The sequence below is a fragment of the Lagenorhynchus albirostris genome, chromosome 15, assembly GCF_949774975.1.
Source record: "Lagenorhynchus albirostris chromosome 15, mLagAlb1.1, whole genome shotgun sequence".
Lineage (NCBI taxonomy): Eukaryota > Metazoa > Chordata > Mammalia > Artiodactyla > Delphinidae > Lagenorhynchus > Lagenorhynchus albirostris.
In genome coordinates, this window is record NC_083109.1 from 13,379,216 (window position 1) to 13,667,573 (window position 288,358).

Genomic DNA, 288,358 nt, shown 5'->3' on the forward strand with positions numbered 1-288,358 from the left:
TAAAACCCAGGAGGAGCCCTCTTATCCAGAACAACTAGGACCATTAGAGGGTCCATTAGTACAACTAAATTGACTAAACTGCGGAATTTTTTAGAAAGGTACAGTCACATCCTTACACAGGTTAACAGAAAACACATACCTGTGCATTAATTAGTGAAGATTTTCATAACAGAGACAATGAGTTTTTTTTAATGTAAGTCTGCTGTTGGATTCTCCCATTGTCTCCTTTCCTTTATATAATCATACAGTGTTCAGTTTTAGTTTCTTGATAGCGGGATCACGACTTAAAGATGCTTGCAAAGCAGTCTGAGTGCAAAATCTTCTAGACCAGAAGAAGGTGAACCACATATGTAATTTTTAAATTTCTAGTAGCCACATTTGAAAAAAAAACTTTTAAAAAGCAGATGACATTAATTTTAATGATATATTTTATTTAACCAAACATATCTGAAACATCAGTTCAACATATCATAAATATAAAATTCAAGATACTTGACATGTTTTTCATATAAATCTTCCAAATCTGGTGTGTATTTTACACTCAGTGCCTCTCTATGTTTATCAGAGACAGTTGATCTGCATTTAGATTTCAGAAAATTTAAAGTTGAAAAAGTAGATTCATATAAAGAACTTGTCCCAAATACATTGAAAAGTTTTTCAATAACTGAGTCACGTATCTGTCTTTAATCATGTGAATCGATTATAATGAAACAAAATCAAAGCCTCAGGTTTTCAGCCACGCCAGCCACATGGCAAGTGCTGCATTGCCACGTGTGGCAAGTGACTATTGTATCAGACAGTGCACCGCTAGTGGTATTATATCTCATCTATTTTTCCAATCTCTACTTAAGCTTTTTTCCCTTATCAAATCTTTCTCAACAATTCAACTTGGTTTGCATAGAAGCAGCTTCTCCCTCTCCTTCTGTACTCCTAGTTATCCATTTGCTATATTTATTTAAGCTATGTAATTACAATCTCAGGTGCATCTGGACTAAACAGGTTTGGGAACAAAAGCAATGACTTTCAGTAAACAGGCAACTCAGTGTGCATTTCAGACAGGAGCCGATGGCCCCGAGCTGTAGGCTTATCCATATACATGTTTACAGAGGAATGGCGAGCTTCAGATAAACAGGTGAGTCAGGTAAGAGAGGTTGGATAAGAGAGGTCCTGCTCTGCATTTAAAGCCCTACATGCCATGAATGGATTGCAAAAAGTGCTCAAAACTACTGTTTATTATTATTATTATTGAATTATGATTGTTGTTACCTCTGCTAGTATAAAAGCCCACCAATCCACCAGTGCCCTGCTCAGATGACTGCCTAACCAACATCCTTTCCCTCATTCCTCTTTTCAAACACAAGCCCAACTTTGCCTTGTTTTTTGTTTGGGTTTTTTTTTTTTTAACGGCAGTTTTATTGAGACGTAATCCACACACCAAACAACTCACCTATTTAAATCGAGACGTGCTGACGGTGGCCCAACTTTGCCTTGGTGGCCACCTGCGCCCGTGCAGCCCCTCGGCTCAGGGGATGCTGACCGGGTCCTCTGCTCCAGGGTCACCCCTATTAGTCAACGGTAATTAGTCCACAGCCATCCCCTAGAGATTGTTAGTGGTCCAAGGTGGGCACATGGCCCAACATGGCCAGTTGTATCAGAGAGGAGTGTATATCTCACACTCCAACGAGAGCTTGCTCTCTCAAGGCCAGTAAACCTGGACAAGGAGACACGTGGTCCCAGTTGCCAATGGCGGTTATCTCGTGACCAAGAGGGGAACTGACTTAAGTATGAAACCAGAGCAGCGGCTGGCAGAGCAGAGAGGCTAGTGGTGGTGTGTAGCCGCCGAATCCCTGGATTCAGCTCCTGGACCCACCCTGAAGTCCTCCTGGCTGGTAGCCTCCATTACAGGAGAGAAATTCCTTTGCGGTGTAAATCAGACTCATTACGGACTTCAGTTACATGCTGGCAAATGCAAGTAAATGGACACACCATCCCTTCCAAAAAGCCTACCCTGACCCCCCAGCACCCAGCAATCCCTCCCCCTTCGGAACCTCAGGACCTTTCTCACTGAACTAACCCACTCCACCCTGTGTGCTATTTATGTCCCCCACCAGGCATGAACCTGCTGAGAAAAAGGTCTGATTCATCTCTCTCCCCTCCTTAGCCCAGGGCTCTGCACTTAGTAGGTGCTTTGTAAATGTTATTGCACAAATAACTGTATATTTGTATTGCAGTTGCTTTAGAAAGCCAGATAGAAGGGTGAAAGCACTGCTTTGTTTTTTGTTTTTAAGAAACTCATCACTGAGATGTAAACTGTTCCGTTAGACAACACTGCAGTACTTTGATGCCAGTAAAGACAGGGTTTAAGATGTTTTATTTTATTGGGACAAACTGCACGTCCATAAAAGCTTCATCCGTCTTTTTCTCAGTTGATGGCATTTGAAGACTCAGTAATTTCCTTCCTACAACTGATATCCCTCTTTAACATTCAAACTCCCTTTAACAGATGTAGCACTTTGCAACCAACCCATCTGGACAGGTGGCAGGCACGCTAAATCTCCTCTGTGGGCCTGGGGCATTCTGGGCACTAATGGAATGTTCATCCACTTATTCTTTAACTGCGGGGGCTGCCCCTCCTTAGGGGGAATGAACACCAGCCATTAGATTAAAATGCAGGCTGAGTCTTTAAAAGAGAAAGTCAAAAGTGCCGTGGAAACTTTAGAGATGGTGTTTCAGAAGGGCAATGTTAGTTCCAGTTTAAATCCAAGGTTACCGTCCCAGGGCCCTCCTGCAGATGGGCAGAGGCCGCAGGGACCAAGGGCGAGGACACCCTCAGCATTTCCAATGCCCCCATTTCCACCCGAGCTGGTCATTCCCATAGTAAAAGGCAACTCCATCCTTCCAGGCGATCAGGTCAAATCTTGAGGTTGGTCTTCATGCTTCTCTTCCTCTTGTTCCCCCACATCCAATCTATCAACCAATCCTTTTGGCTTTGCCTTTAAACTATGGCTGGAATTTGATCACCTCCCACCTCCACCACGAATGGTCCAAGCAGTCATCATCTCTCACTGGACTGTTGCAGTTGCCTCCCCACTGGTCTCCCTGCATTGACTCTCGCCCCTCTCCCCTCCACAGTTCACCCTCCACAGGTAGTCAGAGGAATCCTTTCAAATAACATGTCAAAACCTACAAAGTCTTCTGCACAAAATTCTCAAATCACATTCCATGACTCTTAAAATGTGACACAAATTTCTTTGCCATGGTCTAGAAAGCCATATCTAATCTCAGCTGTGGCTCCTCTCCCCCTTGCTCCCTCATGCCAGGCACACTCCCACCACAGGGCCTTTGCACATGTTGTTCCCTCTGTCTGTAACATTCTTCCTCCAGATATGCACATGGAAGACACTCTTCATCCCTCAGGCCTCTGCCCAAATGGCACACCTCAGAGGGGACTTCCAGGACCTCCAGTCTAAAGTAGCCCCCCAAGACCTCTCTATCCCAATACCTTGTCTGATTTTTATAGCATCTATTACTACCTAGAATAACACACAGTTAAATATGTATATGTGATGTGTATAAGTGTGTGTGCATGTATGTGTGCACACACATATATGTCTATAAGACTGTACTTGTGGGGAGGAGACCTTCAAGATGGTGGAGGAGTAAGACACGGAGATCACCTTCCTCCCCACAAATACATCAGAAATACATCTACACGTGGAACAACTCCTACAGAACACCTACTGAATGCCGGCAGAAGACCTCAGACTTCCCAAAAGGCAAGAAACTGCCCACGTACCTGGGTAGGGCAAAAGAAAAAAGAAAAAACAGAGACAAAAGAATAGGGACGGGACCTGCACTCTGGGAGGGAGCTGTGAAGGAGGAAAGGTTTCCAGACACTTGGAAGGCCCTTCACTGGCGGAGACGGGGGTGATGGAGGGGGAAGCTTCGGAGCCACAGAGGAGAGCACAGCAACAGGGGTGCGGAGGGCAAAGCGGAGAGATTCCCGCACAGAGGATCGGTGCCGACCGGCACTCACCAGCCCGAGAGGCTTGTCTGCTCGCCCGCCGGGGCGGGCGGGGGCTGGGAGCTGAGGCTCGGGCTTCAGAGGTCGGATCGCAGGGAGAGGATTGGGGTTGGCTGTGTGAACACAGTCTGAAGGGGGCTAGTGCGCCACAGCTAGCCGGGAGGGAGTCCAAGAAAAAGTCTGGAGCTGCAGAAGAGGCAAGAGACCATTGTTTCCGGGTGCGCGAGGAGAGGGGATACAGAGCACCACCTAAACGAGTTCCAGAGATGGGTGCGAGCCACGGCTATCAGCGTGGACACCGGAGATGGGCATGAAATGCTAAGGCTCCTGCTGCAGCCGCCAAGAAGCCTGTGCAGCCTATCCACACCTCCCCTCCCGGGAGCCTGTGCAGCCCACCACTGCCAGCGTCCCGTGATCCAGGGACAACTTCCCCAGGGGAACACACAGCGTGCCTCAGGCTATTACAACATCACGCCGGCCTCTGCCACTGCAGGCTCGCCCCGCCTTGCAATTATAACTACTGTACCCCTCCCTCCCCCGGTCTGAGTGAGCCAGAGCCCCGTCATCAGCCACTGCTTTAACCACCTCCTGTCTGGGCAGGGAACAGATGCCTGAGGGCAGCCTACGTGCAGAGGCAGGGCCAAAACCAAAGCTGCACCCGGGGAGCTGTGCGAACAAAGAAGAGAAAGGGAAATTTCTCCCAGCAGCCTCAGAAGCAGTGGATTAAATTCCCACAATCAACTTGATGTAGCCTGCATCTGTGGAATACCTGAATAGACAACGAATCATCCCAAAATTGAGGCGGTGAATTTTGGAGTAACTGTAAACTTGGGGTTTGCTGTCTGCCACTGATTTCTTTCTGATATTTATGTTTATCTTAGTTTAGTTTTTAGTACTTCTTATCATTGGTGGATTTCTTTATTGGTTTGGTTGCGCTCATTTTTTTTTAATTATTTTTTTTATGTTAATAATTTCTTAAATTTTTTAAATTTTATTTATTTTTCTTTTTTTCTCCCTTTTCTTCCGAGCCATGTGTATGACAGGGTCTTGGTGCCCTGGCCTGGTGTCAGGCCTGAGCCTCTGAGGTGGGAGAGCCGAGTTCAGGACATTGGACCACCAGAGACTTCCCAGCCCCACATAATATCAATCGGTGAGAGCTCTCCCAGAGAGCTCTGTCTCAACGCTAAGACCCAGCTCCACCCAACGGCCAGCAAGCTCCAGTGCTGGATGCCCCAGGCCAACAACTAGCAAGACAGGAACACAACCCCACCCATTAGCAGAGAGGCTGCCTAAAAGCATACTAAGTTCACAGACACCCCAAAACACACTACCGGACACAGCCCTGCCCACCACAGACAAGATCCAGCCCCACCCACCAGAACACAGGCATCAGTCCCTTCTACCAGGAAGCCTACACAAGCCACTGAACCAACCTCACCCACTGGGGGCAGACACCAAAAACAACGGGAACTGTAAACCTGCAGCCTATGTAAAGGAGACCAAAAACACAGTAAGTTAAACAAAATGAGAAGACAGAGAAATATGCAGCAGATGAAGGAGCAAGGTAAAAACCCACCAGACCAAACAAATGAAGAGGAAATAGGCAGTCTACCTGAAAAAGAATTCAGAGTAATGATAGTAGAGATGATCAAAAATCTTGGAAATAGAATGGAGAAAATACAAGAAACGTTTAACAAGGACCTAGAAGAAGTGAAGAGCAAACAAACAATGATGAACAACACAATAAATGATATTAAAAATTCTCTAGAAGGAATCAATAGCAGAATAACTGAGACAGAAGAATGGATAAGTGACCTGGAAGATAAAATAGTGGAAATAACTACTGCAGAGCAGAATAAAAAAGAACGAAAAGAATTGAGGACAGTCTCAGAAACCACTGGGACAACATTAAATGCACCAACATTTGAATTACAAGGGTCCCAGAAGAAGAAGAGAAAAAGAAAGGGTCTGAGAAAATATTTGAAGAGATTATAGTTGAAAACTTCCCTAACATGGGAAAGGAAATAAGCAATCAATTCCAGGAAGCACAGAGAGTCCCATACAGGATAAACCCAAGGAGAAACACACCAAGACACATATTAATCAAACTAACAAAAATTAAGTACAAAGAAAACATATTAAAAGCAGCAAGGGAAAAACAACAAATAACATGCAAGGGAATCCCCATAAGGTTAACAGCTGATCTTTCAGCAGAAACTCTGCAAGCCAGAAGGGAGTGGCAGGACATATTTAAAGTGATGAAAGAGAAAAACCTACAACCAAGATTACTCTACCCGGCAAGGATCTCATTCAGATTCAGTGGAGAAATTAAAACCTTTACAGACAAGCGAAAGTTCAGAGAATTCAGCACCAGCAAACCAGCTTTCCAACAAATGCTAAAGGAACTTCTCTAGGCAGGAAACACAAGAGAAGGAAAAGACCTACAAAAACAAACCCAAGGGCTTCCCTGGTGGTGCAGTGGTTAAGGATCTGCCTGCCAATGCAGGGGACAAAGGTTCAAGCCCTAGTCCAGGAAGATCCCACATGCCGTGGAGCAACTAGGCCGGTGTACCACAAATACTGAAGCCTGCGCGCCTAGAGCCCATGCTCTGCAATGAGAGAAGCTGCCACTATGAGAAGCCCACGCACCACAACGAAGAGTAACCCCCGCTTGACGCAACTAAAGAAAGCCCGTGAGCAGCAACGAAGACCCAACGCAGCCAAAAATAAATAAATAAATTTTTTTTTTTAAAAAAACCAACACAACTAAGAAAATGGTAATAGGAACATACATATTGATAATTACCTTAAATATAAATGGATTAAATGCTCCAACCAAAAGACACAGACTGGCTGAATGCATACAAAAACAAGACCCATATATATGCTGTCTACAAGAGACCCACTTCAGACCTAGAGACACTTACAGACTGAAAGTGAGGGGATGGAAAAAGATATTCCATGCAATGGAAATCGAAAGAAAGCTGGAGTAGCAATTCTCATATTAGACAAAATTGTCTTTAAATAAAGACTATTACAAGAGACAAAAGAGGATGCTACGTAATGATCAAGGGATCAATCCAAGAAGAAGATATAACAATTGTAAATACTTATGCACCCAACATAGGAGCACCTCAATACATAAGGCAAATGCTAACAGTTATAAAAGGCGAAATTGACAGTAACACAATAATAGTAGGGGACTTTTAACACCTCACTTTCACCAATGGACAGATCATCCAAAATGAAAATAAATAAACACAAGCTTTAAATGACACATTAGGCAAGATGGACTTAATTGATATTTATAGGACATTCCATCAAAACCAACAGATTACATTTTCTTCTCAACTGCTCATGGAACATTCTCCAGGATAAATCATATCTTGGATCACAAATCAAGCCTTGGTAAATTTAAGAAAATTGAAATCATTTCAAGTATCTTTTCCAACCACAACACTGTGAGACTAGATATCAATTACAGGAAAACAACTGTAAAAAATGGAGGCTAAACAATACACTACTAAATAAAATGGAGGCTAAACAATACACTACTAAATAACCAAGAGATCACTGAAGAAACCAAAGAGGAAAACAAAAAATATCTAGAAACAAATGACAATGAAAACGTGATGGCCCAAAAACCTATGGGATGCAGCAAAAGCACTTCTAAGAGGAAAATTTATAGCAATACAATCCTACCTCAAGAAACAAGAAAAATCTCAAATAAACAACCTAACCTTACACCTAAAGCAATTAGAGAAAGAAGAACAAAAAAAACTCAAATTTAGCAGAAGGAAAGCAATCATAAAGATCAGATCAGAAATAAATGAAAAAGAAATGAAGGAAACGATAGCAAAGATCAATAAAACTAAAAGCTGGTTCTTGGAGAAGATAAACAAAATTGATAAACCATTAGCCAGACTCATCAAGAAAAAAACGGAGAAGACTCAAATCAATAGAATTAGAAATGAAAAAGGAGAAGTAACAACTGACACTGCAGAAATACAAAGGAACCTGAGAGATTACTACAAGCAACTGCATGCCAATAAAATGGACAACCTGGAAGAAATGGACAAATTCTTAGAAAAGCACAACCTTCCGAGACTGAACCAGGAAGAAGCACAAACAGACCAATTGCAAGCACTGAAATTGAAACTGTGATTAAAAATCTTCCAACAGGGCTTCCCTGGTGGCGCAGTGGTTGAGAGTCCGCCTGCCGATGCAGGGGACACGGGTTTGTGCCCCAGTCCGGGAAGATCCCACAAGCCGTGGAGCGGCTGGGCCCATGAGCCATGGCAGCTGAGCCTGTGCGTCCAGAGCCTGTGCTCTGCAACGGGAGAGGCCACAACAGTGAGAGGCCTGTGTACCGCACAAAAAAAAAAAAAAAAAAAAAGAAGGTCAATCACCAGGAACTTGCAGTGGATTAGGCTGGGGGGAGGAGGTTGAGGAAGAGGGTGACTTCTGACTTATAATGAATGGAATTGTCAGTCATCCCAGAGACAAGCATGGCAGGAGGAACTGGTTCAGGGAGGGAGGTCATGAGTTCAGAGTCAGACATGTTAAACTTGAGCTGCCGTCCAAAGATCCAGGTGAAGATGTCAAGAAGTCTGTTGGATATATGGTATCAGAACCCAGAGAAGAGTCAAGAACAACAGGGACCACCTGCCAGCAGATGTGAGGGAGAGGGTGGATTTTAAGAGGTGTGTGTGTGGGGGTGTTATTTTCTTCTTAATTGTGGTAAAATACAACATAAAACTTACCATCTGAACTGTCCATCAATAGACACTTGGCTTGCTTTCACCTTTTGGCTATTGTGAATAATGCTGCTATAAATATGGGTGTACCAACACCACCTTGAGACCCTGTTTTCAGTTCTTCGGGGCATATACCCAGAAGTAGAGTTGCTGGATCATGTGAATTCTATTTTTAATTTTTTGAGGAAGCCCCATACTGTTTTCTGTGGTGGCTGCACCATTTTACATCCCTACCAACAGGGCACAGAGGTTCCAATTTCTCCACATCTTTACCAGCACGTTATTTTCTGGGTTCTTTGATACTAGCTGTCCTAATGGGTATGAGGTGGTTAAGAGCTCTTAAGTTACAGACGTGGAAAAGGCACAGAGGAAGAAAGGGACTTGAGCAACGTTATGAGGCAGGATACCTTCATGTCAGTACTTAGATTCTCATCAGCCTTGCGAAACTGGATCTGTTGGGGATGCTCTTGGCTACAAGCTGCAATGCCGTGAGGGCATCCCTGTCCCCTTCTTCATACAAGGCCCCAAGTAGTTGGACAGTTCAGGCTCTTTTCTGCTCTGCCATCCTGAGCCGATCGATGACATCGCCTCCTCCTGGCCATGTGATGTCTCTCTCTCTCTCTCACCAGGCATATGTACAGACACCACCACCTCCAGAGCAAAGGAATGGGGCATGAGGCAGGAGCTCCACCTTCTAAGACTCTGACCTTTTGAACAGAAAGAAAACTACTTCCCCAAAGTCCCCAGCAGATACCTCCTTACATCTCATGGGCAAGAACTGGCCATGTGCCACGAGTAAGACCGATGGGGGAGTGTAAAACAAAGATTGCTGGCTCCACCCCCGGAGCTTCTGATTCAGTAGGTCTAGGGCGGAGCCGAAGAATTTGCATGTCTAACGAGTTTCCTGATGATGCCATGCTGCTAGTCCAGGGACCACACTTTGAGAACACCCCTTCTGTTGGCAAGGGAAAAGAAGAAGCAGAAGAGGGTAAGAACCAAGATGTTCTGCCACAAGCGCTCTGTCAAACTTGCATCTTTTTCACCTACTAGGCTCTAAGCCCCTGGGAGCTGGAGTCATGAAAATCATCTTTTGGGTCCTGGGGTCTGAGACTTAGTTACTGAGCCTTAGTAGCAACTTTAAACAGATTTGTTAAATGAATGAATAAAGGAGCATCTCACCAAAGCCGTGCAAGGCAGCCCTGTGCTCTGATAACCCCGATCAAAGCACCTTCCTCAGCAGCTCCAAGGCACCGGGCCAGCCCCTCGCACACCAGGCTCAGCCATATGGCTCCGCCCAAAGCAGCTCACATGGCTTCCCGCTCAATATCCAGGCTGAGTCAGACAGCCTATGGCCTTCAGTCCCAAATAGAGCCTGTTAATGGCTCACAGGGCTATGGTCCCTGTTCGAGGCAAAGAACAAAGCCCTCAACCCACTTACGGTCTTTTTTTTTTTTTCATTCTTCTTAAAAGATATAATTATTACACATGTATAGGTATCAAACTTCTGAAATGTTAAATACATTGTTATTGAAAAGAGCAGACATTTCACTTACATAGAGGCTTTTATTTTGGTATGTTTTGCTTGTAAACTGAAGGACATAAAATTTTAAATGCTAGGGAATACATTTTAGTCCATTTCAAATATTAGAACAAGTATGTGAATGCTTTAGAAAAGTGCTCTCTATTTTGACAGATAAACGATAACTTACACAAAGTACTGAAAATGAAAGCAAAAATCCCTTTTAAAGAAGCAAATTCTTTTTAACATCCTTATTGGAGTATAATTGCTTTACAATGGTGTGTTAGTTTCTGCTTTATAACAAAGTGAATCAGCTATACATATACATATATCCCCATATCTCCTCCCTCTTGTGTCTCCCTCCCACCCTCCCTATCCCACCCCTCTAGGTGGTCACAAAGCACCGAGCTGATCTCCCTGTGCTATGTGGCTGCTTCTCACTAGCTATCTATTTTACATTTGGTAGTGTATATATGTCCATGCCACTCTCTCACTTCGTCCCAGCTTACCCTTCCCCTCCCCGTGTCCTCAAGTCCATTCTCTACGTCAGCATCTTTATTCCTGTCCTGCCCCTAAGTTCTTCAAAACCTTTTTCTTTTTTCTTAGATTCCATATATATGTGTTAGCATACGGTATTTGTCTTTCTCTTTCTGACTTACTTCACTCTGTATGACAGACTCTAGGTCTATCCACCTACCACTACAAATAACTCAATTTCGTTTCTTTTTATGGCTGAGTAACATTCCATTGTATATATGTGCCACATCTTCTTTATCCATTCATCTGTCAATGGACACTTAGGTTGATTCCACGTCCTGGCTATTGTAAATAGAGCTGCAATGAACATTGTGGTACATGACTCTTTTTGAATTATGGTTTTCTCAGCGTATATGCCCAGTAGTGGGATTGCTGAGTCATATGGTAGTTTTATTTTTAGTTTTTTAAGGAACCTCTATACTGTTCTCCATAGTGGCTGTATCAATGTACATTCCCACAAACAGCATTTATTGTTTCTAGATTTTTTGATGATGGCCATTCTGACTGGTGTGAGATGATATCTCATTGTAGTTTTGATTTGCATTTCTCTAATGATTAATGATGTTGAGCATCATTTCATGTGTCTGTTGGCAATCTGTACATCTTCTTTGGAGGAATGTCTATTTAGGTCTTCTGCCCATTTTTGGATTGTGTTGTTTGTTTTTTTGTTATTGATCTGCATGAGCTGCTTGTAAATTTTGGAGATTAATCCTTTGTCAGTTGCTTCATTTGCAAATAATTTCTCCCATTCTGAGGGTTGTCTTTTCATCTTGCTTATGTTTTCTTTTTCTGTGCAAAAGCTTTTAAGTTTCATTAGGTCTCATTTGTTTATTTTTGTTTTTATTTCCATTTCTCTAAGAGGTGGGTCAAAAAGGATCTTGCTGTGATTTATGTCATGGAGTGCTCTGCCTGTGTTTTCCTCTAAGAATTTTATAGTGTCTGGCCTTACATTTAGATCTTTAATCCATTTTGAGTTTATTTTTGTGTATGGTGTTAGGAAGTGTTCTAATTTCATTCTTTTACATGTAGCTGTCCAGTTTTGCCAGCACCACTTCTTGAAGAGGCTGTCTTTTCTCCATTGTATATTCTTGCCTCCTTTATCAAAAATAAGGTGACCATATGTGCATGGGTTTATCTCTGGGCTTTCTATCCTGATCTATTGATCTATAATTCTGTTTTTGTGCCAGTACCATACTGTCTTGATTACTGTAGCTTTGTAGCATAGTCTGAAGTCAGGGAGTCTGATTCCTCCAGCTCCATTTTTCTTTCTCAAGTTTGCTTTGGCTCTTCGGGGTCTTTTGTGTTTCCATACAAATTGTGAAATTTTTTGTTCTAGTTCTGTGAAAAATGCCAGTGGTAGTTTGTTAGGGATTGCACTGAATCTGTAGATTGCTTTGGGTAGTAGAGTCATTTTCACAATGTTGATTCTTCCAATCCAAGAACATGGCATATTTCTTCATCTGTTTGTATCATCTTTAATTTCTTTTATCAGTGTCTTATAGTTTCCTGCATACAGGTCTTCACTTACTGTCTAAACAGAAAACACCTATTGCCCAGCTTATGATTCCTTATGAGCCCCAGTGAATGCAGCTATACTCAGACCATACAGATTCCTTATCCACAGTTTGCTGATGTGTAACAAGATCAAGGAAGAAGAGAACTGTCCTGCATAGAGTTTATCCCTTTATTCCAGCTCACATTCACATTTTAACATTTGAATGATAATCATGGAGGGAGTGAAGTGGGGCGAGATTTTGGTGCCCATTTAACAGATGAGCAAATAGAGACTCAAGGCCACGCAACAGGAAGTCAGAATCAGAGTCCAAGTCTTCTGACCTTGGGTACCCAGATGAATTTTACATGATCTGGCTGTTCACAAATGGACGAAATGTAAGTAGTTTCCTGCTTCAATCAGGACTTAGTGAGCAAAGTTGCAGAGCCTGTCCTGTGACTGCACTGGCCACATGAAATTGGTTAATTTGTGGCTGAGGCCCCCGGCCAGCATTAGGGCATCCAGATGGCTGGGGTCTGGAGAACTCTGTGTCATTTTCCATCTAATCCTGCCTTTGGAAGTTTGGTAAAGGTTCTGGAGTATGAGCTCCCTAAGACCTTGGACAAGTCACTTCCCCTCTCTGATCCTTGGTTCCCTAACTATAAGGAGGAGGATTAAATGAGAGGCATTGAGTGCTCAGCCCACCTGCTGGCATGCTATGGGTGGAGCAGGTGTTTGTCTTTTTTGGCCATCCAATTCCCTCTCTCCATTTTGCTAACATCCCACAAATGAGTCCTGCCTTCCCAAGCCAACTGCAGAAACCAATTCCTGCACCTCTTTGTGGCTTGGATACGGTCACACATTGTGGCCCACACTCTACCAATCAGACACACCCGTGGGAGACAAAAATTCAGAATGGAGCTTTGTGGGGTGGCCGCTGTGCCCAAGGGATCTGAGCTTCTAGAAAATACCGTGGCAAGGCTATCAGTCTTTCTCGGGCCTCAGCAGTGGCTGGGACTTCCATGTCTGGGCCCAATTTCATCAGGACAGACACGGCAGCCTTGGTGTGTTACCAAAGCAGCTCCCATGGTGTGGTTGAAGTCTCTTCCTGCTGCCTAGCTTGCAGACTGCATTCTGACACTCCCCTCAACCTACACGAGGATTTGGGAACACTTAATATCTTTCAACAAATCCCTCTCTTGCTTTAACTGGCCAAAGTGGGTCTATTGTTTGCAGCTGAGCCCAGACAGTGTTCTCTAAGTGGCAGGTGTTATACTCCGAAGTCCTCCCTCCAAGGTGAAGAAGACGGAGGATAAACCAGCTCTTTGCAGAGGCCTCTGCTTGCAGTCTTGGTCGGCAGCCCAGCCCTGGTGGGCGCTAGCGCTTGCCAGAGCCTCAGACGACTGGATATCAGCACAAACAGATGAGTCACCAGCAGCAAGCACAGGGTGTCAATAAACTTGAGCGCCAAGAGGCAGAGATTCTGCCTGGCCGGGGCAGGGGACAGCGCTGTGACTAGAGAGAGGCACCCCTCGGGGCAGAGCGGCGGGCAAGGTCCTGATGGAACGAAGGTAAGGGGACACTTTGGGGGTCCCGGACACTGAGCAGGATGGAGCTGGTCCAGCTGCTCTGCAGAGTCCTCCCAGGCCCAGGGAGCTGCACCAAGATGGAAAGAGCAGGACCCCTGGGTCCTTTCCTCTCCTCTGTTTTTGCCCCCTGTGTGTCCCCGGGGATGGTGCTCCACCCCCACCCCCACCCCTGCAACAGTGACCCCGGTGGGCCTGGCTCTGGGCCAAGCAGGGGGTCCTGCAGGCTCCTCCACACCCACCCCCATTCCCAGCCACCATTCCCCCCTCCTGACTTCCAGGGGAGGTACGATGTGTGGACTGGGGAGTGGGCACAGGCCTCTCCTTCCAGGTGGAAATGTGGAGGAGCCCCCACTCCACTCCCCACTGCCAGTGCTACCTGCAGCCCAGATGGACCTTTCTAGACCAAGGTCTGGGCTTCCACCAAACCGTCTCAGCGGCCCAGCCTCCATCCCTCTCCCCATACACCCCAGCCTCCCCACAACCAAAACTGCTCCTGTGGGTGTTCATTTACATTCATTTTTTAAATTTTTATTTTATATTGGAGTCTCGTTGAGTTACAATGTTGTGTTAGTTTTAGGTGTACAGCAAAGTGATTCTGTTATACGTATACCTATTCATTTACGTTCTTTTAAATTAAGTACATTCATTATTTCAGTGTCAACCAGGTGCCCAGCACTCTCTGGGCCACCTTATGCCACCCTCCTCTGGTTCCCAAGACCCCACCCCTGAGCAGGGCTCTCAGCCTGGCTGCAGGTTAGAATCACCTGGAGGGCTTTAAAATGACCCATGCCCATAAGGGATCTTATTATGAGAGGCGATGAGAAAATTCTAGAACTGGATTATGGTGATGGTTGCACAACTCTGGAGATTTAAAAACCATTTAGTGGTACACTCAAAATGGATGCATTTTATGGTATGTGAATTATACCTCTGTAAAGTTTGTTTTTTTAAAAAAAATACCCATGTCTTTTCCTGATTTCCTAACTCATTTGTTATTGCAACTTTAGCTGAAAAACATGTATTTACCTATGTTCCCCTGCATATTCGACAGCCAGCACTGAATATCCTTTTTTCAAAATGTACAGGCCAGCGATAAGGTAAAATTCATGACAGAGTCTACCTACCCTGGGGGAGCTGGTGGGGGACCCACTGAGTCAGAGCCTAGGCCACTGGGTTCACTCTCCTCCAGCAGGGAGATGGGTCTCCTTTTGTCCCCTCCTCCCCAGGTTCCCATGCCCGCATCCTGTGTGAGCCTCCGAGGGCTGGTCTCAGGGGTGAGAGTCAAAATATTTAACCACGGGCCGGGACCATCAGCCCAGATGCCCACTGTAAACAAGCAGGGCCTTTTTTTCAGGCCAAGTGTTGACCTGGCTGGTCTCTCACAGGGCAGCATGTGGCCCATGGTGCATCGGACCTCCCAGGAAGTTTTCCCCAGGGCTTTCTGTTTGGAGACCGGTTCTATGTGAGCCTGTGAGTGGCCAATGGAGCTTAAAATTATGGGCCTCTTATAAGTGCACAAGGAAGGTTGGCTGTTACGTGCTGGGCACTGTTCTAAGCACTTTGTAGATAAACTCATTAATAACTCACAACAACCCTGGGAAGCAGAGATGATCGTCATCATCCCCATGTGGCAGAGGAGTTTAAAAAGGGACAGAGGGCTTCCCTGGTGGCGCGGTGGTTGAGGGTCCGCCTGCCGATGCAGGGGACGCGGGTTCGTGTCCTGGTCTGGGAAGATCCCACATGCCGCGGAGCGGCTGGGCCCGTGAGCCATGGCCGCTGAGCCTGCGCATCCGGAGCCTGTGCTCCGCAACGGGAGAGGCCACAACAGTGAGAGGCCCGCGTACCGCAAAAAAAAAAAAAAAAAGGGACAGAGGCCCAGAGTAACACAGAGCTGGTGAGTGGGGGCACTGTGATTGAACCCCTACGGATTTGTCTCTAGACACTGGTATCCCAATGCTTCCATTTACGACTTCTGTTTGAAAACATCACACACAGGGATATTCACTCCTTCACTTAACAAATATCTACTGAATAGCGACTGTGCGCTAGACGCTGTTCTAGGCACTGGAGCTACGACAGTGAGCAAACCAGACACAGCTCCTGCTCTCCCGCAGCTAGTGTAGGGTGGATGTGGGGAGCAGGAAATAGACCATGGTCACAGACATAAAATAAATACAGAATTTCAGACAGTGGCATGCTACAGGAAGACAATAAAATGGGGAGGGAAGATGGAGAGTGAGGGAGATCAGGGAACACCTTTAGGTGAAACAGGAGACAACTCTCAGGGAGGTGACATTTAAGCTGAGATCTGAATGATGACAAGGAGATGATAGAGAAAAATCTGGGGAAAGAGTATTCCAGGCAGAGGGCACAGCAAGTGCAAAGGCCCTGAGGTAGGCAAAGGTTTAAGGAACAAAGAGAAAGAAACCCTTGGGGCTCCATTAATGTGAGCAAGCCGGGGAGTGATTATGGAATTACTGTCCATTTCCTTAGGTGTGATAGTGATGGGGAGGTCATCTGAAAGAACAGTTTATTCTTAGGAGATGCCCACTCGAGTCCTGAGCGGTGATTTGCCACGATGTCCTCAACTTCCTTTCAAATCATTCAGCAACATATCAGGGCACATGGCAAACTATTAACACCTGTTGATTCCAGGTGGCGGGTATAGCATATCCACTGTACTATTCTTTCAATTTCTCATTTGAAATTTTCATAATAAAGAGAGAAGTAAGTGAGCAGAGAAAGATGGTGGTAGGTGGCCAGAGTTGGGACCATGTAGATCTTGTGGTCCTGCTCAGGAATTTGGATTTTCATCTAAGCAGAAGGGATTTTAAGCCTGGGAGTGGCATGAGCTGGTTTGCTTTGGCATCACAGCAGCTGTCTTGGATTTGCAGACGATGGAGGAGTCTCTCTAGAGGCCCATGGTAGCACATTTCTGATTTTTTTTTTAATAAGTTTATTTATTGACTTTTGTCTACGTTGGGTCTTTGTTGCTGCACGTGGGCTTTCTCTAGTTGTGGTGAGTGGGGGCTACTCTTCATTGCGGTGCACGGGCTTCTCATTGCGGTGGCTTCTCTTGCTGCAGAGCATGGACTCTAGGTGCACGGGCTTCAGTAGTTGTGGCACGCGGGCTCAGTAGCTGTGGCACACGGGCTTAGTTGCTCTGCAGCATGTGGGATCTTCCCGGGCCAGGGCTTGAACCCATGTCCCACATTTCCGATTCCGATTCAACGAACACTCCCAGCCAGGCATCGTGCGCACATTTACCTTCATTAATCTCACTTAGACCACATGAAAACCTGCAATGTCCTCAATATTATTCTCATTCTTAAAATGAGGAAACTGAGCCCCGAGGTGATCAGCTAAGGAGTCACCAGCCAGTGGGGGCAGAGACCAGGTTAGTAAGAACTTCAGCCCTGGGGCAGGGCTAAGTCATTATTTCACTTTTCCTAAATCAGCCACCAGCATTAATTATAATTGATAAATTGACTAATTACAACCAAAGTTCAAAAGTGATTTTTCTAGAAAGCAATTGTAAAAAGGAGGGGTGCTGTCACAGAGAGAGACTAAATTGAATTGCACTTATGGTCAAATGGACCCAGCTTTTCCCCTTTAGAAAACCATGGTCCACCAGAGAGGCACAAGCTCTGCCTTGTCCACGGAGATCTGCAGCTGTGCTGCCTGGGGCTGCAGTACTCATTTTAATACACAATTACAGGAGGACTAACAGCTGTTTGTGTGTCTGTTTCATCCCATCACAAATTACATGAAATTCACCTATTTAATCTTTCTTGATCATTTATCCAAAAGAGAACTATTGGTATATTGTTAACCAACCAGACAAATCATCACTGTTACCTGTGTTCTTAACTGGAGGCAGCCTGTCTTTCATTAGCAAGAATTCAGAATAAACATCATTGCTCTTTGAGATCACTCATAAGCAGCCCCCCTCCCCGAGACTGCAATTATACCGGTTTATAATTCTCCTACCTCCCAATCTAACCCTTGATTCATGAATGTGCACTTTTAGGCGTCGGGCGTTAGAATAAATTAGACTATACAATTACGTGTAATTAAGGAGGGAAATGGGTACCTCATTGCAAAGATGAGCCCTGTTTTGCTGAAGTAAAGCACGTCTGTGTGAGCTGCCAGCCCAACATGAAATATACAATTAATGTTCTTTTGACTTAATGGGGGTTGATGGTGCTGTTTTTCATTATCACAATATCTCAAGAAATGTAAACAGTGTTTCTCTAACGCAATTGCAGTTCTACAGACAAGACAGCTTGGGTCTAAGTGAAAACTCAGCAGAATTAACCGCAAATTCTCCATGTTATGGATAATGCTGGGATTTGTATTTGAAAACCCATGCAAAACTGTCCCCACTGAGGAGCTGAGAAGTTGGATCCCAACCCCCCGGGGGGTGACTGCCGCCTCTTTGGGTTTGTAGAAGCAAGTTACAGCCAAACTCGTGTGGATTATTGAAGCCACCTGTGCCCCACTTCGGAGGCTCACTTGCGTTCCCAAGCCTCCCCTCTGCGGTCCTGTTTCTACTCTCAGCGTTTCTCCTTGACACGCAAATTTGTTCGAGATAGTTAAAAGCTCGATTTTTACAGTCTCATAAAATCCCATCTACTCCAACCCAAATGCAGCCAGAAGCACTTGGACAATCAGATTGAGTTTCAGCCTCTTGATGGAGATAAACACACGCAGGATGATTTTTTTTTTTTTAATTGTTGCATAGGAGTCCCTGAAATAGAAGAACATTCTGGCTCAGGCAGGTCAATAGAACCAGACGGGGGTTCTGCACAAAGGGAACACACGGGAGGAGGAAAGGGGACTTGTGGGTGTCAAGGGAAAGGTCCCCTGAGGTTAAACCAACAAGGAGGTGGGGAGTGGCGTGAGAAGCCTGAAAAGCCCGATTACCCAACCAGGACCAGGGTCATCACAGCGAGAGGTGCCACCACAGTGAGGAGGGACACGGAGCTGAGACAGGCCGTCCCCGACGGTGTGGGTGGAGACCGGCAGGGGCTGCAGAATCAGGAGGTGGAAGGGCCTGAGACTTATACTGAGGCCGCACCCAGGACCCCACCCAGTCGTGGCTGAGTGACTTCCCAGGCTGGGGGGCATCTGAGCCCCTGAGGCCCCTTGTGTCTCCCAGGCAGACCCTGAGCTCCCAAATGGGGCCAGGAGTCCCCACCTGCCTGGAGGGAACCTGGAAAACTTAGGCCGAGGCCTCGGACCGAAAGGACCATGGGTTTGCTGAGAATTATAGGACAACGTGGCCAGAGGGCACTTTGCAGACCTCTGGGCGTCTGAGCTGGCGAGTTAAGTCCTGACCTGAAGCCGGATCTAGAGCAGCTGCCTACAATGGACACACGTACGTGGTTGCACACGTACACGGGCACGTGTACACACACACGAAGAGGCACTCACACAACAAGACCCATCTCCTTCCTAATAAAGGACAAGGGGCAAGTCACAGACATCACAACATTTGGTCTATGAACAGCAACAGCGGAAAGAATAAATATCCAAAACAGATAATCAAATGACACTATCTCAGCCCCACCTATAGCCCCACAAAGGTGAGCTGCCCCTCCGCTACTGGGGTTCCCTGATGAGGAGACAGGATGGAGAAGAAAACTGCAGGCGCAGCCCATTTAGGGAAGGGAGAGCCATTCATCAAGATGTGAGGCTTTACCTCTTCACCATCACCAACAAAAAGTGGTGGGACCCCCCCACCCTTTTGGCCTCATCTTTGCAGAAGGGACACATTTGCTGCAGAGCCTCTATTACCGTGCTATCCGGGAGAAGTATAAAGCTGGCTATGTATGTAACTTGTTTTCTTTTTCTTTCTTTTTTTTTTTGTTTTGGCCGCATCCTGCAGCATGTGGGATCTTAGTTCCCCAACCAGGGATCCTGGACCAGGCCTCATGAATGTGAGGCCTGAAGGAAGGCAGTGTGTTTCTGAACTTGTTTGTAGTGGAATTCCCCTCTACCTCTGCAATATTCTCCAGAACCCAACATAACAAGTAGGCAAAAGGCAGATCTCACCTCCTTCCTCCACCCCAGGGCGCTGAGACACCCCCATGGGGCTCTGAGGTCCCAGTTAGAAAACTGTTGCCCCAGGGAAAACATGTCCCAAAGCCAGGCAGAGCCTCAAGTGGGTCAAAATCCCGTTTGTCAACTTTGTGACCGTGATTAATACCCTTTTACCTTTCTGAGCATCAGTTTTCTTGCAAGATGAAGAGGATTACAGGAGGTAACCTGGTAAAAACACTCAGCCGTGGACCATAGAACCTACTAGAGCTGCACTGTCCAATATGGGGTCCCCTAGCCCCATGTGGTTGGTCTGAATTGAGAGCTGCTGTAAGCGTAAAATCCATACTGGATTCCAAAGACTTAGTAAGAAAAAAGAATGTCAGATATCTCATTAATAATGTGTACACTGATTATATGTTGAAGTGATAATATTTGGGATATACTAGGTTAAATAAACTGTTATTAAAGTTAATTTCACCTGTTTCTTTTTTTTTTTCCCAAGGCAGCTACCAGAAAATGTTAAATTACATACATAGCTAGGACATCCCCGGTGGTCCAGTGGTTAAGACTCTGCCTTCCAATGCAGGAGGCGTGGGTTCCATCCCTGGTTGGGGAACTAAGATCCCACATGCCGCAGGGTGCGACCAAAACAAAAAAAAAAACGGAAAAAAATTACATACTTGGCCAGCTTTATACTTCTCCCGGATAGCACGGTAATAGAGGCTCTGCAGCAAATGTGTCCCTTCCGCAAAGATGAGGCCAAAAGGGTAGGGGTCCCCACTATTTTTCATTGCTGATGGTGAAGAGGTAAGCCTCACATTTTGATTCAAGGCAAAAAGAGGGCAGAGGAACAGCAACCTCAGTGGTCCCAAAAGGTGGCCACCAGAATCTGATTTGGAAAAGCAAGTTCCAGGTTCTTCTGATTTACTTAGACTGTAAATTGATCTGGGGTAGCTAAGGGAGATTATGGCGGGGAGAGCCTAGAGCCCCCGCCATAAAGGAGTCAGGACACTCAATTTGAATTTCTGATAAACAATGAAGAATTTTTTAGTATAAGTATATCCTCATGGACCTTCTGTATTTTTATTTACTAAATATGACAACCCCAGCTAGCATGAAAGAAGACTGCGGCAGAGAAAAGAGACGCTGTGTTGGAAAGTAACAATGGCCTGGGATTTTAAAAAAACAACTCTGAAGCCAAATGTGTTGGGTTCAAATTCTGGGTCCACTACTTACAGTTGTGTAATATTGGTATAATAATACCTCGTAAGAGTGTTACCAGGTTTACCTCAGTTGCTACTGCCTGCAAGTATACCTATCTACAGGTGAGTCTTTTTTCCCTTAGCAGCTCAGCTGTGCTTTCTGCAGCTACTAGTTGGTTCTCTGCCGGCTCATTGCCCATCCCTATCAGCCAGGTCCCCCTCCGGCCTCTTCTGCGACGCTGGGGACAGTGGAAAGCGCGGTAGACAGCACCACCTTGAGTCGAATTCCTCCCCTTTCGGAGGAAGCCACTTTCTCCTCCTTTCTTTCCTATTCCCGAACCATTTCTGGGCAACGGCAGCTATTTTCACGTGAGCTCAAGTTAATGTCTCAGGGAGATTCCTGGGCGCGTGGGCAGTTCACCCTTCGATCCAGCCGCGGGCCACGGCTCGAGCCGGCGTCTCCAAAAGCTAACGTGTGTGGTTAGAGGCGAGCGCCGGGCTTTCAGCGAAGGCGGTCGGGTGTTTGAAGGCCGGAGCGAGCCCTTGTGAAAGCAGATAAAAGAAAACATTTATTAACGTGTCATTACGAGGAGAGCGCCCGGCCGGGACCGTCGTACGTCCCGAGGAACACTTGGCTCCTTCCAGCTCAGAGGGAGGAGAAAAAGAAAGCGGAAAAGAGGCAAGGATTCTTTCTCTTCGCTTCCAGCCAAGTGGACCTGATCGATGGCCCTCCTGACTTTATTGAAATATTTGAGTTATTAGAGATGCCCCCCTCGTGTGTGTGTGTGTCAACACACACACACCCTCACACGCACGGCTCCGGCCCGCGTCCCTCCCTCATTTCCAGCTCCTGGGCGAATCCCACAGCTGTTTCAACTCTCCGCCGAGGGCGAGCTGGAGCGAGTGTGTGTCGGGTGAGTGTGCGTCTGTGGCCCGGCGAGGGTGCGCGCTCGGCGCCGGGAGCGCGGCCAGCGGGGTCCCGAGGCATCAGGAGGCAGAGGGCTGTCCAGAGCCCCGCTCTCCGCCGTTGCGCCGTCCGGGGCCAGACTTCGGGGCCGGGGCCGGACGCCGGGGACAGCAGGGCCGGGCCGGCCGGGCCGCCCGTCCTTCCAGCCAGAGGTAAAGAGCTCGCGCGCGCTGGGGCACCGGGAGGGCGCCGCGGCGGGGTCCCCCGCGGCTGCCGGCCCGCCGCTCCCCTCCGCGGCGCGCGCTCGCCTCCCCCGCGCGGAGCTGGGCGGCAGGCAGGCAGTCGGGGGGCCGGGCCGCACGGTGCCAAGGGGCAGGCTCGGGCGGCGCGGCGGCCAGGCTGCGGCGATGCGAGAGCCGCCCGGGCAAGGCGCGGACCCGGACTTTGGCGAGGGCGGCGCGCCGGGGCGGGGGCCGGGGGGCGGCGGCGGCGGAGCCAGAGGGCGGAGAGGCGGGAGGAGGCGGAGGGAGGGGAGGAGGAGCGGCAGCAGCACTCGCTGGGGATGCAGCAGCGGCGGCGGCGGCGGCGGCGGCAGCAACAGCAGCAGCAGCGGCGCGGACTCCCTGCGCCCCGCGGCCCGGCCGGGCTGCGATAGAGGCGGCGTCGCCCAGCGCCCGCTGAGGCCGCCGGGGCCGTGCGCGCTGGTGAGTGGGGCGCGGGGGCCAGGTGGGCGGGGCGGGGGCTCCCCGCGGCCGGAGTCGGCCCCAGGGCGCGCGCGGCCGCGGCTGCTTCCCAGGTGAGCTTGGGGCCAGTCCCCACCGCTAGGCTCCGGCCCCAGCGCAGAGCGCGGGCTGCAGGGTGGCTCCGGCGCCGGCGGGCCGCGGGAGGATGACCCGTTTGACCCCTCTGGCGGGTTGGGCGAGCGGGCGAGGACTTTCCACCGCGCCCCTGACCCGCTGACGCGCCTCGCGGAGCCTTGGAGACCTTGGAGGCAGCGCTCCTGGGCTCGCCGGCCGCAGGGGGCTGGCCTCTTTGACCCCTTTGAGTTTAGACCCAACGGACCGGCTAGAAGCCAGACCACGTGGGGCTTGTCCGGGCAGGACACGGGAAAGCAGTGGACCGGATCTTCAGAGTGATAGGGAGCTCGCACATACTGAAAGCAAATGGGATTATAAAGACAAATCTCCTCCTAGGCTGGGTCAGAACCAGTTCTCATCTCCTTGTAGAGAGATGCTCCCGTCCAGCCGCCCGAGGATTTCGGAAGTGTGACAGTGGAGCCGCAGCGATTTCTAGGACTGTACTTTTTCTTTTCTTTTAATATTCTTTATAGTAGTTCATTCATTCGTTCTGCAAGCCTTTATGGAACACCTCCTGGTGCCCGGCACCGCGTTATGATCCAGAGAAAAGCGATGAACAGACTCGAGTTCCTGAGCACCACAAGCTTTCAGTTCACTTTGAGGGCAGCTAGGGAAAGAGATGCGGTCTGAGGGTGGGAAACAGTAAGGTGACACCCGCAAATCCTAGTTTTGCCCAGTGACCTCTGTCCGCAACCCCCCGTGTAGAGACTGAAGACCATGGCCCCTGCACACAGTAGGACAAGCCCAGACATTCATTTTGACAGTCCCCTTTTTCCTTCTTCTCTTCGCCCTTCCTGAAAGTTTTGAATCAATTCCCTGCCCCCTCTCCTCTCTGGACAGCCTTTCCTGCAGCTTGTTTTAATCACTTTTTGTGTTAAAAGTCAATATTTAATTAACCAAGTCATTACGTTTAGCTTATATTTGAATCTGGGTATTTGCACATCTGTGCATGTCGGGACACCCTCCCGCGTGCCCCTCCATCTGTCCCCTGCCTCTTTCCCACAGCGCCGCTCTCCCTTCCTTTGGGGCAGAGAAGGGAGGCTCTCTGGGGGCCAGAGAAGCAGGGAGGATGGGCTTTCCCTGGAGGACACCCAGTGTCTCTCCCCGGAGCAGGAACAGTTACTCTCATCTTGTAGTTAATAGTGAAGGAGATTTGCTATTGCTGCATCTCCACTACCCATTGCGGAGCCACTGGAGGGTTTTAATTAAATTAAAGGCATTCATTCCATGTAGAAAGGGGGTGGGGAGGACAGACTGAAGACCACTCACCTGGTGAGAGAGGTTCTCCCAGCTGTGCTTGTCCCACGTGTGGAGGAGAGAACTCATCACAACAGCCTGTCCGGGTGTGTAACTTAGTGTCCTCATAAGCAGCTCGAGGGGAGATGGTGGCAGGCTTTGCTGATGGCAGTTGGACGTTTGCTCACGAAGGATCTTCCTTGGGCCAAGTTTATGCACATAAATGCATGATGTCGGCATGGCTGCCACGGCTGAGAGTCAGTGTGGGTTTGGGCTTTGGGCTTTGTGTATATTTTTCGGTTTTTTTATTTGAATTTATGGCTTTGTCTGAAACCTTAATAGCATGTTAAGTTTTCAAACTTGAGGGTTGAGTGATGAGTTAATTGTAAAACGCCTCCGCCTGGAGGAGGACCAGGCGGCTGTGTGTGAGACTGTGTGTGGTGTATGTACATGTGTGTGTCCCCTGCCCAACAACTCCCTTTAGCCGCCATCCCTAGGACCTAGCTGGTGTGCGGTCGCACACCCTCACACTTGCAGATCCTTTAGATTTGGGAATAATATTTCCCTCTTCCTTTCCCTGGATATGTTCGCTTTATCTGTTTGGACCTGCCTCAAGGGGGCAGCTTCTGGTCTCCTGAGTTAGCCAGCCAGGGAATCTGGCCCAACTCCATCCAATCTGTTTTTAGACTTCCTTCCCTCAGAAAGAGACTGAAAGCCTTGTCCTGCAGAAGAATATCATCATTTCTGACCATTTTGTATTTAAAAGAAAGGGTTTAGTCTAGACTTGATATGATAGTTAACACTTATGTAGTGTTTCATGGGCCAAGCACTGTTCTAAATCCTTAGGCATAATAACTCATTTCATTCACTCAAAACACCTGGGAGGTAGGTCCTGTGATTGTCATCGTGTTAAAGAGGAGGAAACTAAGGCACTGAGAGGATCGTGACTTTCCAACAGCTGGTCAGTGGTACAGCTGGGATTGGCGAGACCCTGGGCCTCCGGGGTCCACTCTGACCCACTGTACTCTCTTCCCTCCTTGGCCTTTATTCCAAGTGTAGAAGAAACAGATATGCAGTGGGGAAAAAAAAAGAAACACAATTAGACGATCAAACTTTGAAAGGCAGAAGCCCCTCAGTAGTCCCACTTCTCTCCAAAAATCTCCAGTGTTTGGGGGAGGCTGGGGTTTGTATTTTGGTTTTGGGGGTGAGGGATGCCTTGAGGAAAATATGTGATTGCCTGGCCATGTTCCCTTCTCCCTGCAAGTACGCACACACTCTCCCTGAGTCAGGATGCAAAGGGATGTATCACGCGGACTGACAGCCAAAAGCCATGAGATCTGAGGGGAGGGTTCATGCCCACTGAAGGCACAATGGCAAGAGGGTGAAAATTCTCCAAGAGGTGTGGCCCTCTTGTGGTTGCTGATGGAGTCGCATCGGCCTGTCCCTGGAGGGGTGGGGGAGGGGGAGGGGGGTCCAGGGCCCTTTGTTTCAGGCCTGGGCCCTGTGTGACCAGTGGATGTGGAAGGTAGGGCCTCCTCTCAGTGCTGACCTCCAGGTGAGGGAGGCCTCACCCTGGCCTACCTTCCACGCACTTCCTTGTGATGGGCCCTGGCGGGGAATCTGCAGTGACCCTGATCCAGATGCAAGGCGCTGCCTAATTGGAAGATCATTAAGATCATTATAATTAATTGGCATCCTGATAAATGGCGTGTTTGCCTAACTGGGGTGGTTGCTAGGGAACCAGGCCTCACTCGGAGAGGAGAGGGGAAGTGGCGTTAGGCTGGCTGCAGGTGGGTGTCAGGGTTACAGACCCAGCGGGTTAACGGGTGGGAAGCGAGAGCCGTCCTCACCCGCATCTGCTGGTGTTTACTGGGCAGCAGCTGTGTGCAAGTCGCAAGTGGATTATCAGTTAGGGGTACTTTCCTAGAAGGACTGGGAAGTAACCGGGACCTTTTCTCTTGTAAGCAACAGAAAGTAGGGGGGAAAATCACAAATCAATTTAAGAAGAGAAAGGGACTTACTGGCTTTCATGACCAAAAAATGCTAAGGTAACAGCTTCAGGCGCAGCTGAGTCAGGGCTCAGATTTTGGCCTGAAAATCTGTTCCTCTCCGTCTCTGCTCTTTCTTCCACGGGGCTGGTTTCTCTCTCCAGCTCTGAGAGGCGGGCAGCCTCTAGCATCGTGGTCAGGAGAGCAAGGCTGCGTGGCTACCTGCCCAGTTATGTGATCCACGGCACGTTACTTAACCTTTCTATTGCCTCAGTGTTCTCAACCAGCAAATGTCGATGATCAAAGCACCTCTCTCCTGGCTGGTAGGAAAGGCTAAAATGAGATCATCAGTGTCAAGGGCTTTAACATGGTGTCTGACACAGGCAAGCCCTGGGGAAACATTGGCTGTTCTCATGATTAAGGAGTTGAGCTCAAGAGCTGTCCTCTCATTCTCTCTGGTTTGAGCCCACCAGGAAAGAACAAGCCTCTTTTCTGGTAATGCCCACCCAAGCCCCAACCGTCCCTCTGATTAGACTGTTTTATGTCACGTGCTCACTCCAGGTCAGCCACTGGCCATGGAAATGAGTCAATGACCATGGGCTTAGGCCAGGCTCCCAGGGCCCGCCCTGGAGCTGGGGGCAAACCAACTAAGACCCCAAGGCCCCAGAGGACACCAGGGAAAGGGAGCCTGGCTGCTGGGGAGGCAGACTGCCAGTGCCTATGATGAGGGGGGACATGAATGTGACACACGATGGCCAGATGGACCTGCTTCCAGTTTGGTCGAGGGGGTACCGCAGAAACAGCTGCTTAGTGGACAGCCTCCCTTGCCCCTCCACTGAGGTTAACAAGTGCTGGAGGCTGGACTTTTCTGCCTTAGTGTCTGACAGGTGCTACCTGGCCTGAATTCTGTGATTTTTTTTTTTCAGGTAAGGCTTTATTGGGGCCCCTGCTGCTGCAGGGGGTGGGGGGGGTAAGAACAAGTACAGGTTCCCTTGCTGGCTCGCTCCCTCCCTCAGGGTGTGTGAGCTGATTCCTTATATGGGGTGATGGTAGGGGTATGTCCAGGGGTTGGACTGGAGCGGTGGCTTAGGTGGGCTGCCCCCCCTTAGGTGGTGTTGTGTGCAGGGGGCATGCGCAGTGCCCTGTTTTTGCTCTGGGCTCTTTAAAAGTGGCAGTTGAGCTTTTTGGTCTCTTTGTATCTTGTTGTCCAGAATTTGCCCCAATTGTGCATGCGCGCAGTTATTTTTAATCCCTTATAGTTTCTTTGTATTTTGTTGCTCGAGGAGACGTTTGAGCAGGTGCAAGAACTGCGGCACTGCAGCAAAGGGTCCCAGGTCCCAGCCTGTCTCATTTCCCGCGAGAGACTCTACACCTTTATTCTTAAGGGGTAAGGGGCTGAAGGTCTCTTCTTCTGAAACTCTTCCTCCTGGATGGGCTACAGACCCTAGTGTCTTCTAGGCTCCAACAGTTTGAAGTAAGGCTCATGACGGCTCAAGGCATTTAGCCCATTCCAGCAGAGAGTGGCCCGGGTCCCTACAGGTCCTTGAGACAGTCAGCGAGGGACTTCTACGATTCTGTGACTTCTGGTGGGGCAGTGTTTGCCCAACCTTCCACCATGAGAGTCGTCTGGAGGTATTTGTTAAAAAGCTCAAATTCCAGACCCTGCTGAATCAAACTCCCAGGGAGGGCCCTGGCTGCTGGAAGGGAACCAGAGTGCCCTGTGTGTGTGTGCGTGTGTGTGTGTGTTCCGCATCAGCAAAGAGGTGGAAAGAGGGCCCATCGAGTGTGCATATCTTGTACTCCTGTCTGATGCAGGGGCAGCCAGAAGGCAGAGGAAATGCTCTAAATGAGATCAGGCATATAAAGGTGTTCTGGAAACTGCAGTACAGATTAAGAGGTCATTCCTCTTATTTGTCAGTGCACACGTGTTTATTGAGCAGCTATTGTGTGACAGGCACTGTGTTAGGTGTTAGGATGAACAAGAGAGAACCCTACTCTCATGGAATTACATTCCAGAGGATGAGAAAGCAGATAATACACAAGCAAACGAGTCCGAGGCTCTTTCAGAAAGTGCCAGGCTGTACGGTGGAAACAAGATAGTGACATGATGGGAAATTATGGGGAGTGGGGGAGGGCAACTTTTGGCAGGTGGTCAAGGGAGGCCCCTCTGAGGATGTGACTTTTGACCTAAATTTTGAGATGAGCGAACCTGGGGAAAATGTAGAGGAAGAGCATTCCAGGTAGAAGGAACAGCCAGTGCAAAGGCCTGGAGGTGGAGAGGAGTGGCCTGTTCAAGACACCTGTTTAAAACACAAATAGGAGTCCAGTGGGGTGAAGGGTAGTGAGTAAGCGGCGGGGTGGGGTGGGGGTGGGGGTTGAGGTCAGTGGTGAGAAATGGGGGCCAAGGTGAGAAATTTAGATTTTATTTCAAATGAAATGGAAAACCACTGGAGAGTTTTAAGTCAGGGAATGACAGGATTGGTGTTTTAAAAAGATGTCAGTGGCTACCATGAGAGGGATGCTTTGCAGGTGGAAGCAGAGACATGAGGATGGTGAGCTGATATGGGCCAGGATTTTGGTGGTAGTAATGGAGATGGAGTGAAATGGGTGGATTGGAGATATATTTGGGGGGCAAAGCCAGTGGAACTTTCTGGTGGATTGGATACTCAAAGTGAGGGAAGAGCTGTAGTTTTCAACCAAGGACAACTTTGCCCCCCAGGAGACATTTAGCAATGTCTGGAGGTGTTTTTGGTTGTCACAACTAGGGAGGAGATGCTACTGGTATCTAGTGGGTGGAGGCCAGGGATGCTGTTAAACACCCTACAATGTGCAGGACAGACCCCACAACAGAGACTGACTCAGCCCCATATATCTCTAAGGCCGAGGAGTCAAAGATGACTGGGCAGCTTGGAGTATGGTGATTCCTAAGTAGAGAAGACGAGGAGAGAAAGTTTGGAGGAGCGAGGATGATCCAGAGTGTAGTTGTGGAAATGTTGGGTTTGAGATGACACTCGACCTGGGTGGCGGAAGGCTCACTGGGTGCTGGATACACAAGTCTGGAGCTGGTTGGTACTGGCAAGTGAAATTTGAGAGTCATCGGTACATCCATGTTATTTTAAGCCCTGGGACTGGACACAATCATCTAGGGAGAATGTATTTTGTTCCCTGGTGGGCTTTCCTCCCTCGTCCCCCGCTCCAGTGCCTGTCATGCATCAATTGGATGAATATTTTTAGCACATCCCACACGCTCACCTCTTTATGATCCTCCTGAGAAATTGCCAAAGGCTCAGGCTGAGCCCCTTCACCCCACCTTGTCCATCTACTCATTGCTCAGTAATTAGCAGACAGAGCTAAATAGTCATCACTCTGCAACAGATGCCCTCGGGAAACTGCTGAAGTTCATATGGGATCCTGGGCCTTACAGGCAGCACAGTGCCTCCTTGGTAGAACAGCTGGTCACATGGTCTTCAGAGCTTCTCCTCCAGCCCAGACCTCGTGGAATTCTCTCTAACCAGTATCTGCCACTGTTTTGAATTTTCCACGGTCTCTTAATATGATTCCAAAACACATGCTGCCCGGTGGCCCTGGCCTCTGACGTGTAGCTTCGTCTTACGAAAGGCCTGTATCCATTGCTTTATACACCTGGGCCTTGATTGAAACTTGGATAAGTTCTATCCCAAACTCAGAGTCGTTATGAGCAGGGCTTGTGTGTGTGAGTTGATGGATAGGGCTGTCCCCGGGGACCATGAACAGTACCCGAGATGTGTTTGGCCAGGTGGAAGCCAGATGTGTTAGGAGAAGAATGCTGCCAACAGCCTTTCTTATTGGCTGGAGACCAGGGTCCCAGCGGGTGACTTGACCCACCTCAGCAGCCAGAAAAGGGGAGTGTTTTTAGCCACAAAAGTCTAGGAGATGTTCATGCTCTGGTGAAAATCACATCATCCAAAAGCAGCATTTCTGGCCTGTTCTAGAGACGGGCACTGTCCACAGACTTCTGACTGCAGGCCACTTACCTTGATATTTCAGAGAGGAGGAAAGCCTACTAGAGTCTTAGTGGTTTGGAGTCCTAATCACTTGAGTGTGAATCAAGATGTGTTCACTGCAAGTAATAGAATTCCTGGCTGAGAGTGGCTTGTGCAGTAGCAACACTTAATTCTCACATAATGAGAATCCAACGCGGGGGAGCCCAAGGGCCAATTTGTTGCTAAAAAATAATGTCCTCAAGGACCCAGGATGTTCCTAGCCTGTTCCTCTGTCCTCAGCTTCATGGTCTTTGTGGCTTCATGATCTCAAGATGGCTGCCACAGCTCCAGACATCACATCCCCCTACAAAATGGGAATAAAGAGCAGAATTCCTTGCGATCTCTCTTTTAATTAGAGAGCAAAATCCTTCCAAGAACACCCCCACCCCAGCAGACTTAGGTTTAGCTTCATTGCCCTGGGGTTGGGTTTTGTACTAGCCTCTAAGCCAAACACTGACAAAGGGAAATAGGGTTTTTATGTTCGGTTTAGCTTAGTTGTTCCCCAAATTATCAGGTCAAACACCTTCTTCTTATAACAAACATATTTTGCCAAGTTTAGCTGAAGTAAATTCATAGATAATATAACCTGTCTACAGATATATTTTAATCAATAAAGTACTCTCACTGTAATTTAAAGCTAAAAAGGAAAGTGATTTATAATTAAGCATATGTATTGCAGCCTATGAACACTTAGACACAACTACATTAGAAGGTGTAATGAAGCAGTCAGATGCTCACACTAGAATCACATAAATCTGACAGCTACAAATGCAGTGGGATACAGATGTTTGCGTTTGGCAACTTGAAGACCACAAGTGCTATGGCCATAAGTAATATGATTTTCCAAAACAGAACAATTTACCAAATTTTCCAAATGAAACAAACTACGGTCTTCCCTCAGTTTACTTAGTGGTTGCATTCCTGGAAAATTCAGCATAGGGTAGAACCCCACAAATACATCTTTGGCGTTTATGTGTGAAGCGGAGTTCATGTGTAAGGTCAGGCAATGTAAAAGCTTTTTCACCTACATGAATGTCTGGTGGGATGTCCAAAAGTCATGCTGGAAATGGGGCGATTCTTCACTGCGTGGAGCATTGCATTATCCACCATCCCTGCAACCCCACTAGACACCACAAGCATCCCCCAGTCATGTGACAACCAAAACTTCACAAATTCCAGAGAAACGCCTCTTTGGGGAATGATTTCACCCCCTTGAGAGCCACTGGCTTAGACTAATGCTGGTTTGTTGCCAGGGTGGGGGAAGATCCACCCCCTGAAAAAACTGGGGTCCTGTAGACCAGGGAATGACCGGAAGGGGAGGCACCCACAGTTTCTGCCTCAGATTTGTCCCCAAGCCCCTCTTTCTGCCCCTCACCCTTCCTGTTGACATGTTCCTAAAATGTCCCAGTCCAGCCAGTGAAATAAACGCATGTGGTTGGCGTGGACCAGGCTCTCCAGTGAATGGGGTGATGAGTTCTCGGGTTAATCTGGGTATCAGTGGTTTCCACCTGGACAGGAGATGAAGATGGTACAGATGATTGAACATAACGCCCTGAGAATCCATGTGTCATAATGGTTAAGGGCGTAGACTCCAGAACCAGACTTCCTGGTTCAGATCCCAGCTTGGCCATTCAGAAGCTGGGTGGAGCTGGGCAAGTCACTTGACCTCTCTGAGCCTGAGAGCCCTCTTCTGTAAGATGGGGGCAATCCCAGTAGACTCCTCCTAGAGTTACTGTGGAACACTAGAACAGTGTGTGGGTACATGGAAATTGCCTCAAAACGTAGATGTTATTGCCGTCATAGTTATTATTGCTTATATTTGTAGATACTTTTTAGCTTTTTTTAAATTGAGATATAATTGACATGTAACATTGTATACGTTTTAGATATACAACATAATGATTACAATGTAATGATTTGATACATGTACACATTGCAGAATGGTTACCCAGTAAGTGTAGTTAAACATCCATTACCACGCATAGGTGCAGTTTTTCCTTGTGATGAGAACTTTTAAGATCTATTCTCTTAGCAGCTTTCAAATATGTAGTACAGTATTGTTAATATACAGTATTATATTAACAGTATTATACAGTATTACACTGTATATGTACTGTAATATTATAATTAATTATACTGTATAATTATACTGTATGTGTACTGTAATATACAGTATTACAGTACAGTATTGTACTGTATAGTACAGTATAGTACAATATAGTACAGTATTGTTAACTGTAGTCACCATGCTGTACATTATATCCCCAAGACTTATTTATATTATATCTGGAAGTTTATATCTTTGACCACCTTCACCCATTTCGCTCATCCCCCACCCCCCACCTTTGGCAACCACCAATGTGTTTTCTGTAGCTATGAGTTCAATTATGGGTTTGTTTTTTTTTTTAGATTTAGATCATGCAGTATTAGTCTTTCTCTGATTTATTTCACTTAGCATAATGCCCTTAATGTCCATCCATGTTGTCGCAAATGGAAAGAGTTCCTCCTTTTATATGGCTGAATAATCCATTATAGACATATACCACATTATCTTTACCCATTCATCCATCAGTGGACACTTAGATTGTTTCAATATTTTGGCTACTGTAAGTAATGCTTCAGTGAACATGGCAGGGGGGTCAGTGCAGATAGCTTTTCGAGTGATTTGATTTCCTTGGGATAAGTACCCAGAAGTGGAATTGCTGGATCATGTGGTAGTTTTTTGGTTTTTTTGTTTTGTTTTTTTTGGCTGCGTTGGGTCTTCATTGCTGCACCAGCTTTCTCTAGTTGAGGCGAGCAGGGGCTACTCTTTGTTGCGGTGCGCGGGCTTCTCATTGCGGTGGCTTCTCTTGTTGCGGAGCACGGGTTCTAGGCGCGTGGGCTTCAGTAGCTACAGCGCATGGGCTCAGTAGTTGCGGCTAGCGGGCTCTAGAGTGCAGGCTCAGTATGTGTGGCATATGGGCTTAGTTGCTCCGCGGCACGTGGGATCTTCCCAGACCAGGGCTCAAACCCGTGTCCCCTGCATTGGCAGGCAGAATCTTAACCACTGCGCCACCAGGGAAGTCCCTCATGTGGTAGTTCTATTTTTAATTTTTTGAGGAACCTCCACACTGTTTTCTATAGTGGCTGCGTCAGTTCTTTTTAACTTTTGAAGTGCTTTTACGCCTAGCATCCTGTATGGTCTTTTCAGCCACTCCGTTCATAAGAAAAGCCGTTGGTTTCCTTCCTGCTGATGAGGAACGTCCAGCTCAGAGAGACAGGAGCAGGCTGAAGGCATAACTGGGCTTAGAGATTGATTCTGTGGCTTCCTGAGCTGATGAGCTACGTCATGTCCACCCCTAACCCTCCCCCGCCCACCTCCTCTTTTAGGCCTCAGTGAGTCCATCTCAGGAAAGGAGGTGACCTGTAGGGGAAGGACCTATAGGACAGGGCCCTGAGTGTGTCCTAGGAACCCAGGATGGGGCTCCTCACCGTGTGCACAGGGAGATGCTTGTGAGTGGAGCCGGGGTTCCCAACAGAATCTCCAGGGGACCTCTTAAGTTCCAGTGCCCAGGCCATACCCAGACCAATTAAATCAGCACCCGTGGGTGGGGGGGAGGGGCAGACATCAGGCTGTTTTACAGCTAGCTCCCAGATGATTCCAATGTACAACTGAGGCTGAGGGCTGCTGAAGCAGGAGAGTAAGTGCTAGAAAGGGTGCATTTCTGCAAAATCCCAAAAGGGCTTGTAGGAGCTAGCAGCTCCTGGAATAAAACCCTCCCTCCAGGGGCCCGCTACACCCATAATAAAGTCTACCTTGCCCTGCACCGCCTGGCCTCCACTTCCGTCTCACTCCACTCAGCATGCTACACCCAGTCACACTGGCCTCCTCTCTGTTCCTTGGCTGCATCAGTGCTTGTTCCAACCTCAGGGCCTTTGCTCTTGCTGTTCCCACTGCCTGGACCGCTCTTCCTCCAGAGCATCACAGGTCGGGCCCCTCTGGATGCTTCAGGTCTCAGCTCAAATGTCACCTCCTCAGTATGTCAAGAACGCCTCCTCGGTTTATGTTTATAGCGCTTTTCACTCTCTGGAATTACCTGGATTTACTTACTTGCTTCTTTGTCCTCTTGCTAAAAAGTACACCCCATGGTTGTGGGGACCTTGTTTGTATCCCGGCACCTAGAACAAGGCCTGGCACTCTGAGTGCTCAGGAAATATTTTGGGGAAGAAAGAATCAAGGCAGGAGGCTTCGAGATGTGCTGGTGGATCTGAATCTAGTGTTTGGGGATCCTTGCTCAAGGCAAGGGAGTCGAAACCTGTTTGTCATCTGCCAAAAGCACAGGTGAGAGTGGAGGGGGCTGCTCTCACCTAGTCACCAGTCCCTGTCCCCTCCCGGTACCCAGCCCAGTGGAGGAGCCAGGCTTTGTGCTAACATCCTTTTCACAGCGGCAGATACCTCCCTCATACCACAGCAGGGACATCAGGCCCTGCAGAAGGGCTGGTGGAATGTTCTGCTTCTGACCAGTCTCAGACCACCTGAGATATATAAGTTAATCCGTGAGATCAGTGGCATGACATTCTAATGAGGGATCTGTGACATGACCTTGTAATGAGGGCTCTTAGATCGAAGATTTCTGCCCTGGGAATGACAACTACCCCCCCCCTTTCCCCAAGTTGTCCCCTCCTGGAGGAAGCTATCACCGTGCAGGAGACCTACCTCTCTCACCTCCTTTCCGGGACCCACACACAACTGAGAAAGTTCTGCATGCCAGGTGGTGGTCTAAGTGCTTGCTCAGGGTGTCTTAGTCCATTCTGGCTGCTGTACTAGAAAACCAGAGACTGGGTGGCTTATGAACAACAAAAATTTATTTCTCACAGTTCTGGAGGCTGTGAAGTCCAAGGTCAAGGTGCCAACAGTTTCAGTGTCTGGTGAGGGCCTGCTTCCTGGTTCATAGACGGCACCATCTTCTCTCTGTGTCCTCACATGGCAGAAGGGGCAAGGGAACTCTCTGGGGTCTTTTATTAGGGTACTAATCCCATTCCTGAGGGCTCCACCCTCGTGATCTAATCACCTTCCAAAGGTTACAACTTCAGATACCATGATATTGAGGATTAGGTTTCAACATAGGGATTTGGGGAGGATGCAAACATTCAGTCTATAGCACAGGGATATTCTAATCCCCGTTTTACAGATGAACAAAGTGAGAGGTCTCCTTGCTCTGCCATCCTTTAGGAATAGGACATCACAGGCTGCTGACCAGTGCCCATATTCCGCTCACAGAAATATTTTGTTTGACTTACACACTATTTTTTTTTTTCGATACGCGGGCCTCTCACTGTTGTGGCCTCTCCCATTGCAGACCACAGGCTCCAGACATGCAAGCTCAGTGGCCATGGCTCACGGGCCCAGCCGCTCTGCGGCATGTGGGATCTTCCCGGACCAGGGCACGAACCCACGTCCCCTGCATCGGCAGGCAGACTCTCAACCACTGCGCCACCAGGGAAGCCCCTGACTTACACACCATTTTTAACATTTTTTGAAGTTGGCAGATTTTTAACAACTGTGAGACTTCACATTTTTAAAATGAGAGTTTCCAGCTTCTGAAAAATAGACGTGGGCTATATGTGGCGGCACTGGGCTCCTGTCCCCACTGATGGTATATTTTCCACTTTGCCACAGTCCTCCTCACCCCCATTCCCTATTGTCTGAGGGCACAACCAAGTTCATTTGCCATTTATCATTGCACTTGCCCTGCTGCTCCTCTCTCATGGATCAGTATTTCTGTGTTCGAATGCCTCTATCAAAAGTGGTAAAGTGAGGGCTTCCCTGGTGGCGCAGTGGTTGAGAGTCTGCCTGCCGATGCAGGGGACATGGGTTCGTGCCCCGGTTAGGGAGGATCCCACATGCCGCGGAGCGGGCTCGCTGAGCCCATGCTCTGCAATGGGAGAGGCCACAACAGTGAGAGGCCCACGTACTGCAAAAAAAAAAAAAAAGTGGTAAAGTGAGAGATGGAAAGAAGGAGACATGTGGGTTTCAAGTTTTTCTTATACTTGGTTACGTTACCTGCCTGGCCCACGTGGGCATTTGAGTTTTTCCTTTGCTGTAACACTTTGTTCATACCAGATGGCCACCCTTCTAGGAACAATGCGTTGGAACTTCAATTTATATAATAATAACAAAATCTAGTATCTAATGGGTACTTGTTGCCAAGCATTTAATCCTCATGACAGTCCTCTTAATCAGGACCTGTTATCGTCTCCATTTCGTACCTGAGGAAACTGAGGCAGTGTGTGATCCCTCCACCAGAACAGGAGCTCCTTAAGCTTGTTCATCTTTGTGTCAGCTTACTGCTGTTCGAAACAGTGATTGAATGAATGAATGAATGATGTTCTCCTCTAAGTGTTCATCTGCTTGGCCCCAGGAAACCAAAAATGTTGACTCATCATAGGTCATCTGAGACCTTCCCGTTGGAGGAACAGGCCCTAATCAGTGTCATTGCAGATTCTTTAGCTGTGTGTCCCCAGCTCAGTGGCTGAAAGCAATGATTATTTACTTCTGATGAGTTTGTGAGTTGCCAGGTGGTTCTCCTGCTTCAAATGATGTCAGCTGGAAGGTCCAAAATGGCTCCACCCAAACGGCTGGCAGCTAGTGTTGATCAAGAGGTGGGAGCTCCTTTGGGGCCATCAGCTGAATGGCTGCATCCTCCTCCACGTGGCCTCTTCCCGTGGCTGCTTGTACTTCCTCACAGTATGGCGGTCTCAGGGTAGCCTGACTTCTAAGAGCGCACATGTAAAAGCTGCCAGGCCTTCTTAAGGCTTTAGCTTCAGAAGTTCTAGGGGCCTAGGAGCAGGAGTGACTGGCAGCCTCCTGAAGGAGGGGTTCCAATGAGATAAATGCACCCCTGCTTTTTTTTTTCCTGCTCTTGACATTCTATTTGAATGTCAGGGGCCCAGTGAGAGAGTCTGATTGGCCAGCTTTGGCATAGGATCACCCTTTGGTCACATGGCAGGAGAGGGTGGGGCATCTTGGCAGGGGAGAGAGAATCCTCAAGAGGAAATTGGGGTACTGTTGTCAAGAGAAGGGGACCAGATGCTGGACAGACAAAAATAGTTAGAAAACCTCTGTACAGCCCCTGAGTAAGTGGCTCTGCCCCAGGACGAGCAGTTAACATTTTTGAATGAATGAATGGAGGATGGATGGATGGATAGATGAATTTTTTTTAAGTCTGGTATAAGTAGAATGCCCAATCTGTGTGGCAGCTCTTCCCGGGCAGGGGCCCCGTAGTTCAGGCACTGCTGAGGGTTTGGGAGCCCCCCCTCATTTTATGGGCCAAAGCCAGCTCCCAGAATCCTGGCTACACTCAGCATCCGCACCCCGAAGATGGGGCTGATTGGAGCTGGCCCCGGAAGGGAGAGCGTGCACAGTAATAAGGGACCGGCCTGCGCAGTGGGTGGGCTCCTGCCACCCCCAGGCCCCGCCCCACCAGGAACACGGGCAGCCCGGCCCTCACTCCCTTTCTTCCAGCCACTGGGCACCTGGACACACAGTAACACCTGGTGACACCCAGTGAGTCCCCCAGAGAAACTGATCCCAGCTCAGAGAACACCTGTGACCCAGGCTGTCCTCCCACGTGACAGTCTATTTCCAGCTGCTAATTAGACAGCCCAGCAGTCCAGGGTTGGAAACAGACCTGTCATTCGAGATTCTCTCTGACTCCCGTCTCTAAATTTAGTGGGTTATTTGGTAAAAATTGCTTCAGACTCCCTCCCCTGCCTGTGAGTACAGTCTTATCAAATAATTGCCAAGCGTCAGGCCATTTCCAAGGTGAGCTAATGAGACGCGCATCTCCTAATAGCAGGGGCCTGATGGGTGAGCACGGTGCCCATGGCTGCAGATTGGGTGAAAGGGAAGAAATAATTGGATTATTAATACCGAGCAGCTAAAATAGCCTTTCATCCATTTTATGTTCTTCTCGAAGGAGACTACAGTCTCTGGAAACCTAAGTGTGGGTTCTGTGGGGGTAAACAGTGCTGAGGACGTGCGGGGTTAACAGGTGGGAGGGGCAGTGACCGGCATCGCCAGCCCTGGCCGGGCCGCTGAAGCCGAGAACCAGCCCGCAATTAGGCGTGAATAATGACTCTGTCACGGTCCGACTTTATTGCCTTTGGCCAAAAGCCCTTTGCAGAAATAACTTCGTAGCTTGCTGCCAGGGAAGCTTTTGTCTGCGGCCAAGACAAAACAACAAAGAACAGAGGTGGGAAGAACTGTATCTGATTCCTGTTTCCCCTAAGCACCCGGGAAGGGCAGCAGGTGTGGCCTACCCGGAAGGCCTGGGCAGGGGGCAAGTGACGTCCAACCTCAGGTAGGCCAGGCTGCCACAGCTGCTCCCTGCTGCTGCCATTCTGGTCTTTATTACGGTCTTCAAACCGACCCAGCTCATTCCCACCACAGGGCCTTTGCACTTGCTTTTTCCCTTGCTTAGAAAGCATTGCGCCCACAACTGGCTTCTCACCCACCTTCTGGTGTCGGCGCAGACATCACCTCCTAGAGGTCTCCCCTGATTTACTCTATCCTGTCATCCTGACAACTCCCTTCAAAGCACTTAAGATCATCTGAAATTCATCTTCATTTGTTAAATGTGTGTCTCCCCCACCAGAATCTCAGCTCCTTCAGGACAGAGGCCTGGCCTGCCTGGTGATCACAGCTGTTTCCCAGCATTCCACACAGCACCTAGCACAGAGTAGGTGCTCAGGAAAGATCAGGTACCTTCGAAGGGCTGCAAATGGGCCCCCAGCCAAGCTCCAGAGGAGCTTTGCTTGGCCCGCTCAGTGTTTAAAATGTATTGACTGTTTTTACTCTGAAAATGGCATCCCCACGGGTGTGGTCTGGTCCCCACCCCTCCCTGGGACCCTAAATCCAGGCCATGTCACTCACTTCTCTTGCCTGGGCCCTGCAGGCATTTGAGTTTGTGTCCCCACTTTAGACAAAGGCCACTGCACACAGGTGTCTCTCCACAGGTGACCAAACAGCATCTAGAATTCCTGTGAGCCCAGGCGGTGGGCCAGTCCACTGGCCTCCGGCCCAGCCAGTCCCACTGACTGGATTGAGGCATGGTTCCCAGTGGGCAGGACCCAGTGGTCCTCATCTTAGGAGTCCGTGCCCAGACCATTAATGACATTGAACTTCATCGTGCTCTCTTTTGAGCCTTCTGAGTCATCAAGGAGGGAATTCCATTAACCCCTCTGTTGTGGTCTTCAAAGAGGCCTGCTCCCCTTGCAAGAAAATGTTCAGTGCCCTTGGCAAGCAGGAATTTAACCGTAATGTCACTACATTTGTTTCTTTGTGCTGCTATCCATTTATGGCAGGGGTTCTCACCTGGGGGCAATTTTGTACCCCCCTCCCCAGGGGACATTAGGCAATATTTGGAGACTTCGGATTTTTTTGGCTGCGTCAGGCCTTAGTTGCGGCATGCAGGATCTTCATTGTGGCATGTGGGATCTTTCGTTGTAGCACACAGGCTCTTCCTTGTGGCACACACGCTTCTCTCTAGTTGTGGTGTGTGGGCTCTGTAGTTTGCGGCACGTGCGCTTCTCTCTACTTGAGGCGCGAGGGCTCAGTAGTTGTGACGCGCAGGCTTAGTTGTCCCGCAGCATGTGGGATCTTAGTTCCCCGACCAGGGTTGGACCCGTGTCCCCTGAATTGGAAGGTGGATTCTTTACCATTGGACCATCAGGGAAGTCCCTGGAGACATTTTTATTGTCATCGTTGTGGGTGGTTGCTACCTGCATCTAACGGGTAGAGGCCAAGGGTGCTGCTAAACACCGTACAGTGCACACAACTGCAGAGAATGACGCAGCCCCACATGTCCGCAGTGCCCAAGTTGAAAGACCCTGGTTTAGGGCAAGTGGTGCTTATTCCCCATGGAGGGAGAAAACTGCCTTTGTAATTAAATTTACTGAAATAAGAAAGGGAGCGGACAGAGAGCTGGATCTGGTACAAACAAGAGTGCGGGTGACAAGCAGAATTTCCGAGACCCTGACATGTGGGATGCTGGGGTCAAGGTCAGTCATGCCGCCCTTTTGGGGAGCAGGGCAGACTGTTGGCTTCACACCGGAAGCCCCGACCCTGGAAGCTGCCCATCTCGCCGGAAAATTCCTGGGAGCTGCCTGTCAAACTGCAGCGGTTGCTTCTGGGAGAAGCTTCGTGTCTCAGGCTGAGTTCTAGAAGGTTGGAGCTGTTTGCAGCTCTGCTGCCCAGCCAGGCTATGTTAACGTTCCTCCCAAACCCAGCCCGGCACCCCCCAGTCGAAGTCTCCCCCCAGGACAAGCCAGCGGCCACCCAACGAGACCGGGGACGGCAGCCTCCTGGACCGGGCAGCTTCCCGGTAGACGGTGGCCCTGAGCTCCTGGGGCCAAAGGGCCAACCCTGAGGAGGGTCATTGCTCACGTCAGCAGGAGGAAAGGTCTGGGGGAAGTGAGGGCCAGTTCCCCAAAATCAGGTCACCCAGTTCTGTTTGGGTTTCTGCATTTATGAGGTGGCTTCCTTTCTGCTTAAAAAGACAGGACTTTTTAAAAAGTGAAAATAAATCAATGTTTTCAATGCCGATGTAACTGGGGCACCTCCATTCTTTGCAGCGAGGAGGAGAGGGTGTCCCTGTGCTTTCACATCCAGGGCAAGCTTGCTTTCTGCCTCCTCTGCCTCTTCTGCTCCCTTCAGAACCGCCTCAGCACGGGCCCCATTGATTTAACCCCTTTGGGTCATTCGAGAAAGAGAAGTGGGCATGGGGGAGGCTTCTGGTCACCCCAGGGCTTCCTGAGGCTCAGGGATCTTTGAAATGGGCCTGGGCACAAACTCCAAAGCTTGGCAGTTACAGACACGCAGAATCTGACTCAGATCAAGTTTCACTTCCTAGAAGGGGTGACGTGTGCAGGGGAGAGGCTCTCACCCACGGCCGAGCCCAGGCCTCCGTGACCTGGCAGGGCCCCCTGTGTTTTCCAGGGACCACAAGATAACACCCCGCATGCTCATCTCCAGTGCGATCTTCTCACCCCTCCGTCTGGAGGTGGGGCATCCCTGGTGTCCCGTCCATGAATCTGGCCAGGCACGTGTATCACTGGTAACCGATAGAATGGCGGGATTGATGCTGGGGACAGCAGAAAAGATGAGATTCCGTCAGAAAAGATGAAGTGGCTCCCCTTGACTGCTGGGATGCTCAGTTTTGGACCCCTAAGCCGCTGCGTAAGAAATCAGCCGCCAGCCTGAGGCCTCCATGCTGTGAGGAAGCCCAGGCCGCATGGCAAGGGCCCCCTGAGTCCCCAGCTGACTGCCAGCAGCCGCCACCAGACCGGGGATTCAAGTCCCCAGCTCTTGCGTCTCTTCAGCTGTGGCCTCAGACGTGATAAAGCAGAGACCAGCCATTCCTGTTGTGTCCCGTCGGAATTCCTGAACCCAAGTCCCTGAGCATAAAAAAAATATATATATATATATATATATATATATATTTCCGCTGCTAAGTTTGGGGGTAAATTGTTACAGAGAAGTAGTCATTGGAACACTTGGCGTGTGCCTGTCTTCCCTCTGTTCAATAAGTTATTCACTTATTCTACAATATCCGGAATCTCCCTTCTCACCCCTTCACTGCCCCCACCCTGGTCCAGGCACTGTCTATGGCAGTCATCTCACTGGCCTCCGTGTGTCCACCTCACTGCCTATAGTCTGTTCTCCACACACAGCCAGACGGATCCTGTTAAAATCTACAACCAATCACGGCACTCCTGGGCTAGAACATTCCAGGTCCCACTCCCACTCAACTCCACTCCGGCCACACTTGCCCACTTTATGTCCCTCAAACACCCCAGCCACATTCCTACCTCAGGACATTTGCACTGGTCCCTCTGCCCGGAATAGTGTTCCCCTGAATATCCACAAGGCACATTGCTTCACCTCCCTGAGGGCTCTGCCCAAGTGTCGTCTCTCAGAGAGGCCTTGGCCACCCTCCTATTTAAAGATGCGAACTCCCCCCACCAGCACTTCCAGCCTCCCGCTCGTCACCTTAGGACTCATCACCTCATGCGCCCGTCATTTATTTTGGTGTCTGATCCAGGACAGAGTATTGGTTTCTGAATCTGCAGCACGTAGAATAGGGCCTGGTGCATAGTAACTGCTCAGTAAATATTTGCTGACTGACTCAAAGAATTAGCACCCAGGCTCTGCCAGGGACTGGGGCTATGGAGTGAGGAAGAGACAGCTCCTACCTGTGCAGAGCTTCCAGCAGGGAAAATGACCCCCTACAAGATACAAACTCGAACAGAAGAGTACATCAAGGAATCAGAAGTTGTGATGAGTGCTCTGAAGAGAACAAACCTTGGATGAGGCCAGGAATAACAGGGAGGCCTGCCGCAGTGAGGGAGGTGAGGGAAGGCTCCCTCCCCACCTGTCAGACTCCACCCATCCCAGGGTTCCAGGCCGTGCCCAGGGAGCAGCCTGTTTTTCTTGGCAGGTGAGGAAACTGAGGCCGAATCAGGACAGAAGTCAGGACTCCCACGCCCACATTTCTTCCCCCTTTCTGCACCGCCTTTCTCTTATCAGCTGGCAAATAAGGATGAGGAAGGTTTGCCTGTGATAAGGCAGAGTTGGGCCCAGGCCAAGGGTTAGCAGCCCTGTCATCAGATCTCTCTATAGACGGAGGCAGATGGTGTCTGGGAAGCCACCTGGGTCAACACTTTGCCCCCAGCTTGCTCTGCCAGTTGGGCTCATTCGGTCGCAAGTGACAGAGAAAGCAACTCCGAGTGACCTAAGAGAAAAAGAATTTGATTCGTATCCTTAAAGAGTCAAAGTATGAGAAAGGGACCTGAAAGAAAATATCTCAAAGCAGTTGAAGGAAGGGCTTCCCTGGTGGCGCAGTGGTTGAGAGTCCGCCTGCCGATGCAGGGGACACGGGTTCGTGCCCCGGTCCAGGAAGATCCCACATGCCACGGAGCGGCTGGGCCCGTGAGCCATGGCCGCTGAGCCTGCGCGTCCGGAGCCTGTGCTCCGCAACGGGAGAGGCCACAACAGTGAGAGGCCCACGTACCGCAAAAAAAAAAAAAAAAAAAAAAGCAGTTGAAGGACATGGAAGAATTTACAGGGGCCTGAAACAAAGAACCCAGAAGTAAATCTTCCTCCTTCAGGCTTAGCTGGATACAGGTCTCGGATGTTGGCAAAACCCAAGTTTGTTCCGTCTCGAAGCTCTGTTCCCTTCTGTGTGTTGGCTTCATTCCAACTCCGTATGAGGCAAAATGACGTCAATCTTCCCTCATCCTCATGGTGGACTGACATGGACCGAGTTAGCCAGCTGGAAAGAGGAGGCGCCTCTTTCTAGTTGGATCCAAGTGCCTGGATTACTCTGATTGGCCAGTCACTGAGGCAGGGGGATTGGAAGGCTCTGATTGGCTTAGGTCTGCATGCCGTGGCCCAGTCTTGGAGCTCTGAAGCCAGGGCCTAATTTGAACTTTATAGACCAATAACTGGGAGAAGAGGATCCCTAAAGGAAAACTGAGTGCTGTTACAGAAAGGAGGGTGGCCCAAACTCAACAAATAACACTAACCAACATTTATCAGGCACTTACTGTATACAGCTCTGTTCTAAGGACTTCACAGACATTAAGCCACTTCATCCTCGCAACTCTGTAAGTGCTATTATTGGCCCCACTTTGCAGATAAAGACACTGAGGTCAAAAGAGGTTACATTACTTGCCCACAAGCTAGTAAGTGGTGGAGCCGAGACTCGAACCCAGGCATTCTGTTTCTAGTTCCCATCTCCACCCCTCTTCCAGCCTGTTCCCTGCTGCGTTTCCCCCCAGCACTTAGCAGTCTGTGTGCCTTTCTCCACTCTGTCAGCTCTGTGAGAACAGGGATTTGTCTGCTTTTGTTTTCCCCCACTGATCATGATACGGTACCTGGTACACAGCATCTGCTCATATATTTGAGTGTGTGAATTATATGGTCGTGCACTTGACATGCAAAGCATTGTGGTACTCAGCTTCCCAAGACTTCAAATGTATCGTTTCTAAACTTTCTTTGAGCTCTAACTATAATCCATGACCCCATTCTAAGAGTTCACTCGTGGTTTACTATTACTTCCAATCCTGTTTTCTGACCCTTCTCACCTTTAGCAGGAGTCTTTCAACTCCAGCTTCTTATATGTTGACTCTTTAGAATGTCAGCTCCGTGAGGGCAGGTACTTTTTTTTTTCACTGTTTTATCTACAGTGCCAAGAACTATGCCTGGCACATAGCAAGCCTTCAAGAATTTCTTGTCACGTGAATAGGCAGGCAGGTAGCTAGATTCTTAGGTTCTTCTCTTTATGCCCTAGTTTCCTTTCCAGATCCTGAGCCCTTGTCTTGAAACCTGACCTCTCTCTCCAACCTCTAAGGACCCCTCTCTTGTCCCCTGTCCTGCTGGCTTGGTCCTCTGCCTCCAGCTGAAATTCCAAGAACAGGCACAGAGGGCCACCTGATGCCCTTGGACTTAGGTAACGGAGACAGGGAGAGTCTGTGGACTGTAGGTTCCGGGAGCTCCTGTCCTTTCTTTGACAGCCCTGGAGAGGAGGAGAGAGGCTGGCAAAACCTGTTGGCCAGGAAGAAGAGGAGATACCAGGGGAGTATAAGTTTTAACAGATGTGCATGTGTCATCCTCTGTCTAGACAGCTTCTAGGCTTGTGAGGTTGGGGACCACACATTTCCACTCCTCCATTCTGCTTGCTACTTGCTAAAGCTATTTCCCCTGCCTGAGGCACTCTGTCCTCCACGCCTTCTTTGGAGCCCACCCAAATCCTGTGGATTTTTCAGAATTTTGTTCCTCTTAGGCTTCTCAAACTTTTCTCTGTAAGGACTCCTCCACGCAGCCCTCCCTGAATGCCCGCAGGCCAGCAGTTCCCCCCTTTTGCTTCCTGTTCGTACCACACACTTAACCTCAGCCTCTTGTATCATTTCTCGGTTTCCAAGTAGGCATGGGAGTCAGGAGAGGACTCGTGGGATCAGAATATCTGGGTGCAAATCTCTGGGTGCTATCCGCTTGCTTTATCAGTATAGATGCCTGCAGGAAACAGATGACGCCTCCAACAAAGGTATGAGCAGAGTGTAAGAAAATGAATAGTACGGATCTCTCGGGCTGGGAACAGTGGGGAGCATTTGCTGGAACCTGGCAAGGGCCGCCCACAGGAGCTGTGGCCTTCAGTAGAGCAATAAAGGGATATGGTCGGTTCCTAGCAACTGGGCAGAGAAGGCCCCTGGAAAGTACCCAGGCCTCTCTGTCTTCCCATACTGCCTTCCCTGGGCAGCGTCTCCCTGAGCCACATCCAGCCAGGAGCCAGAGAGCACAGAGCCCATTGATGTGGTCCATCCAAGCGACGATATTCAGCACCCAAGCAGCGCAGCCTTGGGGAAATTCTCGAGCCTCCCCATGCCTCAGCTTCCTCGCCCGCAAATGGAGACTCCTAACTCATAATGTTGTTGTAGGGTGACCTGAGCTGACACAGGAAAAGTGCTTAGAATTTAGAAAAGTGCCCAGGGTCCGTGATAAGCACATGATACAAATTTTAGTTATTTCTTCATTATTCTTGTAGGGTATTAACTGTTGGTCTGGGCATTTCCTGTTGCAAATGACAAGCCCAATTCAGATTAGCTTCAGCAACAAAGGGCACTTGTTTGAGCCTGTAACTGGCTACAAGGTGGAACTTGCTTCAGTCCAGCGTCAGGAGCATCCTCTCTCGGGGGCCAGTTGGTAGCTGGGCTGGGCTTACCCCTTCCCAGTACCCACCCAACTGTTTCTTACTTCTCTCTCATTGGCCAGGCTTGGGTCACATGTCTGTCTCTGGGCCAATCACTGGAGCTAGAGAGATGAGGTGTGCTGATTGGCTACACTTGGGTCACATGTTCTGTCCTGCACTCACACTACAGGTAAGCCAGAAGAAAAGGAGTTGTCAGTGCCCCCAAGCAGGGCTGGAGTACGGGTACTGTTACCAGGAGGGAGAAAATCCTTTGCCAAGTCAGTAGTATTGTCAATGTCTGCTATGTCCGAAGCACTGTTTTAGGTGTTGGGATACAGATGTGAACGAAGCTGACAAAAATCCGTACCCTCAGATTATGAACTGACTTTCTAGTGGGGGAGACCGACAAAGAAACAAGTAAAATAACTCGCTGTCAGAGGTGGCAGGTGCTACTGGGGAGGAAAGAGATTTCCGTTTTTACGTGCAAAGGCGAAATTTGAGCAAAGACCTGAAGGAGGTGACGAAAGGGCCGTGAAGAGATCTGGATGAAGGCTCCAGGCAGAGGGAACAGCACGTGCGAAGGCCCTGGGGTGGGGACATGGCCTGGCATGTGCAAGGAACAGCACAGACACCGTGTGGCCAGAGCCAGGTGGGCAAGGGGGAAAGTGGAAGGCGATGAGGTCAGGAAGGGATGGGCAGACTGCGTAGGGTCTTGTAGGTCCTTTGGAGGGTTTGGAGGTTTTTATTTGGCATTAGATGGGAGCCCTTCAGGACTTTTCAGTAGAGGAAGACAGACTCTTGCTTTTGTTTTAACAGGATCCTTCTGCCTGCTTGATAGAAGGAGGTGAAGGTAGAAGCAGGGAAATCAATTAGGAGGCTGTTATAATCCAGGCAGGATTATCCTATAACCTAACCCTATGACACAGTAGGCCCTAAATACATATTTGTAAAGTAAATGAAGGAAGACATAAGTGGTCTGGCTCTCTAGACCACCTAGAAAGGTCCACAGGTCTGGTGCAGGGGCTCCGGCCCCAGCACAGGGCATCTTCACACCCCACAATTTCCTTTCTTCTCACCTCCCAGGGAACTTCTCCCGTCTGATCAATGCCTTGTTCTGACCACTTCTCCCTCTCCCTGGGCTGCCTGATCGCTCCCAAACTCCTCTCAGCTACTCTTGTTGGATTTGGGGCTCCTCAGAGGAAAACAGCCATCGGGATCTCTCTGGACAGGCCTGGGTGAGGTCCCAGGCGTTTCCCCAAAGCTGTGATGCACAGTCAGCCTGAGACCCACTCCTCCCTGCAGGTCAGATAAATCCAGAAGCAGGAGCGATGCTTCTGAACGCTCAGGATACTAGGCGTTTCCAGTGATGTCTTCCTGGGCTGGGAGGGCTTTGCCAAGGTCCGTGAGAAAGACACAGGACGAAGAGAGGAGCGGGATGGACCTTTCCTCAAGCTGGTGGGAATAAGTGGTGGTGTCCGCGGGATGGACAGAGCATCGCTCAGCTAGCGCCGCACAGATTCACCAGATACTCTCTCGGTTCAGCCACCTTGAATCTTTACTAAGAAGGAGGAGAATGGAGGCAGAATCCCTTGTGTCATTTTTAATTGATTTCTCCAGCATACAGAGAGGGGCTGGCACAAGGCCAGGGAAAGTGGGAGCTGGAGGAATTCATCAAAAATCGACCTACTGATGACTCGAGCTGATGAAATAATTAGCTCCTATTATCCTCCAGTCTCTGGTCATGGAGATTTGACTTCCATCCAGAGGAGCAGCATCCTGGCTGAAGGGTTACAGCTGCCTGGGAATGGAGGGGAGCATTGCTAAGAAGACCAACATGGGTGCCAGGAAGAGTCCAGTCGACCATATCCCCCAGCTCCACCCACCATCTGGCCCGGCCCCCCGTACCTCCGCATCACAGGCCAGAGCCAAAAAGGCCCTCCAAGGGCACCTGGCCTCCTACTGTTTCAGAGCCAAATGAGGAAACTGAGGTTGGGAGACTCTTAGGAACTTACCTGGAGATCTGCTTCCAGGAGGTTCTGGTTGAGCCGCTGACTCAAGCCAGAGTGGGTTTGAACCCAGTCTCTGCCCCTTGTTTGCCCATGTGATCATGGGAAAGTGCTTTTAATTCTCTGTGGCTCAGCTTCCTCATCCATAAAATGGGTATAATATCGATGGGTGGATATGCGGATTAGACAAGTTGATATAGCAATACATAAAATGCTTAGAGCAGGGACTGGAGCGTTGCAGGCCCTCAATAAGCATTTGCTGTTACGATTCCTGGTATAAGAGCGTTGCTGTTTGTAGGGCATCCGTCAGAAATTCGCTGTTTTATCACTCGATGTCTGTCTGAAGGAACACGAATGCGTATTTTTTTTTATTTAACTATAGCTGGTTTACAATATTGTGTTAGTTTCAGGTGTACAGCTTCGGATTCTTTTCCATTATAGGTTATTACAAGATACTGAATATAGTTCCTTGTACTATACAGTAAATCCTGGTTGTTTATCTACTTTATATACAGTGATGTGTATCTGTTAATTCTATACTCCTAATTTATCCCTCGCCCCTCCCCTTTTCCCTTGGGTAACCGTAAGTTTTCTGTCTGTGAGTCTATTTCTGTTTTGTGAATGAGTTCATTTGTATCAGTTTTTTAGGTTCCACATGTGCTATCGTATGATATTTGCCTTTCTCTTTCTGACTTATTTCACTTAGTATGATAATCTCTAGGTTCATCCATGTTGCTGCAAATGGCAATGTTTCATTCCTTTTTATAGCTGAGTAGTACTCCATTGTATTTATATCCCACATCTTCTTTATCCGTTCACCTGTGATGGACATTTAGGTTGTTTCCATGGCTTGGCTATTGTAAACAGTGCTGCAGTGAACACTGGGGTGCATGTATCTTTTTGAATTAGAGTTTTCATCTTTTCCAGATATATGCCCAGGAGTGGGATTGCTGGGTCATATGGTAGCTCTGTTTTTGGTTTTTTAAGGAAACTCCATACTGTTCACCAATTTACATTCCCACCAACAGTGTAGGAGGATTCTGTTTTCTCCACACCCTCTCCAGCATTTATTATTTGTTGAATTTTGATGATGGCCGTTCTGACCAGTGTGAGGTGATACCTTGTTGTAGTTTTGGTTTGCGTTTCTCTAATAATCAGCGACGTGGAGCAGCTTTTCATGTGCTTCTTGGCCATCTGTATGTCTTCTTTAGAGAAATGTCTATTTAGGTCTTCTGCCTCTTTTTCGACTGGGAAGTTTGTTTTATGAATGGCTGGCTGGAGTGTCAGTCAAGCTCACGGTTTCAGTTGCAAAGCACAAAGCATCCCAGTGTGTTTCCCGAGGTAGGGAGACGTGGACTGATAAACAACGTGATTCAAGGATCCCCCCCACCCATGATTTGGGATAATTCAGGGACCCATTAGAGTCTAGGGCGTGTCTCCTTTTCAACCCTCTCAAGCCTCCCATTACCTCCAGCAGGAAGTCTCTGGATGGTGCTAATGTGCCTCGTTGCCTTTCAACACCTGCTAATTTCCCTTAAACAGAGACAGTACAAGTATGAGAGCTGCCAGCCCAGAGCTCAGCTTAGAGCCTTAAATGTGAACTAGAAGCTGTTAGACGGACGGAGTAACACAGTTTCTGCTCTGTTTGACTTTATTTGTGTGATTAGTTCTACAGGAAAGGGACGCTGCTTTTCCATTTATTCTTGGATAGAAAGTCGCCTTTTTCAAAACCATGCGTTTCGTCTTTTTCAAACCATGTGTTTCGCCTTTTTCAGAACTATGTGTTTATGTCTTTATTTTTAAATGAGGCTATTTAAAGGAGCATGTGAACCAAATGATAGCGGAAGGGTTGTGCAGGGCCGGCAGAAATTGGGGCTATGGCCCCTGAATGTGAGAAGCTGGGAAACGAGTTCAGTGGTGAGAGGCCCTCACCAAGCTGTCAGGGAGAACAGAGGTCAAACACTGTCCCTGCTGTTTTCTCTCCAGGTGACCTTAGGACAGTGATTAGGCCTCAGTTCTCAGTTTTGTTTTGTTTTTTAATTAATTTCTTTGTTTGCTTTTATTTTTGGCTGCGTTGGGTCTTTGTTGCTGCACCTGGGCTTTCTCTAGTTGCGGTGAGCGGGGACTACTCTTCATTGCTGTGCGAGGGCTTCTCGTGGTGGTGGCTTCTCTCGTTGTGGAGCACGGGCTCTAGGCGTGCGGGCTCAGTAGTTGTGGCTCGCGGGCTCTAGAGCGCAGGCTCAGTAGTTGTGGCGCACGGGCTTAGTTGCTCCGTGGCATGTGGGATCTTCCCAGGCCAGGGCTCGAACCCATGTCCCCTGCATTGGCAGGCAGATTCTTAACCACTGCGCCACCAGGGAAGCCCTGTTCTCAGTTTTTAAATGGGGATAATAGTAGTACCTTTGTGAGAGGGTTATTGGGGAGATTGAGGGAGATGCTGCGGAGTGCCTGACACGGGACCCAGCTGCAGTGGAGCTGATAATAATCTAATAATGGTTTTCACTGTGAATGATGTGTTCCAGTCAGTATACACCATGTGCCAGGCTCTGGACTCAGCATTCTGCCTTAACTCATTTAATCCTTCATGTCCATTTTATAGATGGGGAAACCGAGGCATAGAAGGGTTGAGTTACTTGCCTAGGGACACCCAGCAAGTAACTTTAAAGTCCATGAATTAAGTATCATATAACATGGGCACAAAGCAGCCACCCAGCGCATGTCACTGCAGCCACCCTTCCTATTGCAAGATGTGGGCTCTAGCAGATAAAGAGATGGGGGTGGAAGTCGATGCCTGTCCGCCGGTCCCGTGAAACTCGCGGTTCCCAGGTCAGCTTCCCGATAATGTGGGCTTCATCTCATCTGTCTGCACAGATGTCCTTTCAGAGGCCCCTGGGGTGGGAAGCCCTGTGTGGAGCTTGCTCTGTGTTCTCAGCCTTCTCTCACTCTGTAGCACACAGAGAACCTCACCAAAATCTCCATTCCTTTATTTATCTGAATATTTATTTGGCACTGTTCTGTGCCAGGCATGGTCCTAGGTGCTGGGGACAGAGCTGTGAGCAACACAAAGCCAGCCTCTGCCCTCGTGGAGCTGACCCTCCCCAGGGGGGGACTGGGCAATAAATAAGGTAATTGCAGGTGTAGTAGGGACTGTGAGGAAATAAAGCAGGTTATAAAACACAGAGAGTGCCTGGGGCGGGGGCAGCACCTCAGATAGGACAGTCAGGGCAGACCTCTCCAAGGAGGCGACATTTGTGCCAAGACCTGGCAGAGGAGAAGGAGCCCATCAAACAGAATCTGGGGAAACATTCTTTCAGGTTTAAGGAAGAGGAAGTGCAAAGGCCCTGGGGCAGGAACAAGCTTGACTTGTCTAAGTGACAGAAAGAAGCCAGGGCCTGAGAGCAATTGAGGGCACCGGGGAGAGGTAGACAGGGGTCGGATCACACCCGCCCTGTGTGGGCTTGGTGGGGAGTCTGCATTTTGGACCCCAAGCCATGAGAAGCCAGGGGAGGGTCTGAGCAGGTGAATGACAGGACTGGGACTAAGGTGAGCTGGGTGCCTTGCACCCGTCCACCTGGAGTGGGTGCCCCTTCAAACCTGTGCACTGAGCACCTCCCTGGTCTCACCTAGTCCAGACCCTGTGAGTCGTATGTTTGGATTTGAATTTTAGAAAGATCCTGCTGGCTTCCCCTGGGGGGGCATGGAGGGTGGGGGCAGGGGAGGAAGTGGGAGACCCCTTAGAAGGCTGGTGCTCTCCCTGGGAGAGATGATACAGGCATCACATCCCCCTGTGCGGAACCTGGGGTCCGTGATGAGTCCGCTGAGCTGTGGCTTGGGGTGGGGTGGGGTTCCCCATGACAGCAGGGGCAAATGGAGTCGTTCAAGGTCACGGGAACGGTGACTCAGCCCGACTCCAGCGACCTTGGTTTCCTCCCAACACGTCTGCTTGCTTGCTTTTTCTTTCCTTTTAGACAAATGAGACCAAAAGTCTATATCTGGACAGGACTTGAAGGCTTATTTCCTCAGGAAGTAGAAAAATGACTGCAGAGAGCAAAGAGCAGAGTGAGATCTGAGACCCGCCTGAACCAAGATTAGCTGGCCCACCTTCCCCTCCCCTACCTTTGCTTGTGACCCCATCTGACCCCCGGGGTCAAGGGGGTCAAGGTTGCAGTGGAATGTGACAGTTCTTCTCCCTCGGCTTTTTAGCTCTCAGTTTTCTCTGTTGTCATTTTGTTTATTTTGCCACGTAAAACCAATACGAATAACTTGCCCAGTTACGGGGTCTGTTGATGGGGGGACCTTTGCGAGCATCCCCGTTGGGTTGAGTTCTTATACAGTCATGTATCCCCATTTTATTCGTGGGGATACTGAGGTTCCTTGCTGGCTTATCGATGGGGAGACCCAGCTGGTGACAGAGCCAGGCCTGAAACACAGAGTTGTCCAGCCCAAAGCATCAGCCTGGCTCGTCCAGACCCCTCCCCAAATCGCACGCTACCTGAGAGCTGGGGCTCCGTCCACTCACCTCTGCATGCTCCGTGGTGCTGGCAGAGAACAGATGACCAGAAATGTCTGCTCCTCCAGACTGGGCTCTTTCCTTTCCTTTCACTGGGGGGCGATTTGTCTTGCATTGGTTGGACGGTTCAGAGACAGGCTGACTACCTGACTCGGGACTTGGGCTGCCACCAACACATCCAGAGGATCGCTGGGTCCAAGAGAGGAATTCTGTCTGCAGAAGTAGTCTCCGAAGGCTTTCCTGCCAGTCTATTCTCTGAGCCAGTTGCAGATACTTTCCTTGTAACTTTAGCCGAGTTGGGTTTTTGTTCTGCTGTAGCTGTCCCTGATCAAAGAAACTCTCACTGTCACTGCCAGAAGGCATCGTAGAAATCATTATGCAAGTCTGAGCAGTTGGGCAGCCTTTACAGAAAGATTGACCTGAATCTTTTCCTCTTACTTTAGATCCGTGAGTAGAGAGGGAGGAGAGAAAAGAAACAAATCCACAAAACACAGCTCCAGACTCCTGCATCCTGCCAGAAACAAGGGATCAGCGGGAACGTAAAATGGCGCCCCCCAGTGTCCTGCTTTGCTTGCTCTCTGCAACTGTCTTCTCTCTCCTGGATGGAAGTGTGGCGTTCCTGTCCCACCACCGCCTGAAAGGCAGGTTTCAGAGGGACCGCAGAAACATCCGTCCCAACATCATCCTCGTGCTGACGGACGACCAGGATGTGGAGCTCGGTAAGACCCTGGCCGCTGGCAGGCGGTATCGACCAAGCTCACCGTGCTGGGTCTCAGGATCCTGATGCAGGATGCTCGGGTAGACCCTGCAGGGTTCACGTCCAGTCGATTGAACCAAGTCCTGGGGTGGTCCCACACGCGTGAATGCACAGCTGGGTCCTCGAGGTTAGGGGTCTCCAACCTTTTTCTAATGCGGGACCATTCCTAGCTTCCTCCAAAGTCTTAAGGAGAAGAGATGTTAAGACCAATTCATTATTTCTGTCCAATTTCTATTGAGAACCTACTACATTCCAGGCAATATTCTAGGGCCTGGAACTTCAGTAGTGAGTCAGGCAGGCACAGTCTCTACTCTCTTGGAATGAGGGAGACAGATAATCAGAATCATTGCTAGTTCACATGGAAGATAATTTCAAGAAGGGAGAAATGCTCTGGGGTAACTGAAGAGGGTGCTGGATGCGGGGGAGGGATGGTCAGAGCTATTTTGGATTAGTTATCAGGGAGGGCCCCTCAGAGGAGGTGATATTTGAGCTGACGCTGAACAGAAAGAAGAAACCAGCCTGGGGCATGTGTGTGCGTTTTATGTGTGTGCGTCTGTGTGTGTGTGTGTGTGTGTGTGCACCCCTGCTCCACCAATCTTAACAGGTTTGGGTGGGCTCAGCCTTCCTTGATGGCATCTAGGGGAAGGGAAGGTGGGCCCTATCGCCGGTGACCCGACTCAATTCACAGGTTTGGTGCTTCAGGAGGGTGAGGGCAGCCGCCTCTCGTCCTGAGCTGCTTCCCCTCTTGGTGCTGTGGGCTCCAGGGAGAGCGGGTGAGGACAGGGGCCCTTGCCAAGATGTAGTTCATTTACACCGATGGCAAGCAGGAAAAGGGCACCCTCCCTTTATCGCCCACGCAGCGTCCTCCCTGAGCCGTATCCTCGCTTCACTGTGTAAACCATCCTGGACTTCCTGTCCCTGCCAAGCAAGGCCCTGGGCTCCTCCACCCAGCTGGGCGTCTTCATTTACATGAGGCGTTTCTCACCACATTTTCATTCGCCTGAGAAGAAGTCCCCATAAATGAGGCCTCCAGGAAGGAGGCCCCCAGAGTCAACCTCAGCTGGACCTTCTGTTCCCCAGGGTCAAACTCCACCTACATTTCCAGCTTACCTTTGGGGGTCTCTCTCAATGTCAGTCTTCTTTCTCCTTTTCTTGTGTCTTCTCCCCCTTCGAATTCACTGATTTTACTGGTTCCATTTCTCCACATTAAACCCTACACAGCGCTGCCCTAGAGGTGCATCTAGGGAGGCGAGCCACAAATGCAAATCACATAAGTAATTCTAAACCTTCTATACTTTTTTAAAAATTAAGAAGAAACGGGGGAAATTAATTTTAAAGACATATTTTGCTGAACCCAATATATCCAAATTATTGTCATCTTAACATATAATCAATATAAAAAATCATTAATGAGATAGTTTACATTTTTTATATTGCTTTTAAAATCTGGCGTGTACTTTACACTTAGAGAACGTCTCAGGACCACCTACCTTTCAAGTGCTCAGGAACCATTTATAGCTACCGTACTGGACAGCATACAAGCCCCTCTGCATTTTCCTTATCCTATAAGTTAGATTTCCCTTCTCATCATCAGTGATGATGATAGACATACTACTGGGTATTGTGAAGATCTGGGGAAAAGCCTTCCAAGCAGAGGGAACAGCGTGTGCAAAGGCCCTGAGGCAGGACCAAGGAGACAGATGTGGCCGGAGCCTGAGGAAGGGTCATAGCATGACCCTGGAGAGCAGGAAGGGAGCCAGATCTTGGAGGTTCTCCTGGGTTGTGGTAAAGAGTGCCAGTAGTGGACCAGGTGAGTGGTGGGCCTTTAGCCTCTGTCCACTATCGAAGGGCAACTGACTGTTGTTGGTCGCAACAAATTTAAAGGTTTACTGGAAAAGCCTTTGCAGCCAAACATAAGATTGCGGTGAAGATCCAACTGCAAGTCTGCGCCCTTTTTGGATCCATTATTAAAAATACGAATCAGTCTTTTAAGCACCAAGTAAAGGTGATTTCTATACCTCCGAGCCAGTCCTTATCATGATTTGTATTAATGAACACAAGTATAGATGTTTCTCAGGGAATTTATCTGTGCAAAAAGAATTTGCAGCCAGGAAGCAGTCAAAGCCCAGGGCTTTTATTGACAGTTTGACACACATGATACCTATCTCACAGGCAGCATTTAGAATGAGCCACATTCGATAGCCATGGGGAGCCTACAGAAAGTGTCCATAGGACTGTGAGTATTGTTTCTGGCAGAATTTTGCAAAGAGTGCTCACAGGCAGCACCTGACTTCAGGGCACCTTGGTCTTGCCTCATGGGGCCCCTCAAGCTGTTTCCATCGTAGTTCTGCCTGGGGACCCCCCCGGACGTTTATTCATGCATTCAACAGATATTGATTAAGCATCTACTCTGTGCGGCGCACTGTGCCGGGAGCGGGAGATCTGGGGAAGGATCCCTCCAGCTGGAGAGAACAGGAAAGGCAAAGACAGTTAGAAATGAGCTTGGTGGGTTGGGACAGAAAGAATGCCTGTGAGCCAGGTGGAGGGACCCCGGGTATAAGTGGAGAGAGATGAGGCCAGGTGTGCGGGACCTTGCAGCCATGGTGAGGGTTTTGAGTTTTATTCTTAGTGAAACAGACATGAGTGAAAATGGGCCTTGAGCAAAGGAGGGGCTGTGACCTGACTTAGGTTCCAGTAGGATCCCTCTGGCTGTTACGTTGAAATAAATGACATTAGGAGGACAGGACCATAACGGGGCAGGCGAGGATGGAAGCCTGGACCAGGGCAGGAACAGTGGAACCCGGAAGACATGCGTGAACGGGTTGGACGGGGGCTGTGGGTGGTGAGGAAAGGAGGAGCATTAGTGGCGACTCCTAGATCTTTGGCTGGAACCAGGTGAATGATTGAACATGCACTCTTAGGAGCGCCGCATTTTTGCTGCAGCTGCGTGATCTAACTAAGCCTCGTGTCAGAATCTGATTGTAAGTTTGCACCTGTGACTCTCAAATAAAGCCAGCAGCATATGCAAATATAAGGAAAGGGCCTCCAGGTGTGATGAGGACGTGGGAGAGAGGAAAGCAGAGAAAACCAGGGCTAGCTTACAACACCCAGATCCATCCTCTTCACTTTAGATGGAGAGACTGAGGCCCAGAGAAATGAAGTCACTCGTCCAAGGTCACACAGCTAGAACGTGGCTAAATGAGATTTGAACCCAGAGCCTGTGGTCTTAACCACTCCTCTACTTAACCAGTCTCCTGGGATGGCTATTCACTTCTTTCCAGATTGGGAGTGTGTTTGTTAGTAGTTTCCACTATTACCAATACTGTTGCTGAGAATGTCTTTATACGTGCATCTTTGCATAGGTGAGCGAGGATTTCTGAAAGATAAATTCTGGGAAGTGGACGCAGTAGGTTTGGATCCCTCGTGTTCGGTGGTATCTGTCACTTTCCCCCCACAGCACTCGCACAGATCGGTACCTACAAGGCTTCCCTTCTGCGAAGGAGCCACAGCCCCTCCAACAGCATCTGGAGGAGGCTGTGCTTCTTTTAGGAGGTGAGGGTTGATGGCAAGGTGGTAGGGGGGGAGGGGGGATTTTTATAAACCACCAGACAGACCCAGATCAATAATGCATGTTCCCCCAAAAGGCCAGCACATTGCCTCACAGTCAGCAACAACTGGTACACAGGGTAGTCCTAAAAAATTTATCATCTGCTATTTTCTGCTCATCCAGGCGGCAGTTCTGACGGTTCTTGGGGCTGGAGACTTCGCAACTAAGATGATTCCAGGCCTTTCTTCCAGTCCCGGGGCGGAGAACAGCCATCCATCCTAATTAGGGTCTGGATGAGAGAGCTGGTATGGGACACAGCACAGAAGAGGGGCTCTTTCTGTTTCCTAATTGTGAGGGGGGTGCATTTAACATGCCTCCCTGAGTTGTCATTTGAAAGTGTCCAGTGCCCAGGGGAACAGGTTCTAGGGCGTATTGGTCAGTAAGTGGCCTCCATTATCAACGTATTTTTCAGAGCGATTGGGAAAATCCCTGTGTTTGGATGACCCTTGGAGACCAGCAGGGTCTTGGCCACCCTCTTTACCGGGAGGGTAGAAGAGGGAGAAGAATACAGAAGCCAAGGTCTCGTTTGCATGTGTCCTTCAAATAGGCCTTGAAACCGGTGGACTCTGCCGGGTTTACTAGTTTAATTCAATCCAGGCAAACCCTTGGTGAGCCTCCAGGCCTGGAACAGGCTCTGAGACACCAAGATGAGTTGGACATGGTCCTTGCCTGGAGCAAGAGAGTATTTGCGACATCCCAGGACCGTCTGTTCTATGACTTGAACTGGACTTACCTTTTGAAGCTTAAGTATTATTTTAACAGGAAGCTTTAATTATGACTGTATTTGAAACACTGGTATCCACTGGTTTTTCACTAGTGGATACTAGTGAAGGTCACTGCAAGACCAAGTCTAATGAGAACAGCAGTGTTTTCACCTTTCAGCAAGATGTTGCCTCCCCTGAGGCCGAGGCCTGGATGGCTTTGTTATAAAAGGCGATGTTTTCCTTTGCCGTGCAAAAGCTTTTAAGTTTCATTAGGTCCCATTTGTTTATTTTTGGTTTTATTTCCATTTCTCTAGGAGGTGGGTCAAAAAGGATCTTGCTGTGATTTATGTCATGGAGTGTTCTGCCTATGTTTTCCTCTAAGAGTTTGATAGTGTCTGGCCTTACATTTAGGTCTTTAATCCATTTTGAGTTTATTTTTGTGTATGGTGTTAGGGAGTGTTCTAATTTCATTCTTTTACATGTAGCTGTCCAGTTTTCCCAGCACCACTTATTGAAGAGGCTGTCTTTTCTCCACTGTATATTCTTGCCTCCTTTATCGAAGATCAGGTGACCATATATACAATGGAATATTACTCAGCCATAAAAAGAAACAAAATTGAGATATTTGTAGTGAGGTGGATGGACCTAGAGTCTGTCATACAGAGTGAAGTAAGTCAGAAAGAGAAAAATACCGTATGCTAACACATATATATGGAATCTAAGAAAGAAAAAAAAAAGGTCATGAAGAACCTAGGGGTAAGACGGGAATAAGGACACAGACCTACTAGAGAATGAACTTGAGGACCGGGGAGGGGGAAGGGTAAGCTAGGAGGAAGTGAGAGAGTGGCATGGACATATGTACACTACCAAACGTAAAATAGATAGCTAGTGGGAAGCAGCCACATAGCACAGGGAGATCAGTTCGGTGCTTTGTGACCACCTAGATGGGTGGGTTAGGGAGGGTGGGAGGGAGAGGCAAGAGGGAGGAGATATGGGGATATGTGTATATGTATAGCTGATTCACTTTGTTATACAGCAGAAACTATACTGGAGCTCCAATTATTTATTGGAGCAATTATACTCCAATAAAGGTGTTAAAAAAAAAAAAAGGTGATGGGCAGTTTTGAGAGAGGCGTTTAAAGGTGAAGCAGCCCCTCCCTGAGACTCTCTCCTTGACATAATCAACAGGATGGAGACTAGAAAAGGAAAGGACTTTCTCGAGTGTGAGTCACGGGCTTTGAACGTTGGGGCCACGCTTATGTAACTGCCACCTGGCAGTAACTCTTGTGTCTGAGGGTTAAGGAGACCCTGTTGGTCTCCAAGGGTCATCCAAACACAGAGATTTTCCCAATCGCTCTGAAAAATATCTTAAAAAGAAAGGAAGGGAAGTCAGCAAGGAGGGGAGGGGAAAGGGAGGGTTGTGATTTTATGTAGGGCAGCCTCACTGAGAAAGGGAAATTTAGGCAAAGAAGGTAAGGGAAAGAGTCAAGGAACCTCCCCCAGGAAGAGCATTCCAGGCAGAGGGAACAGTGAATGCAAAGGCCCTGAAGCAGAAGCAGTCCCAGCAGGCTCCCAGAGCAGCAGATGGCCCACAATCGCAGAGCAGCATGAGCAAAAGAGACGGGAAGAGATGAGGTCTGAGAGGCAATGGCGGGGGGCGGGGGGATCATGCAGGACCTTTGAACCGGAGGGAGGACTGTGGCTTTCTAAATGAGATGGACACGAGCAAGGACATTGACATCACCTGACTTACGTGTTAATAAGACTCCTTTGACTATTTTATGGAGAATAGATTGAAGAGATATAATAGGAGAAGTGAGGGGTCTACTGCAACAGTCCAAGCACAAGGTGATGGTGGTTCAGACCAGAGTGGAAAAAGTAGTCAGACGCTGCCCAGAGTTAGAGGGTGGAGCTGATAAGATGTGCTCATGGATCTGTTGTGGAGTGGGAGAGAAGAGTCCAGAATAACTCCAAGGTTTTGGTCTGAACAACTGCAAGGAGGGATTTTCTGTTTACAGAGATGGGGAAAAGCTTTGGTCTGGAGCTCAGTTCTGGACCTGGTAAGTTGCAGATGCCCATGAAAAGCCGAGAGGAGCTGTCCAAGGCAGCCAGCCTTCAGAGACAGAAGCTCAGGGGGGAGGCCCAGGCCTGGATGGGCCTGGAGTGGGGGAGGGTGGGAATTATATGCAGATCGTGGGCCTGTTTGTGCTTTCCTGGGTCGGAGACCCTCCCTGGATTCTCAGAGGGGCCTGTGATCCTGAAAACGGCAGGCCTTCAGCCTGGAGGGCTGTCTTGTAGGAGAGGCTGGCTCTTGCGAGAGAGGCTCAGGGGGGCTTCTGGCCAGGCATTTGTTTGCCTCTTTCCATCTGTGAACACAAGGAAACCACACCCTGTGCTGCAGCCTGATATCCAGAAATCAATTCTAAATTGCAGGCTTGGGTGCTCTGCAGGGGCCAAATGGCTGGAAGCCCAGGATAGTGTGCCCAGATTCCGGACGCCAGATCGGTGGTAACTTCCAGCGTAGCCTCTCTGAGATACCAAGTCCTGACATTCCTGCCGCTGCTCACTGGAGTTAGAAAAACATGTAGATGCAGGTTATCTCAGGAAGAAGAGAGGCTCATGTGGACCCACCCCGGTGTTCAACTTGCCAAGCACATTCCTGCAACGTTTTTTCTTTTTAATTCAGCAACACTTAGGAGATCACTTAAGTTCTGGAAGCTAAGTGTGTCAGCATTAGGGTTGGCTGCATGTAAAAGAAATTATAACAGTGGCTTAAACAAGACAGAGTTTTGCTTCTTACATAAAAACGTCTGGAAGTTGGCAGTTCAGGGCCAGCCTGGTGGCTTCAAGGTTATGAGGGACCCAAGCTCCTTCTCTACTTTTGTATTCTACTATGCTTACTGTGTGGCTTCCATCTTTAAGGTCACCTTCATCATTCAGAATAGCTGCTGGAGCTCCAGCTATCACAGCCACATTCCAGGCAGCAAGGAGGAGGAGGAAGCAGAAGGGCAAAAAGGATAGACCTTCAAATTAAGTCAGCTCCCTTTAAGAACCGCATCCCAAACATCACCTACAACACGGACAGAACTTATTTAATTAGCCACACAATCTCAGCAGGAAATACAAGACACATTCAAACTTGAGTTATTCAAGGAGGGTTTAACTTTTTTGCTAAGGTATGAGCAAGTGTGGGGAAATCACTGGTGATAGTGCAGCACTCAAGGCTAGTTAGTAACAGTGGGCTCATCCCCACTCCAAGACCAAGAGGGTGAGGGCAGCAAAGGATTACTGGAAACTCATGACACAGGGCCATTCAGTAGGAGCTGTCACCCTCTGTTGACACCACAGGGAGCAAGATGGAGGAATCCATACCCGAACCTCAGTTCTTCCTTTTGCTGATCTCCTGCCAGGACCCCCCATTAGCCAAACCTAGTCCAAAGCCAGAGTATAAAGCCACTTGTGGATACAGCCCATCCAGGTCAGCTCCCTGGGCTGGAGAACGAGGCAGACAGTGGATCTGGAAGGTTAAAGGAAGGACCACTCCCACATGTAGCTGCAAGAGAGTCTGGGAAATGCGGTTTCCTAGCTGGGTGTGTTGAAGATTAAAATCAGGGCGTGTTAATAAGGAAGAAGGGGAAACAGTTATTGGTGGGCAACCTGGGGTCTCAGCCACACCAGCGATCAGGAGCAAGGGTACCCCGAAGGGGCAGCGCCCCCAGCAGGGGGTGTGTGGTTAAATGATGGGCACCATGAGGTGGTATAGGACACACGTGCTTCCCCACCGAGCTCACGGCCCCCACCCCCGGCCTGTCCTGGTCAAGGCTCTGTACCAGCCTTTACCCAAACCCACACTCCCTCTTCGCTCCCTTAAAGCCTGGGCTCTGTGGGTCTCCAGGCCACAGTATTACTTTGCGAGTTTACTTAGCTGATCAGTTCAGCTGGAGTAGAATCAGCTACCGGTTGCAAACCCAGTGCCTGCAGGGCCAGGCTGGTACCACAGATGAGGGAAGTGGCCCTGATGGGGCCCATGCAGAACCGGAGGGGAGCCCTTCTGAAGCCAGCCTTTGCTACTCAGATCCACCCACCTGTGGGCCCATCAAGCCCAGATCTGTGTATTTTCATGCAAAGCCTGAAATCAGGATTGATGTGAAATCTCCCAAATAAAAGTTAGCAATTAATTCAGATTTTTAAACACTTCTGAGCAGACCTAAATCCAACACACGCAGACCAGAGTCTGTCCAAAGGCGCTTGACTTGTGAGCCCTGTTTTACACCATATATAGTTGGGAGCTACTGTAATTTAAATTTTTTAAAGCTAACATGTTTTGAGTCCTTTCTGTATGCCAAGCATTGAACTAAAGGCTTTGCATATATTTTTCTCAGTTAAAATTCTGCAATAGTCTAGGTAAGAAAAAGCCATGGTTAAACATAGATTTAAGTCAAGACCCTGGGTTTGCTAACCGTGTCTCATCTCCCACTACTTCCCAAGGAGGGTCCGACATCACAGACTCTAATTATTTACCTATAATTTTAAGAAAACAAACATCAGAAAACATCATCTCTTTAGTTATCCATCAAAACCAATGCCTCCTATGTAATGCCACCCAAGTTGGGGGCCGCAGGACTTTGTCTTGGGGCGGGGGTGGCACGTAGGGTGCATCTTCTCCTAGTTGACACAGAGCTCTAGGACAGAAAGTAGATGTGAGCCACCCAAGTCCCAGGAATGGCCAAAATTGGGTCATATTTTGAATCTTGAGAGCCCCCAGCACCTGCTAAGTCCCCAGAGACAGCAGTTGCCCTGACCCAAACCTTTAGAAGAGCACATTAAATCAGCATCTCCCAAAATGCCTTTTTAGGACACAGGCCGTGCACGAAATCATCTTGTGTGACAGGTCGGCAAACATTGATTTTACTACTTACAAACTTCTTTCGATATGCACCCAAAAAAAAATCTAAGTAGCACATCAAATCCAGAATTTCACATAGTTACCTGGGTGGAGATGAAAGTTTATTTTTTTAAAGTCACATTAGAGAAAAATATCCAATCAAATAAATAGTAGCCCAGGTGGTACACTGAGAGCCCCCCGCAAAAGCAATCAGAAAGGGGACGGGCGGATGAGTACGTGGAGGAAGCACCGTGTTTCTGGCAGGTGAGTGGTTTGGGCACCAGAATTTAAGTCGCCATCATAGGGGGGCGGTGAGGCCTCCGCAGTCTATTAGAGTCACCGAGGAAGGTGTCAGGGTGACCTCACCCTGGCCCAGCGAGGGCGGAAGGTTTGATCACGGAAAGAAGCCAGGTCTGTTTTTGTCTGCATGTCCCCAGGCTTGTGTTGGACGACAGAAGTTTTGGTTGGCTGGCCTTTTTATTTCTGTGTGGCCTGGTCTTCCGGGCCCTTCCCTCCCCTCAGAGCTGTCCATCTGCATTAGGTCTGTGCTGGGCAAGGAGATTAGATCATATGTTTTCCTGTTCCAGATGTGGATTTATCGAGCCTCGTCAACGTGGCAGCTTTAATAAAACAGGTTACGGTCCCCAAGGGGAGGCTTAACATGTCGTGCTGCTTACGCACAGGTGCGGCTGTCATTTCAGGGCACCGTTAAATTGTGCTTCAATAGTGGATTGACACAGCTCCCCTTCAGCCGGCTTATTTGGGCCGGGGTGAGTGCCCCGAGCAGACAGGTGCGGGGAACTGCTGGAAAGAGTGGACCATCATTCATTTGCCTTGCAATAAGGAGGATGGCGGTGCAAGGGCTTTGAGACCCTGGTTTGGAGCCCATTAAAAGAAAGACACGGTTCCTCCGGCAGTTTGCCTTTGGCCAACGCAGCATTCGAGGCTGCTGACTGCAGGTGAATTATTCACCAGGTGGCGGCCCCCTTGCCTTCCAGAAGGGTCGGACAGGTCGGGTGGATGGCCAGCTTTGTCCTTTCTGCAGTCTCTGGAGCCTGCGCTGGGCCAAGTCCTCACTACCAGCTGCTTCCTTCTTTCTCTTCAGTCTGTGAACAGCAGTCAAAGGCTTGATTCTGCCTGGAGCGCCCTAGATTCATGCTTTCGAGCAATATTTGTTGAACACCTACTATGTGCCGGGCACTGTTCTAGGCTTCAGGGCTGTGAGGTGTGGTCAGTGGCCCTAGCTCTCATGGCTGTGACATCTAGGGCTGCAGGGGGGTGACCAGCAAGATAAATATGTAAATGTGCCAAAGTGTATAACGTGTTAGAGCAACACGTGCAGAGTTGAAAATGTAAAACAAGGAAGAGAATGTGAAATATCGGGCAGGGGAATAAAATTGTGGATGTGGTGGGCGGGGCAGGCCTCACTAAGAAGAGAACTTTTATTCTTCTAATTGAAGTATAGTTGCTGTACCGTAGTAAGTTACAGGCATAGTAGGTAGTGATTTGCAGTTTTTAGAGGTTATACTCCATCTACAGTCATTGTGAAACGTGAGCTGTATTTCCCCGCGTTGTACAATATATCCTTGTAGTTTATTTTATACCTAATAGTTTGTACCTCTCAATCCCCTACGCGTATGTCCCCCCTCCCCCCAAGAAGAGACCTTTTGAGTAGAGACAAGAAGGGGGTGAGGGCACGGACCCTGGAGGTGCTGGGGAAAGGCGTTCCCAGCGGGAGGAACAGCACGGGCAAAGGCTCTGAGGCGGGAGCGAGGCTGCCGTGGCTGTGGAGACGGGGTGCGGAAGGCGGCCCGGAGCCCGCAGGGCCTGCGGACAACCGCGGGGACTCTGCTCTCCGAGCGGGTGGGAGCCACGGAGACTGCCGAGGAGAGGAGGCTTTCTGGCTACTCCTCGGGGAATAAACGGCCGGAGTCCAGGCAGGAAGCAGCTGACCTAATTCAGAGGAAAGAGGATGACGGCTGCCCGGCGAGGAGGCGACAGGACTCTGAGTCTCGCTGTTCTTTGAAGAACACCCCACCGAGCTCACGGCCCCCACCCCCGGCCTGTCCTGGTCAAGGCTCTGTACCAGCCTTTACCCAAACCCACACCCCCTCTTCGCTCCCTTAAAGCCTGGGCTCTGTGGGTCAATCCACCAGGCTTTGCTGATGGATTGGATGTGGGAACAAACAGCTGGGACCAAGGAGTAGCCAAGATCGTCACCTGTGTCACTGGAGGAGAGGGGAGGGGCTCAGGGTACACCCGAGGTGTCTCTTAGCCAGTAACGTCACCGGGTAGACAGTTGCAGGTTGTGCCAAACGCCAGCCATCCCCTCACCTTGCCACCTCGCCACCTGTACTACTGTTTACTTTTTTTAAACAGACGTGATTGTTTTTTAAGAACAGGATTCCACTGCCCTAAATGAGAGAAGCTAGCATCGCTTGCCCTAAGTCAAAGGAAATTGAATCGGGCAATCCAGTATAAGCTAACACAGCTGCCCGCCCAGAGCTCCAGCCGGGTGGCCGGGGCTCTTCCTGTTGAAATAGGAGGCGTGAGGGTGTTAAGGACGTGACCACGTGACCGCAGCCACCCGAGACTTTCTCCTGGAGTTGATCAGAGAGAGTGAACGGGAATCACTTTCCCACCGCTGGGGTCCCTGGCATTTGGCGATGTGACCCTGTGCCAATCTCACTGGTGTGCTAGCTAAAGTCCCCTCTGGGATGATGAGGGGACCTGATAGTCCAGGGGACGATTCTGAGCCTCATGGGAGCCGAGAGTTGACCAAGTGTGTGGGGACCTCTGTGCCCTTCCTGGGTTCATTATCACCACCTCCTGCGTGCTATAAACTGGACGTTTCCTGAACGTGACACCCAGCGTCCACCTCTGCTGTCAGACAAGCTTGGGTTGGCGTCCTCACATCCCACTTCCCCAGCTCTGTGGCTGTGACCAGTCATTTAACTCCTGTGCTCAGTTCCCTCTTCTGTTAAATGGTTTGTTGGGAGGATTAAGTAACACGATGCACATTGTGTGCCCAGCACAGTGCATACGGCAAACATTCAGCCAGTGACAGTCACCACATTAATGGTAATGATTGTTATTGACGTGGAACACTGCCCTCTACCCCAGGGACAAGTCGGAGCTGTCTCAACAGCTAAGTTATATTAAGAGTGGCCAAACCAGGGCGTTCAGGGACCAGGCAGGTAATGTGAATGGGCAAAGTTGGTGTAAGACTATAGGGAGGGCTGGGGAGTGTGGCACAGTAGAGTGTGCACATCATCTGGTGCTTTTTAAAGTCAAATTTTTTAAATCCACTGCACACGACACAGACACACACACACGCGCGTGCATATCATGGACACAAACCAGCGTGGGCTCCTGAATTATATGGAAACACAAAGAGTGAGATAATTTTTTTTGTTAATTTAGCAGATATTTGCTGAGCAGTCACCATGTACCGGGCACTGTTCTGGGCTTGGGAGGACAACAGTGAACAAAGTAAGCCTAGATCTCTGCCCCCGTGGAGCTGTCCGGTGGGATCAGTGGGCAACATGCAAATAAGAGAACTGTCCGAGGGCAGTAAGTGCTGGGGAGCAAGTGAAGCAGGGAGGGGGTGTAGGGGTGCTGGAAGGAGGGGCGGCAGGTTCAGTGTGAGGCCAGGGAAGACCTCTCAGATATGTGACCTTTTTTTTTTTATTGGAGTATAATTGCTTTACAATGTTGTGTTAGTTTCTGCTGTACAACAAAGGGAATCAGCTCTAGTATTCGTATATCCCCTCCCTCTTGGACCTCCCTCCCACCCCACCCCCATCCCACCCATCTACGTCATCACAGAGCCGAGCTGAGCTCCCTGGGCTAGGCAGCAGGTTCCCGCTAGCTATCTATTTTACACCTGGTAGCATATATATGTAAACCCTAACCTCGCAATACGTCCACCCTCCCCTTCCCCCTCTGTGTCCACCCGTCCATTCTCTACATCTGCGTGTCTATTTCTGCCCTGCAAATAGGTTCATCTGTACCATTTTTCTAGATTCCACATATAAATGGAATCAGACATGTGACATTTGATGCATAACCTGAAGGAGGCTGGAAGGATGCACCCCAGCGCCAGTGGGGCCCGGGGCTCTGCTGGACCCTGAGGCCGTGGCCCGCTCCCTCTGCAGGTTCTGATGAGTTCGCACCAGCTGGTGGAGGGCGGCGTTGGAAAGCTCACCTCCTCCATCCCCTCCAGAGGGAGACTTCACACCTGGTAGAAACCCTCTAATTGCCACCAGTTACAGGTGGGACCCTTGGGGACTTCTCAGGAGGGCATGTGACCTTGACAACAGATGTTCATGTAGTTCCAGGCCTGACGATTCCTGTTGAGACAAAAAGCCGGTTCTTTCCTCTATCCACTGGGCTGACCTCGGCCAAGAGCCTCAGGGAACACAGCTGGCTCCCGGTGGGCGTCCCTTATAAAACTGCCTCAGCACTGGGCTCGAAAGGGCAGGCTTCGCTCTGTTTCCTTCGGTCGTTCAGTGAGATGTTACAGAGCATCATCTGTTTATTCCTGGGGGTAGGGTGGACAGTGCCCTGGATCACCCAGAACTCTCAGTGCAGAAGCAAAGGCAGGTCATAAACAAGTGAACTTGTAAAGGAGACTGTTTCAGAAGGACAGAACAAACAGACATTGGTATGATAGCAAGTAAACAGGGGGCTCCTTCTGATGGGGAGGTCGGCCAGGCCTTGTTGAGGAGGTGACCTCTACGTTGAGATCTGAATAATGGGACAAGCCAGCAAAGTGAAGTGTCGGAGAGGGAGTCCCAGGCAGAGGCAAGAGCAAGTGCAAAGATCCTGGGGCAGGGATGAGCTTGGAGCCCTTGAGAAACAAAGAAGAAGCCAGTGTAGCCAGGGGAGCAAGGGAGAGGGAAGAGATGAGGTCAAAGAAACACGGGAGGTAGGTTGGCAGGGAGGGCCGGTCTGGAAGGGTCTTAGGCCACAGTAAGGAATTGGGGTTTTCTTCTGAGTGTGATGGGAAGCTGCCAGGTGGTTTGAAACAGTGAAGAAATATGATCTATGTTTGCCTCAGGGAAGCTCTAGCTGTTTCCTTCCCTGTTTGGTGGAAAGATGGGATAAAAGAATCATGTAAATCTACATTTCACTCTTAGCCTTTAGGGACAGGGTGCCAAGGGGGGTCTGATTTGTTGTTTTCAGGTCACTAGGGGGTGAGCTAGTTGGTGAATTGGGATCAGCAGCTCTCTGGCAAGAACTTCAAATGCCTGGTAGACCCTGGATTGGTTTCCTACTGCTGTCCTAACAGATTGCCGTCAACCAGGTGGCTTAAAACAACAGAAATTTGCTCCCTCACGATTGTGGAGACGGAAGTGTGAAATTAAGGCGTTAGCAGGGCTCTGATTCCTGCAAAGGCGCAGGCGTGAATCCTTCTCAGTTCACCCAGCTCCTGGAGGCCCAAGGAGCTCCTTGGCTTGTGGCAGCATCCCTCCAGTCTCTGCCTCCATCTTCACATGGCCTTCCCCTCCGTGTCTGTGTGTCTTCTTCCTTCTGTCTCTTGGAAGGACACTTGTCCTTGGATTTAGGGCCCACCCAGGTAATCCACAACGATGTCACCTCAGGATCCTTTAGTACCTCTGCGAAGACCCTTGGCCAAATTAGGTCCTATTCACAGGTGCCAGGACTTGGGACAGGGTCTTATCTTTGGAGGGTGGACCATCATTCAACCCACTATAGACCCTAAGAACTGCAAGGAAAAGAAAAAAACAGAGGATGGCCTTAGAAGGAGAAGAAAAAGGATTTCCATTGAATATTTCTGTTCAACCTACTAAGTATCTGGGTACCAGCCATGGTATACGATTTCACATCCATTCTTCACACATTTATTGAGTACCTACTGTGTGTCACACACTGTAGGGGCATTGGGGATTTGGCCCTGAGCAAGGCATGCAGTCTTTGAGCTCCTGGAGCCCTCAGTGGAGCAGGCAGTGTGCAGGTACCGGCACACAGTAGGGTTTCTACACAAATTCCTTTCCTTCCTATACCTTGCTCTGCTCACAGCTTCATTGAAAAACAAGAATAGGCATGAGTGAAATCACCATACCTAGTGGTTTATCATTAAGTCCTAATAATACATGCGTGATAAGAGTTCAAGGGAATCAGAAGCCAAAAAAAAAAAAAAAAAAAGGGCTTCCCTGGTGGCGCAGTGGTTGAGAATCCATCTGCCAGCGCAGGGGACACGGGTTTCAGCCCTGGTCCGGGAAGATCCCACATGCCACGGAGCAACTAAGACCGTGCACCACAACTACTGAGCCTGCGCCCTAGAGCCCGTGAACCACAACTACTGAAGTCCACGCACCTAGACCCCGTGCTTAGCAACAAAGACAAGAGACCACAATGAGAAGCCTGCACACTGCAACGAAGAGTAGCCCCCGCTCGCCACAGCTAGAGAAAGCCCTCGCTCAGCAACGAAGAGCCTACGCAGCCAAAACTAAATACATAAATAAATCTATTTTTAAAAAAAAGAGCAATGAAAAGAGGTGCGACTGTACTGATGGGTCAGATTTCGGGGGGCGGGGAGATGGGAAGTGGGTTCCAAGCTGGAAGGACCATGTGGACAAAGGCGACGACAGTGGGTTATGACATGCAGAGCATGTCAGCTGAGAAGTATTCAGAGAGAAGGTGGAGGGGGGAGGGGTTGCTAGGTTGACGTGATCGGATTTCATTAAGACGGAACAATTCTTGGGGAAGTTCCAGATGAAACAAAGTATAATCTTCTCTCTGTTGACATAGTGGTTGCTTTCCAAAAAAAAGTCAGCATATATTAATACCCTGCAAAAAAAAGATGTTCTGTTTATGCAAGACAAGAGTTCTTCACTACGCTCAGATAACTTATAAGCAGGTTTTTACCTACCCGCCCCCATGAATGTCTAGTGGAACTGGGGACCCAGGGTACTTCCTCATTGCACAGGACCATCCCATTGTGCATTGCTGGCCGCTGCCCAGAAATGCCAGGGGTGCCCCCCAATCTGTCCCTGGAGATTTCCAAAATACACTCCCCTCCCCCGGGATGGGGGTGCTGCCCTGTTGAGGACCACTCAGAACCCATCTCTAATTGTTTGGTGCCTGACTGGGACGCACTCGTTGGAAAACTGGCCCACATGTCACTTCCGCTCTGGTTGCAGGTTCCATGCAGGTGATGAACAAGACACGGCGCATCATGGAGCAGGGCGGGGCGCACTTTATCAACGCCTTCGTGACCACGCCCATGTGCTGCCCCTCACGCTCCTCCATCCTCACCGGGAAGTACGTCCACAACCACAACACCTACACCAACAATGAGAACTGCTCCTCGCCCTCCTGGCAGTCGCAGCACGAGAGCCGCACCTTTGCTGTGTACCTCAACAGCACGGGCTACCGGACAGGTGAGGGAGCCAGGCTGCCACGGGCGGGCACACGAGTGGGCTGGGAACCTCCGACGTGGTACCCGCTGTCCTGCCTCGGACCACTGTCTTTCCCACTGTGGTCCCTGTACTGCGAGGGGTCCCTGTAGTGCGTGAACAGCTTTCTTTTAATTTAAAAGTTGTGCATTGACTTCTAGATGTGTTCGAAAAATACAGATTTATTCGCCTACAGGAGTGATAGAAAGTGACCTTTCCAAAGGAATTTGAGTTAAAAAAAAAAGTGAGTCTATTTAAAATATGAAATATACTACAGAGAGGCCTTGAAGTACTCGGGCAGGAGTATGAGTTCTCTGTGAATTGTGCTGTTTAAGTCGTTGGGGGACTACTTCGTTAATTTGAGGCCATCAGCATGGAACAAGCTTCCAGAAGAACATTGGGGCGGGGGATGGAGAGGAGTGTATGTGGGGCCTGTGGCCACTCTACAGACGGCAAGGGACTGTTCGTCTACACTTGATCGTCTACACCGCCCAAGGTGCTCCATCCCTCCTGCAGTTGGTGCCCGCAGTGTTGGTTGGGTGTAGAGCGAGCAAGGTGTCCTGTCTCTTTATCCTGCAGGAGGTACTTTCGTGCGTTCTGAAGAGTCACCTGCCAGGCTGGTTGCCTGAGGCCGAGGCACAATTACAGTCACTTATCTGCAGCACCGCTGCAGAATCCTCCAAACTCAATGAAACTTGCTCTAATTTAGAAAAATAAACGCTCCTCACCTTGGGTAAGGAGCCAAGGCAGTTGTGAAATCAGATACTGTGGCTTGAACGTTGTAACCCTGGGAAGTCGTGTTCAAGTGACAAGGGGCTTGTTTGGGTAGGAGTGACATGAGAGAAGGACAGATACCTCCCTGAGCTGGGTTCAGGGCACTGAAGCCGTCCTGGAAGCTGGGCAGCTGCCCCTCACATACACGGTGTGGCTGGCGTGGGCACATCGGGGTGAGGAGCACGCTGGTGAGGTGTGTCATCTTGCAGACTGTTTCCACTGCCAGAATCACCCAGAGGGCGGGCCCCGCTGAGAGAACTAGGAAGGCCTCAGTCCTAGACACATGACCCTGTTGGTTCTGGGATCTCTGCAGAAAGCCACATGGCTCAGAGTTTACCCCAGGCCACCACCCATCTGGTTGCAGAGACCGGGATATAGATGGAGGAAGCAGGACAGACCAGGGCACCTACTGAAAAGGGGCATCTGCCACTCAGGTCCAGGTAATTATAGCCATTCGTGCTCAGGGTTGCCAACCTTCAAATATTTCTAATCTGAATTCTTGGCCAAAATCTGATTTTAAAGCATGTTGGCAAAACTCAGTTTGGTTTGTTTTGTTTTGTTTTTTTAATACACAGTGTGGACCCACAGAGAAAACATGTCTGAGGGCTGTGAGACCCACTTTTAGAACCTCTAGCTGAAAGGTCTGTGTAGAAACCTTTAGCTTTGGATGCCAAAGGAACAGTAAGGACCCTAAAAGTGTACTCATCCACCCCCCACATTTGACAGCTAGGGCAGCTGCGGCCCAGAAAAGAGACTTGCTCATAGTCGTAAAAGCAGGCGCTTGTGGCATCATCAAAATGGAAACCAAGACCGTAGGACTTCAAAGGGAGTATGGATGTTGTTACATCCATCAAATTGAAAGGAAACCTATATCCTGCGATATCTTAGGGGCTCATGATAGGGGCCAAAGCCTGGTGTTTCAGAATCATGTAGCTGGCACTAGGGAAGGAGCCATCTCTCAGGATTTAACATTTCTTCAAAATTGATTTCCGCAAACTTTGTCCTTGAATTTAAACAAATCACCAAAAAGCGCTTTCCCCAAAGAATTGCTTGCATCCAACTATGCTTAACTGTTACACCCTCAGTGAAGACTGGGAGTGTAATGCCGAGTATAAATTGCCATATATAGGACATTTATGTTTTTTGTAAAACTGTCCCTGAGAGTTTTATCTGTTATGTTTAGAATGGCCCTCTCTGCAGGGAACTCTGTTCCAACCTGACATTGAGAACTCAGGACCCTGAAAATGTCTGTTTACTGTGATGAACTTACGTGCTCTTGTCATTAAAGAACAAGAGCTGTGTACCCTGTATACTTTCCCTTTTGCCCTGGTAGTTAGGAAGCTCAGATTTGAGTTTTATTTCATTCTCTTTTATGGCTGAGTAACATTCCATTGTGTGTGTGTGTGTGTGTATATATATATATATACACATCTTCTTTATCCGTTCATCTGTCAATGGAAATTTGAGTTTTATATTAAGCCACTGCTTAAAGTGAAAACATGACCAGTTATGCTGGTCATTGTAGGTTGATTGAGAAAAATAACAGAAAACTAGAATGAATTCAAAATCCCTTTTAGATTAACTTGATTTGTATGACTCACATTAGAATAATTAGACTCATATTAGAATAATAACTTTTTAGCTTCCCAGGGAACAATGGTCAACTGTTCTTACCAGGTCTTTGGACACATTCAACCCTGCATTCTCATGAGTGTCTAGGGCAACTGATTGAATTAGATTTAAGTTTTTTGGCTGTGTGTGAGAGACCCAAGACAGAAGTCATTTATTACTCTCTCAACTAAAAGTCTGTGCTGCTTTGATGGACCTGCCCATGAATCGATCAGAGACTCAACCATTTCCTTTTCTTTTTTTTTTTACCTGAGGCATAATTGGCATATAACGTTATAGTAGTTTCAGATGTACGACATGATGAATCAATATTTGTATATATTGCAAAAGGATAGCCACAATAAGTCTAGTTAACATCTGTCATCATACATAGTTACAAAGGTCTGTGTGTGTGTGATGAGAATTTTTAAGATCTACTCTCTCAGCAACTTTCAAATATACAGCATAATATTATTAACTGTAGTCACTATGCTGTACATTATAGCCCCATGACTTATTTATTTCATAACTGGAAGTTTGTACCTTTTGACCCTCTTCACTCATTTCACCCACCCGCTACCTCCCACCTCTGGCAACCACCAATCTGTTCTGTGTATCTATGAACTCGGCTTTGTTTTAGATTCCATATGTAAGTGATATCATATGGTAATTGTCTTTCTCTGTCTGACTTATTTCACTTAGCCTGATACCGTCAAGGTCCATCCATGTTGTTGCACATGGCAAGATTTCCTTCTTTTTCATGGCTGAATAGTATTCCAGTGTGTGTATACCACATTTTCTTTATTCTTGCATCCACTGAGGACACTTAGGTTGTTTCTATATCTTGGCTATTGTAAATAATGCTGCAGTTAACATGGGGGTGCTGATATCTTTTCAAGTTAGTGTTTTCATTTTCTTCAGATAGATACTCAGAGGTGGAATTGTGGGATCATACGGTAGTTTTATTTTTAATCTTTGAGGAACCTCCGTACTGTTTTCCATAATGGCTATACCAATTTACATTCCCACCAACAGTGAACAAGGGTTTCCTTTTCTCTAAGTCTTTGCCAACATTGTTATTCTTTGCCTTTTTGGTAATAGGCATTCTAACAGGTGTGAGGTGGTATCTCATTGTGGTTTTGTTTTTTTGGTTTTTTTGCGGTACGCGGGCCTCTCACCATTGTGGCCTCTCCTGTTGCGGAGCACGGGCTCTGGACGCGCAGGCTCAGCAGCCATGGCTCACGGGCCCAGCCACTCTGTGGCATGTGGGATCTTCCCGGACCGGGGCATGAACCCGTGTCCCCTGCATCGGCAGGCGGACTCTCAACCACTGCACCACCAGGGAAGCCCTCATTGTGGTTTTGATTTGCATCTCCCTGATGATTAATGATGTGAAGCATCTTTTGATGTACCTGTTGACCATCTGTATATCTTCTTTGGAAAAATGCCTATGTAGATCTGTTGCCCATTTTTTAAATTGGATTGTTTGGTTTTTTTCTATTGAGTTGCATCAGTTTTTTGTATATTTTGGAAATTAATTCCTTATCAGATGTATGAGCTGCAAATATTTTCTCTCATTCGGTAGGTTTTCTTTTCAATTTTTTGTGCACAGTGTTCCTTTACTGTGCAGAAGCTTTTTAGTCATTCCATTTATTTCCTTTTGCTTTTATTGCCTTTGTTTTTGGTGTCAAATCCAAAAAAAAAATCATTGCCAAGATCCATGTCAAATGATGATTTCAGGTCTTATGTTCAAGTCTTTAATCTGTTTTGAGTTAATCTTTGTCTGTGGTGTAAGATAGTGGTTCACTTTAATTCTTTGACATGTGGCTGTCCAGTTTTCCCAGTTCCATTTATTAAAGAGACTGTCCTTTCCCCATCATACATTCTTAGCTCCTGTGTCATAAATTAATTGACCATATATGTGTGGGTTTATTTCTGGGCTCTCGATTCTGTTTCATTGATCTATGTCTGGTTTTATGCCAACACCATACTGTTTTGATTACTACTGCTTTGTAATACAGTTTGAAATCAGGGAACATGATGCCTCCAGCTTTGTTCTTCTTTCTCAAGATTGCTTTGGCTCTCTGAGGTCTTTTGTGGTTCCATACAAACTTTAGGATTGTTTTTTCTGTTTCTGTGAAAAATGCCCTTGGAAATTTAATAGGGATTGCACTGAATCTGTAGATTGTTTTGGATAGTACGGACATTTTAACAGTATTAATTCTTCCAGTCCATGAGCATGGAATACCTTTCCATTTATTTGTGTCTTCTTCTATTTCTTTCATTAGTTAATGTCTTATAGTTTTCAGTGTACAAGTCTTTCACTACCTTGGTTAGGTTTATTCCAGATATTTTATTCTTTTTGATGCAGTTGTACGTGGGACTGTTTTCTTAATTTATCTTCTTGATAGTTTGTTTTTAGTGTATAAAAACACAACAGATTTTTGTGTATTGATTTTATATCCTGGAGCTTTACTGAATTAATTTATTAGTTCTAACAGTTTTTTGGTGGAGTCTTTAGGTTTTTTATGTATAATGTCATGTCACCTGCAAATAGTTACAGTTTTACTTCTTCCTTTACGATTTGGATGCTTTTTCTTTCTTTTTCTTGCCTAATTGCTCTGGCTAGGACTTCCAATACTAGGTCAAATAAAAGTGTTGAGAGTGGGCATCCTTGTCTTGTTCCTGATTTTAGAGGAAAAATTTTCAGCTTATCACTTGAATATGATGCTAGCTATGGGCTTGTCATGTATGGCGTTTATTATGTTGAGGTATGTTCCCTCTACAGTCACTTTTTTGAGAGTTTTCCTCATAAATGGATGTTGAATTTTGTCAAATGCTTTTTCTGCATCTGTTGAGATGATTTTTATCTTTCATTTTTTTTAATGTGCTGTATACATTGATTGATTGGGGGATGGTGAACCATCCTTGCATTCCTAGAATAAATCCCATCTGAACATGGTATATGATCCTTTTACTGTATTGTTGAATTCAGTTTGCCAATATTTTATTGAAGATTTTTGCATTCTGTGTTCATCAGAGATATTGGCCTATAATTTTCTTTACTTGTGGTGTCCTTGGCTGGTTTTGGTATCAGGGTAATGCTAACCTCATAAGATGAGTATGGAGGTATTCCCTCCTGTTCTATTTTTTGGAAGAGTTTGGGAAGGATTGATATTAATTCTTCTTTGAATTTTTGGTAGAATTCACCTGTAAAGCTGTCTAGTACTGGACATTTATATTTGGGGAAGTTTTTGATTATTGATTCAGTCTTCTTTCTAGTAATTGGTCTGTTCATATTTTCTCTTTCTTCATCAGTCAGTGTTGGTAGGTTGTATGTTTTTAGGAATTTATCCATTTCTCTAGCTTGTCAAATTTATTGGCATATAATTGTTTGTAGTAGTCGCTTATGATCCTTTGTATTTCTGTGGTATGAGTTGTAATGTCTCCCTTTTTATTTCTGATTTTATTTATTTGAGTCCTCTCCCTTTTTTTCCTGGTTGAGTCTAGCTAAAGGTTTATCAATTTTGTTTATCTTTTCAAAGAACCAGTTTGTAGTTTCATTGATCTTTTCCATTGTCTTTTTAGTCTCTGTATTTCATTTATTTCTGCTCTGATCTCTATTATTTTTTTCCTTCTACTAACTTTGGGCTTTGTTCTTTTTCTGGTTCCTTGAAGTGTAATATTAGGTTATTTATTTGAGATTTTTCTTATTTCTTGATGTAGGCATTTGTCACAAGGAACTTCCCTCTTAGAACTTCTTTTGCTGCATCCCATATGTTTTGGTGTGTTGTATTTCCGTTTTCATTTGCCTCGAGGTTTTTTTTTTCTCTTTTGATTTCTTTGACCAGTTGGTTGTCCAGTAGCATGTCATTAATCTCCACGTATTTGTGAATTTTCCAGTTTTCTTCTTGTAATTGATTTCTAGTTTCATACCATTGTAGTTGGAAAAGATGCTTGATATGATTTCAGTTTTCTTAAATTTATTAAGACTTGTTTTGTGGCCTAACATATGATCTCTCCTGGAGAATATTTCATGTGCACTTGTAAAGAATGTATATTGTGTTGCTTTTGGATGGAATGTTCTGTACATGTGTGCTAAGTCTATCTGATCAACGTATAGTTTAAGACCTATGTTTCCTTATTGATTTTCTGTCTGGATGATCTATCCATTGGTGAAAGTGGGGTAATAAAGTCCCCTACTATTATTCTATTGCTGTCTATTTCTCCCTTTGGGTCTATTAGTATTTGCTTTATATGTTTAGGTGCTCTTAAATTGGTTAGAGACTCAACTGCTTTCTGTTTCTCCTTATTTCCCACTGATGAGAAACAAGTCACATGAGCACACATGATTGCAGAGGAAACTAGGGAATGTAGTCTTTATTCTGGGTGACCATTTGCCCAGCTCAAAATTCTATTACTATGGGAGAAGACGACATGGATACTGAGGGAAGATTAAAGTCACAACCTCAATAATGGTTCTTAGTTCCTTTGTGTATGTGATACCCTTTTGAAGACAGGAGGTTAGCTGGAACTGTGGAAGACTGGAACCAGAAAACTGTTCCTTAAGTGGACCAGCAGTTCATGTAAATAGTGCTTTTAATGTATTTAATTAGGTATTTTATCTTGAAAAAGTGAAACTACACAGTTTTAAAAATAACTTTATTCTGTGTTATATTCTAATAGTATTTAACAACGATTAGGTTATAATTGTGTCGAATGGGACTTCCCTGGTGGCGCAGTGGTTGAGAGTCTGCCTAACGATGCAGGGTGCCCCGGTCCGGGAAAATCCCACATGCCGCGGAGCGGCTGGGCCCGTGAGCCATGGCCACTGGGCCTGTGCGTCCGGAGCCTGTGCTCCGCAACGGGAGAGGCCACAGCAGTGAGAGGCCTGCGTACCGCCAAAAAAAAAAAAAAAATTATGCCGAATGGATTGATTCTTTAATCAAATGAATTGATGAAGTGTCAGTTAAAGGCAGTGGAGGGGATAACTTGTTCAACAAATTTAAATGATAGCACAATATGATATCCTTTACTTCACCTTCAGTTTTCACAGCAAAATCGTAAAGGGTCATTTTTGCAAACGTATTTGAGGATTCGATCAGTTTTCCCAAGGGCCTCTCTTAATCCTTTGACATCTGAATCTTCCCTGTGAAGTGCTGATTCCCTCATCATCATTTTCAGTGGTCTCTTCTTCAGTTATCTCATAGACCAGATGATTGTTTGTCAGTGGATTTGCACATGCTTTAAGCTGTCCTCCCGCATCACTTTAATTAATTTCACAAAACCTTGCATCTTTCATAAGATTTGCCATTTCATTTTGCCGTCATCTTGCTCTGTGCTTCCCCGTGTTTGCAGTAGAGATTGACAAAGGATGAAGTGAGAGGTGCTAAGTTTAAGCAGGATAAATATCAATTTGTTCATGGGTATTTCTGTGTGTTGGCTTCCTCTCACTTCAGGGACTCAGATCTCAAATATAAATACCCTTGAAAGTATAAATTGTATCCTACATTTTTACAAAATGTGCTTAGTGATCTTTCAGCACACTTCAGCTGCCCTGACTGTGCTCCCTTATATACCCACGAGTTAAAGTTATATCATCCGTGGAATGAGATGCTTCCAGGTTTTTGCAAAGCAGTTAAGAGCAAGGACTCTGACTGGGTTCAAATCTGGGCTCCGCCACTTACTAGCTGAGTGAATTTGAACAAGTTATTTAACTTCCATGCCTTGGTTACTTCACCTAGGAATAATAATGTTACTTCGCTCGTAGGGTTTTCTGAAGATTAAATATGTTAGAACAGTGATACTTAGTAAGCACTTAAGAAACATTAACAATGATAGACACAGCACTGCACAACCTACCCCAGACCAGCATTCAGATGAATGTCACAACATGTAGCATCACGTGATGAAAATAAGTTTATACCCACGGATCAAAAGGTAGCAGCATGTGTCAGCCTCTCTGGTAATTAGTGAAATGCAGATTCAGCCAACAGTGCACTATCACCTCTCGCCCATCGCCACAGCAAATATTCGGAGGTCCTGTCACACCAAATGATGGTGAGGATGTGAGGAAACAGGAAGACCAGCAGTGGGAATGCGCATTAGCACCTCTGCTTTGAAGAGCAATTTGGAAGTTTCTGGCAGAGCTGAAAACATTCATCTCTTTCCATTCAGCGATTCTCTGGCTCTGCACCCCTCAGTTCTGAGGAGGTGATATGTAGTCCTGCTTAAGCAAGGAGAGGGTATTTCTTGGTGATGCTCGTGGCTGGTAAATAACCTTCAGATCCAATTGACAGAAACCCCAGTTCCCAAGTGGTTTTGACAAGAGATTGAACTCTTTGCTTCCTAAACCAAAAAGATACAGGCGAGCTTTATACAGAGACACATTCTGTGGTTTGACAGTGTCACGATTTTATCATAAGGCCTGAGGTCTCTAGAGGATGACCGGCACTGGGACGGGCCCCACGCCTCTTCCTTTGTATGGTACCTTAGCATTCAGCAGGGTTTTTTCCCAGAATGCCCAAGTGGTGAGAGTCTTTCTGACTGGACCAGCTTGAGTCACGTGCCAACCCCTGAACCAATCACCACGGAGAGCAGACGGTATGTGCCAATTAGCTTAGCCCACGTCACCTGTTCCTGGAGCAGCTGGGGGAGTCATTTTCCCCCAGCACCTGGGTTCCCAAATAGAAATCAGGAGCTGTTGGAAAGGATAAAGGAGAAACACATACTACAGTGACGTTCGCAAATTTCCACTACCTTGCCGTGGGCAAAACCACCACCAAAGGGGGAAAGAAAATACACCTCTTCCGGCCCTTCCTGATGAATTGGACGGGAGTACCCATTTTCTTCTCGTTAGGATACTGCTTTCTCGTTCCACGTTGCTGTCAGAGTCTGGCAGTTCAGAAGCTGTTTCCCCACCTAGCTCCTGCCATCTGGTGCAGACTTTTGTAAAGATGTGAGCACTGGGCGTGAGCCTCCTGCCTTTCCCTCATCGTGTTCTAGCATGCAGCATGGGAGGAGGGGAGGGAGCCCCTCATTACAGGCCCCAGGTGTGCCAAGGCTCCCAGTCACAGCTGTTTTGAAACCAGGCCCTGAGCACCCCAATTATTTTCACTCTTCTCCTCATACAAAGCTGGGGAGGGGAGGTCAGCTGAGGACCTAGACTACCTGGCTGTCAACGTTGGGCAGCCACCCTTACTTGGAGGGGGGACCTCTGTGCCATGACACCTCCTGTGGCAGGATGCCTGGGGCGTTGGTGGAGGCTGGGGCATCCCCCTGATGTAGGAGGATGGAAAGGAATCTGCTTGGCATTTGGGCATCCCTGACAAAGATTTGCTGCTGGCGTGTAAAGGGGTGCGCGTGTGTGTGTGTGTGTTTGCGCGCGTGTGTGTGATTTATTTTTTCCCCAAAGCGGTTTTAAGACCACAAAGACGTTAGAGCTGGTGTTCTTCTATGAAGTAATCCTCACCCCTCCCTCTTTCCACCACTCGGTTTTGATCTGCTTTTAGCCTCTTGCCCTGAAACCCACACACCAGCCTCCAGCTGCCTCAACATCTGCCTTTGGATGTCTCCCTGGCATTTCGAACCTGGCATGTCCAAACTGACTTCCTGACCCTGTCCCTCCCCCTCCCAGGCACCTCTCACAGTCTTCCCCTCGGCAGTTCCAGTGTCCCAGCTGCTCAGACCGAAACCTTAGTGTTATTCTTGTGTTTTTTCTCCCTTTCACACTCTACATTCAATCCATCAGCAAACCCCATCAACTCTCCCTTCAGAATACACCAGAACCCTCTCTGGTGCCACCATGCTTATCTAAACCTCCATCATCTCTCGCCTGGGCTGTCCCAGCTTTCTCGTCTCGGGCCTCCCTACCTCCGCCCTCACCCCGCTAGGGTCTGTTCTCACCACAGCAGCCAGAAGGATGCTGTCAACCTACGTCAGATCCCGTTTCTCCTCTGCCCACAGCCCTCCTAAGACTCCCCCCTCACTCAGGGTAGAGGCTCCCACAGTCACCTCAGGGTCCTAATGATCTGCCCCCCTGTCCCTCCCCTCTTGACCACCTCACCTCTTGTCCTCCACCTTAGTCACTCCCCTCCTTCCTGTTCCTCAGACCATCCATTCCTCAGACCTTTGTTCAAATACCACCTCCTCAGGGAAGCCCTCCTTGACTATCCATCCGAAGGAGGCTTCCCTTCCCCCTTTTTCCCCTCACCCTGCTTTTTTAAGTCAGAGCCCTTGTTGCCACATAACATATATTTGAATGTTGTCTGTCCAACTTCCCGTGTTAAGTTACATCTCCTGCCCCCTCTGGTTCTCCCTGCCCTGGTTCCTGCTTTATCCGCCTCCCTGGCCCTTTCACCGCTGATGATACACTTTGCCACGTATCTTGTTGGTTGTCTCCCTTCTAAAATGTCAGCTCCATGGAAGCAGAGATATGTGGTCTGTCCTCTCCAGTATCCCTGTGCTGGAAGGGGGCCTGCCCCGTAGTAGCTGCTCATTGAATGGTTGCAGGATGAGCGGATGTATCTGTATTCTGTCCAGAACTGGCAGCGCCCCCGACCCTCCCCCATCTCGTCTGTGCTCCTTTCTCCTCTCCCGTTTCTCTCCTCCCCGCCCCCAGTCCCGCCGCCTCAGCCTCTCCTCCTCTTTCTCCTTGGCCCTTCTGCCTGCACAGAGGAGAAAGGACTTAGACTCTTCCTGGGACGATGCCTCCGGGCCCCCGTGCAGCTGTGCCGCGTGTACAATGGCAGCCTTCTCTCTGCTTGGCCTTTCTCCTGTTTTTGCTCCCCACCCTCTTCCTCTCCCCTGAGTGTACACACAGCTCCCTTCTTCCCTCCGTCCAGCTGCCCCCCTCCACCGCCCTGCCCACCCCCTCTCCAGCCTGTGGTGGGACACTAGAGCATCTGCATTTGCCCCAGGAAGTAGGGGGCTTTTCCTCTCCTGACACCACGACCCCGCCTTCCCCACCATGAAAGTCAGGCTTGGTGGTGGTGTAGCAGCCCCTTCCAGGGCCCAGGGCATCCTTAGGGGGTACACATTTGTCCCTTCCACATACACATTCAAGCTACATTTCTTTAAACTCCAGTGTAATAGTCACTCCCTTCCTCCAAGACCTTCAAGCTTCAAAACAAGTAAAACATTGGTGCAGGAGCCCAGAGAATTAGGCTCTGCGTCTAACTTCTCTGTTATCTTGAGCAGAGACCTGCCCCCTCTGGGCCTCAGTTTCCCCATCAGTGCAGTGGAGTCGCACCGTCTGTGTGTAAATTGCCCGATGCCTCTTTGCTATGATTTTATCCTCAGGGTCATGGGACCAGTGCCCACAATCTTGGGAGGAGAGCCTCCCGGGGGCCACAAGAGGAAAGAGGAAACAGGTGGTCATGCTTCTCCTCGACTTTTCAAAAACTGGGTGTGAGGCTAATGGGACAAGATTTATACACTTTCGAGCACCCTCTGTCCCAGCTCATTAGCTGGTATATTCCTTTCCTATGGCTGCTGTAACAAAAGTGCCACAAACTGGGTGGCTTAAAATAAGAGAAATGTATCCTCTCAGTTCTGAAGGGCAGGAGCCCAAGAGCAAGTGTCAGGAGGGCCGTGCCCTTTCCCAAGGCTCCCTGGGAGAATCCTTCCTTGCCTCTCCCAGCTTCCAGTGGGCACCCGCAAGCTCCGGCGTTCCTTGGCCTGTAACTGCATCACTCCCATCTCTGCCACCGTGTTCACACGGCCACCTCCCTGTGTGTCCTCTCTTCACATGGCCTTCTCCTCTCTGCGTGTCTGCCTCCAAATTTCCCTCTTCTCTAAGGACACCAGTCACCAGATGAGAGCCCACCCTAATCCAGTATGACCTCATCTTAACTTGATTACATCTACAAAGACCCTATTTCCAAATAAAGTCACCTTCACAAGTACTCGGGGTTAGAACTCGAACATATATTTTGGGGGCCACGATCCAACCCACACCAGCTGGGTTCTTTCCCACACACCACTTTATTTAATCCTCAGTGGTGCGTTAACCTCCATTTAGGCTGCAGGGGTGCTCAGAAACCAGGTGTCTCCCCGTCGCCACCGGGGCTGTGGGCCTAAGTGCGGGGCAGTGTGGCCGCCCAGCCGGTCAGCTCCATGCTTTGCTTTTGCTCACGGAGGTCATTCAAATGACCTTAGAAGTCGCATAGCACAGGGAGATCAGCTCGGTGCTTTGTGACCGCCTGGAGGGGTGGGATAGGGAGGGTGGGAGGGAGGGAGACGCAAGAGGGAAGAGATAGGGGAACATATGTATATGTATAACTGATTCACTTTGTTATAAAGCAGAAACTAGCACACCATTGTAAAGCAATTGTACTCCAATAAAGATGTTAAAAAAAAAAAAAGAAGTCAAAATAGAAGTGAGAGGAAGGACGGCTCTGGTGGGTGAATACATAACCCTGTCCACCTAGAGCCTCAAGAGGCTATGAGGGAGTTTTCAGGGTAAGTGTGACCTTTTGCAGGCCCTTCCCCAGCGCAAACTGCGATTCCCCTGAACATCCTAGAAGGGTTTAGACTAGAGCCCAATATGGTAGCCACTAGCCACCGGGAGCTACTTAACTTTCAATTAATTAAAAATAAATCAGACTTTAAATTCCATTCCTCAGTCGCACTAGCCACGTTTCAAGTGCCCCCGTAGGCACACGTAGGTGCCAGGTGGGATGGTGCAGATATATAGAGTGTTTCCATCACTGCAAAGTGTTCTATTTATTTGGACGGCCTTGGAATAGTGTAATTCAAGCAAAATCTTTTTGGAAAGGGGCACAAACCTTTGGGAATATGATCATTGCAACAACAATACTAAAAAACAAAAAAAAGCGCTGGTTGTTATTATGCAGCGTTTCCCATGCCCAGCCCTTGTGGCAGGTGCTTTACATAATTCATTCTACTGAATCCTCGCACAAGCCTTTGAAGTAGCCGTGCCCCCTCCTATTCCCATAGTGCCCCCTCGGGTCCCGAGCCCGGGGATCCAGTTCCTGTACCTGCCTCTCTAAGCCTTCCCAGGCCATCCTATGGCTGTGTCATGGGTCAGGATCAGGATCAGGACCAGGGGCAGCCACAAAGGAGCCCTCCATCCTGGGGCCTATGGGCCCCACCTGTCCGTAGACAGGTTCTTGTTCTCTGAGCACCCGGCAAATCCCATGCTTTGGGCAGCAGGTCGCTTCCAGCACACAGGTCCAGCCCTTTCACAATGCATCTGTGGTTTTGTGGCAGGGGTCAGAGTAGAAGGAGAGAGGGCTTTCAGCAGAGGAGGGGAGCTGGGCACCGCAGGCGTCAGCCCTCCCAGCACCAAGGAGAGGTCTGCTCGCTGCCGTGTTTGCGTGAACCCTTTCTACCCGGGAAAGACAAACTCTAGGGCATCAGGGGGCTGGGGCGGGGAAGGGGGCAGCATTGTACAGCCCACCAGGTGTGCCCATTAGACGACGAACGGGCCCAAAGTTCCCAGATCTTCTGATTTTGTCGGAAGTGTGATACCCAGATTTTGATTGAAATTGCCCAGATTTTTAATGCGGATTATTTGCTCTACTTTCTAAAAAAAATCAATAAAAGCACCAGGCAGGTCCAAAGCAAACATAATTGTGGGATGGATTTGGCCCACAGGCCACCATGTTTGCAAACTCCTTTCTAACCTGTTAAGAGAGCACACCTCCCCCTAAGGCTTAACATCTATGAAGGCATTTCCGGTGGTTATAAAAGTTGAGGGGTGCTACTGGGGGCAGGGACCGGGGACCTTTGTGCCCTGCTCTGCACAGGAAAGCCCCACACAGCCCCCAAATTGTCTTGCATTCCACATGGCTTCTGAGTCTTCTACCAGATCGTTATATGAGTGGATTATTTGATGTTTATTGTTATCTGAGCCTTGACCATAAGTCCATTTTATATATAAAAACTGAAGGGGTTTTTGCACTCTTTTAATACACTCTGAATTTTCCAGGAACATAAGGATAAGTAGATGGAGGGTCTGTTATACTTGAATGCAGAACTTTTCCCAGAGTTATTCCCTGTTGCTGACAATCTCCTCACTGATGGCAGGGCCACCTGAAGCATCCGACATACAGCCACGCCCACTCTGTGTTTGTTCGACATACAGCCTCGCCCACCCTGTGTTTGTAGCTGTCACACTCCCCGTGAATCTAAGCGCACGCATCCGACTGCTCCATCCTGTCTCCTTGATGGGTGTGTTTGAAAGTTCACGCTGAAATTTTTCGTTATTATAAATTGCCGTCCTTTTTTTTTCTTGTAGATTGCAGTTAGAGCATTATATTGATTTTTTGGAAATGATGTGCATACGTAGCTTTCGTTATCTATAAGTTTCCCTGCAGGAAAATAAAGGAGCATTACAAAATATTTGTCACAGAAATGGGGCATCAGTTTAACGGCGATGAGAACAGCTCTTTGAAGGATCAGCTTAGTGTCACATTCCTCCGAGGTAATAATTAAATATCCGTTGATTGATGGTCTTCCCGGGCCTTGTTCTAAGGGTCTCTTGTGGATTTTCTCCCCTTCCTTTGTCCCATCCTTCAGGACAAAACCTTACCTTCTTTTTTTTTTTTTTAATTGAAGTATAGCTGATTAACAATGTTGTGTTAATTTCTTCTGTACAGTAAAGTGACTCAGTTATACATATATATTTTTCACATTATTTTCCGTTATGGTTTTTTTTGTGAATTTTATTTTTTTATACAATAGGTTCTTATTAGTTATCCATTTTATACATATTAGTGTATACATGTCAATCCCAATCTCCCAATTCATCCCGCCACCACCACCACCCCCTGCACCACTTTCCCCCCTTGGTGTCCATACGCTTCTTCTCTACATCTGTGTCTCAATTTCTGCCCTGCAAACCGGTTCATCTGTACCATGTTTATAGGCTCCACATATATACGGTAATATATATTTGTTTTCCTCTTTCTGACTTACTTCACTCTGTATGACAGTCTCTAGATCCATCCACATCTCTACAAATGACCCAATTTGGTTCCTTTTTATGGCTGAGTAATATTCCATTGTATATATGTACCACATCTTTATCCATTCATCTGTCGATGGGCATTTAGGTTGCTTCCATGTCCTGGCTATTGTAAATAGAGCTGAAGTGAACATTTTGGTACATGACTCTTTTTGAATTATAGTTTTCTCAGGGTATATACCCAGTACATTTTGGTACATGACTCTTTTTGAATTATAGTTTTCTCAGGGTATATACCCAGTAGTGGGATTGCTGGGTCATATGGTAGTTCTGTTTTTAGTTTTTTAAGGAACCTCCATACTGTTCTCCATAGTGGCTATATCAATTTATATTCCCACCAACAGTGCAGAAGGTTCCCTTTTCTCCACACCCTCTCCAGCATTTATTGTTTCTAGATTTTTTGATGATGGCCATTTTGACCGGTGTGAGATGATATCTCATTGTAGTTTTGATTTGCATTTCTCTAATGATTAATGATGTTGAGCATTCTTTCATGTGTTTGTAGGCAGTCTGTATATCTTCTTTGCAGAAATGTCTATTTAGGTCTTCTGCCCATTTTTGGATTGGGTTGTTTGTTTTTTTGTTATTGAGCTGCATGAGCTGCTTGTAAATTTTGGAGATTAATCGTTTGTCAGTTGCTTCATTTGCAAATACTTTCTCCCATTCTGTGGGTTGTCTTTTGGTCTTGTTTATGTTTCCTTTGCTGTGCAAAAGCTTTGAAGTTTCATTAGGTCCCATTTGTTTATTTTTGTTTTTATTTCCATTTCTCTAGGAGGTGGGTCAGAAAGGATCTTGCTGTGATTTATGTCATAGAGTGTCCTGCCTATGTTTTCCTCTAAGAGTTTGATAGTTTCTGGCCTTACATTTAGGTCTTTAATCCATTTTAAGCTTATTTTTGTGTATGGTGTTAGGGAGTGATCTAATCTCATACTTTTATATGTAGCTGTCCAGTTTTCCCAGCACCACTTATTGAAGAGGCTGTCTTTTTTCCACTGTATACTCTTGCCTCCTTTATCAAAGATAAGGTGAACATATGTGTGTGGGTTTATCTCTGGGCTTTCTATCCTGTTCCATTGATCTATCTTTCTGTTTTTGTGCCAGTACCATACTGTCTTGATTACTGTAGCTTTGTAGTATAGTCTGAAGTCAGGGAGCCTGATTCCTCCAGCTCCGTTTTTCATTCTCAAGATTGCTTTGGCTATTCGGCGTCTTTTGTGTTTCCATACAAATTGTGAAATTTTTTGTTCTAGTTCTATGAAAAATGCCAGTGGTAGTTTGATAGGGATTGCATTGAACCTGTAGATTGCTTTGGGTAGTAGAGTCATTTTCACAATGTTGATTCTTCCAATCCAAGAACATGGTATAACTCTCCATCTATTTGTATCATCTTTTAATTTCTTTCATCAGTGTCTTATAATTTTCTGCATACAGGTCTTTTGTCTCCTTAGATAGGTTTATTCCTAGATATTTTACTCTTTTTGTTGCCATGGTAAATGGGGGTGTTTTCTTAATTTCACTTTCAGGTTTTTCATCATTAGTGTATATGAATGCAAGAGATTTCTGTGCATTAATTTTGTATCCTGCTACTTTACCAAATTCATTGATTAGCTCTAGTAGTTTTCTGGTAGCATCTTTAGGATTCTCTATGTATAGTATCATGTCATCTGCAAACAGTGACAGCTTTACTTCTTCTTTTCCAATTTGGATTCCTTTTATTTCTTTTTCTTCTCTGATTGCTGTGGCTAAAACTTCCAAAACTATGTTGAATAATAGTGGTGAAAGTGGGCAACCTTGTCTTCTTCCTGATCTTAGTGGAAATGCTTTCAGTTTTTCACCATTGAGGACAATGTTGGCTGTGGGTTTGTCATATATGGCCTTTATTATGTTAAGGAAAGTTCCCTCTATGCATACTTTCTGGGGGGTTTTTATCATAAATGGGTGTTGAGTTTTGTCAAAAGCTTTCTCTGCATCTACTGAGATGATCATATGGTTTTTCACCTTCAATTTGTTAATATGGTTTATCACATTGATAGATTTGCATATATTGAAGAATCCTTGCATTCCTGGGATAAACCCCACTTGATCATGGTGTATGATCCTTTTAATGTGCTGTTGGATTCTGTTTGCTACTATTTTGTTGAGGATTTTTGCATCTATGTTCCTCAGTGATATTGGCCTGTAGTTTTCTTTCTTTGTGACATCTTTGTCTGGTTTTGGTATCAGAGTGATGGTGGCCTTGTAGAATGAGTTTGGGAGTGTTCCTCCCTCTGCTGTATTTTGGAAGAGTTTGAGAAGGATAGGTGTTAGCTCTTCTCTAAATGTTTGATAGATTTCGCCTGTGAAGCCATCTGTTCCTGGGCTTTTGTTTGTTGGAAGATTTTTTTTTAACATCTTTATTGGGGTATAATTGCTTTGCAATGGTGTGTTAGTTTCTGCTTTATAACAAAATGAATCAGTTATACATATGTCCCCATATCTCTTCCCTCTTGCGTCTCCCTCCCTCCCACCCTCCCTATCCCACCCCTCCAGGTGGTCACAAAGCACCGAGCCGATATCCCTGTGCCATGCGGCTGCTTCCCACTAGCTATCTACCTTACGTTTGTTAGTGTATATATGTCCATGCCTCTCTCTCGCCCTGTCACAGCTCACCCTTCCCCCTCCCCATATTCTCAAGTCCATTCTCCAGTAGGTCTGTGTCTTTATTCCTGTCTTACCCCTAGGTTCTTCATGACATTTTTTTTTCTTAAATTCCATATATATGTGTTAGCATACGGTATTTGTCTTTCTCTTTCTGACTTACTTCACTCTGTATGACAGACTCTAGGTCTACCCACCTCATTACAAATAGCTCAATTTCGTTTCTTTTTATAGCTGAGTAATATTCCATTGTATATACGTGCCACACCATCTTTATTCATTCATCTGATGATGGACACTTAGGTTGTTTCCATCTCCGGGCTATTGTAAATAGAGCTGCAATGAACATTTTGGTACATGACTCTTTGAATTTTGGTTTTCTCAGGGTATATGCCCAGTAGTGGGATTGCTGGGTCATATGGTACTTCTATTTGTAGTTGCTTAAGGAACCTCCATACTGTTCTCCATAGTGGCTGAACCAATTCACATTCCCACCAGCAGTGCAAGAGTGTTCCCTTTTCTCCACACCCTCTCCAGCATTTATTGTTTCTAGATTTTTTGATGATGGCCATTCTGACTGTTGTGAGATGATATCTCATTGTAGTTTTGATTTGCATTTCTCTAATGATTAATGATGTTGAGCATTCTTTCATGTGTTTGTAGGCAGTCTGTATATCTTCTTTGGAGAAATGTCTATTTAGGTCTTCTGCCCATTTTTGGATTGGGTTGTTTGTTTTTTTGTTATTGAGCTGCATGAGCTGCTTGTAAATTTTGGAGATTAATCGTTTGTCAGTTGCTTCATTTGCAAATACTTTCTCCCATTCTGTGGGTTGTCTTTTGGTCTTGTTTATGTTTCCTTTGCTGTGCAAAAGCTTTGAAGTTTCATTAGGTCCCATTTGTTTATTTTTGTTTTTATTTCCATTTCTCTAGGAGGTGGGTCAGAAAGGATCTTGCTGTGATTTATGTCATAGAGTGTCCTGCCTATGTTTTCCTCTAAGAGTTTGATAGTTTCTGGCCTTACATTTAGGTCTTTAATCCATTTTAAGCTTATTTTTGTGTATGGTGTTAGGGAGTGATCTAATCTCATACTTTTATATGTAGCTGTCCTGTTTTCCCAGCACCACTTATTGAAGAGGCTGTCCTTTCTCCACTGTACATTCCTGCCACGTTTATCAAAGATAAGGTGTCCATATGTGCGTGGGTTTATCTCTGGGCTTTCTATCCTGTTCCATTGATCTATCTTTCTGTTTTTGTGCCAGTACCATACTGTCTTGATTACTGTAGCTTTGTAGTATAGTCTGAAGTCAGGGAGCCTGATTCCTCCAGCTCCGTTTTTCGTTCTCAAGATTGCTTTGGCTATTCGGGGTCTTTTGTGTTTCCATACAAATTGTGAAATTTTTTGTTCTAGTTCTATGAAAAATGCCAGTGGTAGTTTGATAGGGATTGCATTGAATCTATAGATTGCTTTGGGTAGTAGAGTCATTTTCACAATGTTGATTCTTCCAATCCATGAACATGGTATATCTCTCCATCCATTTGTATCATCTTTAATTTCTTTCATCAGTGTCTTATAATTTTCTGCATACAGGTCTTTTGTCTCCTTAGGTAGGTTTATTCCTAGTTATTTTATTCTTTTTGTTGCAATGGTAAATGGGAGTGTTTTCTTGATTTCACTTTCAGATTTTTCATCATTAGTATATAGGAATGCCAGAGATTTCTGTGCATTAATTTTGTATCCTGCTACTTTACCAAATTCATTGATTAGCTCTAGTAGTTTTCTGGTAGCATCTTTAGGATTCTCTATGTATAGTATCATGTCATCTGCAAACAGTGACAGCTTTACTTCTTTTCCAATTTGGATTCCTTTTATTTCCTTTTCTTCTCTGATTGCTGTGGCTAAAACTTCCAAAACTAGGTGGAATAAGAGTGGTGAGAGTGGGCACCCTTGTCTTTTCCTGATCTTAGTGGAAATGCTTTCAGTTTTTCACCATTGAGGACAATGTTGGCTGTGGGCTTGTCATATATGGCCTTTATTATGTTGAGGAAAGTTCCCTCTGTGCCTACTTTCTGCAGGGTTTTTATCATAAATGGGTGTTGAGTTTTGTCAAAAGCTTTCTCTGCATCTATTGAGATGATCATATGGTTTTTCTCCTTCAATTTGTTAATATGGTTTATCACATTGATAGATTTGCATATATTGAAGAATCCTTGCATTCCTGGGATAAACGCCACTTGATCATTGTGTATGATCCTTTTAATGTGCTGTTGGATTCTGTTTGCTACTATTTTGTTGAGGATTTTTGCATCTGTGTTCCTCAGTGATATTGGCCTGTAGTTTTCTTTCTTTGTGACATCTTTGTCTGGTTTTGGTATCGGAGTGATGGTGGCCTTGTAGAATGAGTTTGGGAGTGTTCCTCCTTCTGCTATATTTTGGAAGAGTTTGAGAAGGATAGGTGTTAGCTCTTCTCTAAATGTTTGATAGATTTCGCCTGTGAAGCCATCTGTTCCTGGACTTTTGTTTGTTGGAAGATTTTTAATCACAGTTTCAATTTCAGTGCTTGTGATTGGTCTGTTCATATTTTCTGTTTCTTCCTGGTTCAGTCTCGGAAGGTTGTGCATTTCCAAGAATTTGTCCATTTCTTCCAGGTTGTCCATTTTATTGACATATAGTTGCTAGTAGTAATCTCTCATGATCCTTTGTATTTCTGCAGTGTCAGTTATTACTTCTCCTTTTTCATTTCTAATTCTATTGATTTGAGTCTTCTCCCTTTTTTTCTTGGAAAGTCTGGCTAATGGTGTATCAATTTTGTTTATCTTCTCCAAGAACCAGCTTTTAGTTTTATTGATCTTTGCTATCGTTTCCTTCATTTCTTTTTCATTTATTTCTGATCTGATATTTATGATTTCTTTCCTTCTGCTAACTTTGGGAGTTTTTTGTTTTTCTTTCTCTAATTGCTTTAGGTGTAAGGTTAGGTTGTTTATTTGAGATGTTTCTTGTTTCTTAAGGGAGGATTGTATTGCTATTAACTTCCCTCTTAGAACTGCTTTTGCTGCATCCCGTAGGTTTTGGGTCGTCGTGTTTTCATTGTCATTTGTTTCTAGGTATTTTTTGATTTCCTCTTTGATTTCTTCAGTGATTTCTTGGTTATTAAGTAGTGTGTTGTTTAGCCTCCATGTGTTTGTATTTTTTACAGATTTTTTCCTGTAATTGATATCTAGTCTCATAGCATTGTGGTCAGAAAAGATACTTGATACGATTTCAATTTTTTTAAATTTACCAAGGCTTGATTTGTGACCCAAGATATGATCTATCCTGGAGAATGTTCCATGAGCGCTTGAGACGGATGTGTATGCTGTTGTTTTTGGATGGAATGTCCTATAAATATCACTCAAGTCCATCTTGTTTAATGTATCACTTAAAGCTTGTGTTTCCTTATTTATTTTCATTTTGGATGATCTGTCCATTGGTGAAAGTGGGGTGTTAAAGTTCCCTACTATGATTGTGTTACTGTCGATTTCCCCTTTTATGGCTGTTAGTATTTGCCTTATGTACTGAGGTGCTCCTATGTTGGGTGCATAAATATTTACAATTGTTATATCTTCTTCTTGGATTGATCCCTTGATCATTATGTAGTGTCCTTCTCTGTCTCTTGTAATAGCCTTTGTTTTAAAGTCTATTTTGTCTGATATGAGAATTGCTACTCTAGCTTTCTTTTGAGTTCCATTTGCATGGAATATCTTTTTCCATCCCCTCACTTTCAGTCTGTATGTGTCTCTAGGTCTGAAGTGGGTCTCTTGTAGACAGCATATATACGGGTCTTGTTTTTGTATCCATTCAGCCAATCTGTATATTTTGGTTGGAGCATTTAATCCATTTACATTTAAGGTAATTATCGATGTGTATGTTCCTATTACCATTTTCTTAATTGTTTTGGGTTTGTTATTGTAGGTCTTTTCCTTCTCTTGTGTTTCCTGCCTAGAGAAGTTCCTTTAGCATTTGTTGTAAAGCTGGTTTGGTGGTGCTGAATTCTCTTAGCTTTTGCTTGTCTGTAAAGGTTTTAATTTCTCCGTCAAATCTGAATGAGATCCTTGCTGGGTAGAGTAATCTTAGTTGTAGGTTTTTCTCCTTCATCACTTTAAATATGTCTTGCCACTCCCTTCTGGCTTGCAGAGTTTCTGCTGAAAGATCAGCTGTTAACCTTATGGGGATTCCCTTGCATGTTATTTGTTGTTTTTCCCTTGCTGCTTTTAATATGTTTTCTTTGTATTTAATTTTTGTTAGTTTGATTAATATGTGTCTTGGCATGTTTCTCCTTGGATTTATCCTGTATGGGACTCTCTGTGCTTCCTGGACTTGTGTGGCTATTTCCTTTCCCATGTTAGGGAAGTTTTCGACTATAATCTCTTCAAATATTTTCTTGCGTCCTTTCTCCCTCTCTTCTCCTTCTGGGACCCCTATAATGCGAATGTTGTTACATTTAATGTTGTCCCAGAGGTCTCTTAGGCTGTCTTCATTTCTTTTCCTTCTTTTTTCTTTATTCTGTTCCACAGCAGTGAATTCCACCATTCTGTCTTCTGGGTCACTTATCTGTTCTTCTGCCTCAGTTATTCTGCTATTGATTCCTTCTAGTGTATTTTTCATTTCAGTTATTGTATTGTTCAACTCTGTTTGTTTGTTTTTTAATTCTTCTGGGTCTTTGTTAAACATTTCTTGCATCTTCTTGATCTTTGCCTCCATTCTTTTTCTGAGGTCCTGGATCATTTTCACTGTCATTATTCTGAATTCTTTTTCTGGAACGTTTCCTATCTCCACTTCATTTAGTTGCTTTTCTGGGGTTTTATCTTGTTCCTTCATCTGGTACATAGCCCTCTGCCTTTTCATCTTGTCTGTCTTTCTGTGAATGTGGTTTTTGTTCCACAGGCTGCAGGATTGTAGTTCTTGCTTCTTCTGTCTGCCCTCTGGTGGATGAGGCTATCTAAGAGGCTTGTGCAAGTTTCCTGATGGGAGGGACTTGTGGTGGGTAGAGCTGGCTGTTGCTCTGGTGGGCAGAGTTCAGTAAAACTTTAATCCACTTGTCTGCTGATGGGTGGGGCTGGGTCCCCTCCCTGTTGGTTGTTTGGCCTGAGGCGACCCAACACTGGAGCCTACCCGGGCTCTTCGGTGGGGCTAATGGCGGACTCTGGGAGGGCTCATGCCCTCCCAGATCTTCTGCTGCCAGTGTCCTTGTCCTCACGGTGAGACACAGCCACCCCCTGCCTCTGCAGGAGACCCTCCAACACTAGCAGGTAGGTCTGGTTCAGTCTCCCATGGGGTCACTGCTCCTTCCCCTGGGTCCTGACGCGCACACTACTTTGTGTGTGCCCTCCAAGAGTGGAGTCTCTGTTTCCCCCAGTCCTGTTGAAGTCCTGCAATCAAATCCCACTAGCCTTCAAAGTCTGATTCTCTAGGAATTCCTCCTCCCGTTGCCAGACCCCCAGGTTGGGAAGCCTGACGTGGGGCTCAGAACCTTCACTCCAGTGGGTGGACTTATGTGATGTGTTCTCCAGTTTGTGAGTCAGCAGTTATGGGATTTGATTTTATTGTGATTGCGCCCCTCCTACCATCTCACTGTGGCTTCTCCTTTGTCTTTGGATGTGGGGTATCTTTTTTGGTGAGTTCCAGTGTCTTCCTGTCGATGATTGTTCAGCAGTTAGTTGTGATTCCAGTTCTCTCACAAGAGGGAGTAAGAGCACGTCCTTCTACTCCGCCATCTTCTCCTTATCTCCATTATGGTTTATCACAAGATACTGAATATAGTTCCCTGTGCTCTACAGCGGGACCTTATTGTGTATCCATCCTATGTATAATAGTTTGCCTCTGCTAATCCCAAACTCCCACTCCTTCCCTCCCCTACCCTCCAACCCTTGGCAACCACAAGTCTGTTCTCTATATCTGTGAGTCTGTTTTTGTTTCATAGATATGTTGATTTGTATCATATTTTAGATTCCACCTATAAGTGATATCACATGGTATTTGTCTTTCTCTTTCTGACTGACCGCTTAGTATGATAATCTCTAGGTCCATCCATGTTGCTGCAAATGGCATTATTTCATTCTTTTTGATGGCTGAGTAATATTCCATTGTATATACGTACCACCTCTTCTTTATCCATTCATCTGTCAATGGACATTTAGGTTGTTTCCATGTTTTGGCTATTGTAAATAGTGCTGCTATGAACATAGGGGTGCATGTATCTTCTCGAATTATAGTTTTGTCTGCGTATATGCCCAGGAGTGAGATTGCTGGATCATATGGCAACTCTATTTTTAGTTTTTTGAGGAACCTCCATACTATTTTCCATAGCGGTTGCACCAGTTTACATTCCCACCAACAGTGTAACAGGGTTCCCTTTTCTCCACACCTCCAGCATTTGTCAGTTGTAGACTTGTTAATGATAGCCATTCTGACTGGTGTGAGGTGATACCTCATTGCAGTTTTGATTTTCACTTCTCTAATAATTAGCGATGTTGAGCAGCTTTTCGTGTGCCTCTTGGCCATATCTGTATGTCTTCTTTGGAGGAATGTCTGTTTAGGTCTTCTGCCCATTTTTGTTTGGGTTGTTTGGTTTTATTTGTTGAGTTATATGAGCTGTTTGTATATTTTGGAAATTAAGCCCTTGTCCGTCACATCATTTGCAAACATTTTCTCCCATTCCATAGGTTGTCTTTTCATTTTGTTTATGGTTTCCTTTGCTGTGCAAAAGCTTATAAGTTTGATTAGGTCCCATTTGTTTATTTTTGTTTTTATATCTATTGCTTGGGAGACTGACCTAAGAAAACATTGGTATGATTTACGTCAGAGAATGTGGACAAAATCATACTGTGAAAGGACCAAAAAGGGACTTCCCTGGCGGTCCAGTGGTTAAGACTCCATGCTTCCACTGCAGGGGGCATGGGTTTGATCCCTGGTCAGGGAACTAAGATTCTGAATGCTGTGCGGCGCGGCCAAAATAAAGAAAGAAAAGGATCAAAAAGATTTTCAGATACAGCTCATCCCAAGGAGGGCAGGTGTGGGGGAGGGGTCCACTCCCCTAATCGAGTTTCCAGGGAACGGATGGGCCCCGGTGCTCATTTACTGAAACTGCATGACCCTCCCAGGGAGTGGGTGGCTGAGGCCAGCACTTAATTAGAGGCCCAGGCAGCCCACCCTCGATGCCGCCAACACGGCAGCTCGGCCAGGGCCTCAGTGTCATCTACAGCCCAGCCTTACTCGATAACAACGACCTCCCCCAAAGCAGCAGGGAGAACACAGGGGCTGGCGAAGGGGCACGCAAGCGGCAGCCCCACCCTTCCCTCTGGGTATTTGCTTGTCCTGCGTCTCCCCAGTGGTTAGCCATTCCTCCTCCCTACTTAGCAGCAAAATGGACATATAATCATGTCACTCCCTGCTTCCAGCCCTCTACTGGCTGCCCACTACTTTAAGAATAAACTCGCAGGGCTTCCCTGGTGGTGCAGTGGTTGAGAGTCCGCCTGCCGATGCAGGGGACACGGGTTCGTGCCCAGGTCCGGGAAGATCCCACATGCCGCGGAGCGGCTGGGCCCGTGAGCCATGACCGCTGAGCCTGCGCGTCCGGAGCCTGTGCTCCGCAACGGGAGAGGCCACGGCAGTGAGAGGCCCGCGTACCGCAAAAAAAAAAAAAAAAAAGAATAAACTCATAGCTCCTTGCATGGCCTCGGCCTCCTCACTTGTCTGTCCACATCTCCTACCCCTCTTTCTTCTTTCTGACAACATTCAGACCACCTGGCCTCTTTGCTGTTCCTCAAACATGCCCAGGTCAGACCTTCACCAGGGCCTTTGCACTTTCGGTTGCCGCTGCCTAGAGCACAGCTCACGCAGCTTGTTCCTTGTCAGCCCTCAACTTCCGTCTTAGCGTCCCTGCTGCTTCCCTCTGTCACTGAGTCCTCCCCACCCCCACCACTCTCTACCATGATACCCTGCTTATGTTCTTGTAGGACTTATCACTCAACTTGAAATCATCTCAGGTGTTCTTTTGTTGTTGTTACTGTTGTTTTCTCATGGGAAAATAGAAATATTCATTTTCCTGATACGTAGTTGTGTTTTGAACGATAATACAAAATGCGAATTATATACCACTTGTGACATGTTTTTCAAGAATAATTTACATGCTCAAATGTGCTTTAAGAGTCCTTGCTAAACATCCCTCAACACCGTGCCGATTTCAGTGAAGCGTTTCTCAGGCTTTCATGGAGATCTGAGTAAAATGGAAAATCAAATAACCCCCTAGAGACTCGCCGTCAGATGGCTCTATCTTGCTGCAAGAAGCGCTATGAAAATGTGTGTAATGCCTTTGTGTGAAGCTGTGGTGTAACTCTCTGGTGCTTTACACAACAATATAGGTATAAGAAATTTTATATTTGCTTAAGGGAGGGAAAAAATTACTCTTTTCTTCTTTCTCAGATTGGGGTAGGATTTTGGCTGGCTTTGTTGGTGGTGTTTTATAAAGCAGAATAAATCTTTATCACCCGAGTCTTGAAAACTAGATCAACATAAAAAGGTGCTTCTGTGAGTGCATTCATGGTGAAAGAAGTGAAGTAAAATAAAACGATGTTGTCCTCAAACTGACAATTGTTTGTGACCTATATCTCAGGTGTTTTGAACTTATTTCTCACCTGTTATGTTCATTACGTACATCCCCAGATCCAAGAACAGTTCCTGGCAGGTGTTAGGTACCCAATAAAAATGTGAATGAATGGATGACTCTTCGGCGTTAGGCTTGAAGTTAGCAGAAAATGAAAGCAAAATGGAATTGGGGTTGCTCTCTGACTTTCTCTGCCGTAAGAAATATAATTGAAATTAGTTCAGGCAAATTTGGCTGAGTCCCAGGGCTCAAATATTGTCATCAGAACCCAGTCTTTCTGCTTCTTGGATTTTCTTTCATTTGGGTTGGCTTTATTCTTAGGAAAGTTCACCTTTGTGATGTCAACATGGCCCCACACGTCCCATCTTACCAGGGTAGTGACCCTGCCTGAAAGAGAGAGCTTCTTTCTGATGCTCCAGCAAAAGTCTCAGGGGAGGCTTTCATTGGCTCAGCTAGAGTCATATGTCCCTCCCTCACCCAATCACAGAGGCCAAGGGACGTGGGGTACCCTGATTGGCCAGGCCCAGATCATGTGCCTAGCCCAGGAGCTGGGAGCTAGATGCAGCCTCGCCTGAACAGGTAACACTGAGAGAGGGGAAATGTTGGTTCCTTCAGAAGCACAGTTACCAAAAGACAGGAGAATTGATGCTGGGCAGATAAATAAAACAGATGTCTACTACAGAAACCCAAATCCAGCTTCCACCCCAAGAGGCAAGTGGAAAGAAGGCTTTTCCCCAGCCCCCAGCTCTCTCTGCTTCCAGCCCAAGATGCCTCCTTCATGCATAATCATGCCCCGCCTTCCTCATTCGTTTTCCCACAGTTCTCAGTTCGGCACAATCCCATCTCTGGCACCCAGAACTTTTACAGCATTGATTTATCACTTCATGCAGCAATCTGCGTTTGGTGTCTTTTCAAAAGCAGAAGAAAGAGATTCATGTTACCTTGTAAGCAGCCCAAAGTTGAAAGGATCCAGTTACAGAAGATCAGAAATGCTCCAGTCCTAAGAGCTTTGGGGCTCTGGGTTTATTTAATGTATTTCTTCCCAGCCCTGCTTCCTCAGCCAATTTGTCTGCCACAAAAACAAAAGACTTCAGCCCTGTGGCATTTTGCATCTAATATCTGTAGCGTTCTGGAGTTTGCAAAAGCACTTCCTTCTCATTTATCACTTGTTCCTCAGGAGACCCCAGCTTTACCCCCAGAAAGTTAGTGGGGTTGTTATATTCTTCTCCGACCAGGAGCTCTGAAAGACAAATGACAAATGGCTATGGTCTCACAGCTCAGGGCCCTCCTACCGGCAGCAGGGGTGGTGGGATGGGAATGTGGCCTGGGCCAGCTCAGTTTCAATTCTGCACCCTTAGGACCAAATTTGGGTCTTGCAAAGTGGCAGCCACACTTCAAGGCTAAATATATTCTGTTTGAGTTACAAGGTGTTTTTTAAAACCTAGAAATTTCACTCAAAAATTCAGATTCCAAGCTCTTTAAAAAAAAAAAAAATGATGATCTTGCCAATATTGGCAACATTCCTGAATGGTAGGGGTCAGCAGACTACAGCTCACAGGGATCTGTCAGCTGTTTTTATAAATAAAGTTTTATTGAAACACAGCCATGCCCATCCATTTATGTATTGTCTGTGGCTGCTTTTGCTCTACAGTGGTAGAGTTGATTTTGTAACAGGGACCATATGGCCACAAAGCTGAAAATATTTTCAGTTTGACCCTTTGCAGAAAAGGTTTGCTGACTCCCTGGATGGCAGTAGCCAGCTGTGTCTGTATGGCAGCTACCCCCAGTATTTTTAGAATATAGGTACAGCTGAGGGCACATCAGTCCCCAACTAACAGTGGTTTAGGGATGATAGATGCTTATTTCTCTCTCTCTCATTTGACAGTTTGGGCATCACAGCCCAGGTGTGATACGACACACACAGGATTGGTACCCAGGCTCCTGTCACATTGCTCCACCCTCCTGGGGGACTGCCCTTGTCCAAAATGGCTGACCACGTCCACATCCAGCCAGCACGAAGTAGAAGCAACAGAGGAGGCACACCCACTTCCAGTAGGGCCATTATTAGAATTCACATACCACAGCTATCCACATCTCTACCGAGAGTTGGTCATGGCCACCTCCAGCTGCAAGCGAGGCTGAGTCTGTAAGCTCCGTTCCGGCAGCCTTGTGCCCAGCTGGTAGTTCTCATTCTGTGGAGAAGGAACACATAGACCCTGGGTGACACAGCAGCTTCTGTGGTACTTCATCGGCAGGGCCCAGATCTCCATTCACAGCACACCTCTCCTTCTCTTATTCTTGGTCCATTTCATTCATTCATGGGAGCACCTGAATCCTGTTTACATTTGCCCTGTTGTAAATTATATACGTTCTCTCCCAGGGGAGAGGAAGAAAGGGAACCAGTGAACTCCAAGGGCAGAGGAAAGGTTGCAGGCGTGGAATCATGCACAGTGTGTCCCCTTGTTATCTAAACTAGTGACTGGGAAATGGTTGAGCTGAATACACTCTCAGATCTAACGCGCAAAGCTATGGGGCTGGGCGGAGGAAGAGATGCATTCTGGGAGCTGTGATACATGGTGGGGATTGTGGTCAGTATGTCACTCATCCTGGGGAAGGGACGGCCATCATCCTGCGCAGCAGGGAGCGGAGCTGATAGCTTCCTACATCTGGCTTCTCACCTGGTTCTCCTCCTGTGCCACCCGCAGCTCCAACCAAGCCTCCTAGGGCTGGTGTCTCATCACCCTGACCCCTGACTCCAGAGCCCAGGACCTGGGCCCTCTTCTAGCTACCCTCATTCCCTAACCGGGGATTTTACCCCTTTTAGTGCCATGGGACCCCCTTGGGGTCTGCTGAAGGCTGTGGATCCTTTTCAGAATAATATTTTCAAATTAAATGCATAGAAGAAAATACACAGAATTACGAAGGAAGCCAGTTACGTCAAAATACATTCACCAAAATACTTTTTAAGCTGTGATAGGTATTCTTTTTTACACACTGAATAGCACGACGGAATAGTTATTTAGCTGATAACTGATAAGTGTGATAACTGTGTGATTTGGAAGTAGTGCTGGTTTAAATGAGATTTCAAGATGTCTGCATTAACTGTCCTGGGATATGAAAATATCTGTCTTGTGTGGGTAACAAAGGCACAGGGCCTACTGTTACTATGACTTGTTGCTTTCATTCATAATTGAAGGCAATGCCAGTTAGAGGACCAGGAAAATAAAGAAAGATGTGGTTTTCCCATCCAAGTTCACAGACCTCCGATTAAGAACCCCTTCCTTAGGTGATCTCACTCTCATTAGTCCTGTGGCATTAACTGTCATCTAAATGCTGACAACTCCCAAATTTCTACCCCAGCCCAGACCTTTCCCCTCAACCTGGACTCAGATCTCCAGTTGCCGTCTGTCGGGCACCTCGAGGTTAACGGGTCTGACCTTGAGCTCTTTATCACCCCCCGCTGTGGAACCTGCCCCTCCCATGGCAGCCCCTTCCTAGATGATGACATCTGTCCTTGAGGCTCCGGCCGAAAACCTTGAAATATCCTTGACTGCTCACTTCTTTCCTACACCAACCACATCTAATCCATCTGCAAATCCTGTTTGTTCTGCCTTCAGAAATAGCCTGAAACCAACCAACCCCTCTGAGCCCACCTGGTTAGAACCATCCCAGTCTCTCTCCTGCATTACTAGGACAGCCTCCTAGAATCACAGTTCCCCACTTTGGACTGTTCCCAACTGTAGAATGTTAAGTTCCATGAGGGCACGATTTGGGGTTGTTTGTTTCTTAATTTCTTCTGTTTTGTTCAATAGTATCCTTAGTTCCTAGAACCATGCCTGGTACATAAGAGTGCTCTTCTAATATTTATTGACTGACTCACTGAATGAATATGTAACATCTTGATAAATCATAGTTTTATAATAAAAAACAGTAATCAGGGACTTCCCTGGTGGCGCAGTGGCTAAGAATCCGCCTGCCAATGCAGGGGACACGGGTTCGAGCCCTCGTCTGGGAAGATCCCACATGCCGCGGAGCAACTAAGCCCATGTGCCACAACTACTGAAGCACCCGGCACCTAGAGCCCGTGCTCCGCAGCAAAAGAAGCCACCGCAATAAGAAGCCTGTGCACTGCAATGAAGAGTAGCCCCCGCTCGCCACAACTAGAGAAAGCCTAGTTGCAGCAATGTGTGCAGCAATGAAGACCCAACGCAGCCAAAAAAACAAAAAACAGTAATCATCATTTGGGAGCAGTTTCCCTGCATTTTCTCACTAAATCCTTCCCAGCAACTTAGGTAGGCATATCATTATCTCCATTTTACAGATGGGAACACTGAGGCTGGCAGGTGAAACTAGCTGGATTTAAACCCAGAATGTCCGTTCCAGAGCTCACGCTCAGCCTTCATGCCTGACTGCCTCCCAGGATAAAAATTCTCCCTCCAACCCCATACGTCTGGAAACACTGATCTTGATGATGTCTGTGGTTGCCTCCTGGATTCCCAAGCCTGTGCTTCAAGAAAGGCAAAGAGCTCAGGCTCTGGGAATGGCCGTCCCTCCAGCCCACGGCCGGATGAATCCTGGAAGGGTGGAGCGACCTCAGTGTGGACTCTCTCTTCTGTCTGCGCTTCTGGCAGCAAGCACTTTGGAGGGTAGTCTGAGCCCATCAAGGAGCAGGATCTCTCGGATAACGAGGTCCGTTTATCCTTCCTGCCTCTGGCCGTCGAGCTGTCCACTGGCTGTTTCCTGTTTCCCTGCCTCTCCCTACTCCATCGGATGGGAAATGCTCCAATCTGCAGGGACTGGGTGGCTGCCCTGCCAAGATGCAGGATGAGGTATAGTAGCCAAAAGTCAGGTTGGAGACGGACCACCTGGGTTCGAGTCTCAGCTCTGCCACCCGCCAGCCGGAGGATGTTGGGCCGAAGGGGACTTCACCTCTCTGTTCCTCCGTTTCTCCAACTGTAAAATGGGGACAGAAATAGTATCTGCCTCACTGGGTTGTTGTGGTATGTCATCACCTTCTAACCCAGCGGTTCTCAAAGTGTGCCCCAGGAACCCTGGACCCCAGACCATTTGCACGATAATACCAAGACATCATTTGCCTTTTAACTCTCATTTTCTTCCTGGTGTTTCTGATGGGTACAGAGCATACCCACAACCATCTAAAAAGGGTATGAAGAGACTCCCCCACTTTCTGTGTGCATTGCTACGTGAGGTTGGATTTTTCACAAAACACAACCTGAACAACAAATCACGACAGATCGAATTCAGGAGTAGATATTGAGAATCCAGCTCTCTCCTGTCAAACCAGATACTTAAAGATATTTGCTAAACTATAAAACAGTCCAGCTCTTCTCACTAATGTTATTTTGTTGGGGGAAAATATATTTATTTATCCTTTTGAAATACATATATTAATACCAACAAGTAGGTTTATTATTACTATTTTTAAATGAACTCATATGTTTTAAATTTCTGTGTTTATTTCTAATATGGTAACTATCGCTAGACATAATCAGCTCCTTCACATCCTCAGTAACAGTTAAGAGTCTGAAGGGACCCTGATACTGAAATACTTGAGAGTGATTGCTGTTGGCGAACACTGGCCTGGGGCCCTTCTTCAGCTGTGCAGGAACCCCCTCCACCCCCAGGGAAGCCCTGCCCCATGTGGATGGAAGAGATGCCGATTCAGCCCACCAGACGCCACAAAATCAAATAGAAAGACGACAATTTAACAATTCCACCTGCTCTTCTGCTCTAGGACAGTGCACCCTGGGTGCTGGGCGACAGGAATCTGCGAGTCCCTCAGTTGGACAGGATTCCCACAGGCCTCCCATCACCTGGGCATTCGTTGGTTCCATCATTTCATCGTTTATCCCACAGATACCTATTGAGGTCTTCGTGCTTGCTGGGCTCTGTCCTAGATGTAGAGATACAGTGGGAACAAGGCAGGCAGAAACCCCTGCCCTCATGGAGCAGGTGTTTCAATTGGGCAGGCAGGGGGGAAAAGCCACAAGACAAATTTGTCAGGTGGTGCTAAATATTGTGGAGAAACAAAGTCAGGAGAAGAGGGAGAGCCAGGGGCGGGGAGAGGCCATTTTCATAGGATGCTTAGGGATGTAACCCAATAAAGTAACATTTGAGCAAATACCTGGGAAAGGTGAGGAAGTGGTCCATGCAGGTGTCTGAGGAAGATGCTTCCTTCAGCGGGAACAGCAGGGGCAAAGGCCCTGAGGCAGAAATGAGCCTCAAGGGCTGGGAGGACAGAAGGAGGCCAGTGTGGCGGGAACAGCATGGGCTAAAGGCAAAGCGGGCAGACGAGGTCCAGGACGGAGCAGGAGACAGATCACGTGGGATCTCGTGGGACACAACAAGGACTCTGGATCTCAGTTCAAGTGTGACGCGTAGCCGTTGAAGGGTTTGAATTCGGGCTCGATCTGTGACTTAACAGGATCCTTCTGGTGACTATGGAGGCTGGATGGGAGGCTGGAGCTTAGAGGTTGGGGCAGGGAAGCATCAGGACCAGGGAGGAGGCCCCAGCAAGGTCCAGGCGAGAGAAGGTGGGGGCTTGGACCACGCTGGTCCCAATGAGATGTAGGAGGTGCTCAGTCCTGAGTCTGTTCTGAACATGGAACTACTGTGATGTATCGTCAATATATATATCAGTGAGGGGGAGAGGGCAACTGAAGACCGCTTTGGGGTGTGTGGCCTGAGCAGCTGGCTTTTACCAGAATGTGGGGAGAGAAGCAACTTTAGGGGAACCAATCAAAAGTCCAGTTTGAAATGCCTGTTTGGCATCAAATGAATTGACCTGAAGGAAAAGATTAAGTTTTGTTAACCAGCCAAACGATACGTAAAAATGGCCAGATATTATCATCTCACTGGGAGAGGGATAAACACAGGAAATAATCTGGAACTGGGAAGTTTGTCTGTCTTGTTCACCACTTCACCCCTAAGACATAGAACAGTACCTGGTATGTGGTAGATGTTCAATAAGTATTTAATTAAACAATGGCAAAACGTGTGAAAGAGGCACGGGCCAACTGGAATTTGGAAGAGGTCATGGAGGGTGAAGACCCCTTTGTGTTTTCCCAAACTCCTTGCCTGTGAAACGGGGTGGTTTATCCTGGGAAAGATGGATTTTTCCAGCGTTCTACTTCATTTTTCACTGACCTTTCCGAATCGCTTTGGCAAACATTGTTTATTGTCATTGGCTCGGCTCCGCGTTCTGGCCCATCTCCTCTAATAGATGTGTGTCATGCTCAGCCGGTGTCTTCGTGCAGTGTAAACATCCTTCCCTGAGCTCATTACTGGAGTCTCCAAGGGGCCTTGTCATTTTCCAAGATGCCGTCGAATCTGCTTTCTAACAACCATTTTCATTTCTCCAGAGACCTGAGTTCTCATCACACACACACACCCACCCGCCCCCGTAAAGGCTATATTTTGGGAACTCACAGTTCCTTTTTTTGGAGTTCTTACTCTTTGACAGACATGATCTCATTTGCTGTGGCCCCCATTTTACAGATGAAGTCACTGAGGCTCAGAGAGGAACACTCGTCTGCCCAAGGAGGCAGGGCTCAAACCCTGGCCCTCCAGTTTCTGGAACCCAAGTTCCTCAAAGCCACACCGCACCCCTGTCCCCATCACCAGAGACCCACGTAACTTTTGAAACTGTACACCCAGCACAGAGTTTCTTGACCTCGCGCCACTGATGCTTTGAAGTCAGATCATTCTTTGCTGTGGGGCCGTCCTGTGCACTGGAGGACGTTTAACAGCATCCCTGGCCTCCACCCACTAGATGCCAGTAGCACCCCCCTCCCCTAGTTGTGACAAACAGAAAAGACTCCAGACATCGCCGGTGTCCGCTGGGGGGTGCAGATCGCCCCAGTTGGTCTGATACGTGTTCCCTGTGCTTTGCACACGGACAGGCTTCGGACTGACATCTCCACCACCTCCACGTAGCCTTTTTCCAACGTGTAGCATTCCCTCCTGCAGATGTGGTGATAGAAATCCCTTCTAGTAAAACATTTGGCTGCCACTTCTCCAACCCTCCTGCCCTCCCAGGGAGGGTGTGAGGCTTAAGACACTGGACAGGGGCAGTCTTGACTGCCCTACCTGTGTGCCTCCCCGAAGTCCATCGACCCAGGCACCCTGTCAGCAGCTGTCACTGTGTGCCCACTCTTAGCCAGGTACTGGGCTAGGGCTACAGCACCCAGAAAAGGCCTCTGCCTTGTGGACCCAATATCCTTGGGGAAATGATGATAAACAAGAAAACAAACACACCTACAGGATAATTTCAGAGAGCACTGAGTGCTACGGAGAAGATAAATAGCCTGGTGAGAGGGCTGGGTGGCCTTAGGCAAGGTGATCAGAGACACCTTCTCAGAAGAGGTGACGTCTAATCTGAGACGTCACAGTGAGAAGGAGCCAGTCCATGTGAGAAGGGAGAAGGCAAGTGTCCGAGGCCAAGGGAAGAGCAGGTGCAAATGCCCTGAGGTGGCAGTGAGTTTGGAACATTTTAAGGAACAAGAGACTGGGAGTGGCCAGAACAGTGAGCAGAGGGGTGAGTGACGGCAGATGTGGGCGGAGGTAGCAGGACAGGCGGGGGAGTCACTGAAGGGGAATGACAAGAAGGGTGTTGGGTTCAGAAGGGTCCTTCTGGCCATTTGGGGGCGGGGTCTGGGTTATAGGGACAAAAGGGGCGGCACCAAGTCCAGGTGGAGGCCATTTCCTCTGTACGCAAAGACATGAGGATGGAGGAGCAAAAGACACATTTCTCTTTGGGGACTACATCCTCCTGATGGCCTTGCCTCTTTCATTTGGATTCCCAATCATTGGATCTGAGGATTCCAATTGCAGCTTTTGAGCAACTGTCTCATGGGCGGTGTTACAGAAATCCAACCCTTTCTTCCACTTTTGAGTCTCCTAGCTCAATATTCAAAGTCCCAGGGCAGAGTCTGATTGGCCAAGTTCAGACATATACCTGCCCCTTGGGTGGGGAAGGACACCTTGATGGACACTTGGGACCTTTGTATTTAAGAGGAACCAGGGGTGTAGTGGCCATGGCTTTTCAGGGGTCACCTGAAAGAGAGAGAGAGGGAGTGTGTGTCTGTGCGTGCACGCACACATGTGTATTCATGCATGTGTGTATATATTGGTATATTGGCTCCAAATTATGGGGGAAACTACCAATCAAAATGAATAAATATTTAATGAAATGTTTATATTTGGATATAAATAGTGAAATGTAGCATGATCAACCAGTCCATTCCAGAATTTTTTTTTTTTTTTTTGCGGTACACGGGCCTCTCCCGTTGCGGAGCACAGGCTCTGGATGCGCAGGCTCAGCGGCCATGGCTCACGGGCCCAGCCGCTCTGCGGCATGTGGGATCTTCCCGGACCAGGGCACGAACCCGTGTCCCCTGCATCGGCAGGCGGACTCTCAACCACTGCGCCACCAGGGAAGCCCCCAGAATATTTTGACTCAGTTATTTATCGATTCTCTCTAATGTAGGACGTGGGCGAAGATGGTGTGGGATGAATGTGGGCGAAGATGGTGTGGGATGAATGTGTGCTCAGAGACGCCAGTGTCCTTGAAACAGCCCTGTTGACAGTTCCATCCAGATGTCCCACAATGGGGGAGGGGAGGGTCCCAAAGGTGGAGGTGCTGTCGGTCCCGCTCACCACCACTTGCTAGGTACTTGGCATGTGCCAGGTACAATTTTCTGTTCCGTACACATGTTGGGTCTTCCGCTCCCCGTGACAGCAGGCAGTGGTGTACTATCATCCTTGTCCAGTGAGGCACAGGGGTGAAGTCACTGGCCTGGGGTGAGTGTTAGGAGGTAGCAGACGGTTTGGCACGCCTGGCTGCTCTCCTGTACCCCCTCCCATGTGATACAGTCACCACCCAGACTAAGGGGAATCACTGCCTGGAGGTGCCAAACAATAGTGCCCCCAGCCCTGGCCCGATCTGACCCGCTCTGAGAATGACCCGGCATGCCTGCTTTACTCCAGCTGCCGAAACCCTCCGTCTCCCCCGTATGCAAAGTGATGCCCCCATCTGCCCTCCTGTGCCAGGTTTACCACCAGCTAGTATCAGTCTTTGGTCGCCGCAAGACACAGTTTTTACAGACCACAAATGCAATCATTACGAGGCAATTTCAGTTAGAATCAGGGCTAGGAGAGATAACAGAAGGGCCTGGTTCTCCCATCAGCCTCTGAATGGTTCCCCAGCAGCACTTAAACTCAGACACACGAAGAAAGCAGCAGTCAGGAGGGGAAGCAGGCGCTCAGCTTTCCGACAAGAGCTGCCTGCCCGGGCCTGCAGGACCAGGAGAGAGCGATAGGGCGGGACCTGGGGGATGAGAATCCCCTCTGTGTGGGGAGGGGGAGAGGCTGGGTTCTGACATCTGTCTCTGCAGGGCTTCCATTAGACATGGTATTAACGGAGGAAGAAGTTGGCCAAAAAGGGGGATGCATTGGTGCTAATGAAACTGTAACACTTAGTGGGCACTTGTCATGTGCCATTTCTAAGCAATGTGCATATATTAATTCTCACGACCACCCCAGGAGGTAGATACTGTTGTTATCCCCATTTTATAAATGGAGAAACTGAGGCATGGAGAGATTAAACAACTTACTCAAGGTCACACAGCTTTCAGTGTTGTGAAATATCTCCAAGAATCCCTTTAACATCCCTTCCCCTGGGATATCTTCCTCCTTGTCATCACAACCACTTTTCCTCACTTACATCGATGATTAAGTTCACCTTTGGCTAAGTTCGTTCAGCCACTTGTCTAGAGTTTCCCCAACAGTGAGTGTCAACATTCCCACGGTCAGCTCCACCTCCTCTATGACTCCATTGACATTCAACTCAGGTTTCAATTTCAGCGTTCAAACTTTTCATTTCTTTGCTGCACTTTCGCCTCTGGTGGCCAGCTGTCTCCTTTTGAGAATTCACTTTTGTAAAATGTCTTGTAGGTGTATCCCTGGGAGACAGGGAGGCAACACAACTACTTGCGTTGCTGTCTGCACGTGAACTGAGTAACAGGTGGACGGTAACCAGTCACTGATGGACCTCGCAAGAGGAGATGTGGCTGATCATATGGGCATCTGTTATTGACACAGTGATGTGTGGACAGAGGAGCTAGTAGTGAAATTTGTACTCCATGCAATTACAGTTAGTATGCTGCCGTAGCTAAATTTGAACCATGCTGTGGGAGACTGGTATCATTTAACCAAAGTGTGGAAACTGACATTTGTGCATATCAGGACCGTGCAAGGGCGAGGACAGCCCGTAACTGGCGGCTCCTGTTCTGTTGTCGTGGCCATCCCCCTTGTGTCACTCCTTTGCACTCTGGAGCCCACAGCACCCTGGCCCAGTTCCGAGTCTACTTCTGCTGCACTGGCATCACCACTCCAGGTCACCACAGCCGTGTTTCAGATCCCAGAGGGACCCTTCACCCCATGCAGGGAATTTTGCTCTGCACCCAGGGTGAGAAAACTTTTCCTGCAAAGGGCCAGATTGTAAATATTTGGGACTTGCAGCCACATGGTCTCTGTTGCAGCTACCCAGCTCTGCCATTGCAGTGTGCAAGCAGGCATGAAGGCGCGTAAACAGGTGGGTGTGGCTGTGTTCCAGTGAAACTGTTTAAAAAAAACAGGTGGCGGGCCACATCTGGTTTGCCAAAACCCTGCTCTACACTGAGCACCTCACTGTCTTCTCCTTGGGTCTTTTAATTGCAGGTGAAAGACCTCAACCCAAAGTGAATTAAGCAAACAAAACAACAACATAAGTGGAGTGGTGGGATTTATTGGTTTACCTAACTCAGGGTTTTTCACCCTTGGCACTGCTGACACCTTGGACCAGATAATTCTTTTTCCTGGGGAGCCATCCTGTGCATTATAGGATGCTTACCAGCATCCCTTGCTTCCACCCACTTGATGCTGGTTGTGACAGCTAAAAATGTCCCCATTGTCCAGTGTCCCCTAAAATTGGGAAACACTGTAACTGAAAATGCTAGCATTAAAGGTGGCTTCAGGTAAGAGTGGACACAGGAACTCACACCAGCATATTTCTCTCTCTTTCCACCTCTCTCTCTCTCTCCATGTCTCCATCACTCACCTCTGCTGCTTTCTTCCATGTTGCTTCACCTTCAAACAGACTCTCCCCTTCTTGGTGGCAAGATGGCTGCCAGCAGTTTCAAGCTTATATCCCACCAGCTTCAAGCCCCATGAAAGAAAAACTTCTTCCCAGTAGCTCCCTAAAATCCCAGGGCTGACTCTCATTGGCCCAGCTTGGGTCACATGCCTATCCCTGAACCAATGGCAGGAGCCAGAGGAATGTAGAGCTCTGATTCGTCAGGCTGAGATTATGCATGCAGCCCTGGAGTCAGGAGTTAAGAGCAGCCATGCATACTTACAGGAGGAAGCAGTGGTACCCAAAGAATCGTAGTCAGGACGAGGCAGGCAAAACAAAAGTCTCTGTTGCCAGGTGTAAATTTCTACCCAGTGCCTGGTACACAGGACCCAGTAAGTGCTCTGTCCCTTCCGTTGATGCCAGCCCTGCGTCCTAGGGGCAGCCATCAGCCAGCACATTGTCAGTGGTGTTTCCTGGCCTGGCACTTAATTCCTCTTAATCTGCCTGCCAAGTTGTTACACCGCCGCAGCAGCCTGAGCAGTTTGCTCTTCCTTTATACCATCCCAGCAGCGAAGGCTCAGCGACTCCAGTCTCCAACCATGACATGGGCTGTATTTTTAATCTTGATTTTAATTCCAGCTCATTCTCCTGCCTGTATCTCCCAGTCCCAGTGCCCCAGGGGCCCATGCTAATTTGCTTCTCACACCTCAACTGGTACCGGAGTAACCATTTTAAAAACTGCCTTGGTGAAATCTAATCAAGTGAGAGCAAAATCTAATTTGGCCCTGAAAGCCTTTGACTGAAGCCCTGTTTTCTAGGGCCTTGTGGAGGCTGAATAATAAACTCTGGAGTTTTGAAGGATTGGGGGTTAGAAAGAGGAGGGAGATGTGAAAGAGAAGATTCTAACAGAGGAAGCAGCTCCGGATGTGTTGACACCCATGGCATTGGAAAATAATAGGCAGGGGTGGGCTTCCAAAAAGTCACCCCACCTCCCACCCCCAAGAAATATCTATCCCACCAGCAGGGCCAAGAATTTAGGCCTTTAGCATTTCAAGTTGCACATTCATCAGAAAGACCTTAGCCTATATCTTCAGGAACAAACCAGTAGGGTCATGAGCTGGGGACTGGAGAGACCTGGGAGGGAACCTTGTTCCCCCAGTGGGGGATTCAGTGAGCCTCCTTCTCTGGGCTTTCGTTCACTCTTCTGCAAACCAAGAGAGTGCAAGTTCCGTGCTTCTGAAATGACTTGTGGTCCTGTCTTCCCTTCAAACCGTGTCAGAAGCTGTGTTTCCAGGAAAATGCACACGAAATGAAAAATCTGGCATGTAATATTTCAGGGGATGTGTGCCCCAAGCTTGTTCCTGCCTCAGGACCTTTGCACTTGCTGTTCTTTCGGCCTGGAGAAGTTTTCCTTATATTCCCATATTCCCTCTGACTCATTCTCATCATTCCTCAACCCTGACTACCCAGCCCAGTGGTACCTCCCGTGGTCCATCTCTGGCCACTTTGTTGCATCATCATCCTTTATTTTCTTCGTCACTGTTGTCACGATCACCACCATCTTTATTTGTCACAGTCCTCCTCCCTAGAATGTGAGTCCCATGAAGTCAGGGATCCTGACGGTCTTCTTTACTGCTGTGTTTCCAGTGACTAGAACAGCTCCTGGCATACCTTAGGTGTTTAATAAATAGTTGTTAAATGGATATATTGATCTTTACATGCCTGGGACACTGATTCTATTATTTACTTAATATTTTTCTCTCGATTGTTTTACTCTTTTTACTTCAGTTGTTTGAAAAGAAAACGTTTACACCACCACCAATATTATTTATCATGAGAAAGTGTTGGAGAGCTTTGAGGGGATGCTTATTAAGATCACCTTCTTCCTTGTTGAAGTTTTGAACCAAATGAGAAATAAAATTAAGGAGTCAGCAGATGGAAGCCAAAATAGTACTTTGAGGAATCTGATGAAGTCCAAGTTGGAGGATCTGGCTTCCTTCTGAGGGCATTTGGGCTTCCTGATGCTAAACTCCAGAGTCGGACAGACTTCTCACTGAGCCAAGCCCCCTTGAACTAGCAGTGCCTGGGGGTAGATCACTCCCCACAGGAAGGCAACGGAAGGATTGGGTTACGTGTGTCCAATTTGTCCCACCAAACTCACCAGACACATATGCTAAGGGTCAGCAAACTGCAGCCCACAAGCCAGATCCGGCCCTCCATCTGCCTTTATAAATAAAGTTTTATTGAAACACAGCCACACCCATTTGTCTGTGACTGTTTCCCACAACAGCAGAGTTGAATAGTTGCGATAGAGGCTGTCTGGCCTTTGAAGCCTAAAATATTTACTCTCTGGGCGTTTACAGGAAAGGTTTGCTGGCCCTGCTGTGTCAGTCTTCCCCAAGGCAGAATAGGAGAGAAAGGAAGAGGCTAGGCGTGTTATCAGAGTAGAGCTCCCTACCTATGGAAAGAAGCGTCGGGAGTGGGGAGTAAGGTTATTGAGCTTTGGTAGATCTTGTTTCCTGGACTGTGCTTGGTCTCCAGGGGCCCTCTCAGCTCTCACAGTGTGGTTCTTTTACTGATGGGAAGGAGGTGCTGAGGGCCAGGTGGAGTTACTTAAATCAGGGTTTTTCTCAACTCCAGGGTATTGACATTTTGTGCCGGATGATTCTCTGTAATGGAGGCTGTCCTGAGCTCTGTCGAATGCTTAGCATTCTCCCGGGCCTCTGCCCGCTAGATGCATCCTCTTCCCCAAGTTGTGACAAACCTGAAATGTCTGCAGACACTGCCAAGTGTCTAAGGGGCAAAACTGCCCCTGGCTGAGAGCCACTGCTTTCCGGGGGCGGACGGAGCAAGTGTCTGCCACGTTCTAGAGAAGCAGGCTCAAGCCTTGAGCTTACCTGATGCTTTTATGCTGCCTCTTACCTCCAGCCGGCATCGCCATCCTTGATGCCCCAGCACCCAGCCGGGACATGCAGGTGCTGTTGAACTGGGCACCCATCACCTGGTTACGTTTCACTCTGTGCATATTGGATGTTACCCAGGACTCAGCCAGGGCAGCCGGTTTCCCAGCTCCCCTGCTGCCCAGGGCTCCTTTCCGTTTATTTTTGCACTGTCCTACCACGTGAAGGGAGGCTGCACCCTGGGCCTTCCCCCGAGGCTGCTGGGGGTCTTCCCTTCCTATTTTCGCCTCCTCCTCGTGCCCACATCCTTCTAGGAAGCAGTTCATCAGCTCCTCCGTCATGAGCACTCACTTCCTGGTCCTTTGTGCCAGGGGAGGATTTCATGGAAACGCTTGCCTTTGCCTAGAGCCTGGGGGATTCTGGAATCCGGCTGCCTGGGGGCTGAGGGGTCTTCCTACCCCTGGGCAGTGCCGGCCATCTGCCAGGTGTCCAGGAAAACCCCATAGAGGGCTCCGGCTCCATGGCAGCCTCTCCTGGCCCAAGCCTCTCTTCTCTGGACCAACAGGTCTCAAGCAGCCCTTCATGCTTTCTAGAAGGTTCTAAGTGGACGGGCCCATCTCACCTCTGCTGGCATCATAGCAACCCTGGCCCACTCGTCCTTCCTCTATGCATGTTCGCCTCCCCGTCTGTCTCTTCTCATCTTGGGCTCTGAATTGGCACCTACTAGACCCTCGCTTGTTGCCAGGAGTGGTGCTGAGCCCTCTGCTTGCAGCATCTCTTCCAATCCCTTCCATAGCGCCGCTCTCTCGGCAGTGGTTCTCTGAGAGTCTCGGAGCCCCAGTGCCCTCATCTGGAAGAGAGGGCTGGCCTAGCGCCTCTGTCTCTAGAAAAACTCTCACAGATTTTTCCATTGCTAAAAAACGGCTTTATAGGTTATAATTATTAAAAACCACACTTGCTCACTGAGGAGAAAAAAAAAGAACAAAAAAGTATCGCAAAGATCTGTGTTACCTCACCACCCACAGAAAGTTCGGGGGTGTATCCCCGTCCCGATGAATTAGGGTGATTCTTTTTTTAAGTAAGCTTTGCTGGTGGTGTGAAGCACGCCTGCAGAGACGTGCACTTTAGCTGCTCTAAATGCCCAGCTCCATGGAGTTTCACCAACTGAACCACCCGTGTTCCAGCAAGAAACAGAACAAAACCATCATCACCCGAGAAGTCCCGCGCCCCCTCCATCCCCCTCACCGCACGTCCAGCAATAGCCACGGCTTTTCTTCTCAAAACCATAGATTCCTTTTGCCTGTCTTTGAACTTCATGTAAATGGGATCATACTTTTATATCTGCTTTATTTCTCTTGACGCTGTTTGGTTGTTGTGATGTGTTCGTGTTAGTGAACGTGGCACTAGTCCTTCTTATTTCTATGTCATGTTCGGATATACAAACATGCGGTGTATTTCTCCATTCTTGTGTGGATGGACATCTGTTTTGTTTCTAGTTATTTGCTATTGTCAGTAGTGCCGCTATGAGCCTGTCCTGCCTGTGACTTTTGGCGAACCTAGGAATGCATTTCTTCTGAGTAAATACCCAGGATGCAAATCGCTGGGTCAGAAGGTGTGACTATGGTCAAGTTTAGCAGACGCTGCTGAGCAGTTTTCCACCGCACCTGGATCGGTCTGCACGTCCACCGGCAGCGTGTGAGACCTCCAGATGCCCCATGCCCCCACCTACAATCGGTCTCGGTCCATTTTTTTAAACATTAGCCCTTCTAGACGCCATGTAGTAGATAGAATCCAAGGGGGTCCCTAAACTTGAGTGGGAAAAAATGATGCTCTGGTTTTCACTGACCTACGACTGACACTTGACATTGCTTCAGTCCTGAATGTAAGCCCCTAACCACGGTGCATCGGCAGAATCTATACCGTTGTCATCGTAGAAATCGCTGGTGTTTCAGTATTCCGTTGCAGTTGCTGTAGGTGTCGCGAAATCAAATATTCTCACTCATCACTACTTTGAAATGATCATTCCTTGCAAGGTCTTGCGTTTAATCTTCATTTTTTTTAAGGACACGTTACTATATGGCAAATTCTCCTAATATTTTGATAACTGTATTTCAAAATAATTGATTTTCTCTGTAATCTTCTATATTTTATTTTCTGCGCGTGAGAACATTTGAGAAGGGGGTCATAGGCTGCACTTGCCTGCCAAAGGGCTCCGTGGCTCAGAGGGCAGTGCTGTCGCCAGGCTCTGGGCCTGCCATGGTTTAGAAATGGCTGTCGGCTGACGGACAGAGATGGCTTTTGCTCTCTGTGTGCTCACGTGGCCTCCTGGTCCTTCTCCCCTCCAGCTTTCTTTGGGAAGTACCTTAATGAATACAACGGCTCCTACGTACCGCCTGGCTGGAAGGAGTGGGTCGGCCTCCTTAAAAACTCCCGCTTTTATAACTACACACTGTGTCGGAACGGAGTGAAGGAGAAGCACGGCTTTGACTACTCCAAGGTGAGTCCCCCTTCCTGGCTGGGAGAGGCGGTGGGGCTCGGCCCTGGCGATCACGACACGGGAGCCCGACTACCTGGGCTCAGACGGCGACACTTATTACATGTGTGACCTTGAGCAGCTTACTTACATCCTCTGCTTCAGTTTTCTCATTTCTCAAATGATAGTCTCTGTTTCTAGGAGTATTGTTTTATTTTTCATTTTTTGAAATTGAAGTAAAGTTGACTTACAATATTGTGTTAGTTTCAGGGGTACAGCAGAGTGATTCAGTTATATTTTTCCAGATTACTTTCCATTGTAGGTTATTTCAAGATATTGAATATCATTCCCTGTGCTATGCAGTAAATCCTTGTTGCTTATTTGTTTCATGTGTAGTGTTGGTTAATCCCATGCTCCTCATTTATCTCTCCCCCCATCCCCCCATCCCTTTCCCCTTGGGTAAACATAAGTTTGTTTTTCTGTGTCTGTGAGTCTGTTTCTGTTTTGTATTAGATTCATTTGTTTTATTTTTAGATTCCACATATAAGTGATATCACATATCTGTCTCTCTCTGACTTACTTCGCTAGGTGTAATGCTAGGTTTATCTCTGTTGCTGCAAATGGCAATGTAAGAGTGTTGGGTTTTTTCAATTGATATATATTTGACATACAACATTGTGTAAGTTTAACACGTACAACGTGCTTATTCGATACATGTGTATAGCGCAGTGTGATTGCCATTGTCATGTTAGCTAAACCTTTATCACGTTGCATAATCTTTTCCTTTCTGTGGTGAGAATAATTGAGACCTAGTCTCTCTTAGCAAGTCTGATGTCTATAATACAGTACTGTTGCCTAGAATCACTGTGCTGTGCATTAGATCTCCAGGAGTCACTTATTTACTAGTTGTAAGTTTGTCCCTTTAAACAACATCTCCCCACTTCTCCCACCCCCCGCCCCTGGTAACACCCATTCTACTTTCTGTTTTTATGAGTGCAGCTCTTTTGAATTCCATATACAAGTGATATCACACAGTATTTGTCTTTCTCCGACTTACGTCACTTAGCATAATGTCCTCAAAGTATGTCCATGTTGATGCAAATGGCAAGATTTCCTTCTTTCTTGGGACGGAATAATGTTCCATTGTGTGTGTGTGTGTGGTGTGTGTGTGTGTGTGTGTGTGTGGTGTGTGTGTGTGTGGTGTGTGTGTGTGTGTGTGGTGTGTGTGTGTGGTGTGTGTGTGTGGGTGTGTGTGTGTGTGGTGTGTGTGTGTGTGTGGTGTGTGTGGTGTGTGTGTGTGGGGGGGTGTGTGTGTGGTGTGTGTGTGTGTGTGTGGGGTGTGTGTGTGGTGTGTGTGTGTGGTGTGTGTGTGTGTGTGGTGTGTGTGTGTGTGTGTGTGGTGTGTGTGTGTGTGTGTGGTGTGTGTGTGTGTGTGTGGTGTGTGTGTGGGTGTGTGTGTGGGGGGTGTGTGTGTGTGTGTGGTGTGTGTGTGTGTGGTGTGTGTGTGTGTGGTGTGTGTGTGTGTGTGTGTGGTGTGTGTGTGGTGTGTGTGTGTGTGTGTGTGGTGTGTGTGTGTGTGGTGTGTGTGTGTGTGTGTGTGTGGTGTGTGTGTGTGTGGTGTGTGTGTGGGTGTGTGTGTGTGTGGTGTGTGTGTGTGGGTGTGTGTGTGTGGTGTGTGTGGTGTGTGTGTGTGGTGTGTGTGTGTGTGGTGTGTGTGTGTGTGTGGTGTGTGTGTGTGGTGTGTGTGTGTGTGGTGTGTGGGTGGTGTGTGGGTGTGTGTGTGGTGTGTGTGTGTGTGTGTGTGTGGTGTGTGTGTGTGGTGTGTGTGTGTGTGGTGTGTGTGTGTGTGTGTGTGGTGTGTGTGTGTGTGGTGTGTGTGTGGTGTGTGTGTGTGTGGTGTGTGTGTGTGTGTGTGTGTGGTGTGTGTGTGTGTGTGTGGTGTGTGTGTGTGTGTGGTGTGTGTGTGTGTGGTGTGTGTGTGGGGGTGTGTGTGTGTGTGGTGTGTGTGTGTGTGTGTGGTGTGTGTGTGGTGTGTGTGTGGTGTGTGTGTGTGTGTGTGTGTGGTGTGTGTGTGTGTGGTGTGTGTGTGTGTGGTGTGTGTGTGTGTGTGTGTGTGTGTGGTGTGTGTGTGTGTGTGTGTGTGTGGTGTGTGCCAGGTGATATGAGGGTACTATTTTATAACATTTTGCCAAAGCAGAACTTTCTTACAGAAAGTGTGCATATAGAGTGTACAGTTCAATGAATTTTCAAAAACTGAGCAGACACATGTAACCAGCGCTCACGTAGGTCATGAAGTTCCCCTCATGTAACTCCCAGCAACCACCGCTCCCAAAAGGACACCCATTACTCAGACTTCCAGCATTGTAGACTAATTCTGTATCCAGCTTTTGTTGCTTAACACTCTTGAAATTCCCATGTTGTTACGTGTGAGTGTAGGTCCTTCATTCTTGTTGTATAGCCTTCCATTGTGTGATTATACCTTAATCTCTTTGTTCCCTAGGACATACTTTTTCTAGTTCTGATTTGTTGAACTGAGATAAGGTAAGGAGCATAGATCCTAAGTGAATTTTCAGGGAATTTTCACACGTCTGTGCATCTGTGTAAGTGCCGCCCAGGTCAAGCTGTAGAGCATTTCCAACCCCCAGCAGGTTCCCTCATACGCCTTTCCAGCCAAAACCGCCACCACCTCTATTTTGACTTTTATCACCGTGGATTGGTTTTGCCTGTTCAAGAACTTCACATAAATGGAATCATATCATATGTGCTCTCTATATCTGGCTTTTTTCACTCAACATCACGTCTGTGAGATTCATCCACATGGTTGTATCTATCAGCCACGTGTCCTTTTCATTGCTATGTAGTATTCTGTCGTATAAATAGATGACAGATATTCATCTATTCAATGACCGATGGATATTTTGGTTGTCTCTGGTTGGGTCTGTTATGAACTAAGCTGCCGTGAGCATCCTTACACGTGGCTTTTGCTAGACATATGAACCCATTTCTTTGGCTTAATAACCACCTGGGAGTAGAATTGCTGGGATATAGGATATGTGGCATGGTTGAACCAGTTTACACTTCCCAGCCAGAAATGTTTAGGCGTTCCAGTTGCTTCACATTCCTGAACACAGGTATGGTCTTTTTTATTATAGCCATTTGGCTGGGGGCATAGTGGTATTTCATTGTGGTTTTTCCACAGATGTTTTTGAGGATCACATAAGTTAACACATGTAGAGCATGAGAGGAGACCATTGCATATATAGTAAATATTCAGAACATATTAGTCCAGGTCAGGACACCAAACTTGCTCTTAAAGGGCCAAATACTAAATATTTTAGACTTCACAAGCCATAGTCTCTATTGCAACTGCTCGGGTCTTGCCTTGCGGTGCAAAAACAGCCATAGATGATATGTAAACCGATGAGCATGGCTGTGTTTCAGTAAAACTTTATTTACAAAAACAGGCAGGGGGCCTGACCTGGCCAGTGGGTGGTAGTCTCCTGACCCCCGGCTTAGATGATGATGATGATGATGATGGTGGTAAGGAGGGAGAGGCTAACACTGACGGTTCATCCAAACTTACCATTAAAAAAAATATATCTGGAGACTCACAAATATTCCTGCCCCAACTGAATCTTCAGAATCAGCTCCGGCATCCCACCACAGCAGATACATTATTTCTCCGGTCTGTCAAATCCACCTCTTTCTCTTCCCCATTCCCACTGCCACTAGCCCTGGGCCTGACTTACTGTCGTGACCAGGGTTCTCTGAGGACGATTCCTTGGGGTCTCCCTCTCGTCGTCTCTAAAAAGCCACACGAGGCTCCTAGGCAGAAGTCACCAGGGGACAGGCCGTCACGCGAACAGGAGAGCAGGCTGGGAGCAGGTGAGACAGCGTGGAGCGGGGGGGCCTGTGGAGGACTCAGCTGTCTAAGACGGTGCAGCAAACTCTCGGATCAGGACTGTCTGTCCCACGTAGCACTGTGGGCCCGAGACGGCCAGGTTTTCTGATTTTTCAACAGAAGCCACAAATTTGTATATTTTTTTCCTGTGAAGTCTGATTTTTAAGGATTGGCAGCTAATTCAGACATTTCTAAAATACTGCATGAATCAAGGTCACCTGAGGCCCAGACCTGACCCATGGATTTGCAGCCCATTGTATTGTTCTGCTGCCCGTTGCCCTCCAGGGGCTGTGCAGTGGACTGGGGGTTCAAAGCCCGACTCTGAACATATTGTGTGCTGTTGGATATGTTACCCATTCCTAAGAGCCTCAATTCCCAAATCTGGAAAATGGGCACATCCTAGCATCTTAATAATGCGCGTTCCTATTTACTGAGCACCTACTATGGTCCAGGCACTATGCTGGGTGTTTTATATACAATATATCTAATCTTCACAACAACCATATCAAGTGAGTGCACTAGTGGGAGTTGATTACATTAGTCATTTATTCCCTCAACAAGTATTTATTAAGAGCCTACTATGTGCCAGGTGCTGAGTATCCAAGGGTGAACAAAAACAGACCCAGGTACCGTCCTCATGGAGTTTGTGGTCTAGAGGTGGAGGTGTGTTATGAACTGTGAAGTGATGGCACCTGTATTAGAGTCAGAACACCACACATACTGTAGAAGCACACACGCACACGCACGCACACAAGCACATCAGCCCAATCTCCTATTTTGTCATCCCCAGTATGAGCCATTTCAACCAGACCAGCCTTGTCAGTTGTTACAACCATCTCAAAACCTTCACTAGTGCTTCCCTGTCCTGAGTTTATCCAAGTTTTGTCTGTCTTCTCTTCCATGAAGCGTTTCTGGATTACTCTAAACTATAGGAGTTATCCTTTTTTTTTTTTTTTTTTTTTTTTTGGTATGCGGGCCTCTCACTGTTGCGGCCTCTCCCGTTGCGGAGCACAGGCTCCGGACGCGCAGGCTCAGCGGCCATGGCTCACGGGCCCAGCTGTTCCGCGGCATGTGGGATCTTCCCGGACCGGGGCACGAACCCGTGTCCCCTGCATTGGCAGGCGGACTCTCAACCACTGCGCCACCAGGGAAGCCCGAGTTACCCTTTTTTTGAATCAGACTGGCCTCTTTCAGTTGTTTGTGAGCAGAAATGAACAAAAACTCAAATCAAAATGGCTTAATTGAAGAGGAAACATATTAGCCTTTTTAATAACTGATCCAGCAGTAATGGCATCACACATGGCTGGATTAGGCAGTGGTTTCTCACTCCTTTATATTCTGTTTTCTTCTCTTCGACCTCATCCACAGACTGTATGTCTGTCTCTCTTCTCCTGGTACCAATATGGCCATCCTTGCATCCTCTCAGCTTCCTGCCCAGCTGCAAGCATGGATGTCTCCTTCCCAGGATTCCTAGCTAGTTTCATGGGCTCTGGATCAGTCACATGTCTGTCCCTGAACCAACCAGTGTGGCCAGGGGAACGCAGTGTTCTGATGGGCTGTAAATCACACGCTGCACTCCTGACCCAGAGGAGGGTGTAGCGGGAGCCCTACCACTGAGCTCAACCCTGGAACATGAGCTGAGAATAGAGCCCCAGATAAAAATGGAGAGTTTCCACTGGAAGGAGGCTGACTACATGCTCAACAGCCAAAACACACCCAATCCCACTCCCCTTCTGGGAACACCAGCACATCTGGGGAGCCCTCCCACCTTTGACAGGTAATCACCGCCCACGTGTCCCCTTCCTGAGTGTAAGTCTGATCAGTCCAGGCCCCAGGTGGCAGGCACCACACGTGACATCACCTGGGCAGTGCCCTCTCCCTGACCCTCTGTCTCCCTCTGCACATAGTAGGCCTGCCTTCAGGAACTCCCGAATGAATTGATTCCAGAGTCCTGGTTGGGGGGGATTTAGCAACTCTGCTGGACTCCTTGGCAGTACAAAGCACAGTCTCTCAGTGCAGAACACACCTTTTCTCTCCTCCCAGCCTCAGTGCAGGCAGATTCTCCAAATACCCAGAAAACTCCACTCCCTCCTTTTTAAAATTCCTCACCATGTCCACGCCTGGCCTCAGCACAGCCCAATAATGAAGTCATCCAGGGATACTCCATCCCCTTGGCGCTGAGGGTGGGACATGCAGTGGCCGCTTTGTCACCCCATTTCCTACCATCCATACATCTCGGCCTGTGAATGAGAGGAGCCCCTGTGCCAAAGGTGGGAGAATTCCTGGAGCCCCAGTTACCAGAGGCCTGGAAACGGAGGGAGGGGAGGCCCTGTGGGGTCAGAGCTGGCTCAGGTCCAGAGTTCAACTCCCAAGGGTAGCGGTGGGCAGCGGAAGCCAGAGCACCGGGAGGGAACAGGAGTGAGCTTGGAGTTTCCAGCTGAGGCAGAGCTGCGGGGCGGGAGCCCCACGCTCTGGGAGGCCCAGTGCCTCCGTCAGGTCAGAGCATCATGCTGACACTGACCTGGGGGGCCTCGGCGGGAAGCCCAAGTAGGGAGGAAGTGGCAGCCCTTCCCAAGAGCCCCTCAAAAGGCCCTCTGAGGACTCTGTCCCACATCGCTAATCCCAAAGGTGGGCAGATGCCACCAAAGGGGTCCTCGTGGCAGAGTGGAAAGAGAGGCAGTGATGGTGAGAAAAGAATGATGTAGAGCCAGCACTAATGGTCGAAGAGGGCTGGAGAAGGCAGCGGAAGGGAGATAGGCGTGACCAGGTCGGGAGATGGAGGAGGGTCCAGGTGAGTCGGCCGGGGGAGGGGGGGGCGCTCTGCAGAAACGGCGGTCCCCAGGGACCTGAGTGCACCCCCCCCCCCAGCCCAGCATGTGCACTTCTCTCTCTGTCTGTTCTGGAGAAGCCTTCCTTGTGTGCAGAGCGGGTATAGCCAAGCTGTGGGCTGCCACTTTGTCATGGACAGAAATCAACCAGGAAAGCCCAGTAATGCGGGAAGCGACCGAATGACCGTGGAGAAGTCTAGAAAAAGACAAGGGGGATCTGCGCCTAAAGCCATCAGGAAAGCTTAGGACATAAGGCTGAGTGGGAAAAGCAAGTTTCAGGACTCCTTCAGGTCCCTGGTCAGATGTTACCCTCCTAGACCACCCTGTATTCAGGGTAACCCCCCCTCGACCCCCCCATCACCACTGATGCGCCAGACCTATATATATATCATGGATTCATGCGTTCATCGTGCTCTCATTCGAATACAAGGCTCATGAAGACGGGAATGTGCGTTAATCTCGTTCACTGCTGTGTGTTGGATGAATGAATGAATGTACACGGTGTGATAGGATTAATGTAAAAAGATGCATAAAGCGATATACTCTAGCATATGTAATAACACATCTGGAGAGACACTTCTTTCTCAGTAGAGGACAAAAGAGGCCAAGATTGGGAGTGGGGATGAGAGGAAATCAAAGGGAACTTCAGCTTCGTTTGTACTGTTTTAATTTTCACAAGGAAAATGCAGGCGTTGTGATTCCTGAGGACTGATGGCTAACACTCTTTTAGAGGGTATCACGCACCAGATACCGCTGGAATCGTTGTACACGAATTAACCCATGCATTTCTCACCAGAGCCTATGAGGTGTCTGCTGTTACTATTTCCAATCACCAGAGGAGGAAACTGAGGCCCAGAGAGGCTAAGTAACCAGGCCACACAGCTAGTAAGGGGTTCGTTCAGGATTCGAACCCAGGCCATCTGGCTTCAAAATCCATTCTCTAAACTACAGCCCATGGGCCAGCCTGCCAACTGTTTTGCTACAACTCTTGAGCTTAGAATGGTTTTTACATTTCTACGCAGCTGAAAAAAATCAAAAGAACAGCGATTTTCATGACATGTGCAAATTACATGAAATTCAAATCTTAGTGTGCGTGGATAAAGTTTTACTGCAGCCAGACGCGCCCATTCATTTATGCAGTTGCTGCTTTTGAGCTTTAATGGCAGTAATGAGTGATTGTAACTAAGACTTCTGGCCTGCAAAGCCTCAAATATTTATCATCTGGCCTTTTACAGAAAAGGTTTGTTGAGACCTGCTGTAAACCACCATCTAAGCCTCCCATTAATCTTTTTGTTTGTGGGGGAAAAAAAGAGAGAAACCAGAGAAGAAACACAAAGGCCTGAGCTCTAGCTCTGAATAAATTGCTTATTAGTTTTGTGGCCTCAGTCTCCCTATCTGTAAAATGGGCATGGTGTCCACTTCGCAATGTTGCTATGAAGGTCAGTCGAGCAAATACCTGATAACAGTAAGAGCCAGTGTCCATCGTGGGTTCCCTCAGTACCAGCCTCCATGTTAAGTGCTTTATTCACTTAGCAAGTCCATGTCAAGTGCTCTTGTCGCCATCTGAACAAGGGACTGTTATTGGGCCCATTTTCGAGATGCAGAAACTGAGGTGCAGAAAGGCATTGTTTGCTCACAGCTAGCAGGTGATAAAGCTGGAACTTGAACCCAGTGTTTCTGACTCCAGAGCCCTCACCCTTTGTAAAATGATTGCTCCTTAGAGACGTGAATCTCTTTTAAACACAAACTGCTGTGGAAGCTTCCGAAGGTGAGGGATCAGCATCATGATTGGGAATGAAAGTTGGACAAACCTGCTGCCCAGGGAAGCCAAGGGCTCAGGAAAGGAGACCCTCTGTCACGCAAGGTTGACTTGCCAAGTGAAGAAAATACGAAGAGGTGGGCTTGGGAGCTGCCACCTGAGGCCGAGACAACCTCCCCTCCTTGCTCCCCCCCACCCCCACCCAGCCTTCCACCAGCTGTCTGAGAATAAAACCACAAGTTTCCCGGCACAGCCCTAAAGCCACCCAGTGGCGCTCGGGTGGGGCTTCCCAAGCAGAAAATTTAGTCCTGGGAGCCAGGGGACTCTGATCTGGGGAGATGCCCTGTGACATATGGGGTGAACTGGCTTATCTCACCCAAGGTCAAACAAGAGGCAGAAACTCGGGCTTCCACGGGGCAAAGTGTGAGCAACTCCCACCAGCACCTACGGAAGACACGTTTCTCCCCACACCCGGACCCAAACAGAAAGAGGGGCTTCCTGTCAGCCACGCCCCCCTCTTGTCCTTACAGTCTCTGCCCCCCCCCCCGTCTCCACCCCTCCCCAACCCCCCTGCTTCCTTCTCCCCTCTCTTAACAGCACAGCTTTTCCGCGCCCTGCACGGGACTGTACCCTGGGGACAGGGACCTGCGGCCACACACCCACCCTTAACAGGGAGCCCAGCACCCCGGGAATAGGCACCCAACATCTAAGTGAGCTCAGAAATCATAGCTTCCGCAACAGAAACAGTGGCAAAGGCCAAGCCTGGGAAAGAGGCAGGGAGACTCGCAAGCCCCCCTGTCACTGGGGTCCCCAGTCCCCAGCAGCGCCCCCCTCTTCCTTCCCGAGAAATCCTACTGGTAAATGACTGCCTGAGGAGGACAGCCCAGAGCCACAGGCTAGCAGTCTCCTCGGGTGCACTGCGGTTCCTCTTGGCTAACTGAGCAAATTGTCGAAGGAGGTCGGGATGGTGGGGGAGGTGGGGATACGCCCTCCTGGGTGTCCGGCAGGCTGTCCTTGTCCCTGGCTGCCAGCTGTGGTTGCGAAACTCTGAGCAGAAGCAAAGTCCCCGGGACCCTGGCATCACCGCCGCCCTGCACAGGTGTGGCCAGGAGTACGGAGGTGGGGAGGGGAGATCTAGCTCCCGAATACCCAGGTGTGCCCGCCTCACCTGGGAGGTGGAGTGCGCCTGGCCCAGAGCCAAAGGGAGGCAGGGGGTGACTTCCTCATGGTCTATCGGCCAGTCTCCAGCTTCTAGAAAGTTCACCTTTTGACCTTCATCATCCTCCCACCTGTCTCCCCCTTTCTGTGAATAACTCTGAATTTCTGACTGATCCCAGGCACCCCAGACTCAACCTGTTCAAGGCTGAACTCTGCATTTCCACCCTCGCCCCAACATTCTCCTGGACCCCCGTCTCTGCACCCTTCACCTAAACCAGAAAGCAGGGACGGGGGTGGGGCCTGACTGCCCCCTTCCATGCACCCCACACATCCAGTCAGTGGACATGACCTACCTGGGGGGGTCCGCTCCCAGCCGTCACTGGACAGTGCCACCACCGCCCTGGCCCAGGCCCCGGCCCCCTCGGCCCTCCCTCTGAGCCAGGACTCAGCTCACGTACTGGGACCAAGGGCTGCTTCTCACTGGCCCAACCCAGGCTCATGCCCACCCCCAGAGTCAGGATGGTGTGGTCCCCTCCAGTCCACGTGGGTGGATGGGGCTGCAGGCACCAGTGTCAGATGTCATTGTAGATGCCCTAATGCAGACAGAGGGGACCAGCAAAGGCTTAGCGTAGGAGTGGCTCTGAGGAGGACCAGGAAAGATAGGAGACTCATGGACGTGCAGAAAATCTGCCCCGCCCCCGAGACGGTGTAATGTTCACTGACTCCTGCCGAGAGCTGGCTGCGTGCAGGGCACCATGTCACGAGCTTTAATCTCTCGGCACTTGAAGCCCTCTCACACCATCCTTGAGGGGCAGACACAGTAATCACCCCACACGCTTCCTAATGTACAATGTCACAGAGACTGTTGGAGCCCCTCCATCACCCTTCCAGCTCTATTCCTGTCCCGCTACCCCCTCCCAGGGAGGTCCTGTGGTGGCCGCTTATTCCCACACATGCATTTAATTCTTTTATTCCATATGCAGACATCTCAAACAATATAAAATATTGTTTTGTGTTTTTAGACTTTATATCAAGAGTATCATATCGTACATAGCCCTCTACATATCAGGTCTGTGAGATAGATCCATGCTGATGCGTGTAGCTCTAGTTTATTCTTTTTCACTGCTCCATCATTGCATTGTCCTGGTGACGGATAGTATTGGTGGCTTTAAAAAAAAACATGTTTAATCACAGCCAGTCAAGCACATATATGGTTCTAAAAGCGAATAGTGAAAATGGGTTTATTATGAAGAACAGCAGCTCTCTTCCCGCCCCTCCCCACCCAGGGTCCCAACCCCTCCTTTTCACCTAAGAGAGTTTTGCTCCATTTTTAGATCCACTACTAGTTACAGGATATTTCTAACACCTTTAGATCATGTTCCACAGCTATAGCAGCAGCTCTTTGATTTATGTCACATAGAATATTATTTTTAGGTAATAGGTTCTACAGGACCCCCTTATAAAGCCTTTTTTTTACTCCCCAAAATTATTCATAAAAAGTATTCAAGGAAAAGTATATAAAGTAGCAAGTGACTTTCTCCCCTCTCTCCCCTTATCCTGGTCCCCAGTTAGCACTTTGGTATCTGTCCTGGATTTTCCCTTGGTGCTCAAAAGCATATGAAGGTAGGGGTTTGGTTTCTCCTCTCTACCCTGCCTCCTACTCTCTCCCACAAAAAAAAAAAAGTAGAATCTTCCAGAGTTTGACTCTGTAGCTTGCTCTTTCCCTTAACAGTGTATCTTGGACAACTTTCTACCTCAGTAACTACAGACCTACTGCCTTTTTAATGTCTGCACAGCGCTGCACAGTATGAAAGCAGTGCAAGTTCATTAATCATCTTCCCATTACTGGTCACTGTGATGCAGTGACTGTCCTTGTGCACACAGGCATGGAGCACAGATGTCCCTGGAGGCATGTACCTCTAGAGGCACAGGTACACCTGGAGTATGTATGTATTTGGTACAGTTCACTTCAGGGTGGAAGCTGTAGCCACTTCTTCACCTTTCTCTTTTCTCTAAAATAATATCTCTTTTTGAAAGTTATCATTTTGGACAGAGCTGCTTCTGGAGAAGCAGAAGGTAAATTTTTAAGAACTCATTACCTTCAAAAGAAATCAGCAGCTAAAGATTTACCAAATTCAGGAAGAGTTTAGGCAAATCTCAGCTTCTTAGCTGAGCTTTTAAAGCCCTTGTTTCCTGTCCATCACTTTTCCTCCCACTCTTCTCTCCTCCTGCCCAGTATCTAAGTGGGTCTCACTTTTCTGGAGACACTACTGCATGCCCGTGTTTGTGCTGCTCCTTTGATTGTCCCGGCATTGTACCTGATGATTGTTCACCCTCTTTCTATTCCTCAAACACAAGGCAAGTTCATTCCTGCCTCAGAGGCCTTGCATTTTCTGTTCCCTCTGCCTGGAACACTTCCTCTAGATCAGTGATTCTCACTCCTGGCTGCACAGTGGAATTCCTGGTGAGCTTTTAAAAAGTCCAGTACCCAGACTGAACCACAGACCAATTAAACCAGAATCTCTGGAAGAGAGCCCAGCTATCAGTAAAGCTCCCCTGAGGATTCCAGCAAGCAGCTGAAAGTGAACTCCAATGATATAACAATAGATCTTCCCATGCCCAGCTCCTCATCACTCAGGTCTCAGCGCAAATGTCACCTCCTCAGAGAGGCCCTCCCTGATTGCCCCAGCTAAAGTATTCCTCCCACTCCAGCTCCCAGTTACTCTTTGTCACATTTTGTCTAACTTCCTTCTTCTGTCACATGTCGTCACTATCTTGGCTCTTCGTTTATACGTTTGTCTGCTCCTGCCCCCAGTACAGACCCTCCAGGACTGCAGGGATGTATCCACCCTGCATGATGGTATCCCTGGAGCCTTGAAAAGACGTCAGGCTTAGGGACCAGCACTCAGGAGGCCTGGCTGCAACATTTATCAGCTGTGTGACATTAGGCAATTCACTTAACTTCTCCGGGTCTTCATTTCCTGTTCTGGAAAACAGGGTTTATCATCACACCTACATTCTAGGGCTATATAAGAATTAAACATGCTAATACATGTAAACACAGAACAATTCCTGGAGCGCCATAAGAACTCAATAGTGTTAGCTATTATTATTTTAAGATCTATCACGAATGAATGACTAATTGTAATTCCTCTCCCGTCCTTCCTAACCCCTTCTCTGCTTTTTTTTCTGTTGTGCATAACATCATTTGACATTCCCTGTTTTACTTGCTTATTTATTGTCTGTCTGCCCCTAGACCGTCGGCTCTGCGAGGGATTGTCTATTTTGGTCACTGCTGTGTCCCCAATGCCCGGCACGGCACCTGGCACATGGCAGGCACTCAGCACGGATGCCCAGCTCCTCACACCTTCTCCTGTCTCTCCCCACCCCCCAGGACTACCTGACAGACCTGATCACCAACGACAGCGTGAGCTTCTTCCGTACATCCAAGAAGATGTACCCGCACAGGCCCGTTCTCATGGTCATCAGCCACGCAGCCCCTCACGGCCCCGAGGACTCGGCCCCCCAGTACTCAAGCCTCTTCCCCAACGCGTCTCAGCACATGTAAGCTTCGGGGCGCTGCCTCCAGAGCTGCTGGGTGGCACGAAGGTGGGAGGGTCCGGCTCGGTCACAGTGATGTAATGACAGAGACGAGGCTGCCTCTTGTCTTTAATCCTCCCGGTTTAAAGAAGCCAGGGACACACAGCTGATCTCTGAGGAAACTGGGATACAGATCCAGTAATAACAACGCAAAGCAGGCAACAAGAGTTTTTAACTTGGGACCCACATCCTCCCACCGAGAGGTCTGTGGGTAGAACAGCATTTCAGGTGTATACCCGTATAATAGTTTTCCTTTGCAATCTGTGTATTTTATTTTGCACATTTTAAAACACTTTTGAGAAAGGGTCCATAGCTTCATCAGACTACTAATATATTCACAGCCTTTATAAGCTGTTGACTCCATGGCAGGCTCTGTGCTAAGCCCTGTACGTTGCAGTGAATTCCTGAATATTCCCAGTGACCCTTGGTATATCAGTTATCTATTGCTGCATAACAGGTTACCCCGAAATTGAGCAACTTAAAACACCAACGCGTATCACCGCGCAGTGTCTGTGAGTCAGGAATCTGGGAGTGGCCTATAGGGAAGGTTCTAGCTCAGGGTCTCCCGAGGTTGTGAAAAAGGTGTCAGCTGGGGCTGCCGCCATCTGAGGCTTGCCTGGGGCTCACTCACACGGCCGCCCCTCAACCAGCAGATCTCACCATCGGGCTGATGCAGTCTTTTATAACCTAATCTCAAAGTGACACACCATCTCTCCCACATTCTATTGGTTGCCCAGACCAGTGCTCCTACAGTATGGGAGGGGGCACAAGTGTGTGATTACCAGGAAGTGGGGGCTATTGAGGGCTCTCTTGGAGGCTGCTTGTCACACTTGGTATTCCCATTTTACCAACGGGAAAACCGAGGCACAGAGAGGTGAGGTAACTCCCCTAAGGTCACCCAGCTGGTAAATGGCAGAGCTCAAATTCAAATCCGGTGCCCATTCCTGCCTCCCATCTCTCTGCCCACCCCTCCAGTCCTCCTCCCTCCAGCTGGCTAGTAAATCCTTCTGGAAAGTTCTTCTGCTTTTCTCTGCCTCAGACCACCTCCTGCTTAGCAGCAGTACTCAGCAGCCCTTGCTGTGACATTGGGGCGACAAGGACTGGGTGATTTGGAGTCCGCCTGAATATTCCGGGTGTTTAATTTTCATTGCCATCAGAATGCACTGCCCTCCTCAACCCCCTTGCCGTGATTACTTTCTGACAGAGCCCAGAGTGGCTCCGAGAGGATGAGGCAGTGTGTTAACCTGCTGATCCCCTGGTCTTTGGGGAGCAGGATTTGACAGATGGTGGAGAACTGCATTCCAGGGACTGCAGCACCCCTCTCCGCAGACGGCAGCACTGCCTCTCTGCACATCTGCCGTGGCTGCCCCCACCCCAGCCCTCTCCTCCTGCCTGAGATGCCAGCCTCCCACCCTCACCCACAGCCCACCTTTGAGGGAGGGGGCGTGTGGCCAACTCAGTCCCCCTAAGGGAGGAGCCGCGGAGTGGGGGAAGGTACACTTTGCTTCTTCAGTGTCTCCTCTAAAAGGGGTGCCGGCACCCTGCCCCCCAGCAGCCCTGGAGTTTCATGATGAGATGAGATGAGATGCCTGCTCATTTATTTTCCCTTTGAAATGAAAATTATAGAAATTGAACATGAGCAACGCCTGCTGCCATTACTTACCCAGAGCACCCCCTGTGCCTTATTAGGGCTATGTGTGAAAGGCTCTCTTATCTCTGGGGTATAATCATTTTCAAAACAAAACCCAAAACCAGAAAGTTCTGCAGCTGGGATGTTTAATTATGACAGTCAGGAGAGCTGAGGAGGGGACAGAGTTCCAGATCTTTCTATCACGAGACTCCTGTCAGAGACTCTAACCCCATCAAGCCTTGTGCCATGTTCTCGGGCTGGGCTTGTGAGTTCTGAAAAATGCTGCTCGTTGCGATGTGGTCCCACTGCACCAGCCCAGGGCCCCATCCACCCCCCAGCCAGCTCCGTACACGCACAGAGATGCAAACAGATGCACGCAGACACACACAAACACATACACACACAGATACAGACACAAATACGCAAAGATACAAATAGATACATACAGATATATACACAGATACACAAATGCACACAGACACACAGAACTCAGACACAAACACACACAAAGATACAAATAAATACACAGACATATATAGACACAAATGCACATACAAACACAGGCATATACATACAAGCACATATATGGACACACAGATACACATACACACAGATATGCAGACATACACAGAAACACACGCAGATACAAAGATACAAGCACATATACACACACACAAACGCACATAAAGATAAACACAGATGCAAACACAGATACACACAAACATGAAGATACACAAGCATACAGACACGCACACACAGAAACAGACACAGACACACAAACATAAACAGAGACACACACAGACAAAAGACACATAGGCACACGCACCCACAGCCCCCAGAGCTTCCTCTGACGCGTGGCATCTGAACGGGTTCACGGACGCTCCGTTTATCACGCCTGGGAGCCAGGCCCGAGCTCACATCCTCGGGGTGGGGCTGGGAGCCAGGGCTCCGGCCCCTCGGCCTCCAGACACACGGTGGGAGGGGCCGGAAGGGCCCCCAGCCCAAGAGGGGATGTTATGCTTCAGGCCGGTTGTGAACGAGCAGACATTCCTCGGATTCTTGTGGAGGTGAGGGTTTCCACTCTGTTCAACAGGCATCTGGGTTCATGTGAAAATGTGACACCATCCCGGGGTAGCAGGGGGAGCCTGGCCTCAAGCAGGGGACCAGAAAGCCGGCCTCGGCCCCAAGCGGGACCCCAGGCTCCGCAGCCTGCTGGCCTCCAGATCCTGCTCGAAAGACGTCTCCAGAGAAAGGGCCTCCGAAATCAGACTCTTGACAGACTCACCCCTCACTGTTCTCAAGGGCAGACACCAGCCCGAGAGAATCTAAGAGATTCAGGGATGATTGCTCAAAATTACATCCTGAATTGGGCCCCTGGGGCCACGGGAACAATTTTCCCAAAACCCCCAACAGCCCCGAGGGCATCTCTTTGTGCAGCCCCTGGCCCAACAGCACCCCTCCAGCTCCTCGGTGGGGGAGGGCGGCGAGGGGGGTGGCCGTGCTCCTGGGATGTTCTACAGGAGGGTCAGGCCCTAAGCGGGCCCACAGGAGAGAGCGGCATTTCTCATAATCAAAGGAGGCCAGCCGGCGGCAGGAGACCAGCCAGAAACTCAAGCGAGGTCCAGGAGGAATCTTATGACTCACCCCCGCTCTACATAGCAACAGTCTCCACAACTATCAGGCTGTACCACAAGCCGCAGTGTCCTTCCTTCTACCCCGGGGAGGGAGGGGCTGAGGTCCTGACGAAGGAAGGGAGTCTGGGGCCCTCCTACCCTCCCCCACGCCCCGCAGCCCTTGCCCGCTGAAGCGCCATCTCGAAAAGCTTTTTGTCTTCAAGCAGTGGAAACTTCCTCTCTTTGCAGCTTTGCCTGGGGAGGGGGTGGGTAAGACCTGAGGGGAACCTGACCCTCAAGGATCACCAGACCCAGTGCGAGGGACACCCAGCCTTGTGGGGTTTCCCACTCCTGGAGCTCAAACCCCAGCTCTGCCTTTGGCAAGTCTGTCCCCTCACTGAGCCTCCGTGTCCGCATGTCTCACACAAGGAGAAGGAAAGCACCAGCTCCTAGGACTGTTCTGAGTATTAAATGAGATGATGTAGGCAAACCCTTCCGGGTGTGGCCAGCGCGTGGTCAGTGCCCATTCGGGGCTGGTCAAAGATTCCCATGTATTTGTTCGTTTATCATTAGGCATCACAGCTGACCCCACAGCACAAGTCACAGAGGCCAGTGGCTCCACCGTCCACTCAGTGAGACCATGGGCAGGTCTCGGAACTCCTCTGACCCCGTTTCCTCTTTTGTAAATGGGAAATTAAACCACGCGGGAAGAATAGCTGTGACAGCTAAGGCAGAGAACGTGGCGTGTCCCAAATGGACACATTCAGGCACCATCCTCACAGTTTTGCCTTTATGAACCTAATTTTTAACCAGTTTCCTCTTTTTTAACCAAAATCTATTGCAAAAGGAAATTCGGTAGTCACGCCTTAATTAACCACGATAACTGTCATTTGCCATCTACCCAAGGTAACTGAAGAGTAAGTGCAGTGCTAGTAAATTAGAGTTGGGTGCTGTGCCCACAGGAGGCCCTCTCCTTTCAAAAGGGAGGCGAGCAGATTCTAGAGAGGTGCTGAGGAGAGCCCAGCACAGACTGAGACTTTAGCCTTCACGTGATGGGCGTGCTGACCGGGCTTAAGTGGGAGCGACGTTCTCCCTTTGGGGCCCCAGTCTTCCCACGTGCACGCCCCGCATGTGGAGAGATGCTGACCTAACGTGGGGCAGAGCCCCCAACGCTCTGGCGTCCAGATGGGGGCGGCTTCACCCTGAGCTGCAGCCCCAGCGCGGGGAGGCTGCTCCCCTGAGGCGTGGGGGGACCTGGGGGAGGGGCCCAGGCACTCCCGACCCCCGGCCTGACCTGACCTCTGTGCCTGTCTGCCCGCCAGCACCCCGAGTTACAACTATGCACCCAACCCTGACAAGCACTGGATCATGCGCTACACGGGGCCCATGAAGCCCATCCACATGCAGTTCACCAACATGCTGCAGCGGAAGCGCCTGCAGACCCTCCTGTCTGTGGATGACTCCATGGAGACGGTAGGCCACCCTCCCCCCGAGCATCCCGGCCACGCCAGGCCGGCAGCCTCCCTGCCCCTCCCCCCACACCCCTCCGAGCATCATCATCTGGAGAGGAATGGAAACAGGCAGAAGGAAAAGGCACCCTTCCAGGCCAGGGAAACAGCTCTGAGCAATCCAGACGAACCCCCTGCCCTCGGGGAGCTTGTATTCCAGCTCTGCTCTGTTCACTGTAGGAGCCGCCTGCAGCTGCGGACGATTTTTTTAGCAACTTTATGGGGCTATGATCCACAGACCCCTTAGCTCACCCAATTCAAGTGTACGTTTCAGTGGTTTTCACATGTCTGCAGGGTTGTACGATCACGGTCGATTTTAGAAGTTCCATCACCCCAGACAGAAACCCCGCAGCCCTTAGCCATTACCCAAAACTCCCCTCACCTCACCCCTCCGCCTTAGCCACCTGCTCGTCTACTTTGTGTCTCTGTGGATCCTGGACATTTCATGTAAGACGAGTCCTACAACATGTGGTCACTCAGTGTGATGATTTCAAGGTTCATCCAGGTGGGAGCGTGTTCAGCGCTTCATTTTTTATTACTATTATTGCTAAATAATACTCCATTGCATGGATATATTTCTTAGATTTTATCCATGACTATTTAAATTCAGTAAAATACAATGAAATTTCAAATTTAATCTCTCAGGTGCACTGGCCGCGTTTGAAGTGCTGAATAACCAAGTGTGGCTGGTGCCGTAGGTGTCAACACTGCCAGCGTTGCAGAAAGTTCTGTTGCACAGCACTGTGGTAGATCACAGACTCCTGCCCCAGGCCATTCATTCATTCACTCATTCACTCATTCACCCAACAGCATTTGTCGAATGCCAGCACACATGGGACCCAGCAGGGAATAAAATGACAGAAGTCCCTGCCCTGATGGGGCGCACATTCTGATGCAGGGACACAGTCTACGAATAAGTAGAAGAGAGGGAGGTGAGAAGTGCTGGGAAGACAAGTAAAGGGGGACAGGAGGTGGGGAGGCTACAGTGATGCATGGGTCAGCCCCAGGGGCCCCGCCGAGAGGTGACAGTTGAGCGAAGACCCGAAGCCGGAGGGACAGGGGCCTGAGCCCCCAGCACAGCATCGTGTTTTGGGACAGTGGGCCGGGCGCACTGCCCGCCTTCCCTCCGCGTGTCCTCACCACCCCGCCTGCGTTTCAGATTTACAACATGCTGGTGGAGACAGGTGAGCTGGACAACACGTATGTCGTGTACACCGCTGACCACGGCTACCACATCGGCCAGTTCGGCCTGGTGAAAGGGAAGTCCATGCCCTACGAGTTCGACATCAGGGTCCCGTTCTATGTTAGGGGCCCCAACGTGGAGGCCGGCTCGCTGTAAGTGCATCACCCACCCCTCCCCAGCACCCCAAAGTCCCAGGGAGGCCTCCAGGCTCCACTGGCACCCGGATGGGCAGGCAGCTCAGCAGGCAGCCCTGTGCCACTCCCCGGGGCGGCACGCGATTCAGGCAGGTGGACCTCGGTGCCGAGCGAAACGGTGGTGATGCCACCCGGGGAGGCTTGCACACCCCTCTACTGGGGAAGGAGAGGCCAGGAGCTGTTAGCACCTGTGAAAACAGACCATCCGTGGTGGGCACTGTGCCGGGGAATCGGGTACCTGGACTGTGTATGTGTCACCACCAATGCATGGGCTTGCCACCTCGACTTCCGTCTGGCCTGAGCGGTCTTTGGGTCTGGAGGCTGTCAGGGAGGAGCCCAGCCATCTCGGCCCGGGCGGCGTCATCCACTGAGATCAGCTGGGCCAGCTTGGCCACAGCGCTAAGGGAAGCAGCCTCCCCCATCCTTCCTCGAGGGCCACGTGGGCCCTTGGCCAGCATTGCCCTTGGGTTAACCTTTGAAATGATATGTTCTGGCAGCAAAAGTGCCGTGTCTGGGGCAGTGAGAGGTAGAGAGGCCAGGAATCACAGCAGCAGCGTCCTCGGGTGAGCCCAGACATTATGGAGACCAACTCGGACGTGTTTTGAAATGCAGATAAGTCACCGCTCAGGTGCGCATCAGGTCTGACTTCCCTCTGAGCCGAGACCACACACGGGCACGGACTCGGCTTTGTTCAGAATTCCTCCCGAAAGGGCGTTGGCGGCGCCGTCTTAGGACCAAGATGTTCCCACCGCCTGGGATGTTTGGTGGAAATTCCAGAAAGCAGACGGTGTGAGCTCTAGCCCAGCCTCATCACTGTTCCTCTGCCAACCTCATCAAATCCCTGCCTGTCTGGATTTCAGGGCCCCGCCTATAATAATAGCTATTATAGCGATAGCTGTGCTGATCCAGTGCTGATTCTTCAGGCTTTGGTCTAAGCCCTTATATCCAGGTAATCCACTTACGCGTGACAGCAACCCTGTAAGGTGGATGCTAGGATTGTCCCTGTTTTAAACGCAAGGAAACAGAGGCACAGGTTAAGTTGCCTGAGGTTACATGGCACAGGGGGGAAGGAGCTGGAATTCGTCTCAAAACTGGGACTTTGATATTTGTAAATGTTTTTCCTTTTTAGGTAAGAATATATAGGACCATTAAAGTCACTGGGATTATTTGCTTTCGAAAAACGAAGGTGGACAGAACTATAATCCAGCATCTCTTATTGTATTGGTCAGCCTCAGAGTCTGTGATCTGGTTCTTAGGACCCAAAACCACAGAGAAAGAGAGTGCTAATGTCAGACTTGGGGCTGACAGCCAGGACTCCTTGAGTTGTGAACGGAAATGACTCTCAAACTGAACAAGGCAAATAAAATAGGATATGAGGAATGCAGTCACTAAAGTAACTGGAAAGTCCAAGGTTAGTGCTGGCTTCAGGTATGGTGGGATCCAGCAGTCACACAATGACAACAGGAAGCTCTCATTTTCCATCTCTCAGTCCTGCATCCTCTGAATTGGCTTCATTCTCAGGCCAGCTTTTTTCTCATGGTGGCAGGGTCACCACAGCCCCAGACTTTTAGGCCATTCCGCTTGGGAAATGGCCTAAAAGTGGTTTGAACGGAAGCCCTGAGGCTGACTCTCACTGCCCTGACTGGTCACGTGTCCATCCCTGAGCCACTCACTGTAGCCAGGGTGATAGAAAACCTGTGTGACCAGGCTGAGTACATCAGGCGGTGGAATCTGAATGGGGCCAGGTAGTGCCTCCAGAAGTGGAAACTCTTCCCACCAAGCAAGGTGTGGGTGCTGGGTGGGAAAAGCAGTCCTGTCCGTCCCACCCAGCCTGGGGGCAGCAGGACCCGTGGACGACCTCAGGTCAATCCAGCTGCTAGTTGCCAACATTCACCCTGGCGCCCCCTCACCCAACGGACTTTTCCAGCTCCCTCCTCCTGCCTGATTAAGTGGTCTGGTCACGCCTCTTGCTAGCTTCAATCCCCTCCACCAGGCAGCTTCACCCACCTTCCCCAGCCTCACCCCCATGACCACCCCAGTGTCGCAGGAATGGAGACCCCTTCCAGAACCCAAGAGTGGGCTCTTGTCTAACACTCAGAAAGGAATTGTCCGAGGAGACACAGGTGCTGACAAAGCAAGAGAATTTATTGGGAAGGGGGCGCCCAGGGGGAGAGCAGGAGGGTCAGGGACCCCAGGAGAACTGCTCTGCCACGTGGCTCACAGTCTGGGGTTTTACGGTAATGGGGTTAGTTTCCGGGTTGTCTCTGGCCAGTCATTCTGACTCAGGGTCCTTCCTGGTAGCCCGCACATCGCTCAACCAAGATAGATTCTAGCGAGAAGGGTTCTGGGAGGTTGGTAGGACATATGGACTGGCGTCTCCTCTCTCCTTTTGAACTTTCCTGAATTCTTCTGATTGGTGGTAGCGTGTCAGTTCCACGTTCCTTACCAGGACCTCCTGCTGTAAGATAACTCATGCAAATGGTTACTACCTGCCTGGTCAGGACGGGCGGTTTCAGTCAGTGGTTCCCCTGAAACCAGCACACCTGACTACCTGTCCAGTGTTCACAAGGTGCTGGGCTAGGGAGAGAGAGGAAGTGAAAGACATCCGAGACCCTCGGACCCAGGCCCTGCCCCCCAACCCCAGGGAACCAGACAGGGGCAGGGAGGGCACTGTGCCACCTTGATGGAGAATGTGTCCATGCGGCCATGATCCATCCAACCGGTGCAGGCCCTGTGCCGGGCACAGCCTGAAAGTCACTTAACCACCATGTCGGGAACACCCCATGTAGAAGCAGGACACGGGAGAAGTGACAGACGCATGGCAGCGGTAAATAACAAAACTCACTTAACTAACACTTACTGAGCACCTACTGTGTTCTCTAAGTGTAAAAGTACTACAGATAGAGAAGTGAACAAGACAGACAGAAACGTCTGCCTTCCCATTAGATTCTAATTGGGCAATAGACAACCAACCAGATAAATGAGTAAAATACATAGTAAAACGCGAGGGTGACAAGGCTTCAGGAGCAAGACAGAGCAAAGAAGGGGCCGAGCACGGGGAGGGGTGCAGTTCTAAATGAGGTCCTCAGGAAGGGCCTTGTGTCAGTAATCTGTGCTGTGTAACAAATCACTAGAAACTTAGCAACTGAAAGCAACACACATACTTTATCTCAGAGTTTCTGTGGGTCAGAAGTCTAGGCGTAGCTTAGGTCGGTCCTCTGCTTAGGCTGAAATCAAGGCATCAGCCAGGGCTGCTGTCTCATCTGGAGGCTCAACTGGGGAAGGACCTGTTTCCCCACTCCGGGGGCTGTTTAAGTGCAAACAGAGGACTTGAACTCACACAGCCTGCCTCTCAGAGTACTCAGCAGGCGTCCTTGCTAGGGGCGATCTTATGGCAGCTTTCTTCTTCAAAGCCCGCCAGGGGAGACAAAGAAATGAGGGAGGGACAGCTAACAAGACAGAGTCGTGTGTCTCGTGACATCACCTTGGTCTGACATCCCCATCACCTTTGCCATGTTCCAGCGGTTCGGCCCACCTTCAAGGGGAGGGGATCACAGTGGGGTGTGAACCCCAGAGCATGGGGATCTTGGTGCCACTTGGTAATCGTTGAGGGAAGAACTAAAGGTGGTGAGTGAGAGTGCTCACTGGAGTCTGGAAGAAGAACATTCTGGGCAGAGGGGACACAAGGACAAAGGCCCTGAGGCCAGACTGTTCTTGGCCTTCTAGGAAAAGCAAGGGGGCCAGTGTTTGCCTCAGAGGTTCAGAGAAGGGTCCGAGGGAAGATCCAGGATTTGGGGTGTGTCTTAAAGGAAGGTGTCCTTTGCTCAGAGAGTGGGGGCAGGGAGGGCATTCCTGGCAGAAGAAACAGACAAGCAGAAGCCAGCTGGGGCCTGTGAAGTGCAGCCCCTGTGGTGGTGTGGCGGGTACAGGTTAGGGGTGGGGTTTAGCTGAATTGGGGCACAGAGGGGAGCTTTGACGGCTGAGGTGCAGGAGAGTGACACGATCAGTGGCAGCTTTCCCACCTTCAGGGCGTCAGCCCCTGGCGGTCTCCATCCCTCCGGCGGCCCCTCTCCCGAGGGAGGCTGGGTCATCACTGCCCAGGTGACTGAGTCCTGTTCTCCATGCCTCCCTCAGGAATCCCCACATTGTCCTCAACATTGACCTGGCCCCCACCATCCTGGACATCGCAGGACTGGACATCCCCTCGGATATGGACGGGAAATCCATCCTCAAGCTGCTGGACACAGAGCGGCCAGCAAATCGGTGAGGGGCCGGGGTGGGTGCTGGGGTACCGGGCATCCCGAACTGTACAAACTCGTGGCCGAGCCGTGTGGGTCTGAGAGGGGGTATTTCCAAGGTCAGGAGCTGGGGCTCTAGGGCCCCCCATCCTGACCACTTAACCTGCCGTGGGAGAGAAGGAAGCCCCCTCTCTAAGAGTCCACCTTCCCAGCTGGAATATGGCCACGGTGACCAGTCGAGGACCCTCCAGCACTAAAATTGTATAAAACTTGAAAAAATATCCACACTAATTAAGCACGTACTATATGCCAGGCCTTTGCTATGCTTTGTAGGGGATTTTATCATTTTGATCCTCACGGTAACGCAGTGAGATAGGCATTATTATGATCCCATCTTAGCAATTTGGAAATTGAATCCAGAGAAGTCAAGTGACTTGTCAGAGGTCTCTTAGCAGGTCTGGACCCAACTCCGGGCATTCAGCCTCTAGGCTACAGCTAGAGTCTCTTAATCGTCATGCTCTAAGGCCGGATGGTATGATGGGAACATATTCCTAGGTGTGCTGGAGGCAGAAAAAAGAACAGTGATGGTGAGCAAAAACTAGGTGGGAAGGTGAGTTGAGTCTGGCGGGGACAGGAAAGGAGAAGGACACTTTCACTGCTGCGGCAGCAGCGACATCTAGTGGCCACCAGTGCTACTGCCCACTGAGTTAGCCTCACAGCACTGATGCAGCCTCCAGCTTGTATCTCCTGCAGCTCAGCGGGTCCAGCCCTGATGGGCACTGTCTGTCCACATCCGATTGTCCTGTAGGAGGAACCACCTCTGTTGAGCCTCCTCCCTCTGACTAGAAGGTGTTATGAGCTTTAAGAGTACAAAATGGGCATGTTTTGGGGGGCGGGGGCACTGGGTTGGGAGCCAGGACACCCGGGAGTCAGGTGCAGGATGGAAGCTTCCTCTCTCAGCCTGAGGCCCCATCTGGGAGATGGAAATGATAGAGTGAAACGACATGAAATGCACACTTAAATTACACAAATCCAACTGCAGAGGATCAAAGAGAAAAAAATCCTGCCAAAACACAATGTAATTAACCTGAAGTCAGGACAACACAATGTAATTAACCTGAAGTCAGGACATCTGGTGCTGAACTAAAGAGGAAGCGTTCTCTTCTGACACTGGGGAACTGTTGGACTTCCTGGGAGGCACGGAGACACACACACACACGACTATGTGTGACTTAGAGCAACTTTGACCTGGGTCATTTCTGCCCCATGTACCTTCAGACCCAAGTCTCTGGGGAAATACAGCTCTGCCCTGGGGGGTGTGAGCATCCTCCGCTCGCCCCAACTGGCCCCCGGGTCTGTGCTGATTGTGAACCAAGGCTGGCTCTGAGCACCATCCCTGCCTCTGGGAGGACAGAGGGACACATGAGCCCCACACATTGATGAGAAGATGGAAGTGTGCTTTTTTTCCCCCAGGTTTCACTTGAAAAAGAAGATGAGGGTCTGGCGGGACTCCTTCCTGGTGGAGAGAGGGTGAGTGCCAGGGCCTGGAGGAGCTGCCCCAGGACATTTGAGCTGAGCAGCACCTGGGTAACCCCCTTCTGCCCTGTCCCAGGAAGCACCTGGCAGCCCCACCTGCACCCATGATATTAAAGATCTCACTGTCGAGGGCAGGAGGGATCCCATTGCTATTATGACACCTTCCACCAGGGGCTGGGAATTTGTGTCCACAGCCTCCTGTATACAAGGAAGCCCGTTCGCTTTTCCTATGGTTGACATAGAATTTGCATCTGGAGGCCACCTGTATCCTTCAGACACGTTTTGTCCTGTCTGTATAATGTCTCACATGCTTTTTAACTTACTGCCAACTCATGTAATTTGGGAGAATTTTTATTAAATCCCCATTTCCTTTTATTTCTTTTTTTGAATTTTTGAATTTTATTTTATTTATTTTTTTATACAGCAGGTTCTTATTAGTCATCCATTTTATACACATCAGTGTATACATGTCAATCCCAATCTCCCAATTCATCACACCACCACCACCACCCCCTGCCGCTTTCCCCCCTTGGTGTCCATACGTTTGTTCTCTGCATCTGTGTCTCAATTTCTGCCCTGCAAACCGGTTCATCTGTACCATTTTTCTAGGTTCCACATATATGTGTTAATATACGACATCTGTTTTTCTCTTTCTGACTTACTTCGCTCTGTATGACAGTCTCTAGATCCATCCACGTCTCTACAAATGACCCAATTTCGTTCCTTTTTATGGCTAATATTCCATTTATATATGTACCACATCTTCTTTATCCATTCGTCTGTCGATGGGCATTTAGGTTGCTTCCATGACCTGGCTATTGTAAATAGTGCTGCAGTGAACGTTGGGGTGCACGTGTCTTTTTGAATTATGGTTTTCTCTGGGTATATGCCCAGTAGTGGGATTGCTGGGTCATATGGTAATTGTTTTTAGTTTTTTAAGGACCCTCCATACTGTTCTCCATAGTGGCTGTATCAATTTACATTCCCACCAACAGTGCAAGAGGGTTCCCTTTTCTCCACACGCTCTCCAGCATTTGTTGTTTGTAGAAAATCCCCATTTCTTAAGTCTGTTGACAATCAGAAGATGTGGCCTGGCTGGACCTGCATCCTCCATGGTGACCCTATACCAGGGCTGAGCGGGGCCGTGCACTCCTCCAGGGCTGGGCGGCCAGCCCCACTTCCGCTCTCTGCCCCACAGCAAACTGCTCCACAAGAGGGACAGTGACAAGGTGGATGCCCCGGAGGAGAACTTCCTGCCCAAGTACCAGCGTGTGAAAGACCTGTGTCAGCGGGCCGAGTACCAGACCGCATGCGAGCAGCTGGGGCAGGTGAGGATGCTCGGCTGGTGCCCTGGGGCTGGGGATGGTACCCCTGCCCTCCCTTCTTCCCTCCCAGTGGCCACCCCGGCTAACCACGACTCAGGCCTGCTCCTCAGCCTTCAGACCAGCGGAGCCAGTGGGGCCAGCGCCCCTGCTGATGTGTGAGACGCAGGGTGATGCCAGGTGGTACAGGCGACACTCAGAAAGTTCTTCCAATCCTGCTCACATTAGAGGCAAAGTCTCCTGGGGGTGCACGTGTGTCTTTAGCTGCTGTGACTCATGCCCAATCCCTCTTTAACAAAGACATAGCCAATCTCTGCACAGTATTTACAAAGTTAAATAACCATTTACATTGTATTCACTCTCCCAGAGCATCATTGTGGCTGGTTTTCCACTTATATAGGAATAATAGGAAATTACCTTTTTAAGTAAATAAGTTTTAAAAATGTGAATTGATTTCAAGAGAAATATTAAGGAAATTATAATCCAAGTAGTATTTAGAGGTAGCAGAAACTGTGACTGATGTTTCGGAGAGTCTGAACTTTCTGAGGAGGCCGAGGTGGGCGCTGGGGAGGAGAGGGGAGGGGTGGGGGCAGAACCTTGTAAAGAGGGACCCAAGCAGGAGGCGCGGTTCGGAGGTTGCGGGGAGGGGAGGGCTGACGAGCAAGCAGGGCAGACAGGAGGTGCTTCCCTGCCTCGGTCTGTGAGCTGGGACTTTGAGCTCGTCCACAGCGGCTCAGGCCTGAAGATGCATGCCTGTTTCACCAGTAAGAATAAGTAAAGCCAGGGCCTCTCCATTCCATTTCTCGTTAATAGACCAAGGCTGCCAAGGCCAGGGCATGAGCTGGGTGGGTCTCACAGGCTGCCTCCAGGCAGCTCTGTCTTATCACTAGACTCAGAATTAGCAGCCACCTGTCCTCGTGGCTGTGCCCCCGGCCGCCCAGCGTTTGTTCACAACCCCCGACCCCTCCCCATGCTCTGGAGGGCATCTTGTCTGGGAAGTACCTGTCTGTGCCGCTGAGCGAGAGCTTTGGTTTACACTGGAGCGGCATTCAGTGCTGCCTCTGTAGCCGGGCACGGTTCCAGGCACTGGGGCAGCAACAGCCTCAGACGCCCTGGACAGAAAGCCCTGCCCTCCTGGAGCTGATGATCTGGGCAGATCCCAGAAGCGGTTCCGATTTCAGTTCTGAGCTACAAGAAATGAGCCGATGAGACCAAGGGGCCCTTTGTCCCCCTGGGATTGTTGTCGAATCCCCCTGCTGGTCCCTCCCCCCTCTCTCCCTGCAGATTGAGGGTCTGGTAGTCCCAGGAAGGGGAGAGGGCAAGTATCGGCATCTTCAGAACAGATTATCTGAGCGCACTGCTTAACCCAAAGGAAAGGAGTGCCGGGGGTGGGTTGGGGGCCTAGACTGGCAGCGGAGGCATCGAGCCATGGCCCCCAGACTTACAGCTCTAGGTCCTCCAGGACCCCAGCCCAGCCCAGACATTCCCCTGCCGGCAGATGCAGTCACGGCCCTGCTTAACTGCCCTCCCTCCCCCATCCCCCCAGCCCCAGTGCCACTGCCCGTCTCATGCTGCACCTTCCAGGAAGGCCCTTCCCTGCACACGAGCCGTGCCCTGCGGCCCCGGAGCTTCGCTTAGAGGGGCCTCCCTGTGACAGGGCTCACCCTCGGCCACAGCGCATCACCCTGGGTACCATTTCTGTGCTCCTCCCACGGTGGACAGGTGTCCATCCATGAAGGAGCAGCTCGTTCCAATCACAGAGCCCGTTTGAGCCCGTGTCCAGCTAAGGCCGCTAGAGGGAAGTCTCCGGGGTGGACGGGAACGGTGGGGCAGCCGCCAGTCAGGAGAAGCGGCCGAGCAGGTTGGCCCAGGCCCGGAGGGCTGAGGACCCGGTGTGTCTTGCAGAAGTGGCAGTGCGTGGAGGACGCCGCGGGGAAGCTGAAACTGCACAAGTGCAAGGGCCCCGCACGGCCCGGGGGCAGGGCCGTCTCCAACCTGGTGCCCAAGTACTACGCACAGGGCGGCGAGGCCTGCGTCTGCGACAGCGGGGATGAGCAGCTCAGCCTGTCCGGACGCCGGAAGAAGCTCTTCAAGAAGAGTACGCAGGACGGGAGGGGAGGGGATCGGAGGGGAGGGACCGCACCTGGGCAGCCCTAGTAGTTCCTTCAAACGGATCCACATCCCACCCCTCTCGATCCACCCGTCCCAGGGGGCAGAGAGTAATAAAGAAGGAAGATAAGCGGACCGTGTCCAGGGCCAAGAAGAGCAGGACCAGAAAGAGAAAGTGAGGAGAGAGGGATACGGCCCCAGACCACGTGGTGGGGCCCCTCTGAGACCAGAAAGAAGCCCCCGGAGGGTTTTGAGCAGAGGAGCCGGGATCAGATTTGTGTTTTCAAAGGATCCCTCCAGTTGCACTCCGGGCACTGGACGGGTTCACTTGCCAAGTGGCACAACATTTCGAGTCACCCAACGTGCAGGCTCCCAGCCGAGGTTGGGCCAAGGTGGCGCTCTGCCTTCTCCCTTCAGCCCTCATGTCTATTAAGTGTCCTGTTTGCGGTATTTCGTACCTTTTTTTGGTGACTTCCCTATCTAAAGTGGCCCCAAGGTGGCGCTGACATCCTGTGTCGGGTCCCCAAGCCCAGGGCGGCTGTGATGTGCTTTATGGAGGGGAACACGTAAGTGAGAAAGCTTCGTTCAGGCCTGAGTCTTGGTGCCGCTGCCGTGAGTTCAATGTCGGTGAATCAACACGTGCGTTAAATCGGGTGTCTTTATTTTTTTTTAATTTATTTACTTATTTATGTATTTATTTTTGGCTGCATTGGGTCTTCGTTGCTGTGCGCGGGCTTTCTCTAGTTGCGGCGAGCGGAGGCTACTCTTCGTTGCAGTGCGCAGGCCCATCACTGGCCGTGTAATGGCTTCTCTTGTTGTGGAGCACGGGCTCAGTAGCTGTGGCACACGGGCTTAGTTGCTCCGCAGCGTGTGGGATCTTCCCGGACCAGGGCTCAAACCCGTGTCCCTTACAGGCAGATTCTTAACCACTGCGCCACCAGGGAAGCCCAAATCGGGTGTCTTTAAACAGACATGACAGAGACACACATGCAGTAAGGCCCAGTACTGATGGTGGACAAGCGTGTTGTGACCCGAAGCTCGCAGGAATCTGACCCCGTATTTCCCCCAGGAGCACTGGTTCCACACTCGCTAGTTCGGCATCAAGGTGACGCTATAGAACAGGACCACCGCGAATGACGGGAATCGACTATACAGTTGACCCCGAACAATGCGGGTTTGAACTCCACAGGTCCGCTTGCACATGGATATTCTTTGACAGTAAATACTACAGTTCTCCACTGTCTGTGGTTGGTTGAATCCACAGATGCAGAGAAACCACGGATACGGGGCTCTGACTATAAGTTTTACACAGATGAACCCCACGTTGTTCGAGGGTCAACTGTACTTTGCAAGGAGGAAGAGCCCCCCATCCCAACTGGAGAAGCTGCCTTAACCTTCACCCCTCCCCCCAGCAGGGGCTGAAGGAGGACAGAAAGTTAGAAAACCAGCAAGCAGAGGAGGGGAAGGGGGGACCTGGCTGCAAGACTCAGCTGTCACACTGGGTAGTCGTGACCCCGTTCTGAGGGTCAGCTCCCCTGGGAAGCACGCTTCCTGCCGAACGTTCAGATAAGGATGCGCCCAGGCTTTGAGGATGCTTGGCAGGTTGCTGGGTGCCAAGGACTCGGCGTCAGTGAGATCCAGTCCCCTGGCTAGCGTGTCTTGCTCCCTGACCTAATGGGAGCCAAAGCCTAATTGGAGATTTTAGTTCTGTTTTCTTTCATTGTGGTACAATACTCATTATCTAACACTTAGCGTCTTAACCGTTTTTTAAGTACATTGACATCGTTGTGCAGCCATCATCACCGTCCATCTCCAGAGCTCTCTTTTTCTGGCAAAACTGAAACTCAGTACCCATTAAACAACAACTCTCCATCATCCCTCCCCTGGCCACCACCCGTCTGCTTTCTCTGAATTTGACTGTTCTAGGTACTTCCTATGAGCAGAATCACGCACCATTTGTCCTTTTGTGACTGCCTTACTTCACACGGCATAATGTCCTCAAGGTGCATCCTTGCTGTAGCCTGTGTCAGAATTCCCTTCCTTTTTCAGGCTGAATCAGATTCCCTTGTAGCCTAATTAGAGACTGGGTGTCTGGCGGCAGGCTGAGTTCTCTTCCTGTCTTTGCAGAGGACACCTTCGTTACAGAGCAGGTGTGTCTCCATAACAACTCGGCTGCTGCCTCAAGTGGCGCATCACAACTGATGATCCCCCGTTATAATTCCTCACAAGCTGATTAGCAACTACTAAGCTAATCTTTTTTTCGCGGATAAAATGATTGGTTGAATTACACAGCTAACATCTTGCTTCAGCACGTGGCACACTGCGTAATGTTTAAGTAAGACAAGAACTTGCGACTCAGTTAAGCCTTTTTTTTTTTTCCTATTAATTCTTAGAGGAAAGAAAAATGCACCTAAATAACCGAGACTCGGCTCAACCCAGGCCCTCCTGTGAGGACGGTGTGACATCACAGCCCTGTCTGATACGCCCCTCACAGCATCCTGGGAGCAAGGCGAGGGTGGCTCCTCACAGCAGACAGGAAAGGTCAGCTCACACGGCCACCTGGGCGACTTGGCCCCATCGCCTGGCCCAGTATTCTTCCTCTTGCACGTGCCTGCCAGCAAGATGGTCTCTGTCACTCCTTTCTGAGCAGCCAGCCTAGAGCAGGGGTTTTCAACTGCGGGCGATTTTGCCCCCCAGGGACACTGGGCTGTGCGGTGACATTTCTGGCTGTCGTAATCGTGTGCGATGGGCAGCGGGAGGGATGCTACTGGCATCCAGTGAACGGATGCTGTGGGCGCTGCTAAGAGTCCTGTGAGGTACAGGTCAAGTCTCCCTCAGCCAGGATTTATCCGGCCCCAGAGTGTTGCCAGTTGTGAGATTGAGACTCCCTGGCCCAGAGCAGCTCAGACCCCCTGGGCTGTGGGCTGTGGGCTGTGGGCTGAGGAAGCAGGCAGAGCAGCCAACCCAGAACACGGAGGAGACCCAGGACCCAGGGGGAGGAGATGAGGCCTCGGGGATGGGTCCAGGTGGCCGGTGTTTATTCACTTCTTCTCCCAACAAATCCGCAAGCCCTGCCCTATGCTAGCTGCTGAGGTTACAGAGGTGAACTTGAGAGACACGGATCGGACCTCGTAGGTGAGACCAGGTGTCAGCAAGTTAACGAAGTGGGAAGATCACTTCCCTGGGTGCAAAATGCATGGAGGAAGTGAAACAGTGGTGTGACCAGGTGGAGAGGGGCGGCAGCTGTAGGATGGGTGGTCGGTTGACATTTAAACGAGAGCCAAGTAGGTAGAAGGAACAGGCCATGTGACTAGCAGAGGGGAAGTGCTCTAAGTCAGGGGAAGAGGAAGCACGAAGTTCCTGTGGGTCCCACCCCAGAGAGCGGGCCACACTGCGTCGGGCTTCCCAGGCCTGGGGAGGTGGGAGGGCCCAGCTGTGACCTTGGGCGAGGATGTCACAGCTGCAGTGTCCCTAACTAGCAGAGAAGCTGCTGGATGCCAGCTTCCAGGTGCTGAAATATTTAGCAGGTCTGTTTCATGTCGAACTCCAAAGAGCCCTGGAAGGCAGGTATCGTCATGAGAACGCAGCTGCTTGGAAATTAACTCACTTGCCTGTGCGTTGGCTCAGGATTTGCACCCAGGCAATCAGAGTCCAGAGCCTCAGCTCTTTTTTTTTTTTTTTAATAAATTTATTTATTTATTTTTGGCCGCGTTGGGTCCTCGTTGCTGCGCGCGGGCTTTCTCTAGTCCTGGCGAGCATGGGCTACCCTTCGTTGCGGTGGGCGGGCTTCTCATTGCGGTGGCTTCTCTTGTTGCGGAGCACAGGTTCTAGGCACACAGGCTTCAGTAATTGTGGCACGCGGGCTCAGTAGTTGTGGCTCACGGGCTCTAGAGCGCAGACTCAGTAGTTGTGGCACATGGGCTTAGTTGCTCCACGGCATGTGGGACCTTCCCGGGCCAGGGCTCAAACCCGTGTCCATTGCATTGACAGGCGGATTCTTAAGCACTGCGCCACCAGGGAAGCCCCCAGAGCCTCAGCTCTTGGCCACTGGGTTAGGAAGTGCCCCGTTCCCAGTACATGTGGTAGGGAGGGCACCTCCAGGACCCTGGAAACAAAGACACGTAGGGTGACAAAGAGAGCAAGTGGTGTGGCTTCAGTCCCAGACAAGGTGTACACCAGGGCTGGCAGGTTTTTGCTGTAAATGGCCGGAGAGTAAATATTTGAGGCTGTGGGAGCTAAACAATCTTTGTGTCAAATGCTCCATTCCATCACTGTGGCAAGAAAACAGCCAAGGGCTCTGCAAATGGTTGAGAGTAACTTATGTACAAAATCAGGCAGAGGGCTGGATTGGGCCTGGAGGCCATAGTTTGGGGACCCCTGGGTGTATGGCTGGGGGCGTGGAGAACGCCAGAGCAAGCAACACAGAGGAGCAGAAAGAACCCCCTGGGTCTGCTTCCTGGGCCTCTTAGGCAGGGGTGTCCTCCTCCCGCAGGGAGATCAGCTCAGTACTGTGTGCGTTTTGGGCCCAGGCACTGTGGCTTCATGGAGACTGAACTCAGGGAGGAAGAAGCCAAGGAGAAAGCTGCCCGGAGTCAGAAAAGGCCCAAGGCTTTGTCAGAGAAATGCCTCTCCTGGACCTGGACCCCCCAGATCCTTTGGCCCATGAGACTCTGATACAAGGAGGAAAGGTACAAGCCACCGCCCTGGGGTCGGGGGGTTGGGGGATGTGGCGCAAGACCAGATCCTGGAGCCCTGGCCTGGGCCCTGCAGAAGAGGGAACCCCCTCCTCCCTTCTTGGGCCCCACCACCTGGCCTCCAGCCAGTCCTCGACCTTTGGTCGCCACCTGGTGGTCATTAGGAGCCCAGCAGAAACCCGGGTCGGGCCTGGCTCCAGGCCCTGCTCCAAAAACAGATGGAGGTTTCAGGGCAGCGGGGTTACAGACTTGAGGCCGGCCTAGGTCAGACCTAAAATGGGAGGAGGAGCGGGGACTGTGGCCAAACGGGAAACACTCCGCCCCGTAGGAAGAGGCAGCGCATCAGCTCCTGACCCGCCATGCACGCTGCCGGTGGGCCCGGTGTGGGCGGCACATCTCCCGTTTTGTCTCGAGAAGCTGGAAATCTGTGCTCCTCCGTGACCACCCTCCCCCAACCCCTTTTTTCTGAAGTGTTAGCAACTTGATCAATTTTGTCTTTTAATATACAGAAGATACGAGAAATCTGGGCTCTGACTTGAGCCTGTGTTGAGGAGGGGGAAATTTACCCCCTGCCCCTCTCGAGTTCTCTTGGCTGGTCAGATAATTAACTTGACACAAGACTGATGAACAGGAGAAAAAAGTTAGTTCATACACACAGAGGTCTCATAGAAATGGGACCCCAGAGCGACCAAAGCACGTGTTTACACATCATTTTTAGACAAAGAAACAATTATTTGTGAAGATGTAAGAGCAAAGGGGCTGGTACTTGGGGCAGCAGACTAATGAAGGAGGAAAGTTAGTTTATACAGCTTTCTTAGCCTTGAATTCCCTGACTCTGGTGATAAGGATGCTTTCTCTTATCCTGGTATAGGGAAGGGACCTTCACATGCGAGATTTATTTCCCACTATTTTAGGGGGGAAAGAGGAGGGTCAGTGTTTTTTTATGTTTTCTTTGGCCACCAGCTGTTTCTTAAGTAACTTTAATTCAAAAGAACCAATATGCCATTGTGGCATATCTTGGGGTGACCTGCTCTGAGCCCCAACCGTTCCCTCTAAAATTGACCAGGAAGTTTCACATTTTAAAAGGAGAGTTGGTGGCCATGGAGAGAGAAATCCGGTTAGGAGCTGAGTGCTAAGAGCTCTGCAAAGGGAGAAAAGAACAGAGATTAGAATGAGGATGAACAAACAAAAGAACAAATCGAAGCCCCTTCTCCACCCCCATTAAACCAGTCCCTAGTCCTGGTGTCGGTCAGTTCAATAAAGTGGCCGTGCTTCCCTCCACTGATGCAAAGAGTTAACCTCCTCTCTTACTAGAGGTAAGGTGGACACTCCTTGTCCCATTTGGGTTACACAGGAGCAATGTTTTCACCAGTGATGCACAGGCTCCTCCTTGCTGAGCTCCTTTAAAGCTTGGTTGTCACTGAGCCAAGGAAGTCCAGATTTCTGGTCCACCCATATATATAGTGTGGTATTGGGCAGCTTAATCAGGGGAGCAGCTGTAATACCCCAAGGGTGGCTGGTGAGCCATCCCGGACACTTGGTGAGTTGGCAGATGTTTATACTAAAAAGGGTAGTGCCAGGGTCATTTCCAGTCTCCATGAGAGGTTTGAAGATGCCACCTGTGGAATCAAACCCCTGAGTCTGACTGCAGTACTGTCCTGGCCTGTCACCCAGGAAAGGTCCAGTGTTTGTTTTCAATGCAAAGGGAAATTTTTCACCTATTGTTTTTAGCCTGGGCGAGGGACAGCCCTTGAGCTTCTATAGAGGTTTTCCGGGGCCTCGATAACTCCCCAGAAGGAGAGACAGAGCGATGTTTTTCGGTCGTGGATACCATTCCCTGTCATTGAACCATCTTTTGTACCTAGTCCACAGTGTGCGCATTGGCAGGAACGCAGACCAGCTCAGGGCACTTGTACCGTCTAGATGTTGACACAACCAACAGTCAGACTGACTGACTGGCGTGGCCAGGCTTTGGTAAACTGGTACGACGGGGTGTTTGGTTTATGCCCGACCTGTTGACAAAGTAAAGGTTACTAAGCAAGACACAGGTTGAAAAGGAGCCCATAGTGGAGACTTTTAGAGGGGAAGTGGGCTAGATAGACAAGCACTGTCTGCTCAGCCTCCTGATAATGATAATGAATGTGCGAAAGTGGTCATTAGTAAGAGAAGGTGCATGTTTGTTTGTTTAGCGTGTGAATATATAGGGAGTCTTAAAGGGGGGGAATAGGTAAAAACGAAGTTTTTTTAATTTATTGAAGTATAATTGATTTACAATGTGTTAATTTCTGCTGTACAGGAAAGTGATTCAGTTACACACACACACACACACACACACACACACACACACACACACATATATATATACCCATGTTTTTTCATACTCTTTTCCATTATGGTTTATCTCAGGATACTGAATATAGTTCCCTGTGTTATACAGTAGGACCTTGTTGTTTATCCATTCTGTATATAATAGTTTGCATCTACCAACCCCAAACTCCCAATCCTTCCCTCCCCCACCCCCTCTCCCCCTTGGCAACCACGAGTCTGTCCTCCATGTCTATGAGTCTGTTTCTGTTTCATAGATATGTTCATTTGTGTCATGTTTTAGATTCCACATGTGAGTGATATCATATGGTATTTGTCTCTTTCTGACTTACTTCACTTAGTATGACAATCTCTAGGTCCATCCATGTTGCTGCAAATGGCATTATTTCATTCTTTTTTATGGCTGAGTAGTATTCCATTGTATATATGTACCGCAGTTTCTTTATCCATTCATCTGTCCATGGACATTAAGGTTGCTTCCATGTCTTAGCTATTGTAAATAGTGCTGCTGTACGTAGGGGTGCATGTATGTTTTCGAATTAGAGTTTTCCACAGATATACGTCCAGGAGTGGGACTGCGAGTGAAGTTTCTTGATCCATGATCTTGGGAAAAGCTGTCTAATTCGTGATGCCAGCTTCTTCCAGGCCTGGGAAGTGGCCCTGGAAATCCTTACTTTGAGGTCACCTGTGGGGACTGTCTCCCAGCTGTTTTGAGAGCGATGGTCTAGGCCAATTTGGCATGACTTGCGTGAACCCGGGAGGATTTTCCCTTTATCCTGGTGGTAACATAGGGAGTGCAGGTAGATAGCAGTACCTCATAACGTCCTTCCCAGAGAGGTGACAATGCATGTTTTCTTCTAAAGTCCTCGATGTAAACCTGGTCTCCTGGTCAAAAGGGATGTCAGGGTGTCAGTCGGGGAGGCCACGCACCTTTTCCCTCTTGGCAATAAGCTTAAAGTACACTCGTCAGTTCTTGTAGGCAGCTGGTCAGAGCATCAAATTATTCACTTATGTTCCCACAATGTCCACTTAATCCAGAAATAGAAAGTTTAGAGATGCCAGTAGGCATGGGTTATCCAAGCACTATTTCAGAAGAGCTTAATCCATGTCTCCTGTTGGAGTGTTCCTGATCCTTATACAGGCCAGGGGCAAAGCTTCTGACCATTTAAGCCCAGTTACTTTCCAGAGCTTTTCCTAAAGTCCTTTTATATCTAGATTTTTATGTTCCACTTGCCCTGATGGTGGAGTTATGGTACAGAGTATGGAATTTTAATGAGTACCCCAGAGATTTTGCAAGCAGATGGTTTATCTCTGCTATAAAATGAGTTCCTTGGTCTGATTCAGTCCATAAAGGAATGTCAAAATTAGGAATAACCTCAGTTATTAAGTTCATTACCACTGTGTGGCATCACCACATCTAGTCGGATAGCATTTCAGTCCTTCCACTAACCATGTAAAAGATAACCAAGTAGCAAGAAGAGCCTAAAGCTGGGGGCGAACCTATAAGATCTGTTGGAGTGCCACAAAGGGCAGTGTGGGCCTGGTAGGACTTCCGAGGGCACACCGATTTCTCCCGGAAGTTAGGCGCAATTCACTAGTAGTGCACTGGGAAATAATTTGGTCGGAAATTCCATGGCTGCCAGGGCAAAACCACTCTCCTGTCTGCACAGTACATCTCATTTGATGGGAGGTAAGCTCAAGGCACAAGGTGAAAGGAAAAGGAACCACCTGAAGTACATGTGGCCCAGTGTCTCATTTATCTGAGCACTGTCTGGTACCTTTTTTGTGTCCATTTGTCCTTTTTAGATTGTGGGGCATTTGCCTGATAGTTAATATCAGTCAGGGATAAAGGCAGGTTTAAGAATTGGGTGGAGAGAGGATAAAGGGGGCATTTTGAGCTGCAATTTTAGCAGCTCTTTCCGCCCTATCATTTCCTAAAGATAAAGCATCAGTCTCCTGAGCAGTGAACAACAGCAGCATTAGAAGCGAGGTGACTAGCTTATAACAGGGCAGCAATTATATACCCGTTAGCGCCAGGAGGACCTGCAGAAGTCAGGAATCCACGGGATCTCCAAATCGTACCCACAGCATGGCGGACTCCAAAAGCATCTTTGGAGTCTGTGTAAACGGTGGCAGTTTCCCCTTTGCTCGTCTGTGTGCTCCAGGAAGAGCGATGCGTTCAGCCGCGTGGGCTGGTCTCACAGTGGGCACGGAATATGCCTCACGTGGTTCACGTGGGGAGCCACAGCATAACCAGTTATTATGTTTCGCTGGAAACTTCGTTTACAGGAGCCATCACAAAATCGAAGTAAGTCTGGGTTGTCTAAATGTCTGAGAGAGCATCTCGTGGCTCTGAGACCGTTCCTGTAGTTGCGAGGCACTCGTGTGGCATGGAGTGGGGCTCTCCACCATCAGGGAGGGGGGTAAAGGAGCCAGATTTAGAGTATTAATGATGGACGGTGATGGGTAGATTAAAAGCCTGCTCACAGGTGGTCTCTCACCACGCAGAGAAGTGCTGCATCCTGTGAACTTGTAACAGCAGACACAGCATGGGAAACAGGTGACTGGGGGAGCCTATGGTTAGAGCACTGGCTTTGTAGTCAGCATGGCCACGTACATAAGGGGGGCGTACCTGGTGCCGTAGAGTCTAACTGACATGAGAAATACGCTGTAGGACTTAACTGAGGCTAAAGGCTGTCCTAGAATGCCAGCAGTAATCCCATCATTTCCATGGCCAGTGTAGATGAAAAGGTTTATCACGATCAGGTAAGCCAAGAACCAGAGGTGTGGACAGAACTAATGTAAGGCTTCGTAGGGGAGCAGAATTTGCTACCCTAAAATACATCTCTTTGGCATATTATCTTGAGCTGGTTATTTTCTAGGAAACAGCAGACACGGGAAACTGAAAACCTAGTAGGAGTTGCCCTTTTGCAAGAAACATTGACGTCTGTAAGGGAAATCTCCATTTGTAACGGTGTCTCCCTCTCTGTCCCTGTAAGAGGAGGTTGACCAAATCTCTGGAAACTCTTCTCCATGGAGAGGGCCAGGGCTTAAATCTGTGTCACAGCCGCCCTTGTTTACTGTGCTTTTCCTGGTCGCCTCCCCTGACTGGATCTCCCACCCTCTACATCCTCTTTTGTCTTTGGAGGAGGGTTTCAGGTGAGGGCTTCCAGGTTTTTCTGGGTTTCTCCCATGGATACATTATTAAACATTTGTTTGATTTTCTCCTGTTAACCTGTCTCAAGTCAACTTAATTCTTAGACCAGCCAGAAGAACCTAGAAGGGTAGAAGGAAAACTTCTCCCCGACGGCTATGCCAGTCCTCCTTACCGGTCTCCCTTGAGAGGTAAATGCAGACAAGGTGTGCGTCAGGAGCATGGGATTGAAGAGGAATCTGAGCGGAGCTCAGATTAACCAAGCTGGGTCAGCAGGAGTCGAAGTGAAGGTAACAGCTGGGTTAGGGACCACAGGGTGCCCGGGAATTACAAGAGTTTATGGCTCTTAGGGCTTGTGCAAATCAAGAGATTCGATTCCCGTCTGGGCCTAATTTACCTTCTTTCATTACAAATGTACCTACTTTCACTTGGAGTGTGACAAGGTGAGGAAGTAAAAACAAGCACACCCAGCTCTAAGAGAGTCTATCATAGGGTTAATTCCTCACTTTGTATCTCTTTGCAGAGAAGGGACCTGTTTATTTTTCTTCCAGGTCATGCATACAGGCTCAGCACTTGGTAGCAATCCAACTTCATTGGCATGTGTGGCCCAGGGACTAGTTGGGACATCTGTTAAAGACTCACCCTCTTCAGAGGAATTTAAATCAGGACGAGTTTCTAATAAGGAAAGTCGATCTGGGGCTTGGTCTGAGGGCAAGGAAATAAAAATGCCCTTCTGATTACATTTTAGAGGAGCATCACGTTTACGTAACAAATCTCTATCAAGAGGTTTGCTGGTGAGCAGCTGGAAATTAGATACGATGGGTGTTAAGAGGCCCTAAAAGATATTAGGGTGGGCTGAGATGTGGGTAATGTAGTTGGTTGTCCAGAGACTGACTGTTTGTATAGAATCAGCAGTGACAGGTTGAGATAAATCCTCTGAGCGACGGTAGAGGAAGGCACACGGGTGTCAGTTAAGAAATCCAGTTCCCGATCCTCTATTTTAAGTAGCCTCTGGGGTGCAACTGAGGATTGGCTGACCCCGTCACTTGAGAAGGAATTGTCCCTCAGAAGGAGAAGAATGAACTTTCTGGGCATGCTGGGGCCTAGGGGGACTGTTTCTTAAACTTTCCTTTCTCTTGAGTGTGGGACAAATTTCTCTTCCATTGTCGTGGTTTCTTAGAATATCTGCAGTTGTCTGGAGGCAAACAGGAAGAGCTCTGTGTGAGCCTGGAGCTACTCTCAGAGTCATGCTTTTGTTTTCTATTCTTTTTTTTATTGAAGTATAATTTACAATGTTGTGCTAGCGTCTGGTGTACAGCATAGTGATTCAGTTTTATACATATATTCTATTTAGTTCCCTGTGCTATATAGTAAGACCTTGTTATTTATCTGTTTTATATATAGTAGTGTGTTATCCGCTAATCCCAAACTCCTAATTTATCCCTCCCCCACCCCCTTTCCCCTTTGGTAACCATAAGTTTGTTTTCTATGTCTGTGAGTCTGTTTTGGAAATAAGTTCATTTGTGTCATATTTTAGATTCCACATATAAGTGATATCATGTGGTATTTGTCTTTGTCTGACTTACTTCACTTAGTATGATAATCTCTAGGTCCATCCATGTTGCTGCAAATGGCATTATTTCATTCTTTTTATGGGTGAGTATTATTCCATTGTATATATATACCACATCTTCTTTATCCATTCCTCTGCCAGTGGACATTTACGTTGCTTCCATGTCTTGGCTATTGTAAATAGTGCTGCTATGAATATAGGTGTGCGTGTATCTCCTTGAATTATAGTTTTGTCTGGGTATATGCCCAGGATTGAGATTACTGAATCGTATGGCAACTCTATTTTTAGTTTTTTAAGGAACCTCCATAATGTCTCCCGTAGTGGCTGCGCCACTTTACATTCCCACCAACGGTGTAGGAGGGCTCCCTTTTCTCCACACCCTCTCCAGCATCTGTTATTTGAAGACTTTGATGATGGCCATTCTGACCGGTGTGAGGTGATACCTCATTGTAGTTTTGATTTGCATTTCTCTACTGATTAGTGATGATGAGAATCTTTTCATGTGCCTATTGGCCGTCTGTACGTTTTCTTTGGAGAAATGTCTATTTAGGTCTTCTGCCCATTTTTCGATCAGGTTGGTTTTTTGTTACTGAGTTGTATGAGCTGTTTGTATGGTTTGGAAATTAATCCCTTGTCAGTTGCATCGTTTGCAAATATTTTCTCCCAGTCCTAGGTTGTCTTTTTGCTTTATGGCTTCCTTTGCTGTGCAAAAGCTTATATGTTTGATTAGGTCCCATTTGTTTATTTTTGCTTTCATTTCTATTGCCTTGGGAGACTGACCTAAGACAACCTTGGTACGATCTGTCAGAGAATGTTTTGCCTGTGTTCTCTTCTAGGAGTTTTATGGTATCATGTCTTATATTTAAGTCTTAATTAAGCCACTTGGAATTTATTTTTGTGCATGGTGAGAGGGTGTTGATTTACAAGCGGCCGTCCAGCTTTCCCAACACCACTTGCTAAAGAGACTGTCTTTTCTCCATTGTATATTCTTGCCCCCTTTGTCGAAGACTCATTGACCGTAGGTGTGATGCTTTTGTTTCCCTAAAGGTTCAAATTGCAAAGCAAGAATTGTTGCTTTTAATTCTTTTTTTCTGCATTCCTGGAAACTATTTTCGAAGGATGGAGCTCCAGCCTCCATTCTTACACTTAGCAGTAGCCTAGACCAACCTACCACACTGTTGTGAATTTGCTTTCTGATATCAGGGAACAGTTTCCCATTAGAGCAGATATGAAGAGATTCCTGTGCACTGGGGCTTCCAAGTTAAAGGCAGTGTGCCTTTGAAAAGTTTGCATGAAATGTTCGAAAAGGCTTTGGGATGCTTTCCTCCCGAGTACAGAATTCAACCTTAAACTAATTAACTTTAGGGGGAAAGGCCTCAAGTATCACTCCTGTCAAATCCTGACTCTCAGCCTCCGTCCAGCTGAGCCTCCTCCTGGTCATTTGCAGGCCGAGGAGAGGTTCCCGCATTCAGGGGGAAAGAGGTGGAGTCAGAGTGTTTTTTAATATCATTTTTTTCCCCACCAGCTGTGTTTCAAAGAACTTTAATTCAAAATAATCAATGTGCCATTGTGGCATCTTGGGGTGGCCTGCTCTGAGCCCCAGCACCTGCACGCCCTCAGTTTTCCATAGGTGACTTAGAGCTTAGGAAAAAACACCTCTCAGCCCCGCCTCACTGCCCACCCTGTGGAGAGCACGCAGCTCCCTGCTGGGGAAATAGACTCTGAGAAGATCAGTGACCTCCCCAAGCCCGCCCCCCCCCCCCGCCTCCCTTTTCTGTCTGGGAGAATGTGCTGCTTGGCTCTTTTTTACCCAGTTCAAATTAATGGGTTTTTTTATCTTGTTCTGTGGAGTTTTACTGCAGTATAATTAACATGTTACATTAGTTTCAGGTGTACAACATTGTGATTCGATATCTGTATATACTGCAAAATGATCACGCCAACAAGTCCACTTAACATAGTTACAAAAAATTTTTTTCTGGTGATGAGAACTATTAAGACGTATTCTCTCAGCAACTTTCAAATATGCAACACAGTATTATTATTAACTATAGCCACCATGCTGTACATTACATCCCCAGGACTGACTGATTCTGTAACTGCAAGTTTGTACCTTTTGACCTCCTTTGCCCATTTCGCCCACCATTCCTACCCCCCCACCCCCCCATTTGGCAACCACTCATCTGTTCTCTATGAGCTTGGTTGGTTGGTTGGTTTTAGCGATTCCACAGATAAGTGAGATCATATGCTATTTGTCGTTCTCTGACTTACTTTGCTTAGCATAATCCCCTCAAGGTCCACCTCTGTTGTCGCCAACAGCGAGATTTCCTTCTATTTGATGGCTGAGTAATATTCCAGTGTGTGTGTGTGTGTGTGTTGTGTACGTGCCACATCTTCTGTATCCATTCATCCATCAGTGGACACTTAGGTTATTTCCATATCTTGGCTATTGTAAATAATGCAGTGAACAGGGGGGTACAGATGTCTTTGAGTTAGTATTTTTGTTTTCTTCAGATAAATACCCAGAAGTGGAATTGCTGGATCACCTATCCTGGCTGTCGTGTAAATAGAATCATACAATGTGTGACTTCTGTATCTGACTTCCTTCACCCATTAGTGTTTTTGACATTTGTCGGCATTGTTGCTTCAGTTCTCTATGTTCGAATCCTCCATCGTGTGGATGTCCCAGTTTACCTATGCACAGCTCCTCCTTGAGATTATCTCAGGCCAATTCCTTCTTAGCTCTGGGACTTCAGTTTCCCCAAGTGAATCCCCTTGAGGTCCTTTCCACTGGGGTCCAGGGCCCACTTTCCCGGTAGGTAGGTTTCCTGAGCCCCCCAGTCTCGGGCAGCACCGAAGCCCTGGCTTGGGAGCACAGCCCTGTCTGAATCAAGAGTCTGCTGCCCAGGGAGCCTGGCCAGCCTCCCAGCCCAGCCACCCCTCTGACCCCACAGAGTACAAGGCCAGCTACGCCCGGAATCGCTCCATCCGCTCAGTGGCCGTCGAGGGGCACCACGTCGGCCTGGACGACTGGTCCCAGCCCCGCAACCTCACCAAGCGGCACTGGCCAGGCGCCCCTGAGGACCAAGACGACAGGAACGGCGGGGACTTCAGTGGCACCGGGGGCCTTCCGGACTACTCAGCCCCCAACCCCATTAAAGTCACACATCGGTGAGAGTCTAGGGTGGGGGTTGGGGGGGGGGCTGGACCTTGGCAGGGGTGCCCACATCTCTTGGGCCCCTGCCTGGGCCCCCTCAATGCCCCGAGGGCCCCACGTGACCCCTTCTCTCGAACAGGTGCTACATCCTGGAGAACGACACGGTCCAGTGCGACCTGGACCTGTACAAGTCCCTGCAGGCCTGGAAGGACCACAAGCTGCACATTGACCACGAGGTGACAGGAGTCTGGGCCGGGAGGGTTCTCACGACCCCGAGCTCGGCGGGGCCACCAGCCACAGCCGAAGGCAGGGAGGCCAGGCCCAGGGGAGGGAGGCCCCGCAGAATCCTTCACCAGGGCCGGCAGTGTCGGTCCTGGCCTCAGACAGACAGCTCCTGCCGGATTGGGGTGGGGGGAACAGCACAGCCACGTCGTACCCCTTTGTGATCGACAAGATGCTCACACCACACTCAGCCCTTCCAACAGGCCTGGGGGGAGACCCTGAAGTCCCCCATGGGCTCAGCGGGTTCTCGGGCAAGACAAGACAGGAGAATGACCCACAGGTCCTTCAGCGGGTGGAACCAAGGACCGCCCCCCCCCAGCGCCCACAGACGCGCACAGTGGCTGGGAGGCCCCGCCAGGCCAGCCCTGCTGACCCAGCCCCCCAGAGGCTCACGGCCTCCTCTCCTGCTCCCTCCCTCAGATCGAGACCCTGCAGAACAAAATTAAGAACCTGAGGGAAGTCCGCGGTCACCTGAAGAAAAAGCGGCCAGAAGAATGTGACTGTCACAAAGTCAGGTGAGGAGGTAGCAGAAAGGCCCGGGAAGGCCCCAGTGCTCTTGCGGGATCACTCTAGAGATGCAGCATCCCCTCCTCTGTGACTCCTTTCGTTATTTTTATATCCCTGTCTCCTTGCTTAGGATAGACGTAATTAGTAATAATTCAGATCCCCGTTGTCAGCCACGGGGCAGAAAGCACTGCCCCTCGGGTACCACCCAGATTCACGCACTGCTGACAGGCAGGCCCTTGATTGTGGAGCCGGTTCCCGGGAGGGAAAAGTGCCTCTGCTGACTGCCCTTCCGGGAACAGCCCACGTGGCCCAAGGCCCACGTTACCAGCTCAGGGAACCCCCAGCCCAAGGGTCTGAACTCGCGAGCAGTGCCGTCCAACAGAACCTCTCTGGTGATGGAAGCAGCTGTATCTGTGCTGCCCCGTGTGGTAGCCACCAGCCAACCACACGTGGCTACTGAGAGCTGAACTGCGGCCACCGGAGCTGAGGAACCGAATTGGTAGTTTAATTAAAATTGAAATAGCCACATGTGGTTAGTGGCTACTGTAGTCACTGCTGCCTTTCCAGAAAGGGCTTACAAAATACGGGTTCCCCCAGGGCTGGCCCTCAGCAAGCGTGAGGTGGGTGGGGGCCTGGGGGCAACCCGCCTGGAGATGCTGAGGCTAAAGCCAGCAGAGCCACGCCCAGCCTCCAGACTTGGTTAACTCGCCTCTACCCCGACCTTCTGTCTGGCTGAGGCCTTCAGCCGGGGGCTCCCAGGTCACGTATGGAGGAAGGAGCTGGGCAGGCTGCCACTCAGGGGAGAGTACCTCCCCAGCACCGCCCCAGAAGGAGAAACAGGGATCCCAGAGAAGCGCAGTTCGCAGCCACCCCACGGTGTGGCCTTGGGCACAGGGTCTGAAAGCCAGGCTGGGGGTCTGTTGCAGTTACCACGCCCAGCACAAAGGCCGCCTCAAGCACAAAGGCTCCAGCCTGCATCCGTTCAGGTAAGGGCAGCGGCGGCCGGCCCTCCCTTAAGCCAAAACAAACAAGGACAAGCCAAGTCCTGGCCTTTCCCTGGGAGGCGCAGAGGCCCGACTGCCAGATCAACAACGAGCAGGGGTCCGGGTGCCCCTCTGTGGCCGGAGCGGGTTACTGCAGGGCAGGGCGGGACACAGGCCCCAGGGGCGGGTGTGAGCAGGAAGCGCCCTAGCCCTGTGCTGCCGCAGGAGCTAACGTCGGACGACAGGAGCCTCGTCCGGCCCCAGCCCTGCCAAGGACCAGCAGTGCGACCTGGGCAAAGGGCCTTCCCTTTGGGAACCCTCCAGGGCCATGACCCTGGCTCCCTGGGCAGGAAGAGGCTCCAAGGTGGGGTCAGGGGAGGTGTGAGGCGTGCGGCCCCGTGTGCCCCTAGGAAGGGTTTGCAGGAGAAGGACAAGGTGTGGCTGCGGCGGGAGCAGAAGCGCAAGAAGCAGCTCCGCAAGCTGCTCAGGCGGCTGCAGAACAACGACACGTGCAGCATGCCCGGCCTCACGTGCTTCACCCACGACAACCAGCACTGGCAGACGGCACCCCTCTGGACGCGTGAGCCAGCCGGGCCCAGGGCGGGGGGTCCTCCCGGGGGCCCCAGGGCCCCCAGCTTGTGAGTGCTTCCTGGACAGACCCTGAGGGTCTTTCAGGAACAGGCCCCCCAGCAACCTCAGGGGTCAAGTGCTCCGGCAGGAAGGGGCTGGCAGCCAGGGCCTCTCCGGCTCAGGGCGTGCTCTCCTCCCTGGCAGTGGGGCCCTTCTGCGCCTGCACCAGCGCCAACAACAACACGTACTGGTGCATGAGGACCATCAATGAGACCCACAACTTCCTCTTCTGTGAATTTGCAACCGGCTTCCTAGAGTACTTTGATCTCAACACAGACCCCTACCAGGTACGGACAACACAGGCTGGAGAAATGGGGCCCCTGCCAGGTAGGTCCCCCGAGGAAGTGATAACCGGTTTTTCAAGTCCCACTGAGTCCCTAAGACAGCAGAAGTGAGTTGAAGCCACCAGGAAGGCTGGGACTCTGTGCCATCTGCCCTTCCTGCGTCCGGGTACAGCCTCTTCCCTCCAACTTACGCACCTGGCACGGTTCCAGCAGGTTTTGGGGGATCTTGGGAAGACGCCTAGAACTTTGGAGGCTCGGGGGTCCTTCGGGTCAGGCCAAACCCTACAGACGACAGGCTGGTAACTAACACTCAGGCAGCCCTTACTCCGCGCTTCCCCTATATTAACCCAACTGAATCCATGCGGGACTGAAGCGGCCACGGAGCCTGGTGACTGGAACGTGCGTGTCCCTTCTGAAACAGATGGTCACGACCCAGCTTCAGCGCTAGAGCTTCTCAGTAGCATGGCCTCGGCATTGCCCAGTCTTCCATGTTTCAAGAAAAGTCTGAAAGTAATCTTTTACACGATTTGTAAGTGCAAGCAACTCGATTGTCTTGTTTTGCTCTAATTACCGTACAGGCCACCAGTCTTTCTCCTTTGATAGGTCATCCCTGTATTTTACAAAAGGGGGTGACAGAGCTGGTAGGTTAGTGGGTCACCAGCGGCTCCCAGAGCAGGTAAGGACAAGGTCACTCACCCAGTCCTTCGCCAGATGGCTGCTTTTCCATCCAGAGGCCCTGAGGGGCTGTGAAGGAAGGCTGCTTAAAAATACGGGGTTGGGTTCCAAGCTTCTTTGCAAGCTTGGTAAATTTCCTGACCAGTGGCTCCAGGAGTTCAATGTGACGTACACAGAGGCGGTTTTTATTTTGAGATTTCATGCACGTGGGGCTAGAGGCAAAAGGTAGTTCTAACTGTTCCAAACCCCAGCTCCTGTGGAAGTACAGCTCACCATCCCTCCACACCTTGTACTCCCCACCTGCCTGAAGTCAGTCCCCCAGATGGTAGAAGGGGGCTGGGTGGGGGAGTCTTCACCTCATTGATAACCTACCTTTTTTCCAACCAGTTGATGAATGCAGTGAACACCCTGGACAGGGACATCCTCAATCAGCTACATGTGCAGCTCATGGAGCTGAGGAGCTGCAAGGGTTACAGGCAGTGTAACCCCCGGACCCGGAACATGGACCTGGGTGAGCAGGTGCCCCAGCGTGGTGCGGGGTGACCACAGGAGGGGACGGAGATGGTCCTGTCTGAAGAGGGAACCCAGAATCACCAGGAGTTGGTGAATTCTCACCAGTAGCTATAATATCACCTTCCTAACATTCACCAACCACGTGCTACTTTTAGGATAAGTGCCTGCACTGTCAGCCCACCAGGGTGCTGAGTGCTTTACCTGCATTAACTGACAGGCCTCCGACAAGCCTCTGAGGTGAATCTGCTTGTCCTCGTTTTATGGATGAGTGACGTGACTGGGTCCAGAGCGCACGCACTTGGTCACGCTACCACATCCTCTGGGAAATTTGCCGAGAGCCCACACTCGGGATCTCCCCGCTGCCCTCGGCTTTCTGTCCGCTGTAGCATAGGTGTTCCGTGCCCACATGTGGCTCCCCCGCTATGACCAAGGTCAGTGCTGAGCGACTGCAGCAGGAGCCTGAAATCGATAAGAGGCCACGAGAGTGTAGGCGACCTACCAAGAGTCTTAGGGACAGCTCACCTGGTAATTCAGTCCCCTCTGTCTAGGAGCCACTACCAACATCATGGGTTTGTGACAAAAAAACCTGAAGTGTTTTAAAGAAGAAAAAGAGGCAGTTATAAAGTCTGTCCTTGTTTGTGCCACTTTTGCCCTTATTTACCTGCTTCCATGTCGTGCATTTCTCTCTCCTTTAGGACTGAAAGATGGAGGAAGCTATGAACAATACAGGTATTGCTTTTGCTTTTAAAGCCTGACAGTCGCCCCATATGGTGGCCCATCCTGTAGTCTAACCTCGAGGTTGCACGTGTGAGGTTGGGATGCTACCTTTCTCTGGTCTGCCAGGGGCCTAGCTCACCCACCAGCGATAGGTGTCCACTAAGCGACCTTCTTTGTCTAGTTCTTTGGGGGTCACTTTTTCTTTCTTGGTGACGGTTAACACTCTTTCTCCTTTTGACACTCGAAACCTTAGGCAGTTTCAGCGTCGAAAGTGGCCAGAAATGAAGAGACCTTCTTCCAAATCACTGTGAGTTGAGGAACCAGTTTACCAGTCGACATCTGGCCTGATCCACTTTGTTTTGCCGAGGCTGTTCTGCATGCGTGCCCTTTCTCACTTACTCCTCTCATCTGTTCCCGTAAGAGGGGAAGCAGTCATGTCAGTCTTTCCCATAAAATAACATACTTGGATATATTTCATGTTCTAGATTATACTTTGTCTAATACACCGTTGTTCTCCACGTCATCATCTGTGCTTGGTAAGCTCCAGGCCTTCCTGAGAGGCTGAGAACCATGTCAGTCAGCTAAGTGCCAGGCGTCTTGAAGGCTGTGGCTGCAGAGGTGCTACTTGGTCCACCGTGTCAGCGGCAAGGTGGCCTCATTGAATAGTTTCCAAAACATCCGTGCTACGAACTCCAGGGCCAACAGGGGCTGGTAGGGGCCAGGAGGCTGTGGCAACCTGGAGAAGTCACTCTGGTCTAAAGAGAATGGAATGGGATGCAATTTGAATCCTCTGCTTCCTCGAGAAAATCCAGAAACGTAGATATGTGTGACAATTTGTTAATGTTGGCAACTAATCTGACATGAAGTTCCCATGCAGGCCAACCAGCCCCCTGGGTGAGCTGCCATTTGCAACCTGTGGCCTACTCATTTCTGTCTTTATATGCATATAAACCTGTGTGGCTTTAACAGGAAAAATAATGGGCCAGTTAGTTAAGCATTTCTTTGGTGCTACCAGAAGGAAAGCACTTGATCTTTACATCTCACTTTCTCCTTAGCCACTATCCTATCCAGATCTTTAAATGACATCTTTGCCAGCCACTGACTCTGTAAGCCAACTGACAATCTAGATGATTAGGTGATAGCAAGCCCTGAGGGATCTAGAAATATTCCTTCTCAGCAGCCACATCCTTGAAGCGAAGCTGACTCAGCTGTAGGACCAATTAAGAAATCCATAAGCAGCGTGGTAAATGAGTTTGCTTTGTTCCACAGGGGACAACTGTGGGAAGGCTGGGAAGGTTAAGAAGCATGAGATGGACCTCCAAAAACAGAGGCATCACCTGTACAATGAAAAACTCTGAATGACTTCCAGCAGACCTATGATGTTAGCCAAGAAGCCTGAGACACACAGAATTCGCTTTCAGTCAACGTGGCAGATTCTGGAAGAGAAGCATCCAGGAGTAGTGAGACTTGGGAGTCCATTTTTGCCCCTGCTTTTGCTATGGAGTATACCTCACCAGCTGCACAAAATGCATTTTCATATCAAAAGGTCACCACTAACCCTCTCTGAGAGGCTCACAAGGGAAGAACAACAGAGAGGTTTTCTTGGAAATTTTCCCCAAGGGTGAACGTCACTGGAATTTTTTTAAAGCACAGGGTAAGAACCACCCTGTTTTAAATCCTCTTATTCTTTTGGCCGTTCACAAAGAAGGAACTAGGAAGCAGGACAGAGGCAGGAAATGGCGACCGAGTTTCACAATGAGTCAACAGCACAAAAGTCATAAATTTATACTTCACACTAGAACCCTGGCTGCCTCTGAAGAAACTGACTTCACTGTATATATGTGACTATTTACATGTAACCAGCTCGGGAACTTTTAGGGGGATTTGACTAATAAGAAAGCCCAATTTTCAAGAGTGGTGGTGTCAATAAACGCTGTGGCCCATGTAACAGAAAAGCCCGTGCAGTTGTAGACTTTCCTCTTCCTGACCAGATGCCATTTCTCCCAGGATTCCTTTGTTATCTGTCCCAGAACTGATGTTTTTTAAAGTCCTGCAAAGACACGAAGTTGATGTATGTCCCAAGTTTTAATAAAACTGTATTTGTAAAGAAATTTTGTAGTCTAAGTATTGTCAAACAACGTTGAAAACCCCAGCCAGTGACCAGCAGGTGGTATGAGGGAACCTTTGACATTTTCTAAAAGGCCACTCTTAGGGGTCTTTTGGGTGTGTTTGGTTTTTTTTAGTTAAAAAGCATTCAAGATACCACCAGTCAACACCTTTTTGGAAGGAGACACCATGGGTTTAGATGGTTTTTTAAAAGGGAATACATGGTTATAAATTGACTAGAATTTACCATACTTCAGGGACCTCAAAGGTAAGTGTCATATCACACCAGCTTTAGGACCCCACTTTTATAAAAGTATTAACCAACTGCAAAGCAACTCACCTTATCCAGCCCTGCGTCGTATACTGGGTAGTCCAACGGGTAAAGGTAGCTGTCGGAACGCTAGACTGGGAGGAGGAGGAACTTCGGCCATCACCTGGCCCAGCACGTTTCTCCCTAACACATGACCCCCAAGCACTTACCTCGTGTAAGAACAGGGCCATGCTTTCCAGATTTCTCTTAGCCTCACAGAAACTGCTACTATTATCTGAAATAGGATTTCTTGGGATTAAAAAAAAAAAAAGTGGCACACTCTCAGCCTTCAATTTTAAATAGAAACCTTTATTTACAATGACGTCCAAAATGATCAACAAAGGAGTCACAGCTTACCACTCAACCATCTCATAAGTTATCCCACGTGGTTTGGATTCTTTGCAGTGTGGTTTATATTTTTTAAAAACAACATTTAATGTAAAATTGAAAGTGAATTCATTCTCAACACTGTAAGTCAATTCCTGAGAATTTAAATATTGCTCTCAGCATGACATGTCCATCTTCTTCAAAATTCCAAATATGGGAACGAGAGAAAGAAAGAGAAGGAAGGAAAAGGAGAACAGCCTGCTCACGATGAAACAGTCTGCCTCGGGGCCACATAACAGCCCCTGCTCCTCTGCAGCAGGGGAGAGTTCATCTACCCAAGAGGTTTTACTCCTGTGAACTTCCCACTTGTGAACAAATGCACGGATTCTGCAAATAAAAAGGGAACTGGACAGGCATATGGGTAGCTGGCAATCCATTCTGTTTACTTTCCAGCTGCATCTGTCTATGGATCAAGGAATTTGTAGGACAGCAAGCCAGCTATGTTCTGTAGTACCCCGCCCCTATACATCCCCAACTCACCTTAGATATTAAATACTGATTAAGCAGTCCTATTGATTGATATTTACACCTTTCCATCAAGATGCACAGTTTAGAAAAGTGGCATCATAATATGAACATTAACAATGGATTTCTATTTGTTTTTTTAAAGGAAGAAACGTATCTCCTTTATATCATTTTGATCTTTATAAAATATATATATATTTATATTTATATATCTTTGGATTCAGCAAAAAAGTAGGTACTGGAAATATCTCACATTCTAAAAGCAGATGAAAACATTACTTACACTGTTCACCCAACAGATACTAAGGTTTAAAAAAGTGGTGGGGGTGAGGGGAGGAGGAGTGAGGAGAGGTAGGCAGAGGAGTACAAAGAGAATTATCCGAAAAAGATAAAACGGGAATAAAGGTAAAAACAACAAATTATCTCAAAGACTGCATCTATTAAAAGGAAACAAAATCTCAATTTGCACCAATAAAATGAACAAGTAGAAAATATAAAAACTTATAATAAACTTCATTTTTCTTCCATATAAAAAGGGGGTGCTGCCTTCCACTTAGCCTGGAGTCAGGACTGATTGAGGAAAAGAATCACAAAACTTTTTGTTTTTAATTAAAAGTCAAGAAAGGGTAAGAGCACCATTCTCTTTCTCCCACACACGTGTGACTTCAACAAGAAGGGTTCAGTACATCTGATACAACTGTGTTTAAAAAGACAGAGACTCTCATTCAGCTCTGCCTCCGTCTCCAGACCAGAGGATGTGTTACCTAAAAAGTACAGGCCACTCGATGGAAGCTGATGGATTTATAATCTTAGATTTGTTTTTAACCAGGTGGGGGGAGTGTGAAACTCAACTCCACTCTAGTGGTGGTTCTGGAAACACAGGTTTCACTTACTCATAGGTCAAAGAAATTAAATGATCTCACCTTCAGAGACACCTACAAATATTGGCTAAACGTGTGAAAAAATTTTAACTGGCTCTCAGTTATTGCTAGGAAACGACACCAAGGCTAACAGACATTTGAAATTCATAGCTAGTCCAAAAACCCAATTTCATTCAACTGTTTGAACCTGATAAAGTAAACCAGGTAAAGGCAATTAAACTTGACTTTCTTCCCTATTCCCAACCGACAAGTGGCAGCAGCAGAAAGGGGTGGGGGCAGAGCAGGGAGGGAATGCAAAGGCGCCCAGTCAGACCTCGGCTCTGAATCGCATGAAACTGGCTGCTATGGAGACCGAACTCCTTAGGAAATAACCATGATGCTACTCCTCCAATTCTCGTGGAAAGACATCACAGTAGTGGAAGGACAAGACAAGCTGAGCAGACACCAGGAACCACACACTGAGGATTCTACGCCTGGGATCTCAATGTGGGACTCAGGTCCTAGCAACCAAAACCTTAGAGCACTCCTAAAATGGATGAGAAGACAACGTATTCACTTTTTAAAAGAAAATACCACGAACTGCCATTTAATTTATGGACTGCTTAAAATCCAAGATTCTTCTTTGAAATCAAATTGCTTGATCTTTTAAAATCCTTGATATCTGGGTTTTTTTTTTAAAGTGTATTTCCCCGTATCTATTCTCTCCCCCAAAATTAACAAAGTGCTTAGTTCTGGTAGAGAAATTTTTTTAAAAAATTTAAATGTCTACATCTAAATGATCTCTTTAAAAAGCACTGAGATTAAGAGACTGAAAACAAGCGAGGCATCTCAGGCTGGGGGCAAGGAAAAGCTGTTGGCCACTGCCCCATCCCCCAGGCCACAAAATTCAGGGGATGACTTCTGTTGGTAACCTCACCATGCTGAACTTACTGAAATCAACGTTAAATATTTAGTTTCACAAACTCTGTAAAAATGAGTTGTTGTGACCTACAAAAAAAGGTATATACATATTTTACATAATACAATATCTTAAAGGTCATATTTACAAAAGAAATTCTATTCACAGAAACACTGCGAAATTCTGATTCAGAATGCAGTACCTGGCCTTGGGTTTTCTGCAGTTTATTTTCAAAAAGCATTATTGCTCTACCATATAGGCAAAGGGTGAAACCAGTACTTTCAACAACAACAACAACAACAATCATAGTTCTTGTCCAACAGATTCGTTTAGACAAAAACTAGGTATGTGGTTCACCGTTCCTCAAGACCTCGAGAATATTGCATTTATCCATTACTTTTTAAATAAAGTGCACTCCGCTGCACATTAGCATACGAAAAATTGCCACTGACTGCTGCAATTAAATACTGTCATCTACTTTCCCTTCTGCGATGCCATCTGACACCAAGGACAATTCCTGGAGGTGAAGTATTACAGGACATTAGGGGCAGATAAAAATGCTATTTAGGAAAAAGCCTAGGACAACCAAGAGTAGGGTCAGAGCAACTCAACACCATCCTTAAGGGAGAACTTGGAAATGCCCACTCCCGGGACAGAACCTGACAGTGACAAAAACACTCGAGGTTGGGACCATGCGCTTCACCCAATACAGCAACTATCAAGAAACCGGATGTTCTAATCTCTTGATTTCTCCAATGTTCTCTGGCCCACCTACATTTTTTCCAAAGACTTTGGATAGCCAAGCAGAAAAAAGTTTCTGACACCGGACAGTTCTGTGATCAGTAACACTCCGTACCTCCAGAATCACATCCTGAAAAGGCAGAACGCCAAAAATATTTGTTTTAAACACCATGATACATAGGAGGAGGGAAAAATAACAGGTAGATATCACGCTTCAGCTTAAAATCCAGTCCTGCCTGCTCAAATGACATCACTTGAAATACCCTTGATGGGGATCAAAGCTGGTCCTTCCTTCAAAGCTGGGCGCCTAGACAATGATTCTTTACTCCCAATAATCCTAGTGCAGTGTCATTTGTACAGTGATTTCCTTGGAGGTCCTGGTGTAGAGACGTCAGCAATATTTCTGTTGGCAACCAGAAGTAACATGAGTAAAACACACACTTTGCCCAACAGAAAAGAATCCGTTATGTCTACACTGATGGCTTGCAACATGGCTCTGGCTGACTGATTCAGTTCTTAGATCCCACATTTCTGAAAGTATCAACTGGCCCAATGCCTTCAAACCAAAAGTTTTTTCAATTATTACATATATTTTTAAGTTATACATCCAAGTTTAAAATCTACCTAGGACCTTTAACATTACAGTTGAGGCTTTGGTTCTCTCCAGAGAACAGGAAAAATTTTTTGAGAAAGGTAAGGAACAGATCCCCCCACCCCGTACCTGATCAGGACCCATCGGCATGCCAGTCATGGGCACGGAGTTCATGTTCATCTGTCCCATGGGACCACTGCTGCCATTCATGTGCACCATGCTATACGCTGCAGGATTCCCCTGGTGGGCAAACTGCTGCTGGGAAAAAGAGCTGTAAAGAAAGTGGGAAATTACCTCTTGGGTCATTTTCGTAACACAGGACACGCACACAGAGACTACCGCAATTTTGTCAATGTCGCTGTACTCAAGCAGAGAACATGGGCAAGAAAACTCTGACAGCCTGCCTTCTATCTTTCACAGCTCTCTGTACTCACTACCCTCGTGGAGATGAGCACAGTAGGAAGGCTTCTCAAAACAGATGAGCCAAATCACACACTCTCTAACGTAAGCCTAGGACCTCTGCGCTCCCCACCCAAACAGGCTTGGCTGAGAAACACAGAGACTAATTCCCTGAACTTCCGGCACTAGAATGTGGCCGACTTTTATGAAGTCCCTATTCTGGGAATTCCCCAGCAGTCCAGTAGTTAAGACTCTGCAATTTCACTGCCATGGGCTTGGGTTCAATCCCGGGTCAGGGAACTGAGATCCCGCAAGCCAAGCCGCCCAGCCAAAAAAAAAAATTCCCTGTTCTTCACCTGTTCCTGGTCAGGGTTCCTGACGGCCAGCCCTTCATTTCCGAGGACTGATACATGGGTGCGGTCTGAGGGTGCTGCATCATGGGATTCTGGGAGGGACCCATTCTTGATGATATCATCGCACTGGGAGGACTAGGCCCTCGACCAAAGGCTGGATCTGGCTGCTGTCCCATCCCTTTAAAAAAGAAAGAAGAGAAAGAAATTACAATGCTCAAATGCTACCTCCTTAGAATATCAGCTTTCTATAGTAACTTGAGGTTCTTTTTTAAAGGTGGGGGAATGTGTTAAGTATAAGGTATAAAGATGCTGCCTGCCAGTAATTCTTGCTTCTCACCAAGGTGACAACTAGAGCCAGGCTTACTACAGAGATGCACGCTGTGTGGATCCCCCGAAGGGCAGTTACTTCAGTGAGCTTTCTGTATAAAAAGGACACCGTATCACGCTGCTCCTCACTCCATCCCCCTTTAGAGGGCAAAGAGCTGTGTCCCCAGCTGACAGGGACGCATCCTCAAATGTCATCTCTGTAACAGATACCCCTAGCCCCACTCCCACCATGCTCCTGGAACCTCACAAAGGTATGACTGTAATTAATATGTCCAAGCCACCAAGACAAGGAACTCAAAAAGCCCACACAGTGCATTGCTCTCACTGTTCGGAGATGGCAGAGTTCTACTAGGCTGGGACGTACTGGATGGGCCCTGGTAAGTCTTTCTTCCAAATTAAGATGTGGGGAACTGTAAAAACAAGACCTGGTGGGAAAAAACCTGCACTATGATAGATCATCTATCTCAGTGACAATCATCTGTGCACTGCAGTAGACATTTTTGTTCTGTTATTTTTTAATTAATTTTGTTTCTCTTGTGAAATAAAAGAGAGTGAATAGCATTTGCTTTTAATCTACAACAGACCTAGTGACTCTTACGTCCGTAGGAATGTTACTTTGAGGAAGACGTTATCATCCCTGACAAATTTACCATAATTTGGTGGATATGGAAACTGCTGGGGTGGAGCTTGTGGCATGGCAGGCCCTGCCAGGACTCCGTCCATGGTGGGGGACGCAGTCACGTTAGGGGGTGGACTGAAGGCCTGGGTCTGCTGCTGCTGTTGCTGCTGCTGCATCATCATCGCCACCCTCTGCTGTCGGAAGTGATGACTCAGCAGCTCTCTGCTGCGCTGGGCGACCATCTGGGCGTTAAGGAAACCCTGCTAACGCCCAAGAAAGAACGCAATTACACACATGTGGCAAGAGCTAGCCAATTTCATACATACAGTGCCCCCATGACACATGAGGTATCAGAGAGAAAAAACACCCAATGCCTTTCTATATAATTACAAAAAAGGAAAGGCACAATTCTCATTATGGTAAAGGCTTTCTGGCTTGGTGTGGGTATGAGCGTTGGGGGAGAACAGGGACCTGGAAATTACTGGGGGCTGGGGGACGAAAGCAGAAAAGTCATCGGGCTTTGACATAGTTAGAAAACATTCCTCAAAGTGAGAGAACATTTAGGAGTAGAATTTGAGGACAAACTTCAAAAACTATGAAATAAAACAGCAAGAAGAAAAGGGGCAGGAATGAGACTATGTTTGGGGGAGAAACAAAAAGAGAAGCCAAAAACAAAGCAAAGGGATGGGGTTATACTCGGAGAAGCAGGAATCCACCCCAGAAGCTCTTGTAGTCTCTCTAAACCTTCTGACAGAAGAGGTGAAGGGTAAGGAGGTGACGGGATCAAAGCACTGAACAAGGAAGCTGACCTGTTGATTTGCCAGCTGGGAGAGATCATCACCCAGGATAAAAAGCAAACATTTATCCTCTTTTTGGAAAGCATCCTAGCTCAGCTTATACAGGAGATCTGACTATCAAGAAAATATATAGGTATCGGTACTTCCGAGTAGGTCTAACAGCAAAAACTAGGCATTTCAGAATTGTTGTCGTTTAACAGTATTTCAAACCACAGTAGGGATTTTCGTGTAGTCATCTGCCTTGTGCACACTAAGGAAATGCCTTAATATAGTGTCCACCATGCGCTGGGGGCAGACAGAACTTTAACAGCATTCCTCCCACTACGGGAAATCAGGTCATCTCAGAGGCTGTCACTGAGAGTGGGATTATAAATTATTTATTTTCTTCTTTATACTTCTTATAATTTCAAATTCTATGCAGTGAGCAGGTGGTTTCACAATCCAGGAACAGAAAAAAGTTTACAGATCTGTTATTTTCAATTCCTGAAAAGTAAATGGTAGCTGTTTTCACAACACAGCAACTGATCACAAAGGGAATTAATTTTTTTATTAATTTTTACTGGAGTACAGTTGCTTTACAATGTTAAGTTTCTACTGTACAGCAAAGTGAATCAGCTATATGTATACATATATCCCCTCTTTTTTGGATTTCCTTCCCATGTAGGGTCACCACAGAGCACTGAGCAAAGCTCCCTGAGCTATACAGCAGGTTCTCATTAGTTATCTTTTTTATACACAGTATCAATAGTGTATATATGTCAATCCCAGTCTCCCAATTCATCCCACCCCACCCCTGGGGAACTAACTTTAAAAACATGAATCCGTGGTTTTTAATAAAAGAACCTCTCTTCCTCTGATTCTTCCTAGTTACCAGTAGGAGAGACAAAGGGAAGAAAAAGTGTGATGGGACCATGGGATGGGTTCTTACACAAGAAATTTGGGATTATGTACTGTCTTTGTTTAATAAACATTTACTGAGAGTCAAGCATGGGCCAAGCCCTATGCGGGGCATTCAGCCCTGAACACGGAGAGACTTATTCTCTTCTCACCTGGGAGTTGACCTGAGGCTGCATCATGGGCCTCATCACCGCAGCCCCACCAGCAGTGGGGTTTTCCATTTTCATTTCAAGTGCCTGACGGCTCTGATTCAAAAACTGGGGAGAGACAGGGTGGTTAGAATGCAAGTGGAGCACGTCAATGAGCCCAAACAGCTGTCCACACCCTTGGCACCACCCAGCGAGGTCATGAAGACACCTCTGAACCCATTAACCGGGCTAAGTCACGGCTAAGCTGAAGCAGCACACTTTCACATTTCAAAAAGGTTGGTGCTGGAAAGCCCTGGGCTGGCATGTGTGGCCTTCATGTTCAGCAACAGGAGGAAAAGTGAAAGTGCAATTCTGCAGCTTAAAGAATGTCTTCAGCAGGAACTCAAAGAATTTATAAAGTCAGATTTTCTCTGGGATTACTTAGGCTATTGGGGAAATAGCTTTAATTTGATCAAAGGTAACACTGGAAAAAACTACTTCTGCTACCTTTTCCTGGGTAATTTTTAGTGGAAAGAAATGGTAAAAAATGATACCATGAACGCATTAACACAGCTTTCCTGAGTACCTACGCTTTTAGGAACATTAATACACTGGAAGGGTCTCCAGCTCACTGGATTCTCAATTCAGTCATCTCCTTATGTGGTTCGATCCCCCCACATTTAAGAACTCAGTGCACTCAAGATACAAAATAAAAATAAATTTTTTTTAAATAAATTTTTAAAAATGTGTTACAAAGGAAACGGAAAAAAAATATTAAAAGAGCTCAAGCTGTATAACACATCTAGAAAGCAGAGGTTCCTTACTCAAAAGGTTCCTTACTCAGAGGTTTCTGCTCAAATCAATAAGGTTTCAACATCTGGCTATTAACATTAAGGACTCTTAATAACAGAAATTATCTACCTCTAAGACTACAAAGCCATCAAGAAACCTCTTCTCCCCCAAGAGCAATCCTCTCGGACACTGTTTATTTTTCAACCTGTACAATAGAATATTCTTATAGAAAGGTATCCAACTCTAGTACAACCACTCCCTAGCAAGGAACCATCCATACAAGTAAAATGTTAACAGAAATGAAAACGAAAGGAATTTCTTTGGTTGACGAGGGATAGAGAGCCAGTGGCAAGAGCCCTGAAAGAACACAGTCCAAAAACAAATGAAAGAGGAGGAGGCCAAAGGGAAAGCTGCTTCGGGCGTGTGACTGGTTACCTGCTGGCCCTGCAGCCTCTGCTGAAGCTGCATTCTAAGTTGCTTGGGAGTGTTTGTCCGGGGTCTCATGATGTTGGCCCGAGGGTGCATTCCTTGGAGAGGAAAACCTCCTTGCTGGTTCATCTGATTCATCATCGAGTTAAAAGGTGGTGATTGTCCCGGAAGATTAAAGGCTCCTTGCATTGGAGGCCCCTGTGTCGGGTACGTCTGCCCATATAATGCTGCCTTCTGCTCCATCATTACTGCCACTTCTTGACCTTGGAAAGCATCCTGTTTGGACTCCAAAGCTTGTCCCTAAACATCAAACACACAAATGAATAGTAAAGTACACGTGGGAAACCAACAGAAATACAGTGCTCTAAAGAAGGTGAAAAATATAAGTCAATATATGTGAACGATGACATTGCAGAATTCCAAAAGCGAAATCAAATTTATTGTCTTAAATTCCATGAGACCAGACACCAAACCATCTTTTAATAGTTGTGCCCTAGTGCTTACGGAGCACAGGGTCTCACGCAGGGAGACACTCAAATATTTTCTGAGCCAAATATCTACGATGTATTGAGTACCTGGAGAAATACTATTTGTTCCAGACAAGATTTCTGTACCAACATTGACCTCCCATGCCAAGTGTAAAATAAATCAATGAAAATCACTGTGATCAATGAATTCTCATGTAATCTGCACAAGAATGCTTCTGAAGGTGGCAAGAGGCGAGTTTAGTAGAGACAGGTAAATCAACAACAGCCCATGTCCCCTGAGGTGTATTCCCCACATGAACAAAACCTAAAGGTGGGGCGCTTCCCTGGTGGCACGCAGTGGTTAAGAATCCGCCTGCCAAAAAAAAAAAAAAAAAAAAAAGAATCCGCCTGCCAATGCAGGGCACATGGGTTCAAGCCCTGGTCCAGGAAGATCCCACATGCCGCAGAGCAACTAAGCCCGTGCGCTACAACTACTGAGCCTGCGCTCTAGAGCCCATGCTCTGCAATGATAGAAGCCACCGCAATGAGAAGCCCGCGTACCTCAACGAAGAGTAGCCCCCACTTACTGCCAACTAAAGAAAGCCCGTGCACAGCAACGAAGACCCAACGCAGCCAAAACTAACTAAATAAATAAATAAATAACCTAAAGGTGGTCAGTCATCCACTATTTGTATGTGAGAAGGAGAAAGAAAACTATTAACTCAACAAGTATTTATTAAGTGTGTTACATGCCAGGTATCACTTCTCTATGTGCTAACCATGCATACAAAGTAATGTCCAGCAGAAAAAGAAGTAAAAATAAACACTCTGAAGGAGGGGAGAGCCTGCCATGTTCAGACAAGAAGAGCCAGGCAGGTGCTGCATCCACCTTTAACTCCTCATCCTCGGGCACAGGATGCCAAGTGTGCAGTTGACACTTCACCAAGTCTCATCCTAAAGCACACCTCACCCCGCGGTGACCGTGACACCATTCTCTATTTTCTCCCCCATCTCGGGCCTTTCCTTGGAGGAATGTTAAGAGTTCATCCGCCCTAGGCCCTCTTCTTTCCTCTCGCTACCTTTTCTACTCGGTCTCCTCAGCCACTGGTGACAACTGCCAAGTTTCTTTCTCCAGCTCCAATGCCTCGGACTCTTAACTGTGCTCATACAGTTAAGAGTGCTCAACATCTTTACCTGGACGTCTTGGGCATCTCAAACTTAACATGTAGAGAACAGAAGGCGTGATTATCAACAGTCCCTCCCACAAAAAAAAAACACCCGATTCTTCTCCAATCTTCCCTACATCACAATAGATGGCAACACCATTCACCCAGAGCTAAACGCCAGCAACTCCGATTCCCCAGTCTCCCTTCCCAACTGTGTGAGTGCATATGTGTGCAGACAGGGCGCAAGTCCTGTCAGCTTTTCCTCCGTGACATGTCGCATGGCCTTCCCTTCTTTTCATTCTGTTGCCATGACCCTTCCCAAGACATCTCCCTGCCATCTGTGCGCCTACTCTGTGCCATAATACCAATTCCCTACTCCAGACAGCAATCTGAGATTTCTGTTTATAAAGTAACCAGACCATAATATACTCTTTCTTGCTAACCCTGATAAAATGACAGCAAAAAGTTAAAAGGTAGTATTTATCCAAAAAAAAAGAGAATATTGAAGGCAACAAGATAAAAAATTTCAACAGGCATCTGGAAGACAGAAAGTGTAGGGAGGAGTAAGCAACTCAACACAGCAGAGAAACTGAGACCCATGTGCCTGCAGAGAAAACCCACCTGAGGACTGAGTCAATGTCTCGCATGGAGCCAAGGCAGCACTCCACTGGGGACAGCAGAAGGTCAGGGAGGGCGCCCAGACAGGGGGCTAGTTAGGAGGCTGAGTACAGACCGGGGGAGCCCTCAGCCATCAGACTGCAATACGACTCAACGGCAACACTGGATGCCAGAAAACTATGGAACTACTCTTTCAAAACTCTAAGAGGAAATTACTTTCAACTTAGAATTTAATACACGGCAGCCAGAGGTGCAGTGGGGTGGAATAAAGACATTTTCAAACACGGAAGGACCCAAAACTTGCAGGGACAGAGAAGTTAACAGAAATTTTGTTTCAGCAAACAAAGGAGTAAATCAAGAAAGAAAATGACTTGAGATTCAAGAAACTGAGGATCCAACACAGGAGAAGAGTGACAATTATTAATTTCTAGAGCAGGCTCAAAAGGGCAGAGTTAAACAGAGGGACATGGAACTATAACAGGGAGAGAAAGAACTGAGGAATTATCTAATGTGTCTGACCACGTGAAGAAGAAGAAAAAAGTAAGAGAAACTTTTAGCAGTAAGTATGTAGAAAACAAAGCAAATAAAAAGACAAGGCAATTAACTCAAACAAACAAACCCAAAACAAAAGCCTATGTAACTACACCTGGCTCAGCAATGAGCCAAAATGATGTAAATATGGGGTACCTATTTATTTAAAAACAAGGGACATAGTCACCTTGAGGGGAGAGACTGCATGTGCCCATGCGTATGTAGAGGGTATGGGTGTGAGGGTGCGTACTAGAGGAAGGGGGTATAAATACAGATCCATAATTTCTTACCTAAAATTCCAAAAAATTTTTAATTCTTTAAAAAAGACTAACAATTTTTCATTAGTGCCAAATGTATTTAACAGCAAAACCTGGCCTGAATTTGTACGAAGCAACACATAATCTCTATAGTATCCCACTTAGTGTGATTATGTATTTTGCTGTACAAGTATTAGCATGTTTGATCACAGGCTATTGCCCAAAAATTACAGTATTGCTCAAAACTCTATCAAGAGTATGTTGTGGGGCTTCCCTGGTGGCGCAGTGGTTGAGAGTCCGCCTGCCGATGCAGGGGACGTGGGTTCGTGCCCCGGTCCGGGAAGATCCCGCATGCCGCAGAGTGGCTGGGCCCACGGGCCATGGCTGCTGGGCCTGTGCGTCCGGAGCCTGTGCTCCGCAACGGGAGAGGCCACAACGGTGAGAGGCCCGCGTACCGCAAAAAAAAAAAAAAAGAGTATGTTGTAATATATGGTCCCATGCACAATTTCACCCTTCTAAGATCCAAAAATTCAATTCCAAAGCATATCTGATGTCAAGGTTCTCAGATAAGGGACTATGAACACGTAGTCAACTATCATATCTGGAAATCAACTGATACAGACTGAAGTTGATAAAGAAATAGCCGCATAGTCATATTTCTTAGAAATATTACCAAAATAAAGAGGTGAGTTTCACCATCTCCCAGTGGGGCAAAGGAACTGTGGTTCTTCAGTAAGCATATTTTCCTATCATTTTACTTTTAAATTAAAAATGGATTACTTTGCTGAAAAATAAAAATTAATTACAACATAAAAGGAAAACTGGTCTCATCCTTACCCTGCTTACAATCCTTCCATGGCTTCCCAATACACAGAAAAAGTCCAAACTCTTAAGACGGCTTTGTAGAACCTAGCCTCCATGTACCTCCCCCAACGTCATCTCACACGGCTCCCTCTCTGTTCTCACCAACCTCAGCCACTTCCTAGAACCCGCAAGCTCTTTCCTGCCTAAGCAACTTTGAGTTAGCTATACCTCTTCTGGATTGTCCTTTCCCTAGGCTGTTTGCCTAGCTAGCTCTTTCTCATCCTTCAGGTGTCAGCTTACATGTCATCTCTCCAGAAAAACCTTTCCTGACTATTCAAGTCAGTCCCCACTTATTCTTTATCTCATAATCCTGGTTTTGAAAACACAAACATTTTTAAACTGAAGAACAAAACTATAAACAAGCCCCCACTAAAAAGAAACTGGATGGACTTCCCTGGTGGCACAGTGGTTAAGAATGAACCTGCCAATGCAGGGGACATGGGCTCAAGCCCTGGTCCAGGAAGATCCCACATGCCGTGGAGCAACTAAGCCCATGCGCCGCAACTACTGAGCCTGCGCTCTAGAGCCCGCGAGCCACAACTACAGAGCCCGCATGCCACAACTAGCCCTTACGCCTAGAGCCCGTGCTGCGCAACAAGACAAACCACCTCAATGAGAGGCCCGCACACCGCAATGAAGAGTAGCCCCCGCTCGCCGCAACTAGAGAAAGCCTGCATGCAGCAATGAGGACCCAATGCACCCAAAAATAAATAAATTTATAAAAAAAAAAGAAACTGGGCAAACTATTTACAATATAGACAGGTTAACAGTCATCCTGCAAACATGCTTTTTTAGAGAATTTTTTTTTTTTTTTTTTTTTTTTTTTGTGGTACGCGGGCCTCTCACTGTTGTGGCCTCTCCTGTTGCGGAGGACAGGCTCCGGACGCACAAGCTCAGCGGCCATGGCTCACGGGCCTAGCCGCTCCGCGGCATGTGGGATCTTCCTGGACCGGGGCACGAACCCGTGTCCCCTGCATTGGCAGGTGGAATCTCAACCACTGCGCCACCAGGGAAGCCCTAGAGAAAATTTTTGACATCCCACCCTATCCTAAGAAAAGGTCCCTGTATTTAAAGGTCTCACAGCATCATATGCCTTTCCTCATAACCTCTCCTTCACCATGTCTACTTCTGTGTGGTTCCTTGCCTGAGTTCTGGGAGCAGGAAATAGGTTGTTCACTATTGCTCCTCAGTCTCTAAGGAAAGACTGATTGGCATATAGAAGACAAATATTTGTTAAATGAAGTGATCAACAATCAGTAACTAAAGCATCGCTACAGATCAAAAAATAAAAACCCCATCAGAACTATTAAACTATTAAACACATCTCAATGGCCAAAAAATATAAAGTATGTTCAATCTTGCTAATGAAAGAAATACAAATTAAAACAAGAATCTTTGTTGCCCATCAGACTGGCAAGGATTTGAAAGAATAATCATGCTCAATATTTGTCCCGTCACTTGCTCTTTCACACTCTGGGTTCTTTCATCTTCGTGGGCCGTGGCAGCAGTGCTGGTGAGGGTGATGGACTGGAGTCATCACACCCTGCTGTGGAAAAGCAGCTCTACAACCATCTAGGAAAACTGCCTGAGAGTATGTATATAAACCTCTAAAATAAGCCCTCTAACCCAATCATCCTTTCTCTTGGACTGTAGCTAGGAAAACAGAAAAAGTGAACAAGATGTAAGTAATTCATAGAATTATAACAGAAAGTATTTAGGAACAATTAAATTTTCATCAGTAGATAACTGGTTAAATAGTGTTCAATAAGATGGATACTATTTGGCCATTAAAATTAAAGATGTATACATTAAACAAAAAAGATGATTGACGATGACTTTCATAAAGTAAAACAGGCCACAAAAGTATTTGAAAAGTCTGCTTCCTTTTTTTTTTTTAATATACACACACAAGTTACTTATGATTCTTTGTGCCAAGATTATGGAGGATTTTCAACTTTTTAAAAAAATACGTACTTTTGTGATTGTCAGATTTTTATATAAGGACCGTTAACTATTTTACATGAAGACAAAGAAAACTATTTCCAGCTTAAATAAAACTCTAGGGGATTTTCCTGGTGGTCCAGCAGTAGAGAATCCAGCTTCCAATGTAGGGGATGCTGGTTCGATCCCTGGTCGGTGAACTAAGATCCCACATGCCGCGAGGCAACTAAGCCCACGTGCTGCAACTACTGTGCTCATGCACCTCAATGAGAGAGCCGTGTGCCACAAACTACAGATCCCACGCACCCTGGAGCCCACGCGCCACAACTAGAGAGAAAATCCGCACGCCACAACTAGAGAGACGCCCACGCGCCACAACGAAGAGTCTGCACCGCCATGTCTCAACGAAGATCCCGAGTGCCGCAACTAAGACCCGACGCAGACCAAAAACAAAAAAAAATTCTAGTGGCAGTTAAAGCTTCTCGGTCTTCATGTAACCCTCACTTCCTCCCCCAGCCAGGTCAGACACGGCTCCTCGGTCAGGGTCACAGGTGGCTGGTACCCCCAGGTGTACATCATCACTGCCCCGTGTTTCTCAACCACCCTTTAAAAAGTTCTGTGCAGTGTTTGCCACACTGAAATGTAATTCTTTTTATACACATTTGTCTCCCCAACAAAGCCTGAGAACCCTGAGGATCTTTCCCATTTATCATTAAACACACAGACTTACACAAGTGCCCCCAAACACACATCCTATAATGAAAAGATCCACTACAAAATGTATGTTTCAAAAAAAAAAATACAGATTTGTAAATGGCATATTTTCATAAGGCTGAATAGGTAACTAGGAATAGGAGATGATGTTGTTGGGATATTCACAGATTTACCAGTGTAAACAGGTTTTGTTTAACACAAAAAAAGCTTGCCTCCTCAGAGTATACACTGGTTGTCCAGATAGTAGAAAGAGGTAATTATAAAAATGAGGATTCAACTAACATAAGCAAAAAGCAGCATTTTAAAAACTGTATAGTAGTTTTAGTGGATCATTTCTATGGTTGCCTAAAATCTGACATATTTATAAAACAGTAAGTTGCTGGAAGTTCTATCACAATTATAAAGTATATTTTCTAAATTTAATGCTGGTATCCATGAATGTAGTGCTGTACATAAAGAAGAGAAAAGGCACTGTTGTACATGGCTTCATGGATATATGCGAGCACGCATGCACGCAGACACACACACACACACACATACACACACACATTTCTACGTCCACAGTACTGCTACCTACTTGATTTACAAGTTCAGGAATGCCGAGAGCTCTGTCAATTTCTTCCAGGCCTGTGGCATCTGTGTTGCTCAAGAGTGTGTGCAGCTGGTCCAACAATGCTCTTTCATCACTCTGGCCTTCAAGGTTAGAAGGTGGCCCAAGGAGATCATCCAGGGAATTCCTAAGAAGTGGCCTAAAAAGAGACTTAGATTCAATTTCAATGGTGCTTTTCCTCTTAAAAAAAAAAAAGATCAAAGTAACTCCGCACAGTATTTTTAATATGCAATAACTCAAATAATACAAGTGTAAATAATAAACTAACAGAGTAGCAGAAAAGAACAAACAGCATCAATTTAAATTTAAGACCCACAATTTTAAACCTCACCAGGTCATCTTCGACCACCATATCTAGATTACAACTCCCAACTCCACCACCAAAATGTAATTGCTAGATCCCTTGACATTTAGAGGATAGCAGAGATTTGGGAAAGGAGATTGGAGGGATGAAGAGGGTGGTGTTTTCAAGACCCTACAAGAACAGAAGTGGTAGTAGTTAGGATATTGCAGGCTGGAGAAATCAACAAAAGAATGGGAAAAAAGGTAGAAATGCTGAACTGAGCCCAGGGTTCTACCAAAATAACTTTGTTTCATACACGGCCCACAGAGCTCATGTATCGACAAGTGTAATACAAACCCCACAGCAATGCCACAGTTCTCCAACACATTACAGGGGCATGGAGCTAGACATTTAAAAATTCTGTGATGAAACTATTTGTTCTCTACTGGGTAGAGAAGCACTCAAGTTAATAAGCTCATGTAGTTACATTTCTGTCTACTCAACAGATCAATTCATTTTTCTTTGCTTAATTTATTGTAGAACTCAAGTCAGAGCTGACAGTGACAGGTAGCCTCTTTCATGCCAATGAGTTACTGACCAAACTTAAAAAATGAAATAGACATAACCCACAATCTTTCTTTCACAAAAATAGAAGCGTGCTATATTTCACTTTCACCTTCATCCCTGAAACGTTTTAAATAATTTTAGAAAAGAATTATCGAATCCTAAAAAATGAACTTTCCAGAAAACTGAGGCTCACCCTCTGCGGACCATTTATCTTGTCAAACTAGTGCTAATTTATCCCTCTCCTCATGGAGGAGGATTGTTACGTTATGAGAGACGACCATGGCACATGGAGGCTCCCAGGTGTGACCACTCAACAGTCCCGATCGCTGAGAGATACAGTCCTGTCTCCTCCTTCTCCCATGAACGCACGCTGTCTCAGACTCAGCCTCGCTTTTACACACAGACGGCAATGAGTACCTCAATTACAGAGAGTTTTTCTCATTCTCTTTCAGGTTTGTTCCTGTGCTCTCATCCTTTTCTAGATAATCCAATGCTTACATTTTCCACAGGGTCACGTAATGGAGCCCCACCTATTTTGAGTCCCATGAGGGCCTTGTTCCATGGACAACATGCCATCTGGCCAGGAACCAGGTTGGTTCGATGGTGCTGCTTGGCCATAAGGACTGACCCCCATCCCCATGGGAATCTCACCGGGCCCTGGGGGAACAAAAAGAAAGGATAAATTTTCAAATAAGCCAAAGGCAAAAGTTAGCCTAAAACATCTAATTTTCTTTTCTTATGAAAGGAATGCTTACGCATCTGAAGCATCTGCTGCTGTTGCTGCTGCTGATGATGATGCTGCTGCAACATTGGTCTCACACCTGGGATGCTACTGGACCGAAGAGGCATGGCGGGCATTGAGCCACCCATGGCAGGCCTGGGTAAAGAAGCATTATAATCCGTTCCCGGTCTCCCCATGGAGCTTGAATTCATAGGTTCCATTCGGCTGGCCTTTGAGTTTGGTAAGCCCCAGTCTCCTGAGGAAGGAGTCTGATTCACAGTCACATTTCTGTTTGGTCCACCTAAAACAGAAATTAGGTATTTTCCATGTTACAATGAAATTCTTCTTATGTACAGGTGCAGTCATTAGACACATGAGCCTTTGTCATTCTAAAAAGAGGGCGGGCCAACTGTTAAAGACATTTCTGATAGGCCACCACAGGCATGCCTTCACTGTATTGCGCTTCAGAGACACTGCGTTTTTTTACAAATTGAAGGTTTGTGGCAACCCTATGTTGTCGGATGATGGTTAGCATATTTTAGCAATAAAGTGTTTTTAAATTAAGGTACGTACATTTGTTTTTAGACATAATGCTATTGCATACAATATAGTATAGTGTAAACCTACATTTTATATGCACTGGGAAACCAAAAAATTAACGTGACTCGCTTTATTGTGATATTTACTTTATTGCGGTGGTCTGAAACAGAACCTGCAATACTGCTGAGGTATGCCTGTATTGCTATGTATTCATTACAGATTAGAAAATGTCTTGCAAGACTTCCCTGGGGCACAGGTTCAATCCCTGTGAGAGAACTAAGACCCCTCATGCCCCACAGCGTGGCCAAAGAAAAAAATGTCTTGGACCGAAAGTCTCCTTGAGAGTTTAAATCACCAAGACACAGAATAAATGAAGAATACTCATGAAAGAAACATGCTACTGTTATTCAAAATCCTATTAATTCCAATTAAGTATTTTAAATTTGCTTTTCCCAAAAGAAATTTTTAATCATTAATATTCATTAGAAATAACATATCAGGGACTTCCCTGGTGGCGCAGTGGTTGGGAATCCTCCTGCCAATGTAGGGGACACGGGTTCAAGCCCTGGTCCGGGAAGATCCCACATGCCACGGAGCGACTAAGCCCATGCGCCACAACTACTGAGCCTGCCCTCTAGAGCCCGGGAGCCACAACTACTGAGTCCACGTGCCACAACTACTGAAGCCCACGCACCTAGAGCCCGTGCTCCGCAATAAGAAGCCCGCGCACCGCAAAGAAGAGTAGCCCCCGCTCGCTGCAACTAGAGAAAGCCCACGCACAGCAATGAAGACCCAAGGCAGCCAAAAATAAATAAATAAAATTAAAAGAAAAAAAAATAACACACCCATGTTTGAGCCATAATTTTCCTGACTATCCATCATTCTTGGATTGCCACCCAACATGGGTTGCTTTGGTAACATGGGGAAAGCACCAATATTCTTTACTGGAGGGCTTGAGCCAACGGAAACAGGGCTGTCTAGAGACACTGCTCGGTTATATGGAGGACGAACAGACTGCACAGACTGTGGACTCCTCAAACCTGTTAAAAAACATAAAAGCACAATACATAAATATCCTCTGATGATTCAGTACATAAATAATCAAGTACAAGACATAAATACCACCCACCCAAGAATGTCTTTCTTACCAAAATAAACACTGTCTTCCTTTACAAAATAAATAAGCCCCCCAAAAAAAGAAAGAAAAAGAAAAAAGAAGCCTTGTATTCCAAATAAAGTAAAAAACAAGAGTCTCGGTCTTGGCTGAAGTATTAGGCACTGTTCTCTAGCCTGATATGGTCATTCATATTCTGCTTCACTTAATAGTAAAAATTTTACCAATGTTTCAAACTCCTGGAAGTTCTTTAACATGCATATTTAAAGTTTAAAATTTTACAACTAAATGTAACCAGGTAAGTTGCCTTCTAATCAAGCAAGGAGTAAAACAAAATTTCCTAACCTTTTTCTTTTTGTTTTTTCTAACCTATTTGATTGATCTAACTTTCCATTTCAGTTTCGGAAATAGTGCCACTAAAAATGAATAACCACCTTTCCAGATAATTGTGGATTATTCTTTTTCAATTGATACATATAATATATCCTTGTTAAACTGATGAATCAAGAAACACTCAGCTACAGGACAGAGGTTGGGTAAGAACCAGCAAACACCAAAGTAAGTTAGTGTCAAAGGACAGGTTTTGATTTGCTTTTTAATCCAATTCTCTGTGCCTAAGACAAATAAAGGTACTAGTAGGTACAGAGTACCTACTACTCACCTGCAGCAACCAGAGAAGAACATTTTCCTATAAGCCCTGTGATTACTGGCATCATATTAGTTAGAAATGGGAAACTATCCAAAAAGCTTTTAAAATCACCTACATTATAAATTAGTAAAAGAAACTAAGGTGGAGTACACATTTTAAAGTTGGATCCTAGTTTTAATTAAGAGTACATACAGGTGTGCAGAAAAGTTCAAAGGCAGCAAGAATAAAATCTAGTTCTTTCTTACCCAGAGAATTAGTTCCTTGAAACATTTGTTGCTTCGTTACCAGATTACTACCATTTGTGGATATGGAATTACTGTAGAAGTCAGAATTAGTCAGATCACCAAGAATAGCATCTAGATTATCCAAGTCTCCAGATCCCTGAAAATAATTTTTTTTAATTAACCTGTGTACATTACTAGATACATAGGTATAAAACATACTCATCAGAGGAAAAGAGATGAAATGGGAACAAGTAAAACACAATAGTTACCTGAAATGGTAACACCCAACTTAGAGGCTAGCTAGCTGATTATGACCCCTATCCCTACACTACTTCCTTGAAAGTAAAAACATAAAACAGTAAAAAACAGTTGAAAATTCTGGGATAAATCCGTGGGTTTGGAGGTGCTTTCAAAGGGGCATTTTTTAATTTACCCTATATGTTTAATTCTCAAACTGCAGGATATTTTCCAGCAAACATTAGTCAGAATCATGAGCTGACAGAGATGTCTGCCTCTACACATACTTCTGAAAACATGTATGATTAATAATAAAAATTTTTTTTTAAATTTTTAAATAATAAAAAAATAAGCTGATGTTCAACAAGATATTCATAGCTATGCTTTAAAAAGGGCTTTTGGTCAATACATTTGGGAAACACTAAACAAAGTTTAAACAAAGTTAAACATACATCCTAACAATAGGACTTCTCCAAGACTTTATTTTCTCAGGTGCATATTAACGTCTTCCAGAATAGTGTTCCTCAAGAGGAGTCTGGGAAATGCTTGTATAGAATGTGATCATGTATATGAAACTTGATCTTAGGTAAAAATCAAAATTCTGTTGCCTAATACAAAAGGTTTTTTCCCATTTCTACCATACACTTAATGACCCAATGTGCTCATTCCAATAATAAAAACTTCCATGAAAGATTTCAAATTGCCTACTAATGAGGTACAGTCACATTTGAAAGCACACATATCTGATTATTTCCACACTGCATCATAATACACTTTACTGATGCTCAGAAGAGCTACCGAAAAAGTGACAGCTCCAGATTAACTTCCATTAAATAAACCTAAAACAGAAGGTAAGAATCTGTGCATAACACACTGTCTTTCTAACACAGAAATGCAATGCTGAAATACAATGCCTAAGCTAGAATATACAGAAGACAAGTTACCTCTTCATTTGTTTCTGTCTTAATTTTGGCGTCCTTCCCTTGACTTGAGCTCGGGATGGTGGAGCTGCTGCACTGGCTCACTTTACTGTCTACGCCGCCTTCCACTTTGGGCTGTAGTTCTTTGGAGAGCGTGTCACTAGGATCATCCCTGTCCAGCAGGTACCTAAGCAGAGCATTATTTTCCTTTCTCTTAGGGCTTAGTTGCTCCTGCTTGACGTTTCCTTCTACACAAGACGTTGTATTGCTAGTGTCTTTCCCAGTGGCTTCGGCGGTAATCTTGGCTACCTCAGCCGGTGAATTCCCATTCTGCAGCAACTTGTGCAAAATCCGGTGCTTCTCTTGCAGCAGTGACCCGTGCATATTGGATGTGGAGGACACTCCTCCAGACGTCGAAGAGGAGACCCCAGAGGGGCTGGTGACACTAATGGAAGAGTCTTTACAACTTGAATCCAGGGGCGAGTTGGTCAAGGAGGAATGACCCCGGTCCTCAGAAGAACAGGTAAGTAACTGCAGTAATTTTTTGTGACCTTTGCTTTCCAGAGGACCCCGCTGATTCTCTGGCCCTTCCGCACTGCTCTCCTTACTTTCTTTGTCATTGAGGTGGTCTCTGCTATTTGACTGACACATTGAACTCTCCACTGGATTCTGGTCGCAATACAAGCCTAGGGGACTCTTGGAATCTTGACTGTTCACTTTACTTGGTTGACTTACATTCATATTGGGAGAGTTATCCAATTTGGGACCTGGTGAAGACAGAGTAGATAAAAGAGAAGTCCCTACTCCCTCACTGATAGCTTGAAGGGCACTGAGAGAGCTGCTAGAAAAGCTGTGACTCCCAGTATTGCCAGAAGATCCCATGGGAGAGTGCACACCTGGATTTGGAGAGAAGTCAGGAAAAGAATTAGACTATCAGATGCTATAACAAAACACTACTTAACACTTCAAAGTTTCTGTTTTAAAATGAATTAACTTTACAAGAATTACAATGGTATGGATAGAGAAGAATTACTGAAAAAGAAAAAAATAAAGAAAAGGAAATGTAACACAAATACCTGCAACAGGAGAAAACTGATGTGAGGCCATCTTTGGACTCCCACGATTACGCGGAGAAATCATAATATTCTGCTGGCTGGAGCCAAGACCAGGACTCCCATGTGGAGGGCTACTCATGTTGAGACCATAGTTGTTGTTCTGGTAGGAAGATGGTGACTGCATGCCTGGCCCAGGGTTCACTGAAGCTATGCTACCGGAAGGCCCATACCTGGCTCCACTCATCTGCCCCGTGGCACCGGGCTCAGCCACACCGTAGGTCCTGCTGCTCAGCATCTGCAAGCCGGGGTTTGGCGACATGTTCATGCTGCCTACTGAACTGTTGCATCCAGCTGCTGGAGGTCTAATGCCTTGTCCAACAGGATTCGGGTTTGGTCTATACCCATTCTGTTCCCTGCAAAGAAACAGAACAATGTTTTACTAAAAAATTACAGGCATGCGTTAAAAGCCTGCATCAGATTTTTTTTTTTTTTTAAGGATGAAGTAAGTGCCCCAGAAACTTAACTTCTTAGGCGCCATTCCAATGCCTAGTGACAATAACAATCTAGACACTAATCAGTTATTAATCTAATAACATACTTTTAATAAGCCACAGAATCTAAATGAGTGACACCATCAGAGTGCCACGAGGGGCCCCAAGCTATGTTAGCTGGAATCGCAGTGGGGCTTTACAAGAGTTCTCATATACCAAGGGGTTAACCTGGAGGCGCCTGCAAATTACTCAAGATGATTAATGGGTGAATATCCTGCTCCTTCCTGGGTTGCTCATTTACCATTAGCAACAGCAATAGTAACTATTTCTTCTTGAAGTCTACCTTCAAATTTTAAATTCAATCCCTAAAAGCAATGTAATATATCATTAGAAATGAAAAGTAACAGAGGTAGTCAGATTTTATGTATTCTTTTATCCACTAGCCTTCCCATCCTCCAGCTTTCCCAGGAATTAATTAATGAACAAATCCTCATTTACACATAAAAATATAACCTTAAAGAAAACATACGTTAGGAATCTAAGTGCACTTCAGCAAACCCAACCACTGCCTGCTTTGCTTCTTAATTTTTCTTCTCCCTTTTTACACTAATAATAAAGCACCTCGAGAACACTGCTGCATTTAATGAGAATACAAAGTAATCTATCATTACCTCTGAAGAAAGTGGGTTGAGACAAAGCCGTGACGATCATTTGTCACAGGATTTCGGAACAGTTTGCTTTTTGTCTGTGCAGTCACTACAGTGCCATCAGCCAATGAGAATCGATACACTGGGGTTTCTGCATGGCCATGGATATAAGCTTTTGGAGAAAATATCCCATTACTAGTAACTACAACTGGCAAAACAAATGCATACAGGAGAAAACAGAAAGGAAATATACAAATCCAACATTTTCAAAATCCAGTGAAAGACTGGACCCCACCAAAACTAGGCTAACATAAGAATGCTCAAGAATCATCTTCCTACCCCACACAGACAAAAACAACTATGGTCATGTATATACTTATTGCTCTATAGCACATCAAACACAATGACAAACAAGATCCAGAATTAACCTCCAAATTCTTTACCTTCTTGATAGTGACGTTTCTGGGACCATGACTGCCCATCATTAAGACTAAAAAATCTCTGGATACACCTTCGGATTATATCTTCAAAACCAGGCCTCATGGAAGACCTCAGTGAATTTGTATCTATGTTGACAACTTTTCCTATTAAACAGAAAATTGCCACTGTGTTTAATTTCATCATTGTTCATTATCAACTGCACTGACTTTAATTCTTTACTCTCATGGGCAAAAAAGGGCAGACCAAAACTGAAATTCATGTTGATGTCAAGAATTACTCCCAGTAATTCCCATTAAATTACCCGTCTTTTTGAAGTGCACTTCTTTATGAAAAATGGATTTGAAGTTACAGAAAAGAAATACTGGCTTCTGATTTGAAATGTTATTTGGAGAGAAAGCCAGGTGCGTCTACTTTTTTTTTTTTTTTTTTGCGGTAAACGGGCCTCTCACTGCTGTGGTCTCTCCCGTTGCGGAGCACAGGCTCCGAACCGCAGGCTCAGCGGCCATGGCTCACGGGCCCAGCTGCTCCGCGGCAGGTGGGATCTTCCCGGATCGGGGCACGAACCCATGTCCCCTGCATCGGCAGGCGGACTCTCAACCACTGTGCCACCAGGGAAGCCCACATCTACATTTTTTTGTGTGTTTATCTGAGGGATTTTAAGTGTCAAACACACCCAACTTAAATGCCCAAGGTTTCGTTGAATCTCTCCTAGGGTTGTATAAGAAACATAAGGGACTTCCCTGGTGGCACAGTGGTTAAGAATCCACCTGCCAATGCAGGGGACATGGGTTCAAGTCCTGGTCCAGGAAGATCCCACAAGCCGCAGAGCAACTAAGCCCATGTGCCACAACTAGTGAGCCTGAGCTCTAAAGCCAGCAAGCCACAACTACTGAGCCCATGTGCCACAACTACTGAAGCCTACGTGCCTAGAGCCCATGCTCCACAAGAGAAACCACCGCAGTGAGAAGCCCATGCACCACAAGGAAGAGTAGCCTCCGCTCGCCACAACTAGAGAAAGCCCCTGCACAGCAATGAAGACCCAATGCAGCCAAAAGTAATAAAATAAAAAATTATATTAAATTAAATTTTAAAAAATAATAATAATATTATAAGAAACATAGGAAATAATCCATGCAAAGTATTTGTTACAGTGTAGGCACTTAAATGATAGTGCAGGCTGTAGAAAGTTAACTTTTATAAAAATTTTCAAAATGAACAAAACATACACACACGCACAGTTTTTACCTGAAAGATCATGTCTAGTAATAAAGCTCTCAGGATTTGATGGAAATGCTCTTTCTCCTGTGGTAATGCGGCGTGCCACACAGATCATACAGGATTGCAAATCTGCAATAGAAAATTTAACCAGGTAAGGATTATACTTAACCTTTGGATGTGTCTATTCAATAGGCCAGTAAGAACATGGAATTCAGTAGGAAGAATTACAATGGAAATTACAAAACTACAAGTTGGGCTGCTATTGTTTGATAATCACCACAAGCATGTGATGACTCTCACCTTCTCCTTCCTCCATCATAGCACGTGGCTGGGACAGGGCAAAGCACTGCATCGTTTCATATTTCTGGCGCATTTCAGGACTAGTGTTTATGTCTTCCAGAACGTCGTGTGGTATTTTCATCAACATACGGCAATTAAATGTATGGCTTTTTTGTCGCTGGGTCTCATTTGACCAGGTAACTCCATTAACTTTAGAAAACAAATTGAAAGGAGATTTTTAAAAGCTGGCAATTCAGTCCATGACTATCATCAAAAATTTAAGCTATAAATCAACTATACCCCAATTAAAAAAAAAAAAGAATTTAAGCTATACATATTTTCTCATTATACATCTTCCATAGTAATTTCTACAATAACATTTCAAAGTAGCAATATATAGAACACTGGAATAATTTCAAATTCAACAGGTATCTCACTTCTATTTTGTAACTCACTGTATATCTTAGACCCATGAAATGTACACCAAACTCTAAATTCGTATTTGAAATTTTGCTATCTACCACTTGCCCTGTTCTACATAAATCATCACTTGGCTTTCTAAAAGGTATATTCAATTTTCTAAGAAATGATCAAGAAAAAGAAATTTTTTTAACTTACTTAGAAAATACAGGGACTTCCCTGGTGGTCCGGGGCTAAGACTCTGTGCTCCCAATGCAAGGGGCCCAGGTTCGATCTCTGGTCAGTGAACTAGATCCCACATGCCACAACTAAAGATCCCCCATGCCACAACTAAAGATCCCCCATGCCGCAACGAAGATCCCGTATGCGGCAACAAAGATCCTGCGTGCCACGACTAAGATCCAGCACAGCCAAATAAATAAATAAATATTTTTTAAAAAAAGGAAGATACACATTAAAAGCCTACCTGTAGATTTTGGTAAGTTTTTAAGAAAATCCTTTCTGTCTTCTTCATGCAAAATATTGTAGACACTTGTGTTAACCAGGTCCTCTTGCATATATTGCAGGTACTGGGTGACATTTTCTGACACAAACACAATGTTTCCTTCACGATTCACCACAAACAGGAAGCCATCCAATGCCTGAAGTGGGATATGTTAATATTGGCTATTATGGACTGAACTGTATCCCTTCCCCCACCAAAATTCATATGTTGAAGCCTTAAACCTCAATGTGACTGTATTTGGAGATAGGGCCTTTCAGGAGGTAATTAAGGTTAAATGAGGTCCATAAGGGTAGCTCTAATCCAATAGGACTGGTGTTCTTATGAGAAGAGAGACAGATACCAGAAATGCACACACACAAAGAAAAGGTCACGTGAAGACACAAGGAGAAGGCAGCCATCTAAAAGCCAAGGAGAGAGGTAGGTCTCAGGAGAAACCAAGCCTGCCAACACCTTGATCTTGGACTTCCAGCCTCCAGAACTATAAGAAATAAATTTCTGTTGTTTACGCCACACAGTCTGTGGTATTTTGTTATGGCAGCCTTAGCAGACTAAGACACCAGCCATAGTACTAAAAAGAATTTGAAAAAAACTGTTGATTTAACAACTGTGAGCCATCATTTCTATTAACATTAGCACCATCAATACAGGGCTGTATGAAAAAGACAATGTGAAAAGATGACAGTAAAGACAAAATCTGAATTATAACATCTAATCTAATTTTTGAAGAATTACTTCTTCAAAGGAGTTTTTAAAAATATGAAAAATCATCCTTAGTGCTTCCCATTTTTCCATTTGTTACCAAGTCAAGCTACAGGAACTATACCACTCCTTAGTGAGAATTTACAAAGAGGAACTGAACTGATCAACTAAAAAGTAGCTGGAACAAACTAATTGGAACAAAAACAGTTGATAAGTGAACCTGAATAAAGGGCTTCAGGTCATGACTTAAAAAGAAACATTCTGTAAGTGCTATAGCTTAACTCAATCTATTTAAGACAACTACTTACAAAAAAACACGTATTTTAAGTCTTAAAACTTCCTCAAAAATATAAAACTGTAGTGTGCCATACTATCAATTATGCAAAAATACACAAAAAGGTCTGAGCTAAAATATGCCCAAATGCATTTTTATTGCGGGGAGGCAGGGCACCACAGGACCTCATGAGTTATGTATATTTTAAATACAAGAGCATTTTTTATCATACTCAGAATACTGAGTTCTACCTCATGAAAAGAAACATTTTCTTTTTGCTCTCATATCCTAGCCAAAGTTTTTTTCTTTCTTTCTTTCTTTCTTTTTAAATCAACTCAGCTTATCGTATAGCTAAAACCTTGTACTTGCCTGAAGTAAAAGGGGTCCTAAGGAGTCTTTATCAATAACTCCTTGTCCTGTGGAAGATACATCAGCTTTCTGAACATCATCATCACTGGAAATAGCTTTTCCTAAAAAGACATAAGGCAATACTACAAATAGCATATGTATCAGTTATAGATTAAATCCACCTTCAAATTGTTCCCCGAACAGACACAGACACGCACACAGATGTGCATAAGCACATACACATTTCCTGATAAGAAAATGATGCTACAGTTTTTAAAGGTTAAAATTAAACTTCCGAGTCACCCAGGAGGACAGAAGATACTCTAAATTTTCTTTCCCTACTAAATGTACTATCCCATTGCTTCCTGAAAGGGACCTAACAAGTGACAGGGTGAGCAACACTGGCCTTCTTCCAATCCTGGTGACTGTTTCCTAAAGAGCAAAGCTGGTCAACTCATCTGTCCATCTAGCCCCACAGAGGACAGCCCTCAAGGAGCAGCAGTTCCCACCTAAGCAACAGGTAGCAAAAGGCAAATGTGAACACAGTTAACAAGTTCCTTCTAAAAGACTTGAGTGTTTTCTTACTTTGTATTACCTTGCTCTTTTATTTGACGTATCTGTCTTACTGTTTCCTTTAAAATTGCACATTTATCTGGTTTGACATTGAAGTTGTCAATATCACTAAGATTAGCAGATATCAGTTCAGCCAATTCTTCAATATATTTACTCTCCTGCTCCCGTCTCCACTTTTCACCACTGCAGGTAAGGCTGGGAGAGGGGGGGGAAAAAGGCCATAAATATATCTATCACAAAAGAGCTATGAGCAGAATCAGTACCTACACAACACCGTTACACTCATATATAAACAAACTAAATTCAGCCCATAAAGACTACCAAAACATTGTCTTGGAGACCTAGTACAATACAGTTGAAATTCATGCAAACCTAAATTCAGATCCACCTGTTGTTAGCCTAGTGGCCTTAGGCATTAGTCTCATTTCATCATCTGGAAAATGGGGATAAATAGTCTTTACCACGAAGAGACAATAAAATTAACAAATAATAAAAACATTAATAGCTACTTATTAATTATGAGGTTTTATGAATTATAGGTTTTTTTATTTTGCAACCATCACAGTGAAATTCAAGTGATATTGACCTTGGCAAATACTAAAAAAGCTATGAAGTATCACTACATAAAATAGAATATTTTATTTCTATTTTTTAAACTTCTAACTTCATTCAGGAAAAGAATGATGAAACCTCACAATTGCCAAAATATCAACTTATAACATGTTCTTAAAGGATACTAAAGATTCTTACTTGTAATAATCTTGTTGATCTATTCCTAACTCTTACGTCCTCTATTGAGAAATGCTTCTTACAATATCACACAGTTAGTATAATATTCTCATTTCTATCTGAATCAGCCATAAAGCCTCTATTATAACATAAGAATGTCCCCATCTCATCATTGTACCACTGTACTTACTACAAAGCAAAATCATATTATTTAAACAAAGACAAAAACAAACAAATAAATCTAACCAGAAAATGCAAATAAAGAAAGCTGAAATGGTATCTTCAAAACAAATAAAGGCGGGGGAGGCGCCCTTGGTGAAGTATCAGGAAATAAACTGCTTACCCTTGTCCTGGAGTATCACATGGCAACTTGCGTTTTCGTGAATCAGGGGCCAGTGGATCCAGGGAGTTTTCTCCTAATCCGCTCATCTTGAATATACATCAGCAACTAAGAAAGAATAATAAGATACAAACATTATAAAATATTCATGACTCTCATAAAGGTGTCATATGCTTGAATGGCTGCATTTTGTAATTCAGAACTGCTTTCCCTAAATGGTTAGATAATTCTCAAAATTCTTTATAGTACACAACTGTTCTGAAGACCTCAAGAGTTCATATTCCAGTTTAATTATGCAGAATGTCCATCCAACCCCAGGACAAATGTTTCTCAAGACTGAGTAAAAATGCGTATATTTACCAATCGTAAGGTAGTTAGCTAGTGGGAAGCAGCCGCATAGCACAGGGAGATCAGCTCGGTGCTTTGTGACCGCCTGGAGGGGTGGGATAGGGAGGGTGGGAGGGAGGGAGACGCAAGAGGGAAGAGATATGGGAACATATGTATATGTATAGCTGATTCACTCTGTTATAAAGCAGAAACTATCACACCATTGTAAAGCAATTATATTCCAATAAAGATGTAAAAAAAACGCGTATATTGAATACCTCACAAAGAACAAGGCATCTTCTGCATAGTTAATAAGAAAAAGAGACTGTCAACTCTCCAACTGATAAAATCCTAAATTTTACTTATACACAAATGAGATCTTATCTTGTCAATTGGTTAGAAGTCTTCAAATGATAAATACCTAAATTATTTTCAGGCTATTTTCAAGGTAGCACATTTTTTCCTTAGACCATTTCTTTAGTATTTATCATCCAATGTGTTTTTCTTCTGCTACTTCAAAATAAACTGAGATTGTGTAAATAACATGTAAACTCCATACATTCTGCTTACAAATTAGATGCACAACAATAAAACTCCAGGTGGGAGGATTTTGAGAAGATCCACAGAACAACAATTATTTTAATATTAACTGATGGAAATATAATATGCCTTGGTTAAAGTTGCATTGATAAAATAAATGCAGGCTATTGTTGAAAAAAGAGCAGATTTTAATACTCAGTGGCTCATAATTTTAAGACATCTACTAAGCCTTCACTTAACAAGAATTTTATTTGTCTTAAACTCTTGTTTACGAAGACAATCACTGCTATAAAGAACTGCAAGTCAACGGAGAAGTTCAAATACTCCAAACTACTTTTTCTTCATTTGTTAAAATGCATCTTGCATTCCATCTAGTCTGAGACATACATTGAAGGATATAAATTTCCACTAGGTGGCACAATACTGCCAGGATGAGAGACAAATAGAAATGCAAAATTTTACACAAGATCCTGATCAAACTTAAAATATGTAGCTTTAAAAAATCAAAATCGGAAGTTTTAGATTACATTATCATCTTTCAGATGTTCTAGGTATGAATTAAACACCAACGAAATTTATTCTACCAATAATTTTGATAGTAAAATGTAAAAGGCTGAAAAGCTGATACGTTTTAAGAACTTGGTGTGGTTTTTTTTCTCACATCGTAAGTTAAAATAAAAGAGAAAAGAACTTAAAATAACTTTCACTAATGTGGCTTGCTTATTTATTTACTTGTTTATTTATTTATTTATTTATTTTTGGCTGTGTTGGGTCTTCACTGCTGTGCACAGGCTTTCTCTGGTTGTGACGAGCAGGGGCTACTCTTCGTTGCGGTGCAACGCCGTCTCACTGCAGTGGCTTCTCTTGTTGCAGAGCACAGGCTCTAGGCGCATGGGCCTCGGTAGTTGTGGCTCGCAGGCTCTAGAGCGCAGGCTCAGTAGCTGTGGCGCACGGGCTTAGTTGCTCCGCAGCATGTGGGATCTTCCCAGACCAGGGCTGGAACCCGTATCCCCTGCATTGGCAGGTGGATTCTTAACCACTGCACCATCAAGGAAGCCCCCACTAATGTGGCTTAATGTCATGATTTTAAAGTGTTAACCACGGGGACTTCCCTGGTGGCACAGTGGATAAGACCTTGCGCTCCCAATGCAGGGGGCCCAGGTTCGATCCCTGGCCAGGGAACTAAATCCCACATGCGTGCTACAACTAAGAGTTTGCATGCCACAACTAAGGAGCCAGTGTGCCACAACTAAGGAGCCCATGTGCTGCAACCAAAGAGCCCTGGAGCCGCAACTAAGGCGCCTCCCTGCCACAACTCTAAGGAGCCCGCTTGCCACAACTAAGACCCGATGCAGCCAAATAAATTTTAAAAAATAAAATTAAAAAATAAAGTGTAACCAGATCCCACAATGCCACAATACTATATTCTTCAAAAATGACAATGTCATAAAAGACAAAGTCTTTAAGTATTCCAGATTAAAGGAAGCTAAAGAGAAATGACAATTAAATGCAATATTTGATCCTATACTGGATCCTGTACTAGAGGGGGAAAATGCTATAAACGACACTATTGGATCAACTAACAAAATTTAGAATATGGACAATAGATAAAGTATTTTACCAATGTTAAATTTACTGAAGTTTATTTCTGTACTGTGGTTATTTAAGAGACTATCCCTATTCTTAGTATTTAGGACAAAAAAGCCATTATGTACACAAAGGACCCTCCAATGTTTGGGGGGGGTTACATACAAGTGAGTGAGCGAGTAACAGGAGAAGAGGAGGGGAAGGGAAGAAGAGAAAAGAAAGGAGGCCAGCAAATTGTTGACACTGGTTGAATCTCAGCTGGGCAGAAATTTTAAAATTCTTTGTACTATTCTTTCTCTTGCAACTTTGCTTTAACTTTAAAATTATTTCCAAATAAAGTTAAAAGTATGTTCATCTTTTCGGATCCGCCATCTGCGGTGGCACCACCGCCAATATGCAGATTTTCGTGAAGACCCTGACGGGGAAGACCATCACTCTCGAGGTTGAACCCTCGGATACAACAGAAAACATAAAGGCCAAGATCCAGGACAAGGAAGTAATTCCTCCTGACCAGCAAAGACTGATCTTTGCTGGCAAGCAGCTGGAAGATGGACGTACTTTGTCTGACCACAACATTCGAAAGGAGTCCACTCTTCATCTTGTGTTGAGACTTCGTGGTGGTGATAAGGAAGAAGTCTTACAACACTCCCAAGAAGAATAAGCATAAGAGAAAGAAGGTTAAGCTGGCTGTCCTGAAACACTATAAGGTGGATGAGAATGGCAAAATCAGTCACCTTCGTTCGGGAGTGCCCTTCAGATGAATGTGGTGCTGGAGTTTTTATGGCCAGCCACTTTGACAGACATTATTGTGGCAAATGTTGTCTGACCTATTGTTTCAACAAACCAGAAGACAAGTGATTGTATATTGGTTAATAAAAGACATGAACTAATGAACTAACGTTAAATGTTGAGTTTTATTCCAGTGATTTTAAAAGTGGGTTTTAAGCATCAAATTAATCGCACTATTTTCTTAGGTAACCTGTACTTGGCAGAATTATGTTGTATTTGATACAACATAATTGTTGTCTAGATACAGGCCAGTTTCTTTGTACCTCAGCAGTATTGACATTTTTGACTGATAATTCTTGGTTGTAGGGACTTTCCTGTGTATCATAGGGTGATGAACAGCATCCCTGGTCTGTACCCACTCGCTGCCAGTAGCACACCACCCCTCCCCACAACCAAAAGTATCCAGACATTGCCAAATGACCCCTGGGGGTGGGAAGGAACCTCCCCCACCCCCAGATTGAGAAACATTGGTTTGTGTGAATTGGTATTATAATCTTGCCTAAAAAGAAGCTACAACATATTGACACTTGTTTCCTACAAAGGAAGTTTAATGGCAGCAGAGCTCTCAAGTTACCACTTAAAAAATTCATCTGCATATGGCTGGTTCACTTTGTTGTACAATATAAACTAACACAGTATTGTGAAGCAATTATACTCCAATAAAGATCTATTAAAAAAAAGTATGTTCAGTTTTGATTTCCAATTTTCATGTTTAAAAAGAAAAATTGATTCCTTAAGATCAGAAATAGAACATTGTAAAGCAACTATACTCCAATAAAAATTAGTTTAAAAAAAACAGAAAGAGTAGTCACGACTCAATACATTTAGTTTTATATTTGTTTCATTCAAAGGTTATTTTTAAATTGAGTGGCCAACCATCCAGTGAATAATAGCATTTTATTTTAAAAATATAATTTACTCCACATTCTAGATATTATTTCCTTACTTTGACGTTAAACACAAGCTGAATCCTCAAAACTGAGTAATGAACTCTTTAGTGGATAACAGCATTTAATTTGAAAGACAGAATTTATTCTATGTTCTCAGTATTATTCCCTTACCTTGCTGTTACACATAAGCTGAATCTCCAGTACAGTTTAAGGTGCCTAGCATATAAGAGGTGATCAATAAGTATGCCTTGAAAAGTACTGAGGAAATGGAACATTCAACTTATCAAGTCATATTTTATAAAACAGATTTTCCTCCATTCTGATTTCTATAAAAGTTCAAAGGTTACTTTAAACTTTTAAAATTTTTTACTGCTACGGTTGATATAGGATGTCACTGAAATGAATTTTAGAGACGTAAATTACATCAATAGAGAATCAAAACCATGACAGTCTTAGTATGAAAAAAAATAATCACAATTATCATGTAAACCAGAAGTGCATACATGTCATTCATGTTAGGTCAATGTTTATGTGCATATAAGAGAAACCTAAATATGTCTACCTATGTCCAAATACACATGTGGCTCCTTCTCTTGATGTGGCAGAACAACAAGCTATAATGTGCACATGACTGTGCAGTCTACATGCTACCAAGTTTACTGTTTCACAGAGTCCAATGATCTCTAGTAACAGAGGTAATTATCCAGAAATGTACCAATGCAAGATCCTAATTTAAAAACCACAGTAGTGGGACTTCCCTGGTAGGTCCACTGGGTAAGAATCCACGCTGCCAATGCAGGGGGCCCGGGTTCGATCCCTGGTCGGGGAACTAGATCCCACACGCATGCTGCAACTACGAGTTCGCATGCTGCAACTAAAGATCCCGCATGCCACAACTAAGACCCGGCACAGCCAAAATAAATAAATAAATACATATTTAAAACAAGAAAAATAAAAAGTAAAACCACGGCAGTGGTGTTTACTCAAACATGAAGATATCAATATAACTAAGATATAAAATAATTTTCACATTCTATTTTTTTAGGAACAGGTTTGACAGATTTCTTTTTCTAGTTCTTAGATAGGGACCAACCTTGGTACTACAATCACTGTACCATGCCTAAAAAACCACATGATGTCCAAGTTTGAATGACAAAATACTGTATAACAAAAAAATCAAAGTAGAATAAATACATCCTTTAAATTTCATTTGGCTGAAGAAAATGTTCAACATTAGAAATAATAAACAGAAGCATTTCCCACACCCCCAAAAAAATAGTTGCAGCATATACAATATAATAATAATTCCTGAGCACAGATGACTATGACAAATTCTTTATGTACAGTTTTCTATTTATTTTGCATTAATATTAGTTATGAACATAAAAAAGTATAAATAGCATTTGTTTTACTTGCCAAGTCTGTTGTCTACTCACTGGTGGTGCCAGACTCAAACTATATTTATCTGGGGGGATATATTACCTAGTTTGGTAAATTATTCTTTTGAAGGTATGAAAGGTAAATGCTTAGCATATACACACTAAATCTAGACCATTTTCAGTCACTAGTCAAGAATTAGGGTAGGAGAGGGGGACAGAACATGTACCAGGCCCATGAGTAGATCAATTCCCCCCCCCCCGCCAATAAGTTCAAAAGGTTAAGAAACACAGCTGTACAGCTTACATTTTTACATCTTAAATTACAACCCATCTAGTTTGAAGAATATATGGAATTGGTAAAATCCATATCCAAATGGGAAATAATATAGCACAAGAGTCTCCCAGTATCTCTGACTACAAGAACAGTCTATTAATATTGAGCCCCTTCTAAATTCTGATTCCTTACAATTAAAGATTATCACCTACACAGCTGAGTAGAAAAGAAATTAGGACCACAATATATACCTGCCCTACCCCTGGGCAACCTGTACTCTTATCCAGTAGTGAGGTGCATACATGTATTTCTGTGTGTGTGTGCACATTTTTTTCTACATCTTTATTGGAGTATAATTGCTTCACAATACCGTGTTAGTTTCTGTTGCACAACAAAGCAAATCAGCCATATGCATACACATTTCCCCATATCCCTTCCCTCTTGAGCCTCCCTGCCACCCTCCCTATCCCACCCCTCTAGGTCATCGCAAAGCACCGGGCTGATCTCCCTGTGCTATGCTGCTGCTTCTCACCAGCCAACTATTTTACATTCCGTAGTGTATATACGTCGATGCTACTCTCACTTTGCCCCAGCTTCGCCCTCCCACCCCATGTCATCAAGTCCATTCTCTATATCTACCTCTTTATTCCTGCCCTGCAACTAGGTTCATCAGTATTTTTTTTCAAGATTCTATATATATGCATTAGCATACGGTATTTGTTTTTCTTTCTGGCTTACTTCACTCTGTATGACAGACTCTAGGTCCATCCACCTCATACAAATAACTCAATTTCATTTCTTTTTATGGCTGAGTAACATTCCATTGTATATATGTGCCACATCTTCTTTATCCACTCATCTGTCGATGGACATTTAGGCTGGTTCCATGTCCTGGCTATTGTAAATGGTGCTGCAATCAACACTGTGGTGCATGTCTCTTTCTGAATTATGGTTTCCTCAGGGTATATGCCCAGTACTGGGATTGCTGGGTCGTGTGGTAGTTCTATTTTTAGTTTTTTAAGGAACCTCCATACTGTTTTCCATAGTGGTTGTATCAATTTACATTCCCACCAACAGTGTAGGAGGGTTCCCTTTTCACCACACCCTTTCCAGCATTTATTGTTTCTAGCTCTTTTTTTTTTTTTTTTTTTTTTTTTGGTGGTATGCGGGCCTCTCACTGCTGTGGCCTCTCCTGTTGTGGAACACAGGCTCCGGATGCGCAGGCTCAGCGGCCATGGCTCACGGGCCCAGCCGCTCCGCGGCATGTGGGATCTTCCCAGACCGGATCACGAACCCGTGTCCCCTGCATTGGCAGGCGGACTCTCAACCACTGTGCCACCAGGGAAGCCCTGTTTCTAGCTCTTTTGATAATGGCCATTCTGACCAGTGTGAAGCGATACCTCATTGTAGTTTTAATTTGCATTGCTAATGAAGAGATGTCCCCCAACTGACTGTTAAACTGGAGATACACCTCAACCACACTTCCAAGTGAATCGGATCCAAAGACCAAAATGTATTCTATCCTTCAATGTGAACTGGACTGTCTAGATCCTTGAGCCATTTTTACAATTATTTTCCTTGTATAAAATATTTCTACTTAAAAGTTCTATGCTATACTACTTAAATATATTAATATGACAATGCACACTTTAAGATTACATTTAAGCAACATATTCTATACAACTACTTTAATACAGAATAATAGCAATTTACAATAAATTCAATGCTCTCAGAATATGCTACCTATTTCTATATTATTTGGAAAAGTCGTAAGCAGATTCATGATAAATCAGATTTAAAATGAGCAAGAATCTTACAGCAATTGGATAAAATTTCTCTATAAATACTATAGGGCTTTCTACATAAAACAATCATGCTGTGGTACAGGTTTAAGCTTAGACATGCACAGAATACAATAAACTGCTAGAAAATGAACATGCTTTAACTCTAAAAGCAACAAAGAATTATATCCGCCAGCTCAAAAGCCATGAAAATGATGATATGTGGCTTAGCAGCATTAACTAGCTTTCCCTTTGGTTATTCACAGTTAAGACAGGATGGGAAATCTTGATTATGTACAACAAACTAGCCAGATGGACAAAGATACAGGAAGTACTCCCTGTCCAAAAGGAAGAGACATCAATCAACAATGCTAGTGTCCATCAGGTGAGCAAGAAGTTATTGGAGGGGGGGGCGGGGAGACCCTAAGAAAAGCCATGCCATGCCATGCCAAAATGGGGAGGAGACAAGTTACCCAGTAAATCTCAAATGGCCTGAAGACCAACTAAAATATTTTATTTTCCTAAATTAATAAGGGAGAGGGAAGAGGACAGATAACTTTTGTGGCAATACAGTACTGGGCATATCACATATTCTGTATAATTTCTCACGACCCTCCAAAGTATGTATTACTCTCATTTTACAGATAAAGAAGTATCTAGATCACAAACAGATACTAGATACCAGAGCTGGGATTATAATATTTTCAGACTTTATAATCAACAAAATATGTACCAAATGTTCCTTGGGCATTTTATCCACCACCACCCCCCCCAAAAAAATAAACCACTTATACTGTTGAGTCACACCATTTCCAACCAATTAACCAGAAAATGTCTCAGCTCATCAGTAAGGACATTGAGAAGTTGTTCCATGCAGTGTTTAGGGGCATGCAGTATTAGGGTCAGAGGCAAGGGGACGCTCCAGCTCAGCAGGTACTAATGCTGCTATTCCCCTCAAGCTCCTAAAAAACAACCATTACTCTACAGATCACCAGATAAATGGCCCTCTGAGGTGGTCTACTATGAACCATGACCTTTATTTCCAACTGAAACCAACAGTTAGTGGCTTACATGGCAAGAAGGAAACTTAGATCAGAAAAACATTAACTATACCCAAAATAATCTGTCAAATATTTTCATTCTTGGGTTTTCTAAGATTAAATGCTGGAGCCAAGAACTTTTGAATATCCCACCAGTAATTCAGTTTATTCATCAGGCTTGTTTGCCTGATTTATACAAGGTATGATTAAATACGCCAATTAGGGAGTATTTCTGGGTGTCTCCTGAGAATCCCAGTAACTTAAGGAAATTTTCATACAACTGTGGATTTGAACTGATTACTGAAAACTGCTTGAAGCATTATGTAAAAGCAGAGGCTGATCAAAGCCAATTAGAAAAAAAACTACCCTCGGGAAAGATTTATGAGACCATCCATACATAAACGAACTACCCAAAATACAAGTTGCAAATTGATGCTCTTACTCAAAAGACAATTTTAGTATATAGTCATCACCAGTTAGGCTTAATCCTACAAGATTATATTTTCCAAAATATAAAATGAGAGGTTTATTTCAATCTTCTGTGCAGCTCCAAGAGAACCAGCACCATGGAGCAAAGAAAGGACACAAAATAGAACCTGTGTGTGTTTAGGGGACAAGAGGAGGCAGGGGAAGAAAAGTCAATAAACATGGAGCCACTATGGACATTTCCTCACCAACCAGATGACTCTTCCAGTGAGTATCTCCTACCTTTATGTTTTAATTCAACCATGGTATAAAGGATAAGAACTGAAAGGAGACAAGGCGGGGGGGTAGTTTCAAATAAAAGCTAACTTGCAATATCCTTTTGTTGTGTTGTTGATAACCTGTCATGTTTAGTAGGATAAAGTATGAACCACCTAATGCAATCCATTTTTTAAATTTAATTCCATTTCCGTTCAAACATTTGCATGCCCAGACCATTTGAGGACCAGGAAAGAGAGATAAATGACACCACACATTGCTAGAACTCTCAGGCAAGCAGAAGAGAGGAACATACAATTATAACAACATTATTTGGTAAGTGTTAAAATGAAGGCACAGCTGATAGGAAACCTACCAGCATACAGTTTTTTGAAAACAGAGAAAATGCATATAAACAGTATCTACAATAAACTACCTTGGTGTAGACATACGCCAGAAAACAGTGTAAATCTCAGGTCCTGGTCATTCTTTTCCTCTAGCTTTAGTTAATAATGTCTGCAAATTTGGAAAAGGGCTAGCAGGGAGCAATAAAATATCTTATTTTTAATATGTAAGTTGAGCTGAGAAGCATCCAAACGTGAATTAACAGCTATTTCATCCACAAGGTTTCATTCTCTCTTCTCCTGTTGTATGTCTTGCCTTTTCATTCTCAATCAACAGGATGACCCCAAAGCCCCTTTACATTTATGCTCCGGTTTAAGCCTGATGACACTGAACTCAAACACAAACTCCCCAGAGGTTCTAGTACCAGAACTGGGCATACCAATTAGCCAAGGCAAGTGTTAGCTACAACTGGAAGCTTGTTGCCAAGAGACTTCTCAACCTCTACATGAGCAACAGAGTTGAAGTTCACAAATACACACTGTGCAGAGGGAGTTAATAATAAAGCCAATTCCACTGAAATCAAATTACCCTCTCCTGACAGCATACTAACTAGCTGGGTAATTCTTTCGCTGTTTTAAAGGTTACAGTGACTCTTACAATGTAACATGCTGAATCTCTCTCATTCACAGGAACAGACCTAAACCCCAAGTTCGTAAACCTCATTTTGGCTTCATTCCTGAACAACATACTATCTAGTTGTACTTCTTCCTCACCACCACCTCCACTACCCAAGTGGCTTGTGCTAAAAGAGATTTTGACAAAAGATATGGAAACATTTCCTATTTGTATGTAACCTTAAGTCATTTATTTCTTTTTAGATCTCCCCTTCATCCCTCTTTTATCTAGATAGAATACTAGAATACCTAGTCATCCTTCAAGATCAAACTCAACTGTCACCTCTGGTGAGATCATTCCCAACTCTCCAATTAGAAAAAGTTATCCCTTCTTTATCCTAATGCATTTTCCATAGTTTATTACGACATTTTACACACTACACTCTACTCTTGTACACTTTTCTGTTTCTACTTTCTACGCTATAAGCTCTAAACCATAATAAAAACTTGTAAGAGACTTTTATTACAAACTCCTTCCTCTCTCTTTTCACTCCTACTACCACCATTCCCCTTGTTCCTTTTTCCAACTCCAGTTCTCCTTTTCCTTCCCATCCCATTAGATGTACTTTTGACCAACTACAATATTCCTAAAATATAGAGAAGATTGGGGGGAAGGGGCTAAATACCTTGTAGAACAGTTCTGCTTCCTTCTGACATGTCATTTTTCACTTGGCTATTCCCATTCCAAAAAATATGGTGGCTTCAAGGTATCTATCAAAATAAAACTCAAGGGTTTGAATCCTTCACGGCTGATGTACTATGATACAATAAAAAAGACAACGGGGCTTTGTTAGACTCAAACTTGTCACCTATAAAAAGCTTATCACCTGTAAAAACTGGGGATAATCACATCTCACATACTCTTATGCTTATTATGAGAATGAAAAGCAATACAAAGCAAGCAACTGGGACAGGGAATAATGGTGATCCCTGAGGTACACGATACCAAGAACAAAGATGTATGTTCACAGCAACATCAATTTTGCTCTCATTTGAAAAACAAATAGTTACAAATATACCATACAGCAACAAATTAAAAAGCTTCAGACAAATCAATTAGCCAGAACTATTCAGGCTATCTTCAGCATACAGAGAGCTGACTGGAATTTAAAACATTTTCCCACTGGAACAGTGTGGTGAGTGGCAGTTAGCAGCTAACATAAAGCCATGAAAATAGAATAAAACTATTGTCACAGATGTCTGTGTCCTTAAGATAAACAGGTATAATTACAGAATAAGTTGGCACCTTTTAGAAGATTCTGAAGAGGTTATCCAAGTACTTTCAAATGTGCTAGGTAAAGCAAACAGTGCTGGTTCTTTTTTATATCTTATTTTATTTCTGGATTTGTGGTTTAATTTTTCTTGGACAGACGTAAATATCTCTACATCAAAAGTATTATTTACACCTAAGGTTGTCCCTTGGCACATAATGAAAACATAAGAAGGAAAGGAAGGGAGGAAGGGAGAGAGGGAGGGAGGGACGGAAGAGAAAGTGTTCAACCCCCTTGAGGTAAGTGGTAAAGCTCTGGATTAAGATAAGCGGTGGGGAGTTAGAGGAGTATGTGCACTGAGCAGAAATAAAATCTGATATAAATTTAATTAATAAGCAATAAAGATACAAACGAGAGATGATCACAGCATGTGCCCCATTCTCTCCTAATCCACTATTTCTATCTGCCTCGGAGAACAAAGAAATTTTAAGAAACGTTAAAACTAAAGAGCTGATGCCATTAGCCACCTGGTAACCAAATGACTGAGAGCCGCAGAGCTGCTCTAGGAAGGAGCACTAACCAAGTAATGAATGATACAGGGAACGGTAGCCATGGGTCAACTACAAGACAGGTATTCCTAAAACGGAGTGCCTGCAGAGTAAAAAGCTCGAAGTAACAAGACACCCCCCCTACAGTACTGAAGTTAGCCCTGTCCACCAATATCAAAAGCATAAAGAAGCTACGCTCACGTCTCAAAAACTGACATTGTGGAAATATAAAGCTGATGAAGCACTTCGAATTAATTTTCCAAAGAAAAGGTACTGAAGGTGGAAAAAGAGAGAAAAAGATGTATCAAAGGAAAAACACATCTTAGCTAGATTTCCTTCTCTAAAAGCAAAGAGGCTGAGGCAGATGGTCTCTTATGCCAGCAACACGGCATGGCAAGTCTGACTCATAAGGCTTCCTGAACGGGTCACCGTGCAGACTGCAGGTTAGTCTGTGCTCAGTCCTCGATGTTTCCATTGTCTATTTTTTTTCCTGACCTCACAGCTTGTTACCCTTCAGTAATTATAATTCCACTCCTAGCCTAAATAACCTTAAATTCAAAAGAATCCTTTTTTAAAAATAATGCTTCCATATCCCTAGAAGTTATATGTCTGATGACAGAAGCTATCTCTTCAAATAAATCTCCAAAAGTCATTACTGACTTCAGGATGACAATAATACAAATAGCAAATGAGAGCATATATATCAAAGTCCACAAAGAAAATAAGAATGAACTCCTGGGCTTCCCTGGTGGTGCAGTGGTTGAGAGTCCACCTGCTGATGCAGGGGACGCAGGTTCGTGCCCCGGTCCAGGAAGATCCCACATGCCGCGGAGCGGCTGCGCCCGTGAGCCATGGCTGCTGAGCCTGTGCGTCCGGAGCCTGTGCTCCGCAACGGGAGAGACCACAACAGTGAGAGGCCCGCGTACCAAAAAAAAAAAAAGAATGCACTCCTAACATCATTTACCTGTTGGAGGGTGGTGTAGCACTTGCAGCAAGGTTGAAAAGTATCAAAGTCTAAATTTAACTTCAACTGCCTCCCTATTCCTCTCCAAAATATAGCTACTATACTATGTGGAGCTAAAAATCTGGTAATGATTGTTCAAGGGAAGAAATTTGCAGCAAGCGAGACTATAAACTACTGAGGAACAGGATGAAAAGATCATCATGCAAATAATCTAAAATAAAACATAGCGTGTTTTTTTTTTTCTTTCTGTTCAAAGGTCAGTTCCATGACTCATGACTTTAAAGAGCTTCTCTGTGCACTTCACAAACCTGCCTATGCATGTGGAGTAAATAAAGCTGGGGGCACCTCATTATCGTGAGACAACACTTGAGGCAAAAATTTAATTATGGGGGCTTCCCTGGTGGCGCAGTGGTTGAGAGTCTGCCTGCTGATGCAGGGGTGACGGGTTCGTGCCCCGGTCCGGGAGGATCCCACATGCCACAGGGCGGCTGGGCACGTGAGCCATGGCCGCTGAGCCTGCGCGTCCGGAGCCTGTGCTCCGCAACGGGAGAGGCCACAGCAGTGAGAGGCCCGCATACCGCCAAAAAAATTTTTAAAAAATTTAATTATGAACTCTTATAAAAACCATTCATACAACTAAACTGGTTAAAACCAAAACCCAGGGAATGTAAACTGATACAGCCACTACGGAGAAGAGTATGGAGGTTCCTTAAAAAACTAACAATAGAACTACCATATGACGCAGCAATCCCACTACTGGGCATATACCCAGAGAAAACCATAATTCAGAAAGACACATGCACCCCAATGTTCATTGCAGCACCATTTACAATAGCCAGGTCATGGAAGCAACCCAGAAGTCCATCGACAGACAAATGGATAAAGAAGATGTGGTACATACAATGGAATATTACTCAGCCATAAAAAGGAACGAGATTGGGTCATTTTCAGAGACATGGATGGACCCAGAGACTGTCATACAGAGTGAAGTAAGTCAGAAAAACAAATATCGTATATTAACCCATATATGTGGAATCTAGAAAAATGGTACAGATGAACTGGTTTGCAAGGCAAAAGTAGAGACACAGATGCAGAGAACAAACGTATGGACACCAAGGGGGGAAGGGGGGTGAGATGAACTGGGAGATTGGGATTGATATATATACACTAATATGTATAAAATAGATACCTAATGAGAACCTGCTGTATAGCACAGGGAACTCCACTGTACAGTAGAAACTAACACAACATTGTAAAACAACTCAACTAAAAAAAAAAAAAGTAATATAACTAGCTGACCTCCCCCGGAAAACAAAAACAAAAACAAAAACCCACTTCAGCAAATGTCTTGAGAGGGGTCACAAAGTAATAGGGATGTGATATACTACTATGGTTAACACTGCTGTATGATATACAGGGAAGTTGTTAAAAGAGTGAATCCGAAGAGTTCTCATCACAAGGAGGAAATGTTTTTTCCTTTCTTCTTTCTTTTCATTTTATTGTATCTATATGAGATGACGGATGTTAGCTGAAACTATAGTGGTGATCACTTCACAATATATGGAAATCAAGCCATCATGCTGTACCCCTTAAACTTTTTCAGTGACATATGCCAATTAGTTCTCAATAAAACTGTGGAGGGGGGAATGTTTTTTTGTTTTTTGGTTTGTTTTTTTTTTGGTTAGTCACTCTTAGGCAGCCTGGGTGATGTCCACACAAAGGAGATCTCATTCCCTACACCAATACGCCTGGGATGAACTGTTGATCAAAAGAGTCAAGTTTTTTGTTGTTGTTGTTTGCTTGTTTTTTGTTTGTTTTGGGGTTTTGTTAGTGTGTGTGTGTGTGTGTGTGTGTGTGTGTGTGTGTTTGCCTTCAACAAGCTGTTGACCCAGTGCCAGGAATCAACAAACTAGTACATGTAGAATCACAAATTGTATTTTGTGCTATAAAAGGTCTCCACTGAAAATTAATGGCTGATCCGTAATTTAAAAGCAGGAACAACCGAGTACCAGACATAGCACACCATGTCATACAGCTACTCAAAGTCCTAACCTCCTACAGTCAATCTGGTTCTTACTACCAAAAGAGATGGTTTAAGTCAAAGGCTGCTACAGTCCCAACCAAATTCACTAGGTCAGTAGTTCTCAACCTTTTTGATAATCAGGATTTCTTTATCTTTTAAAAACTAGGAACCCTAAAAAGCTTTGGTTATGTGGGTTATTATCTATCAATATTTACTGTATTAGAAATTAAAACTTAGAACATTTGACATATTAATTCATTTAAAAATAAGTTCATTATATGTTAACATAACCAATTTTATGAAAAATAACCTGAAACAAAACAATTCCATGAGAGGTGGCATTGTTTCACATTTTTACAAACCTTACGTCTGACTTTAATAGAAGACAGATGGATCCTCTTACCTACGACACCATTCAATCTACTGCAATACTTCATATTGATTGAAACACATGAAGAAAATTCAGCCTCATAGATACACGTACTTGTAAAAGGAAGGACTATTTCAATAGCCTTTAACAATTAATTATAAGTAATTTTCCTTGATATCGTGCTAAAACGACAAGTGGTACTTTCAGGTTTTATTTGAAAATACTTTCAAACTTACAAAAAGTTGCAAAAAACATAACAGTAGAAGGCATACCCTAAATACCCTTCACTCAGGTTTGGTTACTGTATTAGTTTCCTGTGACTACTGTAACAAATTACCAATAACAACAGATATTCTCTCAAGTTCTGGAGGCTCAATGTCCAAAATGAAGGTGCCGACAGGGCCATACTCTTTCTGAAGGCCCCAGGGGAGAACTGCTCCACCCTCTCCTAGCTTCTGGCGTTGCCAGCAACCCCTGGCATTCAAGGACAAGCAGTATTTTCTTAAAGATTAGCTGCAAAGTGAAATCTGAAACCCTACCAATGAACTTTCATACTATTACATTAAAATACACAAACTTACACTCTGAAAAAAATCTTTAACCCATGCATGATTTTGTAACATCAAACACTGTCATTTGGATAATACTAGTTCACTGATTAAGCAGATTTTCAAATACTGATACATTATACAATATCAAAAACTCCAGGAACTTCTCTGGTGGCGCAGTGGTTAAGATTCCGCCTGCCAATGCAAGGGATACGGGTTCGAGCCCTGTTCCAGGAAGATCCCACATGCGGCGGAGCAACTAAGCCCGTGCACTGCAACTATTGAGCCTGTGCTCTAGAGGCTGCGAGCCACAACTACTGAGCCTGTGCACAGCTACTGAAGACCGTGCACCTACAGCCTGTGCTCTGCAACAAGCCACCACAATGAGAAGTCTGCGCACCGCAACAAAGAGTAGCCCCTGCCCGCCACAACTAGAGGTAGTCCGCGCACAGCAATGAAGACCCAACACAGCCAAAAATAAATAAATATATCACCACCCATCTCATTCATAAAGTCTTTAAGTACTGAGAAGCTGTCACACTCATGGTGACAGATTCAAAATTAACATGATAATTTTTACTTGAAAACTCCAATTTTATCACTGTCAACAAATACTCTTGGATGTCTTTCTTGAAGTGATAGGTTTACCTTGCTCAATTTCAAGAAACTTTCTGCCAAATACCCAAGTTCCAATAACCACAGTTCGTTAGTCATTCTTTCAAGTAAAAATGATATTCCATGAAAAAAGTGGCCTGTTCAGTACACAAGCCAACCACACAAGTGCTTTTGCCCAAGACAACCATCATACTTTGGTAGGCAGAAGTGTTTTCTGCATATTTTCCATTCTCACTAGACAGAACGTTAAAAATACAGTACTCAAAGGCCAAGGTTTAATGAAATGAGCAAATTTTGCTCCTTCATCAAGGACAATCCTAATTGAGAAACGAGTGGGGTTTTGCGGGGGGTTTTGTTTTTGTTTTTTTCCTTTAAGTCTGACTGCAGGGCAGTGAAGAATGCAATGACTACTAGTACAGTCTGGTAGTCCCACTGCCTTGATTCATGCTAAGACACCAGCAGTTTTATGCATCACTGCTTTTGTACCATCAGTGCAAACATCAACAGGATGAAAACAGAAAATATATTATTTCGGAAATAATTTTAACTCTGTGGACTCCATAGAAGGTTCTCAGGGACTCTCAAGGGTTCACAAACCACAATGAGAATCATTGTCTTAGATTAAGGTAGGGGCTGAGGGTTTGAAATTGGTATGGTTTCTCCCAGATCCTCTACATACTCATTTAATAAATACTTCAGTATCTACTACATGCAGGCCTAAATAAATAAGCCATGTTGTGAGATCAAAATAACAAAGGACTTCCTGATAAGATGGTTTAGTGGACTATTGCTTTCAACCAACCACACTCTCCCCCTCTTGCTCTAAATATAATAATGACAAAATATGTATTTTCTTTAATCTTGAAAGACACAGCCATGCTCAAACATAACAAATACGTCTACGGAGCAAGACACAGAGCAAGCATACAGCAATGAGTTGACTCTATGAACCTACTGAACTCTAGCATTAGAAACCAGCAAAGACACTCAGGAAATCAAATCATGTGCAACGTAACAGAATCAAAAGCAAGGCTCATAGGTAGAAACCAAACAAAAAATTTCTGAGAGAGAGACGAAAAAAAGCTCTATCAATAGCTATCTAGATACCTGATTATATCAAACCGTTACCTGTAGCTGTGGAAGAAAAAGCAAAGGGTTACATAGTTGGTCCCCAACTTACAAAGGTTCAACTTACAATCTTTCAACTTTACAACAGTGCAAAAGCGATATGCATTCAGTCAAACCCTACTTCAAATTCTGAATGTTGATCTTTTCCCAGCTAGCGATATGCAGTATAATACGCTCTCATAATACTGGCAGTGGCAGTTGCAGCCCATTTCAACTTACAGTGGGTTCACTGGGATGTAACCCCCATCGTAAATCAAAGAAAATCTGTACATACAAAACCTGGGTGACACATAGCTCTGATATTGCAATAGTACCTCAGAACAGAATCCTGAACGTAGACTGAAGGTATGGTGGATATGGTTTGTGAAGGCAACAAAAATAAGCTAGGATTGCCTGGGGCAGGGAGAGGGGGACACATGAAAGGCACCAAAAAAAGAAAATTTCCCACTCAAGATGCAAATTGTAAACTAAAATTCCCAAGTGGATTTAAAAACTGAACTAAGAAAGATGGCCAAGAAATGCATCGATTCCAAAAGATGAATTCGCCACCCAATAAAATGAAATCTTGAAATAAGTTTAAAATAAATGTTTACAGGACTTCCCTGGTGGCACAGTGGTTAAGTATCTGCCTGCCAATGCAGGGGACACAGGCTCGTGCCCTGGTCCAGGAAGATCCCACATGCCGTGGAGCAACTAAGCCCATGCGCCACAACTATTGAGCCTGCGCTGTAGAGCCCACGAGCCACAACTACTGAGCCTGCGTGCTGCAACTACTGAAGCCCACATGCCTAGAGAGCCCATGCTCTGCAACAAGAGAAGCCCACACACTGCAAAAAAGAGTAGCCCCTGCTCACCACAACTAGAGAAAGCCCGTGCACAGCAAGGAAGACCCAAAGCAGCCAAAAATTAATTAATTTAAAAATAGAGATTTTTAAAAATAAATAAATGTTTACAATCCTTAATGAGATAAAGAATCAACAGCCATGAAAACATACATATAAAGAAATAGAATGTGAAAAGAATGAGTTATAAAACTTCATAAATTACTAAGTACAAAAAAAGATGGTATTGCCCATTATCTGAGCACCAAATATCTGAACTCTGAATAGATTTGGTTAGCATGGGATACTTAAACCCATATCCGAAACAAAACTCAATAGATGGGATTAATTCCTAGACTGGACACAACACACACAAAAACCACACACACACACACACAAAAACCACACACACAATCAGTGAACTGGAAAATAAAACTGATGAAGCCAACCAGAATGCAGCACAGTGAAGTAAAAAGGGGATATACCATCACCTGTACAAGGTTGCTGAAAGAATCTAAAAAACCACACACTGAAAAAAAAACACAAACTCAGTAGTGGGCAAATGGTAGACTTGAAAAATGGCTCCCTCAATCTTATGATTTACAGACAGAAACAAAGTTATTTTAAAAAGAGAATTTTTAAAATAACTATGTCTACAACCCAAATAAAATCAGGAAACAATGTGTGTTTTCCAACTCCAATATTAGATGAATAACTTAAGAAAATCTAAACCTTGGGACCTAAAAGGAGATTAAAGAGATGTCTTTTGAGAAGCACTGAATTCTCAAAGATGCTAAGATCTACAAATACAGTTTTGGTAGTGGTCTTAAGCTGTTCTTACATAAACATTTCAAATATTTTCCTTAAACTTCTCTGATATTGTACATTTCTCTCTCAAAAGAATCTGTAGAAACGGTATCTTTTACTATAAAGGACACTTGGGTCACAAGTGCTTAAGGACAATTTCTTCTTTGAAAAATCACGTTAAAATTGATAATTAATTCCTCTGCAATTTTTTAAAATATAAAGACACTAGCAATTTAACTAGCCTAAATTTAAAATTCCATTCACTATTCATCATTCTTAATAAAATGGCTTCCTTTTCAACTGCCAAAAGGAAAATGGAAAGGGATGGAACTCGGGCTTCTTATACTTCAAATGGAATTGGGAGTTATTTAAGTAATGAAACGTCTACAATTTACATGATACCTTCACACCACAAAACAGGCTTATCAAAAGCCGAAGTAAAAACTCTCATACACACAAAAAAATTAAATTTCAACTTACTTCCCAAGGCCTAGGAATCAAAGGCCTTATACTACTAAATCATGTCTGGAAATGAAAAGACAGTAGATTACAGCTGTGCATGGCCAATTTATCTTCTGAAGTCAAAGCATGTCTCCTGTTACCTTGCAGCAAGTCACTGTGATCTGCATATCAATATATCGAAGGGTTACAGAATCTGAAACCTATTCCAACCATAAAAGGTGTTATTTTAATTAACAAACTTGCCAACACATTAGGAACTTTGCAGCTCTATACTAGAATTTTTTAAATTATTATCACGATCTCATTTTAAAGAAAACTTTAAAAGGTTAAGAACCAAGACTAAAAATTATTCAATTCCAATTCTGTTTATGGTCACCCTCCAGTAAAATAAAATAACTAGCTCTATAAAAATCTTTTTAAACAGGAGAACAATATGCTAGCAGTTGATGTAGAAAAAAATTAATTTCTGTAATTCAGTTTTCTACATTAGAGCCGAATTTTAGAGTAGGGGAATGAAACAAACGACAAATCACACATTATGTAACAAGAGTCCTACCTGGAATACATTAGGTACATGTACATTTTTACTTGTAATGATTGTTCAACTATGCAAGATAAAATTCTATGGAAGTGAATTAAATAACCTACACTTCTGATCTTTAGATGATTGTGGGCTCACATCATATAAGCTTAATATATGAAGCTCATTAAAGAATGATATATGATGGAAAATATACGTAAATCTTAGGAACATATGTGGAACATGTGTGCACATGCAAAGCTTTCAAAGTCACTTTAAAATGTGAAAATGAGTAAGCCTGTTATCCTTGATAAATGTCAGCTGTCATGCACTCATGTCCAATACATACTATTTTTCACAAAGCAGAGTACCAGAAAAGGCAATTTTGAATCCACCAGCTGCACGTAATGGTTATACATAGAAAATTCTATTCAAGGTCAGAAGTTTAGAGGTTTTCAATATCAACTTCAAAATAATGCAGGCTTTATATGTTAAATATTACACAGATTCCAAAACATATTCTTTTTAAAACAGTTTTTGAAAAGAAAGAGTCATAAGAAAGTAATTACTCTAAGAGTTTGGCTCATGAGAGACAGGGCCATTTACAACAGTGATATAAAGAGGATTATTTGTAATTTTGGATCGTTGAGCTGATATTTAGGCCAATTATATTTCTTAACTAAGTTACAAAATTAAGTACTACAAGAGCTACATTATTATCAATCTGATGAGTTTTTATGTCTGTATTTTCCAAGTCTAATAAAACTGTCCTTTTAATGAACCATGACTGAACAATTACTACAACCTTATGTCCATCCATTTTTACCAAGAGCGGGGGGAAAAAACAGTGATTAGATTAGTACAGCAGTTTAGATAGTTTGTTGTTCGTGCCAAAGACGGATGTTACAACTTTAACAGTTTTCTCTACATATTCTGAAAGCTTCATCCTTAAAAGCAAACCAGCTTAACCATCAGTTTTTTACTTTAATAACAGAACAAAACTATCAATAGGAATTTTCTTTTAAAAGCATCTCTGTATAGCATGTGACCTATGCTAAAAAAAAATATTATCTTCTAAAAGTATGCTGTTTCACCAACATTCAAACTATTTAAGCTTTCAAAATTATAAATGCACTGACATTCTCCTATATATCATCATAAAACTAGTGACCTCCACATTTTAAATATATCACTAGTAATCAATCTTCTTTACATAGAAGGAATCTCTTAAAAGTTTAAAACCTAAAAAGAAAATAAAAAAGGAGTGAGGGACTAAGTGTGGTCAGATTATCTCAAGTAAAATAACTTTGGCTTTTCCACTTAAAACCAAAGCACTTCATTAGCCCAAGACAGCAGATCCACCAAAATTATGGCTTTCTTAGTAATTTTTAATTGCTCTTATAAGCTTGAGAGCAAAAATTGATCTCTGGGTGTATTGCTGTAAAATAGCCATAAGTAACTCACAAATATTTAATGTAGAAATAGAAAAGTATAGATGGGTCTGGGTATAATTTTGAATTCTTTTTTTAAAGAATAAAGTCTTTTTGATATAATCTTTCTTGACAAATGAAGATATGGTGCTGGAATTAACATTAACCCTATAATTACAGGTTGACTACTTACTCTAACAAAGACTGGATAAGGTTTTCAAAAAATTGAGGTGAGTTTAATTAACATGTTATTGTTGAAACTCAGAAAAGTTTGAGGTAGACAGCACACCTTCTGAGGTCAGTGTCATGAGAAAAGTAATCGTATTTTCCCATAAAATTCCTTTATGGCATCATAGAACTCTTAGTATTCCTCAATACATCAGTTACATTCTTTAACAGCTTCATTAAGATATAATTCACATATCATATACTTAAGGTATACAATTCAATGGCTTTTAGTACATCCAGAGTCGTACAATTGTCACCACAATAATTTTAGAACATTTTAATTATTGCGAAAAGAAACCCAATACCCCTTAGCTGTCACTCCCCTAAAGCCTCCCATTCCCCCCAGCTTACAAAACCTCTCTCGCATCCCCACCCTAGAAAACCACTAATCGACTGTACTTTCTGTCTCTATGGATTTACCTATTCGGGACAGTTCACGCAAGTGGAATCATACAACATCTAGTCCTTTGTGACTGGCTTAGCCGAAAAGTTCATCCATGTTGTAGCATATATCAGTACTTCATTTCTTTTTATTTCTGAATAATACTTCATTGTATAGATATACTTTATTCATCCATTCATCACTTGATGGACATTTAGGTTGTTTCCAACCTATGAATATACATACTGTTATTATGAACAGTTAGTACAAGTTTTTATGTGGCCACCTATATTCTTAAGTGAGAAACCATGAGCACTAATGAAAACAACTTTTGATGATATATATAAAGAAGCCTCCAAAGATTGCTGGTCAACAGGAAAAAGGCCAGGTTCTTAAAATTTTTTTTAAGTGGAAGCAGTTGTACAATTTTTAACTATGATTAATATGCTAAGGGCTCAAATGGTAAAAGTGAACAACATACAAGAACAGATGGGTAATGTAAGCAGAGAGATGGAAACTCTAAAAAGGCAAATGGGAGTATTAGAAACCAAAATCCCTAACAGAAATGAAGAATCCTTTTGATGGACAGAGCTGTGGTGGGGGTGATGGAGGTGGATCAGTGAGCTTCAACACACACACACACACACGCACACATACACGCACGCACACACATACACACACGTATACACACAGCACATACACATACACACACATACACATTCTCTCTCTCTCTCTCTCTCTCTCTCTCTGTCTCTCTTCCAAAACTGAAATGCAAACAGGAAAAAGGAAGAGAACGGAATATCCAGGAACAGTACAACAATTACAAAATAATATACACACAAGGGGATTACCATTTATATGAAATTCAAGAAAAGGCAAACTGTAGTGACTTAAAGCAGCCCAATGGCCACCAGCTACCAGTAGAGGGGACAGATTGTAGAGGGGCACAAAGGAACTTTAGGTGGTAGTAGAAGTGTTTTCTATCATAATTGTGATAATGGTTACATTTGTCAAAACTCACCAAATTGTAAATTTAAAGTTGGTGAATTTTATTGTACGTAAACTACACTTTTATAAAGTTGTTTAAAAATTAAGTACTTAAAAAGTTAGGTTAAGGAAAATCACAGTGCATACTGCAAATCCTGTGATAAACAATAAATGACTAGTATGAGATAAATTAGCTTATAAAACATAGGGCTATTTCAGCAAGAAAATTTACTTTTTTCTAAAGAAGTTCCACATGAAAAGTAAATTTATTACATCAGCGTTAAAAATCAAGTTTATGTTTAAAAACTTTACAGCAATAACAATTCTCTGTGCAACAAGAGACCTACACAAAAATGTTCACTGAAATATCATTCATACATCAAAAGCCAGAGGAAACTAATGTTCAATCCCAAATTTAAAAAATAAATTCTAATAAAGCCATACAAAAGAATACAATATAGTAGTAGCAAAAATAAATAAATCATACACAACATGGTAGAAACTTACAAGCAACCAAAAGTAAAAAAGCAAGTACCTTACATTCGTTATATTTTTGTAAAGCTACGAAACAAGAAAAACTAAACATCGTTCAGGAACACACACGTGTGGTTTCTCAAACGTTTTTAAAAAGCAACCACAATTAAAGATAACTGTGACTTCTGGGATAGAAGCAGGATGAGTTCATGAAGAAATACACAGGGAGTTGATACACCTAACAACCTTCCAGTTCTTAAGTTCAAGTAGCAAGTTCACGGGTGTTTTTCAAAGTATACTTCAGGGACTTCCCTGGTGGTCCAGTGGTTAAGAATGTGCCTTCCAATGCAGGGGATGGGGGTTCAATCCCTGGTCAGGGAGCTAAGATCCCACAGGCCGCGGGGCAACTAAGCCCGCACGCTCTGGAGCCTGCACGCAGCAACTAGAACAGAGAAAACTCGCACGCCACGACTAGAGAGAAGCCTGCATGCCACAACGAAAGATCCCACGTGCTGCAACTAAGACCCAACACAGGCATAAAAATAAATAAAATAAAATAAAAATAAATAGAAAAACATTTTAAGTGGCACCCGATCCGATGTCCTCAAATTTCAGGGAAAAACACAAATATAAAAGTAAAAACTGAGTCTCTCTACTTTTCATGTCAATAATATTAACTGCATAGGTTTAATAAACATCTGTCAACCTATTTATCACGATAACTGGACAATCAAGTCCATATCATGAATGTCATAATTGAGATTAATTCTCATTTAATCAGGCATGACAAGCCCATCATTAACAAGCAGACTTCACACTTTATAAGTCAATTATGGGCCTATTCTTGGCTTATAGGGACCAGCCTCAAAAGTAGGCCAGAGACTCAGTAAATCTGAGGAACCGGGAGAGGAGATGACTTCACTCATATTTATAGGACTGCAAGTGAAATCTAGTAGAGTTTGTTTGGACTGGTTTCCTAGTCTCAAGATACAAGAACAAATAAAAGAGACTTTAGAAATGCAATCCTATATTCCTCAGGAAAACTTCCAGAGAGAAATTAATCCTCTGGTCTCAGAAGTTGTTCAATAAAATACGCTCAGGGACTTCCCTGGCAGTCCAGTGGTTAAGACTCCACACTTCCACTGCAGAGGGCACGGGTTCGATCCCTGGTCGGGGAACTACTGGTAAGATTCCCGCATGCTGTGGCCAAAAAAATAAATAAAATACGCTCAAAGAAGCTTATATGGTTAATAAAGACATCTTTCTGTACCTTTTTGCAAAGAATGAAAAGAGGCTTCTTTTTTTTTTTAATGTAACTCAAGAATCAACTGTGGGACTTCTATTTTAGACCAAGAGAGAATAATAGGATTCATCCCACCATGAACTGAAAAAATTGTAAGAACAAACTATATTCAGATACCAGAGAACAAGCAGTGAAAAACTGTGGTCCCTGAGATCAGGAAAACAATTGGGAGTTGGGGGGAGATGGACCAATATGACAACATGAGCCCTACCACCAGCCAGGCTTCCTACCAGGAAGCAACAATTTTTCCAGATCACAGCACGAGGATAAGGAACCCAAACAAAGTCCAGCAATCTTGCTGAATGGACAAGATAACAACCAGCATTCAGGATGGCCAAGCTGGATGTATTCTGCACGGCAGTTTCTCAGAGTGACTGACAAAACTGTAGGGACTAACAAACTGATCCTGAAATTTGTATCAAAAGATTTAGATTACCCAGAGCAATCATGGCAAAGAAGAAAAAGTTGAAAGACTCACATTACCTACTTTCAAACCTTACTATAAAAGCTGCAGGAATCAGGACAATATATGTGGGCATAAGGACTGTTATACAAATCAATGGCCAGAATAAAGACCAGAAATAGATCCTGATTTTATATATATGTATACATCTGTGTGTATGTGTGTGTGTATATATATATGTATGTATATGTATGTATATATGTATGTATATGTTTGTGTATGTATTTACACACACACACAGTTAGTTGATTAAGTTACCAAAAGCAATGCAATGGGAAAAGGAGAGTCTTATTCAATAAATAGCCATGGAACGGAATGTCAATATTTTAAAAAACTGATCCTCAATCCTTTCTTCACACCATATGCAAAAATTAAATCAAAATGGATCACAGACCTAAATGTAAAGCTAAAACTATAGAACTTCTACAAGAAAACAAAGCAGAAAAATCTTCATAACCTTACAATAGGCAAAGATCTCTTAGCACATTAAAAAAGGATTAATCCTAAGAGAAAAAAATTGATAAATCAAGAAAATGAAAAGGGAAGACAAAGGCCAGAAGAAAATACTCTCAAAATATATCTGAAAAGGATTTGTATCCAGAACATTTTTTTTTAACTCATACAATAAGAAAACCACCCAATTTTAAAAATGGGCAAAATTTGAACAGACACTTCATAAAAGAAGAGATATATGTGTAACCTGAACTCTCATATATTGCAGGTGGAATATAAAATGGTAAGCCACTTTAGAAAACAGTTTCAATTTCTTATAAAGATAAGCACACACTTAACAGAAGACCCTGCAATTATACTCCTAGGTATTTACTCAAGAAGGAAAAAAAAATCCAAAGACTTGTACTTTAATGTTCCTAGAAGCTTTATTCATAGCAGCCCAAAATAGGAAACACAATGGAATACTACTCAGCAATAAAAAGAAACTTCTGACAGAAAAATGTGGATCCATCTAAAAAAACACGCTGAGGGAAAGAACTTTTACAGTGTGACTGTGGGGAAACAGGCGCTCTCACATATTGATGGTGGGAACCCATATGGTATAATCCTTATAGAGTGTAATCTGACAATATCTAACAAAAACTATATATGCATTTACCCTTCAAACTAACAATCTCACTTCCAAGAATCTATCCTGAAGGTATACCCCCAACAATATGAAAATATATATTCATGAGGTTATTCACTGCAGCATTATTTTAATCACAAAATACTGGAAACAACTAGGTAATATCCATACATATGAAACTGACTGAATAATCTACATGCACATAATGGAAACTATACATCTATGTAAAAAATAAATGAGACTGGGGCTGGGAAAAGAGGCAGTGAGAAATTGGTGTTTAATGGGCACAGTTCTCAGTGTAGGGAGATGAAAACATTCTGGAGATGGATGGTGGGGACAGCTGCAAACAGTGTGAGGGGACTTAATGCCCCTGAGCCGCACACTTAAAAGTGGTCAGAATGGTGAGTTTTATGTTATGTAAAGTTTACCATGATTTTTAAAAATGAATGGGAAAGATCCCTTTGGCATGATATGGCATTATTTCCAGGAGATATCAGTAAGTGAAAAGAGCGAAGTGCAAAAGAATATACATAGTATGATACCTTTTGTGAAAACAAAAAGAAAAAATAAAACAGATTATACATATATCTGTTTGTCATTACAAAAAGAAACACAGGGAAATACTTCAGAAAACACTGAAGATAGTTTCCTCCAAGAATGGAGAGAATGGGGTAGAAAGGATACAGAAGGGAATGTGTATCTTCCGTAAAATTTTGACTTTGGAAAATGTGTTCATATTCTACATAATCAAAACATAACCAATCAGAATGGGAAGGAGCACTTTAAAACAAACTGAAACTCAAGCATACAAATAAATAAATCTCATTTCATTTCAAACAAATACCATAACTACATTATGCAGAAAGTAAGGGTGGGAAATAAAACTGGGGAAGGAAGGGAAAGTAGGAGGAGGGAGGACTAATTCAAGTAATTTAAGAATACAGGATTTTACACCTGAAACTAACACGACATTGTAAATCAACTCTAATAAAAAGTAAAAAAAGAAATACAAATATGCAAATCTTACAAAAAGGTGGCGGGGGTGGGGGGAACTTCCCTGGTGGCACAGTGGTTAAGACTCCACACTCCCAAAGCAGGAGACCTGGGTTCAATCCCTGCTTAGGGAACTAGATCGCACATGCATGCCGCAACTAAGAGTTCTCATGCCCCAACTAAGGAGCCCACCTGCCGCATAAGACCTGGCACAACCAAATAAATAAATTAAATATAAATCAATCAATCAATCATTAAAAAAGAATACAGGATTTACTCTCAGTCTTGGGGAAGTGGAGAACTATATACAAATTCTTCACTCACTTTAATTAAGTTTGTTTACTGTGAAATGGTCAAGCAATTCTGAAATTATTTTAGATGTGTTATGGAATAGAGCAAAAGAGTAAATGTACTGACAATGTTGGGAACCAGAGCTCTCATGGCATAAAAACGAACATAAAGGGACTTCCCTGGTGGTGCAATGGTTAAGAATCCACCTGCCAAAGCAGGGGACATGGGTTCAATCCCTGGTCCAGGAAGATCCCACATGCCATGGAGCAACTAAACCCATGCCCTACAACTACTGAGCCTGCGTTCTAGAGCCCGCGAGCCAAAACTACTGAGCCTGTGCTCTACAGCCCAAAAGCCACAACTACTGAGCCCGTGCGCCACAACTACTGAAGCCCGCGCACCCTAGAGTCCATGCTCCGCAACAAGAGAAGCCACCACAATGAGAAGCCTGCGCGCTGCAACGAAGAGTAGCCCCCGCTCCCCGCAACTACAGAAAGCCCGCACGCAGCAACAACGATCCAATGCAACCAAAAATAAATAAAATTTTTTTTAAAAAAAAGGACATAAAGGGCTTCCCTGGTGGCACAGTGGTTGGGAGTCCGCCTGCCGATGCAGGGGACACGGTTCGTGCCCCGGTCCGGGAAGATCCCACGTGCCGCGGAGCGGCTGGGCCCGTGAGCCACGGCTGCTGAGCCTGTGCGTCCAGAGCCTGTGCTCCACAACGGGGGAGGCCACAGCAGTGAGAGGCCCACGTACCGCCAAAAAAAAAAAAAAGGACGTAAAAATATGAAATGAGAGGTGCAAAGAAAGAACCCTGTAGATGTGGAGTGAAATTGGACATACTGACATAAACCCATGATTTCTAAACTACATATATTCATGTTGCTATGAACATGTATATATGAACAAGTATATTTATGTACGTATGTGTATAGACATTCATATATTTTCTGTCACTGTAAGGGTCAAGAAGAGAAGACAACCCAGAAGCAACAAGGACACCTACCCTCCACCACCCAGGGATCTTGGTCTCTAATACTGTTCTCCACAAGGACACAGGAGCATGATTAAAAGAGCTCCACTGGGAATGGAATAAGAAAATGACCATTTTGGAACCATTATGGTAAAAAATTAGATCAGACAAGAATCATCAATGAATGCTAAATCTAGGGCAAATTGTGGCGAGAATTGTGGTACCAGCATTGTCTCCCCCACAGACTGCTTACTGCTTGCAAAAGAAGGAAAAAAACTATACAGTGGAGAAATCAGGCAACACCTTGGCCAAGTGATCAAAATTAACATCCCAGTGAGGGACAGAATACACCATGTGCCTCCAGAAGTTGTGCATCTTTCTCGGAGGATCACATCGCCTATGCAGCATTCCAGCCAAGAACGCATAACCACATTCTAATTGCAAGAAAACTTCAGACAAACAGAAAATGAAGAACATTCTAATAAGGGAGGGGAAGGGTTGTGTTCTTCAAAAATGTCAATGTCATAAAAGACAAAGGCTGTGGAAATATACCAGGAAAAGGGAGGCTAAAGAAAAATAGTAACTACATGCAGTATCTGACCCGAGACTGGTTTCTGTTACAAGAAGTAAGGGAAATGCTGTGAGTGACCTTATTAGGTCAACTGACAAAATTGGAATATTTTGTCTGAATGCAATAGATTTGTATCGACATCCATTTATGAAGCTTATAACTATACAATGGTTATATGAGAGAATGACCCTATAAAGCAGAAGTATTAAGGGAAAGAAGCACAATATACATAACATACCCTCAAATAGCTCAGAAAAGAGAGAAAGAGAGAGAAGAAAGAGTAAAAGTACACATGAACGCAAATAATAACACCAGAGACTGTATCTGGCTAAAGAATATCTAGATGTTTTTCATACTCTTATTTTTGTAACTTTTGTAAATTGCAAAGTATTTCCAAATAAAGTTTCTTTTTTTTAAGATAAATACTATGGAGATAGTTCTCTACTATGTTCAGAATATAATGGGTATATACCATAATTAATTGAAGGATTTTATAGGGAAATAGCAAGAGCTGAGGATGGAGGCTTAGATAAATTCCCAAAGGACTGTTTCAAATACAAGAGAAGGGAGTTTGTACTTTTTTTTTTCTGTAAGCCAGGGACCAGTAGCACAAAGCTTAGAACAGAAAAGAGGCTTGGTTAAAGGGGTATATTTAAGAAAATTTTCTAGCAAACCTTCAAGTAGGTAGAAACACTACAGATAAGAAGCAGTTAAAGGACATTTGGACAAACACAAGCATGAAATTAAGGAGTCTTGGCCTAGAAAACTAAGATTGGTAACAGAAAGTTGAACAAATACAGGGGACATGAAAACAGAAAACCAGATAAGACCTGTTTATTAAATATATCAAAGGGGGGTAGGATTCAAAGATGACTCACATTTCAAGCCTAGCTAACCAAGAGAATAATGTTACCACGGCTTCCCTGGTGGTGCAGTGCTTGAGAGTTCGCCTGCCGATGCAGGGGACACGGGTTTGTGCCCCGGTCCGGGAAGATCCCACATGCCACGGAGCGGCTGGGCCCGTGAGCCATGGCCGCTGAGCCTGTGCTCCACAACAGGGGAGGCCACAACAGTGAGAGGCCCGCGTATCACAACAAAAAACAATAGTGTTACCAGCAAAAAGAAATTTAACTAGCTAAGAAAAGCATAACCGCTTTCTTAGCTATCAGACAACTTTTCTATTCTCATTTTTCCTATTCTGATGCAATAATAAAAGTCAGGAGAGGAGTCAGATGAAATGTTGCACACTAGCACAAGCAATCCGGTGAAACTGGTCTTCACAAGGTGAAATAGTCAAAATGGGTGGCGCTGATTCAGATTTTGACTATGTGCCATTAAAATATTCACACATAAGGAAACAGTGGGCAGGTGATAGTGTCTCATATTAAACCATAACATACAGTTCCAACCCTTCCCCCAAAATTTATGTTTGTATATAGAATACACATATATATTCACTTATTCCTTCGTTCAACTAATAGTATTATTAAAGAGGAAAGCATGACACATAAAATAAGCTTAAGATTAAACCATAAATCAAGAAGAGGGCAGGACCTTCAGAGGGTGAAGTCAGAAAATTACAAAAGATCCAAAGTAAAACTGAATTACCTGGCTAACCAGTCAGATGATGTTCAAGTAGAGTTTATTTTTATTGGTCTCTGATTCCACTGTTCAGCAAGTATTTTGATCCTGAGGACAAAAAAAAAAAAAAAAAGGGTGTTGATTTTTATTGCCCTTTCTTTATATAAGTACTATTATTAGTCACACACAAAATAACTTTTCCCACCTTTCCCTTCCCTGGACATAAGAAACAAACAATAACAACAAAAAGCTATCAAGTATAAGGCCTCTTCCTGGGAATTTGAGCTTGATGCCTCATTTTGCCATATATTACTACTTGTGCTAAAAAAATTTTTTTTTAATAAAAAAAAATAAAAATCAGGCAGGGCATACATAATACAGTCTGTCACAGTTTGTAAACATGGATAACACAAAGTGGAGATAAAGGAGATCACCTTCAAGTCCTGAAAAGTGATGAAACCAGCTGGGTAATTTGAACTTGGGACGTTCCCACCAGTCCAAAAGTAATGTTCAACAAATTAACAATCTAAAATAACATAGGACTTCCCTGGTGGCACAGTGGTTAAGAATCTGCCTGCCAATGCAGGGGACATGGATTCGAGCCCTGGTCTGGGAATATCCCACATGCCTCGAAGCAACTAAGCCCGTGCACCACAACTACTGAAGTTCGCGCACCTAGAGCCCGTGCTCCACAACAAGAGAAGCCACCACAATGAGAGGCCCGTGCACCACAACGAAGAGTAGCCCCTGATCACCACAACTAGAGAAAGCCCGCACGCAGCAATGAAGACCCAATACAGCCATTAATTAATTAACTGATTAATCAATTAATTAAATATAAATATCCTGTCAGAAGCTAATTAAATACTGAAGTCAAAAAAAGATAAATACCCACCAGATGGATGGATGAAGCAAGCAAGGAGAAGGGTAAAACAAAAAAAAGCCCTGGATATTTTCTTCCCCTCTAGGAAAGGGTGCATCATTTGAGTCACCAACAAAAAATAATTTGAAATGGGAGACAGGTAAGTGAGGGGCAGTTCTTCAAAATAAACTGCAATAAATACATGAACATAAAGAACAGCAGACTTTGCACTTGAGGAGATGTGGAGCAGGCTCTAGTGCAACAAGAAAGTGAGCCAATAAAAACATTCAACATCACTTATGATTTTCCAAATGTATCAATAAGGCAATAATTTAACTATTGCTAATTCTAGAGATATCTATAAAGACAAGAACCATAACTATGCCCTTAAATTAATAGCATTCACACTGGAATTGGCAAGTCTGTTGAGAAAGGATGGAAGAAAAAAATGATATATTCACAAGTTCCGAGTAACAAATACATCACAGCCATGGGCAATCCACATGTGGCATAGAGAAGACAACCAACCACAATCTAGCTGCATGATGTGAAGGGTCTGTTGCCCTTTTTTTTGTTTTTTTTTTTTTAGCGGTACGCGGGCCTCTCACTGCTGTGGCCTCTCCCGTTGCGGAGCACAGGCTTCGGACACACAGGCTCAGCGGCCATGGCTCACGGGACTAGCCACTTCACGGCATGTGGGATCTTCTGGTTCCCCTACAGCGGCAGGCGGACCCTCAACCACTGCGCCACCAGGGAAGCCCGGTCTGTTGCACTTTTGAAACTCAAAAGTGCGAAAATGGGGGAGTGGGGGTTGAGGATGGAAGGATATCACATTATAATGTGGATCACAAAGGGAAAAGAGGAAAACCCTGGTAATATATCAGTGCCATGCAATTAAAGTTATAAAAGGAACTGATATATCTAGTACCAGGTCTACTGATAAGCACAGTAGTCTCTAGCTTATAACTGAGATACATGCCATAAGTAAGGTGGTTCTTGGACTACATCTTCCAATCCACAATAGTATAGCTAGTTGTTAGCATAATGGCTAAAGGGCAGAAGCTTCAGAGCCCACCAGATCTCGTTAGGTACCCCTGGGTCAACTAAAGACATCTTTGAGCCTTAGATTTCTCATCTTAAAATGGCTATCACACCTCCTAAGGCTCTTGTGAACATTAAGTGAAAATGCTTAAATTACTTATTAGTACCTAGTATACAAATGCTCAATAAATAAAAACAATTATTAGCCAAACAAGACTATCTGACACATAATATAACAAGAATTACCAAGCACAGTGAAATTTAAAAATAGGAGAAAACACAATCATCAGTTTTAGTTTTTAAATGAATTCAATGTTTTACAATGTGAATTTTTTTTAATTTTTATTTTATTTATTTATTTTGGCTGCATCGGGTCTTAGTTGTGGCCCGCGGGATCTTCATTGTGCAACACAGAATCTTTAGTTGCGGCAATGAGGACTTCTTAGTTGCGGCACGCACACAGGATCTAGTTCCCCGACCGGGGATCAAACCCACGGCCCCTGCACCGGGAGCATGGAGTCTTACCCGCTGGACCACCAGGGAAGCCCCTATAACTTGAATTTTTATATCCAATTTATTTAGAGGACAGTGAATGGGGAAAAGGTAGGCAGAAGTCCTGTAAAGAAAATCCAAGGTTTTCTGGCCCTAATTTTAAATAAAGTTTCATTTCAGAAATGGTTCTTTTGTTGTTGCTCCTTTTGGGGGGCTAACGGGGGTCGGTGGGGTGGCATTAATACCTAAGAGCAAGAGGGGTGGGAAGGAAAAGGAATTTGAGTCAGAATGTACCTAGTACCCTAATGACTGACCCGGGAAACAAGTCTGCTGCCTAACGTGAAAGGTTGGCGAGACAGCCTACATTAATACTCAAACACCGTCGTACTGCTGGTGAGAACTATCCAAAGGAGTGCTGACCCAGCCAATCTGTACCCACAACCCCCAGGACCCAAAGGAACACCATCTACAAAATGCTCCTCTCCCAGGAAGTATGCAGTTGGATTAGAGAGGTCCCCAAATAGTCAAAGATCAATGACTGGCCTGCCTACCAGGAACCTGCAAGGAGCAGATGGTCTAAAAAGTACTATATACCAGGATCCCGTAAAGTATGGAACTGTTGGGGAACTGCAGTTAACCTGCCTAGAACCAAGATTCTGCAAAGGCAACAATCAAAGCATATTTCCTGGGACTGTACTTATTATCTTCATCAAAAATAAGTTTATCCTGGGAATTCCCTGGCGGTCCAGTGGTCAGGGCTCTGCACTTTCACTGCCGAGGGCTCAGGTTCAGTCCCTGGTTGAGCAATCCGCGCGGCACAGCCAAAAAACAACCTTATCCTTACTCCTTTTCATAGTTTGGACTTTAGTCAATCACACACACAAAGTCAAATCAGACCGACATAAAAATTGAATGACACAACCCCAAAATATTAAGTATCGCAGTGGGGGAGGGGACAGGGTATGACATTAATTTTTCTACTATAAATAACAGAAAGGTGACTGATGAGATCCCCATTATCAAAACCTGCACCACTAGAAAGCTATCGCGGGGGCTTGGGGGAGATCAAACTGAGCTTTGTTAATAGCTAGTCTGAGAAGGTGTGCCTCGAGGCCAGAACAAAGATTCAAACTGGGGGAGGGGATATGACAGAGAGGAAAATTCAAACTCCATGATGCTGATGCTTAGAAACACCGACTGGACAAAAACAGGCCACTGAATATTATTGAACGTGTTTTTCTTTTGCTGTTGAACATGGAAGGGGGCAAGGATTCTACTACTAATCATATTAAACTCATTGTTCTTTCCATGTTGCTGCAGGCAGGACTCCCAGGTACTCCCTCCTCAGTTCCCTAAAATCACAGATAGAGATGGGGAATCACCATCTTTGGGAAAAGCCAGCTGTTGCCCACTCATCTTCAAAGCACTACAGAGTAAGTTTGTGCACCAACTAAATATCAGGTTACTTAAAGATTACATAATATTGGCATAAACTAAACTTAAAATATTTTTGCAGTTGAGATTATTTACCAAGCAATAAATATATCCTTTGTCAAAACTGTAACACCAGATTTTACTTGCAACAATCAACTGCAACCAATTTGTAGCTATAATGAAACGGGAAAAAAGGATGTAAGTTTAATACCATATGAAAATTTAAGGGCTTCCCTAGTGGCGCAGTGGTTAAGAATCCGCCTGCCAATGCAGGGGACACAGGTTCGAGCCCTGGTCCGGGAAGATCCCACATGCTGCAGAGCAACTAAGCCCGTGGGCCACAACTACTGAGCCTGTGCTCTAGAGCCCACAAGCCACAACTACTGAGCCTGAGAGCCACAACTACTGAAGCTTGCATGCCTAGAGCCTGTGCTCCGCAACAAGAGAAGCCACCACAATGAGAAGCCCGTGCACCGCAATGAAGAGTAGCCCCTGCTCGCCACAACGAGAGAAAGCCTGTGCGCAGCAACAAAGACCCAACATAGGCAAAAATAAATAAATAAATTATTTTAAAATAAATTTATTTTTAAAAAATAAAGACCCAACGTAGCCAAAATAAAACAAATTCATTTTAAAATATTTATTTTAAAAAAATAAAACAAATTTATTTTAAAAAATAATTTGTCTTTATAACAAAAGACAAATTATTTTATATAATTTAAAATTATATAAAAAGATGCTACTGTTTTTGAAGTTGTATAAACTTAACTCAATAAAAAGAATTTTCTCTTTAAAATTTATTATTTAGCCCATAATTATGTGCTCAAGTAAATAAGGAAAAATGTATTTGGTACCCCAGAGAACATTGGTAATACACTGATGACAAAGTTTCAAAAAAACCATAATCTTTTTGACAAGGGGAGCAGGAATTATTTCAAATTACAGCATACACAGGCCTAGTAAAGGGCAGGGTTTAAAAAAAAAAAAAAAAACCTGACATGTATTACCACCTATCCTGTGATGTACACTAGAAAGGAGCAAGCTGATTTGTCGTAATTTATTCTACACAGTCATTTAATAAGTTATAATAAATGTTTAGTTCTATGTGGAGCCAACCTGAAAATTTAAATGAGGCAGTTAAAAAAGAAGCCTTGATTTCAGAAAACCTAGTTTTTGGAAGTTCAGATTCATAAAGTGATCTTGTGGGAGGCATCTAATTCACTTAAATGTTTGTTCTGCACCTATTAGATGTCAGGCGCTGCACAAGCACTCAAAAGTATAAGCAAAATATGGTTCCTGCTGCTAATTAGGAAAGGAGAAGCAGCTACAAATAACCACTATAGTTTCCGAAATGAAAACTGTTCATTCAGTAAGCATCTGCTGAGCATCAACCTGCTACGCTGCACCGGAAACCAGGGATACAAGGAAGAACCAGAAGATGAAGACAGAGTCTGATAATAATATTAAAGGAGAGAAGAGAGAAGGGTGGCCCTGCCTTTTTCATAGGATTGCTCTGGTAACTATAAAGCACTATTTACAGGTGAATGAAAGACAAATCCAAAACCATTTACCTCTGCCAAGAAAAAATAAAGGGGGGAGAAAGAATTATTAACGAAATTTGAATGTACAGATAACTTCTGCAATTCTTTTCCATAGTTAGAACCGAAATGCCATTTGAGTTTCTTTATAACAAAAGACAAAAGCAAAGAAGAAAAAAACTTTTGTAAAATGTTATTTGTGTAAAAATCATGAGAGACAGAGGAAACATTAATGGGGTGTATAAAGGTTGCTTAATATGAAAGCTATTTTTAACTCAACACATTCAGGAAATCATGCCATACATTTTGCTTGCACTACGATACTATCCACTGATGAACAATGGCAGTAAATATAACCATTCTGCCTTTTTTAAATTACCTTGAGATTAAGGAGAAAACTAAAAAACTCCGGTTGGCAGACCAGTTTATTAACAAGCCCCATATCTCTGGCTGAGCTGTAGTTAGTAATGACATGGTTGCTAAAACAGGCATGAAGCCAGCCGCTTGCTGGTGCTTGTTCCACCTCCCTCTCCCCCATCTCCTGGAAAAACTGCATGCAGTGCTGCACGATCACACAAAATAAATACAGGAAAGGGGGTGGGAGGGGTTGGGTGGAGAGGTGAGCTGAAGCTCTGGGCTCCACCAGTGGAAGGCGTTCCACAAGAATTGCTACAGGGTCAAAAGTTTACAGTGGTTTCAATTTCACCTTTTAGCAGCCAATCAGGAAACAGAGACTGTACGCTGACCCTCAGGCTGCAAATGAACATTAACTCATTGGCCACCAGGATTGCCCGTATTCCTTTTCTTGAAAGGCTTTCCTTTTTCCTTTTTTTTTTTTGTGGGGGGGGCGGGGGGAGGGGAGGTAGCAGAGGAGGAGGCAAAGAACATTTTAAGTTCAAGATGATGATTTTATTGAAGACCATGTATTTTAAACAGGTATTTGAGGGGAGAAATGATCGAGTAATTTTCCTTGAAATTATCCTGTAGTATCTAACAAACCAATCATTAATGCTGGTATCGAGACAAAGGGTGAACTTAGGCAAGTTAAAGAGATAGATTTATCTCCATGAGGCTGCAATTCTAAGAACAATTTACAATATGATGAAAGATAATGCTGGTTATGTTTCCAGTAAATGCTTTAAAAAAAACTCAGATATTGAAGACATTTAATCAAAGTATTTATTTAACCCCAATTTTTTATTTGCATAGATTTTCCACCTCCTCTCCTAATCATTAATTTATAAACGTGCAACATGCCTGTACTTTTCGTACTGTACATCTACCAAAATGCAGGTACAGCTCCTAAGGTTTAAGCTTTCTTTTCTTGTATTTCTCTCCTCAAACAGTTCAGTACACAGAAGTGACTCCTATGTACAATAAACTCAAGAGTGAACCCCTTGGCAATAGACTCAACTACTCTCCAATTCTTTTTTCTTAATGTAAATTTCTCCCAAATGCAGAAAACATCAGTAAACTAATCCATTACTCTTTCCAACATTCTGTATTTAACATTGAGCAAGGTTAAAATGAAGATCTGTACTATACACACCTTAACTACCCTACATTTAAAAACTAGATTTCTGTGACGCGTTACATGATAAAAGTGAAAGAGCTGTATTAACTGCTCTATCACAATGATCAGTTAAATACTAATAAGCAATTGTGTGAATTTGTAGTCAGAATATTTCTCATTAATACAATAGGTGGTCGAATTTTACCAGTCTTGTTGACTTAATTTTACGTTATATTTATAAGGCCCTGTAGGTGCTACCACTACCTAAGAAAATGATTCCATGTAGGGCATTAGTTTTCTTACCCAAACCAAGAGAGTAAGACACCACAGTCATTTCTGAACACCCAAAGATAACCAATATACAAAAGTATCTTACTTAATATATAACTACTAAAGGGCCCCAAAATAAATTCATAGGTATAAATTTTCCACAGCAATTTAATGTAGTTAAGATAGTAAATAAACTTGATCCTAATGTAGAGGGTTTTTTTTTAATTCAGCATTAAAACAAGTAATTTTCTAGTAACAACTCCCAAACCTTCATGATCTAAGTTTATGCATCTTTGTCTATAAAGAGTCTTTACTTTTAAAATCTAGGTGTTTTTTTAAACATGGTTTGCAGAAGCTTTTTTAATGTATTAAATTGGAGGGGTCTTCTGTACATCTTCTTTTTACAAGATGGCCTCATTCTGAAAGAAAATGGATGCGATAAAATTTTACATCAAGTCAGCATGTTAGCAAGAAGCTTTTTGTGTGTTCTGAATTTGATTAATACAAGCCAAGGTCACTTCCTGAAAGATGCCTACCATTGCAGCTGCAGGCAAACTAGGCTCCAGTGTAAAGCTGGGGGAAGGGAATGGGTAATGGCATTTATTAACACTGAGACGGGCTTCCACCTCCACCAGCAGCAATTTAAAGAGGGGGAACAAGAAGATCCCAGAATTCCTGGCATATAAAGATTAAAATATTTGCACTCCTTAATATTTAGAAACAGAAACTTAATCAATATGTAATACTCATGTCAAAATTACATCAAAGATATCCTCAACACTACAATACATTAAAACATTTCACTTAATACTATACAAATCATCTAACACCAGACACTAAAGTAAACTTCGCATTCAACACAAAACGACCTGTACTTGCTATGCAAAACGCCTACAAAGGCAGATACAGGCCCTTGAAGAAAACAGAATCAGAGATTCAAATTTCTCTTATCTAAAACTAACAGTAGCCTAAAAGTCATGAAAGCAGAAATCCAAAACACAGAAGTCTGTATTGCAAAGTATTTGCATAAGTTTTGTACTGTAATTCAATTTAATTTTCTTCTTACCAGCATGAATACAAATATTATGTCTCTGTGCTCAAAAACATCAAGATATACATTATCAGCAACCAGAACCTTCTCCCTGAATAATTAATAATAGCAAAATTTAACTGAGCGATTACTATGTACAGCTAGGAAACTATATTAAGTACTTCACCTGTCCTCTTTGAAGTCCATATACATTTCAACTAACTGGATAAAATATTAGGTAGAGTCTGGAAATCTACACGCTCCTTATAATTTTCTGTAACCTTGGACAAATTAGATTGATTTTGTGTGCCTCATTTTTCCTACCCACCAAATGGGAGATATGCCTGAACCAAGATTTTCCAGAGATATATCATCAGCAACGTGCTTTTAATGATTGTACAGTAAACACAAAACCTGGCCTTTTTTTTTTTTTTAATTCATCAACATGTTCAAAGCCATTATGTTTCTATTTTCTACATAAATTGAGAATATAATTTTGTCCCTCTCTTATGCTCCCCACACTTTCATTCTGATTGAAGTTTGGTTCAATTTTAACAACAAAAATAAACATATTACATGTGCAAGTTCAAACAAATTGATGCTTTTTTTTTTTTTAAGTCTTATACCTTTCAGTGACTGGCAGGGAAAAGCTATCGTTTAATGGGCACAGAGCTTTCTATATACCTGAAGGGCTTTTTAAAATCATCTTAGGAAAAGGAAGGCAACCAAGCAAAAAATACTGTGAGAAGTCCTGAATTCAGAGAATCTAGTAGCTGGGTATGGCCAAGGAAGGTATTCAGAAGAATTCAACAAGACCTAATCATATGCCTTTGAGATGGAACAAACTCTAAAAACAGACTAAGGGTAAAATTAGTTATTCAAACTCCTTCTCCCCAGGACATCTTGTGAAACACTGAGGGGGAATAAATTTTTCCTCAATTTCTCCTATCCTCTATATTCTTTCTTTCCGTCACATGACTTATTCCAAATATAACTCAGAACAAAGCATAGAGTTAAACAGTAGGTAGCTAGCTTCTTGCCACAGACCAACCAGGGTATGGAAGGTGCAATTTTCCCTCGCATCTCCAACTAAATCATTCTTCTCCCCTGGTTTTATCCAACTACCCAATGCAGTCCTCACTTGGCAAATAAGACAAACTACATTGGGGATACAACAGTAGTTGCCTGGTCTTCCTCCCGTACTAATGCAGCTTCTGTGCCAAAAATAGAACCTAAAAGGAAATACTGGCTATAAAATAAAAATAAACAAAATATTGGCCTGCATGTCTTCTTGCTCTGTCAGAGTGGTTCACAGACATAAGTTTGAGAATCACTCTTTAAGATTCACAGAGTGTTTAAAAAAAAAAAGATTAAAATATTTTCTATGGCTTCAAACCAAATAGACCAGCTAGCTATCCCATAATTGAAAATTTCTGTTTAAAAAAAATACAAAGTAGTATGACACATAAAATGGTATTATTAATCAGTAATAATGCAGCTACGCCATATGCTTATTCTTTGAAAGCGCATTAGACTATAAGCCCCAAATGCACCTCTCAAGTGAAAAAGCCAGTATGTTGTCATTACATTCAATGTTTGCTGAAATTATATCATATTCCGCAGGACTGCTATTCCAGGTTCTGTGGATACAATGGTAAACAAGACACAAGGCCCTCACAGAAGTCCTTAAATTCAGAGAGCCTCATTCCTGGGCAAAGGAAGGTGCTCAGAGGAGTTCAAAAAGACCTAAGCAATGAGATAAAATAAACCCTAAAGATGGACAAAGGATAAAAAATCACAGAGCTAACATTTTACTGGCTATTAACAATACACAAGGTATTTCCAAAAAGTGATTAAGCCATAAAGGAAATAAATAGGGTGTGTGATATAAAAGAGGAGGGAGGTAGGAAGAGGGAAGTAATTTCAGGTCAGGGAAGGGCTCTCTGAAGAGGCAACATCTAATCTGAGAGCTGAAAGGAACCAACCATGCAAAGAGGGTTCCAGGCAGATAGCATTGTATATAATAGCACTAACAGATAATGAAATTTATATACTTATGTACATAGGTAGACATATAATTTTTTTTTTTTTTTTTTTTTTTTTTTAGCCACGCCGCGAGATCTGTGGGATCTTAGTTCCCCAATCAGGGATTGAACTCCGGTCCTCAGCAGTGAAAGCGCAGAGTACTAACCACTGGACCACCAGGGAATTCCCATGAAATTAATAATTATTAATGATAATAAAATAGATAATTGATTAAGTCTAACAGTCTCAACCTTCTTCCCACTTCTAGTCTGGGACCCACACTGTAGGCCAACAGGAACTTGAAAATTATGTGCTAGTAACCTGCTTCATTTTAAAACTTATCTTTAGGGCTTCCCTGGTGGCACGGTGGTTAAGAATCCACCTGCCAATGCAGGGGACATGAGTTCGATCCCTGGTCCGGGAAGATCCCACATGCCACAGAGCAACTAAACCCATGTGCCACAACTACTGAGCCTGCACTCTAGAGCCCACGAGCCACAACTACTGAGCCCGAGTGCCACAACTACTGAAGCCCATGCGCCTAAAGCCTGTGCTCCGCAACAAGAGAAAAGCCACTGCAATGAGAAACCCGCACACTGCAAGGAAGAGCAGCCCCAGCTCGCTGCAACGAGAGAAAGACCACCACTGCAACAAAGGCCCAACACAGACAAAAATAAATAAATAAAATAAATTTTTAAAACATAAAAAATAAATAAAACTTACATTTAATAAAAATCCATGAGAGATCCATACTTAAAGCCAGTATACAACATAGCTTTCTAGAAAGTATTATTCGTAATAGATGGGACAAGGAAGTATTACTAAAAATAATACTTAATAGATTTAGAGGAAAAAAACAGATTCAAATTCCAGCTCTCCTAATAATAACGTTACCACCACCACCCATTACTTCCTCTATAAATTACAGAGAGCATCTCTTGCCCTACCTATTTCAAAGAGCAGTTATGAATGACTGAGATCCTCACTGCCACCCACATTGTCAGAAAAAGCCACGTCTCTTAGTGGAAAAAAACATACAGCCCAACCACTCATTAAGGGAGACTCCCAGGGCCTCACACTTGAGGGTATTTGTTATTTAAACCCAGATTATTAGAATATTGTGGGTATCTGGCTTCCCAACTTTACAGCAGATTAGAAAGGAGAGACTATTAGAAGCAACAAAGTAGTAACAACAAGAAAGCAGAGCTAACTGGCAGGCAAAAGACAGTGAAGGAAAATAGGTGAAAAAAACTTCTTTTAATTTAAGAATAACAAATACAAAAACTCTTAAAATTAAAGTGGCCTAGACTTAGTCATTCAACCTTATGAGAAACACTCCTGTTCAATTCAGGAGGTAGAAGAGGTGTCACTCACAGCAAAAAATAATAATAATAATATTCCTAATGTCCTAAATCGTTAAGAAAAGATTAAATACGCTTAGCACACTGCTTGAAAGGGGGAAGTTTGAATACGCTTAAGGATTTCAATTTCCGAGGGTTAATTTTTTTTTTTTAAACAAGCTCTGTGCTATAATGGTTGTTTTTGGCTATGCACAGCAACCATCTGGGCTTCTCTGCACCGTTCTGTTCTATTCCCAGCCACTCCCCATTGTGGTGCTTAGAGGCAATGGAAGTATTCACAAGGCAAGCAGCAAAGGTTAGAAAACCTGGGACTTAGATGATCAACAGTTTAGGCAAGAAAGAGCTTCCACTAAGTACAACGCAAAATCCAGAAGCCAAAAGAAGTCAGTTTGTTTTGTTTTGTTTTTTGGCCACACCATGCGCCATGCGGGATCTTAGTTCTCCAACCAGGGATCGAACCCATGCGCCCTGCTTTGGAAGCGCCGAGTCTTAACCACTGGACCACCAGGGAAGTTCCAAGAAATCAATACTTTTAAACATATTAAAAATTATAACAAAAAAAACATAAAGTTAAACATTAACTGGATAAATTTGGTACAATTTGAACACCAAGATAATGGTAAAGAATTATAATCTACTGAATAAACTAAAATTTCATAAATCCACAATAAATATAAAAATATATACACAATGGGAAAGCTCTTCTTTACAGCAGAGAGCCAACAAATATAGAAGGAATGATCGAACTGGAAAATCACCATTTGGAAAAGTCATAATCATCATTCATTCAAGAGGCAACAATGATCAGTGGAAGCTACAACTAGTGCTATGAGTTTACGGAGTAATAGGGTATTTCCATAATCACAGGCTCAAAACCTCTAAACCCCACAGCAAACTTTACGGTTATCTCCCCAAAATAACCTTACAATGGAAAAAGCAGCAGACACCACTGCAACCAAATGGTCAATGTTAGCATCGTCAAAGATGGGACTGATCTGGTTAGAGGAACTGAGAGCACATCATGTCCATGGTATTCCTCCCTGAAAAGTGCAGAACTTGAATCTAAACATGAGCAAACACCACACAAGCACAAACTGAGGCTTTCCTAACACAACTGAAGTATCAATGTCATGAAACAAAAAAGCAAGCAGAAACTGTCCCAGATTAAACGCGACTAAAGAGACATAAATGAATGCAGTGCATACAATCTTGGATTTCCCTTCCCTCTAGAAGACATTATTGAGACAACTGGTGAGATCTGGACAAGATCTACAGATTGTGTCAAAAATAATTTCACGATTTTTATAATCATAGTGTGATAATATTAAAAAAGTCCTTGTTTTAAGAAAATAAAATATTTAGGAGTAAAGGAGAATTATGTCTGCAACTTACTCTCAAACGGTTCAGAAAAAATACTTTTTTTAATTTTAAATGATAGGAGAAAGCAAATATAGTAAAATGTTAACATTTGAAAAATGTGAGTGAAATGTACCTGGGAGTCTTTATATTAATCTTGCAACTTTTCTGGTAAGCCCCAAATTAAGAAGAAATAAAAAATGAAAGATGCAGGGGGCACAAGTTCAATCCCTGGTTAGGGAACTAAGATCCTGCATGCTGCACAGAGCAGCCAGAAAAATAATAATAATAAATAAATATTAAAATTTTAAAAAATAAAAGATAAATAACAGACTGGGAGAAAACACCTGCAGTGCATAAACAGACAAGGAATGAAAACCCAGAATACACAGGAGCTCTCACAAATTAGCAAGAAAAGACAACACAAGAGGAAAAATGGGCAAAGAATCAAAATAGGCAGTTCAAGGCTTCCCTGGTGGCGCAGTGGTTGAGAGTCCGCCTGCTGATGCAGGGGACACAGGTTCGTGCCCCGGTCCGGGTGCCGCGGAGCGGCTGGGCCCGTGAGCCATGGCCGCTGAGCCTGTGCGTCCGGAGCACGGGAGAGGCCACAGCTGTGAGAGGCCCGCGTACCGCAAAAAAAAAAAAAAATAGGCAGTTCACTGTAGTACAAATGGCCAATAAACACATTAAAACATGCACAACTCTTCCAAGGATTCGGGAAATGTAAAATAAAAACAATGAAAGAAAATTATACCAGTTGGCAAAAATTAGTAATTTTAAGCAAGTATCCTTTAGGCTCAACAAGCCCATAGCACAAGTACATCAAGATACAAAACATATGTACAAGGATATTCAACATATCACCCTATAAAAAGAGCAAAAAAAGGGAGGAGGGAACAAATAATGAGCATCAATAGGGGAATATAAACTTTAATTAGATACAAGCTCCTTGAAGTAAAAGACTAGCACGTTTTTTTCATTGATATTTGTCCCCAGTAACTGACACATGACAAGTACTCTATATATATTTGCAAATGAACGGATAAATGGTTAAAGAAAAGACACACAAAATGGTGTATTACACAGCCATTGAAACAAACACAGTAGATCTACAAAATAATCACCTAAAAAGATGCCCATGGAACAACTAAAAAAAACACTTGCAGGCAACATATAACATGATTGTTTTAAAGTATAAGAACATGTCTACATAGATACATATGCTTATTCTTGGGGGAAAAGTAGAGAAAGGTACACAGAATTTGATGAGTGATTAAACTGCCAGAATACTTTAACTGCTGTACTTGCATTATTGAACAGAAGTTCTTGTGCCACAGGCCCAGTAGCTCCATGGCATGTGGGATCTTCCCCGACCAGGTCTCGAACCCATGTCCCCTGCACTGGCAGGTGTATTCCTAACCACTGTGCCACCAGGGAAGTCCCAGGGGAGAAGTTTTTAATAGGCAAAATTTGGGGTGAGAGCTGCAGGGTGTGTGACTTTCTTCTGATTAGTTGGTGGTGAGGTAACAGGGCAGTGTTCCAGGAATCTTGTGCTCAGCCAGAAGTTACCATCCTCCACCTGGGTGGGGGACTTAGTTCCTGCAGAAGATATTATGTATATTCCTTCAGGAGGAACCAGGAGCCAGCCCCAAGGCTGTACTATTGTTTCGTGACTGCTCCTCCTTTCTTTCTGCATTCCCTCCCTTCCCTGATTAACAACTGTTTGATTCTGCCCTTTGGAACTCAGGGAAGGTCAAGGAGGCTAAATGAAGCCTATTTCCTACAAACAAGAAACAGGGGACAAGGAAAGGATTTGTACCAGGGAGGGTCCCAAGGGTCCTGCTCCGTTTCACTCTGAGAGGTGGGATTATGACTAACTTTGTGTTATCACTATGTTTAAGTAAAAACTAATTTTTTTTAATATTTATTTATGTATTTATTTGGCTGCATTGGGTCTTTAGTTGCAGCAAATGGGATCTTCGTTCCCTCGTGCGGGGATCTTCATTGCAGCATTCGGAAACTTTTCTTTTTTTAAGTTGCAGCATGCAGGGTCTTCAGTTGTGGCATGCAAACTCTTAGTTGCAGCATGCAAACTCTTAGTTGCGGCATGTGGAATCTAGTTCCCCGACCAAGGATTGAACCCGGGCCCCCTGCATTGGGAGCACAGAGTCTTAACCACTGGACTACCAGGTAAGTCCCAACACTGAATTTAAAGAAGATGCCATTTTAAAAAATTAAGCTCTACAAAATGTGAAACTTCCTAATGTAATACAAAATGAACAGATTAGGAAAACAATTATGTAACACACACCAAGAGTCTTAAAAATCTTTGATCCAGATTCTGCTTCCAGGAGTCTATCCAAAGGAACAGAAATGCAGACAAAGCTTATGTACCAAATGTTCACACCAGCATTACTCTCAACAATTATAAGACAGAAGCAGCCTTTAAAATATTTAAAGTTCTGTACAATTACACATAAAAGGAAGACGCAGAAATATATAGAAAATATACACACAGGAGAGAGAAGAAAAATTTAGGAAATGGACCAAAATATCCCCAAGATCACTAGGTACCTTTTCCCACTTTGAAATGGCCCACAAATTTCCAAAACTGGCTTGTTTGGCTTTTATAACCACACAACAATATGGAGCATGTGACAAGGTTGTAATTTATTTATGTATAAACATTCCTAAACCTTATTTTACATTTAAAATACAAAATACTAACTCCTTACCTAAGTCAGATACCAAGCCCACTTCCTCAATTGCCAATTTAAACCAAAAAAAAAAAAAATCAAGACAAGTCACAAATTGGGAGAAAATATTTGCAAAACATTTATCTGATAAAGGACTTGTATCCAAAATATACAAAGGACACTTAAATAACAACAGTAAGAAATAACATAATCAAACAACCCAATTTTACAATGGCAAAATATCAGGGCTCCCCTGGTGGTCCAGTGGTAAAGAATCTGCCTTCCAATGCAGGGGACATGGTTTTGATCCCTGGTCGGGGAACTAAGATCCCACACACCGCAGGGCAACTAAACCCACACGCTGCAACTACTGACCTTGCGCACCGCAACTACTGAGCTCACGCACCTCAACGAGAGAGCCCTCACGCCGCAAACTACAGAGCCCACGTGCCCTGGAGCCCGCATGCACCGCAACAAGAGAGAGAAAACCCTCACACTACAACTAGAGAGTAGCCCAAGCAACGCAACAAAGAGACTACGCACTGCACTGCAACGAAAGATCCCACGTGCCTCAACGAAGATCTCCAGTGCCACAAGTAAGACCTGATGCAGCCAAAAAAATAAATTAAATAAATGTTTTAAAATTTTAAAAATAAAAAAAAAACGGCAAAATATCTAAATACCTCACCAAAGAAGAAATACAGATGACATAAGCATATGAAAAGATGCTCAATATCATGTCTTTGAGGAATTACAAATTAAAACAAAAATGAAACCACCACACATCTATTAGAATGGCTAAAATCTAAAAAACTGACAATAACAAATGCTGACAAGAATATGAAGCAACAGGAACTCTCATTGCTGGGGGAATGCAAAATGGTACAGCCACTTTAGAAAACTGTATTGCAGTTTCTTACAAAACTAAACATTATCTTACCATATGATGCAACAATCACATTCCTATTTAAATAGCCAGCTGACTCAAAAATATGTCCATACAAAAACCTATACACAAATGTTTATAACAGCAGCTTTATTTATAACTGCCCAAAACTGGAAGCAACCAAGATGTCCTTCAACAGGTGAGTGGATAAACTGTCGTATGTCCACACAATGGATTATTCACAAATAAAAAGAAATGGTCAAGCCAAGAAAGACATGGAGGAACCATAAATGCACAATGATAAGTAAAAGAAGCCAGTCTGAAAAGGCTTCATACTATATGATTCCAACTATATGATCTTCTGCAAAAGCCAAAGCTAAAGAAACTAAAAAAAAGGCCAGCAGTTCAGGAGGAGAATGAATAGGTGAAGCATGGGTAGCTTTCAGAGAGGTAAAACTATTCTGTATGATACTGTAATACTAGATACACGACACTATGCCTTTGTCAAAACCTACAGAACTATAAACACAAAGAGTAAATCTTAATATAAACTATGGATTTTATTTAATATTATTGGTACATTAATTATAACAAATGTACCACACTAATGCAAAATGCTAACAGGGGAAACAGGGTGGGGGCAGGGAGGGGTGTGATAGAGACACAAATGGGGACTGTACTATCTGCTCAATTTTTCCATAAATCTAAAACTATTCTAAAAAGTCTGTTTTTTTAAATCATGAGAACTACAAAGAAATATGCTACTTTATCAAGTGGATATCTAACACCAATTAAGCAACGAAGTTTTGTAATATGTCTTTTTATAACTGAGTTGTATAAAACTTTCCAAAATAAGGCTACAGAATTTCTTTACCATACCCTCATTTCTATAATGCTACCCAATGCTCCCAAAAGGAAAAGTAAAATGAAAATTTTTCAGTGAAGACAAAGCAATGTCTGGTTCATTAATCCAAACATGTTAAATTGTTTAAACAATAGCTTAAATAATAAATTTAAACTTGCTTCAATAATTAATTTAAACTTTGTTCAACAGGAAGATTTTTCTTTTTTTTTTTTTCCTAATATTTATTTATTTATTTTGGCTGTGCCGGGTCTTAGTCAAGGCATTCAGGCTTCTTAGTTGCAGCATGAATGTGGGATCTAGTTCCCCGACCAGGGATCAAACCCCGGCCCCCTACTTTGGGAGTCTTACCCACTGGACCACCAGGGAAGTCCCGGGAAGACTTTTCTTTAAAATTCTCATACAACTGTCCTAAGTCTTTGCAATATTATCTGCAATTTTTTTTAAGATTTTTAAAATTTTCCCCACCAATTCAAAAACATTTATCAAGTGCCCACTACATACCAAGCTGAATATACTGTGATAACCGTTTTTGCCTTGTCAAGGAAATTTACCTGATTTTCCCAACAAAAATTTCCTCCAATAAACGTTTTTTTGAGGACTATTAAAGTAGCGGGAAAATACAATATTCAGATGTTACCAAAACATGCTGCAGAATTACAGACTGTTAATGATTCACACAAAAACGTCGGAGCTATCTTACCAAGAAGAAATTTAACTTAACTAAATACAATAGAAGCACAACCATGCCGTCAAAATGAATCAGAAAAGGGAATTCCCTGGCGGTCGGATGGTTAGGACTCAGTGCTTTCACTGCGAGGGCCCAGATTCGATCCCTGGTCAGGGAATTAAGATCCCACAGCAGCACAGCCAAAAAAAAAAAAAAAAAAAAAAAAAACCGGAATCAGAGAAGAAAATATTTTAGACCATTTTCACAGGCAGCTCTCCTCACCCTCATCGATAACCTGAAGTAGCTGGGTAGATTCACACAATAGGAAAGCAATACTGACCTTGACAATTCCTAATAATGACAAAGTCTGTAAGTACCAAGTGAGCACTTAAGGTTTTGCTGTTTATTACACAAATATCTTTTCAGACACGCATAAACAGGAAACTCCACTTTATCACAAGTCTTGGGGAATACAAAAGTTTGCACAAAGGCAGTGCTTTCAAGCACTGTAGTGGGAAAATATGTTCAGGCTTTCAAAATAAAAACATTAATTAGAACTTAAAACTTCCATTACAAAGAGACTTGTAGAATACAAGCAGAAAATACAGCAATAACACACTTGTATTTTTACCATACTATAAATTAATTATAATAATAATATACATCAACTTATGAGGAAAGTATCTCATTTTGCAGGTAAGAAAGGACTCCAGAAGCTGTGACTTGTCCATTCTGTTGAAGCACACCCTCAAGTATGCTAAGATACTGTCTGTGTTAAGTGGGAATTCCTAACATAATAAAAATATTCTAAGTAGATTTACGGCGATCAGCTTAAGCTCATCTGCTGATATTTAGCTATATTAGAGCCATTAAATTAGATTCATTCAGGTTAAAACCCAGCAAAAACTCAATTCTGTAAGTCCTATACAGGCATACCTCAGAGATATTTCAGGTTAACTTCCAGACCATCATTATAAAGCAAAGTCACACGAATTTTTTGGTTTCCCAGTGCACGTAACAGTTATGCTTACACTATACTGTAGTCTATTAAGTAGGCAATAGCATTGTATCTAAAAAAACAATGTACATGCCTTAATTTAAAAATATTTTATTGCTGGGATAATTTAAAAATATTTTATTGCTGGGAATTCCCTGGTGGTCCAGTGGTTAGGACTTGAGCTTTCACTGCCAAGGTCGCGGGTTCAATCCCTGATCGGGGAGCTAAGACCCCACAAGCAGTGAAGTAAAGTAAGCAAATAAATAAATAAATACTTTATTGCTAAAAACTGCTAACCGTCATATGAGAGCCTTCAGCGAATCGTAATTTTTTCTTTGCTGGTGGAGGGTCCTGCCTCCATGTTGCCGGCTGCTGGCCGATCAGGGTGGTGGCTGCTGAAGGCTGGGGTTGCCGTGACAATTTCTTAAAATACAACAACAATGAAATTTGCCTCGTAAATCAGCTCTTCCTTTCACAAACGATTTCTCTGTAGCATACAATGCAGTTTAACAGCATTTTACTCGTAGTAGAACTTCCCTCAATATTGGAGTCAACCTTCTCAAACGTTGTTGCTGCTGCTTTATCAACTAAGTTTATGTAATATTCTAAATCCTTTCTTGTCATTTCAGTCAAGTTTTCCACATTATCTGGGCATGGTTTGTGGTGCCCCAAAGCAATTACAATAAGAACAAAGATCACTGATCATAGAGCACCATAAAAAATATAATAACAATTAAGTTTGAAATATTTCGAGATTACCAAAATGTGACAGAGACACACAGACTTTCTTGATGCAAGGCTGCCACAAACCTTCAATTTGTTTTGGAAAAAAAAGGCAGTATCTGTGAAACACAATAAAACAAAGTATGGCCATACTAACATTTTAATTAGAAAAAGCTACTAAAAAACAACTATAAACAACTTTCTAATCACATTCTTCTTTCTTATCAAATATCAACGAAAAGCAAAAGTAAAGTAATATTCAAAATTAAGACAACCTCAAGTCCAATAATACTGAACAAGTACAATTACTTAGCATCTAACATAGCCCCTAACCCTGAATAGCCCAGATTGAACTTGCATTGTTTCAGATCACCTAATATTTGTTTATACTTTTTTTTTTTTTTTTTGCGGTACGCGGGCCTCTCACTGTTGCGGCCTCTCCCGTTGCGGAACGGAGCACAGGCTCCGGACACGCAGGCTCAGCGGCCATGGCTCACGGGCCCAGCCGCTCCGCAGCATGTGGGATCTTCCAGGACCGGGGCACGAACCCGCGTCCCCTGTATCGGCAGGCAGACTCTCAACCACTGCGCCACCAGGGAAGCCCTGTTTATCCTTGTATTAAAAATAGTTTTTGCAATATCTAATGTAATCTGCCTAAAATCTTTTTAGCAACCACATCATTTACCAAAAAGCTTAATCATTTTTTTTTTAACTAGAACTATACTGCTAGATGTCATCTTACAGTTCATATTCATTAAAAAATACGGGATACATTACTTGCCCAAAAATAATTTATTCAGTGTTTCCCTAGATGCCTTAGATTGAAAACTAGATTAAGAAAATCTGGGTAGCACTACATATTAACTGATCTTTATTATATGAAAGATTGTGTTTTGTATACAAGTAATCCCAAACAACTTTTACCCCTGTTGTCACTCCAATTATTTTCATTCATCGTTTTGAACCTTGAGAAACAAACTGTTTAAATTATTTTAAACTAGATCCTACCATAAAGAGACGGAACAGAACAAACATTTACTAGACTCCTGCGGGTGCACAGTATTTCACTGTCCATGGATAAGGAAACTAAAGTTCGGGTAGGTAGAATAACTTGCTCAAGGTCTCACAACTGATGCAACAGGGATTAATTAGAACTCAGCATCACCTGAATTCCAAGTTCATGCTTTTTATACTACCCTTCCCTCCAAATTTTAATTGTACTAATCACTGTGATTGTATAAATCTCAACTATAAAATTACTACCAACAAGGTTAAGTTAGAGTTAAGATTTAATTTATTCTCTTTAGAACAAAATAATACCCAAAAAAGCCTTCAAAAGGGCTTGTATGGAAGTTTAATATGATTCAATTAAATATGTTATATGGCCACAACAAAAGAGTATCCTATGAGATACCACAAAGAACACCTGAATTGAGATCTCAGTTCTATCAGGAGGTCTGCCACTTGTGTGACCTTAGAGAGAAATATGAGGAAATAATGACGCTTTGTCTTTTTTTAATATATTTTATTTATTTATTTATTTGGCTGCAGCACACGGGATGTTTCATTGTGGCACTCGGGCTTCTCTAATTATGGCACGCGGGCTTCTCTCCCTAGCTGTGGCTTGCAGGCTCAGTAGCTGCGGCGCACAGGCTTGGTTGCCCCACAGCATGTGGGATCTTAGTTCCCCAGATAGAATCGCGTCCCCTGCATTGGAAAGCGGATTCTTAACCACTGGACCACCAGGGAAATCCCACAAGTTGTCTTTCAACAGCTTTTTATATAAACTTATGTGAAAATTCCACTACTACATTCCATAATGGCAATACTCAGACATCCAAAAACATGCAGAACTGAAAAAAGGTGTATGTTAGACTTATAAATTCTGATCATCACCAAAATTATCTATTTTATTCATTTATTATTCAAAAAAGTTACTAAATGCCTACTATAAGCAAACCAGGAACTCAGAGACACAAGATGCTCTTAAGAGTTCATGTCCTGCACCTCCCTCATTCCATGCTATCATTATAGTTTTTAATATCTCTCAAATCTATCCATTTCTTTTTAACCCCATTCCTACTACCCTTTAGTGTCCAGGTAGCACATTTTCCCTGGATTACTCCAAAAGTCTACCTTTATTCTAAAGACTTCTCCTTGTATGTAATGATCCAGCCACACTAAATAACTAACCGTTTCCCAGAGGACAACCCAACTGCTCCAAGTCTTTCTGCCCAAGCTGCTCCCAGTTAGAATGCTATTCTACTGAGCCATCACCCACCTTCAATTTATACGTTATAACAACTCCTCCTGAAAGCTTACTCAGATGCTTCAACTTTCTCTCTTTCAGCTCTCTCTCCCAATCCCAAATTAGGTTATATACTCCCCTGCAAAAAGCTTGATAACTATCAACTTTGAACATCCCTATAGTGCTTATCATCTGGTAACTGCCTCTCTTCCTGCTCTCCTCCCTTCTGAAGGCAGAGCCCAAATCTCTGTATTTTGTTTCATCCACAGCACCTAACACACAGCAGGTACACAAAATTTTGTTCATGACTGAGGGGAGGAAAGAGACATTCAAGTGAATATGTACAGGATGCTCAGAGATCTTGGAGGAATCATTCCTGATAAAGAGGTCAAAACACTCAGAAGTTGCTTACCAACAAATAAGGTTTTACAGGGGTTCCCTGGTGGCCTAGTGGTTAGGATTCTGGGCTTTCACTACCGTGGCCCAGGTTCAATCCCTGGTCAGGGAATATCCATCCACAAGCTGCAAGATGTGGCCCAAAAAAAAGGATTTACATAAAATTTTATAACATTTGAGAAATTATCTGAAGAAGACATTCTACTATGATACAGAAGACTATCTTTTTGATTATAAGCACAAGGGAAAATAATGGAAAGCACTATAGAAAAACAAGAATAACTCTGCCATCAAATAATCTGTGGTACTGATATCTCTTGGACTCAAGAGGTTAAAATATAATTAAAACATGCCAACACAGCTACTACAGTTTCTGGAATTTAAAACACACACACTTATGACTTAATGTCATGCTATAAAACACCAAATGTCTTCAGTTTTCTGTTCCAGGAATGATGTTTGGAAGTCCGCCAAACACAGAGGAGAAAACCTCTGGCTCCTCCATGCTTTGCAGTATGTGAGGAAACTAGCCTGTCCAGAAAAGATGAAATCATGTATAATATGGTAGAGAGCTCCGTCATAAAATGACAAATTTAAGTAAGCAGAAAATGAGAAGGCAGTGCAGTAAAGATTACAAACTTTGGACACAGAATAGTCTGTCCGGTTGAGGGCCTCAGCCTAAAACGGGCATAAAGAATACCTTATGGGGTTGTCGTGAGAATTACATGAAGGAATTACATAAAGCATTTAAAATACTCAGATTCTGATAGATGTATCCAGTGTTACCATCCAATAAATGGTAACTACTGACATTATTATTGCTTTACGATAAAAGAATCTTAGAAAGCAAAGATCCAAGTAGCAAAAGTTATATTCTGAGAATTCAGGCTTTTCCGGTTACTTACTGTTCCTCACTCCCTTAGCTTCTTTTCTTTTTTTTTCTTTTTAACAAATATTTATTGAGCACATACTATTTGTTAAGTCCTTTATTTATTTATTTATTATTCTCTATTTTTGGCTACATTGGGTCTTCATTGTTGCGCGCGGCCTTGCCACTCTTCATTGCGGTGCGCGGGCTTCTCGTTGCAGTGGCTTCTCTTGTTGTGAAGCTCAGGCTCTAGATGCGCGGGCTTCAGTAGCTGTGGCGCACAGGCTCAGCAGTTATGGCTCGCGGGCTCTAGAGCACAGGCTCAGTAGTTGTGGTGCACAGGCTTATTTGCTCTGCGGCATGTGGGATCTTCCCAGACTGGGGCTCGAAGCCAGGTCCCCTGCATTGGCAGGTGGACTCCCAACCACTGCGCCACGAGGGAAGCCCTAGCTTCTTTTCTAACGTGAGTACTTTACTTCTTTTAAACTGCCTCCCCCCAATAATAATTTTCTTATTGTAAAAACTAGTTATAATTACCAGCTAAATTAACTATGTTTGCTTTTAGAAGAACAGAAAAATCTGTTAACAAAGTGTTTAGAATTCTCATAATACTAAATCAGTCATTTCAAATACATAAAGGGCATTTAAAATACATGTTTAAACATCAGAAACATAAAGATTCCAAAATCCTTAAAATATGGAAGATAAAATATAATACGGTGTATATTACAGACTGAATTGCATCCCCCCAAATTCATAAGTTGAAGTTCTAACTCCTACTCCCTCAGAATGTGACTGTATTTGGAGATAAAGTTTTATAGAGGTAAATAAGTTAAAATGAGATCATCAGGGAGGGCCCTAATCCAATATGACTAGTGTCCTTATATGAGGAGGGAATCTGGACACAGACATGTACAGAGGGAAGACCATGTGAAGACACTGGGAGAAAACAGCCATCTACAAGCCAAGGAGAGAAATTTCATTTCTTTCTCATAAGAAATCAACTCTGCAGATACCTTGATCTTGAACTTATAGCCTTCAGAACTGTGACAAAATTTCTGTTGTTTAAGCCACCAGGTCTGTGGTACTTTGTTATGGCAGCCCTACCAAACTAATGTAGCCTACTCTTCCTAAAACCAGATTGGATTTATAGACTGGGAGTATATTTCTAGTCACAGCCATTGATTCCACAAGCTAACCTCAATACCACTTAGAATCAGACGCATTTCCAAACTCAAAAAATCAAATACCTAAAGCCAGAATCAGGATTTGTACATCATATATGTTTTTTAAATATTTATTTATTTCTTTGGTTGCACTGGGTCTTAGTTGTGGCAGGCGGGCTCCTTAGTTGCAGCACACAGGCTCCTTAGTTGTGGCATGCTGGCTCCTCAGTTGTGGCATGCGAACTCTTAGTTACGGCATGCATGTGGGATCTAGTTCCCTAACCAGGGATTGAACTCAGGCCCCTGCAGTGACAGCACAGTCTTAGCTACTGCACCACCAGGGAAGACCCCATATATGCTTTTTTTTAAAAAAAAAGTGCATTATCTATACTATTTGGGCTATGGCTGATCTAAAACACTATTAACAAGTAATGTTAATATGTTTATGTGGCTATATCACTTGTATTGAAGGAAAAATGCATATTCTGAATTTTTATGTGCATCTATTAAAGACAGTCCTCTTACCTATTAAACAGTCCTCTCAACCTGAACGATTTTAGAAATACTGTTTTTCGATAGAGGAAACAGACTTTGGATTCAAAGAGATGGGGATTAAAAGCGCAGTGTTGCCATTTACTAGTTACATGGTCTTAAGGAAGTTATTTCACCTCTCTGACCCTCAAATTCCTCAACTGTAAATGGTGATGAAAATAATATCTTACCATATTATCAGATCAGTGAGAGATAAACTGAGCATCTGGCACAATTCGTAACACGAGGTAGGCGCTCAATAAATGGGAGCTATGACAAGATCATCATCCAAATGTACACGAAAAGGAGGTGTTACTGTTATGGGAACTGTAAACTTTTAAACCTTTCTGGAAGGCAATCTTGAAATATCCACCCGAACATTAAGGATATCCCTCTGACCCAGAAATTCGACAGAGTTCTATGGAAATATGTACACAAGTGGGTAAAATGGAAGAAAAAGAACGTTCTTTGTGGCACTGTTTTACCAGAGGTCTGGCTTAGTATTAGACTATACTAGATCCATATTTTTCATTAATTTTTAAATGAAGTAGATCTCTCTATTCTGACCAAAAGATGGCAATAACAGAATAAGCACAATACAATCCAATGAAGTAAAAACTATGTGCTTATATATGCAGCAAGTGGATATGAAAAGATCCAATACTAAAACACAAATAGCCTTCACTTCTTGTTCATATATCCTACATATTGTAAAAATTTTTTAACTCATTAATTTTTTTCTAATAAAAAAGAAACACAGGTGTGCACCATCTTTTGAGACTAGTGCTTTCCTGTGCTATGGAATGAGTTAAGGAAAACTGCAACGAAAAACATATTACACACTAACCCTCCCTCCTCAATGAAAATGTCTAGAATCTATATCTATATTAAGTACACAATGAAGATATTCAAAATCAATTTCTATTTGACATTTTTCAGTTTCTACAGTCAGTTCTAACTTTGTGGAGTTAGTCACAAAACATTTTAAAAACTGCTGTTTATCATAAACCAGTCACACTCTCAAACTCTTCCTCCCCTCCTTTCAAAATAATCTACTTAAATATGTACCTAGAACACAAAATTACTTGAATGTGACCTAAGAAAACATAAAATAAATCTACATCTAAAATTAGTCAGAAAGAGTCAACATTTTAGATTAAGATGAACTGCAATCTTCCTCCACTTGATATAATCCAAATTTAAACACAGAACAATACTGAGACTGGAATCATGGAAGGTCACTATGGAAATGGAACCACTTTGTTTTAAAGATGAGAAAAATGAAGCACAAAGAGTGATTTGACCAAGTTTACAAAGTAAGATAGATGGAGTATCACTGCAGAGCCCTGACCTCCCAGTCTAAAATTCTTTTCTCTAGATCATATTGCCTCACATCATAGCTTAATTTTAAATCAATTCCTTTTCCAAATAAATTAGCAAAAATAGCATCAAATAACATACTTGGTTTCATAAATATGTATAAATGAAACAAACGTTAGCTGGCATCTACTACCTGGCATATTTGCAGTACTATCTATAGAGCTCTGCATTTCTGAAATTTCAAGCTTGTAAGATATCTTGATCAGACATTACAAAGGTGTCTGCTCTGCAAAAGCAGAGAGGAAAATGCTTTATGAGAACGAATTCATCCAATTCCCCTGGAGGAAGAGCAACTGGTTAGATTCTAATTAGCTGAAAGACCAAATTTTCTAGTCATATGTGTTTGAATAGCATTTTGTTTGTTTTGGTGGCACGTTCCTTTTTATAAATAATGTTTCTCATCTCTGATTTCAAAGTCACCTTCCAGCCTAATGGAGGCGCATGGCTGACTCTTCTCTCAGAACAAGATTCATAAAGAAAACAAACATTAATGCAAAGAGGTATTTCGTTTCATATTTTCCTTCACTGAAAACCAGTTTGATAGCAATATATGAAAATCTCTGATGCTGCAACATCTATATTTAACTAAAATATAAAAATCCAGAAAGTAAGGACAAGGAAAACTAACAGCAGTATAAGACAAAGAATATATGAAGTAGAAATCAGGTAGACAACAGATCTCTGAAATCTAGTTTGGGGAAAATAAAATGATCATCCTAATATGAACAAAAGCTGATGCAACTGGCAACTTCAGGCCAAGTTCACCAAAAAGAAAAGGAATGTTAAGAAATCTCTGCCCTTGTCTCGTATCAAAAATACAAATACTGAGGCAGGTATGTTTAGACATACTCAAACATAAATGCAATAAAATAAAGTTGTTCCATCAAAAAAAAACAAGGGTCACAAGTGAAATAAAATCAAATTATTACAATATAAGGCTATGGGTAATTTTAGGTGTACCATTAGCCTTCTAATCTGACCAGATTAAAATGCAGTATCCAAAGAAAGTAGTTTATCAATACTGTCAACACACAACATGGTTTAAAGTATAATTTTGCTAGATTTGATTGAATAATGCAATGTGATAATTAACTTCATTTTATCCACCGAGTGTTGATATTTTTTCTCTAACAAAAACCAAGTATTCAGGGCTATGAGTGATGAGTGACCTTGAGGCAGCACTTGGAAAGCAGTCACCATGGCAACACTACCACAAAAGTGCCTCATCCTCAGCAAAAAGACCAACCTGGTGCATGAAGATTTAAAAACCTAGGGAAACAGAGCTTCCTTCAAGCGCCCCCTCCCCCTCCCCCGCAATAGAAAAAGGAAGAAGAAATTAGTTTTAAAAATGTTTACATTAACCTTTCTATTTTAGCCTTCCTATTTATTCTTCATGGAGGGGGACCATACACATTAAATTATCTTAATGCTGAAATATTAAGTCATGTAAAAATTCTTTTCCTTTCTTTTATCCATTTCCTATATGGGCAAAATAAATTGCTAAGATATGAAAGAACAATGATTTTTGTTTTTAAAAATGCACATTTAAAATTTTTCAACAGAATCATTACTATTCTCATCTTCTTTTAATCACTATATCAATTTTTCTTCCTTTTAATAAGAACATTTCTTTTCCAACATGCACCTTGATAAAGAAAACACGAGGAAAAAAAAAAAAAGAAAGCACGAGGGAGGGTTGATTTAAAATTCCAAATATAAAATTGTAATTCTGCATATACACACTAAAGGGCCAGCCACTTGTTTGCTAAGAATGTGGGGAGGGGGGTGTGCGGGGTAAGCAAGCTTCTTTGCACTTAGAGTTTTGATATATATAAAGTTATGTGTCTTTGCTTCAGACACAGATGTAGTTTTTCTAGAGAATCTACTCCTTGAAAGCCAGGATAACACTCCAGTCATTTTATCACCACATAGTAAGCACAGAGCCTGACATAAGTCAGTTCCAAAGGACTTCAAACTTTTTGCTCACATACCCACCAAAAGAATCTGGAAAAACTATGTAACCCAGAAGATTTGTAAATTGACATTTAAATTTTTCATCAGCTTAACTAGTTACAAAGCAGTAATTTCCAAGATGTTATAACTATTCGCATTTTAATAAACTGTTACATCATTCTCAAGTATTCAAAGGAACTTGGATTATCATCATCCCTCACTAACAGCCAGAAATTTTATAACTGTTCCGTTCTCCTGGAATACAAATTTCCATTCTTCTTCTCTCACAGTATTTGATCATAATGGAATATCATTTTATGCTTAGAAGTATTTTATTAATCATTCCATCTCTGCAACAAAAGGATATATAAATTGAAAACTGAATTCCATCTGACCACAGGCTTTAAGTTTTGAAAACATTTTATTTTGAATTATTACTATAATCATTATTAGGATGTTAATTGTTTAAAATATAAACAGTGCGGCTTCCCTGGTGGCGCAGTGGTTGAGAGTCCACCTGCCGATGCAGGGGACACGGGTTCATGCCCCGGTCTGGGAAGATCCCACATGCCGTGGAGCGGCTGGGCCCATGAGCCATGGCCGCTGGGCCTGCGCATCCAGAGCCTGTGCTCCGCAACGGGAGAGGCCACAACAGTGAGAGGCCCGCGTACCACAAAATAAATAAATATATATATAAATATATATATAAAAAACAGTGTATTATAAATTTTGATAAAATACATGTAAAAAGTACTTTTTTCATTGTAAGTGAATCTGTTAAGATACAAAGGCAGAGGTTCTTCTCCACCCCTGCCTCCTGGTGCATTCAGATATCGCAATGAATAATATTCATAAACTGCAACAGTGTTCGTCAATTTCTACATTTTGTTTGTAAAATTATAAATAAAACTTGCTGACATGAGTAGATAATTAGGCGGAAGGAGTTATGTGAAAGCAATGTCACTCAATTCTTTCAATGCAATCTTAGTTACATGACAAAAATCTCAGTGAACTACCATCAAAAATTATTTTTTCATTATCTCCCAGAGAGCAATTTGATTAACCCTCCCTTCAATTTTGATTTTGATGAAAACAGACTCAGAAGCACCTGACAGACCACTTGTTACCCAGCCATTAGAGTCCTTCACTTTTTACACCCTGACACCAATATTTGTAATTGCCCATGTGTTTCCAAACCCAGATTTTTTTTTGGCTAACACCCAGTGTCAATGCAACACAGTAAAAAGAGAGTTATTCCTTTCTTTTGGCAGTGAGAAGAACAATTGTGAAAGGAGACATCTGGAGAAAAAGACTCTGCAAAGCTTTCTCAAGCAGACCAACTTAAGGATTTAAGAGAACAAAAGTTTATGAACCTGGAAACTGATCATCTTTAAATGATGTGTTAAAGCCTCTAGATCCAACCACCGATTTATAGAAAACACAGAGCTCAGAAGAATGTGCTAAATGACACCAATCAAATACAAAATGGAAAGTTTTCCAAGACATAATCTCACTTTTTCCAACAAATAAATTGCAAGGGAAAGAAAGAGAGAGAAGCAGTAGGAACCTAAATTAAGAGACATAAAAGGGGAATTTCCTGGCGGTCCAGTGGTTAGGACTCTGCGCTTTCTCAACCCAGCCAGGGAACTAAAATCCCGCAAGCCACGCAGCACAGCCCAAAATAAAAACAAACAAAAAAATAATAATAACAAACTTTAAAAAAAGAGACATAAAAGATATAACAAATTGTAATATGTGCATCTGATTCAAACAAACTATAAAACATAGTTATGTTTCAAGCAGTTGAAAACCTGAACACACCTGGATATTTGATATTAAAAAAATTTTTAAGGTGAGGTAATTTTTTAAATAGTCCTTATTGTTTAAAGATACTTATGAAAACTTTTAGAGACTGAACAGTATGTTATCTGGGACTTCCTCAAGACAATACAGAAAAAAAAGAGTATGAACAAAAATAAAATTGGTCATGAGTTACTAATTGCTGAAGCCAGGAGACAGTTTCATGAGAATTCACTATAGTATTCTCCCTAGTTTTTGTGTTTAAAATTTCATAATGAAAAGTTTCTTAAAATTATTTGCACTCACATACCCCTTGCGAAGTCTTCATGGACCCCAAGTGAGATCCAAACCCACATCAAGACACCATATGCAAGTGAACTTTAACAGCTCCAACTGCCCAACAGAAGTCAGGCGATCAACATGCAGAGAAGCACCTTGAGGCTCTGAACATGTATGAAAATTGTCTTTTCCTCTACAAATTTTCAGCATTAATTCTGAAGCTCAAACCTCAAAAAGAGGAACAAATAATACTTTCTCTTGAATGTTATCACTTAATGTGCATCAGCATATATTGGAAAGATATATACCAGAAAACCACTACTTGCTTATCTTTATTTTAACATGAAAACACATTTATCAGCTCACAGGTAAAGTTTAAGTGGTCTAACACTTGTCAACAATCTTATACGGATTATATATTTCTACATATTTATATAAATATATGTGAATTAAAAATGAATATAGCTATATATACTTATGTATATAAAGTATACCCTCCCAACATAAGGCTAGCAACAGGACAAAAGAATTAAGACAACAAAATAACATACCAAAGTGAGTATAAGACTTTGCCTTTTATAAATTCTAGTTATCTTTATTCGTTGCCATATAGACTTCTACCTCACAGTGGAAGCTAACACAACATCAATACATTATAAAACTCTGACTAAATAACCACTCAAAAACCTACTTCCGGGGCTTCCCTGGTGGCGCAGTGGTTGAGAGTCCGCCTGCCGATGCAGGGGACTCGGGTTCGTGCCCCGGTCCAGGAAGATCCCACATGCTGCAGAGCAGCTGGGCCCGTGAGCCATGGCCGCTGAGCCTGCGCTCCGCAACAGGAGAGGCCACAGCAGTGAGAAGCCCGCGTACCGCAAAAAAAAAAAAAAAAAACCCTACTTCCTATTACAACTTTTCTTAAGAAGTAAAATGGAGGGGGAGAACTAAGTATCTTATACATTAGTGCTTTGTTAATTCACCTCAAAGCAATCTTAAATTCAAATTTCAAAAACAGAAAACTGTATTTTGTATGTACAGACTTCCAGATTTATTAAAATTAAAATGCAGTATTTGAAAGTTCCAAGAATTACAACACAGTATTTCCAACTACAATTGCCATGTGAAGAAAAACTGTCCCATCACTTTAAATTGTCTCCTTACTGATTTAATAAGTTTTTTAAAGGGGAAAGGTGTGTCTCTCTCCTATGTAAAATACCAAAGAACTCGGAGGCAAGATGCAGGATAACTACTTAGAAAGACTATACCACAATATATGACCAGAAAACCACTACCTGCTTACCTCTATTTTAACATGAAAACACATTTATCAACTAACAGGTTAAGTGGTTTAAAACTTACATAAACAATCTTATTTTAAAAACACGTTTGGGCTTCCCTGGTGGCGCAGTGGTTGAGAGTTCGCCTGCCGATGCAGGGGACACAGGTTCGTGCCCCGGTCTGGGAAGATCCCACATGCCGCGGAGCGGCTGGGCCCGTGAGCCATGGCCGCTGAGCCATGGCCACTGAGCCATGGCCGCAGAGCCTGCGTGTCCGGAGCCTGCGTGTCCGGAGCCTGCGCTCCACAACTGGAGAGGCCACAACAGTGAGACGCCCACATACCACAAAAAAAAAAAAAAAAACACACACACACACACACACACAAAAACACGTTTAACCTTTTAAGAGAAACAAATTGAAAAAATAATCTATTGGACATGCTCTGCGGTCAGTTAGCATTCAATATATTGAAAACCTTAACTAAAACTGCATAAATATTTAAATCATTCACACCCAAAGATAATTCACTTTTCACTTCAGCAGTATACACTTTTATAAAATAAGACCTTTCAGGTTTCCCTGGTGGCACAGTGGTTAAGAATCCGCCTGCCAATGCAGAGAACACAGGTTCGAGCCCTGGTCCAGGAAGACCCCACATGCCATGGAGCAACTAAGCCCATGCACCACAACTACTGAGCCTGCGCTCTACAGCCCGTGAGCCAAAACTACGGAGCCCACGTGCCACAACTACTGAAGCCCACGCACCTAGAGCCCATGCTCCGAAACAGAGAAGCCACAGCAATGAGAAGCCCACGCACCGTAACCAAGAGTAGCCCCTGCTCGCCACAACTAGAGAAAGGCCGCATGCAGCAACAAAGACCCAACGCAGCCAAAAATAAAATAAATAAAATAAATTCATAAAAAATAAATTAATTAAATAAGACATTTTTCCCTGTTTTTTTTTTACTTCAAATAAACTCCCTAAGGTTTTTTCAATTAAAAGAAAAAAAAAGATGGAGGAGAGAGAGTAATTTTTAAACACAAATCCAACTATGTAAGTCTTAGTCCTGTTAAAAAGTTAATGAAGCATTTAAAGCATAAACTTGTAACTGGAAACAACCTAACATTTTATCAGCAAACAGATTATTTAAAGGATGGTGCATACATGGAAAGAAGGGGGGAAAAAATGTCAAATGCATAGTACAAACCATAAAAATAATATTGATTTCAACTTGTTAACCTGGAAAGATGTTCACCACATAAAAGGGAATAAAAGATTACAGAACACCATGCAAAAATTCCTTATTTCTAACATGATAAAGTCTATATAGAGAAATGTAAAAAGATACATACAAAAATATCAGTGCTAGATTCTCTTAGATATACTTTTCTGGGTTTCCCTGGTGGCACAGTGGTTGAGAATCTGCCTGCCAATGCAGGGGACATGGGTTCAAGCCCTGGCCTGGGAAAATCCCACATGCCACGGAGCAACTAGGCCTGTGAGCCATGGCCACTGAGCCTGCACATCTGGAGCCTGTGCTCCGCAACAAGAGAGGCCGCGATAGTGAGAGGCCCGTGCACTGCGATGAAGAGTGGCCCCCACTTGCCACAACTAGAGAAAGCCCTAGCACAGAAACGAAGACCCAACACAGCCAAAAATAAATATAAATAAATAAATAAATAATCAGAAAAGAACAAATCATTTTCCTTAACTATGTTAAGAAACAATATGCATAAAATAAACTGTAAATGAAATTGGATGGAAACTTTTGAAACTTTTTCAAATAAAATTGTATAACTATTTTAAACAAATATGTAAATAATTAATTTATATAATAATGTAACATTAATTTAATATTTTAAAGCAAATAATAAGCTCTTCATGGTACCACACAAGAATTTTTAAATATGTACACATAGGAGGAAGGGGCACAGAGTACCAATTCTTGCCTAAATCAACAGTGCATTAGGGAGAAGTTACAGCAGGCTTCTTCTCTTACACTTCTCAGTACAAATACCTCCTCAAGCATTGTCTCATGTACTTTAAAAAAAACTCCCTGTAGTTGGTTGAAGGCATGTTGGTTATTCACCTAAAGCAACCTTCATTCCACTGTTTTACTTACCAAAAAGACTGTAGTAAGAACTCATTACTGCAAATGGCAAACTGAACTTCTAAAGAATTTTATTTTAACTAGTATCAATAATCTAAATGATTCCTAGAACTCTATCCTCTTTTCATTAAGTTTACTGTAAAATTTTAATTTCATGTACAATTTGAAAAAGAAATATAAATTTCTTAAGGATAATTAAACATCCATAAAGGTTTCATTCAGCTGAATAAGACATCAAGTAATGAGAAACTTTCACTGCGATGTTATTTTATAATAGAAAATAAAGATAACCTAAGTGAGCAACATCAGAAAATTGAATAAATTATGATATATTCACTTAATGAAACACTAAGCCTCTTAAAATGTTCACAATATTTTGTAACATATAATATCAATATGATCTCATTTCCATTTCTTATGTACAGTGTATACATAGATAAAGACTGAAAAGGTGTGCACCAAAATGATCTTTCCTGGGTTTTTTTTAACATTTTAATTTCCTATCACCTAGAGAGAACATGTATTAACTTTGTAATAAGAAACACTTTTATAATGCCTTTGAATTTTTTATACATTATATCCAATCCAAATAGAGAAAAGGAATACTTAACAAATGTTTTCAATAATAACTAATGTTTTTTAAAACCGCACTAAATTGCATTTTTTTGAGACCCTTTAAAACACTAATTGATTTTATCATGTTCTCCAACTGAAGACCTCACTGCTATATCCCACATCTTGTACCTGATAGCAGTGTATAGAATAGAGTATCCTTTCTTGGGGAGACTACTCAATAAATTGTCATGATACAATGTTTTCTGGACTACTGCAACTCTTAATTTGATGAAACAAAATTACAGAAACATTGGGAAGACATAATATACATGTGTACTTTATAATAAAGCAATTTTCAATTGAATGTTAATGAATGCGTATACCTACCAACCCTTTCCTCAAACTGCCATTGAAAATTTAGTAAAAGATACTAATCTTTTATTATTGTGCTGGCAGACTAAGAAAATAAAAAAGAAATTCCCCTGTACATATGATAAATGGTTAACTACTGCTCGCAGATTCTTCAAATTAACAGACTGCCCTATCTTTAACCAATTTCAGAGTAAACTTCCATCCTGACTGGATATCTAGAACCAGTTCCAGACTAAATAGACCAGGAACTAAAATGACACCAACAGAGACCACTGACTTCCTTAATGTAGTCCCATGGAGTTTGAAGATGAAAGATATGCTATGCCCCAGAAAAATACCATGCCACAGATAGGGATGGGAGAATAGTTTGAGAAGGACATCCTCCTTTCAAGCAAATATAGGGCATATTTATTCACTCAACAATTGAATAATGAATGTCTACCATAATGCCAGGCACTTATCTAAATTTTTGAGATATATCAATGAGCAAGAGACTAAGATCTGGGCTTCCCTGGTGGCGCGGTGGTTGAGAGTCCTCCTGCCGATGCAGGGAACGCGGGTTCGTGCCCCGGTCCGGGAGGATCCCACGTGCCACGGAGCGGCTGGGCCCGTGAGCCACGGCCGCTGAGCCTGCGCATCCGGAGCCTGTGCTCCGCAACCGGAGAGGCCACAACAGTGAGAGGCCTGCGTACCGCCAAAAAAAAAAAAAAAAAAAAAAGAGACTAAGATCCCTGTCCTTGTGGAGCTTATAGTTTATCAGGGAAAAACACCATTAAGCACAATAAATAAGTAAATTATATGGTATGTTAGAGGATTAGCACTATGAGGGGCAAGGTTGCAGTATTAAATAGGGTGGTAAGAATGGGCCTTACTAAGAGGGTGAGATTTGAGACATAAAGAGATAAGGAAGTTAAGTCAAACAGATATACAGTGAAAAAAGCACTCCACACAGAGGGCACGCCCAAAGGCAGGAGTGTGCCCACATGAGATAAAGAACAGCACTGGATCAAGAGTGAGGAAGACAGAAAGAGGAACGAAAGGTGAAACCAGAGATGAATCAGGAGCAAATCACACAGGGCCTCATACACTAAGTGAGGACTGACTTTCTTACTGAGTGAAATGGGGAAACCTCTGCAGATTGAGGAGATGAATGTCAAATGGCTTAGGATTTTAAGAGTCCTCCAACTGTTATGTTATTAAAAGATAGTAAGGAGGCAAGGATAAAAAAGCAAGGAGACACATTAGGATGTCACTACAGTAATACAACAGTAGACTCAGTGGAAGTATTAAGATTTGATCAGATTCTAGATACGGTTAGATTCTAGATACATCTTAAAGAGAGAGATATGGAGATGTGAGAAAAAGGAGCCCAGTTTTTTGGCCTGGGCCAAAAAACGTGGAAGGTTTCTTAACGGAAATTTCGAAGAGAAGGTCACAAGTTCAGTTTTAGACATGCTTACTTTAAGGTTTCATCAGAAATCCAAATGGGAACATTGAGAAAACGGGTGGATATACAAGTCTACAAAGAGAAGAGAGGTTTATCTCACATAAACAGCATACAAAGATCCAACTATGTATGGAATATGTCCCGAAGAAGAAAACCAAGGCAACAGAACAACAAAAACAAAAGGCGAACAAACCCTCCAAGTCAAGAAAACTGTCCTGATGTTGAGAGAAAAAGGGGAAGGGGGAGAGGAGGGCCTTAAAACTACATATTGAAAGGACTTACTACTTGCTTGAAGAAAAATGAGTCAGAATGGCCAATACCAATACATAAGACTACCATGAAAAAAACCCTTTGGACATTCAGGCAAAGACAAAAAAGCTAAGTCACCTAAAAAGAAAATCAGATTGACCTCAGACTGTGACAGCAATGCTCTATGCCAGAAGACAATGGAATCATAGACACTCTAGAAAGAATTTTACAAACAGCCAAACCAGCTTTCAAGTAGTAGAGCTACAGACAAACTTTTAAACGTAGTAGAACTCAAGCAATACCGTTTCCGTAAGCTCTTCCTGTGGAATTTATTAGAGAATGAATGTTCGACAACCCAAATGACTGGAAAGTCCAGATCAGCATAAAAATAGTGGTGGGTATTAAATACATATTTACTTATTAAAAACTGAATGATGTTATAAGATAAATGTTATAACAGCTGTATGCTTTGATAATGTAGACAACATAATTGTCAAAAAGTGAGGGGAAAATACAAGAAAAATTAGAATAAGCTTGCTGAATGCCTTACAGATATTAATTGAAAGTAAAAGGATAATAGTTTGAATCAAATGCTGGGGAAGAGAAAGGAGATTACTAGGTAACTTCAGTAGTACTCAAAGAAAGACAGCAACAGACAAAAACCAAAAAAGAACAAGGAGGAACTAAGTGTATTACAGGAAAGTTAATATACAGGCAATAGCTAGAACAAAAGTACAAATGTTAAATATTTTTAACCTAAAACAAACAAGACAAAATATTACATAAAGGACAAGATATATTCTCTCACACTTCACACCCAATTCAAATTTTTTTTAATTGAAAAATAAAACCAAAAAAAGCAAAGAGGAGAAATTTTAATGGAGATGAGAGTAGGACTGGATCCTGGAACCAAAAAAAAAGACAATGGTGGAAAATGTAGTAATATCTGCTATTTAGTTAGCAGTACTACACCAATGTTAACTTCTTAATTTTGATCACTGTACCATGGTTAAGCAGTTAACATTAAAGGAACCTGGATGAGGAGTATACAGAACACGCTAGTATTTCTGCAACATTTCTGTCAATCTAAGTTATTTCAAAGTAAAAAAAAAATTTTTTTAAGTTTGAGAAACAATGTTTCTCACCATTAGAGAATGCTAGGAAACCAACTGGTTATTTTAAAAACTAGGAAATAAAGAAAATGAGCCGAACATTCTGCCTTCCTATGTGAACTGTACCCACACTGGGTGACCAAATAGTTGACTACAAGTAGTCTATAGAAATATTACAGCTGTTAAATGAAAAGGGTATGCTAGAGTATCAGCATTTGCTACTCCTAATAGATTAGGGGTTATTGTTATTGATCGGTACCCCTAATGAAGGGTACCGATCAATAACATCAAGTATCACAAAGTGAGAGAGAAGCAAACATCATGTGTCCCCTGATAAACAACACCACATCAGAAGTAGTCTCACTGCAGCCGCCAGTCTCCAAGATGGTCCCCAGTGATGCCCATCTCCTAAAATTCATATCCTTTAAGTACTCCCCTCCCACATAGTATCAGGGTTGGTCTGTAGGACCAAAAGAATATAGCAGAAATGACAGTACGTCACTTCTGGGATCATAAAAGGCATTGCAGCTTTTTTCCTCCCTATCACCCTCTCTCCCTGATCACTTACTCTGGCAGAGTGCCTTGAGGATACTCAGGCAAAAAACTGAGACCTCCTACAATAGCCATGGGAGTAAGCCACCTTGAAAGCCAATCTTCCAGCCCCAGTCAAACCTTCAGAAGTCTGCAGCCCAGGGTGACAGCTTCACTGCAACCCATGAGAGACCTTACACCAAAACCACTCAGCTAAGCCACTCTCAGACTACTAATCTTCAGAAACTGTGGAAGATAATAAATGCTGTTTTAAACTGCTAAATTTTGGGATTATTTATTACACAGCAATAGATAACTAATACATTTCCCCAAAATAACTGAACCTTAATCTGATCAAACCTTGAAAGCCAACCACCAATTTATAAAAAAATACAGAGGAGCAATTTAAACATCATCATAAGGATATATATACTCAGCAAAATCTAGGCAATAAGAAATTCTATAACAAATTCAAAGGAAAAAAGAGAGATGGAGAAGCAACCTATTGTTAAAAGCACATTTAAGATACATAACAACCAAATTGCAATGTGTGACTCTTGTCTGGATCTAATTTAAACAAACATTTTTTAAAAAGGAGAAGAGAAAGAACTGGAAAACTGAATAGTGACTGTATTTTTGGTGCTACTAAAGGAAGTACTATCATTTAATAATAGAATTGTGATTATGCCTTTTTTTTTTTTGAGAGTTCTTATCTTTTAGAGATACTTAGGAAATCATACGATGCCTGGTATTTGCTTCAAAATAATGTGGAGGAAGTAAACTGAGAGATAGATGAAACAAGACTGGCCATACATTGATAATTGGTGAACCTGAGTGATAAGTACATGGGGAACAATATACTATTCTACTTTATGTTTGAAATTTTCCAAAATATAAAGCATAAGAAAAAAAGCAGTTTTGCTAAAAGCGGATCAAGAAAATAACCTAAAATGGAGATAAGAATCAGAAGAGAATCTTCAAAGTACAAACGACTTTCACCCAATTAGAGCTGTGTCTCTTTCTCAAAACCTCTCCTTCAAGCAAGGATACAGAGTTCTGTGTCTCTAGGTTGAAAAGAGCACACATGAATCCTTTTAAATATGAGAGGTAGTTATTAAGTCATAAACTGAAATTGCTACCTAAATACATATTAGGTCTGCTTGGGATGATGAAAAAGTTCTGGAAATGCATAGTGATGATGGTTGTACAACACTGTGAATGTACTTAATACTACTAAATTATACACTTAAAAGTGGTAAATTTTATGTTATGTATATTTTACACAGTAAAATTCGGTATATTATGTACAAAATGTATATTAAAAAGTTTAACTTCATCTTGTATAAAAATGTACAAATGAACTATAAAGAATTTAATGAAAAATAGTGGAAAAGGGGGCATTTTAATGTAAAATTAAGCAGTATTTATCTGCCAAAAAAAGTACAACTACTATTTAAAAAGGCACTGAAGTATCTGCAACAGGTATTTTTCAAAGGCAAATGCCTTTTTTCAATATACAAAATTTATTTTATGAAAATAATCGGTAAGAAAAACACCAATAACCTAAAGAAAAGTAGACAAGAAAGAGTTTATAGAATAAGAAAATACAAATGCCCTTTAAACATTTGGGGGGTGGGGGAGAATGTTTAATCTCATTCCTAATATTGGAGATGCAAATATAAACTACAATAAAATGTATATAAGAAAATTCACTGCAGCACTCTCTGTTGTTATATGCAACATATTGGTCCATCAATGATAAACTGGTTAAATTAATTACAGCACGTTAATAAAACAACAATCTGCTAAAAAAGAAAAGGAACTAGACCTGCATGCACTGATATGAAACCATTTTCAAAATATAATGTTAAATGCAACAAGGTGCAAGACAATGGTTTTTAATATGCTACTACTTGTGCTTATAAAAACAGTAGATATATAGATTATAAAAACATATAGATATGGCACAACATTGTAAATCAACTAAACTTCTACAAAAAAAAGAAAAAATATAGATGTTTGTAAATATACACAAAAGTAAAATGTAACAGTGATTGCCTCTGAGGAATTAGGAAATGAAAGAAAGTGGAAGGAACCCTCACTTCATAGCCTTTTGTAGAGTTTGAATTTTGTTAGCCTTCTACATGTATTACCAATTTAAAAAAAAAAAATAAGAAAAAAATATTCCAAAAAACATAGGGAAAGAAGCATAGTTGTGACCTAACTTAGAAGGTTAAATAAAATGCCCAAGACTATCCAACAAGGTCCAAATGCAATTCTCTTGCTTTCCAAGCCTTCACTGTTTTGCTTTTGACTGGTCTGTAAAACAAGTTAACACACTTTACAACCCAATGTTGAGTTCTGTGTCTGATTCAGGAATGTAATCAGAAACACTGCCAGTCATATACTTCTGAAACACAGTGGACTATTCTTTGTGTACTGTGCATCTTTAACTAAGAGCTCCTATTTCAAAATACAGGAAACATGAATAACATAAAGGGAGTTAATGCTTGCTTCCAACCTTAGAAGTTCATCATGAACTCTAAGAGCCACAGAAGGTATCTTGGTAATGGTTCAGAAAGTGCAACTGACTGTAAAAATGTGGCAAGAGGGGCACAGCAAGCAAGGCATTCGGGAAGGAGAGTTCCTTCTTTTTCACCCAAAGGTCCTTCTTCTTAAATGTACTTTCCCTATCTCCTCGATAACACTTGATGCCTTTTACTTTTCTAGGGCAGGCAGTTCCTTTACTCTCATACAGAGAGAAAAAACTTAATGTACCAAAATTCTTCATGTTCAACAGCTTGCAATTCCATGTGTAACATGCATTAATATAATTTTAAAGTAAGTAAATAATCTAACTGAAACTATCTCCCAGGAATTCACTTAAATCCTTCCCTGGATTACTCCGGCCTCAAGCGATCTCTCCTTCCTCTGAACTCCAAAAGCGATTATTTGTACAATTTATTTAGCAATTAATCCTGCATTGCCTTGTTAAACCTCTTTCATTATTCTCTGAAATGCTGTTTAAATCTTCTCTACTTATCTAACTTTCATGTTTATTTCTCATCTCCCCAAACAGACTGTAAATTCCTTGAGAGAAAAAGATAAGGCCTTATATTGTTTTGTATACACATAAAAATACAGAGTAGCTGGCACATAGTAAATACTAAGCTATTTGTTGATTTCAAAAAAGAAAAGAGAAAAAATCAGTTACATTAAGAAAACATTTAAAGCCAGGCCACCTAAGAATCTTCAAGCCAGAGCTGATGGGCCAATGCACTATTTTGCTGCGCTGACTCCTGAAGCAATGTGGGGTGGTAAAAAGAGAATGGCCTCGATTTGGATCCTCTAGCTTGAGAACCTATGTACTTATCCTCTAACCTTCAATTTCTTCATCTCTAAAATGAGAATAAATATGCCTACCTATTGAAGGCTCTGTGATCTTTAAATGAGAGTTTACGTAAAACTGCTGATATTCCTTATTTTAGAGATTCTTCCATTTTTTTCACTTTTTTTTAAATTGAGGTATAGCTGATTTACCACAGAATTTCTTAGATTTTTTTTCATGTTTTTACATCTTTCAAATCAGAATGTGTCATGCTATTGACAATATCCCATAGTTGGCAGTTCTACTTTTCCTTACCTAGTGGTAGATAAAATAATGCATTGTATAACATGGCATCTTAAACTTGATTAAATTTGGTTAACAGCTGGCAGCTGTTCTCCTTCCTCCCTCACACCCATTCATACACTACCATATGGCTGGGAAACAGCTCATGCAATAAGATGTACATGCCATTTAATCCATTCAAAGTGCCTAGCACTTCGCCATATAGTACATGCTCAATAAATAGGAACTGTTGCTACTGCTACTCTGAATTCATTCAACTAATATTTGAGTACCTACTATGTGCATGCCACCATTCTAAGCACTAAAGATATAGTAGCAGTGAACAAAATAAATCCCAGCCCTCAAAGACTTTACGTTCTATTAGCACACATACTTTCCATAGAAAGGAAAAGTCAAAAAGCACAACTGAGTTAACATATTGTCCCCAAAACTGAAAAAGCTAAGCAAACAAAGAAAGACACTAAAACCCAAAACTTCCTAGGCAACACTACCTAGATTTTCAGAGAAAATCTTACCGAAAACACAAAATGAAGTCCTGGAAGCAAAGCAGGGCATCCAAGCTTTTTTTTTTTTTGGTTATTTAAGTAAAGGTTTGGGAAAAAGCAGAAGAGCCAGAACAGATGCTAAAAGTTAAAAAAACAAAAGGGGGGGGCGGATAGTCATCTCTAGTTACTGAAAATAAAACATAGATTTATTTGAAAGAGAGGAATTTTGGTTATTTGTAAAACACAACTCAAGGAGACAGAGAAAATTATATTTCAAAAAATCACCTTATGACACACCTTATGATGTGTCAGCAAATCATTTTCTAAGCAAATTTTTTAAAAATCATCTTACATTGTATGTCAACAAATCATTTTTCCAAAGCTTGTAGTTAAAGATTTGTTGTTAACTGTAGTTAAAGATTTAAACATCATATTCTCTTGGATAAAAAAAAAAAGAAAGAATATTGATGTAAAATAAGTCTTCCCAAAAAATCTCATGCAAATAAAAGTAAAAAGCGGGGGAGGGGGTGGTAAGCACACTTGACATCAGCGGGTAGCAACAGTCTGAAAAACTATTTTTAAAAATAAGAACCCAAGCACAGAAGTTTAGCAACGTTTAGTAAAGAGACAAAGAACTCCTACAATCTTTAGAATGCCAAAGGCATTATAACAATTTGTTTTGCATTACATCATAATACAGTGTTATGTTATAAAGGAGACATACATTGGTATATAGGTTATGCTGTCCATACCAAAGCATAAGCTCCTTCCTGGGCAGGGACATTTTCTCACTCATCTTTCTATCTCCAAAGAAGGTTTACGTGTATCAGGTAAGCAATAAACATTCATTATTTAAAAAACAAGTCTTCATACTGCTGAATTCAAGAAAATACATAACATTTCATGGAAATAAAAATAATGGTATTTTTAGACAGAAAATAACTATCAAAAACAATTCATCCTGCAAAGATGCCAGGATGCCAAAGTAAAGCTAGAGCAGGCATTTACTTTAAGATTTTTCTTGTATCTTGTTCTCAAGCCTGAGGCGTGTACAATTAAGCAACAACTGAATGCCCACAATGTACTCAGAAAGTTAGGAGTCCCAGAGCAGATTCACAAATTCAGCACAGTCCAATAAAACGCTGCTCACTACCTAGTTAGGAAGACTAATACTAATGAAACAATTTGTTATATATAACATCTTGTGTTGTATCCCAAGCGCCAAGCTGAGCAGAGCAGATTAGAAGCTTGGTGAAAGAAATAATCACGAGCTTAAATGAACAGGAAAAACACATAATAAAAGAGCCAGAATTGAACCTTGGATGGGTAGTTTGACAAGAAAGAAAAATGAAACCAAAGATCTCTAGTCACTTAAGCCAAAAACTTTTGAGTCACCCTTGACTATTCCGTCCTTCTCTCCCACCAGGCCCCGCCCCACCCCACCCAGCCATGCCCCACTCTGAATCCATCGCAAAATTCTGTTGACTCTCCCTTCAAATATATACAAAATAGGATCACTTCTTATCACCTCCACTACCACCTCCAAGGTCCAAGCCACATTACCTCATACCTGGATTACTGTAAAATCCTTCTAATAGGTTTCCCTACCTCCTGCCCTCTTATAGGCTATTTTTCACAAAGCAGCTGGAGGGATCTCTGTAAAGCCTAATTCAGTTTATTTGCTCTCCGATAAAACCCTACAGGGCAGGAGATGCGTGGTATGTGTGATAGAGAAAAATGAGTGGGAAAATAGACACAAAATCTTCAATAATGGATGATGAGTTATACTGGTAATCTTTATTTGTTCTTTTTTTTTTTTAAGTCCTGACTGAATTTGTTACAATATTGCTTTTTTTCTTTATGTTTTGGCTGTGAGGCATGTGGGATCTTAGTTCCCCCAACAGGGATCGAACCCGCACCCCCTGCATTGGTGTGCGAAGTCTTAACCACTGGACCGCCAGGGAAGTCCCTCTTTATTTGTTCTTTGATTTCTTTACTTTCTCCTTTGTATTTTTCTGTATTCTCCACATAAACATGAGTTACTTCTGTAATTTAAAAAACGAAATGCTTTAACGGGGTGGGGGAAGGATAATGATCACAAAACCTTTTTGCAATACCAAACATTAAAAACTGCGGTGGTTCCCCACTTTGCTCAAACTAAAAGCTGAAGACATTACAACTGCCTACAAGGTCCCACTGCTACCCTTCAGATTTCTTCTCTTACTACTTATTCCTTTGTTCACTGTGCTCCAGCACAATGGCTACCTTGCTATTCTTCAAATACAGCAAAGGGTCTTTGCACTGGCTGTTTCCTCTGTACCCAATGCTCCCACCCGGCCAATATTCACAAGGCTTACTTCTTCCTGGCCTCTTTGCTCAAATGTTACTTTCTCAGAGAAGGTTACCGGTTACCATGACTACCCATCTAAAATGTAAACCCCACAACACACACACACACACACACACACACACACACACACCCAGTTTCTGGTCCCCTTATGCAGCTTTTTTTTCCCCACAGCCATTCTGATCACTGGTATATCCCTAACATCTAGAGAAAAGCCTGACACATGGCTAGCACTCAGTAAATCTCTGTAAAATAAATCGAAACATGGAGGCAGAAATAAAGAGTTAAAGGATTTGGGAGAGTGTGAGGATGTGTGTGTTCGATGGTTCAAAGAAAGAAAATCACTCTGACAGACGCAGAGAAACTTGGAGCAAAGAAGCCTTCCAAAGGTAAAGAAGAGACTTGGTTAACAGCGAGCAACTAGAAAAAGTGACAGACTTGAAGGATGGAAAGTTGACAAAGAAAAAAAAAGGTTATGGGCCAGAAGAAAATTTAGGCTGAGAGGAAAGGGATAAAACAGTCGCAGATAGCATGAGGGCTGAGAAGAGGAAGTGCGTGAATAGGACAGGAGGAGAGTTACAGATAGGCGAGGTCAAGAGGAAGGGTGAGACTGTACAAGGGTGGAGGAATAGATCACAGGGAAGGGGTGGAGGCCACTGTTATGTCACAAAGCTGTTCTTGTTCAAATGTAAGACCTAATAGTCCTGAAAAAGATACACATCATATGCCTTTATTTCCAAAACGTGACTTACAAAGTCTTAAAACACTAAGATATGTACATCTGTTGTATCACTTTGAATGCTCAAATTCCCCACTGCAGAAATGCTTGAGTTTAAATTAATGAAATCTGAATTTTTTATTTCATTCCTTAACACCACTGTTAGGCATTTGCCATGAAAGAGATGAAACAAGGTAGAAGTGGGTGATTACAGTACAGTATTTGTAATCTACTCATCATCATTCTGCTTTGCCAGCTTATAGAACTGGGCAACCTGGACTTCCCTCATTAAGAAAAGAGTGTAATACTGTTTGCCTTTAAATTTGAAAAAGCAAAGTAAAAACAGTTATCAGTTTTAATATAAAGCCTACTCTTTGAAAAGATTAATAGGAACCTGAAATAGAGATTAAAGTGTTTCTTTGTGTTTCTTTGTTTTTTTAATTTATTTTATTTATTTTTGCTGTGTTGGGTCTTCATTTCTGTGCGAGGGCTTTCTCTAGTTGTGGCAAGCAGGGGCCACTCTTCATCGTGGTGCGCGGGCCTCTCACTATTGCGGCCTCTCTTGTTGTGGAGCACAGGCTCAGTAGTTGTGGCCCACGGGCCCAGCTGCTCCGCAGCATGTGGCATCTTCCCGGACCGGGGCACGAACCCGTGTCCCCTACATTAGCAGGCAGATTCTCAACCACTGCGCCACCAGGGAAGCCCTAAAGTGTTTCTTGAATCACACCAAGTTAATATTGAGCTTATGCAAATTTTTAAACTTTCTTTTAATTTTCTGAGCATTCTTCAATATAGTATAAAATCCTCTAAAAATGTACACAGTATTATGACTAAAAGAATGACTTTATATATCTATATTCTCAGCTATATAATAAACCTACTGAATATTTAAAAATCAAAATACACTTAAAACTAACAGAAATTTTGGAATCAAGATTTTTAAATAACTTTCCAAGTTCAGTTTTATGGCCACGCTATCCAGGCAGAGATGAAACAAACATAACAGTATGATGTGTGAATTTATGCACTGCTCACTAAAAGCTGGCCAGATGCCATTTTATCATTGATAGAGTAGCTTCAAATTCCACTCAGAGTGCAACTGCAGTTGCGCTGAATCCAGCAGTAAAAGCATGCCTGCATGTTATTACGGGAAATAGTGGAAAATTTCACAGGCTGACATCCAGAATGTCTGTGGTTCTTTTTCATATTTCTTTCTTCCTGCAAAGCAGTTATTAGACCAGTAGTTGGACTTTTTTTTTAAGCTGGAAATTTCCACTGGTTTTTTTTAAATGAGCCTTCAATGTAAGTTGCAAAATGTTCCAAAATCCCAGCATGACAAAAAGAATAAATCAGACAGAAAAGAAGTAAAGTACGTATGTTCAAATTAGGGTAAGGGGACTGGTTAGTAAATTAAGGTGTCACTCTATTCGAGTAAAGAAAAAGAAGTGTCTGGGAAGATAGGTGATTTAAGGTTACAATAATGTAATATTAATACTAACTGTGGGGCTACCCTGGTGGCGCAGTGGTTGAGAGTCCGCCTGCCGATGCAGGGGACATGGGTTCGTGCCCCAGTCCGGGAAGATCCCACATGCCGCGGAGCAGCTGGGCCCGTGAGCCATGGCCGCTGAGCCTGCGCGTCCGGAGCCTGTGCTCCACAACGGGAGAGGCCACAACAGTGAGAGGCTCAGTACCGCAAAAAAAAAAAAAAAATATATATATATATATATATATATATATAAAAAACTTAATGATAAATTTGACAAAAGATTATATAAGATTGTACGCTGACAACTACAAATCACTGTTAAAGAGAAATTAAAGAAGACCCAAAAAAAATGGAGATATATATTAACATGTTCATGGAAAAGACAATATTTTTAAGAAATCCATTCTTCCCAAACTGATCAACTGATTCAATGCAATCACAATCAAAATCACAACAGACATTTTGCATAAATCGGTAAGATTTTAACAAATATATGGAAATGCAAAGGATCTAAAATACCCAAAATAATTTTTTAAAAAAAGAAAAAGTTGGAGGACTTCCCCTATCTGATTTCAAGGCTGGAGTAGAGACAGATTGAAATATATATCAATGGAACAGAAGAGACTCCAAAAATTGACCTACACATATTTGACTATTTGAATTTCAACAAAGGTGCTAAATCAATTCAATGGGGAATGTATAACCTTTTCAACAAATGGTGCTGGAAAAGTTCAATACAATGTAGCAAAATATGAACCTCACCACTTACCTCACACCATATACAGCAATTACCTCAAATAGGTCAGAGACCTAAATTTAAGAGCTACAACTATAAAACTTACAGGAAAAAAAATGAGAAAAATCTTTAGCAAAGATTTCTTAACTGCAACACAAAAATCAATAAATTGAATTCCAATAGCAATTAAAAACTTCTACTCTTCCAAAAACACTTATGAAAATGGAAAGACAAACCACAGACTCAAATGTTTCTAAAACACATATCCAAAAAAGGTTTTGTATCTGGAATAAAAGAAGTCTTACATCTCAGTAACATAAATCCAAATCAAAAATGGGCAAAAGACGGCTTCCCTGGTGGCACAGTGGTTGAGGGTCCGCCTGCCGATGCAGGGGACACGGGTTCGTGCCCCGGTCCGGGAAGATCCTACATGCCACGGAGCGGCTCGGCCCGTGAGCCATGGCCGCTGAGCCTGCGTGTCCGGAGCCTGTGCTCCGCAACGGGAGAGGCCACAACAGTGAGAGGCCCGCGTACCGCAAAAAAAAAAAAAAAAAAAAAGGGCAAAAGATATGAACAGACACTTCACCAGAAAAGATATACCAATGACAAGTAAGCACATAAAAATATATTCAACATCATTAGTCATTAGGAAAACTCAAAGCCACAATGAGCTACCACTATATACCCACTAGAATGGCAAGCATCAGAAAGACTCACCATACCAAGTGCTGATGAGGATGTGAAACAACCTGAACTATCATACACTGCTGGGAGAAATATATAATGGTACAATCGTGTTGAGAAACAAGTGGCAGTTTCTTAAAATTTTTAAATGTTAAACATACACTTAGCATATAACCCAGCCATGCCATTCCTGGACACTTACTCAAAAGTAATGAAAGCATTTGTTCACACAAAGCCTTGCAACACAAATGTCATAAAAGCTCTATTTTTGATAACCAAAAACTGGACACAACCCAACTGTTCAACAGCTGAATGGATAAATAACTTGTGATATACCTATACAATGCAATAGTACTAAACAATAAAAAATGAAACTATTAACATATGCAACATGAATAAATCTCTAAATAACTATAAGTGAAAGAAGCCAGCCTCCCCCAAAGAAAATGTACATACTATACGTATAATTCCATATATTAAAAGTTCTCAAAAATACAAGCTAATCTTTAGTAACACCAAGCAGATCAGTAATTGCCTGAAGATGGGGGAGGGATGGATTAAAAAGGGATACAGGAGGGATCAGATTTTGGACTTCAAAGGTAACAGGTGTTTCCATTATTGTAATTATGATGGATTCATGGGTAGACATACACATCAAAACCCAAATTGTACAATTTAAATATATGCAATTAACTGTCAATTACACCTCAAAGTTGGAGAAAAAAAGAAAACAGCAAACTATAGTGATAGAAAGCAGAACAGTGGATGATTGAATACAAAACCCCGAACAGGACTGAACGCAAATGAGCAAGAACTTTCTGGGGTGATGGAAATGTTCTGTATCCTGATTATGGTGATGGTAAAACCGTTTACATTCATCAAAACTCCAGCTGCGGGCTTCCCTGGTGGCACAGTGGTTGAGAATCTGCCTGCCAATGCAGGGGACACGGGTTCGAGCCCTGGTCTGGGAAGATCCCACATGCCGCGGAGCAACTGGGCCCGTGAGCCAAAATTACTGAGCCTGCGTGTCTGGAGCCTGTGCTCCGCAACAAGGGAGGCCGCGATAGTGAGAGGCCCCCACTTGCCACACTAGAGAAAGCCCTCACACAGAAACAAAGACCCAACACAGCCATAAATAAATAAATAAATAAATTTAAATCATATGGGCTTCTAAGAAGACCTCTGCTTAAAACAAAAAAAAAAAAACTCAAGCTTCACACTTAAAATGACTGAATTTTATTATAAGTAAATTACACCTCAATAAAGCAGATTTCTAAAATTTAAAACAGCATACCCAAATGTTATCTAGGTACATTTTAAACAACTTTAAATATACTAAAAGGAACAAATATATACAGTTACAACATATTATAGTCTATCACACCTCATTAATCTATGCTACCAGTTTGACATCCTAACTGGGTTTGTTTTTTTTTACACTTTTTAATTTTTATATATTTTTTTATTTTATGTTAAAGAAAAACAAAAAAGCACTAGAAAAAACACATGAGAAGATTTTTTTAATTTCTCAAACTATAAAATTTGATGCCACAATATATTACTCAGAGATGAGGGAATCAGGCACTTCACACACTGCTGGTGGATTTGTCAATTGATACAACCTCTAAAGGGAGCAAGCTGCAGTATCTATAAAAAGTTTAAATTCATAGTCTTTTTTTTTTTGCCGTACGTGGGCCTCTCACTGTTGTGGCCTCTCCCGTTGCGGAGCACAGGCTCTGGACGCGCAGGCACAGTGGCCATGGCTCACGGGTCCACCCGCTCCGCGGCATGTGGGATCCTCCCGGACCGGGGCACGAAACCGTGTCCCCTGCATCGGCAGGCGGACTCTCAACCACTGTGCCACCAGGGAAGCCCCTCATAGTCTTTAAAGTAGCATTCTCCATCTACAAATTTTTATATACTTCATAACAAAACATGAGAACAAAGAAACATGTATGAATACACTTACAGCTTTGTTTGCAGTAATATGAAACTGGAAAAATTATGATATATCCATACAGTGGGACACTGTGTAACCATTAGAAAGAACTTAGTAGCTATAAATATAGATATGAAACCTCTCCAAGATCATTTTAAAAGTATACAGTCCAGAATAGGGCTTCTGAGCGCCAGTTACATTGGTGTTCATTTTATGAAAATTTATCAGACTGTACTGTGCACTTTTCTGAATGTATATTACACTTCAATATAAAGTTTTTCCCAAAACATGGGAGAAATTCATTAAACTTAAAGTTTTTAAGCACATGCATTTATATGCCTAAAGTAACAATGGTTGCCTCTGGGCAGGGGATAGGGAAGTCAGCTGAGGAAGGTGCCTTACTTTCCACTGTATATCCTTTGGTACCTTTTGAATTTATCCCATGTGCACCTGTTACATATTTCAAAAAATATTTCTGAACTGAGACCATCTTGAACTGTATCTATGTATGAGTTGGGTTTTTTTAATACAGAAATAAACTCGAGGCAGAGATGGATTTAGGTCCATAATAGCTCTTCATAACCGAATTTCAAATTTTATACTCATTACAAGTTTCATCTTCACTGTCCTTATAACCAGTAAGCAGTTTAAATTTCAACCTAGAAAATAAATTTTAAAAGACTCACCTTTTCTACTTTGAATAGGGTTTTGTGTATGACTTCATCTGAAGAAGAAAAAAAGGGCTCTGCATCGAAAAACCCAGACCATTAAATGAGATCATGTACATGCAGCACAGAACAAGGTCCAGGCACACAAGCAATCGATAAATGGTAGCTTTTATCTTTCATATCTAAGAATATGAATCAGAACACAGGAAAGAGAATTTTATTCAGGTAAGAGGGGGAAGGTAGAGCAAAGGAGACAATTGCAACTAAAGTATAAGATATACAGATACGGGAATTCCTTGGCAGTCCAGTGGTTAGGACTCTGAGCTCTCACTGCTGAGGGCCAGGGTTCAATCCCTGGTCAGGGAACTTGGATCCCACAAGCCATGTGGCGCAGCCAAAAAAATAATAATAAAAATAAAGTATAAGATATACAGATAGAATTAAGGAGATGATGCTGGAAATGTAGATTAGAATCATATTATGAAAGGCTATGGGAACTCCATAGGAGTTCAGTTGCAAACTCTTAGACAAAGAACAACAGAAGATTTCATGCCTTCAAGCAGTCAAACAACATGAAAGGACAAAAAGAGAAACAGTCACTCTCATGGTCAAATGGTGAGAGCATTAGTATAACCTCTTTGGAGGTAACTGGGTAAGTGGTATTAAAGTTTTAAATGTACGTTTCTTTTGATTCAAAAATTTCATTTCTAAGACTTTTGTACTAAAACATACTCATACCAGCACACAGATCTACATATAGTTCACTGTAGCATCATTCAAAATAATAAAAGATTGGAAACAGCAATGAGGAACTGGTTAAATAAATTATATCCATTCATACAATGGAATATTATACAGCCTTTTTAAAATATGAGATATAGAAGGCTCTCCAAGTTCTTTTGCTAAATAAAAATAGTGGAAGCTCCCATTTGTTAATTAAAAAGGGAGGGTGAGAGAATAGAAAAAAAGAAACTAAAGAGACATCCATAATCCCATGTACAGAATTATCCTCTAACAGTAGTAGCCTTGGTGGGGGGGGGGTAGCTATAATGACCAAAGACCTAGGGGTAGCAGGAGCCTTACTTTCACTTTTTCACACATATATAGATTTTTTTTTTTTTTTTCAGCGGCCATGGGTCACGGGCCCAGCCGCTCCGCCACATGTGGGATCTTCCCAGACCAGGGCACGAACCTGTGTCCCCTGCATCGGCAGGCGGACTCTCAACCACTGCGCCACCAGGGAAGCCCTCTCACATATATTTTTAAATGAAATTTTTAAAACATTATAATTTTATGTTAAGTAAACACTACAGAATAAAAGAATTGGGCAAGGGAGAAGATTAGAAGCAGCAATTAGTTCCGTTCAGATCTACTCCCATCTCCTCCATGAAGTTTCCTTAACAATCCCAGCTGAAAATGACCTTTTCTTCCTCTGAACTTCTGAACCACTTTATGTTGCTACAACTATGTTTTTTCAATTATACTCATTTCTCAGCTAGATTGTAAACTCCTAGATCACAAAGGGATTTTAATGCCCACAACATTTAACACAATTCTTTGAAGAACAGTGGTACTGAATAAAAACATTTGAGCAACTTACAGAAGGACTGCTCGGTCCTAGGGCAAGTGGCAAATAAGAATGTGGTATTCTAAGGCCCAGACACGATTCATCTGGGCCAACTCTTCGAGGGAGACATAAGTCCCAAGCAAACCGTTAGGACTCTAATTTTATCTCGATTTCCAAGTAGAAAATTTGACTTGAGAGCTGAACTCTAGAAACTTTCACATTCAAACACCAAGCATTTGGGGGGGACTTAAAGTGAGAATCACTGAAAAGAGGATTTTAAAAGCTTATAAAAGTAATGGTCCCTATCTCAAAGAATAGACAATTTGACTGAATCCGTCCTACCAATCAATAAATACTGGCTCTTGGTCTTCCCTGCTGGCGCAGTGGTTATGAATCCACCTGTCAATGCAGGAGACACGGGTTTGAGCCCTCGTCCAGGAAGATCCCACATGCCCCGGAGCAACTAAGCCCATGCACCACAACTACTGAGCCACGTGCCACAACTACTGAAGCCCACATGCCTAGAGCCCACGCACCACAACAAAGAGTAGCCCCCGCTTGCCGCAACTAGAGAAAAGCCCGCATGCAGCAGCTAAGACCCAATGCAGCCAAAAATAAATAAATGAATTTTTAAAATAATAAAATGAAATAAAAAATTTAAAACTCCCTTAAAAAAATAAATACTCATGCACAGAAGGAGATAATTAAGATTCATATCAGGAAATAAGAGTTATATTTTCAGTTGTGGTAGTCTGGGAAATTTACTTAAATGAGATAGGATCTGAGCCGGGCCTTATGACTAGACTAGATAGCAAGGGAGAAGAGCAGAAAAAATCAGCATGACTGAAACAAGGGGCAACAAAAGTGGGAAAGATTGATTTTAAAAAAAAAAAAGACTGCGATAAGAACTGAACATTAGGTTAAGGAATTTGGATTGTACTCTGCAGATTTTTAAGCAAAAAATGTGATCAAAATGTTTAAAAAGTTTAAACTGGCAGAAGAACAGGAGTAGCGAAAGGGCAGAGACTAACTGGAAAGCTATTATAGTAATCTAGAAATAAAAGGTCTGGACTACTTTTAGAAACTGGAATGAAAATATATTTAAGAAAAATGTATCAATAGGAGTCTACAAAAGCAAAATCAGGGCTTCCCTGGTGGCGCAGTGGTTGAGAGTCTGCCTGCCGATGCAGGGGACACAGATTCGTGCCCCGGTCCGGGAAGATCCCATATGCTGCAGAGCAGCTGGGCCCGTGAGCCATGGCCGCTGAGTCTGCACGTCCGGAGCCTGTGCTCCGCAACCGGGGAGGCCACAACAGTGAGAGGGCCACGTACCGCAAAAAAAAAAAAAAAAAAAAGCAAAATCACATGACTGAATTTTTTTATATATAAATGTATTTATTTATTTATTTTTGGCTGCGTTGGGTCTTTGTTGCTGTGTGCAGGCTTTCTCTAGCTGCGGCGAGCGGGGGCTACTCTTCGTTGCGGTGGGCGGGCTTCTCATTGCGGTGGCTTCTCTTGTTGCGCAGCATGGGCTCTAGGCACGTGGGCTTTAGTAGTTGTGGCATGCGAGCTCAGCAGTTGTGGCTCTCCCGCTCCAGAGCGCAGGCTCAGTAGTCGTGGCACACGAGCTCAGCTGCTCCACGGCATGTGGGATCTTCCTGGACCAGGGCTCGAACCTGAGTCCCCTGCATTGGCAGGCAGATTCTTAACCACTGCACCACCAGGGAAGCCCCCATAACTGAATATTTAAATAATCAAGTCTTGAAATGTTTTATCTCTGCACTCTTGCTGATGATTTCTCACCAAGAGGAACTGTGCTCTCTCCATAATAAAATCATAGTCATTCTTCAAAGCCCTGCATCCTGATCACCTGGTCCCTTTCCTCCACTGAACTTCTCAAAGATCTTTACAGGCAAAACAGATTACCTTGTTCTGAAGTGATGTGAGTACCTGATTGATTGTGTGCACTTGGAGGTCAAAACCTCTTCAACTCTGAGTGCCTTAAATAGTACAAGCTTAATAAACACGGATTAAGTATGTGTGTTTATGGGGGAGTGGGCAGCAGCCACGCAATAGCCAATTAAAGATGACTGAAGCTATAAAAAAAATGATTGAAGCTTAAGGCCTCAGAGGTAAGAGAACAGTAGAATGGAAGTCAGTTTTAGAAGTCACATGTGGGAGCTATTTTGTAGTATGGTTAAAAAAAAAGGGAGACTGAAGGTACCGGGCAAGTTCATGATTTCAGGTTCACCTAATTTGGGGCCCACACACCTAAGGCTTCCACCATTCTCGATGTGGTTATGCACTTTGAAAGTAGCTTCCTGAATTAACGTTACTGGTTCCCAGCGAAATTATGTGTAAAACTTAATATACTAATAGTCCTGTCTCATATGAAGAGATACCACTGACCCTCCAACAGATGCAATGTGTGTGTGGAGTTATTTTGCTCACTTAGTGAAGTTAGATTTTCCTAGATGCAGCCAAACACTTGCTCTGACAGCAATGGAGCCGACTCTCTTGGATGGGATGAAAGTACTGTCATAAAACACAACCACCACCGGGCAGGTAAAAGAGGAGAGAGATGAGTCTGGTTGGAGCAGAGAGTGTGTAGACTAAATTTAGACACAATCTGGTTAAGAGAAAACTGGGTTATCCTTAAAGTATTTTCAAATACAGTTGCCAAATTTCAATCTAGAAACGAAACCAAGCTGATGTAGCTACTCTACAGAGTGACTTAAATTCAATAATCCATTTCACTGATGACAGCTTTACTGAGAGTAAAGAAAATATGACTTCATTTTCTTACACCAGAAGGAAGAGGTTGAAGAGTCTCTCCCTCCCGGCCCCCAACACACACACACAACACAAATTTTGCCCTTGTAGCATATATTACTATGGTGAAGTCAGGATCTCAAAGTCATCCTGTCCCCAAACTCATGAGTCAGCACAGAAACCTGCATCTTCACACCATTATCTGGCATAAACTGCTCAATCCATTTGATATTTGACAAAAAAGAAATTTTTAAGGCCATTCTACATATCTATACGATGTTTTAAGTTTATAAGATTTTCTAATACAAGGAACCTTGGAAGATCATATACTCCACCTTTTTGTGTTACAAATTTAAAAGCAGACCTAGAGAGGTTGATTTGCAATCTCAGAGTACAAACTTGCAAATTATTCTCAAACTCTTCACTGGTACTATTCTTTTCAAAATAACAAGCTAACAAATGATACTGCTCAGGTAACAAAGGGGGAAATATTTAAAGGATTTCACGTGTAGGGTTTTTTTTTTAATTAAAATTGTTTTAAAACTGGGCATATGATCACACTGCTCTTTCCACCAATAACAACTCTCTTTTATAAAAATGTCGGTTTTGGACACTTAGATTTTGATAAACATTTCCTCTCAAAGTAAAAATTACTTGGTTTTAGATTTCACTTAAACAGAAGAGCAAAGAATATTTACTCTAAAAGTCTCCCCCCTCCCCTTTTCTTGTATGTTAAAACCCTTTCTTCCCCTTCCCCAAGCTTTCTCCTCTTTTGTACTCAAGTTCTCAAATGCACAAGATGGAGGAACAATACCACAATACAACTGCAGGCTTCCTGCCTACTAGTCAGTCATTATTCTTAAGACTTGAGAACTTTCAAAACACTGGTTGGGTTGCTTTGAAATTCCCTCTTTCAGATTTTCCCTCCTTCATGGGACATCTATTTAAAAGAATGACTTCAAAAATGTCTTGCTGCACCCAATCAAAATGCTCTAAGCAAACTAAAAATGTTAGCTTTAGATATGAAGGTAGGATGTAAATGCCTGAAGTTTGACAAACACCAATCTAAAACTAGAGGACAGAAAGAAAAAAGTGTATTTCTGGCCAAGCATAAGAACAGTATTTTTCTCATGTTTATTAACCCTATTTCTGAAAAATTCCACATTTATATGGAAGAATCTTAAAGATTACATTACCATCTCGTTCTTTTTAACAATACCATATAGAAATCTAAAGGTCTAAAACTACATTGAGCTGAACAGAAAAGGGTTACCTTAATTATTGCTGACAAAGAATAGTTCACACTAAAATGAGGTATATTTTATTTTTAAAATTTTCAGGGGCAGAAAAAAATGACCAGCAGCAGTCACCTGGAAACCTGGGGAATTTCCCATTTCCTATGACCACACTTGGATTGTGGCAGTAGTACTTACTAATAAACTTATTTGGTTGTTGAGATAAACTAATGGAGCTACTCTAGACAGAGACATGGGGGGAGGATGGGGGATAAATTATCTGCCCAGCTCACAGTGGGTTCCTTTTTAAAGGCAAAAGCATTAAAAATGAAGGTGAAACACACTGGCTCATGAGTAACAACTTGTCAAACTGTTACAATAAACAGTTTGCCATAAGAAACAAATAAAAAATTTTCCCACATCTCTAACAAAAACAAAGACCAATTTATTTCAAACAATATTCAATAAAGCTCAATCCCAGTACAACAAAATAATTCAGCTAGCCCCCTGGAGTTTGTTATAATGGGATTTAACCTGTACACTCAACGTTCAATTAACCATGAGGCTTATCCTAATTGAGGATTATGCTAACTTCTGCAGTCCTTTCCCATCTATCCAGCTACCACTCCTACTCAGCTGCCATAGCTACCAAAAGCAAAGCCGCAGGGAGCAGTAGATTATCCATTACTATGTGATACCCAGGCCAATATTCTCTCATCATGGGGATGATGAAGAGGTTAAATTTAGTAATCTAGTCAGCCTACTTTCCAAAAAGTGAAGTTTCATAACCCTCACTTGCAGTCTCTAACTAAAGAGATCAAAATTTTCTGAAGAATTCCTTCATAGGTGAACAGTAAAATCACACTCTTTCCTAGAACATATCAATAAAAAATATTAACAGAAAAGAAAAAAATAGGACACTGATGTTCCTAATGAAAAATAGGAAAAGGGACAAACAGGAAACACTAGTCCATTTGCTCTTAGACCATTCTTTGAAATAGGCAAGGCCTCTGTGCCAGTTAGGCCAGACTTCTTTCCTTTTCCTCTAGGCCCCAAAGTTTACTACACAGGTAGTTAAATAAACCTTTATTACTGTCCCTCTGTAAATTGACCTAGACCGGAGAACCTACCAAACTGAGTTAATACTGACGAAATTGGGAACTGGCAGTATGTAGTCTAAGATTATCCGGTTTGAGGATAAATCAGCCTTCTAGACACTGCAGGTCTTCCTTTCAACTCCTGCTGTGTATCTTCTGGCAATTTTCCTGTTCATTTAACAACTTTCCACCAGAAGATTGGAAAGGGAAAGGCGATTAAATTCAAGTCAATTCCATCATTTGTTAGGGAGCTGAAAATAAGGTTAGGCTCTAGATAAATTATATCCTTAACCCAAAATAATCTTCTCCCAGAAACCCTGTCAGAAAACCAATGGGCCAAATGAATTTACCTAGCTATCATTAACAAAGTGAAGGAATAAACCTCAGTACAATCGAACCCCTCCTCCACCTGAACTGTAAAAGGTTCATTTTGTAATCCCCTCCCCCACCCCAAAAAGCACTCATAAAGGAAAAGAGACTGCCTACATTTTACTGCAGCACTCAACCTCAATGCTATCCCTGAGAATCCAAACTAACATACACTCACCTATTTCCTTAAAGTGTTGAACTATGAGGAAAAAGTTAACATACATTTCCAATACTAATTTCCTGCTCCCAGAGCTTTAACCACTCAATAATGCAAAAAAGGAATATTCTACACCACAGAGTAAATTCAAACCAAACTGGGACAGGTACTCCCTAGTTTAACCTTTGAGAAACTCCAGTTCCTCTTCAATCATGATCAACAACTCTTGTTTTTCTAGGCCTAGGTAGCATTTAAAGAGTAACAATTGTGTTAAAGTGTGGTCACTTGGCTGTGTAGACAGCCACTGAAGGCTATATTCATTCTAAACTTGCAACAAATTAAAAGTTTTCAAAAGTAGTCCACATCCTCTGGCCAAGGCTTGAAATTATACAGTCTAAAAAAATTGTAGAAAGAAACCCTAAAGCCGTTTATTTTAACACCAATTAGGGATAGGACAATAGGAGTTTGGGTTTTTTATCTTACCCTATTGTCCAAGCTAAAATATAAGTCATTCTTTTAGAAGACTTCTCAAAAACCTACTAGTCTTCAAGTTAAAAGGAACTATTCTATATAGAATTATACTACTAATGCTCAAAGGACTGAATTTAAAAGAAAAATAAACCTCTTTATCTTTAATATGTCCCTGACATAGTAAGAAAGTTTACTTCAAATGACCAATCAAGAAGGCATTGGTAAGTAATCATTTCAGCAACTATTTTTTATTTACGTGACTCCTAGAAAAAGGGTCCAGGGTCCAACAGAACGTTCACTCTTTATTGAATGAATTCTAATTTATTTGCTTGGGGTGGGGGATGGCGATGTATAGAAATAATTTCTATATGGGGAAAACACAGCATACTCACTTTCAAAATATATTTAATATAATCCCTAATCCCCTAATCTTTAATACCACTGAATTTTTTTTAATGAAGTTAGTGTTGATAAATTTAAAACCAGCATTCTAAAACATTTTTTTAATCCTGTTAATTATACTATGGTTGTTATGCATTTTCAAAGCCTCTGTAGTGAAGGAATATTTTATGGTAGAAACATTTCTTGTAACTGCTCTAGAAACATTACAGCTTCCCACTTAGTCCACAATCCTCATGTCCAATATGTACTTGTATATACCAGAAGCTATGCCCTTTTTTAATGCTGATTAGACAGTTAAGTCATTTCTATCGATACATAAAATTCCCCCATAATTTAGGATCGCAGGCAATCTAGATTACTGCTCATTTAAATGCAGAACCTGAAGCAACCTCCAGTAACAGAAGCTATAGTGTTCAATATCATTTTACATGTTACAGAGGCTTCATCTTACATACAAACAATGAACCCTGGCAGGGTTCTTCACCCTAAAGCCCCACAGATTGTTATTTCCTTAAGGGTGCTAATAGATAAGGCAACATAAGCAGTAAGTTTGGAAGAGCTTTTTTCTAATCACCATCGACAATTGTTGAAGACTGTAAAGAGAAAGCAGTATTCCCACCCCATCTTCCCTTTCTTTGGTTCATTCTTTTTCCCTGCTTTTGGTATCCAACAGGGGTGTGTTTTGAATGAAAATTCTTTAATTATTCCAAAAACCAAGAATACTCTAGAAACCAGTAACAGTCGTTGCTTCCTGGGAATGGGAACTGGAGGGTTTAGAGCAGGACAGAGGTTCGTTTTTCTTTTTGTACCCTCCCAGTTGTCCCTAGACTAGTTATATTGGGTATAACCTATCCTAAACTAACAAGTAATAACTGAATGTTTTCAAGAACACAAACTTACAGATTTCCATTTCACATTTTGGTTTATGCGTCAATCACAAGACTTACGATTTTTTTTTTTTCCTTCCATCCTCTAAATAACCTGCTGCAACAAATAAGTGATGCGTTCCTGCAGCCAGGGACCAGTTAGGTGGATCCGAGACCAGGCGTCTGAATCAAGGAGATGAAGCAATCTCACTCAATACTACCAGCACTCTCACTCATCTCATTCAACTCCATTTCAAACCGCTGCAGCAAGACACAGCTGGTACTTGCCTTCCTGTTTCTTTACGGTACGGGCTTAATAACAAAAACAGGTTGGCTTTGAAGCGCTGCTGCTCAAAAAGTGCAAGAAGGAAGTCTTCACATTCGGGAAGGAGAGAGAAAAAAAAAAAGTTCCGACTTCGAGAGAATTTCAGACCTTTCGTGTCTTTCCATTTGAGAAGCCCCAACTCCTCCTGCTAGTGAGATTTCGAGACGATGCTCTCTGCCTCTCACAGCTGCTCTTTTGGTTAACTTTTCCACCCTGAGTGCCCTCAAACTGCCTAGGAAGCAACTAAGCCCTCCAACTACTCGTGGGTTGTTTTTCTAAAGCATATTTAAGACAAACTACTTAAACCATCACAAATTGAATCAATGTACGTAAGAAGATTAGAGATGGAGACAAGAAAAAAATAGTAATAATAAAGACAGCCCAATCCCAAATTTAATTCACTAACTTCCACTTGCCATTTCCCAGCCTTCACACCCGAGGTAGCAAAATGCCTTTTTACTGAGAAAAACTGCTGAGAACCTACCCGTGCCCAAAATGGAAATCCCGCAGATAATTCGTGTTAAAATATTTAAAATGCCCAAGTGCAGGAGGAAACACGGCAACAAAATCCAACCCGACTCTCAGTACGACTTGGAGGCTGGGCTGGGGGTGAGCGGGGGGTCTGTCTGTGCGGCTCCCCCCTCCCCCTAATTCTTCCGAATAACTACGAGACGCCGAGGCAGCGGGAGGAGGGGTCGCGGGGAGCTTTCAAAAGCACCCCGAGGGCTGCGGGAGAGTAAAACTTTAGGGACAGGCGGGAAAAGTGGACCCCCGCGGTCCCCCCCCAAAACTCCTCGGTGTGACCCCTCCACGCGGGGACCCCCCTCGCACTCCCAAGCCAGCTGCCGCCTAACCTCGACACCCCTCCTCCGGCCGCGGGCCGCCCCCAGGCTGCGGGGAAGCGGCGCGGCCCCGACACGCCGAAACTATCTCCGCGCGCCCCCCGCACGGCGCGTCCCGCAGCGCCTCGGCGGAGCCGGAGCCGCCGGCTCGCCGCAGCCAGGGAGACTCGCCCTCTTCCCTCCGCCTCGCACTCCACCCCCTTGCCTGCCGCCGCTCTTCCTTTATCTCCACTCACCGCCCGCCGCCATTTTCCTCGCAGCTCGGCTTTAAATCGGAAACTCGCCGCTCAGCACTCAGCCAGCAGCCACTGCAGCCGCCGCCGCCGCCACCACAAACTCAGCAGCCGCAGCCACCGCCGTTACTGTGGAGGGGCTGAGGCAGTAGCCGCGGGAGCCGAGGCGCGGGGGCCGCCGGGATATGTAGTCTCGCGGCCACGCCCAGCACTACCGGTCCCAGGGGGCCTTGCGCGGCCGGGGCGCTGGGTGGTCCCGCCTGGTCAGGCTTCCGTGGCGCGAGGGCGTGGCCGAGTGGACCCTGGGGCCAATTTCGCTCATTTACTACCTGGGACCCGCGGCGGGATCCGGGGAACTGGAGTGCAACCGTAGCCTTGTCCTTAATTTTTTCATACTTGTTTTTGTCCAGTAATATCTAACACTTATGGAGCGTTTATTGTGTGCCAAGCACTGATCCTCAAAACAAGCATCCCTTAGGGACCAGTGTTAGACTCAGTGTTCAAATGAGCAAACTGAGGCTCAAGGTCAGAAGCCACGGGGCTGTTCATTAGATGCTAAAGTCACTGGGTGAAAGGTTGTTGGGCAATAGTATATTCACTATTTATTCAGTCCCAAAGTATAATATCAGCCCACGGAGTACACAGCACCTACAAAGGGGAACAGCTGGCTTTGCACTGGGGCGATCTGGCAGACAACACCTTAACCAAGCGATCAAATCACCAGTCACTATCACTTAGCATCACCAATAATGGATCAAACTGAAATTATGCGTCTTCTGATACGATGCAGTGGGGAAAATGTAACGCCCCCTCCATAGTATTGTTGCCAAAAAACAAAAAAAGCTAACCTGAACATAACTATGAAAAAAACAATTAGGCATATCCAGAATGGTGAGGCATGCTACAAAATGCCTAGCCTGGACTCGTAAAAATATCCAAGAGTGAAAGGTGAGAACCAAATGCAGGGCTTCCCTGGTGGCGCAGTGGTTAGGAATCCACCTGCCAATGCAAGGGACATGTGTTCTAGCCTTGGTCCTGGGAAGATCCCACATGAGGTGGAGCAGCTAAGCTCGTGCACCACAACTACTGAGCCTGCGCTCTAGAGCTTGCCTGCCACAACTACTGAGCCCACATGCCACAACTACTGAAGCCCGCGCGCCTAGAGCCGGTGCTACACAACAAGAGAAGCCACTGCAATGAGAAGCCCGCACACCACAACGAAGAGAGAGAAGGCCCATGCACGTCAACAAAGACCCAAGGCAGCCAAAAATAAAAATTAATTCTTTTAAAAATGCAATAGGTGGGCCTTGGCTGAATCCAGGTTTTGTTTGTTTATTATAAAAAGGATTTGGGGGAAAATTTTAATACGGACTGTATACTAGATAATAATATTTAATCCGTATTAAATGTCTTGAGCATGACTAGTATAAAATAAATAACCACTTGCTAGCTCCACCACCGCCATTTCCCACCTGGACTACTGCAGTAGCCTCCTCACTGTTCTCCCTGCTTGCATTCCACTCCTTCCCCTGGAGTCTATTCTCAACATAGCAGCCAGAGGGATCCTGGTAAAAACCAAGTCACTTTATGTCTGTCTTCCAAACTCTTTGCAGTTACCTGAAGAGCCCCATACAACCTGTCTCTGCCCTCCCCTCCCCCTTCTAAGCTCATCACCTGCTTCTCATCCACTCATTACTGTATTCCAGGAACACCGGACTCCTTGGGGTCCCTCCAACATACCTAGCACACTCTGGCCTTAAAGATCTTGCATTTGCTATTTCTTCTGCCTAGCTCACTTTTTTCCAGAAAATCCAAATCACTCACCTCCCCCATGGTCATTGTCCAAATGTCACTGCTTCAGTGAGGCCTTCCCTAATTTCTCTATTTTAAATTCCCACCTACTTCAATCCCAGCTTCCCCTACCCCTCCTCCTTGCTTCATTTCTCTCTCTAGCACTTTCTATCATTGGAAACACCAGGTAATTTTGTTTATGGTGCTAATTATCTCTTTTCCTCACTAGAATGAAAGCTCCGTGAAGGTAGGGCTTTCGTGTCTTCTGTTCTCTGATATATTCTTAACACCCACAACAGAGCTTAGCAATAGTATGGATACAGTCAATATTTGCTCATCAAACAACAGATACCAAGTACCATGTTATATGTTGAGAACCCAGAGATGAAATACTAAGACCCTGGGTGACCTTTCACCTGCACAACTGCAGCTGTCCCCCAGCTGCTCTCCTTGCTTCTCTCATTAGTCATCCTATAAGCCACTCCCCCACTCAGCAGCCAGAGGGATCTTTCAAAAACCATACATTAAATTAGGCCACTTCCAACCTGAACATGTTCCAATGGTGAAACTGCACAACACAGAGTGGGACTTGAACCTAGCCAGAACCCACTCTTTTTTTTTTTTCTGGACTTTTGTTTGTTGGAAGATTTTTAATTACAGTTTCAATTTCATTACTTGTGATAGGTCTGTTTATATTTTCTATTTCTTCCTGGTTCAGTCTTAGAAGGTTGTGCTTTCCTAGGAATTTGTCCATTTCTTCGTGGTTGTCCATTTTATCGGCATATAGTTGTTTGTAGTAGTCTCATAATCCTTTGTATTTCTTCCGTGTCAGTTGTTACT

General features: G+C 44.5%; 2 protein-coding genes and 1 pseudogene across 11 annotated transcripts; 2 read left to right on the forward strand and 1 right to left on the reverse strand.

Moving 5' to 3' along the window:
- The first annotated feature begins 21,843 nt into the window (after nucleotides 1-21,843).
- Nucleotides 21,844-164,135, forward strand: SULF2 (sulfatase 2). 9 transcript variants are annotated; one of them, XR_009535057.1, is made up of 21 exons: nucleotides 21,870-22,284; nucleotides 52,863-53,138; nucleotides 69,542-69,781; nucleotides 113,824-113,975; nucleotides 126,992-127,161; nucleotides 131,763-131,913; nucleotides 133,108-133,283; nucleotides 137,460-137,588; nucleotides 139,037-139,093; nucleotides 140,298-140,427; nucleotides 142,327-142,519; nucleotides 157,231-157,447; nucleotides 157,573-157,669; nucleotides 158,136-158,230; nucleotides 159,149-159,208; nucleotides 159,616-159,785; nucleotides 159,980-160,122; nucleotides 161,182-161,305; nucleotides 162,003-162,036; nucleotides 162,278-162,560; nucleotides 163,294-164,135. XR_009535057.1 is itself a non-coding variant. In XM_060122344.1 (21 exons), exons 2-21 carry the CDS (start codon nucleotides 52,964-52,966, stop codon nucleotides 163,322-163,324), a joined length of 2,598 nt encoding a protein of 865 aa, XP_059978327.1. In that variant the 5' UTR covers nucleotides 21,871-22,284; nucleotides 52,863-52,963; the 3' UTR covers nucleotides 163,325-164,135. The 9 variants fall into 9 exon arrangements, 8 of the variants coding, with proteins under 8 accessions (XP_059978334.1, XP_059978330.1, XP_059978327.1 ...); XM_060122344.1 differs by having other exon boundaries at nucleotides 21,871-22,284; nucleotides 162,278-162,331; XM_060122346.1 differs by having other exon boundaries at nucleotides 21,871-22,079; nucleotides 162,278-162,331.
- A 593-nt stretch (nucleotides 164,136-164,728) lies between these two features.
- On the reverse strand, nucleotides 164,729-204,539 carry NCOA3 (nuclear receptor coactivator 3). 2 transcript variants are annotated; one of them, XM_060123262.1, is made up of 22 exons: nucleotides 204,521-204,539; nucleotides 193,591-193,695; nucleotides 192,541-192,713; nucleotides 191,967-192,067; nucleotides 190,586-190,760; nucleotides 189,721-189,909; nucleotides 189,448-189,549; nucleotides 188,205-188,345; nucleotides 187,786-187,933; nucleotides 186,645-187,036; nucleotides 185,593-186,464; nucleotides 184,433-184,568; nucleotides 183,270-183,464; nucleotides 181,919-182,185; nucleotides 181,694-181,820; nucleotides 180,281-180,452; nucleotides 173,152-173,445; nucleotides 171,949-172,053; nucleotides 170,134-170,365; nucleotides 169,160-169,334; nucleotides 168,534-168,675; nucleotides 164,729-168,215 (listed from the first exon to the last, which is right to left on the reverse strand). In XM_060123262.1, exons 2-22 carry the CDS (start codon nucleotides 193,674-193,676, stop codon nucleotides 168,204-168,206), a joined length of 4,236 nt encoding a protein of 1,411 aa, XP_059979245.1. In that variant the 5' UTR covers nucleotides 193,677-193,695; nucleotides 204,521-204,539; the 3' UTR covers nucleotides 164,729-168,203. The 2 variants fall into 2 exon arrangements, with proteins under 2 accessions (XP_059979245.1, XP_059979244.1); XM_060123261.1 differs by lacking the exons at nucleotides 190,586-190,760; nucleotides 191,967-192,067; nucleotides 192,541-192,713; nucleotides 193,591-193,695; nucleotides 204,521-204,539 and adding an exon at nucleotides 190,318-190,370.
- On the forward strand, nucleotides 196,402-196,935 carry LOC132504740 (ubiquitin-ribosomal protein eS31 fusion protein-like; annotated as a pseudogene).
- Nucleotides 204,540-288,358: the final 83,819 nt, after the last annotated feature.

Coding starts and splice junctions, on each gene's coding strand:
- SULF2 (XM_060122344.1), top strand. CDS start 52,964: ATGGCGCCCCCCAGTGTCCTGCTTTGCTTGCTCTCTGCAACTGTCTTC. Junction 157,448..157,572: donor CCCATTAAAGTCACACATCG/GTGAGAGTCTAG, acceptor TCTCTCGAACAG/GTGCTACATCCTGGAGAACG. Junction 158,231..159,148: donor TGTGACTGTCACAAAGTCAG/GTGAGGAGGTAG, acceptor GGTCTGTTGCAG/TTACCACGCCCAGCACAAAG.
- NCOA3 (XM_060123262.1), bottom strand. CDS start 193,676: ATGAGCGGATTAGGAGAAAACTCCCTGGATCCACTGGCCCCTGATTCA. Junction 192,714..193,590: donor TGTGATACTCCAGGACAAGG/GTAAGCAGTTTA, acceptor CCCCTCTCCCAG/CCTTACCTGCAGTGGTGAAA. Junction 169,335..170,133: donor TCCATATCCACCAAATTATG/GTAAATTTGTCA, acceptor TCTTTTTTAAAG/GGATGGGACAGCAGCCAGAT.